Source organism: Emys orbicularis, chromosome 16 (assembly GCF_028017835.1).
Source record: "Emys orbicularis isolate rEmyOrb1 chromosome 16, rEmyOrb1.hap1, whole genome shotgun sequence".
NCBI classification, from domain to species: Eukaryota; Metazoa; Chordata; order Testudines; family Emydidae; genus Emys; species Emys orbicularis.
This window is the reverse complement of record NC_088698.1, coordinates 27,735,518-27,992,490: the sequence shown is the minus strand read 5'-3', so window position 1 is coordinate 27,992,490 and position 256,973 is coordinate 27,735,518. Positions and strand designations below refer to the sequence as shown.

Genomic DNA, 256,973 nt, shown 5'->3' with positions numbered 1-256,973 from the left:
TCAGGAGGGACACGCTTGGGGTTCTGAAAGCATGTGTCGTTGCTTGCAGACCGTCTCTGTAACGGTAGGGTTACCAGATAGCAACTGGGGAAAAAACAGGACAGAGGGTGGGAGGTAATAGGCGCCTATATAAGAAAAAGTCCCCAAAAATGGGACTGTCCCTTTAAAAACGGGCCATCTGGTCACCCTATGTAACGGTCTGACTGAAATTATTCTAGTGTCTGACATCCCGTGGATTGCTGGAGTCCGAAAAGAATGTGCTAGAGCACCCGGGCAGCTAGAATCGCTGCTTCCAGGTGGGATTTCTCGGCCTCTCAGTTTTGGAGACAGCAGCTGCTGAAATCACATCAGTGTGGCAGTGGGAGAAGCAAGAAAGTGACCAAAATACTGTGATTTTTATCAGTCTGATACCTTGTGACCTGTTGCCACTTTCCATGATGCCACCGGAAAGCTGGGACCCCATTTAACATTGGCCTAAATAATTCTTTCCAGCCCTCCTGGTTTTGTGGTACAGGACCTTTCAAAACATGGGCCTGCATTAATTCCTTTGGCCTATCAATGCTATTTTTGGCACTGATCCAGGATGGATTATAGATGGGTAATTCTGAGTTCCTGGTTTGTGCCTCGTTCATTCTTGGCCAGTGGTTTTCAGCCTGTGGTCTGCAGACCCCGGGGAGCCCACAGCCTCTGTCTAAGGGGTCCGGGAAAGGTGTCCTTACCATAGAACAGTGGTTTTCAACCTGTGGTCCGTGCTGCGGACCCCCTAAGATTTCCAAAAGCGTCTGCATCTCCAGGCAACACTTTTTAGGGGTCCTCAAATGAAAAAAAGGTTGAAAACCACTTGTCTAGGCCAAAGAGAAGCACAAGCCTTGGTGTGAATTTGTTCTAGGTCTGTTTTGTTCAGGATTTAATATTTTTGGTCTGGGCAGAAAGAAGGTCAAACAATGCCACCGTTCCTTGGTTTTCCAGGTGAAAATCAGCTGAGCAGGATAAAAGCATTTGTTCCTTAAAGAAGGATCATTTTCCTTTTTGAAATGATATCAAGCAACACAGCCAGGAGAGAAGGTGCTTTGCTAGAACAGGAGTTTGTTTTTCCCTTAAGAAAAAGGTCTTCACCTAGCTGCTCTGGTCCTGGGGGCTGACCCGGCTTCGACCGCTGCTCCTGCAGCACCAGCGGCTCACCCAGCATTGGCCGTGCTCTGGGGGCTCACCCAGTCCCGGTCTGTGGCCCGGCCACTGCTCCGGTGGCCCCTGACCTGAAGCTGCTGCTGCTCCTGCAGTGGGGGCTGACTGCTGCTCCAGCCCCGCCGCTGTGGCGAGCTGAACCCAACGATGTCCCAGAGATTCCCTTGAAGTCATGGAATCCGTGACCAAATCAGATCCTTAGTGATTGCTGAACATCCTACCCCGAGAGTGACATGGGAAGACTTCCGGGAAGTGAGGTTTTTTTCAGGCATAAATGGCTGCGGCACCAGGGCTTTGGTTTGGAGCACAACCACACTGCTTGGGCAGAGTGTGGCTTGCTCTGTTTTTTACATAGCTGACCGTGTAAAGCAGACTTCCTTACTACCAGGGGGGTCCTAGTCCAGGACTCTGATTCCTAGGCACTACGGTAATAGAATGAGTATTAATAAGAAGTGTCTGGTTGTCTGAAGGGGTTGTAGCAATGAACACTGCAGGTCTATGCCGAGGGAAGCGCAACACGAATTTCAATGTAAATCTTCACCTTTTCCAAGCTAATTTCAAACCAGCTTCTGTAATTTATAGAGGAAATGCTCAGTGATTCAGTACCCAGAAAGGCACTTGCAAGCTAAATTTATATCCATGAGCAAAGAACTGAAAAATCCGGTGCATTTTAGCACAGTGAGGAACTGAAGGCTTCTGAGGTTTTCTTTTTTTTAATGTTTCTTTTATTGCTGAAATATTTTGAGTTTGTACATTTTTAATGTTTACTCTCTCCTGTCAGTTACATTGTGGGACACCGTCTCCATTGAAGAGATGCATATATTATTGCAGTTCCTGGCTTGTTGAGTGATGTCCAGTTCTTGGGAATATTTCATACTTCTAAGACTGCCTAAATAGAAAAGGACCTCCCTGAGCATAAGTTCTGAGGTCATTTCTGTGCACCTTGTTTTGTGTTCCTTGTATGTATTGTATAACATGCCGCAGACTCGCTGCTGGGTCTGTGTGTGTGTATTTATTTATTTATTTGTAATACTGAAAAGTTGTTTATAAGATCTTTCTTTAAAAAATATTTTTTTCCTCTCCAGCCTGTCGTGTGAGTGCATTTTAAATCTGTTCTCCCAGGGAAGGAATGCTAGCATTTGTAGGCTTGTCTTACCAATGGCACATGCCCCTACAGTACTTAACCACCGAGTTCTCCTGGGCACAGAATCAACCCTCATGAGGAATTCATTGACAGTCCCAGCAAGCAACGCTGGCTGAGATCTGCTTTTGACTTCACGATCTTTGACTGCAGTTAGGTAGGCAAGTGCAATGGAAAATACCTTATTCACGGGGAGGGAAGCCAGGCTGACCTTGGAATAGGTCAGAAAAATCAACCCTGGTTGTGTCAGTCTCTGTGCTGACAACTCCGACTACTCCAGCATACAAACTGCTTTGTGGGAAATCTGCCTCTTCCTAATGTTCTCAGTTTCCAGGGACATTAAAAATAGAAGAGAGGAGCCCGACTCTTGCACTAGATAAATGGGGTTTCTTAGGACTTGACAATTGCATCCGGACAGCAAATCACCATTAACTTTACACAGCAGGAGTGAAATTCTTTCACAGTTACCTAGAGCAACCTGGTAGAACTGCAGAAGAGCTTAACTTTGATCATTTCGCAATCTACAGTGGTTGGCATCGTGTTTACAGCCTCTGCTCATTAGGAGTCCTTAAAGTCACGGGGGCAACTTCATCCCTGCAGGAACGCCAGGAAAGTCAGTGGAGTTCCCCCCCCCCCCCCAGGATGAATTTGGCCCTGCGGATGCACATATTGTAGTGTAAGAGGTGAGCTTGCCTTTACCCTGGGCAAGGGTTTAAGGAAGACATGATCGTTCCAGCATTACAGCCCAGCTCGGTTGCCAAAGGCTTCTGCATACTGGAAAATACTGCATGGAATCGAACTCGTATGATGCTTGACTGCCTTGGCGTAACGACCAAGGGCAGGCAATGAAAATTCTGTGGTGTTTTTGTTTTTTTCACTGCACGTGGAGAAAATACCTGGCTAGGCAGAAACAACTGAGTGCTACAGGCGTCAAAACCTCTGACCGTGTTAAGCTGTCAGTTGTCTTTAAGGGGAAGTGTCCCTGAAACACGGGGGGGGGGGGGGAATTCTCTTGCGTATTGAACAGGAACACACGTCAGACAGAGAATGATACCATCAGTGAGACGTTGAATGATTCATGTGCTGTGTCAAAGCTTGTGTGTGTGTAACTCTTATTTATCTTACACACATTTTATAAACACTAAGACAACCCAGCCATGGTTTAGTGGATTATCTCCTCCTCATTCTCCAGCTGCATTGTGTTGCATTTTATTTATATGTAGGCCTGGCCTTTCCATTTTATGTTTCATGTTATTGTACCTTAATTTTAATTTACTGGTATCCTTATTTATGTTAGTGTCTGACTGTCAAAGAATGTGTGTTTTTATTCCAAAGGGAGAGCTGTTTTGTAACTTGCAAAGTGTAACATTTTGCAAAGAAATGTCATTAAAAGTTTGGCTGGCATTAATTTTCTTTCAGAGGGACGTGTGCATGTTCCCTCTCTCAGAACGTATTTGCTTCCTTCCTCAAAGAAAAGTTATTTTAGAAATGCTGCTTGGGTGAGTTTTCTACATGTAGTTCAAGCTTTGCCTTGTTAGTCTAAACACCCTGCATGTTTTAATTCCAAATCCTGGTCCTACCTGAGTCAATGGGAGTTTTGATATTGACTTTAGTTATACTAAAGTTTAACCCCTAGCAATCTTACCCAACAAGTCCTGAGAACACTGTACCATGTGTCACCCACTCTGGCAGGATGTGGGACTGTGTACCCCCTCACAGAACAGGACAAGAGTTTACTACTGCTACCGGGTAATGGAATTACTGCCTTAGCTCAAGTGGTGGAGGCACATGCTTTTAATAGTGAAAGTCTCAGGATCAAACCTGCTGATAGTGTGGGAGCTGTTCTGCTTACTTAAATACTATCACACAGACTTAATCTGACCTAGGTCAAAGGTCCATTTATCATGCTGTGCCTAGGGGGAAGCAAATTCAAGTAGAATGTGATGGGGGAGGGAGAGTTTATACCTAATGGAATAATTAAAGAATCCTCCAAGGTTACAGTTTGAAATCCACTCCTTACAGCCTGGAAAATGCTGTGAGATCCAAATGCTAGAGCACTGCAAGGCACCAAGGGTTTGTTTTCCATTTGCTAATTGCTATTTTAGTACTGGGAAATCCACAAAGATAAACTGATCTCAAATTGCTTCCAGCCCTTGCTCTATAAACTACCCGTCATCTCCCGGTAGAAGCTCTCTCACATCTATGATGAAGGATGAATATTTTATTTTTTTTAAACTAAAATAATGGAAAATTGCAAGTCAGACCAAAATTCATACTTTTTTGCAAGATATGAATGACAACATAGAGCTGAGAAGTTCATAAACAATCTCCAAACAACGGGAGATTTGTGTGTGTGTGAAAGTGTAGGAAGTGGAACTATTCATAGAGATTTTGCATGTAGTACTTGCACATATAAAATCATTCCAAGAATTGCCAGCTTGGGCACCAGCAGAAGTGTCATCTGAGGGAAGACAGAATGTCTGCAAACACGCTGCTGAGTTTATTTTTCTTCAGTCGTCCAAGCCTAAATCAGATATTTCCATGAGGCCCTTTCTTCATCCAGGATTGTGCAAATCACTAGCCCTCAGGGAACATACCCTATAACTTTACAGTCTCAGAAGTCAAGTCATTTAAAAAAAAAACAAAAAAAGCCCACAACAAGCCGGCTTCCAAGCCCCTTCCACGGTGGAGAAAACTGATTATCCCTCACGCTGTAGCATGGAACCCCTAGTTGTACACCTTCCGAGCCCCTAGGTCTGAGCAACAGCCACCCCTTTGCAGAGCCAGTGCCAGAAATGACTGATGCCTGCAAAGTGCAATAGTCAGACAAGATGCTGCTCCCACTGATGGGCCGGGCAAGTCGCTCATTGACTTGAGCAGTACTGATCTAGCACCTGATGCTGAGACCTGTCAGCACTTGTCTGTCCCATTGGAGTCCATGGGAACGGAAGGGGCTCAGTGCCTCTCCAAACCAGCCGCTCCGGCTCAGGCCCACTGTTAGAAAACATAACTGACCTTGGCACAGTGTCTAGCACACAAGTGTTACAGTAGCTATCTGTGCAAATACAGGTGTGAGTGATGTAGCTTAACTATGGTGATGAGGGGGATACAAAGGATGCATGTGAGGAGGAGAACAGACATACAAGTGGAAATACTGCGGTTCAGAGGCTGTTCAGATATAGGGTACCCTCCAGGGCCAGCGCCAACTCCTGTTGGTCAGCCCCCTAGATCAGTAGCAGCTGCCGATAGCAAAGGATGGGGATGAAGGTTACAAAGGCCACATTCCAGGGAATACTGAATGAGCTTTGAGCAGCTCAGAGGGCTGCATCATGCGGTCGGTTTAAAGGCAGAAGAAATTGATGCCAACGGGCACCTGAGCTTGTGAATGGCCAGATGGCGCTAGCCCTAAAGGTGGGCTGGGGCTCAGAAGGGAGGGAAAAGCAAATATGGATTTGATGACGGGTAGGGAGACTGGATGGGCTAGATCTCCTGTTCCCTGGAAAATGAAGTTGGATCAACAGGAGGCTAGCAGGCCAGGACCAGCGTGACTCTTCTCCATCAAGGGCACTTTTTATTTCTGGACATTTCAATCAACTCGAGCACTGGACATAAACTGGCTTCTGGGCCCCTCGCCTGACGCTGTGGGGGAATGTGAATCCAAACCAGCCCAATGCCCCCACACTGAAAGAACCCTTTACTAAAACATTTAAGATTGAAACTCAAAGCTAGTTGCCAGCATCTCTTTAAAACAGCTGTTTGCCACAATCAGAAGTTGCCACTTGCAATAACAGGGCTCCTGTGAGTCACTCCAGGGTCTTTCTATTCTTCTCAGAGAATTATTTTGCCGGGGCCATAATTAGGGTCCTACCAAGTTCACAGCTCTGAAAAACGGACTGTGAAAACTGGTCTCCCCCTTTAAATCTGGTCTTGTGTGTGCTTTTACCCTATACTACACAGATTTCAGGGGGAGACCAGTGTTTCTCAAACTGGGAGTCCTGACCAAAAAGGGCGTTGCGGGGGGGGGTTTACAGTATTGCCCCCCTTACTTCTGCACTGCCTTTAGAGCTGGGTGGCTGGAGAGCAGCAGCTGTTGGCTGGGCGCCCAGCTCTGAAGGCAGCGCTGCCGCCAGCAGCAGTGCAGAAGAGCAGCAGGACTGCAGCCCCCCACCCCCTACAATAACCTTGTGACCTCCACAACTCCTTTTTGGGTCAGGACACCTACAATTACAACACCGGGAAATTTCAAATTTAAATAGCTGAAATCATGAAATTTACGATTTTTAAAACCCTATGACTGTGAAATTGACTGTGAATTTGGTAGGGCCCTAGCTATAATATACTGGGTTAACCTTTAGCTATGGCATGTGCCATGGGGTTCCTGACCCAACAGCTGGGGCTGGATTTTCAGGAGCACTGAGGTCCTACAGCACCCCCTGGAGTTACTCCAGTTTTACACCTGGAGTGTGTCAAAATTTTTCAAAACCGCTTTTCCCCCCAAAAAATTTCAACATATTTCATGAAAAATGGCTGCAGCTTCCCAACCTGGGGGGCCAGAGCATCTCAAAGAGTCACAATTGCAACAATTTTTTGAAAAGCATTTCCAAAAATGTTCATTGCATTTTTCCCCCCTGCATTTTTCAGCCAGATTCATTTTATGCCTGTCTAGCTTAGCTCAGAATCAGACCCCTTATGTAACACCACTTTACTGGGTGCAAAATAGGGAAGTAGTTTCAAAGCTATTGCCTATAGACAGGACTAATCTACGCTCCATTGAAGTCAACAACTTCCAGAGACTGTTGGTTTTGGATGAGGACCCAGAACAGCGCTCAAAACTCTTTTTTGTGGAAATGCATTGTAGTGTTAAAAAAAAATTAGTCGTCACCTCTTTGCCCTAAACCAGGACATTGGGCTAAATTTCTTGCAACTCCATTTTCCTGGCATCTGGGGTGCCTTGTTCTATCTGCCATTCCCAGCACTGAGCCGCAGCCCTGCAATCAGAAGGGGACTATGCATCATGGCCAGTTCATTTCCTCTGGTGTTTCTAACTTCTGTCTATTTCCACCATGTATATCACTAGCCCATTGGGGCAAGGCCCGCTTTGAAAGCTGCACAGGCTCCCAGCGCTAATCTGGTGAGCACCAGGGGCATTTTGTCCCATTTGCAGTTTGTTCTGAGCCCTTTTGACGTAGCTGTTAGCACCTAACAAAATAAAAACAGCACGTCTACAGCTAGCAGAAGCAAACAGCTGCCCTGTGGCTGCCATGTCACTCCCAGAGAGACAAGATTTGGGTGCAGGATTTTTAAAATCACCTAGGAGAGTGAGGTGCCCAACTCCCATTGAGTTTCATTCCTAGCCTTAAAATATACACCAAGCTTTACGATGTGCTTCCCCACCTGCTTTTCCTTCATCTTATGCCCTGACGCTGCAATTGCCTTTGGTTCAGTGGGGCACACGGGACAGCCAATAGCAGGAGAGGGATCTTTGGGGCAGAGATCATGGAGGCTGGTGGATTCGATCGCCAGTCTGGGGAAAGCAACTGGCCACGCTTTGGTCAGTTCATAGCCTTTACTTCTGGGCCCTGTTTAGTCTCCAATGCAAAAGAAAGGAAACAAGGCAAAGGGGATGGATCACTTGATGATGACCTGTTCTGTTCATTCCCTCTGGGGTCCCTGGTATTGGCCACTGTCGGAAGACAAGATACTGGGCTAGGTGGACCTTTGAGCTGACCCAGTCTGGATGTTCTTATGTTCACATCATCAAGTAATATCAAGTGCCCCACCTAGCCCATGGGGCCCTGAGGCCTCCATCAGTTTACTGGGCAGGTAATTTCCCAGCCTGGGGTGTCCACAAGGCCTGCTTGCTCTCTCCCAGTCCTCATCACAGCCCCCGGAGAGCATCCTCCAGCCCTCTCAGGTTGCTGGGGCCCTTGTTTATATCTCCTAGCTAGCTTAGCTCCAATCACTTGATGCTATCCAGCTGGGACAGGCGATTCCCAGCACCTGCCTGCCGGGCTCCTCTTCAGAACGGGGCTGGCTGCTTTCCGGCCCTTCCAGGGGGCAGCCCGCCCCGTTCCAGAGCATCTTCCATTGTGTAGTTGTAAAGCATCTAGCACCCAATCCGCGACTGGGCCTCTGGGGGCGACCTGTACCTGACAGGGCAATCTCCTGCAATCGCCTTGAAAGCCCTGGTCATATGAAGGTTATGGATGATTGTGGGAGCCGGCAGCCTGAAGCCAGGTGCTGTTGGTGGCCCATGAAGGGGGAAATACAGCTGCAGTGGCCTTGGCGCTGTGCCCGAGATGGTGGCAGCGCATGTGGGAGCTATGCCAGCGTGAACAGCAGCATCCACGGCAGGAGGGTAAGGCCCAGAGGCGAGCGATACAGGAAAATGAGCTGTGAGCCAGAGCAGAAAGGCAGCTCCATGCTGAGGTGCAGACGCAGGTGGGGCTGACTCCCTGCAGGGAGGCGGGAAAGCAGCTGACCTAGGCTGCAGCCGTGCTCCATGGAGCTTGAATGTGCCGCTGCAGCAGGAATTGCTTTGTCTCTCACACTGCTGCACTAGAGATGCTGCTCATTCTTCCTCCGGGGCTGTGCGTCTCCTGCTACCTCACCGCTGCGGTCTCCTGGGTGGCCAGTGTTCGTTTCCGGGTATGCTGGGGGCAGGGGGAGAATGGGGAACGAATGACCAAAGCCCAACACAAGATAACGGCTACGCCTGCTAATCCAAAGCCTCTGCGCCTCGCTTCATCGCTTTCTTTGGGCCTCCGGAGCTCATAGCATGAGCATGGCTGGGATTTGGCTTTGCCTGACCCTGCCCTGCCGGCTGGCTAGCAGCTGGAACATCCCTGGGCAAAACAAAGCATGGACGTTGAAGTATAAAGATCCCCTTTGGATTTTGAATGCTGCTTTGGGTTATACGTGGGGCTCACAGCGCACCACCCAGCTGGCCCCAAAGCAGTGTGGGCCTCGCTCAGCCCTGGGTGTCCCTGCTAACTCCAAACTCATTGCATTTGACCTCTCCTACAGGAAAACACTGGTTCCCCGGCAGCGCCAGGAGCTAGCACTGCTCTCAGCCCAGCTGCTGTCCGGCTGCTACTCTGAGCATGTGCTTTTGCATGGAAAGGCAACGTCATTGCCCTGGTTTCCTTTCTCTCACTCTGATCCTCCGGTGAGCTAACAGCCCACCACTCCCGGCCCCTATGTAATGGCAGATTCGGCTTCCTGCAGCCTGTCTGGAGCCCAGGCTCACAAGTCTCTTCCCTAATATTGAATTGTCCAGCTCACAACATGGGGCCTGGCCCTTGTCTCGAAGTCCTTTCTGCATCAACCAGCCACTCCTTGCCTCCGGTATCCACTGCAGGAGCATCACTGGTAATTAGCTGCCTCATAAAACAGGGAACAGGCTGGCCCCGGCATGGCTGCATTAAAATAAAAAGGGCAGGGAGACAGTCTTGCAAATATTGATCTGCTGGGCTCAGCGCTGGGCGTGAGCCTGCGACTACTCACCTGCCACGGCAGGACGGTCCCTTGCCAAGGAGAAGGGGGAATGACTTCAACAGAATCAGAGCTGGGCCAAACCAAAATCCTGGATCCAAACCACTGAAACTTTATGGCTATAAAAGCCCAGAGCAAAACCGTGCCTGGATCCACACACTTCAGAGGTTTGGAGCTGGGCTTTGCTGGTTGGAGCCAGCTTAGCCCGAAGTCAAGAAAGTTTTCCAATAACTCGGCCACACCCTGGTACCATGCCCAGCCCCAGTATCACTCATAGTGGTAACGTCCCTACTGCTTTACCCAGGACCACGCTGGGGTAGACGGGAGACAGGCCCCAGCTCGGAATGGGCACTGAGAAGGGGAGGAAGAAGAATTGTGTCAATCCATCCAGCTTGCACTGCAAGCAAACCTAGCCCCGATTTCAGACGTGGATTTAGTGTTGCTTTTCCCGCAACCCCCTCCCCCGAGTGATGCTGTAATGCTGTTCACCGCTACCCCCAAATCTGTTTTGATTGTGTAGCTACACGTTTGTCCAGCAAGAAAGAACCAGCCTATATTTTGTGGCGAGCGCTGCTTCAGTCTGAGGATCTCACGTTGCCAACACGAATTGTTGCAACAACCCAGTGAGATGATTTATTACTCCTAGGGAAACTGAGGCACACGCGGGTGACGTGACTTTCCCAATGTCACTCAGGTCGCATGGAGCAAAGCCAGTAACAGAGCCTAGGTCTCTTGGCTACCTTACAGGCCTTTCAATATTTATCTTGCTTTGCTAGATAAATGCTACTGATTTATTTCTTTTTTTAAACAAAGTGCTACAGCAGAACCAGCTCAGATCTACTGTCTAACACCGCAGCTGGAGCGTAGGGAACCCTCCCTCCCCATTGGCATCCGAAGGGTTAACTTGGTAACATTCAATTGTCCACAAAGACAGAAAAGCGGTTGCCATGGCAGCAGGCTGAGCTTTCTTGAGAAGTTGCAGATATTCATTAAAAATAAATCCTCCCCACCACGTTAGCAGCCAAACGCGCTCAAACAGCTCCACAACATATGGATTTATTAATTCACCAAAGGCAACACCCTGTCTCCTGTCGGAAGCTACAAAACAGTCGAGCGATATGAATCTGTGTAAGGTCAGCCGGCTCCTTAAAGAAACAAAGAGCCCGCAATGAAAACCGACGCTCCTTAATCCTCCGCTAAGATGCAAAGCGTTAGTCGAAGCTGAAGGCGGACTGCCTTGGTTAGGGGCACGTTTAACACCCCAGAGACTTACCCGCAGTGGAAGCGCAGCGTGAACTGCTTGCAGAAAGACGGGGCGTTGGTAGAGATGGCCCCTGGGCTCTGGATTTGGGGCGGGTTGGCTGCTGGGGTTTGGTTTGTGCCATGGTAAGCTAGGGGCTGGTTGCAGAATTCAAACTCAGCTCCACAGTTGGATTTTGAACGCTGCTCCGGGTCCGGGGCTGTTTGGAGCGAGGTGTTTGGTTCAGCCCATCCCTAGCGCAGCACTGGGGGAGGACTGCGCAGGATGCAGCTGAGTTGACTCTGGGAACGCGGTCCCCGGAAGGGCAGGGGGGGCTGTAGCATACCCGCGCTAGTTTTGATCTGGCTAGCGCACACACCAGCAGCAGCGAACATGTGGCAACACGAGCGTCAGCGCAGGCCAGCTGCCCGCGTACAGGCAGCCTGGGTCCATACGTGGATTGTTAGCCCATGGCACCAGGCCTTCATCACTAGCCTTAGCTGCACTAGCTAGATTAAAGCGAGCACGGGTCCGCCCAGACACCCTGCTCACACCTTCATTTGCAGTGTAGACGTACCCTGTCAGAGCCGCCCCTCCCACAGCGCAGAGAACAGTCCCGGATGGAGAAAACTGCTGGCTCGCCAGTAGCTTTCAGGCAGTGGGCTGATGAGGTGCTAAACAGAGGGAGCAGGCGCAGAGGAGGAACCTGTTTGCTCTCCATCCCCAGGAGGATATTCTGGTGACAGCTGGCTTCGGGGCTAGTGCAAATCTTAACTCTGACATTTTTATTTAATCTGCTTTGGTCAGAAATGCTTTTCTGGTCTGCCGAGCTGTGGGCTGGCAAATTCACCCTCCGCAATAGTCACGAGTAACGCTTAGCGGGAGCACGTCTAGAGCAGCCTTCACCTGCACATCTCCATGCACCTCCCAAAGGAGGAGAGCATTAGTCCAGGGAAACAGAGGCACAGAAAGAGGAAGTGACTTGGCCAAGATCACACAGAGTCAGTGGCAGAGCCAAGATGAGAATCCAGGTTAAAATCTTGGTTCAGTGAAGCCAGGGGGAGGTTTGCCACTGATTTCACTGGAGCCAGGATTTCCCCTCTGGTCTCTTGACTTCTGGGCTAGTGCCCCAGCCACTGGCTGATAGTGCTGCTTCCTGCTCAGAATCACAAGTACATGTAAGCAAGCAGGCGATAGTTACAGAGGGTAGAACAGTTTAAATAGACAGGCTCCACTGCCCCGAATGCAAAGGCAATGGGAGGCAGGCTGGGCCCTAGACATGCCACATCATATATCCATGGTGTGTTGTGTCATCAAGAACTAACTCCTTGCAGGTCCAGAAGCAGGGAGACGAATGGAGGGAGGAAAGGGATTGCTTAGGAACCAACTCAGAACAAAACAGACCGAAACACCAAAGTTATTATACAACTTCTGTATTTAGTGGCTCTTTACAGAACTTGTTCCTTTTAAAATTTTTAACAAAGTTCATCAATCTCATAGAAACTTTTAAAGTACAGTACATGAGCCTAACAAAAAGTGATCAACATGTCCCACTAGCTTTTAGTACAACAGGATTTCTGTGTTCAAAAGACTAGACTAAGTGCTTAATCAAATCCCGTTCCACTAAAGCTAACAACTAGCACACTAAGAATAGTAGTCAACGTGTATGCCTCGCCCTTCGATGGCATGTTGGGGTTTGAAACCGTACAAATCGTTCCGTTAGACAAGCTCTCACTTGTTCAGACAGGGCTATGGTTGCTAAAAGATGGCAGATGGGATCCGGGCCGTCATGGAGTCAAATGGATTTGCTTTTAAAATTGGTCATTAACTACCACCCAAGTATAAAAATACCTTCTATTCCAATAAAAATGTATATAGTGGAAAAGTATTCCATGCATCGCCTCCGTGCCTGGCAGATGTGCGCTCACGACACTTCAGTCACCATTCGGTGCGGAGATTTTTAACTGGCTGCATCTGTGGAGGGAGGGAATGGGTAGGTCTTGGCATGCTGCATTCTGGTCCTTGCCAAAGGCTGTTAAAAGCCCCCGCCCAGCACTGAACAAACCAACACAATTCATTTAAACCAGTCTTCTTTGACAGGCATTGCGTTAGCCGGGGCTTGATCACTGGCATGGATTAAGATAGATCTTGGTCTATTCAACAGTCTTTAGCTGCGAGAATGGGGGGAAAATCCACTGCAGGGGCAATTCAACAGCACAGAGATACACGTGCAACTGATGCTGCTAAAATGCCTGGTCCGATGGCTGATAACTCAGCACGTGCCTCTCTGTAATGAAGGCCTGATCCAAAGCCCCCAGAAATCAATGGTAAGACTCCTGCACGCTTCAGTGAGCTCTGGACCAGGCCCGAAGGCCGCAGTTCAGCAAAACACTGACGTGTAACGTCACACGCGTGCTTAGGCCTTACTGAAGTCAAAGCATGTGCTTAAAAGGGCTTTGCTGAATCAGGGCCCCGGTAGATTATCAAGGACCTCCTATCTAAGCACGGGAAGATACTGCGGGTACCAGAGGGCAAATTTGTTGTAATGGCGCCCACTGCAAAGTGGGGGTGGGGTGGAAGCAAGTGCCCCTAAGAGCTGCAGCACTGCCTTTCTACTGTCCAGGGTTTATACTCTTCACTAAGTGCGGGGGAAGGCGGTTGGCCTTAGTCTGTAACTTCAACCAAGTGTTGCTGTAGATAGCAGCTGAGGACCTATTTGACATGCAGAAGCCATAACATATAAAGAAAGTCATTTGCTGTCGACGGATTCAAACCTGGAGGATAATCCTCATTCCTTGGCGCTCTTCCTAGAGCCCAAAATCTAGCAACATAAAGGTGCTTCTGCCTCAAACGCTGGAACTGCCTAAGGTAAAACCAAACAGATTCCGACTCCGGATGTGAGCCAGTGGTTTATATTTTTTGAGTGCTCGCCCCCAAGCACTGGCACTGAAAGCTCAGAGTTAAGGTGTCCTGCTGGCCGACGCCCACTCACCAAAGGAGGTGATGCTCATGCATAAAAAAAAAAATCTTGCGATGTCATGATCATTGTTAACGTACGTTACCATCAAACCAGATACGTCAAAAGACATTTTGCACCCGTGAACCTTTCCTTTCTCCCTCCCAAAATCAGAGATATGAGTTATTTCATTTTTTTTTGTTTTTCAAACGGACAGAAAGCTTTGCCACCAACCACTGAAAATGTTTCGTTCACTTCGGTTTGTCACGGGTTACTCACTAGAGGAAGTGGAAGGAATTGGTTATGGACCATGCTACAGCTTGTTCAGGAAGGCTATTGCAGACATTTTCTACAACATATACAACTGCACGTGACATTCTGTGTTACAAAGGGTTCAAAACATACCACCAGAACTAAATACATACTCGATGGCATCAAGGGTTTCAATTTAGAGTCTTCATGGACTATACCACAGTCTCTGGAAAGGAGAGTAGCAATGCAGTGTCTTACAGACAAATGTGGAAAAACCGCTAGTCAAAGGTTTATTAAATTTGGTCAGTCTTATAGTGCTTCTCGATGGCTTTGATCAATAAGTCTTTTTTTTTTTTAATCTCTTCCAGTGGCAAACTACAAGACTTCAGTGTACATTTAATGACACAACTGCTACATCATCTTGATTTTATAGCTATCTTTAATATCAAAACAGCTTAAGCTGTTAATAAATTCCAAAGTATCCTTTTATTAAAATATCTAAAAGAGGTCTATAAATATTTTTTTTTTCTAAAAGTGTTCCCAGTTTTTTTTTCACATTTAAAACAAAGCTCAGGTTTTATTTATTTTTTGTTCCCTTTCATCAGGCGTGAAGATTCAGAAGCTACGTGCTGTTTTTCCTTCCCTTTCTTATTAACCAAATGGGTTTTTCTTTTGTCCTCAGCATGTGATGAAATTAACAAAATATATATATATTTATATATATACGCCAGTAGGGCTCCCTGTTCCATCAACGTGTTCCAGAAAGTTTATAATTGTCACCAACGAAAGCAACCAATCAGATCCTTGTTCTTCAGCCGCTGCCCAGCCGTTCAGAATTCCCACTCCAGGGATTCCTCCCGATTAGCTGCCTTTTCTAGCCTGTGGATGATGTTGTTGAGGTTGGCCATTTTCTCGTGTCTCCGCTGGATGTTCGTGTTCAGCTTGACACTCTGCTGTAAAGAGCCCGTATCTGCGGCAGGACTTGAACTCTGCACCTTGGCGGAGGTGGTGTTTGGCAGTGACGGAGAGATGGGAGCAGAGGAGGACGGGACTGGCGAGACGGACATCATGAGGCCCGGAGAGGAGGCAGCTGAGGGCGAGTTCAGAGAGACCTCTAGGCTGCAGCGGGAGGACTCCGAGGTGGATTTAAAGCTAATGGGGTCAGGGTGCAGCCGCTCTCCACCTTCCAATTCCTGGGGTGGATGAAGGGCAGAGCAGTCGGGAGTGCCAGCGGCGTGCGCGGTGGTGTACAAAGCGCTGCTCCTGGTGAGACTGGCAGTGCTTTGGGGAGCGTCCTGAGCGGCCTCCGCACAGGCGGCATCTACCTGCTCTTCTTTGAGAAGTCGGGGATGCTGGATGGAGGCCACCATGTGCTCCGTCTCCCCCTCCAGGCTGCAAGAGTCCCGGTGATTGTAACAGTCGCCCTTCTCCCCCGCCTCCATCTGCTCCTGCTTGACCCTGATCAGGGTCTCGCTCGGCCCTCTGTGCTTCGTGTCTCTGAAGACGGGCTTCCTGTCCTCCCCCTCCGAATCTGGGCTCAGCGGGTTGGGGACTCTGTGTGAATTGCTGCTCCCACAGCTGCTCGGCTCCAGGTCTGTGTCATTGTCTTGGGCCCCTTCCACCAGCATTTCCCGGCGCATCCGGGACCTGCAGGACAAGCACAACAGGACGGTAACAGCAGCACTGTGCACCACCAGCTGAGCCCCTCAGAGCGAGGGGTGTCACCACCTCTGAACCCCTTCTCCTCTCCATGAGCCCAGGCTGCCACGTTACTGAGGGCTGGTACACACTAGAAAGTCAGGTCGCCTTAGCGACGTCACTCGGGGGTGTGAGAGACGTTGTTAAGCCGACCTAAGCCCCAGCGTAGACAGACCTAGGGCGACGGAAGAATTCTTCTGTCAACCTAGCTACCGCCTCTTGGGGAGGTGAATTTACCTCAGTGACGGAAGAACCCCTCCCCTCGCTGGAGGGACTGTCTACACCGCCGTGCTAGAGAGGCACAGCCGTGCCACTGTAGCATTTCTAGTGTACGCTGAGCGAAGGCTCCCAACTCCCCTGGACGGTTGATATTCGAGTGGGCCGCAACACAGGGAAATGATCTGTCAACATTTGGTCAAACTTTCCCACTTGTGTCCGTCTCGCAGGCTTCCAATGGACCCCCACAGGCTGTAATTATTTTCCGCGTGGGTTTTTTATCTGCCCGTTTTGTCGCCATTTCACTGACTGACACCTCCATGAAACACTTCGATAGCGATGTTGAGCAAAAAATACCATGGAAAACGCTGCAAAAAAACTAAAACTTTTGGACAAGTTTTCACCAACAGTTTCATTTTTGGGGGGAACAACTAAAAAACGTAGTGCAAGCAATGCTGTGCACCTCTAGCATTAACCCCCAGTTGTGTTACCTTGGGGAGATCTAAGGCAGAGCGAGGCTACATGAACTATCCAGGATTAGACAGAAGCACCTTCGGACCAGCATAAGCATCCACGCGAGGGGACTAGACTGCTTTAGCTGTGCAAGGGTTTCAAAGTGATATTGTTGGCATAAACCTGTGTGTATACCGGCCCCTGGACATTGGGGTGACAGAAACGCAAGCTGACCCTTTTTAAGATCCGTTGCATCTGTCTGCACCTTACTCAAGTATAATGTCTCCAGCCATTCCCACGGAGTCACTTCACCCCCCACCCCACCGGTCTGCACACCTCAGTGAGTGGGAGCCGGGGGACGATTCCTGAGGCCCTTGGAGCCCGGCCGGAGGAGCCAGGGATCTGGTGCTAGCCCGTGCTATGCAGCCGGAGGCCCGTGCTAGTCATTGAGGAAGAACTGAGACTGGTGGATGTAGGAGAGCAGCCCTTTGGAGATGGAGTGGCTCCGAGTTCTGGCCTGACTGACCGTGTCTGCTCACTAACAGACTCCAGCCAGGGCCAGATGCAGCATTTGAATCTGCACAGTGCACAAATCGTGCCTTGTTCAATTCTGCAACAACGGTGGGTTTGCACATTAGCCATGGGCGAGGGTCTGCAGAACCGAGCAGCAACAGCTATCAATGCTGACACTGAACGAGCCGTCATTAGGTTTCAGAATCAACCCCCCCATTTTAAGGGACGTGGGCTGCTCACTCCTCTCTTGGGAGCGGTTGTGGCAAGTGTCTCTCTTGGCCGGCCTGGCTGCAGGTCCAGGAACCTGCGCTGGGCTCGTGGTCACACTACGATGGTGTTAGCAATGACAGCTGAGGTCCTACAGTGGAGGGATCCCGCTCGGCTGCACCATCTGGGACCCGCTGTGCCCTGCATGCCGACTCCTCGCTCGGGTTTGTGAGGTCCATGGCAGTGGGGTTTTGCTTGCTGCTGTGTGATACATGGAAACGCCACCCACTGACACCCCAGTGCCCCCACCCCCGAGCCAGGGCCAGGTATATCTCGGGAGAACCTGGTTTGTGTCTATGAGCAGCAACACACAGACCTTCCTCCGGGGTCCCCTCCCGCTCCCCCGGCCAACGTCTTGCCTCTGAAAAAGGAGCTATGGGTCTGCGAAGCTCAGAGCCTCCCGAGATCCCCACCCCGTCCCGCTCCCTGCCGAGATGGAGACAGCCCCACCCCACCCGAACCCGCCATACCTGTAGTTATGGAACCAGTTGATGACTGTGTTGGTCTTGAGGTTCAGCTGGAAGGAGAGCAGCTCGATGGTCTGTTGGGACGGGTATGGCTCCAGCTGGTAGGCCTTCTTCAGGGCCTCCTTCTCTTCTGGAGCTAGGACCACCCGGGGCTTTTTGACCTGGAGAAGGCTGAGGTCCTGGGGCTGGAGGCTGGGGCTGGTGCACTCAGAGTGGGTGTTGGGAGACTCGCTGTCGGAGCTGGCACTGATCAGCCCATAGCGACGCTTCAGATAAGCTAACGGGAGAGGAGAAGACGCAGCCCATCCATGAGATGCCCTGTGCTGCCAGCACCCCTCCGCCCGTCTCTCCACTCGCTCTGCTACCACCAGGCTCTCCCAGTGGGCAGCCAGGGCCATTAAACCAGCCAAACCAAACCTCTGAGGCAGCATGGACAGAAACGGCATGTGGCACGGTCCGTTCCAGAAAGCGTGCTCCCTGTTCCCTGCCTCGCAAGTGAGTGCTGCAGCGGGTCAAAGCCTCAGGTTTTCCCCTCTGGAGACCGGGGCCTGAATCTTGGGTTGCACTGGGGCAGATTCACCCTAGGAGCTGGGTTACCGCTGGCAAGGATGTAGACATGACTAACCCTGAGCCTGCACTTCTCATCAATCCTTCTCTTCCGGGGCACTCACCTGCCCCAACCCCTCTCTGACCACAGCACTCTTGTCATTCCTTAGCAATGAGGAACTGTATCTCGGCAGCTTGCAATTCTGTCATTCTAAGACAATTACACGCCCTGAGAACATACCCCGATAAGGCCAGAGCAAGCACTGGAGACTGGCGAACTACAGCCAATAGATCCTAGTGACACCTCTCCTGCGTAGGGCACCTGCCAGCCCTGAAGGCTGTCAGAGCACAGCACCATCAATACATCCTGCCCTGGTGAAATGCAGCCACCTCTAGTGTGGAGGGGATAGTCAACCAGCAACAGCATATTGCACTGTGGGGTGGGGCGGGAACGTTCTGGTCACGCCCCTATTTGAGTGCCTGGATCGGCGCAGTCAGCCCTTCGCCACCATTCAGGAACACTGCCCGGAACACTATTTAACTCCATGGCAAGGTCATTTGTAAGTCACCAGATTGCAATGGGCAAACTCACAAATCCCAGGTTAGTCTCAGCAGTCCGCTAGCTGTGATGCCTGCTCGGCTGAACTGTTGATACTGAGCAGCAGAGGTTGCGAGCCCGATTCCGAAACGCCTTCCCCCAGGTTTATACTGGGGGTAACTCCATTGATTTCAGTAGGGTCACTCCTGATTTAAACCAGTACGAGAGCAGAATCAGATCCCAACTCACAGGGAATTGCCATCAATAAAGGCCAGCCCACAACTAGCTAGAGACGTGAGCCTGAATTTGGTGCAGAGCAGTGTCAATCCAGTGTGGTGTTCAGGGAGTGATTCCGGATTTACACCGGGGTCAGAATCCAGCCCCGGCTCGGTGTCCCCTGGCGCTGCGGTGAGCTCATGGGCTTTGACACTCACCTTTCTTCTCCAGTTTCTTCATGTCGCGGAGCTTGTCGACGTTGTGAGGGTCGTTGAGCCAGAGCTGCATGCGGACGAAGGGCTCCCTGCCCTTCAGGCTCAGCTTGTGCCACGGCTTGGGTCTGGAGAGGAGGTCGGAAACCGAGCCCTGCGTCAGGCCCAGGATGCTCTCCCCGAACAGCCGCTGGCCTGGCAGAGGAGAAGCAGAGGGGGGTTATACCATACGCCACCGCGGTTCAGGCCTGGAACCGGGGGTTTGGAGCTCAGCACAGTCCCTTATCCCAGCTGGACTATTCTGCCAGCACCGCTGCCTACAATGACGTTGTTCCTGATTATCTGAGCCAGCAGCAAAGTTCCCACAGACTTCAGGGGAGCAGGAGCAGGCCCATCCCAGGGGGGAATTTGGCCCGCCTGTTGCTGCTACGAAGCTGATGCTCTCATGAAGGAAGCAATGAACAGAATATTGTGCAGTGGAGATGGCTGAATCAGCCGGTCGCCAGCCACGCTCAGCTTCCTTGCTACTGGCAGCGGGGGTGTCCTTGCCATCGGGCTGGCCTCGCCCGGGGCCTGACGCTGAGGGGAGGTCTACGCTGGAGATGGAGGTGTCACTTCCAGCTCAAGCAGACAGACCCGGGCGAGCTCTCCTCGAGCCAGTGTGCTAGTTACTGATGTTGCTGCAGCTGCGCGAGGTCTGGCTCTTCGAACTGGGAATGACCCCTCCAGCTGGAGCATAGACCTACCCTTAGACCTGGTGAGAGGCCCAAACCGATGCACCACAATGCAGCCCCCTGGATCTGCTTCCACGACCAAACCGTGTGCCTGACCCTTCTCCCTGTGCTAGGCTGGATTGAAACCCCGGAGCCCCCCACAGCCTAGCCCGTCTCTGCAGCTAAGCACACGCGCTGCTGCAGAGGTCGTGGCTAGCCAAGCGGCATCTGGAAATCAGCACCTAGATTGTTGTCCGTTAACACCTCTTTGACCTTCTTGGTGATGGAGTATGTGTCTAGTTCGGGCGACATGGCGACGATTTCCTGGATGCCCACGGGTGCTTGGCTGTTGGGACACATCTTCCCACTCAGTGACGAGGCCGACCTGCTCTCCGGTTGCTGATTTTCTTTGCTGCTCTCCAGAGTTAGAGTGAGTGGCTCTGGGGGGCTTTTGTCTTGCTCCAAAGGGCTGGGCGGTGGGGAGGGGGAAGACTGGGTCTCCCCAGGGCTGGCTGTCAAACACCAGGAGACAGAAAGCATTATTATTGCCATTCACACAATCCTGTTTCCTCCTAGCTGTAGGGTTTGCCTTGGGGGTTTTAAGTTTATCCTGGTCAGCTCGGTTTGTTTGCTCGTTAGCCCTGTGTGGGACAGAGGCTTCTGAATGAGCCTTTAAACCTACCTAGTCCTTGATAACATCCCAGAGCATCTTTCAACCTCAAGGATCCCAGGCAAACTATACCCAGGGATCATTTCCTGCGTCACTGAAATGCAGCCACTTCTGGGGCAAAACGCAGCAACTATTTAACAGCACCCAGCAACACTATGCACCAGAGAAGAGAATATCATCTCACTTCAAACTGCAAGGGGGCATTTAGGAAGGCAGGACGGAAGGACATTGGGTGAAATTTGGCTGGGATAGCAGGGTTAACACTCTGACTCTTGCAAAAGGTGCTGCAGGAATTTATTAGCCATAAGCGGTTAGGACTTGAGAAACCCAGTTCTCCTCAGCAGCACACTAGCCCCAAGCACTGGGCTGGAGTCCAGAGCTCAGCCCTGACTCAGTGGCAAGAGGACAGCCTGGTGACTCACCAGCACCACTTCCTACTGCTGGCTTATTTATAGCTGCCAGGCCATGGCTTTGACTTTCAACCATGAGCTAGTCGCTTGCGCTTGGCTGCTGTCTCCTCGTCAGCCACACGCGAGACACAAGGGTCAGACTGAGCCTTAATCACCCGAATGTTCCCGGCAAACACAAGGTTTTGATTGTGGCACACGAGATACCTACAGATTTGTGGACAAAAGCCCAGTCTGTGGGCACAGCAGGCCCATCCCCAGGGCCCTGGATCCCAGAGTCCTACAACGGCAGCAAAATCGAAGCTTTCTTTCTAATACCCTTTCTGTCTCTAGCCCTCCTGGCTGCAAGGAAAAGCTGGAAAAGGTGGATCCAATGTGACCAAAGCAGCAACGTCTGTCTGAGTCTGCTGACAGCCTTACGCACAGTCACTGCAGCCAGACAGGAAGGCATCTGGCCCCACACTTGGCAGAAGAGCCTGGGGGAGGATGCTGCCCATCTTGTCACGGTTAGGGCCACAGACAGCAGTCCTCTGCTTGACCGGGGGCCCCCCATGTGTGCCTAGGATGCTGGATGGTGTTAATCTGGCCCCGGTGGTACCTTTCACGACTAGTGAAAGTTTGCGTGCGAGCATCAAGCCGAAAAATTCATAGAAATTAGAGCTCAGGTGTGTGACAGTGAACGTAATATTCACTCTGCCCTGGCCGCTGACCCTTCTCCCCTCCCCTCTAGATCTCGACTGTCTCTCCGCCATGATATATCACAGGGGAAGACATTTAAGTGTAATTGAAACATTATTTTGAATGGGTTTATTGATAACAAAATCCTCTGTACAAATCTGTCAGCTGCCTGTGCGCGGCTGCAGACTAATCTCGCGGCACGCCGTCTCGCCAGGTCTTTCCCCCTTTCTTAACAACTGTCAACTCCAGTCAAGTCTCAGATCATCTGGGGGCAAACAGGAGTTGACAGAGAATCCCTTTCTTCAGTAAAACACCAGCTTGCGTGTTGCATTCACCTTGGTGGGGGTGGAAGGGGGAGGAAAAAGCAAATCAATGAGAAATAAAATAATGTGAACATTATTTATTGTGGTGAGTTGTCCTTTGCGACACGCGCGGGCTGGAGAACAGCGGAGGGGGGAGAAATGCCACGTGTCTCTTCTTTTTGGAAGTGGGGGAGAAATAAGGCAAAATCTTTTATACAGATCCTGTGGTGGTGGAAATAATTGAGGAGAGAAAACAACATGAGCATACCCCCCCAGTTCTTTCTCTGTTCTAGGCACACAGCCAGTGGGTTTTGTTGTTGTTGGGGTTTTTTTTTTTTTTTACTAGACAACTTTCAAAACCAATTTCTGACAAAATAACATTTGAAAGCTCTGTATAACCACCTTATCTTGTCTAAGAGACTAATTAAGGGGGTTGGAAATGAGTCGGATGTGTCAGAACAACGGCTGGGGAAAGATGTATGAAGGATCCTTTCCGAAAGATGACAGCGTGTGTGTGTGTGTTGGGGGGATATGAGTGTGCCTTGTTTTAACCTGGAGATGCAGCACTCCAATTAGAACGCAGCATGGGAGGGGTTGGGGGGAGGGGGAGGCTGAGATTTATGGAATAAAGAACACAAATTCCTCCTGTGTTTAAGAATTCAAAGGAGGTCAATGCAGAGAGCGCCTGGAATAGTTGTGATGAGCAGTGTCAGCATCTCTAATGGCTCTGAGATGGGACAAAGGATTGACTGGCAATCTCCCAGACTGGTTTGCTAATGCAGGATGCCATGTGCCCCCGTAGGCTCTGGTGCTCACCAGCTATATTTGCTTTCTCCATTTAAACAAGCTTTGACACCTGATCCAGCACGTGAAAGGCCAGTGAAGTCAATGGGAGTCTTTTCACTGACTTTACTAGAAGATGAATGAGGCTCATGGCAGCACACCTTGAGAGAGACCCCTGTGCCTTGCATCTGCATTGAGGGCTACATTTTGCTCTGAGATACATGCATGCAATTCTACAGGAGTTCTGTGTGGGTATATATCTGTAACATGCTTGTACACTGTGGGTTGCATCCCCTGTGTTGGTGTGCCAGAGAGAGGATAATAACCTACTACCGGTGCCCCACTGGAACTCCTCTTTTAGCTCAAGTGGCACAGGTCTGTATTGTGGTGTGACAGGTCTCAGGTTCAAACCCTGCTGAAGACCTGTGGATGGGTGCTGTCAAATATCCATAGACATAAGCCCCAAAAACGTTCAGATGTTTGTTGGATCCTCTTCCTAATGACTCTGCTCTAACTACCTTTGGCTGGAATTTTCTTAAGCACAGGCTGTTTTATGAAATGTACAGCACTGCTGGTTGCCAGTCAGGAAGTAATATTGTGAGACTAGTCTCTGCAGGGGTTCAGAACTGATTTTTCACTTCATTAGCAATTTCAAAAAGTCGAAAAAAATTTTTGTTTCAGATTGAAAACTAAAGAATTCCACAAATGGAAGAGTTGAAGAAAAATTTCAAGTTGAATGAAACGCTCTCTTTCAATTTTGACTTTTAAAATGTTCTGAATTTTATATTTAAAATTCAAAGATATTTTGAAACCAGAAATAATTTCAAATTTAACAAAATGTTTTGTTTAGAAAATGTTGAAAGGAAATGCTTTGATGTTTCAGAATCCTCTCTCCCACCAAATGAACAATTTGGTGAAATTGACATCAATTCACGAACCGTTTCGGTGTCACTGAATCTGCATTTTTTTCGATGAAAAAAGGTTTCCGCTGAAAAATGTCACCCAGCTCTTGTATTTTGGCACTTCTGCTATAATTTATCATTTGTATTATGGTTAGTGCCGAGAGAGGCCAGGGCCCCTTGCGCTTGGCCCTCTGCAAACACCTTGCAAAGAGACAGCCACTGCCCTGCAGTTCTACCTGCCAGAATGGGAAGTGCAGATCTTATCGAGATATTTTATCCTGCTAGGTGTGCTCCTGCTTCTGGGTTTGGTTAAAGAGGAGAGAGCTGGAAAGTAACTGAAGTTTCCAGGTTAACACTGGAAGTTCCATGGCTTATGGTTGATAGAAGTATCAGTGATCAGATTGATCGACAAGTCTAACAGGTGGACTGACCCATCTATTGATTTATCAGCTGGGTCAATCCGATGGACCAGATGAATATCGCTGGTTAGTTCAGACTACAGATGGGCCAAACCCTTTGAACATTCCTAAACTCTGGCCAAGTTGCAACCTGGATCCCAGATATGGCTTAGGCCCATCCCTACATACCATATTCAAGGTGGCGGGTGCAGTCGTCAGACAAAGAGCAGCATGAACTTACCCTGCGGCGGGTTTGGTTGCTGGCTGATCCCTTGGCCAAGCTGATCGGTGAGCCACAACTGCATCCTGATAAATGGCTCCCGGCCTTTCTGGGTCAGCTTGCTCCATGGTTTGGGCCTGGACAGCATGTCACTCACGCTTCCTTGAGACAAGCCCAGCACCTAGAGCAGATGTCACAGGGGGAGAGGTTGGGTTGCACGGTTAGCGTCCTCTTCAGGAAGATGCTTTAGTCAAACACAAGTTACTGGGCTCAGGAGAGGGGTAGCAGGGTGAAATAATGGCCTGTGATACACAGGAGGATCTGGGGGTCCCTTCTGCCCTTAAACTCTATGAATCTTTGCTATTTCTTCCCACAGATTCCCCTCAGATCAACCTAGTGTTAAGTGGGAGATTCCGTGCCACTGAGCATCCAAAATACTGAGGCTGGAGACCGGCCTGGTGTTCACAGCATCTCCTGGTCATGTCCCACCCCTGGTTCAGAGCCTGTGCTGGGAACTCGCAGCCTTGGGGGAATGCGACATGATGCTGTCTTTGTGCCCTCCTGATTGCTTCACGCCAGCATAATAGAGTCACCCCCCCGGGCTGCTCTAAATGATGGCACCCTCGCCAGGTGCTGCCGGTGGTGCCACGCACTGTGGGCAAACGCTTCCCGTTGCCAGCATGCCCCCTACGCTGGGGCTCTGCAATGTGTGCAGGGGTTTCACAGGAAAGCCCGTGCTTGAGAAGAATTCTCCCAGGTGGCTGTGGGGCTTCTCTGACCCATGTCCGGGGGGTTGGCGGTGGAGAAAGGGAGAGAACAACAGGGGGCAGAGTCCAACCCTGCAGTTTACACATTATCTGTGGGCATCAGGCTGTGCGCCTAGCACTCAGAGGAGGATGTGGGCTGAGAGCGCCTCTAGATCCCCTTCCTCCCGGCGTGGTACCAAGCCTCACTCCAAGCGCACCGTGCCGTGAGATCAGCACGATGGCTAGAACGGAGATGACGCCGCTCCATTAGCTGATCTCCAAAGAGAATCCCCCCCTGGCTGGGCCCAGAAGCCCCCGGCACCCCCAGAAGCCAGCGCCACAAGTCCCCAAAAAAGGGGGGAACTCCAACCAGAAACGGCCCCGAAGCCCTTCTGGCCACCCAACGGGGGTGCCGTGCTTCCGGCCATTCCCCTGGGAGAGGGGGGACAGGCTAGGCCGGGGCACGGCTCAGAGTTGTCTGTGGGGGATTCTGCGGGGGGCCGGGGGAAGGAGAGGGGCAGAGGAGGCAGACAGAGGCCTGTTGTTAGGAGCTGAGGGGAAGCTGTGGCTGGCGGCAGGGAGAGGACCCTGGCACAGCAGAGAGCCATTAATAGTATAGCTTGGCCCGGGCCTGGCAGCGAGGGAGACAGATGGGAAATGCACCCGGGGGAGGGAGCGGCTTGGAGAGCAGGAGACAAGTGGCACCTGCAGAGAGGGCCCCAGAGACAGGGGCTGGGCTTTTACTTGGGGACTTGACCCACCTCCCAGAGAAACTGGTTTGTATTCCCTGTCTCTCCACAGGCCCCCGCCAGCCACCCTCCTGTCTCCAGGCCCATTGAGTGGGTTTTCTGGGGCAGATATCAGCAATAGCTGGGGGAGAGTCCAGCCCCCAGCAGTAGCCCCCCGCCCATGAATCTTGGGGAAGAGGGGGTGTCTGCTGGACTGAGAGGTGTAACTCCTTCCCCATGGCGCTCGAGGGGTTGTGGAGATGCTGGGGGCCCTCTGGGGCTGCTAGCAGAGGAGAGCTCAGGAGCTCGGGGATGGCCGGTGGGGGAAGAAGCCGAAGTGGCTGGGACAGCCAAGAAGACCAGAGAGGGAAGCCAAGCTTTAAACTGGGGCTTGCTTGGGCTTGGGGCTCTAGCCAGGCCCTGGGCCAGCTCCAGCCAGATCGGTACCTTTTCCCCGAAGATCCTCTGGCAGATTCCATTCTTGGCCAGTTTCTCCTTCACCTGCCTGGTCAGCTCCAGGGTGTCCACCTCCCTGTACATATACATCTCGTACTGCTCCGGGGTCAGCGGCGGGACGGTCGGCTTGAGGGTGCGCGGGACGTATGCCGGGTAATAGGAGAGGCGGCCGGCGCTCTGCGGCTCCGTGCTGGCCCCTTCAGACTTCATCTCCACAGCCTTGTGGGGCTCGTCCTCGCCCGCAGCCAGCTCCTCCTCGCTGGGCTCCCCCCGCGGCCAGGCCCGTCCGTTGGCCAGGCTGGAGTAGCTGGAGGAGGAGGAGAGGGAGGGCGACACCGAGGTGTAGGGCCGGCTGAGCAGGCTCCTCTCCGACGCCCAGTGCTGGTCGAAGTAGGAGCCGGCGTCGCCTATCTCCGACTTGACCTTGCGGATGATGCTCTGCACGAAGGCGGCGGGGGAGAGCACCGTCAGGGGGGTCTGTGTGGAGCTGGAGCTGGTGCCCAGCGTCCCCTCCTCCTGCTTGATGTAGGCCTGGACAATGTTCTGGCTGACGGCGGCCAAGGTGGAGCGCTCCGTGGGCGGTGTGGCCACGGGCCTGCTGCCGGACTCGATCTCCAGCAGGGCCTGCTGCTGGGCCTGCATCTCCCGCCGGGCCTGCTCCAGGATGCTTTTAATGGCCTCTTCCGAGTTGCTGTTGCCGTTAGTGACCACCTGGGGAGCAGCCGAGCTCTTGGTTTCACCTGGGGACGGAGCAGACAATGCAGGAGTGAGGGGGCAGGGAAACGGAACTTCATTGCGTAACGGGCATCTCGACGTGGGGTTAGGCCCCACCGAGTCACTGGGCGCAGCACGGCTGGCTGCAGGCCAAGGAAGGCCCATGGAGGTTTTAGGCCATGTGCTAGAACTTCCCCTTCACTTCGGAGAGTATATTGGAATGAAAGGACCGGGGGCCTGGCTGGGTGGGGGAGTGCCAGCTCGCCAGGACCCAGCAGAGCCCATTCTGCACAGGAGATGGGACGGCCGCCATCTTGGCCGACACACCAGGGACTGAACCGGGGACTTCCAGAGCTAAAAGCACGAGCTGCATAGCTTGGACTAAACGGTGCTGGGGCTGTAACAGTCTCACATCCCCTTCGTCACACGCCCCCGCCAACGGCAGGGGGACAAGCTCAGCCCCTGCAGGGAATGCTGATGGGGAGTCTGCGAAATGGGGACACGTTCTTTTGTAAGCAGCTCTGAGATCTACAGCTGGAAAGGCTCAGCAGCCCAGAGCCGCAACGCTGGACTCAGCACAATCTAAACCAATAGGATGAGCTGGTTGTAAATGCACTGCAAAGCGTGAACGGTGTCCGCATGATCCCTCCGGCAGAAACGAGCGAAGGGCTGCCGTCCCCTTCCTGGAAAAGAGCACTTGGAACAGGTGTCAACGTGCCCTTCGTGGAGAGCCAGCCCTTGAAATCCCTTATGGGCGTTCGTGTGAGGAGGAGTGGAGGATATGGCCCCTGGTTAAAATCCACGGGGGGGGGAGTCCCTTTAACACCACCACCAGCATATCTGTATACAAGAGCTATGTTTGTTAAAAATGCTATTATTAATAATAAACCTGGTGCTTATATACAAATACGATTATACAGCATAGGGTACTTCAGGAGGAATCTGGGATGCTATTTCTATATCTAGAGAGACAGGGTGGGAGAGATAATATCTTTTATCGGACCAACTTGTTGGTGAAAGAGACAAGCTTTCGAGCTTACCCAGAGCTCTTCTTGTCTCTTTCCCCAACATAACTTGGTCCAATAAAAGATAAAAGATATGACCTCGCCCATTCTGTCTCTCTAATATCCTGGGGCCAACTTGGCTACATCATCACTCCAAACAACAATGGAAGCTATTTATAGATCCGTGCACCCTATATGGAAAAAACAGCTAAAAAGCATTGTAACCTGACTCACTAAGGTGTCACTCACTGTCACCCTGTGCAGTGTCTTCTGCAGAGATCAAAAGTTGAATGTTCGTGAGTGGAGAGGGAACAAAGCCAAGCTACTTTTGCAGGTAGCATAAAATCTTTGAAACTGCTGGGTTATGTAACTGTGACAAATGCAATCTAACGACAGCCTGCTAATACGCTGCCGAAGGACAGGGAAAGCTTTTCCATTGTATTCCCCCATTTTCATTTGCTTCAGCTTTATGAACCATGTTCCCTTTGGGGCTGAAACTTTACACAATTACTCCGTAATGTGTCGTGAACTGGACACCCAAAAATCACTAGCCACTTTGGAAAATCTTGGCCCTAAAGTCCAGAGGGGAATTTAGAACCCCATGCAAATATTTACATAAAGAATTAAATTAATCTCTATTAATGGGATACATGGCTAAAACCACAAGAGTCAGGAAAGGCAGATGTTTCCAGGAGCAATAGGTTCTTAGCCCCATTATGCATTGTGTACACACATAGGGAACAGATTGTTGCTCATTTAGTGAGAGGTAACAGATGTCTGGGGCCCTCCAGTGGAGGAGAAATCAGAAATGAGGTGTCTAGGGATACTCTGAGTGTAACTTGTTTTATTTACACACATACACCAGTCCTGGAACAGAGGGGGGGTCAAACAGCATGCAGAGCAATCCCTTCTTTCTGGGTTCTCAGCCCATCTCAATGCCTGGTTCCCAGGGAGCAACTCTGCCTCAGGAATTGACTCCACTCAGACTTTGTCTACACTAGCACTTCTGTCGGTAAAACTTTTGTCGGTCAGGAGAGTGAAAAAAACACCTCCCTGACCACCATAAGTTTCATCGACAAAAGTGCTGGTGTGGACAATGCTATGTCAGCAGGAGAGTCTCTCCTGCTGACACAGCTAACGTCGCTCGTTGGGGGTGGTTTAATTATGCCGGCCAGAGAGCACTCTCCTGCCAGCAAAGAGTGGCTACACAGGAGACCTTACAGCGGCACAGCTGTAGCGGTAGAGCTGTACCGCTGTAAGGTCTGTAGTATAGACATAGCCTTAGAGACCAAGGCAGAGAGCAAACTCTCCTGGTGTTCCCACACCTCTCTCTCCTCTGAGCCTGGAATAATAAAACTAACATCCAGACACAGAGCATATCTTCCCAAGGCTGAACATTTGCTCGTATGCCAAGGAAAAGAACTTGGAAGACTATGTGTAACAGCGCCACCTGGGGACACTTATCATAATAATGTTTTTCAGCAAAACCAGCAATATATTACACCACATGTTAACTACAAAGTCAGGAACAGAATACAATGCATAGGTGCAGCAGGGCCAAGATAGAGGGGCAGCTCCAACTTAAAATCTAGTCAGTCAGTGAAGCAGTCTGTTAAACATGGTTTCAGGTGCCACATCTGCCCCTAAAAGGCCCCCTTGCCAACATCTGTGGGTTCATAATCTCATTTTCTCAAAAAATATGTTTCCTTTCCCTTGTTGGCGTGTGAAAGACCCACACAAACAACGGGGGAAACTGACCAATCCTGCACACATTTATGTATGTTGTCAGTCCCAGAACTGACAGACATACCAGTTTGCAGGACGGGGCCCTTACAGAGCAGATGGGAAATGGTGAAACTGACTAGACACAAAGTGCACCAAGTAACCAAACTGAAAATAGAGAGAAAAATAACTCCCTTCTCTAAACTCTCACAGCCATTTTAGGGTTCCTTGAAATAAGAGGAGTTGAACAGTTTCCAGATGAAGGGGTAATAACCTGGCTGACATCCAGTAGCTCAAGCACTAGACTGCGAGTCAGGACAACTGGGCTCTATTCCCGAGTCTACCACTATGACCTGCTCTGTTCTCTTGGGCAAGTCACTTTGCCTCACTTTCTGCTCCCACCTTTTCTATTGTCTATCTAGATTGTAAACTCGCTGGGGCAAGGACTCTCTCGCACCACGTGGCTGTACGTAGCCTAGCACAATGGGGCCCTGATTTCAGCTGCAGCCTGCAGGCACTACCATAATACAAATAATCATCTAATTCTGAACGTTGCTTTTGACCCCTCAAATTCTACAATTCCCATTTTAGGATTTTTGCATTTAATTTCCTTGCCTTTTTAAAAAATTGCCTCTGCTTCATATCATTAGCATGTAAATCGTCCCAGTCTGGATCTTGTGTTCACATCTCGTTGAAGTTAAGGGGGTAGGGGAGTTTCCACACTGGCTGCTATTGTGTGACTGGAGTCAGTTTCCTGCATTCCTGGATGAATATGGCAGCAACCTATCTGTCTACATGATGCATCTTGTATCTTCACAACGGAAAAGGATTTCAATTGTTTTTAAATTCTCCCATAACTCAAGCCCAGGTGAAGAGATTTTCCTTGAATCTTCTTAATAAAATTCACCTTTGGGCACACATCTATCTTAAAAAATGTCAGCTCTATTGGGATTGATTTTTAAAGTCACAGGCACACGAAATCAGAGAGTTTGTCTGGACATAAGTGCCCAGAAGAGCGTATGTTTTGCCAAGCATATATATAGCCAGCGTTCTATTTCTACCACTGCAAACTAAACCCCATTAAAGATTATGCCAATATGCAAACATGTTTGTTTTCCCTGTCTGCTTTTCCACCATTCTCATCTAATTTCATTCTTGGGGATTCTGCTCTGTCAGCAGACTACCTGTTTTAAAGTATTTGACTTCTTGTCATTGACTCTGAACACAGCTGGTTTAATGATTTCTCATGCCACATGGATCGTGCATTCTCATTTCATCATCTGTTTCAGGGGGAAAAGGTTAGATTTGAAGTTTTTAAAAGATCACATACTACAGCAACTCAATTTACATTTGCCCTTGTGCAGGCAGGGAGGTGAAGCAGCTCTCAGAACCAGGGAAAACTGTTTCCTCTCTAACAACATTTAAATGGTTTGTTTTCATTGCTCTCCTCTACTGTCACAAACTTAAACTGAAGGTTTAATTTTTTATTACAACTGTGCATATGGATTCGGCAAAATGACATTGTCTCGGTTCTACTAAGAATCAGATCCAAGCCAGTAGCAAGATAATGTCACTCCATACTAGATTATTCTTCAAAGACATGAAACTACAAGGAAAGCCTAATTATGGAATTACTTCCAGAATCATGCCATGTACATTGGCCAAACTGGACAGTCTCTATGCAAAAGAATTAATGGACACAAATCTGACATCAGGAATCATAACACTCAAAAACCAGTAGGAGAACACTTTAATCTGTCTGGTCATTCAATGACAGACCTGCTGGTGGCAATTTTGCAACAGAAAAGCTTCAAAAACAGACTCCAATGAGACACTGCTGAGCTGGAATTGATATGCAAACTAGATACAATCAACTTAGGCTTGAATAGGGACTGGGAATGGCTGAGCCATTACAAACATTGAATCTATCTCCCCTTGTAAGTATTCTCACACTTCTTATCAAACTGTGTGTACTGGGCTATCTTGATTATCACTTCAAAAGTTTTTTTTCCTCTTACTTAATTGGCCTCTCAGAGTTGGTAAGACAACTCCCACCTGTTCATGCTCTCTGTATGTGTATATATATATCTCCTCAATATATGTTCCATTCTATGCATCCAAAGAAGTGGGCTGTAGCCCACGAAAACTTATGCTCAAATAAATTTCTTAGTCTCTAAGGTGCCACAAGTACTCCTGTTCTTTTTGTGGATACAGACTAACACGGCTGCTACTCTGAAACCTTCCAGAATCAGAGATGCTTCTATGCCTGTGTCCAGCAGAGGGCAGCATACGCAGCATACCTTTCAACAGACCTATTGGAAATGAAGCGTTGAATTTTATACATACCATGCTCAGGGCTAAGTAGTTCAAAGAGCACCAGGGAATTCATTTTAAAGGGACACCTCCAGATTAAAAACTCTATGGCCAACACTTTCCAACCTGGATGCTTAAAGGTAGGCTCCTAAATCCATATGTACGGTCGGCACCTCCAGTTTGGTACCCAAGTCGGACAATTTTGGCCTAGAAGGTTTTCAAAAGGAACGAGTGACTCTGGGCTTCCAGCCTGAGACATCGTAAACGGGACTTGGTCTTCAGAAAGTGCGGAGCAGCCACCGTCTGGCAGCCAGACCCCACTAGGCACTCAAAATGGTGGAGCTGAAATCACCAGACACTTTGGCAAACCTTTTGCCCCTACCTGTGCACAAACTAACCCAGGGGAAGAAATGGAGAGCGTGTGTTGGGTTTTCAACCTCCCTGGGGCTGCTCTATTGGTGGCATTTCCCCCCTTGTAGGGGTTTTTCCAGCTTACCAATGCCGAGGGGCGGGTTAGTTTCCCTTCCCGGCTCTCTGTGTGTGAACACCGAGCTGCAACGTGGGACGCAAGGAAGGCAGGGGACTGTTCCCCGCTTTGCTCGGCTTGGAAGGAGCAATAACCCTCGGGGTGGGGGACACACCATCAAACTGCCACAAAGCTGCCTCCCCGCTGGTGCCCACACACGCGAAAGGGTACCGGGGCTACTATTCCTGTTCTCATTAGTCATTAGCTGTGTGGCTGTCCGATTCACGCAGCCGAGCCCTCCGTTCATTGCCTCCTCCTGCACCTGCAATAGTTTTGCTCATTTACCACGTCCTGGACTCTGTTTTCCAGGTGAGGGATCTCCGGCGGGAAAGAACAATGAGAGAGAAGTGGGATCCCAGGCACTGCCTCAGCTCACAAACATCGCTTTGTCTGCTTGGCGGCGTAAATCCCTGGTACGCACTGAGGATCGCACACATCTGTGTGAGGGAGCTTCGCCTGGCTCCGTGATTTCCCCACCTACCTCCCTTCTGAGACTCAATCTCCTTCTTCGCTTGTTCCAGGATACTTTTGATGGCATCGTCAGAGCCGGTTTCTGGAGTTCTAATCCTCGGCGTAATGCTACCTGATCAAAGAGGCATGATAACAGATTTGTCACTTGCGCTGTTTTTACAAGCTCAACTTGTATGTCAGGAAGTATTTACGGATGCTCATGTTCAGTTATTTTTAGGAACGCCGGTTTTAAGGAAACGTCACTCCCCATTAGTCACTAGCAAGACTGAAGAGAGGCCAGGTAACTGGCTGTCAGTTTTCGCCTCGTTCACTTCCTACACCATGCAGCACGGCCTCATCCCCCCCTCCCACCGCCCTCTCGTTTGAAGGGCATTGAAATCCCATTCGCAACAAAGGCAGGACCACACAAACGGAGCAGGGCTGCTGGAGTCAGGGGGTGGGTGTTCGTACATTGTGAATTAACTTCGCTTCTGGGGAAATAAACTCTAGGGGGATTTCGCAGCACTGTGTTCTCAGCACTGCTTGACCAGGTGGTAGGGGCACAAGTGCACGAGGGGTTAATCCCGGCTCAGCTCCCCCTCCCCCTGTGCAGGTGCTGAGGGGAAGGGCTATATATTGGTGGCCTGGGAGGTACAGGAGGCAAAGTGCCTTTGGAAGCCTCGGGCTTCACAGCCGGGGGGGTCATAGGGCTGGGCTGGCCCCCACTCAGCGAGTCTTCTGCTTTTGTGTTATAACCGTTCTCCCTGCTGGCTGTGACTGCGCCCTCCTGCTGATCTTCCCCCTGCCTTCCTCCCTGTCACTGGCAGAGAGGCCAAGGGCCCACTGGGCCATGGGTACCGAACTACCAGGCCTGCTGTCATCAGGAAGTCAGTGATCAGTGTTCGTACAGCACCCATCAGGTGCTCCGATGCCTAGATACCACAGTGATGGGCCCAGGAGAGGAGCTAAAGACCTGCTGTTTGCTAACATGCCCATTCTGGGCCTTGGCTCAGGCACACGCTGCCTTGTCTACACTAGACTCACAAGCGGTGCTTTGCATGCGCTGAACTGGTCAAGCTAAAAATCTCGTAGGGAGCCTGAGCTGTACCTCAGCCTGCTTAGCGTGTGTCCAAGGCAGGGCCCTGTCTGCACTAGGCTCGTCACACCCGTCAGGATACGCCAGCTAACGCATGTGAAAATCCCTCCTCAGGCCAAGTCTAGCCCAGGCCCTGGCACTAAATAGCGGCGTTCAGTCTCCACAGTCTGAATCCGGTGCCTAGATTGAAAACGGCGTGAAAAGCCTCCACTGAACCGACATTCCTACGGGGCCTTTCAAAGGAGCTGCCAGAGGCCAGGCTTCAGTCCCGGATAACGCCCCTGTGCCTTTCGCCTCGCCAGTGAATACATCCGTGTGCTACAGGCTCTCCCAGGAATGGCCCAGCCCCTGGATCTTACACCAGCAACACGGCAGCAGGATGCTTTCATTTGTTAGGGTGGCTGCCCGGGTCTGTCTAAACCCTCCAGCCACACTGACAAACCAACGGCTCTCACAACCGCATGCAGTTTTCAATGAGCCTGACCATAACTGGGCTTGGATTCCAATCTGCTCAGAGGCCACGTGGGTTTTTATCTTCTGTGATTCCACAGTACGTAGATCAGGGCTTGTGTACCTGGGGGAAATTGACCAGCGGCGCTAGCGAGGAATAGCTATTGCAGAAGACCTCTGCCGGTATGATTTAGCTATTCTGGAATAACTCCCCCGTGGGAACGCTCTATTCCAGGGACAATTACTCCGAGAACAGGTTAGACAAACACCTGTCAGGGAAGGTCTAGGTATACCAGGTCCTGCCTCCATGTGGGGTGATGGACTCCTGAGGTCCCTTCCTGCCCTACGTTTCTCTGGTTCCAGAGCAGCTCTGCTGGTCAATTTCCCCAGGCAGACCAGCCCTTAGAAACAAAAAAACACTTCCCACCACTCATGGCTCCTGAAGCAGAATGAGCCAAGTGGGTCTTATCTTGATTGCGGACGTTACCACTTGAAATGCTAACAGATGCAGTGGCGTAGCCCCTTCTCCCCCACCCCCTTCCTGTAATGTGCCTACGGTATAGCAAAGCCCCAGGAGCTCATGTGACTTCTGCGATACCACGCACCATCTGGATAGTAAAGTACAGGACTAGAGGCCACGGGAAGTGTGGAGAAGTTAAGTGTTTGCTGAGAACTAGGACAGAGCTATTGCTGCACTAGGTGAGTGCATGAGCTGCGCACCCTCCAGTCCTCCCCTGGACCCCCTATGGACTCTGAATGCTGCAGGTTTGGGGCGGGTACCTTCAGTTCTCTGCTTTTCAGGCATCTCCATCTGCACCGCCTGGGCCCAGCTTCGGCCCGGCGGGCTGAGATTTCTAACGTGCCTGGTAAATTCTCATGTAGGTCATTTTGGGAGAGAGATGAAGCCAAAATGACGGTGCCGCACTGATTTGACACACGCCCCTGGATTGTGCCCAACCAGGGTTAGCGCAGGGGGAGCTGTGGGAGGATCAGGGACCAAGGGGTTCAAAAGGAGACATCTGGAAAATGCTGCTAGTCCCAAGCCCCAGAGGACCTGAGTCTGCTCTCGGTCACAGCAGCAGCAGGCCAGTGAGTCGCTCCAGCGTCTCACACAGCGAAATCCACAGCCTGCCTGTCAGCGGGAGGAGAGAGGCTGCAGCAGGGCAAAGTCTGCAAGGGACCAGGGCCTCATGGACAACGGAGCAGCAGCATCTTGAGTCACTTTATATTGTCTGGTCAGGGTCCTGCCCCTTGTCACACAGGAGCCAGAAGATTCTCTCCCCACTGAGCTGTACATAGCAGATGATGCTAGGTGAGCTGTACCCCGCGGCGTTCTGGTTTGTTCCTGGCAGAGGGCACAGATTCTATCAATGGCTTTAGCCCAGTTTGAAACGGCGTAGTGTCATCTGGTGCGTTTTTAGGGATCTGAGTCGGCATTTGTTCAATTCTGAATGGCCTGGGAGCCACGGGCAGCCAGGCACTAGAGAAATACAGGCCGAGTTCAGCTCCTTAATAAAAGTGGCCTGATTTTGTCCAGAGATGCTGAGCACCTGCCTATTTCACATGTTACTAATCTGCAAAGGCAGGAACATCCCATCCTGCCTCACAGCAAAGCTGTTTGGTCTTGTGGTTAAAGTACAGGACTGAAGAGCCAAGCTGCCTGGGTTCTAGTCCCAGCTCTGACATATACTGTGTGTGGCCTGAGACAAGTCGTTTCCCCTCTCGGTGCCTCAGTTTCCCCTGCTATAAGCCAGGGCTACGGTTTCCCTGGCTGAGAGTGTTTGCAACACTCCCTTGCATGGAGGTGCTAGAAAATTGCTCAGATTGTTTATTAAATAGCTGAGGTCTCACATCAAGACTTTGTTATTTTGACAAAACATTCTCCTGCACATTGATTGGGACTCCCTGAAACATTACCATGAATAATTAAATGCCACTTGTCAGAAGAAATGAATAAAGCGCATTCAGCGACGCAGCCCCTTCAGGTTTGTTTTCAATCATTATTCGCCAGGCCCCAAGCCTCCCTCCATGCCCACAGAAGCCAACGGTGGCAGGCGCTCAGCACCTCGCAGGATCGGACCCTGGCCTGCTGTTCACGGGCGTTGGGAATTGGGGCTGTGTTTCCTTCCAGCTGCTAGTGCAAAGCAGGGAGTTTTCCCTGGGTCTTGGTGGGCTATGGAATCACCCCCAGCAAGGCAAAGTGAAAATCCCAAAGCTGCCCCCCGCCTCAGCTCATGCAGCGTGAGAGCCGACCCCCTCCAGGCCACTCACCTCGCTGGCGCACCTGAATGGTCCTCAGCGCCAGCACGTTCTGCTCATCGGAGAGGAACTGCTTCATCTTGATGAACGGCTCCTTCCCCTTCACCGTCAGCTTGCGCCAGGGCTTGGGCCTGGCCAGGATCTCGCTGACGGAGCCCTGCGAGAGCCCCAGGACATAATGGCCAAAGACGCGCTGCCCGATGTTGTGTTTCAGCAGCTGCTCCTTGACTTGGAAGGCGATCTCGGCCGTGTCCAGCTGCTCCTCGTCGGCCGAACTGGCGCTGTTGCCTTCCGACTGGTCGCTGGGTGGGCTTGAGTCGCTGGCGGGGGCAGTGTGGCTGGGGTTGGTGGGCAGCGGGGGGCCTTTGGCCGTGTAGAAGGGGGAGGGGAAGGCCAGCACACTGCCGTTCTCGCTCTTGTATGCTGGCGGCACCATTTGCTTGGGGAGCAAGGCGTCCGTCGGCAGCCGCTCGCCCGCAGCCATGCTGGGGAAAGGGGACAACGAGAAAGTCCTCTGGGCTTCCTGGGCCATGGTGGAGGCCAGCAGAGGCTGGAGGGGGCTATGGGAGGCAGGGTCTTCCCCGGGGGGCTGAGAGAGCTGCTGGGGAGAGGGGTAGGACTGGTCCGTGCCCATGGAATCCTTCACCAACTCGTCCTCAGAATGATCCTCCTCTAGAGACGAGAGAGAGAGAGAGACACACACACTATAGCGCAGGGCGTTTGGGTTGGGGCCGGTGCTCCCAGCCAGGCAGCAGGAACTGTGATACGCCCTTTGTCGCCGGCATGGCCGCACCATTCAGATCCTCGCTGTGGCTGGGACCAGGGGATGGGGTGGCCGAGTGACTCCAAGCTGGGTGGAGCTGAGCCCTATTTCGTTGAATCCAGGCCACATTTGGCCCCGTAGGGGCTGCCTACACTGCGATTAAAAGCCCGCGGCTGGCCCCTGCCACCTGACTGCGCTGTAGATGTTCGGGCTCGGCCTGGGCGAGTCCCAGAGCTCGGGCTGCATCCTGGGAACGTCTACACAGCAATTAAATCGCCGCGTAGCCCGAGTCAGCAGGCACGGGCCAGCCGCGGGTGTCGAATGGCAGTGTCGACGTACCGGCGGGACAAGCCCTGGCTGCACATGCAAAGGGAGAGGCCAGCCCTGCCCCAGAGATGGGGATGACAGCTGAGGAGCTCCTGCCATCAGCCCTAAAGCAGGCACAGCTGGGGGAGGGGCAGCGCCGAGCCTGGGCCAGCCGGCCCGCAGGTTTTCTCAGGCCTTTGCCCGACGGAGAGCTGTGCCCCGAGGTGAATCTTGGGACAATGGCTGTGCTGGAGCCCGTAGAGCAAAGGCAGATGGACTCTGCACCAGTGCCTAGAAGCCTCTATTGCACCGTCTGGCCAAAGAAGCCAACACACCTTACAAACGCGGGGGAAGGGCTAGCAATGAGGAAACGGCAGCACAGGTGGGGAAGGACGGTCTTGGGGCTAAAGCAGCGGCTTAGGGCTCTGACAATTTGGGTTCTCTCCACAGCTCTGCTACAGACACCTTGTGTGAGCTGGGACGAGCCATAGCCCTGCTCTGTGCCTTGGTTTCCCCATCTGTATAATACCCCTCCCCTGCCTCGGGGGGTTGGGAGGCTGTTCTGGGATTTGCTCAGCAGTCTCGGATAGAAGGAGCTGTCCTTAAGGCATAGCAGTTTCAAGGAACCAAAGGGAAGTAGGTATCCAATTCCCCCCACAATGTCAGTGACTGGCCCACGGATGAGTCGATGGGAGAGTTTGCAATGGAACCCAGGAGTCCTGCGCACACCCAAGGACGGTTACAACCGTTGCATTTGTACGTGTTTAACAAGAAAAATACATTGGTGGGGAAGGATTATAAATATAAAACCAAACAATGAAAACTGCACCGTTACAATAAAAAAAATAAACCCGGCGGCCCTACCAGTGTTGGCTAAGAGCTTTGGCTTTTCCAAAAGGTATTTCTGGGATGGATAGAAAGAGTCTTTGTCTAGAAGCAGCGCCTCGTCCGATTTCGATATGCTCTGAAAGAGAGAAAGCAGCGGTTGGGAGTGTTTATCGATTGCCTGGAGAGGAAGGACTTCGCTACCGATTCTTAGCGGTTCCCGAGCAGATTCCGGCACTTGCCTGGGGAAGGCTGCAGTTAGCAGACGCCAGCTTCATGGCCTTCAGGATGCTGGGAGAGAAACAAGACAGGGTTAGTCCTGCTGCTAATTCTCCCCCTTGATTGCCAGTCAGATCAAAGCCTGACACACAGGGAAATGGCTCGCGAGGTCTGGACAGGACGTCCGCTCCGTCCCCTCCAAGCACAGCCGTTGAAACCGGGGGAAGGTTTTTTAATTAACAGCTGACGTTTCCCAGCAGAGCTACCGGCACAGAGTTTTCCTGCCGTGCTGCCATCGAGCTGCCGAGCTCGAGGTGATGTGACATCCTCACTGCGTATCTGCGGGTGACCTCCATGGGCCCAGGGTCAGGAGGCATCAGCTGGGGGGTTCGGCGGCTCTCTGCCTTCGGTGACAGGCTGGCAAGTGTGCTACAGAGCTGAGGTGCCTCCCAGCCGGCAGCTCCGGGGAGACGTCTGGGGGAGCCTGGCTCCACGCGGCTCAGAGCAGCCTGCGGGGCTCTCAGCGCTCCCGGGTGCACACACACCAGCCAGGCACGTGGGCAGGGAAGGGATCTTACCTCAGCTCCGTTTTAATCTCCTCGTAGTCAGACTGGGCCTGCAATTTTTCTTCCAGCTTCTAAACAAGGAATGAGAGTGAAACAAGAGTCAGACTTGCTTGGTCTTTCCCCAGCTCTCAGCTCCACGCCGGCTAAGGATAGTCCAGGAGCCTTCGCTGCTAGAGCTCCCCCACATTGCCTGTCTGCAGTCAGCCAGCGCCCCAGAGAGCGATGGAACAGCACTTCCTCCCCGGCGCTGACCAAGCCTGGTGAGCCTAGGAGACAGACCCACAGCCTCACAACCGCCGGGCTCCGGTTTGGGCCAAGCGTCAGTCTGGGGCCCTGTGACATGCAGTACGTGGTGCCCATGCCGTGCGGTGGGCAAGTATAATTTGCAGAGCGCCCAGCAGCCCCCGTTAACGTCAACGGTGAGGATGTCTGAGAATCCAGAGCCATCAAACCCATTAGCCCAAGTCTACGAGGTGGTTTAATGACTCATTTCCCCTCCCTCAGTCAGCCCCTTACAGCTGTGGTCACTTCCTCCGGACGGCGCATTGAAGGTGCACAACACGATCCCTTTGAACTGACGTGCATGAGAGGCTCTGTCCCCTTCTTGTGTGCGTGCGTGCGTGTGCGCAAAGAGGAGAACACGCACCGCTAATGCACAGCGGCAGCCTTATCATTGCCAGGGAAGGCCATGCGGCCCACATACAAACTAAACTCACCCAAGGGGAGTGGGGACATCTAATGACGGTGATTAGTATGTTGGGGTGTGTGTTGTGCCCAGCATTGTGCCGGCAGGATAGCTAATCCCCTCAGGTGAGCGGGAGTTCATGGGCGGCCCAGCTACCCCCAAAGAGAGGGGCTCAGGCCCACAGCTGGTGCAGCCTGGCACAGCTCCATTGGCTTTCCTGGAACGAGGCTGATTTACCTCAGCTCACGCGCTGGCCCACGCCCTGGCACGTTACTCGCTTTGAGGGAGATTCTCTTTCGGCTCCGGCAGCAAGGGCCTGATTCTGATCTCACTGAACCCATGGGACTCTCTTGACTTCTGCGGCGTCTCTCCTGATTTACCCCACGTCACTGAGATCAGAATCAGGCCCATACAGCGGATGTCCTCGTCCCTTGGATTGCCTCCGGTTACAGACCCGCAGGGATGGATTTCCCCAGGGGAATCCCCTGCGCCCTGCTCAGCACTTCACTGTGTGTTTTGCAGGTGCCCGAGGGGGCGAGGCAGCCATCCCCCGCTGGAAGGCCGGAGCCTTTGTTCCTACTTGGAGGGACAGAAAGGGGCACGTACCTCGATCGCTTCGTTCTTGGCCGTGAGCTGCCGCTCCAGGTCTGCGATCTGGTTGGCGGAGGACTCTTCCAGCTCTTGCAGAGAGTTCTGGAGGTGCTGAATGTCCTTGAGGAGTCGGAGAATCTCCCGGTCCTTTGCCGCCAGCGCAGCCTCGAGCCTGGGCCCTGAGCACAGCGAATAGTTCACTTTATCCTGCAAGGAGATCGGGGCAGCGTTAGCCGTCCAGCTGCGTTGCCTTGTGCTGCCCTGGGATTCTGAGCAGAGCAGAGCCGGGCTGGCAGCCCGAAAGCTCCCGATTCCAGCCCACGGGTTATTGCGAAATAGCCACTGCACGGTGCTACCTGCTGCTCCCCAGGGGTCACTGTAGCTCTGCCTCGTGGCTGGTTACACTCCGTCATTCGAGGCAACAGAACCTGGCGTGACCCAGTGCCCTACGTCAGCTCAGCTGCTCCATTTCAGCAGCTGTCTTGAACAGCAATGGAGCCCCTGGGCTCTGTCTCGCAAAGCACAAGTGCCAGCTTTGGCTTCGCTCTGGTTAGCTGCCAGCTTGACAGCCTGTGGGCCAGGGTATCATCCAGCCAGCTCCGAGGAACCAGATTTCCAGATCGTTTCTGTTCCCAAGGTTCCACCTGGCCTAGCGATTTTGGACACACGTTTATGGTATTACAGGGGATCGGGGAGCTGCACTATTCCTTGGGTGGCTTTACGCAACCTTAGCATCCTCCCAGGACTGGGCTAGTCCAGAGGTTGGAGAAGCCCCTGGCATACCTGAGACAAGCCTGGAAGTCAGTCTACGTTCCAGCAGCCTCCCTGGCATGCCCCACACTGCAGCCCGGCCACTGCGACGCCAACCCTCTGCCCCAAGGCTTGCAAGGGGCTCCTCGAGAGACAGCCTTATGGCTGCCGTCCGTCCATAGTGCCTGCACCGGGGGAATCCCAGATCCCTTTGCACCTCGCCAGCCCTTTGCCATGGCGTCAAAGTGCCAAAGCAGGGGTGAGATCGGAGATAAAAAGGGAAAGTCCCCCAGCTGGCAAGCTGTGACACTGCGCAGGGAGGGGCGTTGCCTAAATTCTGGGGGCTGAAGGGGGCGGGGGGGAGGGAAACACGAGGCCAGACACAGACACGAGTCTAACTCGATGTCTCCACACTAGCTAGGGGATGATTTGTTGCTGAAGGACTAAGCCAGGGCAGCCTCTGCTGGGCAAGGCCTTCTATTGACAGAGGATATAGATGGAAAAATAAACAGATATTTAAATAAGCTTCCTAGAGGCAACAAACCAGCTGGAACAAGGAAGCCAGAAGCTGGGAAGGAAAGCACCAGGAGTGTGTACACATATATATTTGTATATGTTGGCTTTCATTAATAGTGCGTGAACCCATCTTTACAAACCGCAAAGATCTGGGGCTCAGGCTAATTAACATTCCTCGCGCAGTGCGTGGGACCCAGAATTAATGCTTGTTTCTGTCCCTCGAAAGGCCTGATGCTGTGAAGTGCTGAGCTCCGGGAACTCCCATTGCTGGAGCAGGGGGTGCTCAGCGCGACGCAGGATTGGGTCCTTGGGCTTTTATCTGCAGCTCTGAACTCAGAAGACATGGGGCTTGATGCAAAGCCCAAGCGATCCCATTGACTGCAGCGGGCTCTGGATCAGATTTGCCAGCAGCACATGCATTCTTATCTACTGCAACAGGAACCCCCTTTGTCCCCAGACATGTGTAACTGAGGCCAAGGCTAGGCTAGGCAGGGTTTGCCGGGATTCCCATGCTGGTACAAGCTATACTGGCAAATGTATTCGCTGGTATAGCTGCATCTCCATTGGGAGGGTCTGCGGGTACAACTATCCTGGTATAGACCAGCTCTACCAGCAAACCACAGACGAGGCCTGGCAGAAATCCAGGATTCAGCCTAAAGCGCTGTCCCCTGGGACACTAAATCCATCCCAACAGAGCGAAAGGTTGGGAGGGGAGAGGGGGACGGACGTGGGAAAGCAAAACTGCTACAAGCACCAAAGACGTTTCTAGCTCCTCTGGGAGCTTCTCTGGAGTTTCCAGCAGGAGGTTCTGCTTGGGCTGGCATCTAGTCAGCAATAATCTGACATTTCCCACCCGGATTCTGTGCAAAGGGCCCATCCACAGCTGGGGAACGCCGCTGATTTGGGAGCAACAGAGTCTCTTCTACACGACCCGCATAACATTAGAACGGAGCCAGAGAGGGAGGGTTTACGAACCCCCCTTGGGACAAAGGCAGCCGTATGCTTCACAGGGATGATTTTGTGCCATTGGCAGTGGCATTTTACCTGTCTGACGATGGACTTATGATGTCTAATTGGATGGGGACACACACACACACACACACACACACCTTACACAGTTCCTGCTAGCCAAGGCCCAGATCCCCAAAGGTATTTAGGTCCCCATTAGGCACCCTTGAGGATCGGGGCCTGAGCTCTTGCGCACACTCCATGGCCCGCTTGCTGCACTGGCTTCCAGCAGCAAAGGTGCTTCATTTATCACCCTCTGGAAAACCAGGTCCTTCCGAAAGCAACGACGGGCTTCCTGTGCCACTTCTCGGCTATTTGCAGGCGCATGCATGAAACCCAGCCCATGTGCACAGGCCACGTGGGCCCTGGCACAGGGAAGTTTTAAAGAGCACTGGAAAACCATGGCCCTCAAAGTTTCCTGCGCCCCGGGCTGCAGACTCTGGGTCAGCTCCCCAGCTGGCGTAGGTCGGCCTGGCTGCAGTGAGGTCTATGGAGTGAAGCCAGTTTCCCGCAGCCGAGGCTCTGACTGGCTGAGCGCCGTCACACTTCTGTCCCTTACCCCGCTGGGTCCTTGTGGAGAGCAACAGGCCAGGTGAATGGAACTATTTACAGATGCGAGCTGCTCCCGCAGACTCTCCACCTCCCTCTGGGCTGCCTCCGCTCGCTGCAAGGGAAGAAAATGACGCGCGTCAGCAGGGCTCTCTGTTCCGCTGAGCTGGCCAACCAGGGACGCGCCGAAGGCTCTTCCTGTGCTGAGCTTTTCGCCCAGGCCTAAAGCTGCGTGGCCGTGGGGGGGCCGCCCTCGGTGCTTAATGTGTAATGAAAGAGGTGCCGGGGCTTAAGCAATTGTTTTTACTTTCATAACTGGTGCAGCAAGCCCAGCGGCGCCGGGGCCCTGACCCGTCAGGCCCAGCAAGCCCTGGCACAAATTAAGCACTGGCCACCCTGCGATAATACCGAGGTGGGGTCAGAACAACACTACAGCAACGACCCAGGCTCTGGGTATGCGGAGCCCAAACCGCCTTTGTTAAGAGTCTAGCTGCTGCCCGCCGCAGTCAGGAAGCGGACGGTGAAAGCCCGACGAGGTGGTTAGCAGGGCAGAGCGTTCACCCCTAGCGAGTGCCCCGTCGAGGGGAAGTTTGCCTCTGTGCGGGTGAGAGAACAGACCGCCTGTATGGGCTCACTGTCCACATGGATTTCAGCTAGCCAAGGGCAACAGCCAAGAAGTGCACAGGGTTCCCAGTGTTTGGTGTATTCAGACCCAGGGGTCAGTGTTGGCCCGTTACAGAAATAGGGCTGGCCATGAGGTCCTGGTCTGGATACAAACGTCCCCGAGTTCAGATTTGGTTTGGACCCTGATACCATTTCGACATGCTACTTAATGCCATACAGCAACATAGGCGCCACTGTGCCTGAACCCATGTCCTAATCACCTGTACGGGCAAAACACTGGGAGTGTCAATCCCTCTGTCTCAACCAAATCCCAAAGTGGGTAATTACTTCCTGCTCATCTAAAACGCTTCCTCATTCCAGTTAGACATTGTTTTCTTCTCTTCCTGACCTAAACTCTTGTTTAGTGTCGCTGTGCACTGTTAAACAGCTGCTATGTTCCACCCCAGAGGTGGCTGCCTTTCAGTGGTGGGCAAAGTGATCCCACACATAGTTTGTATGTCATTGAAAAGACATTGACTCCTTCTGCATGAAAGGCCATATCTACATGTAAATTGCTACTTATAAATATTTGTATTACTCATGCCTAGTTTGGATATACATTTTTGTGACTTAGAAAAACCAAACCCTCATGGAAATGTATAAAATGAGTAGTAAGTACTCCAGAAACGTACACAGCTCTGAATGCATTGTTTTGCTCTAGGCCCCAGGCAATGTCCTTGCCTTAAACCCCCCGGATACCGGGGTGATGGTTTATAATACTGATGATACTTGTACTGTGGTGGCACGTCCCAAATAGCAGTGTGATAACTAAAGCACAAAACAAAGAGATCGGGTCAAACTTTGCTGTCAGGGACATCAGGGCTGTCTCCGGTGCCCGAGTGACCAAACCCAAGTAGTTTTAGAGAGCATCGATGGATAAAAGTTGCACTGTTCACAAGGCGTCTCCTTCTGCATGTCTCCTGGTTAACGCAGGAGCGTTCCCGTAGGGATTAACGAGCGACCATGTCATCTGAGCCATGTCTGCCAGATTTGGGTTTAGTTCCCTTCGCCAGCCCTGGGAGCTGTAAGGAGATCCCATGTTCACCGAGTCAGTTCCCCCATCCCGAGAAGCCCTAACGTGGCAGATCCAGCAGGATAGATACAAAGGCTCCGGGGGTGCAGCTGACATGGACAGAGCCCAGGGCAAGGGGTGGAGCGTTTAGCATGGCCACTGCCATCAATGGCTGTGGGACCCTGCACCCACCTGGATCTGCCTCCACTGCCCCCGCTGCAGAATGAATCGCCTCAGTCCCTGGATAATCACGGGGAGCAAAGGGAAGGAAAGCAGTTATTTGGGCCGCGCCAGCTCGATATTCAGCGGAAAGAATTTCTCCTCACCTGATTGGCTTTTTCAAGGTTTGTCATGATCATTGCTACTTCATCTGCCCTGAGACAGCAAAGCAAAAAAACAATTAGTTGGAAGGCGGCAGAGTGTCCCCACAAACCTCCCATTGTGTTCACCAATCATCCAGGTGGCTTTTTTTAACACTTAATTGAAATCTGACATTTTAGCCATCTGTGTGCAATATACATAACGCAGCCTTGCAAAACGGTCATGGAAACGTACTGACCGAGGCACAAAATCTTCTTGCATGCCCCTGCAGCGACGTGGCCGACGCAGGGATTGATTGATGAAGAAAACACTAAAGATATTTCACTCGCCCATCAAAAAGAACATTCCCACCCCACGAGTGGAATTTTGCTGGGCTGGCTTAACGCTCATCAAAGGGGCCAGACTGACAGCTCTGCTGGTTATCCACAGGTCAGGTACAACATGGGCAGCAGTCATGCTAACTTCCCCACCCCGCCAGCTCTGGAGCGACCCCCTCACGGGGTTAACAGGAGTTCAGGCTCCGTGGCCTTGGCGTCTCTGCTAGCCTGCCAGCAAGGAGGTGGTTCGTGCCAGCTGTGATGCGAGTGTTACGGAGTGGGCAGCTGTCCATTAGGAACTGGCCGCAGGCCATCCCAGCTCGTTTCACGCCGGCCAACAAACAGCCGTGAGATGGGAACAATCTCGGGTCATTAACAAGCCAGGCCTATATGTGAGGGGGGGATCGCGACATGAAAGGGTCCTTCTCCCCCTGCCAGTTCTCTGAGCCACCCACGGCTCCAAATTATTTCCAAAAGGCCTCTTGATCTCGGGCTGTTTGTCAATGAGGAACATTTGCATCGGTTTAATTGACTCCCACCCACTATTTCACCAGTCGCTGAGAGCTGGCACAACTGCTCTGTACATGGTGGCGGATTTGTTTATTGTAGGAGGGTAAATACTCAAAGCTTCCCATTTGTGATCTCCAGTCCCAGCCACGCAACACACATGGCTGGTGAATTAACAATATAGAAACAAGCCAAATGAACCCGAAGGGGGGAGTCCAAAACGTGACACCGGAAGATGCAAAGACACCAAGGGATGGGACAAGCCCTTTTTTCATCCCCATCATTCCGTGCATGGCGGCTGCAGTCCTGATCAAAGGCAAAATCAGTTACAGCACCGCGTGTACAAATGGCTTCTCAAATTATCAAAGAGCATCTGCTTTGGTATTATATGATTAAGTGTTCTGACTCTGTTGCATAATGGAAATGAGTGTGTGTGTGTGTGTGTGTGTGTGTGTGTGCTGTGTTAGCAAGACCGGTGGAACATTTGAACAGCTGTAAATGCTTGGAAGCCTCCACAGCTAGCGAGAGCCGAAGGGAGGGAAAAGATGTTCCTGACTCATAAAAGTAAATGGCACCCGACCAACAAAAATAAGAACAAGCAAATGTACATTTAATGAAGTGGAGGAGCCAGTTAAACATAATCCAGTGACCGTGCTCTCCCCCTGCCATTGGAAGACGGCTCAAGGTGTATTTGCATGTCTGGAAGGACCTGGGAAGGTCCAGCGATTTTTAGGAAGAACTGATTTTACCTTATTATAATTTCTGAAGTCCAGATCTACAACAAGACTGTGTGGAAGTCGGAGGGTCTTTGGATCTGGGGTCTTATTGGAGATCCCTCTCTAGCAGAAAATCTAGGAACCTCGACACCCCACCTGGGACTGGCTGACTTCCCAAGTCACTTTCTCAGACAGTTGAAACTGCTCCTGAAATTCTGATCTTTTCTTTGATGAGTCTGCCCCTATCCTCAGTGCCCTCTTGCCATGCTGAGCATCTATGCCATGCCACCCAAGTCTGCCCTTGGATACGGGGGTGCAGCCAACAGGCAGAGCTGGGATTAGAACTTGGTGCTCCCTCATTCCATCCTTCATGCTCACACCATTCAAGCACATCTCTGGAGGCCTGGCTGACGCGGACTGGGAAACCACCTGGCCATGGCATCTTTCCAATAGCTCCCTTGCTCGTGAAAATGACCCCGATCCCTGTAGAGACCCCAAACTCAGAGCGAGCGGAGTAGTCTGCTGAGAGCTGATCTAGTGTTTGGTGCATCAGTCTCAGAAATATCCCCCCTGAAGGTGATTCTTCTGGGACCTGAAGAGATGGCTGGCTAGCTCTGTGATGCTGCTTGGAGACCTTCAGCCGTTATGGTTGCTTCGCTCTGCTCCGGTGGGGAAAGGCTGGATTAAATGCAAGGGGACTCTTCCAATGGCATAAAATTAATACAGACATCCCTGCCACCCCCACTCCCGCCTCCTGGCAGGCGGCATGGGCAGAGTACGGCTGGAACTGCCTCTCGGGAGATCACAGGCTGCTGGATGAAATGAAATGCTGACCAGGTACAATTTAGGGTAGCCCTGAGGCTGCTCCCAGTTGCAGTGGGGGCCGATTTGGGGGAGGAGTAAAGGTGGTGTGATATCACAGTTGCCCAGCCCCCTGGTGTGCTGCACTGAGTGGCGCTTCGTTCGAGGTGAGGATCTAGCCTCCAGAAAGTGGCATGCGTGTAGGTGTACACAACGCGGGTCTATACCCAGCTAGATACCCAGTGGCAAACAGCTGGCTGGAGATATAAGTGGTTAGTATTAGATCTGCCATAGAGTGCAAAGCCCCGGCATCAGGAACGTGGGGATGACGGGCCTTGTTCCAGCTCGGTCTCTCTTGACACATCTCACATGCAACCCGAAGGCCGGGCCCTCCTCAAAGGCTGTGGCCAGACACAACGTCTCTGCTTGGACCGTGCACGGCTTTGGTCGATAGACAAAACCGAGTGACTTACTTTGAAGCCGCCTCTTCATCATATTTACACCGCAGGTCGAGCAGCTCCGTCTGGGTCGCCTTTAGCGCTGACCAGATGGAAAATCAAACAACACACAGTAAGTAACGCTCTCCCCTTGGCAGGAGATTTATTGGTGGCTGGTAAAGCACCGGCCGGTTGGAAGGTGGATCAAGCCGCCTTTGGCAGGCTCCCACTCAGCCCTCTGTTCTGCTGCCGTTCAAATGAATATTTTTTTTTAATTTTTATTTCAACTGATGCAAAACCAAGATGCAAATAAAGACAATACAACTGATAGGCTTTAAAAAATAGTCACCATGTTCCTAGACTTTAGGACCAGTTAATAGATTTTCGACCCAAACCTTTTTGGAGCTCCTGAAACGTTCAATTAGCCTCTGTGTTGTTAGCGAAGGGATGAACATTTTTCATGCACCAGCGACTTTCTGGGTTCCCGCCGGCAGCAGAAATAGAGCGCGAGAACCAGAGAAATTAAACCTGGAGAGATCTAATAGGCCCATTCCTCGCCCTACAGTACAGGCCAGATCTTCAGCCGCAGTGAACCAAAGTCACTCTGTTGAAGTTAATGGAGCTGCATTGATTTATCCCAGCTGAGGATCTGGCCCTCTCTCTCCTAGTTCATTATCCACAGTAGTTTCTACTCCCATGGGGAGACCAGAGTCTGATACTGTCAGAAAGTTATTCCTGGTAATGGGGCCAAAGCCTGGCCCTAGAGAAGCCAGTGGGAGTGTTGTCATTGGCTGCAGTGGGGTCAAGATGGGGCCCAATTTTCCTCCACTTAATTTCATCCCCAGGCTCCTCGCCGTGCCCCCTTGTACCACCCTGCACAGCTTGCCCCCTTCCATGGCACCCAGATCTCCTCCTCTCTTCACCCTTGGGTGACCATAACCCAGCCAGTGGCTGTTTGTTCAAGACCTTTAGCAGCTGCTTTTCCTGCCCAGTTTGCCCTTCCTCCTGCACCATGGCCCTGGGTGTTCCAAACACAGGACGTGAGTGTGGCAGAGCAGGGCACTGCAGGACAGATGCCCTGAGTGTGGGAGAGCCCCACAGAGATGGCGTGGGCAGCGTGGCAGGGCAAAGGGGCATGACAGCGTCTATGCACACGCCTCTAGGCAGCGATTGACGACAGGCTACAGGGCAGCTCTGCGCACCAGGAACACAGGAGAGCGTCTGAGGCCACGAACACGTAGCCTCAGCAACTTCCTGCCTGCAGCCCCCTCCAGCTGCAGAACCAGAGTGGGTGCAATTCCCCCCTCTGGCCGGGGGACTCCAGGGGGCAGGCACTCAATCCTTGGGGCCAGTATGTCCTTAGGCACAACTAAGTCAATGGAGTCACACTGGCCTAGCGGCTAGAACACTGGCCTGGAACCCAGGAAAGCTGGGTTCTATCCCTGGCTCTGCTGCTGCCTTGATGGGTGACCGTGGGCAAGTCATGCCCCTCTCTGCCTCAGTTTCCCTATCCGTAAAATGGGGATAATGACACTGACCTCCTTTGTAAAGCCCTTTGAGATCCAGTTCCCACTGAAATCAGTGAGACTCTCCCTGTTGACTTTACTGAGGGTAGGGCTGGGCTGGGCAAGCAAGTCCAATCTGAATGTGGTCCCATGACGATAAAGGCCATACAGGTGTGATGTGCCCCTATAGCATGTTCTCCCCTTGGCGTGCACATGTGACCCCCGACTGCTCTGCCAGGAGGGCAGTGATGTCCGCGCACCCAGGGGAGAAGAGCCAAAGCACCACTGAGCCTCACCCACATCTGGATCTACGGCCAAGGGCTCAGGGACCCACGCTGGGCGGGACTTTTGGACGTCACATCTTTCAATACCTGCATGTAGCACTTTGATCTTTTCTTCTGCTTCCCCCAGCCTAGCCGCCAAAGTGATCTGTGCTTCCTGTAGTCCCCTGTGAAGAGAAGGGTCGATATCAGTGACCAGCTTCTGTGCTCATACACAGCTCACCCGGGGCCAGCATGAGGCCTGGCTCTCTGGAGTCACTCCCAAGGGTTGGGAATGCACGAACAGCTCCGCTTTCTCCACACCGGGCCATCGAGCTGCTCATTTCGCTTTTTTAACATGTACTTAAACCCCATCATTCAGAAGTTTCCCTAGAAAATTTATATGCCTATTGCAGCCGAGACGTTTTCATGCCACTAGAATTGTCCGCATTCCATTAAAAACCTCTATTTCCAGGGGTTTATAGCCCCGGCAGTAAAAATTCACTTCAGGCTGAAAAACTTGGCATGTTGGATCTCAGCCCAGAAATAAATTTCTGGGCAAAAATTGGTGAAAAGAATTAAAGATCTACCTATAGATAAATAAGAGAGAGGGGGGGAAGAAAAGAAAATCCTTTGGGCTATTTTGGAGTTCCTCTAAGAGTGGAAATGAACCAGAAGTGAGTACATGCCGTTAATGGACTCCTTCACTCTGCTAAGCCTCCAGCACAACTCACACACGCTCTGGACCCCAAGCGCTATCACTGCAGATGCAGGCGCTGTCCAAACAGTCCATGAGGAATTTGCACTAGCCAGACTTTGCAGATGCCCACGGTGCCAGCATCACTGTTGACCCAGGGGGATGGCAAAGCTCCGTGCCGTGTGTAACCGTCGCCCGAGCCAATGATCAATGCAACGGGTTGACATAACAGACCTTCCTGGCTCTGAAGGATGGGTCACCACCTCCTGGGTCAGTTACTTGCAAGCTAACAGCTAGAGAGTCCGTCGAGAATCTAGGTTTTCAGGACCCTCTAATCGCACACGTAACTAATCCAGCCAGGATTGTGCACATCTGAAATACCCTTCCCTAGCTAGCAATCTTTGTGATCCAGAGAGAGGCAGCAGCTGTGGAAGGGTTTCTCCACTGGAGCAGGGGTGACATATCAGCAAACACTCAGCCTTGACACTGGGGGCGCCCAAGAGTGGCTGGTAAAGGTAACGGGGGAGCGGAGCGTGAGCACCCCTTCCCACCAGCCGAACCCACTGGTGTGGGAAGGGGGCAGAGGCAGTGCTCTGGGACAGCTGCCCGGTGTGCCATTGTCCCCTGGCAAATCTCCAGGAATTAACTGGGAGATTTTGCTCTGTACCCTGCAAGCGCCTCCTGACGAGGTCGAGGGAATGGGGCCCGTGCATAGGCACAGGTCGGGAGACCATGGCAGCTCACCTCTGGCAGGGCTGGCCTTCCAGACACACAGTCTCGATGCCTGGCTTGGGGCACCCACGTGATTGGAAGGCCATGACTCACGGTCCTCTGCAGTCCCCGCCTCGAGCAAATGATTCATCGGGGCCTGGGCAAGCTTTAAAATGGCGTTGCCCCTCCCTTGGGTGACCCCACGTGATCCAGCCCATTATCGGGGTGGCCTTTCCCACCTCCTGTTTCATTGGAGGTGTTGGGTCGGCCGGACAGAACTGCACCATGCAATGAATGGCTGTGGGGCAAAGATCCAACGAGCGGCAGCATCATTAGCAGGGAGCCCGTAATGCTGGATTCAATAGCCACAGCGCCAAAACACAGGCCATCCAGCCCCCCAGATCCATGGAGTTTGTGGCAGCTCCCCAGCAACCAGGACATTCAGATCTAGGAGTCAAAACTGAGGTCAGCACTTCCCTCTCAAGCACCGGCACTGCCCCTGGGTTCCCCTGGCACATGCCAACACCCTGCTAGCCTGGGCAGTTCGGACTCCAGCGGTACCCAGCCCAGCCATGGGCCAACAGAGACTGCGCTGACGGGGTTCCTACAGAGTACTACATCATTGGCATATCTGCTCCCTCAGCCCCCGCCTCCCAGCCCTCTTGCTAGCTGCTGTCACAACACTCGAATAGCCTGACCCTGGTGCCACGGCGCAGTCTGCACCGTCCCTCTCCCCGGGGACCCATGACAGAGTTTATTCCACTTAGACTCTCTGTCGCTTCCCGGTCACTGGACCAAGGCCTCCATGTGGAATCTGTGACTCGTCTTGAGAGTTACCTCCCGGAGGCCCCAAACGGCCTTCCCCTGCCTTGCAGGAGTCCCTTAGCAGCAGAACGGGCTAAGTTCCACCGTGCAGGGGGAACACACTAGAGAGAGAACCTGCCGAGGAAGGAAAGGCCTTGCCCTGTGCGCGCCATGCTGGATAGGACCCCATCTCTGGTAGCGTAAGGAGTAGTGGTAGGCCCAGGGATGGATGTGAGAGTGGCTCCTGGGTCGGGCCCATATTTTCAGAAGAAGCCACTAATCCTGGGTGCCCTAGATCCTCACAGGGCTTTAGGCGTCTAGCTTCCGCAGCCTCAATCCCCTGGAGGCTCTGGGCCGAAAGGCCTAATTTTCAGAGGCGCTGAGCACTCTCCACTCCCAGCGAATCAGGCCCACACGCGGACAGACAGATGAGGCAATGTGCCTTGCAAATCGCCCTCGTCTCCTGGAGCAGCACGGGACGGGGCTGGACTTATTTGAGAAGACAGTAAGGAAACACAAAGTGGATGCATCTTTCAGGTTATAAGGGGACCACATTTTTAATCATTTTCTGACAGTCAGAGGGGAAAATAAAAACCCACCTGTAATTAACCTGAGGTGGGAAAAAAGCAATCAGGGAAAAGTTATTTTGCATTATTTCTAACCTGTGTTTGGCAGGAGCTTCCTCCAAAAGAAGGGCAATGGAGGGTTTAAAGCTCCTGCATTTGTTAATCAGCTCAGCATGCTAAGGTAGAACAACGAAGTTCCATTAAAGGAGCTTTTGATAAACTTTAGCCTGTCGAAACTGAAAGGCCAGTTAAGAAGGAGGTTCATGTGCTGGGCAGTATTTATCTGAATCCTCCAAGCAAAACAACACCCGGGAGAAAGACGAGTCGGTGATTGCCATGTTTACCAGATGGGGACAGGAAATAAACTCCCAGGTCTAGGGATGACGGTACAATGACCACGACAGTGTGCATGCAACATACACACGTAAACACACTCACACACACCCACACAATCTTGTATGCACTAGCGTACAAACGTCTCTCTCACTCAAGCAGATCTTTGCCAATGGGCATCTCTTCCAAGGACAGCATAAGCCCCTGTTTCAGACTGGTTTGCCTTGGCCAGATGGTGACCGAGGACAGAGTTTTTCTTTCTGGCACATGACTCCCTTTCCCCTCCTCAGCAGCCCTGAATGAGGTCGCATCCATGGAGGGCTTGAAAAGCTCCCTTTGGATCCTGGTAATGCCACTGTGAGCACCAGCCAGAGGGGGTCGCTCTAGAGTGCTGTTGGAGCTCCTGCCCCTGGACACAAGCCCAATGGACCAAACCCAGCCCTAATGTAACTTCACCGGGGTCAAAAGTCACTTACATCAGGCCTGATTTGGGGCCCATTTCTTCCACACCTGCTGGCCTGAGACTCAAACTCAGATCCCCTGCCAGAGCAGGCTGCGTGCGGACAGGCCAGCCTGTGAGGTGAGGAAACCTAGATACCAGAAATAACCATTAATTTGAATGAAAAACGGGAATCAAATCCCTTAGGCAGCTTTGAAACTCTCAAGTCATGGGGATGGGCCCAGTAGGAAACGGTTCAGATGGGTAGGGCAGGCAGAGGATGATGCCTGGTGTCTGGCCCCGTGTTGCCAGGGCAGGACATGTGAACCTCAGCCCAGCTCGCAAGGGGGAGGAGCACAGAATAAATGCTAGGCAGGCGAGAAAGAAGGTGAGGATGGATAGACAGAGCTGTATGGGGACGTATAAAGAGGACAGACAGACAGAGGGAATATGTATGCGGACAGACAGACAGACTCACATTCCCACCGCAGGCAGCTCTAGATCGTATTTACTTTTCGGTTTTACGGCCCATCCTCTGCTACTCACGTACTTCTGTTTTTCGGCTTCATTTCTCTGCAGCAAGGTGTCTGTGAAAAGTGCTTTGCTGTTGACGCTGGTGAGCCTGGCTCCCTCCGACACCGTGAGCCCAGCTGGAGACGTTCCCCCTCTTTGCTCTGCGGGGGGGTGGGGAGGGGCGGGAAGAAAAATTCACATAAGCAGCATGACAGAAGTGAAAAAGCAACCACTTCTTCCAGGGCCAAGAGATCAATCTCAGGGGGTAAAGAATCGATTTCCAGAACTTCAGCCACGGAGTTAATACATTCTGCAGGTTCCGCTGGTCAATTGCGTTAGAGGATCACAGCGGGGCGTGAAATCCTGAGTGCAGCCCGAAGCCTGCCAAAGTGGCAGCTTCCTGGCTAGGTTATATCTGCTAATAGTCTCATTCGAACCACTTCAGCGCCTAGTGGCGGGAAAGTCTGTAAATGACCAGCAAAGCTGTCTAAGCTACACTACACTGCGCCTCCAACCTGGAGCACAGTATGCCTGCATGAAACCAATCTTCTGCATAAAGAGCTCTCAGAGCTCAAGACCCGTCATTACTTACACCCTGCGTGGCTGCGATTTTCACGGGGGGGTGGGGTTGAGGAGGGGGAGAGTGTAGCTTTCTGGGCTGGAACACTGGAAGCCGGTAGCCTTCAGGTGCTGGGCACTAGAACTGGCTGGGAATTTTTTAGACAAAAAGGGCTTTTTGTCGGGAAATGCCAGTTGGTCAAAACCAAAAGTTTTTGTGGAAACTTACTGGGTTCAATGAAACTTTAATGGGGGAGGTCAGGGCCGCCCGGGGGGGGGAAACGGGGCAATTTGCCCCAGGCCCCGGGCCCCGCGGGGGCCCCCACGAGAATATAGTATTCTATAGTATTGAAACTTTTTATGGAAGGGGCCCCCGAAATTGCTTTGCCCCAGACCCCCTGAATCCTCTGGGTGGCCCTAGGGGAGGTTTCTGAGAACCAGGATGGAATTTCTGGTCAAAACCAGAGAGAGATACGCACCTCCCCAGCAGGCTGCTGGTTAAAGCATGCACCATGGGCGACCCAGCCCATAGAGTGAGTCTCTCCCTCTCTGGCCCAATGAATATTTCATTATTTATACAAAGTTGAGCAGCTCCAACTCTATCACCTGGTGAATTAGGAAGGGCAGGGGTTCAAACCTGCATCTCCCACACCCCAGGTAAGCGCCATACCCACTTGGCTGCTGGCAGGAGGTTGGGCTCGCTTGATCTCTCTCTTGTTTTTTAACCATTTCTTTGGAATGCTCTAGATTTTGTTCCAACGCAAAAGGAAAACAGATGCTGAAACTGTGACATTTTTCACAAAGTGCAGTTCTTGTTTTCCGGACAGCCCTGCTGAGCACCCTCCCAGTCCCAGTGCACCTCGCAGGAGCCGGCTGCATCATCTCGGGCCCTGCAATGACTGTCTCGGCCCAAAGTGGTTCGCACCCCAAACGCTGCTGTACTGAGAACCTGACAGGGAAACTGACCACAGCCAGCTGTGAAAGTGACCTCCTGCATTTCCAACAGGCAAAAAACCAGACAAGTTGCCTGAAGAGCAAAATAAGCTACTTGGGCCAGTTCAGGCTCCTTTTCAGCTTTAAAGATCTGAGGAGTCATTAGTGACACATGGTAAGAAACAAAGGTTTGTTGAGAGTACAAGGCCAGATCCTTAGCTGGCATAAATCAGTGTCACCAGAGCCGGGCCTAGTGGGGAGAGCGCTGGACTGGGACTCAGTAAACCTGGATTCTATTCCTGGCTCTGCCACTGGCCTGCTGGGTGACCTTGACCTCCTCCCCTCTCTGTACCTCAGTTTCCCCATCCGTAAAATGGGGCTAGAGACCCTGACCTCCTTTGTAAAGCCATTTGAGATCTACTGCTGAAAAGCTCTGTATAAGAGCTAGGTGTTAAATATGATTAAATTACACTAGCTAAAGAGCTGGTCCGTGATTTTTATTCTGACAGTGCCCCTTTAAAACTAAGCCCCAATGTTAACTGTGCTGTTGCTAATAAATATTCGTTAGAATTCATTTGTTTCTTCTTGTTCTTTTTCTCCACCCTGGGTGACATTTCACTGGGGTTTGCAGAGGGGCCCCCAATGAAGTACCGCACTGGTGGAGAAAGAAATGAGCACATGGTATTATTGCACACAACCTGGAACTGCAGGGGGCTGCCCTAGAGAAGGACTCTGTCCTGTCCCTTGGCTGCCAGAGGCCGGGAGAAAATGCAGCTCAACTCAGTTAAAGCCCATTGGATTGACAAGCCTGCGTGAGGGCAGCAGGGTATGGCGTTTGCTGCTGATTCTGCTCCCTGGCTGCCCAGTCCCTTTCACGGTGATCAGCTGGTACAAATCAGCGCAGCTCCTCGACTTTGAGGATCAGGCCCCTTGACTTTAATGGGAGTAGACAACCTCCTGGGGGCACACAGGATTGGGCCCCTCCCTGAAGCGTATCAAATGGAACAGATTCCACACACCACAGGGGGCATCAGGTGGGGGTTCAGTGACAGGCACTCGCCAGCACAGCCCTCACCCGTCAAACCAGCCCCCAGGCGGCCCCTCACTGGGCAGAGAGGAGCACCGATTAATCTACAGTGGATCCCAGCAGGGACCCCCGGCCCAGGGAGAGCGCGAAGCTGCAGGGAGCTGGCCCACCCGTCTGCAGGGGGATCAGCCTGGCCTTCCATTCTCACCTTTGACTCCGAGTCGGGGATGGGAAGAAAAGCTCCATGGAAGGGACTGAGCTGGTTTGGAGCAAAAGCCCCATGAAGCTGCTCCCACCCTGGAAATGCTGGACCGGCCTGGCCTCGACCCGCAGCCCTGAAGCAGAGTGCAGGGAAGTGTCCATCCCTCCCCCAGTCGCCGGGGTGTCCCGTGTCCCAAGCGGAGCACAGACAGGACGGATGATTTGCCCCATGCAAGCGCTAAGGGTTATTATTATTACCCAGCTGGAAACTCAACTGGAGGCCTGCAAAGGCCTCTGCCTGCCCCAGCACCGGGGGACAGGGGACAGGGACATGCCCCTGGCTCCCCCTTGTCCGGGTGCCGGAAATGAACCAGGGCAAGGGAGGAGCGGCTGGTACCTTTGGTGCCAAGGAGCTCTGGATGCTTCTTCCGTTGCCTGTTGAGCTCCTTCAGGGGTGGGTTCTCAGGGTCGAGGCACTGGACCTGCTGCAGCCTCTCTTCTGAGCTCTGCGCCACCTCCAGGACAGGAACGGGGTCTAAAGGGGAGCAAGGCGACGAGGTGAGGGGCAGCAGCTGGCAGTGAGCTGCCCCCGCGCCGTCTGGGAACAATGCGGACGCTTGCAGCCTGGATCAGAGCCTGCATGCCCGGGCCGGGCCGGTGACCAATGCTAGGGTGAGCGTAACTGTTCCTTTGCACTGGCTCGAGGCCGTCTGTGTCATGGGGAACACGGGCCTCCCTTAGCGGGCGGTTGATCCAGACTGTAATGGCCATGGCAGCTAGGCGTGAGCCCCAGGCTGCACTCCCTGCACACCCAAATTTCCCGCATGGCAGGGAAGGCAGGATGGGTTTCCTCTTACAAACCCCCTTCTCGATTCTGCACAGTGTGCATGCCGCAGCCACCTTCCTAAATTAAAGGGGCCAGACTCTGCTCTCGGTTACACCAGCATCAATACGGAGCGACTGCAGCCAAGTCTATGAATTAGCTCCTGATTTAGGCCCCCATTTCTGACTGCCCCAGTCACCCATGCGTCCGTACAGCGCAGCGATCCTGGAAAAGCGGTGTGCATGCAAACCACCAGCTAGGACGCGTGGCCTCAGTGACACGGGCATTTGGGGCGTGTGGGAGCTTTTTAAAACCCAGGCCTTAGAGCGGGGCAGGGAGATCAGAATCCAAACGTGGCGTCTTTGAGATTGTCCTTAACATAAGCCAGCGAGCCGTGTTGAAGTCTGAGCACACTCGTAAGCGCTGCGAGAATAAAGGCTTTCATCGCAGGCCTTCAGGAGGACTCCTATTCATGTGGCCCTCCATTCCCACCCCGAAACCTGCTCGAATGCCAGCCAGCAACACACACTCCTGATAATGCCTGTTTATTTAGGCAAAGGCAGGCACAGACAATAGCAGTTTGTGCAGAGGTAAGCAGGTGCATTCAGAACAGTATGTCTTCCCTCTGTCAGCATTACACCATCATTAGCTAGTGTCTGCTCAGCAGGGTGTGCCATTATGTCTCCCAGGGCTGATGTAATTATACATTGACATAATTAACCCAGCAAGCCCATTAAGCAGGCCAGCTAAAAATTCATCTATAATTATTTGTTGTGTGCATGCTAATGAGTCCATCTGCACTGCCATTGTACAACATGAACAAATTAATTTACAAGTCTGGATTTTTAATAAGTTCAAGAAAATGCCTCCTATTGAGCCAGGTTAATTTTTTTTTTTTTAAGAGGAAAAGAGGGAAAAAAATAGAATCAAATTCTCCAGGGTCAAAAACTTAGATAAACAGGGAAGAGGAAGAGAGCCAGGCACTCTGCCTTCTACCCCACACCTATGGCACAAATCCAACTGCAAAACAACTGGCAATAAAATCCAACTCTGTTGCTAAGAACAACTCCCTCAGCCTAGGATGGTATCAAATGCAGAATAATTACAGGCGGTAGTAACAAATGGTGCCAGCTCGCCACAGCCGTGTGGACGGCATGACTGACCTTTCATTTTCCTTGCCGTATATAATTGTACAGGGGCCGCTTGGAGACATTTGGCGGTGGGAAGTCGACAAGGCGCAAAGTCAGTTTGAAATCATAGACAGGGCAATTAACTGGGATACAGGGCCTGTGCGGATTGCCTTACTCCTGCGAGGAGCCCATTGGGCCATGTTCTCATCTCATTTACACAGAGGTAGACCTGGAGTAAGTCCTCTGAGTGAACATGCTTCCTCTGGATTTCCACCAGCGTCATGGCCAATGCTGGTCTTACTGATTCCAGCTCATATGAAGGGGAAATTCACCCCGTGTAGAGGGTTGACCAATCAAAGTCAATGCCCTGCTCAAGTCCCACTTAAGCCCTATGGCCCAGACTCTCCAAAGATATTTAGCTGCTTAACTCCCACTGATTTCAATGGGAGTTGGTTGCCTAAATACTTTTGACGATATGGGCCTTGTGTTGGTCTTTTGCATGGGGGAGAATTTCACCCACAGGAAGCAGGATTTGACCCCTTTATGTTTGCCAGGATTCTTGTAGCCGTGTATATTTATATACTTGGGCCCCCATCTTCCGGACACTTATACACCTACTTAGCTTTGCACCCACGATTAGTCAACGTGATTGCAGTCAATGGGACTATTCATGTGTAGAAAGTTGGGCACATGTGAAATTAAATACCAGCTATCTGAATCCCCTTTACCTGAAAATCCTAGTTATCCGAGTCCACATGTGTATGCCTGGTTATTGGATGCTTTTGGAGGTCCCCCAGGCCTTTTGGATAAAAGGGCATGTACTGCATTTCTGGGGCACCCATCTCTGGAGAAACACCCCAGTGGATGAATTGTTCGAACGATTGCCATCTCGTCTGCACCTAGGGTGTATGCTGTAATGGAGGTAAGCAGCTGAGTTGAGGCCTGATCTGGCTTCCATTGAATTCAATGGGCGTTTTGTCAATGACTAACAGGAGCAAGACCTCAATGGACATGCTCTGCCACTGCCAGACTCAACGGCAATAGCTAGAAATGCTCCGTGTAGAAGGATTTGTAAAGAAGTCGTCCCTGCAACTTGTGAGTCATTGGTTTGGTGAATATTCCTTCCCGCAGGTGAATCTTGGTCCATTGCACAAGACAAATGAGACTCTTCAGATTGGTCTTGGGAGATGCTCTTTGACTACCCAGGGCCATTTCCTTGGGCTACGCACCCAGCTAATCCTTTACCTTCTCAGCCTGCCTCTTGGGAATCTAGAGAACAGACTGAGAGAGCAGAGCAGGGCATAAGGGAGGGAAAGGAAGCCGCCTACAGTCACACAAAAGCCTGAAGCGCTGGTAGTGGCGCACAGAGTAGTGGTTAGGAACCACCGATTCAGAACAAGCAGCAACCCTCGTGCTCTCCAGATGCAGATGCAGCAGGAACTGGCTTGCAGCATGGTATGCCGTGATTCAGGTACAGACTTCCAATGACACGTATTGGGTTTGCCTATGAAAACTTGACACCAGTTAGGCTGCTGGTGTGCTGAGACCAATCCTGTCTCATTCTGCCTTGTTCCCTTGTTCTCTCCCGTCAGGCTGTCTGTATTCCTCTGTGGTCTCTTGTCTTGTAGTTAGATCGGAAGCAATTTGGGGCAGGGACCAGCTTTTTGTTCTATGTTTGTACAGCGCCTAGCACACTGGGGTCCTGGCCCATGACTAGGGCCTCTAGGTGCTACGGTCATACAAATAATAAACAACAGTAACAAAATCCCAATGATAGCCTGTGCCCTGACTGTGCTACCAGATGCACTGCAGAGGAAATGAACAAGCTGAAATGGCCGGAAATAATAATTCTCTAAATTGTCAATAATGACGCTAACCATTCTGGAGCAGCTGGAAACACTCCTTGACATTACAGTCTGAACTCTCTTCTCAGAGACCATCTTGGAATCCTAGTAACAGATGGCAGATTTCAGGGGTTTACTGGAGCAAAATTAATCCAATTTCACGCCAACCGTACCCAAAGCCCAGTGAAGTCAGTGAGAAGACTTGGGTGTGGCCCTTGACCAAGAACCTCAACCGCACTAACCAGTTAAGCATATTTTTCAAGGCTTTACTTGGGTATGGAAGGCCGGTTCCTCAGTTGGCGTAAATCAGTATAGCCTGGCTGACTTCAGTGGAGATAAATTGATTTATACCAGTGAAGGTCTGGTGCTAAATGTTGCTTTCTACCGAGTATAAATGGCTACAAAAGTCTCCTTGTAAGACCAATTTGAACTCTCCAGTTTCCGATGAAGAAATCCTCTGGAAGAACAGAGAATTGGCTCCATACATTTTCTAAGACAGAAGATCAAAATGAAGTAAATATTTAGTCAAAGACCAAAATGCTCCTTTGACACCTTTCAATTTCTACCTTGACATTATGTATAAAAGACCTGATCCAATTCCTACTAAAGTTAACGGGAGTCTTTCCCTAGGCTTCGGATATAGCCCATTGGGTCAAATTTTCAATACATCTTTATCCAAGTCTACAGTTTTGAAGGTGCAAAACTGCACCAGTGAACACCCGCTATTTAATTCATGTCAACATCAAGGTCTCTGATGATCCCCACCAATCAAAAACTTACACTGCTAAGTGAGCAGAATTAGCGAATCTGCCAAAATGGAGGCCATTGACTGAAACTCTGGCCTTTTTCGTTCTAGCAAAACGGGCGAAATACATTCCTAGTAGAACGCCACTAACTTCATTGAGTTACCCCAACGATGAATCTTGCCCAAGGAATCTACCGCCTGGTTTTCCGAAGAGGGCACCATTCCAAATGAAGGCAGCGGGACTGCAAGCATTCGGCACCTTTGAACAACAGGCCCTGAGCAAATTACTATATCCCTGCACTGGCATCACACCCTGATGGGCGCACTGGTTCTTTTCCATCTCTTGCTGCAATTAGTCTATGAAAACCATTCTCCATTAATTTCTTCATGCAACCACCATTTCTGCCGAAATCCAGAGAACAACAATCCATTGTTGTTAATTTTGAAACACAGCCGGGTGATTTTCTTTATAGAAATAAAAGACCAGACAACTAGAAGTCTGTCAAAATATGCATACTTAAAATGCCTGTAACTGAAGAATCGCTGTATCAAAGGAAATCCCATTTACTTTGTCTTGAAGAATTATTTGAGGCATCAGCTAAATGTCAGGCAGAGTGACTAAGGTACACAAGTTAAAGGGGGGGGGAGGGAGCCTTCTGTTTGCTTTCAACTATGTCAAGCTAGTTTCTCACTACAGTAAAAACAGCTGTATAAAGAACCACTCCAAATCCCCCTTTCTCAGCAAGAACCGAGAAGAGGAAAGGCTCATTCTGATAATAATGATAGCAGGGGAAAAAGAAAACACGCTCAAGTGAGGCGCAAAGCTCGGGCGCTCACCTTTCACCTCTGCAGCTGCGAGTCACTGCCCAGCACTGATGGAAGATCAGTCTCTAAACCTGTTTTGTGCTACCCTAGGGCAGCTGGGCAAAGCAACGCACAGAAAGCGACTGCCCAAAGATGATGGTGAGTTGGCGCCAGAGCAAAGAACACAACCCAGGAGCTCTGGACTACCCGCTAATCCCTAAAGGTGGTTCCATCGGGATTCAAGAGGTGGTGGCTGGGGTGGGTAGAAGCTCACCAGCTGCTGCTCATTCTCTGCTTGGCCTGTGGCTAAAGAGATGAGGTCCATTTCCCTGGCTGTCCAATTGGCGCATTATGTGGTCCCGATTTCCCGCTCACTTGTAGCAGTTTGACCGCAACAGAACACTACGATTCCAGTGGAGTGGCTCCTGATTTACGCAGGTGTGAGAGGAGAGTCAGACCCAATGTACCTAACAGTGGCCAAGAATCCCCCACACGGAGGTTCGGTCTGGTCTGAGCTCTGCTCATTGGAATCCCTAGCAAAAATGATTGAGTTAGAGGAAACAATGAAAGCCAGGGATAGGGCTTCCAATGGAAATCCCAGTGTCCCCTGAGCTAGGGAAGGAAGGATGGTCTTGGGCTTTTGGCTCAGGAGATCCGGGATATCTAATCCATTGGACAAATCATTTGGGCCCAAATTTTCAAAAGCGGCTTCTCGCCGGAACAATTTACCAAGGGTCCTGCGGGATCCTCCAACCCTGGCGATTTTGAAATCAAGATTGGCTGCTTTTCTACAAGAGCTGCTCTAGGAATTACCGTGGGGCAGGTCTCTGGCCTGTGTTACCCAAGAGCTCAGACGAGCTGATCACAACGGGCCCTTCTGACCTTGCAATCTATGAATCGATGAATTATTGATGCCAAGATTTAGAAATGTTGGCCCCACTTTTCAGAGCTTCTGAGCACTCGCCACTCCAGCTGAAGTCAGTGGGAGCTGCAGATGCTCAATGCCATTGCAAAGCCAGGCCAAAATGTCTCACATTGCATGCCCCAAAACTGAAGCACCCAACAGTCCTGAAAATAATTGCTTTATCGTCTCTGTGCTTCAGTTTCCCTATGTTACACGAGAATAATAATACTAGCCAATAATATGATTACATCATGGTGCTGGGAGGCAAAATTCCTTGATTAATAGCTTGGATTTGCTGACTTTCCAGGCATGCTGCAAGAGATGCCGGTTTGATAGGGCTGTGGGAGACAGTGTAGGGAATGCCCCTAATGATGATAGGATGGAAAGAAGTTTCTGTAGGTGGTGGCCTGGCTGAGGCCCTGTCCTGATGAGGACTGTAATGCTGCTTGGATTTTACTGTATTATTAATGATGTCTTGGATGTCCAGAGCCTTGGATAGGCGTCTTAAATTTTTTAAAATCGAAATAAAGAAATACAAATAATGTTTACAAAGCGCTTTGAGATCCTTGGATTGAAGGGAACTACAGAAGGGCATCAGATTACTGTATACGAGCACTGAATAAACCTGATTCGTTGGTATAACTGATGGATTATCCCTGGACATAGAAGCTACAGTAAAGAAACAAATTAGTGGAGAGTTGACTAAGGATTCCTGCTTAGTAGAAATTAACCCTTGCATATTACCTGGCACACATTAGCAGAAAGTGACACTCAATGAAATTAGAGGGCCATAAATTTAGAACCAATAAAAGGAAACCATGCCTTCCCACAGCACAGAGTCCACCTGTAGAATTCCCAGCTGCAGAGGGTCATCAGCTGAAGACATATAGCGTGGCTGATTTTAAAAAGGATAATTTTACAGCCATTAATAATATTTGTAGCTATGCAAGCTAAGATAACGATATAGGTAATTAAACCTCATGCTCCAGGGCCTAAGATGATAGGGAATCCTTCACAACCTGGCAGTCTCTCTCATTCCCACTGCACATAGTGGTTAGGTGTATCACCAAGAGGGTCTTTTCTTGCTAGCCCCGGAAGCACCAGGGAACAGCCAATGCAGAATAAAAAGCTAGACAGACCAATGATCCAATCTGTTATGGCAAATTCCTCTGTCTCTTTGTAACAAGAAATAATGTAATAGCAAAAACGTATGCCACTACCCTGTGCAATAAAGCTGCGATGGAGTTTTGCCTGTATCAGCATTTACATCTAGCTTCTTTCAGCAACCATGCCTTTGCTGAAATAAAAATGACACATTTTCTAAACATTTCCTCTTCAGATGTGAGCTGTTTGCATTTTGATTATATATTTTTGGACCTGGGAGCTCTAAAGAAAACATTTGAGCTTAAAACAGCATACCACCATTCCCTCCTGGCTAGTCCACACGAGAGGTGAGATTTGATGTGACCTGTGGACTAAACAGACAATCCACATATAGGCAACAGAGGCAATAAAATCAACTTGCCTAAGATCTAAGTTTTAAAAATAGGGTTTGAAATTTAATATAGCCCTTAATTTGGCCAACACATCTTAAAGGTCCAGCCAACCACATCTGATCACCAACCATACCTCTCAGATGTCCTTCAGTTCAAGGGCCGTAACTCACTGTAGTCCCAGAGAGCTGTTTGGCACCCCGCCCCCACTTGAGTCTGATCTACTGCCCAGTGATGCTAATGGCAAAGTTCCCATTGACTTTGATGATGCAGGATCATACCCTTTTATTGTTAGAAACAATTTACATCAGAAATGAAGTATTATGAGGCGGGGCTCACATGAAGAACCATTGACACTAAAGGGAGTGGTGCCTATGACATTGGAAGAATCATTCTGAGTGTCCCTCATCTTAGGTTTGTATCACACATGTCACCCCCTGCCTCCTGTCCCAGTCTGGGGCAAGCAGAGAGGTCTGCTACTGACTATGGGCCCAATCCTGCTAATGCCTACACAGGTGTGTAATTCTACTCACAAGGGAGATGACCCACACTGGTGGAATGAGTCAAATGCATCAGTGTTTGCAGGACCAGTCCTATGACAACAAAGTGTGGATTAAAATGATATTGGCTTTATGTGGCAATTACTAACCTATTTGTGCACACGATGCTTAATTAAATGACTAACTTACTTTGATTTCATTAGAGCCTAACCTCACAAGAGACCAAACCAGCTGATTTTTTTTTTAAATACTTGAATACAAAACGTAACTTTTTAAAAAATAAAAATTGGCCTGGTATTTTTCTTAAATTACAGATGCCAAATACAACCACTAGCTGGTGCTATTGCACACTATTTTAGCATTCACAACTTCACAGGGCAGGGGAATGTCTTTCACTGATGCGTCCAAAAGAGTTGGGTTTTTGGCTTCGTTAGGAAATCTTGGTAATGCTTCCAGGAAAACCCAATTCCCTGGTAAAGAAAAGACAAAATACCTTTCCACACTCTGCTGCAGAGAGACTGGGTCTCCCACTGGGGACGTGAGTGTGTTTGGGGAAGCGGAGTGCCGACGAGGGATGGTGTCCGTCCAGCTGCGTGGCTCTGAGCTGAAAGTCTGGGGGTGTCTGTAATGGAGAGGGGAGGGGAGCTGACCTCGCACATCTCATAGAGAAGGGACTGCTGCAGATTTCCCATTCTGATCCGGTCGGGGGCATTTGCATCAGGGACTTTAGGCTCTGATCCTGGAAGTGGTCATGCACAGGAGCAGGGGCTTGGTTTGGTTCCATCTCTGACCTGCAGTCAGGATCATGACGGGCCGAACCCAGATGTCTTTGCTGTACTGAGTCCTCGTGAAAGCAAAGCCCTTCCTGCAGTCAGGGGGAGCAGTGAGCACTCGGGATACCCCAGGATTTGGCCCCTGGGCACCAATGGGAATTGTGCCTGAAGATGTGCGGAGTCCAAACTGAGCAAGGACCTCCGGGGTGGGCCGTATAACTTAGAACTTTTAATCTAAACGTTGTCAGTAACTGAAGGTTGTGCCCTCGGGAACTGACCTTCAGTGTGCTTCAGCTCTGCAGCCCTAGTGACAGGGTAATCCCTGAAGGGTCAGAGGCCCAGTGTGGGTTCCAAGCTGAACCCCTCTCGCCAGGAACTCAAGCTGAAAGTCCTAGCTCACCTCATGTCCCGTCTCGAGATATAAGAGTTGGTCAAACTTTGGAGAACTCTGAACAAGGGCTAGCTTGGGGTTGGTGGGCTGGGTGAACGTTCTGGATGGTTCTTATTGCCTCAGAACCAGCGTTCCCCCCGCTTTGATTAATACAGGGCCCAGGAGAGGCCAGCGCTAATGCTCAGCGGATGTTCTGAGGCTGCCCATCCAGCCCCACTAAAGTCAACGTAGAGGCATGTGGGATAGAACTGAATTTGGCCTGACGTCTTGCTGTCCTGGATTTTTGGGTTGTATTTTCCACTCAGCTTGGCTGTTCTTACCTGAGTTATTTACTGAATAATTCATTCGCCTTCCCGGGTCCTGAAACGTTCCAGCTCCATGTGATACTCACGGAACATTACTCTAGTTAACGTCTAATTACACATTACATCAAAGCTGCTGTGGAGCCGCACGGAGCGGCTGCAGAACGACGCGTCTCCAGCAAACCACACCGTGCGGCACGTTTGAGGGACTCCAGACAGCTGGATCGCTCGGGACCGGCAGGAAGGGAGAGCCTCACTCACCGTTACCCATCCACTTCCAGACCCCAGCCGTCCCCTGGCTTTTAACTCTCCCATGGTCTCCGCACACCCCTACATGCTCCCCACATCCAACCCTGCACATGTCCCTGCCCCCATTGCCACGTCCTCCCTGTTCCCTCCTCCCCAGAGCCAGCTCCTCCACATGGGACTCCTTCCCCTCCGGGCCCAGGCCTGCAGCCCTTGCTTGGGCAAAAATTCCCGTTGATAGTCAAGTCAAGAGGCCAAATGCTGCTGCTGTTGGAATCAGCAGGAGGCTGGACTCTCCTCCCCCGCCTCTACTGGCTGACTCTGGCAGGGCATTTCCTGGTCTCCCATCTGCAGGGCTCTCTTTGGGCTGGTTCCATGAGCAGTTCGCTGGCAGAGCCGGCCAAGCCCACTAGATCGCTTTCAGCGCCCCGCCCGCACGCACGCGGAGGCCTGTCACGCGGCGTTGCTGTTGACAGTTAACAGCACATCTTCCCATGCCGTCTGGCATTAGCGTGAGTGACACAGCACTGCTCCCTGCGCCAATCGGGTCAGGAGAGGTGCACGGAACCCCTCCGAGAGCCCGGACGTGGCCCTGCTGAGCGCAAAGCCCCGCGTTGGGGGTGAGGGGACGGCTAGTTACTTTCCTTAGCCCCTGGGAGCCCTTTGGGAAAGCGGCAGTATCCTCTCAGGGGGAAATGCCCCTCCTAGTGCCCAGCCCCAGTCACTCAGTGGCCACGTGGTGAGGGAAGGAATTTCTCCGGCTCACAAGGTCACCGCAAAGTGATAGCAGCTGCTACTCCTGCCTTGGGACCTGCGTGGCCATGGCAGTCCCCCCACCTCCCCATATGCAGGCAGGAGCAGGGGCTGTGCCTGCTCCAGATTCAGGGGTGCAGGAGCCTCCAGACACCAGGTACCCCCAGTGCAGGAGCCAATGGCTGGTGGAGCCACACGGTGGGAGATCCACCACCCCTGCTCCATCCTGCACATGCCCCCAGGCAGCCCCTGCAGAGCTAGGAGAAGGTACCTCTCCCTGCACAGCGAAGCCCCTCTGGACAAGAGGAAGGGGCAGGATTTGGGACTAAGGTCTTGGGCTGACACAGTTACAGAGCTCAGGGGTGTGAAAAAGTCACAACCGAAGTGCCGTAGTTCTGCTGACCCAGAATTCTTCCATCAGCCTTGCTCCCGTTGTTGGGGAGGTGGATACCTACAGCCATGGAAAAAGCCCTTCCATCGCTGTAGGCTGCGTCAACGCTCGGGGCTTACAGCGGAGAAGCTACAGCTAGAGTTAGCTAGACAGAGAGGATATAGCTTCAGACCTTGTTAGGGTGACCAGATGGCAAATGTGAAAAATCGGGACGGGGGTGGGAGGTAATAGGCGCCTATATAAGACAAAGCCCTGGATATTGGGACTGTCCCTAGAAAATCAGGACATCTGGTCATCCTAGGCCTTGTCTACACCAGGGATTTGCTCCAATTTCAGTCATCAGTGTAGACAGGCACAGCTGCTATTTGCACCGACAAGGTCTGCCCCTGCTGGAAATCGGTATTGGCTTGGCCAGTGCAAACAGTGGCTGTTCCTGTCTACACCACAGGTTGCACCAGCGCAGCTACACTGCTGGCTGAAACGGAGGCAAATCCTCAATGGAGACAACCCGCCCTATTCCCCCTGCATCTCCCTCTTCTTCAGCCCATGTGCTCCCCTGCTTCTCCCCAGTCGCTCCGCTAACAAGCCCCTTCCCTCCAGCCCGGGTCTACGCCTCGTGGGTTTGCCCAATGCGAGACAGAAATCAGCCGCCCCTGCTCCACAAGTCAAAGGGAGGCTTAAATCAAATCTTCCTCAGCAACAATGACATTAATTATGCTTTTAACACATTTTACTGCTTTTTTCCCCCCCTCACTTCATGCCACATCTGTGTGAACAATATCGAAAAGATTTACGATCTTCTTTCGTAATTGCAGCCACACAGCCCCGCTCACTTATCAAAATACTCGCTGAGCCATCAGCCTCCGCCGGGGAGCCGTGTTGACAGCAGCCATTCAAAACAAAAACGTTGAATCAGGACTTGTGTGTCGCTTCGAAAGTAGCCTACAAAAAATCTGCCTGTCAAGGAACGCATCGAGATGGCTAAAATTACAGGAGTGAGAGCCCGCGCCGAGGTGGGGTCTGCGCGGGGAGGGCGAGCGAATAGATCCGGGCTCTGGAAACAGCTCTGACATTTGGTTCTCGTATCTCAGGATAAAATTTAATGAGGACAGGAATGTGTCTCCCGAATTCCCCTAAGAAATCATTAAAACATTTTGTTATTCCTAAATGTCTGCCCGATGAGTTAGTGCCCCTGCCGGAGACCTCCTGCACCTCACAACTCTTCATCCTCCGACTTGTTGACAGCACGGCTGGTTCTTCGCTACCAGGAGACAAGGCTGCACGGGCGAGGGTTAGTGCAAAGCAAAGAGCCCCTGTACGACACATGGGGCTCTCTGTTAGGAGTTACTGCTCGATCCCTCTACGCAGGGCCAGGCACCAAATCCATCGAAGGTGTGGAAAGGCCACGCTGCGCACAGCCTCTAGACCTTTCCCAGAGGGAGCTCCGAGAGCAGCAGCATGGCTCCACTGCTGGGGAAGATGCTCACCAGTGCCAAGGACTAGAGGTGGGAGCTGGTTTTGGCCTCAGTGTTCTGGGCAGCAGCTAGCCCTGTTTCTGGGGACACAGAGACTTGACAAGCTCATGCAGCCAACGAGGCAGAACCAGAGTTAGAACCCAGGACTCCTGAATGCTAGTCCAGCACCCAAACCACTGCACCACACTGCTTTGCTCCACACACAAATTTGACAGGAGGCAGAGTTGACGGCTGGTTGGCCAAGAACCAGGGTGCCAAGCCCAGCTCTGCTGCTGGACTTCACCATGTCGCTTAACTTTTCTGTGCCTCAGTTTCCCCATAAGATGGAGACAACACAGTCTTGCTAAACCAATTGTGAACATTTACCAGCCCAGGCACCAAATCTGCTCACCCACCCTTACCAGTGTGATGAGAATGAAAAAACCAACATTATTTTACTTGCCCATCAAACCCTCACTAGTTATTCAAGGTGAGCCAACAAGCAGGATTTTGCAAGGCTGCGGGAAGACCATTCGCACAGGGCTGTGAGACCCTGTGCTGGAAAGCATTGTTATTATTACTGAGCACGGAGGGGTGACGGTTCATTCTAGGCTCAGGATGCCAAGTTACTGTATGTTAACCTTGGGGTCATCCTTGATTGGCTCTCCTTTCAAAAGGGCTCAGCCAAACATACGGATGGGCATGAACAGCGCTAGGTGTAGGGTTCGGTGGATGCCCCTATGCGTGTTTAAACCCTTTACATGTCCTTGTCGGGAGCTGTGCTGTAAAAGGAGCTCAGTCATTGTAGTTAACTTACCGTCAAAAACACAACTGGGGATAGGAGCAGTGTTATTACAAGGCTTGAGCAAATGTATTCCTTTTCTAATGTCAAGATGCATTTGGCTCATGCGCCGAAATACAAGGATGGCAAAAGATGTTTCCACTTGTCTGTTCCGCTCGCTCAGATCTCAAAAATAACACGGAAAAATTAGTGGCCACCATCCCGGCCGCGATGCAGGGAGAGCAAACACTGAGGATGCAGTGCCGTGGCCCAAAGGACACTGGAACGAGACCCGATTCTGGGCAATTGGAGGGATGGATAACGTGAGAGATGGAGCTGCAGAAAGCCCTGAGCTCCAGGACAGGGCAATGAGGCCGGGGCATGCGGCATACACAGCAATCCTTGCTTGTAATGGCTGCTTGGCGGTCTGTTCGCAACATTAATTATTCAGCTAAGTAGCCAAAGCATTCCTTACCTGGTGCTCCAATTAATTGCTTGTAAACACTGAGGAAAGCCGTCTCAGCCTCCTTGCTTCTTTTACTAAGTGCAATCACCTGAGGGGAAATAAAAATACGAGGTGAGGAAATGCGAAACCAGGGCTTCAAAGAAGAAAAGAAACCCGTGAAGGCCAGGCTCTGGGCTCAGCAAGGCCGGCCTGAAACTGGAGTCACTCCCATCAGGCAGATCTTCCTGCCACATGCCTGGATTGCAGCAGGGATACTCCAGATTGGCACGAGTGTAACTGAGCTCAGAATTCGTGCCCCGCTCCAAAGAATTAATAATTACCACCTACATTCGCCTCGCCCCGCGGGGGTTGTGCAACTCCAGTCACTGCAAAGCTGCTGGGTCTGTTCTCAAACCAGTAAACAAGACTAACACTTAACAGCCTTTGACCCTTTATTTTATTGCTTGGTGCCGCTTCTGATCATAAGTTATGATTGCTGGGGGGTTTCTGGCTCACTCGAGGAATTATTTTTCGCAGAGGTCACCGCTGACTTTAAGATCATAATAGAGCAACGCAGAGTCGGAGCGCCTCTGGGGCATGCTGCAGGACGCTCTTTGATCAAGTTGTTTCCGCCATAACTACAGGGGTCTGACAGGGACCTGGGGTGGGGGAAGGAATTGAACTCCAAACCGAGGTCCTTATGACCAGAGAAGTGCTAAGAGAAAAAGATTCTACCAAGTTTACAACGGCTCTTGCGTTGCTGACCTAACTGACCTGTGCAGGGTTTAGATTCCACAGAGACAAGGAGAACCTGGGGTGTATTTCCCAGGTCCTGTAGGTCAAATTACAGCACACAAACCTGTTCCACCAACTTGTTTGCTTTTCGCCTTTATATGTTTTGCCAACTCCCATGATCTTCTAACTTTCTTATTTAATGGAAACCCCGAAGATGCAGCCACGTCCACACATGCTGCCCCTCTGCGGAGCTCTTCGCAAGGTCTAGTTCTATTACGTGGTTTGTCTAGTTGACCGGAGTTGAAAATGGGACTGGCATATTCACACGTGAACACTGGAAGTGATATTTCCAGGGAAGGGCCTTACGGGCACTTTATAAAAAGCCCGGGGATAAGGGCTCATCAGAATGAATAATAATGCTACTTGATATGTGTCTAGCCCCTTTCATCAAACGCGGGAGAACATTTAACTGAACTGTTATTATCCCTGTAGTACAGATAGGAAAGTGGGGAATGGGCTCTGCCACAGACTTCCCCTGAGACCACAAAGTCACTTAGCCTCTCTGGCCCAGATCCTGGGAGGAATTAAGGCTCCATTGAAATCAATGGATGTTAGGAGCCTAACTACCTCTGAAGATCTGTGCCTTGGCTCCTCAACTGCATAACAGGGATAACAGCCCTGCCCTGCCCCTCGGGGTGTTGTGAGGTTAAAGGTATTAACATTTGGGAGGTGCTGGGGCTGTCTAAGTAGATACACAGAGGGGGCACACACTTTGCGTGAGGTCACGCTGGGAGTTGGCACATTTGGGAACAGACCCAATGTCTCCCCTGCTTTCAGATCCCTCTTCCATCCATCAGAGCAACTGACTGCCTCGGAAGATGGCCTCGCCATGTGTCAGTGCTCTGCACATCCCTCCCATCGGGGTCTGTCTTTGCTCTCTGATAGTTGGAGGTAACGGGACTTTCAAGCAATCAGAGGCTAGGGACACTCAAAGCACAGGATCGCATCCCTGATCATCTTGGCTAATAGCCACTGATGCACCTATCCTCCATGAACTTCTCATTCTTTTTTTAATCGAATTATAGTTTTGGCCTTCACAACATCCCTTGGCAAGGAGTTCCACAGGTTAACAGGGTGCTGTGTGTAGAAGTACTTCCTTTTGTTTGTTTTATACCCGCTGCCTATTCATTTCATTGGCTGACCCCGGGTTCTTGTGTTATGAAAGACGCAAAACTCTCGCTGGTACCTACCAGGCTCCCCACGCAGGCACCCTCGCTGCAGAGGTAACGGCACAAAGAATCCCACTTAGAAGAACCTCGTAGGACATCAGCACCAGGCACCTCCAAGCAAAGCCAGCCTGTCAGTGCCTCCCTCTAATGCCTCCTTCTCAACTCTTGGGTGAGAGTGAGCAGAAAAACCTATACACACACACGCGATCATCCCCATGTGTCTAGCTCAGAGCCATATGCCTCAGCCCCAAGATGAGCCCAGAAGAGAGACGATCTTGTAGCTCTCTGGTAGGAATCATAGTGGTGATCTGGTGCGAGCAACCCTAAGCCCCGTGTTAATGTGCCATGTTAGCCGAAACACTAAGCACCGTGTTAGTGGAGTCCATTCCAGACCTAGGAGAAAGACAGACTCATAGTCAGCTGCTCTACAGCACTGTTCAGCTGCAGGTCTCACAGTGCTCTACAAGAGAAGATCAGTATCATTCCTCCCTTGTTACAGATAGGGGGCAGAGAGAGCTCAGGTGAGTTGTCCAAGGTCACACAATGAGTCAGTGGCAGAACCAAGAAGAAAAGCCAGGTTTCCCGACTCCCCGTCCAGTGCCGTATCCACTGGACCAGCAAATTATGCAGCTCGGTCGGCTTTATTTGCTTCTAACTGAAGGTGGCTTAGTGCTAGCCCTGACTGGAGCATATTCCTTACCCCCACAACGTTACACATGTGGAGCCCCTGTAGCGTGGGCTACAGAAACGGCTCCAACAGCCCCCAGGCTAGCCAACCCTGCCGACGTGGGCTGGCAGAGAGGCCAGCTGACGAACAGAGGCCAGCCAGTGCGCTCACCTCGCTTCATTACATGCTTCGCAGTCAGCGTTAAGCAGCAGCACACTGCCTCTGTGCATGAATCCGTCCCTCCCCTTCGGGAGGAAAAACACCCGCTGTTAAGGAAGAAAGATACGGCTGGCCAGTCACAAGGCGTTTACCTCACCCGTCTCCATGGCCCTGAAATCCTGCCAGATGCAAGCAGCTGTGCTTCCATTCCCAGGCGTTGTCTGTTACGTTACGTCCCATCGTTAGAGCTGGACCTTCCACACACTGGGCAGTTATTTTAATTTGGAACCCAGAAACCCAGGAGAGGGCTCAGGGGGAGCCCCACAGAGAGCAGACATGAGCAAGACAGGAAACACAGCTTTGCAGTTAAGGCACAACACTGCACTGGGATTCGAGAGACCTGGGGGGTCAATCCTTGGCTCTGCTACAGACTCACTGTGTGACCTTGGTCAAGTCACTTCTTCTTTCTGTGCCTGTTTACCCAACTGCAAGACAGGAACGATGATGACAATACAGCCGCTGCTTGTCCAGTCTATTTAGATTGTAGACAGGGGCAGGACCATCTCTGACTATTAGTCTGTCCAGTGCCAAAGGCAATAAAGCTCCACCAGAGATTGCGACTCTGTGCGCTACTGTAATATAAATATAACAACGACCACGACAGTGTTAGCAGGCAGAGAAATGTCAGGAGGTCAGAACAAGTTTATCTGGCTGAGGTTCTGTAGCCACTGTCCCATTTACTCCCCATACATCTCTGCTGCCCCCTGGAGGGCAGGAGTTCCCAGGTGCCCACATGGCAGTGAGGAGGTTGTCAAAAGGATCCATGGAATTAAACACAGTAACTAGTTTACGTTGGGTGCAGGATCCACACCCTGCGTCCTTTGCCTTTGGCTAAATTCCTAACACTACAGTAATGTCACGCCAAGATAAATCATTGATGCGCTTTGAGTAAATGAAAATTATAATTTAATGCTGGAGCTTAAATAAGAAATAAGCATTTCACCTTTTATTTAAATGGCAGGCTGCTGAGCTGGGTCCAACAACACACCCCCCGAAAAGCCTTGGCCACGCTGACATCTTCAGGTCAGGGTGGGATGGCTGAGACCCCAGTCTCCCCCTCCCTTTGCTTTCAGTCCTCGCAAACCCAGGGGCCCTTCCCATCAGGGCGTGCAACCTCCCAGAGGCGCTGCGGCCAGACTCCCACTGCGCAATTCAGAAGCGTTGCATGGCTAACAACAGACCAATACATTAGTCCTGCCACAATATCCCCATTCAACATTGATGAGCATGAATCTTTTACTCCAGTTAATTTTTCAGCATTTGCCTACACAATCCTGGTGGTTTTTCCCACCCGCTCCCACCTGATTGCAGAGCTCTTTGTTCACTAAGGTCCTGACCGTCTAAAGGTTTTTAGGTGCCTAACTTCCATCAAACTCAGTGGGAGTTAGGTGCCTAAATAGCCTGGAGAATCTGGATCAAAGTGACTTTGTTCAGAACTTTCACGTTCATCCCCGATGGATTTGCTGATGCCGGAGAACATGATCCGTCGCCTTCCAGCACTTGGATAGACGGGGGGAAAAAGAGGTTCAAATTAGGGAACCCGGGACAGGCAAATATCCCCTTCCAAAGAGCATCTCTGTGCTACCGCGTGGATTTCACCCCAAGCACGAGCTGCCACGAAGATTGAATTGAGGAGTCTCAGCACAGAGCAGGTCTCTGAAGGCTGTGGGGAGGAAGTCTGCATCAGCCCTGCTTGGAATTGGATAATCAACGATCACCTGACTCTTTTACGAGCACTAAGTCTCTGCTCCTGCATCCAGCTGAGCCTCCAGGCAACCCCCCTCACCTCGCCGGGGCACTGAGTAGCTATGGCAATCCGCCCACGTGCTGTCACTGGGGGAGCAGGCCCTGAATTCGTAACAGAAGTTAGAGGAAAGGGCTGAACCCAGAGCGACGAGTGAGACTGGGATGGCGTCTGTCCAGCCACATACTCCAGCTTGGGTTGCTGAAGCGCCAAGTCAGTGCAGGCTGCCTGGTTTAGCGAGCGGAGAACCAGGCTGGGAGCCTGGAATCGCAGGGTTCTAATTCTCTCTCCTCCATGACTGGCCGGCAAGGTCTGGGGCCAGTTACTGGGCCGCGTATGTCAGATTTAAGTGGCAGGTAGGCAAGTAAAAGGAAGTGGCCCAGGGTACTTAGCCCTTCCGATAACAACAGAACGCACTGATTGAGCTATAGCGTATAGGGCTTTCTAGGGTGCTCACTGCAGGAGTACCTGAGAGTCTCATGGATATTAAAGCATTTATCCTCGAGTAGGAAAGTATTATTACTCCCGTTTCACTTATGGGGAAGACTGAGGCACAGAGAGGTTAGATTCACGAAGGGATTTAGAATCCTAGCTTCCTGGAAGATAGGAGCCTAGACGCCCTTTTGGGGTCTGGGCCTTAAGCCCATTCTGAAGTGCTTTGCTGAACTGAGGCCGCAGTGACTTGCCAAGGCCCCCAGGAAGTCTGCACCAAAGCTTGGAACAGGCTCATGATGTCCCATGTCCCAGCTCAGCACCTAACCATGGATTTCGTTGTCTGACTTTAGACAGCCACATTGGAAAACTTTGGCTTTGACCTCCCGGTGGCTCCTTTTCCCCATCCTCATGGGGGCACTGGACAGATTCGCTATTGAATGTTCATTCCGTGCTCTGAAAGTGTAGAGCATTGATTGCGTAAGTGCTCAGGGTTATGATAAAGCCCCGGACCAACCGCACTATTGTAACGGAATTCCATTTATTCCAGAAAAAGTCAAGGATCAAAAAACATTGCCCTGTGTTAATTTATCCTCGGCAAGAGTTACCCTGAAATCTCACCAGGAAGCCAGGCTGATTTCAGGGAAAAACCCATCAGATACATGGTACTCTACATTTACATTTGCAGTAACTCCAGAGCTAAAAATAAGACAATGAGCAGCTTGTCTGTATTAATAATCACCTTCCACCCAAGGAACAGCAGTGGTCTTGTGCGCCTCTAGAAAGAGAACCATGTCCTATTTGAAGCTACAACTGAACTGGTCCCAACTGGCAGAAGTGGTATGAGCAATGGCGTAATCATCAGCTACACCGATCACGGATTTGATAATTATCGAACGCAGTCCTAACTTCCAGCCGCAGCACAGTGACAGCGCCGCAATCTCACCAGTCTAAAGGGGTGAGAGGGGTTTTTTTTGGAGGGGGGGGAGGGGGGGGTTCTTCCCATTGCTAGAAAAGCTTCCAACCTCCACACAAGAGTGAATTTAAATTGCTTGTCATTCAAAACAAAAGCAAACCACTCATTTGTAATTCACCAGCCACTTGAGCAAACCACGTCCCCCCTCCACGCTCACAGTCACTAGAGCACAAAGATCATTTTTCTATTGTTAAAATTGCATAAGCCATGGCTTTTATTAGCATCTAATACACAGACCCACTTTCTCATTCTAGTGCTTCCAGCATCTTCAAAATTTGGGGGCTTTCTTTAGCATTTCACAAACAAATTCGGCTTCAGGGGGTTTAAAAGAGAAAACCACAAACACAGCGGCAATAGGCCAGTAACGCAAGCGGAAAACTATCAGAGCTGTGTGTGCGCATTTTAACTGGACAAAGTTCCGTTCTCTGCATTACCAGCTGCACATCATCTCTAGGTGGTTTTAGAAGCCCTGATTTAAGGCTCCTCCTTTTTACAGTAGGAGAGGCTACTGCAATGCTTCTGCACTAGAATACAATATCCCTATGGAGCCCTTTTCCATCTCTAGCCTATACGTTACGATGAACGCAGACTTTGCCTTCCCGGAGACTCACCGTTCTAGTGCAGTTGTTTTATCAGCCAAGAACCAGAGAACTGGGTTACTGACATTCATTAGCCATCGCTAGCACAACAAAAGGGCACGATGGCTCAAGGCCAACATTTTCAAACTTGGGTGCCTACAATTAGCCACCTAAATACATACTAAGGGCCCAAAGGCATCTACTGAAGTCAATGGAAAGTTTCCATTAATTTCGGTGGGCACAGGTTGGGTCCTAGCTACTCCCTAGAAGTGGCCTGCTTATCAAAGGTGCTGAGCATGTGCAGCTGAAGTGGAAAATAGGCCACTTGTCCTGATGCCTCAATGAACATAGGTGCCTAAGCTTGAAGCACCCACATTTCAATCTTATGACCCATGTCAGTGACATGTAACTTTCCATTCAAATAGGTAGAGGGTTCTCACTGGAGAGGAAACAATCATTGGCGTTGACTTTTATTGGAAGTGTTATGGCAGCCCAATTTTTACTTTATAAAAGCATCGCCTCAGTATCACGGGCTGAGATGAGAACTATTTAGTGTTGACTCTACAACTTGTGCAAAAAGCGCCATAAACTCATCCCATGGAGCAATGAATTAGGAAAGAGCAGAAATTGTACAGAATCCGGATTTCTCCTTGGGTTTTATGTTTATCACGCGGGCCCAGTGGGGCTGGACTGGGATTCAGGAGACCTGTATTCTGGTCCCAGCTCTGCCACTGACTCACTGAGCAAATCATTTCATTCCTCTGTGCCTCAATTTCCCCCTCCGCAACATGTGGCTAACTCAGCCTCCCTGCTTACGGAAATCACTTTGAGATCTATATCAGTCAAGAGCTCAAGGGGCTTCAATGTTTTTTTCCCATTTTTAAATGGTTTTGGGGTTTCATAAAATCTGTAATATTCAAATAGAAAACAGAGAAATTTTCATTCTAGTCAGAAACCAAAAGTATGTATTTCTGTGTAAAAGACATGTTAAAATTCAAACACAATAGAGGGTCATACTTCCAGTACTGAACTAGTTTCTTTTTTCTATGAATGAACAAAATCATTAAGTACCCACACATGCACCTCTGTGCGCACACACACAAACCCATGCAGTTAAAGTGTAAAAGGGTAATAGAAGTTTTGGGGTTTTTTAAGAGGAACTCTATCTAGCCCTCTTCACTATGATATTTGAGCAACCTAAGAGTCACTAGTGGATTTTATCCCCACAGCCTCCCTGTGAAGGAGGGCAGAATCCCTCCCCATTACAGAGACTGGAACCAAGGCCCAGGGTAGATTATACAACCTGGCAAAGGTCACACAGAAAGTCGGTAGCTCAGCCGAGTATTAAAGCCACAGATCCTGAGTCCCAGGTCACGCCTTATGGACTAGACAATCTGCCTGCCTGGGGCAGGAAGGTAAAAGCAAGGGGTAGGGTGACAAGCAGAATTAAGAGAGTAAATGGACATGCTCAGGCAAAGATCTCAAATGCTAAATATTACTACAGCGGGCGTTCTGAAACACTGTACTGCCTTTGTTAAAACACAGTAATAAATAATATTAACACTTAGTGTTTCTACAACGCTTTTCATCTTCAAAGCACTTTAAACTTTCAAATCAATTTATCAATGTATTATCGGAGATTAATCACCTTAGAAATATACAAAAGACTTTGCATCCACATTTTAAATAAACCTTAACCCTTATGAAAAAGGCCAACAGTAAGAAAGGCGAGCCTTTCTATAGGGCTAGAAAGCTTCCCACAGAAATTAACCGAGAATTCTTTCCTTGTTACAGAATTCCACAGGAATGGTTCCAACAATCCACAGAAAGGACATCATTGGCTTAAATTTGATGGGTGAAATGCTGTCATGGGAAGTTTTGCCGTCGACTTCAGTGGGGTCGGGATGTCATCTCATAGGTTTTGCGATCGTTTCTGTGGAAGCTTGTTACATTTTATAGAACCCTCTTGATTCCAACCCTATTGCAATCTTTTCCTGGAGGGCACTGGGAGGTCACGTTTGCCACAAAGCAATGGAAACCCAAGAGTGACTCTGTTCAAAGGGGAGCAGTTTAATCAGCAGCAGGGTGATCATCACGCCAGTCTGACTTTTATGCCTGAGCCTCTCCCCAGCACTGAAGCGGGGCTGTGGTGCCAGCCAAGCCCAGCTCCCACCACAGGGAAGCCCCGAGCTGAACAGGACTCACGAGACACAGCCCACAGTGGAGATAATGTGATCAGTGAGGTGCCCATTCCACCGATGTTAATGAAGCTGCTGAAGGACAGCGGTCTGCATATAGCTCCTTTGCAGTCCTCAGACTAAAACACGGGATACAGGAAATAATGCATCACAGCCACGCGGCGAGGACACCAATTCAGTCCCATTTTACGGGAAGGGTGCTTTTACAAAGGGTTAAAGCAGGAGCTGAGAGCGCCCTGGTGAAACACACCGGAATGATGTGACAGGTGCGCTCAGACACGCTACTCCCGTTTTACCATCCGCAGTATTTTCAGCCAGTAGTTGGCTCTGCTCTTTCAGGAAATGTCAGCTAAAAAAAATTTAAATGACCTTTTCCGGATAGAGATAATCCACCTAAATATCAGCCAATCGCTTGAGTTTTTAAGGAGAGAATAAAATCATTCTGGAGACACTCCGAGTGTATTTTTCCCTCCTGCAGATGGGCCACCTTAAACTACTCTAGAAAATACATTGCTAGGAACTGTTAGTTTTGAGGATCAGCAAATGAAATAAATACACTGAAAAAACCTTCCAAGGGATGGTGTTGAGTTTTTTGGCCTAGTTTTTTTTTTTTTTTTTTTTTTTAAACAAATCAGCTTTTACAAAACCAGAACTGAATTGTTTTCATGATTGGAAAAAAATCTCAGTGAAAGTTTTAGAGTTGAATATTTCCCGGTGGTACCAGAAACCCCAGCAAAAGACGACAGGGCTTATACATCACAACTAGAAAGCGAAACCTATCTCCAGCACCCATCAAACTTCACTGCACATTGGATCAGGCCCGTGGCTGAGTGGGGACAATTCTTCTAGTTTCTCAACGCCACAAAATATGAAACACGGTAACTTCCTGGTTAATTATGAACATTTAGCCCCACTGCTCTGGGGTGGGGTGGAAGTTTGGTCATCTGGGGTTTGCTCCTGCTCCCAGTTAAGTCAATAGAAGTTTTGCCATTAATTTCAATGGGAGCAAGATCAGGCCCTCTATTTATTAGGATTTGATTTTCAAACACTCTCATCATTGGCCTTACTCTGCTCCCAATGGAGTCAGTGGTAAATTCCCACTGGGCGCAAAGCTAGGCCAATGCTGAGCGCTTATGAAAACCCCACTCACGGCAATGTACCCGACAGGGAAGAAATTCCCTCTCTGATTTTATCTGCACAGCCCCGATTCCATTTGAGAACCCTACCGCCCACCCTTAGCAAGAGCGTAAGGAGCACGTGTGGGCAAGACACAAGTCGTCAAGTGAGCGAGGACCCACAGAGGCTGTTTAATTGCCTGACACAGCTCTGCCAGGCCAGTCCTGGGGATTAAATATTACATTTGCTGGGAAATGACGTGACGGGCTGGAGGTTGGTATTTTACCTGAGTTCTAAAAAAAAAGTTAAATGTCATACTGTAACTGAAACAGAGCAGTTTGTGACTAATCAACCAACCCTGACTAATCAGAGCGCTCTTCCTTTTTCAAGGCTGCCCCTCGGGCTGAGCTTTACATAAAGGGTACTATCCTGTCCAAGACTCCTTTCCTACATGGGTCAATAGCATGGGCTGAACGGCACCGAAGTCTGAGTTTCCACAAGGAACTCTTCCACCCACACGAGTGGTACTGACCTATAGAATACAGCTGGCTTTTAAATAAGATTCCCCTTTGAAACCAGCGGGGAGTTCTGCATAAAACCCAACGGCACAATGTGGCCGGCTGTCCTTCTCCAGGTGAAAAGACAACAAGAATGTTTGTGTGGATGGGGAGAGAAATATAGTCTAATTCAGCCCTGATATACACCTGTGCCACTCCATTTAGTTAATCAGGTATGCCCTTCTTACAGCAGGGTGGAAATTGGCCCATCGGATCTAATTTCAAATCACTTTGTTGTGTGAAAAATATATCACAGTATAGAGACATTTTATACTATGTGAGTGGCTGGGTTCGATTTCCTTCCCCAGCCTGTTTAAAATATTTTGGGTTTTGATACCTAGTCAAGTAATAATTTAGATCCAAGATGTAGGGTTTGTCCTAAAGCAAGAAAGAAAGGTTTTAAAAATTGTGAAAGCAATACAAATATTCACATGCATTTAAAAACAAGAAAGGTGAGTGAAAATAGAAGGGTTTGGGCTTAGATTTATACCAACATTTGCAGTGCAGGTATCTACCGCCCAGACACTGCTTCAGGATGCTTGGAGCAGGAGAGGGAGGAGAAACTGACTAGAAACAAAAAGTGAAACTGACCAGTGGCTTTTCATAGCTCCAGTGGAATGAAGGGCAAAGAGTGAACCAACTGCACAAAAAGGGGAAAGCTACTTAGATTAACTTTGCGTTAATCACCCAAGGCAGGGAATGTGCTTTTCAAAAGGAGATCGTTTTTAATTCGACACCCCACTTTAAGACAAGGAAAAAAGGAGGAAGCAACAAGGAAACTCACACGCAAGCACATCCCAGATCAGATGTGGAATTATTTACAAATGTGCTCTCTGTTCACTGGATGGAATTTGCCCCTGGGCAGAGGGACCAGCACCAGGCTTAGGTACCACTTATGACTTATTGTGAGGTGGCACCTAGACCTGGTGCTGGGCCCTCTGCCCAGAGGTGAAATCCACCCAAACAGCAAATGCTCCAAAACAAAGGTCCAAATCCACCCAGAAACTTGCAATGCTGTATTCTTCAGAGATCTCTTTCCCCCACCTGAGTCTCAATGCCTGCAAGGAGGCACTGTCCACATGGGTATAATCCTATCAGAACATCGCTGCCAGTTGGATACATTTCACTCAGATGCAAACTCCCAGCAACTTTGTGTGGTGTTTCATGGGCAACCTGTCAGCGTAGCTGGTTTTCCCGCCCTCCTGATTGCAAGCAGTAATGGGAGAGGAGCTGAAATGCCTGCTGCCAGCCACGAGATCACAGAGATGGCCATTTGAGATCCTAAACCTTCATTTAACTGCTGTTTTCCCTCGCCCCTGCAAAATCCTCCAATGAGCCGAGGTATGGCAAGCACTCAGCTATTATATATCGATGTAACATTAATTTCTTTTTTGTTTCCTTCCACAGTGTACACTGACTCCAGGTGAGAAAACGCAACTGTGCTGGAACAACTCGGATTGATGAATTACATTTATGTGCCGGGTCTTTTTCATGGCTGGTGACTTTCCAGCAAAGCAATTATCACTGTAGAATGCATAATAGCCTAATTAATTACTATTGTCAGACTGGCCTCTGTGCCATGATTATACTGTATGAAGCCAACTTTTTAAACATTTGGAAGCAGAAATATTATTATAATTGACTGGCTAAATGGTTAAACTCTCCTATCTCTGTTGATCCTTCCCAGTATCAAAACTTTGTTAACCACCAATGATATGATCACCTCAGCGTCTCATCTCAAAGGGAGCAGAATCTGAATTGCATCGGGGTGGTTTTATTATTTTGAACATGTGATCAAATCTAGGATGAGAATTCAGTTATTTCAATCTAAATCCTCAGAGTAAAACAAAGGTGTGTGTGTTTTTTAAGACTAGGAACACGGCAATGGAGGTCTCCAAATGTTAAATGCAAATTGTGAAGGAGAGAAAAATCATAGTTTTGCACTCTTTTTTTGCCCCCTCTTCTTTTTTTGTGATGTATAAAGAAGGCCTGTAGAAGAATAAAGAAAGAAAGACTAGAGGTGGGCGGGGAAGAAAAGAGAACTTGTCTTCTTTTCCCCCTTATATTTATGAGGAAGGTCAAATCCGGTGTCCCTTGTTATGAGAGTTCTATGCAAAAACAGCTTGTTGTGTATGTAGATGATAGTCAATCTGAACAGCGCCATCTACTGGCGCACAAGAGTATGTAACATTGTTCATAAGACTGTTGGTTCAATAAAGTTGTTGTTATGTACTGCAAAAGCACCCCAAATTGCAGCTCCTAATGTTCCCTGGTTCTGGTTGGCGACTCCATGCGATTGCTTCAAACCTTTTTGCTTTTTTAGTTAGCACATGGATCTTTTCTTCCACCTCTTTATTGCTCCGTTTAAAACGCTTGTTTTTGTTAAACTCCCATCTAATTCAAATACACAATAATCACTTCAATTAATCAGATTTCCATTTGAAATATGGGATGTCCTAACCCTACAAAGCTTTCTGAGTGTCCTGTGTTCTTCCTTGCAGACCCTGTGAACAAAGGCCTGAATTTCTAACCTAGAAAACAAGCAAATGCATAAATAAAATTATCCCCTTAGAAAAAAGAAAGCCAAATCTTCTCGGGAGTTCTTTATGCACCATAAAAATGCCCCCCCAAAAGTGCTGCTACATTTCTTGAAGGAAATGGAGATGGGAGAGGTGCCCCTCCAATTTCTAATGCTGCTTCCTTTCAGGGACAGGCAGCCCTTACAAAGTACAAGCAGCAAAAACCAGAGTGGAGTGACCACTGCGGAGGAATTACTGGCAGCAGGGCAGCGTGATCAGAGGCTGGAGAAAGGATTGTAACAGGGCTGACTGTTGGATGGTAATTGGTTTTCAGCCACAATGAAACTGGTAATGAAATCAGCAGGAAAAAAACCCTGCAGAGGCCCATGGCTGGCTGAAATAAAACAACCTCCAGGGGAAATCTATCCGAATGACAGAGCAACAGCCCCAGATGCAAAAATGGGTGGCTTTTGCCAGCCAGGTGAGCAAATAATAATTTGGCCTTGGCTAGCATCTTTCATCCAAGGATCTCAGAGTGTTCTATAAAGCTGGAGCAGTGTCATCATCCTCCATTACACAGACAGGGAAACTGAGGCACAGAGCACTCAAATGACTTGTCCAAGGTCACGCAACGAGGTGAGGAGCAGGGATAGAACCCAGGTCTCCTAACTCCTGTGTCTTCTGATGACACGGCACCCCCACTGAAACTCAGGTGGCTCGGAGCTGTTCAATATTAAAGCAACTAGGCAATACTCCCCAGCCAGATGCCTTGGGGAGAGAAAAGCATGCCCGCCACTGGGTAATACTATGCTATACTGGCCTCAAGTGGTTAAGGTGGCATTAAATAAGAATACCGGACGCAAAGGGAAGTAAATACATACACACAAGAGTTCACAGGAGCACAACGTAGCCGCCTATCTTGCTGCACCGATCCAATACAGCACCTGGGCAAAACCCCTCCAAGCTGTAAAACTGGGGTAGAGCCCAGGTCTGGGACACAGGTGGCTTGGGGTCAATTGCTGGCTCACCCGCAGACGTCCTGTGTGACATCGAACCAGCCACTTAATCCCCCCTGTGCCTCAGGTCCCCGTGGGTAGAGTGGGGATCGCGTTTCCATCCCTCGCGGGGGCTGTGGAGTTACAATCCAGAGCTGCTCAGATCCGATGGGGACGAGAGCCACACAGGTAACTCGACAGATCTGGCTGAGACGGACACGTTGCTAAGTGGGGCAGGTTTCAGCTCAGCTTTGCATAACTTCCTCAGCGGAGGGCTTGTCCTGCCACCCCCCCAGATCCAGGCTGATTCAGCGCTGGGGCCCATTTGATCCCCTGTTCCATGGTAATGTCAATAGCTGAGGGATTCAACGGAGGAGCAGCCAGCATAGCAATAGGTGCTGTGCAAAGGAAGGCAGCACTCTTGGCTGGGGCTCGGTCAAAGCCATCGGGGACAAGAGTGACTGAGGGAGACAGGAACGGGGGGGTTATAATGGCTGGGCTGTGGGGAGCTGAGCGTAATCATCCTAGTCTCTAATGGAGAGGAAGAAAATAAAGACAAATACAGGGGAGCAAGGGGAGACAGGATCAGCTGGGACTCGGAACAGGAGATCCACTCAACAGAGACCCCAAAAGACACCAGCTATTCTGGAAGGAGGAGGGCAGGTGCACCCTGCGAGCGGGGAAGGCCCCTGCCCAGCCAGGGACGCTGCAGCATTGCACGGCCCCGGGGCGGAGAGCTGCAGACAGGAGGTGCTGAAAGCAACAGCAGGTTTCCTAGCCAAGGAAATATTGCTGGAAAACAGACCGGGGAAGGGGACTGGGTGAGTGTGCAGCAAACAGCAAAGCAGCGAGGGATCTCCCAGGGAATGCTACAGCCTCAGCTGCCTGGAGAGGCTGCGAAAGGCAGGGCTGGAAAGGGAGCTGAGCTGGGCTGCAAGGGAGAAAGCACTTAGCAAAGCCTGGCTGCTTCCCTGGGGGGACAGTCCTTAAAAGTGGCTCGTGAGAGCCGAGAAAGGGGGATGGATTGTCCAGGAGGGAGAGGAACGCGTGGCCGCCTAGGGCTGTGGACGATCCCCAACCAGGAGGCGCTAGAGAGGAGGAGCCACGCTGGTGGAGGACAGACAGGATTGTGTCTAAAGAGGGGCAGAGGGGAGGAGAAGGAAGCAGGAGAGTTACCCGCTGGCTGTGGAAAGGGAGAGGAAGGAGGGAGAGTGTCTGGTCAGAACTGGGAGTTCCCGTCAAGCCCAGGGTGCTCCGGAGCAGCAGCGCCGGGATGGAGAGCTGCGGCAGGTTTCCAGGAGGAGGGAGTAGGGGGAGATGCTTTCCCATGGCCAACCCGCAGTGCTGAGCAAAGGCCAGGGGGCCTTAGTAGGCAGCGTACCAAACTCCATGTGCCCCACCTCTAACCACGTCGCCAGAGCACTGTATCTGACCCAAAGCCCTTTGAAGTCAGTGGCAGTCTTCCCATCGCCTTCAATGGCCTTTGGATCAGGCCCACAGGCAGGTCTTGGACAGGGATCAGAGACAATTTTGGTCAAGAGCTGCCAACTGGCCGTATCTTCCCTGTTAGCGACTAATGGCCACACATTTCCCCAGGCATCACACAGGCATCAAACAATCCCACAGGAACTCAGGCCCAGCTAGCCCCAGTGGAGCGAAATGAAACGAAATGTTGGGATGAAAGCTACATCTGGAACATGCCCATTGTCTGAGAGTCCCTGGCTTTTCCCCTAGCGTGCTGCAGCCTGCGAGCCAGCAGCTGGGAAGGGGGGTTAAATATTTCTAAATATTTTCCACATGCCGCTCAGGCTTTGTAACCCAGTCCATTAAAACGCTTGTAAATGCTGAGACTCCAAAGACACACTAAGGAGCTGCTGCATTGAACTGTCATTAAATATGTTGGATATTACCCTGGGACATGGGAGTTCTCATTCTTTCCAGCGCTGCTCACGCTGGAGTCCATTTCTCTGAAGTCAGAAAGCTTACAACATTTTCACGAGGCCAAAAAGCAATTCACGTCAAAAAGATCAATAATATAAAAATAAAGCAGGAGAATTCTAGTTAAAGGGGATGTCCTATAAATATGTTGTTCACGTTCGTGAATCTAAGATGAAAAAAAATTAATCAATATAGTTCTTTAGATGATGTTATTTCTAATGAGAAATATACCAAGACGCTGCAAATAACTGCTTTAACGGAGGGAAAAAAAGCATTAATAATTTACTTTATAAAGCATATGATACTGAATGAAAGAAAATTGCTGCTGGTTCTTAATTTTGTTGTAATACTTCCTGACAAGCTCAATGATGCTTTGGCCAAGTTCCTGATATTAAAGTCAAAGGATGTTAATCTCATTAGAATTTTTTCTGAGGATTCCCCCTCCCATCACACTAATGCCTTGCTGGCTTTGGTTACTTGATGGGAATCCTGGTTATTTTCAAACACCATCAATCTCATCAGGTGTATCTTACTTATTAGAGTGCCAAAACCAAGAAGTTGGCACATGAGTAATCTTAAGGAGAGGCACTGTATGAGAGAGCAGAAAAACCGAACGCTCTCTCTGAGATATTTGGGGCAGTCAATGGTCAGGCCCAACAGCTCAGGGGATACCCCCAAAATACAGGTAAACCCCAATTATGCAAAGGTCCCAGGGGAGATCCCAAGCCATCACATAATCAGGGTCTTGGACAGCTGTCTAAGTATTTAAGGCAATTATGGCCCCCAATTACTGAAGTATCTGTGGAATTCTTTGCCAGAGGATGTTGTGAAGGCCAAGACAATAACAGAGTTCAAAAAAGAACTAGATAAATTCATGGAGGATAGGTCCATCAATGGCTATTAGTCAGGATGAGCAGGGATGGTGTCCCAAGCCTCTGTTTGCCAGAAGCTGGGAATGGGTGACACTGGATGGAGCTCTTGATGATTACCTGTTCTGTTCATTCCCTCTGGGGCACCTGGCATGGGCCACTGTCGGAAGACAGGATACTGGGCTAGATGGACCTTTGGTCTGACCCAGTCTGGCCGTTCTAATGACCCTCACAATCTGACGTATTTATCCTTGCAGCACCCCCGTGAGGAAGGCCAGTGCCTGTGATCCCCATTGTACTTGAGGCACAGAGATACCCAAGGATACATGGGGAGACTCTGTTAGAGCCAGGAATTTAACCTGTGTCTCCCAAGTTCTAGACTAGCACCCTAACCACTGGTCCACCCTTGAGCTCTACATTGCAAGCTTCAGACAGGCAGGGCTTGTGAGCTGAAGATCAATTCCAAATATCAGATAACGAATAGGGAACCCCCCTCGGTCCCGCATCCTACGAGTTCTTTGTGTGCGCGGCTCACTCCCACTGGATTCTGTGGGAGAGCACACACAGAGGCGCAGGCCTCAGAATTTCAGCTGAGCGCGTGACTCTAAACGCCTAGGCAGATTATGTCTTTTCTTTAAAACACTCATTTGTATCAGATGGAAAAATACCGCCACAGATCCATGGTTGGTGTGATCTGATAGATGAAGAGCCCTGTGATGGGTACCCCACGCCATGCTAATGGGACACCTTTCCAAGGGTCACACACACCCGCTGCTGATTTTTAAGCAAGACCCGAGTCCTGCACAAGCGCAGCAGGCCCCGGGAATGCGCTTTGAAACTGTTCTAGCCCTGGCTCAACGGGATGGTGCTGAGTTTTTACAGCACCCAGTGACCACTGGTTGGGGTTCCACCTGTTCTCGGCCGCAAAGAAAACTAGAGTGCAACAGTTCCCCACTGCCATCAGCGGGTGTCTCGGTGGGCACTACCAGAAAGTCAGGAGGGAAGAGCGCTAAGACGTTGATACCAAGGCCCCATTGGCCACGTCTGACTCGCAGTTCACTGCTGAAGAGAATGTTTCTGGTGACTTGTACTCCCCTGTTTTGCTATTAGCTGGGAAAGCTGCTACTGCCTCACTGAACAAGTCGTTCAGAGAGGAAATGGGGAGGGATCATTGATGGTGCCACTGGGAGCCATTCAGAAATCAGCTCACTAGGGTGCTGGGAGAGCCGATTTTTCATCCAATGCCTTGGGAAAACTTATCGGGCCAGATCCTCAGCTGGTGTAACTCCGCATAGCTCCACGGACCTCGCTGGGAGGACCCTCATGCTCAAAGATAAGCAGGTGCTTAAGGACTTTGTCAGGTTGGAACCAGAAAGCGCAGCACCTTGCAGGACTGTGCCCCTACGCGGCACAGCGGCCAGAGTTAAGGGGGAATTATAGAGAAGCTCACCAGAGCCAGCTGTGAGACTCTGGGCTTATTGCAACAGCCGGACAATCTGGGTTGTCCATTTTGGGCCTAAATCTATAAAATATTGGGGGAGGGGGGGTAACATTACTCCTGTGAGTAATCCCATTGACTTTAATGAGGTTACTCCTGTGAGTAAAGTTACTCATGTGGGCTTACATTTCTGCAGAATCAGACCCACAGATTGTAAACTCTCTAGGGCAAGGAACTTCTTGTTCAGTGTCTACAAAATGGCCAAAGTCACGGCACTATATAAATATTGTAAGAAAAAAATTAATATGAAAAATTATAACCTGCAAACATTATTCAACAGCTTTAATGCTGTAAGCCTCGCTGGAGCACTGTTCAGCCAGGAATGCCAACTGGCAAGTAATACATTTACTGAGAACATCCATGCTTTGTCCTGACACTCAGAAATTATGCTGACACATTTTCAAAGGTCAGGAAATGCAGCCTGCAGCACACAATAAAATGCACACACGGGCCCTGATCCTGCCGTTAGATCCACACAGGCACATCCCTGCAGAGCAGGGACTTAACAGATTTCAGAGCTCGGGCTATAAAGTCTAGAGAATGATTATTTGGAGGCAATTTTGGATTATACCTTTTATCTACCTAAGGCTCTTATCTGGCCCCCAGCACCGAGGTATCTGAGCACCTCACAATCTTTACTGTATTTATCCTCACAGCATCACGTGACGTATTCTGCCGCAGAGAGGCTAAGTGACTTGGACAAGGTCATGCAGGAAGGCTGTGGCAGAACTGGGAATTAAACCTGGCTTTCCCAAATCCCAGAGTGGTACCCTAACCCCGATAGGACTGTTCTTATAGTAAATTAAAGGCTCTTTTTATAGCAGAGTAAGGGGAGGAAATATTTCAAGATTATTTTGCCCTTTTCACCAGTGTAAACCTTTTTGTTTTGTTTTTAACTGACAGTCGGGTTTTGATTAAATTTTATTTTTTTAGTGCATTTACTGACCGTTGGCAACCCTTAAACCATCTTGTACTGACGCCTAATCTGCAATGAAAGGCTTCGGAATGAAATGAAAGAGGCTGTGAGGAGCAGATTGATTTTAGATGGTCAGCGAGACAGGGTCACTGCAGAAGCTTTATTCTTTTCCAACTTTCTAAAAGCCTGTAAGGGCCGGGGTGAGGATGGGGGAAGCAGGCTCTGACTGGTGGAACAGAAGAAATGGGTGGAGGGCAGGGGAAGAGAAGGGTGTATGGATGATGCTGCAGCTAAAGATGCTTTTGAGAGCTGATGGGAGAAGAGAACTGTTCCACCAGCGCAGGGGAAGAAATGGTTGGAGATGGGCCCATGCCGCAGATTTCGAACCCTGAAAATCCTGGGGAGGATCCACGTGGGGGATGTCTAAGCCCTGAGCCAGGTGAAGCCGTGACGGTAGGAATTGGTGGCTACCCTACAGGCCTCATCTTAGTCCAAGCTTCCAGTCCTAACGCCTTCAGCAGCACCAGGCTCCAATGGACAGGACATGGTGAGCCCTGCCCCGGTATGTAGAAGTCAAGCTGGGGACCTTGACTCTGTTGCCTGTATGGGTGGCAGAAGGCTGGGTACATAACCCAGGGGTTAGCCTTCTCCCCCTAGACACGCTGCCATCCAGCTCGCCTGCGTCACTCCCAAAGGAGAGTGTGCCCGGCCAGTCACTGCTTCACAGGCCCACCAATGATGCCCTTTCCTGCTCTCAGGGCACCAGCACCCAGGGGAAAACCTCACACCCCACATCTCAAAACCACACTCAATCACCTCCCCATGGAGAAAACACATGGGGCTCCCAAGCCATCACTGCTTGGTGGCCAGGAATGGGGCCTCGTCCCTGCCATGGATGGATAAACAGAGGGAAATTACAGCCCCCAAATGCAGATGGCCCCCAAGGAATGAACTCCCGCTAACTCTCTGTGCGCTGGATGGAATCCACAGGGAGCCTCTCCCTGTTAGATTCATGAACTAGAATAATTCCAGACCAGGGCACAGGCACTGCCACAGGGGATCCAACCAGCTCAGGATCTTGTCTCTGGCAGAAGCCAGAACCAGCTCCTCCAGGAGGAATTGTCCCTCATGGACAATTATTGGAAGAAGAAGCCGATAGAGAACCTTTGTCTCTAATCCCCAAAGGTTGGCTTGTACCCTCATGTGGGAGAGTTTAAATCCCTTCCACACTGCACAGGATAAAAAAAATGCTAGACATTCTCATTACCCAGGGAAATGTATAGCTTTTTTTTTTTTTGGGATCCCACTAAGCTCTTGGCCTCAGTGCTGTCTTGTGGCAGAGTGTTCCACAGGTCAATTCTGTAGTATGTAAAATAGTATTTTCTTTTGTCAGTTTTAAATGTGGTTCCTAGAATGGCCCCTTATCCTAGTATATAGGAGTGCCAGACATACCTTCTCATGATCATTTGTGAGTCTGTATCTCTCTATCACAGCCCTTTTCTCTAACTCCTCTCTGAACTAGACGGTCTCTATCTTTTGTTTGTTTCTCCATATACAGAAGCCTCTCCAGGCCTTTAATCATTTAATGAACCATCCCCTGGGTCGCCTTCCACCTCTGCCACATCTTTTCTGAGATAAGGTGAGCGAGAAGGAGCTTCTGGATTTTCTAACTTCAAAAAGCCAGCACACTACCAGAAAAGCTTTGGGCTGTAAAAGGTCCTTTATATACAAGCAAATTACTTTTCAGTAAGTGACTTGAATCTCACTAGCACCACTAGAGAAAAATTGCTGTGCTTTAAAGACAACATTACGGGTCAGGAGATAAAAAGACAAAGCCAAGGAAATTCTGAGCTAAGGTCTTACACCTAAAATTTTAACTGGCCTTTCATTATATCCATTGCTAATACTGACAACCGTGAATCGGGCTCAAAGCCGTTTGGAGAGCCATTACAACAACTCTAAAGGGGAAAGCCGGCATGCAGGGGTAATGCACAACTGGGCTCGTTCGGGGGGGTGGGGGGAAGGGGGTGCATTATTTGGGGTTGGGGATAAGCCTTTCAGAACAGAACGTGGGCTGCCAAAGAAATAGGAGACGTCTCGGCATTGATCCCAATTGGTGCTGAGCATCTTCAGCTCCCACTCAAGCCACTGGGAGTGGTGGGTGCTCACCAACAGGCCCCTGGCTTGTGTGTTCATCTCAGACAGCACCAAAAAGCAAATGGAGCCACTGGGCGAGGTCAGGAGAGTGCACGGAATGCTGCAGGCCAAGTCCCCCCTGAAGCCACAGGAAGTGTTACCAGTCGGGATTGGGTCCAGTGGGAGATTATTAAACTAGTTTCTAAAACACCAACACACATTTAATTTCCCCCATCTGGTTCCACCCCGGAGGCAGAGGGGAGCATCCTCGGTGCCAGAGCACTGTGGAGGCAGATTATGCCTTTGTAAGGCCCGATGGCTCAGCGTGCTGGGCATGGGCTCCTGGGATGAAAAGGTAAAGCTGGCACTCCCCCCAGCACTGCCTGGCTAGTGAGCTGGTAGGTGGGCCATGGTCATGCCTGCTTAGACACACCTCTATCATCTCCCCCTCTAGTGCACCTGTGCAGAGCAACTGTAACCCGCCCCTTAGCATTCAATTCATACCCCCTTCACCCGGACTCATCCTGCTGTCCTTACTCAGGCAAACCTACCATTGACTAGTACATGTGCAGACACGGGCATTAGAGCCATAGAGCACAAATACAGGCTCTGTCTCTCCCTTTTGTGTGGTTTGTCATTCCATACAGGATTTATGTCTCTGACATCGGTTAATTACTTGCCATGTTTCCATCAATTTAATTCAAAGTCTGCGCCCTTCCCTCCCTTAATGAAATTAAACAGCATGTGCATACGTTCCCCAGTTCCTACTCAGAAACAGCACCCAAATATGCACATAAAACATGTTGGCATTAAACAGGCCCATTTGATACCCCAGGGCACATTCCACACTTTACACTTGGTTCTTTGCAGGAAAAAACGAAGTTTTTTCCCCAGCCGTTCTCATTTCCGCATTAGTCGGCTCTGCCGGGCACAGATTCATGGCGCTGGGAGTTTGCCACAAAAACCTCACCAAGACTCAAAAGTGGCTCTGTTGCAAACGTCCTTCCTTTACCTGCCTTTTGCACTTTTCTCTAGTGGTCAGACTTTGCACATGAGAAAAGCGCCGGTTTTACCTTGCTGCCGAACATTCAGACCCTACTCTGCTGTCCTTCCTCACCACAGTCAAGGGGAGTTTTCCCCGAGTAAGGCGTGCTGGATACACTGCTTCTTTCCACCTCCTCATCAGGAAGCAAGTGGTCAGTCATTCCTAGCATCATTTCACTGGCTTGGTGGCATCCATGTGATAGGTACTTTCTTTCCCCAAGGGTATGAGAGCTGAATTCAGCTCCCAGTTAATCCACTGACTTCAATGGGGTTGTCTGGGATTCACAAAGGAGAATCCGATCTTGTGTATTTGACATTCCAGCCATAGCTGCTCCATTTCCATAGCCTTTTAGAAGTATCCATTTCACATCGACCAAAGGGGACTCACTTCAGCAAAACCTATTTATATTGGCCCTAAAATGCAACAGCCACTTTACAGATACAGAGCAAGACCGGAGGACTGGCTCTGGTGAGCTCTCTCAGCAAACAACATACAAACAGGGGACTGAGAAAAAGGATGTGACATGTTTTCTTTAACCTTCACCCTTTTGATCCTTAGCCCTTAACTTTACTTTCCATTTTTAACCTGATGTATTATACAGCTTTAAATTATTGCTAAATTGCCTTTTTATTTGAAATAAAATATCCGCTCAATCAGATGCGCCTAGCAGATGAAGCAGCCCTTTCCACAGCACAGGGACGCTCCAGTGTACAGACGGATTGGAAAGTTTCACCTCTGCTTTAGCATAACAAAACTTTTCATTTAGATGTTTTCATCTATCTATTGGAGAAAAAAATAAGTTTAAAATAATGACTGTAATAAATGAAGGTAATTAATTGTAGTTTGTTCCTTTACTGTCTAGTCAGCTTAATTTTACCTTTTCATCTAATAATGAGAAAATAATTTTTGTGCTCTGAGGGTTAATGATATGTAACTGCAAGAGCTGCTAATTGCATGTTGCAAACTATTCATCAAAATCCCCATCTGCGCTACTTGATTATGTTTGCTAAATTATTGCTTTGAATTATCTTTCATAAAGCAACTTTTGTAATTAGCAGGGCTTTCGGTTTGCTCTTTTCTCTCTGTGCAAGGAGATTCAAACTTTGTCCATTTCAAGCTGTTGCCATTAAGCTACTGTCATGGACAGCTTTTTGTTATTCCGTGCCAGGGAAATAAACCGGCCTTTATCTAATCAGGATGGAAAACAAAAGCTGTTTTTATTCTCAGTGGGTACGATTTAGTCCCTTCTCCACCCCACAACTCCCCCTTCCCACTAAGAAACTGCATATAAAGGATACAGGCGCCTAAATGTATACGAGCTGCTTATGGTGACTGCAAAAACACAGGTTGTTACTTCAAAATGAGCTTTTTCTTTCCGTTTAAAAGAAAAAATAGGAGGGGGAGACACAACATTCATCATGGGGGCTTTTTGGCTATTCCCCAGGACATATGATGTAGCACTGTATTCTCCCTTGTAAATATTCATGTTTAGTGAAATCTAAACCATAGTAAAGACACCCCCAGCACCAGCCATTCTGGCTGAGTGGTTTGGTGGAGGGGGGCATCACTGGAATGGCCTAGAGGCGGGACTCTGCCACCTCCTGCCTACTGGAGGGGGGTTCTGAATAAGCAGAAGCAGTCGGGATCTGTGGGGATGGAATCCGGGCCACTGGAGCCATGATTACATAGATCCAGTGGTCAGAACCTGGAGCATGGGAGGGGAGAATTTCTTGCTGTGTAAAGCCAGAGTTCTCTGGATTTCAAGATTTCACCCCAGCTAATAAGCAAACAGGGGGCAGATCGCCAGCTGTTACAAACCAGCACAGTTGTGTGGAGGTCCATGGGGCTGTCCTGATTTACAGTGAAGAAGGATGCTGATCTCCACTTAACACACCTTTCGCCTTAAATGTTTATTCCTTATATGGGCTGAGGATGGGCCAAATGCTGTAGCCTTTACTCAGTCAAAACTCCCAGTGACCTCAGCAAGGGTTTTGACGCATGAAGGATTTGCTCCTACGTTTGCAAAGATCAGAGTCAACCGAACTGAAACGGGATGGAAAATTAGCAAATGTCACCTGTACAGCCACTTTGATCCTGATTTGCACGGGGTGAGTGAGGGCAGAATACAGCCCCGCAAAGAGATGGAAATCAGCTCCTCCCTCAATTACTTGCCAAAAGCAGAGTTAATGGTCTGGAGTTTCTCCAACAGCGGCTGATAAAAGGCCCAATCTTGCATCCACTGTATTCAGTGGGAAAACTCGTACTGACTTCAGTGGGACAAGGACTGGGCCCAACACCCCTAACGCCGGACAGGCATCTTCCTATTTATCATTCAGAGGCAACTCCTCAAAAATCCCCTGCAAAAACCTTCCTGGAAGAAACCGAATCAGTAAGGGGGATTCTAAAGAAAATGTGGAGTCGGGCGGCCAGACTCTGATCTGAGTTACACTGCCATAAATCCAAAGCCACTCCTCTTTAGGGGCAGGCTGGGTCTCCCAAAGCACATAGCTCATCTTCTCCAAGCAGATCTAATGAAAGCTATTGGGAAAAACGCAGTATTTAAAAGACTGAAAATGTATTCCTATTGTTATCGCTCTCTTTTGTGTATTTATGCATAGTGCATTGGAATGAATCAATACCGGATTGCCCTATAAATAAATGAGCATATCAGTAAACTGAGTAATAAAATGAAGTGATGAGAAATATGGAAATCAGCCGCATTTGTGTAAATCCAGTTATTGTTTACTTTCATATTTTCTTATGCAGTTCCGGTGTTCCAAAGAGACAGATTTCAAGTAATGTAATGCTCAGCAGATGACAGATTCTAATGTGTTGCTGGTGGTGAGCGCTGAGTGCCTCCATCTCTCTAGGGGTTTCAATCTACGCACATTAGAAGAACACAGAAAGCAGCCCCCAGAAGAGCAATCATTTAAAACAACTGTTCTGAAGTGCGATATTTCTCCCACACTGCCCTCCCCTTTAGAAGGATTTAAATCTCTCCACATCAGACTGGTACCTGGGCTGGGAAAGTTCATTTGCACATGTAAAATACCCAAGATCTCTTGTGAGATGACTAGGTGGGGGGACACAGTACAAACTAGGAGCAATCAGTACCGTCAGGGGGTCAATGAAGGGATGAATTTGGCCTTAGTGAGCTCAGAGGAAGCGTATGAGAGCTGGAAGTGAGGAACATGCTGTGCAGTGATTGTGCAGTTTGGTCTTGGTATCTATCTGCTTTTTCTTATCCCCAGGGTCCATCTCAGTCTAATCTGGCTAATCGCAAACACCATCACGACAGAGTACCTCTTGCGAGTGACGGCTTCTTACCTCTGCTTGGAAGCTCTTTAAGACAGGAGCCACCATCTCTCTGATTTCCTGAAAGAGAGATCAGAGAGTTCACCAGAAGCAGATATCGTATGAGTTCTGCAGTGGTATTTGTATATATCTACAGATCCACACACACTGAACTACGGGCATGAGCAACTACCTGTCTCTTCTCTGAAGCTTTAGAGCTGGTGACCTGGCTGGACTTAATCTTCTCAACGGCTACTCTTAACCTACCATAATCTAAAATCTGACAAAGGGTGAAGAGGTTCTTAATCCATAGCATGTCTACATTGACTGAGTCTTTGCAAGAGGCCAGTCAAACAGCACTGATCTTTCTCCCCTCCCCCACTTTCTCTTTACAGGGGGTAGTCAAACCCCTCCCTCCCGTCCTCTGCCTACCAAGACACATTAGTCCTTTGCAGCATCCGTTTCCAATAAGTCTTTCGAAGTGCGGTGCGCCCCAGAGCTGCTGTGAATGGGTCCCCCGCCCTGCAAGAAGAACGTTCTTAGGGCCAAGCTCAGCAGGGGCCACATTCGTGATCCCGGAGTAGAAGGCAATAGGAGACACCCATGAGTATCTGAGAGGAGCATGTGTAATTCAGGAAGACACTGAACTATGTCAGTCCTCTTCAGGTGTTGATACTGCTCTACACCAGCTGCTCTTCTGCGTACATGTGTTCACAAAGACACATCACTGTCTCAGGTCTCTGGATCCCTGTTTCCGCCTAGGCACGGCCAAGCTATGGAAGGGGAGGGCAATGCCTGTACGGGCTACTTCAGCCCTGAGGCTGCGGTAATGGCCAGATAGGATCCTGCCCGCACACAGTTACCCAGCAGGGTATGTGGTTTGACCCTTTCTATGTCGTGAGGAATACAATTCATGGGAGCACAGCAGATTGTAAGCACACAACTCAGCTTAAACCAAAACACGGCTGCCAGATTAATGACAGCGTTTGGCGAGCAACCATTCTAACAACAAGGTGAGCACGGTCACCTCGTGCAGCGGCCCACCCAACAGCAGCCAGTGGGTCTCGGGACAGTTCCGACTGATCTGAATTTCAGAGGGGCTGAGCACTGAAGTCAGTGGGAGCAGCGCCTCTGAAAAGCCGGTCGCAGATCATCACAGCAGGTACCTTACTGAGGGTGTCAGATGGGGAGCCAAGGTCTGACTGGGACATGGGGACTAAGGGACGTCTACAACCCCAGGTAACTTTACTCTAGCTAACTCAGTACCGGAGCAGCGAAGACACGACATTACAGGCTTCACGACGGGCTGGACAAGTCGCTTGGAGCCCTGGGTAATTACTGATGTCTGTCCTGCCACGGCTTCACAGCTGCAGTACCAAGCTAGCTGGAGTAACACTAGCTCACGTATGTCGACATGAGCCGCCATCACTCCTTGTGACCGCAGGGCAGATACAGCCTAGGCTGCCCCCTTTTGCCCCTCAAGTTGGTTCCTTCACTTAAGGTGGAAGGCATGATGGGAAATGCTGCTACCTGGGGTTTTGCAGGCGAGGGGACACCCTTATCCAGCACCTTCCATCAGCTCTACGCTAACTTTATACATTTCCTTTGAACAGCAGAAGCATTGGTGGCTATTTCTCAAGTGCAGCCGCTGTGGGGAGATGGTCCGGGGGCTCGGCGGAAATGGGCATATGTCTGTCACCTCTGCGGGCCTGGGTTCAAATCCTGGCACGCGCCCCAAATGGAAATGCATTTGGTGACCTCCACTGAGGCTCGTTGCGAAGCACTGCAGGAAGGGCAGACTGTGCCGAGGGGAGGCCCGCACTGGATAACGGGGGCATGGAGCCAAGACCAAGCAAGGGAAGAGCTGGGAAGTTTGGGGTTTATAAAGCTGATTCAAAGAGCATCTTACAGCCAGGATTCAATCCATGAAGGCAGACTCCCCTCTGAGGTGCCCATTTCTATCCAAGCTCAGAGAGGGCCTTGAAAGCTCACTCCAGCGGTCTCTTCCAAAGGACAATCCACCGCTGCAGAGCCCAGCCGGGTCCCCGGATATTGGCCCACATCCTGCTCTCACACCCATGTCAATCCAGAGTCACTCCATTGACTTTAATGGAGTTTCTCCCATTCACATGGACGTGAAAGCAGAATCTGCATTATTCCCCAGAGCGAGGATATACACCTGTGGTAGGCTTTCTGTTCAGGGAGACACGGTTAACTCTCTCTGGGCCAGCTATCAACTAGTGTGCGCACACAGAATGGAGACGCATCGGCAATTCTAAGCGGTGGAAGTTTGCACAGTGCATTCTTGCATCAGGCATGGCTCGTGGGCAGAGTCGTTAGAGCCGGATCTAGTTTTCACTGAATTTGACAGAAAGCTTTCAATTGACTTCGCTGGGATTTGGATCAGGCCCAAGGTTTCTCTCTTTCATTGGCACCCAATTCACTCACCGTTTTTAAACAAATTAACCCCCAAAGTACATGACTCACATTATGGCCCACCAGGGCCTTTGCTGAAAAAGAAAACTGACAGGATTTAACAGAGCAGAGAGCACCAATCTCCCACTGGAATTAACAGGAAGGAAACTTTAAAGCTGCTGCTCCCATCTACACTGGCCACCCTTCACTTTTGCCCAGCTGACCCTTTAAATCGGAATCAGCATTGAATCAATGGCTGCTGGAGCTGCCGACTTGCACACCAGATAGAACACGGAGGTTCTGTCCCCTTGTGCTGGTTAACGATCCCCTTGCACTTTTCCCACCAGATTAGAAGTGTTAACCATGGTGACGGGCCAAAGTACATACAGTCATTACATCCTGATCCCCTTCACTTCCTTTTTCGTTTTCAGTTGAGTACGTTTACTATTAGAGAGGGCTGTCAAACAGTCACCACCCCAGGTGTGGCTGCATTTCAGAGGTTGGTGAAGTGTGTTCCCTGTGTCAAATTTCTATACATGGTTTAAGATCTTTAAATGCTAAGCTGTAGCGAGAGAAAACGCTGGTTATCATTTATTTGCGTGCAAAATCCATTTAATAGACATCACAAACATATGAACAATGGGAAGACCAACGAGGGAGCAGGGTTTCTAGACAAGAAGGAGATTCATGGAAGGAGATTTTAGGCTCGATATCAGGAAAATTTACTATGTGTCATCCCCATTAGCAGGAGGAAAGCCCATTCCTGGGGCAGTTAGACTGAGATTGTCAAACGTGTCTGAGGGAGGGAGTTAGGCATCCAAAGGCCATTGAAATTCACTGGGGCTGGAGTGCCTAACTCCCTTTGGCCCAGCCTTAAATCTTATTGGACAGAACACCAGAAAACTGACAGGAGGAAACTGAGAATGGATCAGACAGGACCATAAAGGCCCTTGCCCCTCTCTCTAATTTCTCTGAGCCCCTTTAATATAATAATATACCTAATCTCATAGAACTGGAAGCGATCCTGAAGGGTCATCAAGTCCAGCCCCCTGCCTTCACTAGCAGGACCAAATACTGATTTTGCCCCAGATCCCTAAGTGGCCCCCTCAAGGATTGAACTCACAACCCTGGGTTTAGCAGTCCAATGGTCAAACCACTGAGCTATCCCTCCCCCCTTTCTGCCAGCCTTACTCCCACGAAGGAGAACATCACACCCCATGCTGTGGTCCCACTGGAAGCAATAGGGCTACTCATGGAGAAAGGTGTTCTGCTAGCCTCAGGCCCTCTGAATCTCATGAACAAAGGAGTAGATTCTCAAAGGGGCATGCCCCCCTTGCAGTGACTCTCAGTGGGTGCTGGGTACCTACCTGCCTGGTGGGCCTTTGAAAATCTCCCCTTACGGTTTTGTTTATACGGGCAGGAAAGAAAATAGCATTTGAAACTGGAGGGGGAAAAAAATCCTAACAGTCAAACTGACTAAAATAAAATGTATTTTAGAAAAAAATAAAAACGTGCCTACCCCATCTGGGCTGAGAGCTGCGTGCCAGGAGCTCCGCTCCGAACGCTTAACACTTGCTTTTTATAAACCCAAAGTTCTGTTAATGGCAACACTTTCGGGCCCGATTCGGAGTGGTGCTGCAAAGCACTGAGCTCCCCTCAACACTGATCGAGGGGGAGCAGAACCTGTTCAGCGTCTCCCAGGATCAGCCCCTTTAAATACAATGGAGCCATCAGAGGCGGCAAGAATAAGCAATAAAGAAAACCCAAAGGTTAGAGACTATAATTTGTCTTTGTGGCTAATTAGCTTCCTTTCTTGTTAGTCACTTATGTCTATGGTTTTCAAAATCTAGTTTGAACAGAGGAAAATATGCCGTCCTACTGAGTTAATTCTATAACAGCAAATATACTGTACCTCAGGTACATTTTTCTTAAATTCCCGGCTGAGTTCAATTAAATGTTTATGAGAATGTTCACTCTCTTCCTGCCGAGCAGCGAGTTCGGAAGCAACAGAATTAAGCTCCTTCTGGAACAAAACAAAACAAAAACAAAAGAAAGAAAGAAAGAAAAGATGTTTTTGATGCATTTTTTTTAAACTGTACACATCATTCTCCCAAGCATTTCATTTTCCTCCCTTACAAAGCCAAGACCTGCAGTATCGACAAGGAGGTTGCATGAATAATTGAAGAAACTATGTATTCAATGCAAAATAAAAGAAAAAGAAAAGAAAAGAAAAGCGAGATAATCAAGAAGCTCGGCTCATCCGTATTCTCTTCCCCCCACCCTTTCACTCCCAAAAGGAACAGGGACATAAGCTCCACAGTAACTGCAAAAAAAACATCACCGTGGTAGTGTCAAAATAGTCAAGTGCAGCATATTGGATTGCCAGATTTTATTCTAAGCCCGCTTCGTTGCCAGATTCCATATATCAGCAGAGAGGGAAGAAGTCCAACTATGACTTACTTACGCTTAAGTGTTCATAAATATGCCTTTTAAGATATATATGGCTTTTTAATTTCAGCAGAATTTGGAAAAATGAAGGTGCCGATATTAAGTAAACTGACCTTTTGGGTATCCCGCAGTAAATCATGCACAGTTCACTTCAAGTGCAGGGAAATGTTTCATTAAAGAATTATGGATTCAGATCAAGCTGGTTTTGAAGAACACTAACCTGCGTGTGTGAAACCGCAATCAGATGCAGGATTTAAAATGGCATTTTTAAAAAAAAATCACCCTCCAAGCCAACAGATCTAGGCTGGGGGAGAAGGGGATAATGCACTATGCATAGCCACATTTGTTAGGCATGTATTTTTCATTGCACCCTTCCTTCTCTTCTTGACTTTAGTGTTTGCAAATTTCACAAGGGGAGCGCGTGGCCCAATTAGCAGTCATGGAATTAATTTGCATAATTCAGGCCCTAGTCTGCCGGTGTGCTCTGCTGTCTATTTGCATCAAAGGGGGGTGGTCCCCTGGCTGGCACGTCAGGCTGTGGTATAGCATACCCTGCCTGGGACTCCGGGAGCACCGATCAAATCTTACTTTGTCAAGACCCAGCGCCGTAACTGACATACGCGTTCACACTTATTACAAACACGCAAGTACATGCTGGAAATACTTCTGGAGGAAAGTCATATATATGGGGGCTAAAGGAATTAGTGGGAGTAGCCATCACATTGATAGTCATTTATACCTGTATAGCCGGCATGCACAGCTCAATGCTTCCAACTGGAAAGGCCGGCCTCCAGATAATGAAACATGGTGACGATTATGTAGAAATAACACGGTGCACTTACCACCCAGATCCCAAAGCGCTTTACAGAACTGGGGAACTAGCATTATCCCATTTCGACAACTAAGTGTCTTGTCCCAGAGCAATTCAGTGGCAGATCCAGGCAGAGAACCCAGATTGTCCATCATTCTGTCCCAAGCTCTAACCACTACATCTCACTTCCTCTCTTCCAGTATTTCTCCCCCCACCCCCAAATCATGAAATACACAGTAATTATCTGACTCCTATCAGGTGAGACCAGTAAAAATTTATACCAGTACCATAAAACTCGGCAAAACGTAGAGGCCTTTGTCTGATTCAGGAATACAGTAAGAGTATATATTCCAGCCATCAAAACCTCATTAGAATTTATCTGTTAACACAGATTCTAATTACCACCCTTCAGTCTAAGGGAAGAGACACAAACCGTAAAATGTAAGAGGGGAAAGATTCTATTAATTGCTTTTTGATAAATCGGAGGCTGAAGCGCTGGTGTCAGAGGGTCAGAACGTATCCGCGTTAGTCTCAGATTGTTCCTCCATCTCCCAGCGCGGCTTTAAAAAGGAAATGTCCCAATGGGATGAACTGTAGATGCAGCCCGCTCTGCCCAGCAGGTGGGACTGAAACTGCAGTTCACTGCTTGGAAAAGAAAATGCTGCAGTAGGACCTCATTAACCTGCACACCGAGAGTGGCCAGGAGCCCTAAGTGCAGCCAGCAGGCCAAGCCCATGCGCACTGGCAGCATAGAGGAACCATGGCGGCTGCTCCAGATCACAGGTGGAATAAGGGCCTCAGAGGGACTGCCAAGTTAGGTTCCAGCAGGTCTGGGGAGGAAAGACTCTATAGAGGCCATGTGGTGCAGTACACGGAACCTGCCTGGGAATCAGGAGACCAGGTTTCTGTTCCTAGCTCTGCTACTGACTCGCTGTGGGGCCTTGAACACATCCTGTAACTTTTCTGAGCCTCAGCTTCCCCATCTGTAAAGCGTGAATCATGCCGAGATCCTCAGCTGCAACATGGTGTGTAGGTTTTACTATTCTAGCCCCCCAATCAGGTTCTGCAGAGCTCCCCACCCACAGCCCTGCTGGAGAAATACACCTTCACTCACCACCTCCAGTACCTGGCAATAGGCCTCCCTGGTGCTCAGACCCCCCACTGTCCGGAGCAGAAATAACCTCAGTGAGCACAGCTGAATTTACTCTGGGGGCTGCTCAGCCGTTCACCAGCACTCTGCCCTGCCCTCTGACAGGGGATGACATCAATTGAGGCCTTCCTCGAGTCCCGCCAGGGCTCTCCTGGGCAGCCGCACCCCCCTGCGGCCATCACGTGGGCGATGGGCTCAGGAGACGAAACTGTTTAAAGTAAACTCATTCTGCAGAAAGCGATAACCTACTCACGCGAAAGCCACTGGCTGCGGGGCGGCTGCAGGGCAAGGGGCTGGCTAGTTTCCTATCTCGTGGTCAACCGGTTACTGAATGTCTCGGTGTGTAACCAGGAGGCATGAGTTGAGATAACAGCCATTAACTGTATCAGCATTCGGCCCCGTACTTGTATCAAATTCTGGCCAAGGCTGGGCTTCCCTGGATAAGGCCAGAATTCAGACAAGAGACCACTCAGTAAGCAGCCAATTCTATCACAAGGAGAACCCCTCTGCCAGCCTGAATCTGCAGCACGGTCACCTCCCCCACAGCCCCCACCTGATCGTATGGGAGACGCGCTTACACAAACCCTGTCATTTGTGCCAACCCTTCCATTTCGATAGGCTCCTCTGATTAATGGCACATCAGACACAGACATGCGGGAGCCTCCGAGCAGCCCGTTCTGAATAATAAACATCCCACTTTCCACTAACACAACAGCGTCCACGGGGTCAGACAGGCGACGTCCTCAAGCCACACGCCAACAAGCGGACAACTTGGGAAGGGATTTTAGTCACCGAGAACGGACACCCACAACGACCGCGACACCTGCTAGGGAGCCCAGCAAGCAGAGCTGAAACTACAAGCTCCGTCCTGCTCTTCTTCACCTCAACAGGAGCTTTTGTCACTGACTTCTGACAGGGGCAGGGGCCGTAGAGACATGCCCATGACTTCAGTTCCGAAAAGCACTGATCCAACATGGAAACTTGGCTCCAAGCCCCACCTGAACTCAACCCTTTGAGGGGTTAGAAAAAAATCCCATGAACTTTTTATTCATTCCATATTTTATTTATACACCCATTTCACACGCACGCACAAGCACACGTAATATACAGCGCAGCCCCACACCACCTGTCCAGGTTGGTGAGAGAAGCAACGAGATAACGATCGGCTGGTATATCCTCCCACAACGGGACCAGGAAGTACCAGAAATCTCATGAGGAAACCTGCTGCCACAGCATTTCCATCCTGACATAGGGCTGAAAACGCCCCAGGTAAGTACCGATATGAAGCACCAGAGGCCGGACTGCTGCACTCCTTGAACCCCGAGATGGGAGGCCATTTTAACCTAACATTTTAAGGAGGGTGTCTGGTCTAGCAGCTAGAGCTAGGAACAAGGAGTTGGGCCTCCTGTTTGTATCCCCACCTCCGCCAGTGATTCGCTGGGGTCTTGGGCAGGAGACTAACCTCTGGGCCTCAGCTACTCAGTCTGTGAAATGGGGTAAATAACAGAACCATACAAATGTAGGGCTGGAAGGGACACTGAGTGGCCAACGAGTTCAGCTCTTTGCGCTGAGGCAGGACCAAGGAAATAGAGACCAACCCTGACAGGTGTTTGCCCAACCTGTTCTTAAAGCCTCCAGTGACGGAGATTCCAAGCCTGTTCCAGAGCTTAACTCTCCTTATAGTTAGAACGTTTCCCCTAAGATCTAACCTAAATCTCCCTTGTTGTGGATTAAGCTCATCACTTCTTGTCCGGCCTTCAGTGGACATGGAGAGCAACTGATCACCATGGTCCTCTTTACAACAGCCCTTCACAGATGTGAAAACTTCTCAATAGTTACCTGCCCTGTAGGGGATGTGATGCGCAGTTGACTCACTCAGCATTCACCCAGTCAAAGAGAAGCAGGGCAGGGCAGTGTTCTCGCAGTGATTGCTCCGATATGCTTCTCTGACTCTTAATTGGCTCTTTGGGCTTAGGCAGTGCAGGACTTTCCTGAGCACGGCAGGTCTCCAACGTTAAACAGTAATGAGTCAGGCCACCAAAAATCATGTGTCTGACGTTCCCCTGGGAATGTCTCCAACACAGTTCTGCGCCGGGGACAGCATACAGCCATTACGTCAACCATCCCTGGAGACGAATCTGCCAGAGCTAGTGGGAAGGGGCCACCGCGCCGGGAGGAATTAGGCCCAGAGTGCCAGAGATCACACAGCACAAGCTGGGAAGAGAACCCAGGACGCAAACTCAGCTCACTTACCCCAGTGTAAATGCAGAGCCACTCCCCAATGTCAGTGGGGTCGTTCCCAATTCCAATGTCACCGAGAGCAGCGTGTGGCCCTGAATCGCCCTCCTCAAAGCCTCTCCTTGTTCCTGCATGTGGCACAGGGTCCGGATCCGTCCACAGGAGACAGAGAGGGAAATGGCTGGCTGTGCTGGCGCGACTGCAGCGGGAAGGGGACACAGAGGAAGAGGGCCTGCCAGGTTTGTGAAGCAGGGCAGAACAAGACAGATTGCCATGTACAAGACGGATTGCGGTGCACACGGGCGCACGGTAGATGGGATGTTAGACAGGCTGGGTTACAGAAGCTATCAATCATTTCCTACATATTATGTAAATTTCTGATGCTAAAGATGTATGGAGTCAATTATCAGGGGTCACTGCTGGGTGTGAAATTCATACAATGAAGCTCTCTTGGTCTCAAATGAATTTGAGAGAGATTGCAAGCTTACTGCCTTTTATTGGACAATATAAATATTTCACTGTTATATAAAAAATATTGGAGAGAAAGCAGATAAAACTAAATCCTGTGTGTATACAGAGAAACAGGGAGTGAAAAATGGCAGTCAGCATCTTTTTAACTGCCTTTTGGTGCGTTACAGGAATACTGGTTGTGAAGCAGGGTTTATTATTGGTTTCAGGATGGTACAGTAGCAGCCTGTGTTTCTAACACACGGAAAGACCTCGGTTTGGATAGCAACCAGAGAGATCCGAGCTCTCGTTCTCATTTACACCAGAGGAAATCGAGAGCAACGGGCATCGGCGTAACAGCTGTGCCAATGCATGGAAGCCAAGCCAGAGAGCGACAAGCGCCTGTGTTTAATTTTGAGCCGCTTTGTTGCGTGTCTTGTTCTAACTGTCACTTTCTGGCCATGACAGAGATCAAAGAGTGAAATGATGAAATGTACATGGAAACCCATTTCTCGCAGCCTTGTCCAGGGCTTTCCGTGACATACAGTACTTAGTCAAAGGCTTCGATGTAATCATTAGCCAATAAATCACAGCCACGGTTGTTTCTTGTACTCCCTTGTTTAATAACTTAATAAAAGCTAAAGAACAGTAAATACAGTACTAGCCTCCTAACACAAGCACTGCCTGGTGGGTTTGGTTTTGTACACAGTAACATTTCCAAACAGTTTAGGAAGAAGATTATAAATAAGAACAGAACAGCCAGACAGGCCCTGAGATAAAAAACCTGGGACAGTCCAGAGCCAAACCTAAACGCTCCAGCCAGAATCCTCCTGTTTGCTGGCTGTCAAAGTGACCTCTCAGATCGGGGTACCGGCATACGTGGTGCTGGCGCCATATGCAGAACTGCCACCGTGTCAGTGGGGGCCACGTGTGCGGTGGAGGTGATAGGTCTTGGGGATGAGTCTGTAGCGAGGACGAATGGGCAGCAGAACAGCTGTCCCTCAAACTGAGACTCTCTGTGACTCCAACAATCTCACATGTGTGGCATGCAGTGCCTGTCATCCCCAGGTGTTTTACAAGCTTTCCTATCAGACTGTACAAACAGCGAGAGAGGAATCGCTTCCTCCAGCGCTGAAACGCAGCCACCTCCACGGTACAACTTGTCAGGAAACCAGAGGCCCTTTGCCACAGTTAAGTACATCCCTTTATTTCTGCTAAGCACCAATTCTCTGCCTGATCGGCCCCACCTGCAAACTGGAGCCTCCCCATTGGCAGTAAAACGTAGGACTGGCCTGTGCTTTCTGGCCATGCCAACGGAAAAGAGAGGCCTCTGGATGGGAAAAGGCGCCAATCACACTTCTAACGAGCTGAGCTGAGCACATATAAATTGACATCAGAATCACGGAGCTTCCCCTTGGCCTCGACTGCCCATTCAGAGTCAGCCCTTCGGAGAACTGGGAGCGAGGTTCTATGAATCCCAGGAGACAAGCTCCAATGCCACGCAATGAACCTCTTCCTCCCTGGCCTCACACCTCGGGGAGTCATCTGACCCCAGGCACCTCTGCCCTGGGAGCAAGCTACACCCTCTGTGTTCAGACAAGCGGCCCAGACTCAGCATGCCCAGAACTTTACGGATGCGCTTCCATTCCACTAACTTCAATACAAGTTAAGCACACGCTTAAATTTAAGTGTGTTCTTAACAGCTTTGCTGAAAGGGGGCCTTTCCGACCACGAGGTGGAAGGTAGTGGCCCTTGGTACCTGCTGGCTATTTAATTTGCGTATGTGTTAGCCTCAAGGCAACACTATGTTGGGAAAGGGGAGCTACGCAGCAGGCCTGAATTAACACAAGGTCAGGCTGGGGGTTATCTGCGGGTCCCATGCTTACTGGGGGTCCCCCATCCCCAAAGGGAAATGATGATATTAAGCAGTACAGCACCCCAGCAGTGAGGGGAGTACATTGGCACCATACACTGGTTAGAGAGGGCTGCAAAATATGCCTCTGAGTTTCAAATGCCCCCAGCACTTCTGATCCATCTCTCGGCCACCTTCTCTTGCTGACAGCTGAGCTGCCAAGCACAACTGGCCGCAGAGGCACTCTCTGGCCCGGTAACACAAACTCATTCCAGGTGTAACTCCTACATTTGGCCCAAAGTGACATGTTCACAGTATAGGTCCCATTGTTTAGAGTCCCACCTGCAAACAGAACCCCATTAGCATAACTAGGGTTTGACAGGCTCCAGAGAGAACAGCTACAAGCCACCATTTTTTCAACGTGTCCAGATGGCAGCATTCCACCCAGAAGCACAAACTTGTGTCTGGCATGTTGAGCTGTCCACACCCGCTGCATGCTTGCAGCGGTGCATTCTGGGAAAACCCAGGCTACTGTCTCACACTGTATCGGCTGCTGGGGCCACAGACAGAGAATTGTGGGGGTTTAGGAGGGGGCAAGGCACTTCGGGATGGCCATCTCCACAGATGTCTGGGAGACAGGTTTAGCTCGTGCTGTGCATTGAGCATGGAGTGGCTGTATAAGGGCCCAATCCCGCAAGGTGAAGTTACTTACGCAGGGCCGCACGGACAGTCACTAGCAGCCCAAAACTTTGGCCAGCCCAAGTGCTCAGTGTGAAGCCCAAGGACGCGGCAATGGAAGGTCCCGTATGCAATGGAAGCAGGCTGGAGTTGTAGCATATCTAGGGACCAAACCGCGCCCTTGTAACTAGGCTGGATTGACCATTACTTTGTGGGCTAGTCAGCTCATTTCACAGGAGGCAGGTAGCATGGACAATTGAGGTTCTTCCATTCAAAAATTCCACTTTAAAAACAGATGAGCAGTACTACTAGTTTTTGTCCTCCAAGCCCAGCTCACAACATCCCTTAGCTATGATCCAAATTCAGCTCTGTCCTACACAAACCTGCTGTTCCCAAGCTTGTGACAGTCTGTTACTGGCATCCAGAAAGGTGGAGTCACTAACAATCAAAAAATACCCTTTAAACTGCAGAAATTAATATGCCATGATCTGAAACCTTCTGTGCTACATTCCTTGTCGGGGATCTCACCAGTTCTTAGCCTGGGTCCATTGCCCTTTTGCCTATGAGCATCACCCAACTCTAGCAAGCTGCAAATGATCAATTCCAGATACATTTTCCTGACTTATTCCTCTGTTAGCATATCTGTCCTCATTTGCAGTCTCATGTACTAGCATAGGACATTCTTATTTCATGTTCACCAATACATCAACCCTTCTCTGCTACAATAAAAAGGAAAAAAAACTTTAAGAATCAATACCCCTCTCTCTACCTATATTTTATTAAAAACTTTAGCATCAATACTAATGTTTAAATCCCCACCAAGCTGAGGTGAATTACCTATAAACTGTACCCACCACCACGAGGATTTCCTTTATACCGGCAGGAAATAAAAGTGATAAGCAGAGGTACTTAAATAACAATGCTAACCAACTGAATTCAAGAACAGACGACTGAACAACACAACCAGATGGGGGGTTTATTTCAGTTTGGTGGCACAGGTTTACTTTATTTTGTCTGTAAAAATAACACTTTTTTTTTTCTCTCCAATGTTTTTAAGAGTGAAAGCACCAACTAGAAACGAGTCCCCATGCAGTCAAAAGAACTTAGACAGGGCTCTGTTCTCCCCTACACCTTTGCTCAGCATGGGTGGGCAAGGAACATTAGTTAGAACAGCCATGGGACTGCTCTAAATTTACAGTAGCAGAGAATCAACATAACACAGCTCCACTCCACCATGCCCCCTTGCTCCTCCAGCACTCCACCTACACTGGCTGGCACAGGAGCCTTCTCTGCCAGTTCTGGGCCAGCTGGGCGTTCCTCTTCGCAAGGGGAATTTGCCGCTGGCCATTTCTGGATGGAATGGAACCCTCCCACTTTGCAATACCTGAGCAGCACAATTTGCACTGGACAATCTGGACTAGAGAAGAACAACTGGGTGCAGTCAAAGAGATGCCATAATTTGCACCCACAATTCTGCAGTCCCAATCAGTTACAGCTGCACAATTAGATACTTGGTGGTGGCCTATTTAAAAATGTGATCCATAAGGTTATCTAGGTCCTCTCTTTTCTTCCCAGGGGTACAATGTGTTTTCTAGTGTTCTGTCCAGTCTATGCTCAAATGTCTTGGCAGATGCAGACACCATCATTTTCCTTGGGAGGCTATTCCATGATCTAATCTAAAAAGACGGTCCCTTCCCAAAGAGCTTACAGTCAAAGTATACGACAAGAGACAACAGCTGGATACAGACAGATGGAGGAGTGCAAGAAAACAATGAGACTACGTCGGGCAGCATCACAGGCAGTGGACTCAGCACTCCAGCCGCCTAACCCTAGTCAAGTTTATCAGCTTCCGGTATTAAAACAAACAGAAAAAAGCAGCCCCCCCGACAAGGTGACAACCAATAGCCCCGCTATGCAGCATGAGCACAAGTTGGGATTTTCCCAAACGCTTAGCTTGGTTTCACTGACTCCAATGGGAACAGAGATAGGGTAATGCTAAGCACTTTGGAAAATCCCACCCTGCACTGTTTCTAGACAGAGCTGGATGGGAAATGATTTTGCAAAAAATTCACTTTTTCATCGAAGAACCCCAAACCCAAACATTGTAGGTGACCAAACCCCTCCAAAAATAAATAAATAAAACATCTACTTTGGGGAGTTTGAAAAAAAAACCTGGAAGTTTTCAATGAAAAAACAAAAACGAAATTTTCTGTTGGTGAAAGTTTCCATCTAACTGAAAAAGCCATTTTCCAGTGTCAATTTGTTTGGATGGGAAATTTTCAATCAGTTCTATTAGCCAAGCAGCAGCGAAGCTGAACACTCAAAGCGGATCCCAGCCAGTCAGCAAATGAAAGGGTAGAAAGGAAACACTGAGCTGAGAAGTTTCCCAGGTACTGGAATCTCCAAGGCCACTTGAAATTCCTTCTACTCTAGGCTCATTCCCTTCCCCCGTCTCTCAGGCGGTTGGTTTGTGGATTATATATTAGAGCTGGCCCAACAAATACAGACAAAACCATTTTTTTTCATCAGAATTTGCCAATTTGTCAAAATTGGAACATTCCATGGAGACGATTCGAGCTCAGCTACTTTCTGATGGAATCCAGGCTGCGGTGTGATGGAACCCTGCCTGCCAGAAACCTACCTGGCTCCCAGGCAGGCCCAGGTCTTCCATGGTGTGTGGCTGCCAGACAGCCTGCCAGGCAAACTGAGCCAGAGACCCCAGGGCCTCCAGAGTCTAGGGCAGCCCAGCAGGCTTGGAGTGGGGCACCCAGCGCTTTTAAGGTCTGACTCTCAAAATATTGGTTTTTCCACTAGAAATAGGAACGCAACCAAATTTTGAACTATCAAAATCCTCCACAAAATGCAATGATCTGCCTCTGCACAGCTCTAGCTAAACTCTGGTTATTGCACTTTAGCAGCAGAAAGAAATCAAAGCCACCAAGCATGAGGGACGGCTTCCGGAGCGCGAATGGCTGTGACTTCTTTCCGCCTTTGTGCAGGTAGAACTCCGACTCAGTTCACAGGTGGTGGGATCGGTGCTCCAGTTACCTCAGGAGGGCCAGGTGCAGTTTCACTCAGGTCAATGCAAAAGCTCCGGCTCACTTCAGTGGGAGCTGGATCAAAAGGCTCTAATCTGGGAACAATCCACCAAAGTGTGTCTTTTAAGGTTTCAGATAAAACTAAATCCAGTGGTTTTCGGTGCCGCCCCTGCTCCTGCAGAAGCCTATTGGATCTTGCCATTGACAGTATTGGTGCCCTTTGCCGGTCCATATAAGCCATTTCCTCTCCTTCAAAAGCAAAAGCCACATTACAGGCATTACGAAAAGGCTTCTGGCTCACCCCCCGCATACTCTTATTTTGATACACCCCCATAATTAACTTTGCTTGTGTTCTGGGGTAGATGCCCATCATCAAGGTAAAAATGGAGACCTCAAGCCCCTTCTCCGCCAGCCCACAAACACTAAAGACCAGCATCATACCCAGTCCCCTGGGGAAGAGGGAAATCAACCATGTGCCGTACCCCATTAAGGTACCATTTATTGGCTGAGCAGGGAGCAGTGCTGGCCAGTGGCCCAATCCAGCCAAAGGAAAGACATTGGGCACATCAGAAGAAGGCAGCGGGGAGCAGGTACATGAGCACAAGAGAAGAGAGAGGGGAAATTATGATGGTGAGAAAACCAGGATTCATAAATATAAGCAGCTCTGGGACGCTTGCTTTCAAATGTTTCTCGGTTTTCAGACATGGCATGAATCCTAATATTTTGGGGACCACAGAGAATTATTTGAATGTGAATCTATTAGTATTTCAGGACCTGAATAAATATCAGGCAGCAGAAGTCACTCCATAGCTGATGAATTCACTTATGGCTGGAACCAAGCACCTGGGGAAAAAACAGTAACAGCAGCAGTCGAAACACACTTCATTTTATCTGACAGACATGAACCACTCCCTACTCTCCCTGTGAAATGAAGAGTTTGTTGGGCCCAATTTTGCTATCAGTCGTACTCATGAAATCCAGTTGGCTCCAATGGGCATAACTGAGAATAGATTTAATTTCCCCTTAATTCACCTGATGTTGCTTTCCAGGTTGTGCTTTATAAAGTGAATTAAGAGTTTGTGGTCCAAACTCTGATCTCTTTCCCATCCAATGATTTCAGTGGAGTTATTCCAGATTTACACCAGTTAACCAGGAATTAAAACCTGGCCTTTCTTGCTGAAGATTTGCCAAGTTCATTTTGTATCCCACCTCCCACATTTAAGCGAAACAGAAATGCAAGAAGAATCAGAGTCCTTGAAAAAAGTATAGCAGCTTCTTAATTCCTGCGGTGCATTTGCTATCGATAACTTTCTCCAGGCCCTGCCACCGATCAGCTCAGGCCAATCCACAGATTTGTCTCGTCCGGGGAGAAGAATCAGCAGGCCACGATGTGCCTGTACATTCAGAACCTTGTGAAACAAATAATCTTAGCTCAAACTGTGCTGAAACATAAGCGATATGATCTTACAATCTAAAATGGAATCTAGGTTTACAGTGCTTTATCAAAACGGCTGTAATGGGATCTCTAAGAGGGCTGAGATTTGAGACACGCGTTAGATTTCCATTCCAGAGGAGATATGAAAAGGCAGTGTTTCAAAAATATCAAGCAATGCTATCTAACATATTATACAGATAGCCGCCCCCGGGGGGACTCCGGTGTTATGGCGCCCCACAGAAATGGACAAACGTGCAGTTGGCAGCCATGGCTCACACACTATAAAACAGTCACTCAGTATTTTGCAGGCCCTCGTGTTTTGCTGCCCTGCTCTTCTTTATATGGCAGGCACATTGGGAGTTCAAAACACCAGGCAGAATACACATGGCTTCAGCAGCTGGCTACTTTGCGTAGCAATTACACCTGTGCAGAGTGAGCCTGAGGCACTACCATTCCGATTGGGCAGCGTTCTACATCCACGCTGCACCGGCGTCAGGGACGGCACAAGCGTGGAACCAGGCTCCTTGGATGATGCCGTCTAAAGAGGAGGGCACCTCAAGTTGAAAGGTTAAAATGAGGCCCAACCCTGTGCCCACTGGAGTCAGAGGGAGTCTTTCCATTAGAACAGCGGTACCCCCAGTCCTTAGCAGAGATGGGTGTCTTTGGTTAGGTTTGGGCAATGGGATAACATGTCGGTTTGATCTCCACCCAGGATCCTATACAAAATCATCAATTCCACTGACGGCGTCACATCTGAAGGACCCACTGGCCTCAGCCCAACGTTCCTGCAAACAGACAAGAACCTACAATCTCACTTCCACGGACGCAGCTGGCCACTCCCATGAATTATGGCCATGTTTCCCATTCCTTTGGCTGACATGTTATTCTGCTTCCTAAGCTATAGGCTTCTCTTTCTGCCTGGAATGCCGCACCTTGGGTCCTCCCATCACAGATTCCTCACATCATTTAGCCCTCTTTATTATTAGATCTATTACAGCAGCTCCCGACGACAGAGCTGTAATGATGATGGGAGTGTTCAAGGGCTGCATTTACAGAATAATATTCATTACCATATTCATTCAGTGTTTATCTCGCAGATGTACGGATCCGTTACAATGGAGAAAAAAGAGAATTCGGAATTTGTGCTCAAAAGATATTCAAATTAGTTAATCAAGAGTCCTATTATTACGTGTCTCATGTACCAGCAGCAACTATCCATGGAGATAATTGATCAGCTGCTAATAACTGATTACACTGCAGCAAGTGTTTTCTTATCCCTTTTCCTGCCATGTTTAAAGATATTTTATAAATTTCTAATTATTGTAAATTGTTTCTCCTTTTGAAAACATCTTACCATAGTCACAATCCATCAGTTTTCCAAAAAAATCTCTCTCTCTCCCCAAAATGAGTTAACAGAAAGATGTTCGGAAAGGGTATGGTGCTTTCACTTACTGGACAGAGCAGCAGAGAGGGAAGCGAGTGGGAATCAGGAGAGCTCGGTTCTATCCCCAGCACTGCTACTGATGTGCTGTGCAAGCTTAGACACCACCGCATCGTGCCTCAGTTTCCCCATTTGTAAAATGGGGATAATGCAACTTTCCCACTTTCGTAAGTGCTTTGAGATAAGGCTGGAGGGCCTGACTGTCATTTACACAAAGACTCCTTCCTACTTCTCTGGCAGCACGAAGGAGCTTTTATGCCCACTTTAAGGCATCTTTGCATTGTCAGAGAGCTATCAAGTAGCCTCAGTGTTAATGAGAATCAGGCCTGAACACTGCTATACCTTTTAAATACAATTGCTGCATATTTTATACTGCCCAAATCTGGGTGGATTTTCATGGGGGACAGCAAAAGGCACCTCCCTGACTCCAGGACAAGCCCCTGCCAAATTTCAAGTTCACGCTTCAAGCCATAGCGCTCTCCAAAAAATGAATGTCTATAACGGAAAGTGTTAGGTAAATATAGGGGACCACTGTTGCTCCCCCAATAATACAGGGCACTTCTGTATATTGAACAATATCCACTCGCACTCCTAAAGCAATGCAAGCTGCAGGCCCAGCTCAGGTTCCCAAGCCCTTCAATTGGTGCTTTGTTCCAGCTGCCTCCAGATTTCGATTTCTCCTTCCTCCCAGAGAAATCATCATCACAGGTACAACTGGAAAGAAAAAAGTGGGGGGGAAGGAGGAGAACAGAGAGCTGCCTGGGGAGACTGAGGGCAACTTTTACAGAGCATTGCCCTGGGCTTTAGCAATGCAGCTCCCGTTGCTTTTCAAGGGAGCTGCACATTTCCAACCCCATGCAGAGCTCTGACCATTTATCCTGATGGGACCTGGGGGGACAGAACTCTTTAGGATGTGGCAGCACGTGTTAAAGAGCTGTTGCTCCTTGGCGTGGGCTGGAGGAAGCTGCTCCCGGAGCTCATCTCCTGGCAGCGTTTTGTGCTTCTCTCCTTGGTTTCTAGCATGCTGGTATTTGCAACACTTCCCCGCTACCCGCCGCTGCAGCCACGGGCATTCCAAGGGACACAGAGCAGCACATCTCAGCTCTGTTTGCCTCCTGGGGCACGTGCCAGCTCCCTCAAGGACATCAGGAATGCTGAGCTACCACGATAACAGCGGCCATATACATTCCTTGGAGAGAGAGAGAGAGAGAGAGAGAGAGAGAGAGAGAGAGAATGTCCACCAGGTTTCCATGAGGAGATCCCGCCAACTCATTCTATTCGGCATGGGGTTTGCTCCATCCCCCCCCGCACATGAAGCAGCCAGAGGGTTCACCTCCCCCGCCCCCACTAAACCTGAAGCCCTGGAGACAGCAAAGGAGGCCCACCTCCCCCAATAACTCCCTCCCATGCAGCCCTCTTCAGAAGGGGAACCCGCCCTCCTGGAGGAGGTTGACACATCAAGCAATATTTTGCCTGGCAATGGGTCAGCTTTGTTTCACACCAGGCAATCCTCCTGGGGCGCGAGGGGTAAAATGCCATGCAGGGTCTGCTCCCAAAGCACAGCATACCCGTGAAGAAACTCTGGTGGGATTGGGTAGTTGGGGAGGGCATGAGACAGAGTCAACATGCTCCCCATTTGGCACCTCCCTTGACCCCAGAAGTTCTGCCAGGTTTCCCCAGCCTGCCTTGCTCCTGTTAGCAAATGATACAGTCGAGCATGGAGTTTTCCCAGGGCTCATACCCAAAGAGGAGGGGACACAAATGTTCTGGGGGACACTTCCATTCCCACCAAGTAACAATGGAAGGCCCCAATTCTACAAGCACTTGCTACCAGGCAAAGTGCTTCCTGTTGTGAATAGCTCACTCTCCATGGCAGAACATGCAATGCCTGGATCAGCCACAAAGGTAAGGTAAAATTTGGGGCCTACATTACCTTTGATCATGTTGGCAAGAAATTAAGGAATCTGTCTTTATGCACCATTTCACCATGGCCTGGGGAGAGAAAATCTGGCAAACGTTTGTCAAAATGCACGGAGTAAACCCCATTTTTACAGGTGCCTGAGAAAACTGCAGCAGCTAAGGCTCAGAATGGAACCCAAACGATATTTTTAGAAGCGATGTGGTGCTCAAAAGGGAAGTAATAAGACTGCTCAAGTTTAGATCGCTCTGTCTTACCCAGTCATGCCTCTTGACAAGGCGCAGCCTGGTGGTGGGGGGTCATTTTCTTAGAACGGAGTCTCTGGCCACTGAACCAGGAAGAAATAAATAAAACAGCAGTATATAATAGGGCTCTTGACAACTGCAAGACATCCATTCCTAAAGACACTGGCATCTAAGGTCAGATCTATGCTTAGGACAGTGCTAAATAAGATTCAGCTTTGCTTCTGCATATTTTACAGATGAACGCTGTTGCAGTTTGACAGAAGTAGTTAAGAGGCTCAAAGCCAACCAGGACTTTAAATTCAGCTACCAGCAGCCAAGCAGCCATTCAGAACTATTTCTGGGATGCAATTCATTATTGCAATCGATCAGCTAGTCCCCTCCCCCCCCCCCATCTTAGAGCTACGGTCATGGATCGTTTTAATGGGAAATTTACCTGCAGTGTGGCTAATGGGTTCAGTCCGTGATACCTGACCCATCGCCACACTCTAGTGGACACTTTGCTGCATGCATGTGGCTCTTGGGTCCATCCATACACACACACACCACGCTCCCTCTCCGGCAGCCTAGGCAGAGTGATGGTAGGGACCTTGCTGGTGTGTGCGCCCCAGACAGAGCAGGGAGGGATGAGTCAATGGACCCAGTAGTGGCGGATCCATTTTTCAACTCCCTCTTGCCCAGTGCACGTGTGTCCATGCACACACAAGCAGAGCCCACCAGCCACGGAGGGGAAATGCTCCAGCCCCCCTCAGTAGCCAGGAGGGGAATCGGGCCGATACGCAAGCATGATGTTGCATCAACATCTTGTGCCATGGTGATGTGATGCCAGCACTTACTGCCCCAGTGTTGTGATGACAAGCAGGCCAGGGGTGTTCTGCGGCTCTGTGAGACTCCACTTTCCACTTGGTAATGATGGCGTCCTGCTGGGTTGTAGGGTAAGATGGGGAGGGAATCCTATTCCTGGCCTTCCACTGACTCACTCACCTAAATAGCATCTGATTCATTTAGCAGCTGGGAGTTCTGCCTTCCCCACTGAGGGACTCCTGTCTTATCAGCCGCATTAAACCCAGCAAGGAAGACGCATTAATCACAAGCCTCTCAGAGAGCCTCTTGTTAATATGCATGGGATTTGCCCAGAAGGGTTAGTTAGCGTGCAGCTGCTTGTGCCACCCCTCCCCGGCACAAGATACCTAATTCACCAAGCACCACGCCATCCCGCAAGTCTCCTTTGTACTCCTCCAAGAGTCAGAGCCTTGCCTGTGCAAAAAGGGGAGAGAGAGTAGGGTGTCCCCAAAATGGCCCATCCAGGAGAAATGATGAAAGCACGTCTGGCTCAAGCATTACGGTGACGGACTCCAGCAGAAAGTGACAGACAGACAACTAAGCAATTCACTTCTCTCTAAAACGCTGCTGTCAGGCAGCCACCCACATTCGCTGAACCCTTTGGGAAGCGGGATGTTCCTCTAGCTCTGGTGGTGGCGATGAAGGGATCTGAGCAGAAGCAGGACAAGGAGAAGGAAAAAGATCCCTCTCAAAACAACATATGGCTGAAGCAACCTCTTCTCAACCTCCCTACGGAATGGCTCTTCCAACAAGTGTGTGTTTAATGAGCAGAACCTTCAATAGCTCTGCTAGGAACGACAAGGGGAAGCAGAATCTCAGACCAGGTGGAGCCATGCGTGGGCTGCAGCAGTCAAGGTAGCTGATGTAGGCTTCCTGGCTTCAGGGGGTTTTCAGACTGGTGGGGGAGACGCCACAGGCACCAGCCATGCCATTATACAGTCTATTGATGCTGTTCTGAGGAAAGCTAATCAATAGATTAGATTTCCCAAAGAAAGAAAAACCACCAGCTGCCAGCTATGCATAATTCCTATGCTATGGCGCATTCGCCATCAGCTACACAGCATGCAGACATGTCCAGGAAGAAGATGGCCTTCTGTTCCCTGAATCTGCAGGTTGTATCCAGTAGCAAGTGTCAGATCTCGGACAACTTAGTCAAGGTCTCAGGAACGTCTATTTTGGGCATGTGCTCTTTGACCCGTCGCTCATGGATGGAACTTGGTTAACGGGTAAGTAACCATTCCCAGGACTAGCCTCTGGACTTTAACTACAGACTGCAAGTCAAACAGCCGCCATCATGGCCAACACACCAGGGATTGAACTGGGACCTCCGAGCTAAAGCATAAATTGCTACAATTTGAGCTAAAGCTATAACAGTCTTAGAACGTGGAGGGCAACATGTAACATACACTGGACCAGTGGAACTAGGGTGACCAGATGTCCTGATTTTATAGGGACAGTCCCGATATTCGGGGCTTTGTCTTATATAGGCGCCTGTTACCTCCTACCCCATCCTGATTTTTCATGCTTGCTATCTGGTCACCCTACGTGGACCTGTATGGGGGAGGAGCCTTATTTTCATTATGCACATACAATATCTAGCACAACGGAGACTTGGTTTTGATCAGTGGCCAGGGGTGTCATCTAGTATGGGGCAAGGAGAGCAGCTGATTCCCCCCCACACACAGACTTTTCATAGGTCTATATGCTCCAGGATGTCTTCCATTCTTTTCCCCCCCACACTTTGCAGGATGTAATAGAATCACATATAATGTTCTACATGTTGATGCAACTTTGCTCACCTCCCCCCCAAATAAATAATAAATATAACCATCACGATAGCACCATCTGAGAACACACCACCCGGTTTTTCTGCTGCTTTCTGACATCTTTGCTCCTGGCATCCATTTTTAATTGCTATGCCGCTGTAGAGTTCAGTGCGATGAAGTGCCTCAGAGCATTAGACCAAATCTGTGTAGGTGTAGCAGGATCTAACGGGGCTCCCTAAAGGGACCTACAGGAGTCCAGACGGCCTTCAACTCCCGCTCAGCTTGGCCTACATGAACTAGAGGCTGCTGTTCAGAGACAGAGAGAAAGGGTCGGGAAGTCCAGCAGGCGAAGTATGGGTGGGACATCTCAGAAGACAACTGTGGATATAGTTTGGGGGGCGGGGGGCATTGCCCCCCCAAATTGCAATCCTAGAGCAGGCACAGAATTTGCCCCCACCCCATGCAATCCCATTGGCCTGACTGGCTGCCCCCATCCCCAAATATAGAAGTCAAACTACGCCTATGACGACAACTATGAAATCCAGCGAGAAAAGGGGAAGCAGAAGAAGGAGAAGAGAATGCAGCAGGGGTGACGAGGAGAAGAAGAAAGCTGATCTTCAGAATAACTAAATCCAGCCCATCCCTGTGTCAATATATTCCAAGTGACATTTTCCCAGTGGGTTTGTTCTGATGTTAGTTACTGCCAACGGTAGCTAAGTATCCTGGAAATCTCAGCAAGCAATGGAAACAAGGCACTACACTGCTGGAGTCTAGTCCTAGAGGAGGACACTCGTTCTTGGGAAGGAATGGGAGCATGGTTCTGCACTAACCTCATGAGGCCTATGCCCATTGTTGAAGGCAAGTTATGGGGTGCTGGGGCTGAATATGAGGTACCCAAGCAGCCCCCAGAGGCTTCATTGCCTGAGCTGCTCTGAGTTCTTACATCCTCCTCCACCTTCTCCAGACTCTTGGGCTGCAGGGCCTTTCCATGGACACTCTTGGAATATCTTTGTGCCCAGTCTTTTTTGTTCCAAGACAGGCAAGTCTGGACTCCTCTGAACTCCAAAGGGAAGTTTCTCCTTGAGAAGGAACAAAGGAATATACAATTCTCCCAGCCCAGTGGTCATTTTCCCACCATGTTGGATAGTTAACGAGCACCAGCTTGTATGTTCCACTTGAACATACAGCTTATGTGTGTGCTGGACAGACAGACAGTTACATTGGCTTTGGCCTTCCCTGGTGCGTCTGAGTAGTTTCGAGAATGGTTTCCAAAACCCCATTTTAATTGCCATTATGCCTGTTCATGCAGGGAGCAAAGCTATGCCATGGAAGCCATTTCAAAAATGGTTATTTTAAAGCCACATTTCCTTCACACAGTCATTCTGATAGTGTAGACAAGTTCTACATGTTCTCGTTCGGCTATGAATTGTCAATCACAGACACCCCCTAGACAGTCGCAAGTTTACAGCTGTTGTGCAATATAGGATACTCGGCTAATGGCTCTGAAACTAGAGATAAACTGGAAATCATCAAGATGATGAATGAACTTGACAATGAAAGAATCCCAGTACACAGCCCCACGGAAAACTAAACTGCAGAGCTCTGGATAATTTGTTCATATGCACAGTTACCTGGAGCCTGCTTCTCAGGTGCGATTTACTGCTGAATGCTTCCAAAATGTGGGCTCCATTCGAAAAAATTAATTCTTTAAAACTATTCAGTGTTATGCTATTGCAACTCCAAACGAAATTTAAAAAAAAGAAAGAACAGATCCTCATCGGACCGAACATTCACTGCCGAGGGGAACATGGAATGATGTGATGGGGTGAGAGGGGAGTAAACCAGTATTTTAAATAGAATTAAACCATTTGGAGATCTGTTTTGAAAACCAAAAGCATTCCAAACCAAAACCAGGACCGTTTTAAACAAGCCAGAGTCAATGTCCCACATTTCCCCAGGATCATTTGACCATATCAGATATAATCCAATGATCTGTAAAGTGATTACACCCAACTGAATATAGGAGATCTCTACTGGTAACACAATATTTCAGCCAGCTGTAGACATTACGAAAAGGCAAACAAAGGAGGGGATTTAATAAGTGAAAATAAAACTATGGGCAGAGATAGTTTTAATTTTTTTTTTTGTATTGCAGCTAATTGCAATCAACAACAGACATCTGACACAGTGACAGCATCAGCAAAATTGCTGCTGAGACCACAGAATCTTTGTCTAAAAATAATCAGACATTCTGCGCGCCACTGTTTGTTATAATGGTAATCGATGCTGGAGGCTTTGAATTCCATCAATTTATAGATCTGCTCTGTTCTGCCTGGTGATTGTGTTCTGCACACATAGACTCTCTCTCGGCTAAGGCAGACTGAGGCACTGTGTGATTAAGATAAGTTCAGATTCCTTTCATACATTCCTTATCAGTTCTAATTCTCCACCAGGCAGAGATGTTCACAGCAGTTAAAGATTAGTTCAGCTTCTTAGACGCCAAATTTGAGGGTATTGATCAATAAATCAAATCAGAGCAATCAATTGCCCAATCAGAAGAGTCTAGCCAATGCATTATTACTGGCGCCTTCGAACCAGAGCTTTCATGGGTTTCATCAAAACAGTGCTTTCCTGGCTTCCTGCCAGCTGCTGGTCTGGCTAATAGACTCCACAGCAGAGGAGCTCCAGCCCAGCAGAAGAGCAATAAATTTCTCATCAAACAGCCGATAGAGAAACAAGATGAACATCTGTTTTGCTGCAATGAAACTCCTGTGTTCTTCAGAATCGGCAAACCAGGTCTGACAGACCACCCCACAGGCAGCTTTCCCTTCAACAAAGCAGCAAAGCAGAATATTTCGCCAGTTATTTCAATCAGGTAATTTAAGAAGACTTTGCATTCTCCTTTCTGCAGCTGCTGGAGCTTTACAGAGAGGATTCCAACTCAGTCAATAATAAAAGCCATCCTGGGACCCTGTACTATGAAGGCAATTTTATGATACCCATTATGTGGCAATGTAACTTCATTAAAAGCTGTTTATTCCCTCTAAGCATTTTAAGCACTTTCCCTCACCCATAAAGAAGAGCCTTTCTGTGCACTGGAAAAGTTATTTTTATAGAGAGCTGCTTTGTGATATTTCTTCCTCAGTAACATGAAATGAACATTGTTACCCTTCTTTATCTAAAGACTATGCGGGGGAGGGCAATTTATAACTGCTTCATGATGAATAAACCTCCCTTTTCTTCTACCTCGTCATTGTGCTCTCAGAGGCACCCAGGCACCATTTTGTGTGCCGCAGCCAGCTAGCCACGTGGCAGATGTAAGCTCTTCTGGGCAGAAGCTATTTCTTTGTTTTATGTTTGTACAGCACCTAACACAATGCAGCCCTTGCCTCTAGATGCTACCATTATTACCTATAATAATAACAGGGTGAGAGGCCAGCACTGATGCCCTCTCTACTTCATCCGCAAGGGATTGGCCGAATAGGCGCGCACCCTCTAGTGTTAGAGGGGGCACACAGCCCTCCAGGCTGCGAGTGATGCAGAGAAGGGAAAAGGAACTGAAAAATACCACAGCCATTGCTCTAGCATCTGATTACAAAGCCATCCGGAATACAGGAAGGTGAAGGCGACCGAACCGGACGGCATGAAAGCTCCAGAAACGCCCACCACACTCATGCCATCCATTGAGGCTCACGACACAGAGGCCATCTTAAAAACAAAACAAACTCAGGTTACTTTTTAAACTCTCCGCCTCCCCTTTTAAAGGCCTACTGTGCCTTTAAACTCCTTCCCCTGGGGAAGGATGGGGGGACAACTGAGCCCCACTGTTTTTACATTGTTTCTCGCAAAGAAGGTAAAAGGAATAAAAAGGAGGCTGAGAAATTAGTGTACACTTGAGCCAGCAAAAGCTATGGATGAATGACAAGCACAGGCAGAGCTCTGATGCAGGAAAAGCCGGCAGCGCATTCTGTCCCCCAGCACTGGGGAGGGCAATGTTATGGCTACTTCTGCACTTTCAGGGAGCGAGAAGCAACGGTAGGTTATTTTTATTATACACTCAAGACGTGGTATGTTTAGTAGACTTCTATTCAGATGACATTTACTATGCCAGCTTGTTTTATAAACTAAAGAGAAACGAGAGCACTACTGTAATAGAGAAAGTGCCCCTAAAATCTCAGCATCCTCACTCCAGGGGAACTGTGCTGCCTTAGAGAAGGGGCAGTGAGTACTGCAGGGAGCAGCTCACGGGGAGCTTTTAACAGAGCCACCTGTATTGCAATATCCTTGTCGAAGGGCTAGACAGAAATTTTCAAAGGCATTTGCAGGATGCGGACACCCACTTGCTACTCAATTTTAGGCAGCTTTGAAAATCGCAGCTTTAGGGACCTGATTTTTGAACATGGGCCCTATAACAGCAGGTAGCACAGCTAGGTCCCTGGATGCCCATTTTTTGCGCCTGGGTGCCTACAGGAGCAAGCTGGCGGAGGATCTGGGCATCTCTTACATTGTCCATTAGAAAAGTGGACCTGCATGATCAGCATAAGACTCTGTTTGTTCTGTTAGTTACACCAGAGATTCCGAGAACTGACATCATGGCTATAATCTAAGGTACGTGGGGCCTGAGCCAATGCCCAGACAGGTCAATGACACACCTCCCACAGACTTCAATGGGGGAAGGGCAGGATGTTTGTCACCAATCCCATGATTCGTTTCATGCTTTAATTTCAATCAGTTTGGCCAACAGAACCGGATGGGTCAGTTTCACATTCTAGTTCTCATGAGCTAGCACCAGGCCATTTGGGGTCAAAACGCTGCAGGGGAAAAGCTCAATGCAGGGGAATGGATTCATCCAAAACCACTACGTGCTTCCAGATCAACAGATCGGGACCTAAAACCAGTTGGCATTAAATGGCTAGTCATGAAATGCTGACATTCAATAGTTGGTAAAGTTCTCCACAAGACAAAATGTCCTGACTCTGTCCACTCGCAGCAGAGCTTGAAGTAACCAGAGGGTAAATTTCCAGTCTAACAATCCTCCTTTAGTTATTTACTATAGGTGGAACAATTATTCAGAATACATGACAACCTGACAAAAGTCTGCAATTTCCACTTAAGCCAGGTTAATTAAATAGAGAGAAGAGGGGAGCAGGAAAGTGAATTGAATGAAAGATATATAAGCAAAGGACCTGGTTTCCTAATCTTTACTCAGGCAGGTCTCCCATTCAAACCACTGGAACTTTTTTCTGTATGCAAAAAGACCTGCCGTTTGCTACAAAGTAGTAGGTCTAAACACTACATCTTACAATAAGGTCAATGCTTTGGGTAATTATTGTACTAGTCTTTTGAATTACTGTTGCTTGAGTAATGACTGCAGGATCAGACTCAAAGGTGGTGATCTTAATTATTTGCCATGAACAATGGCAATCTTTTGCTCATCACCAGGGTAACCATTTGTGTTTATCCTTATGTTTTCAGGATAAGAGGAATCACTCACCATTAGAAAGAGAAAAAAAATCCCATGCCCCTCATTGTAACAATAAACCAGATACAGAGGTACCTGGCTTAATGGCAGAAAATGGGGACAAATCGAGGTCTGTGTACTCAACTGTTCACTACAGGAATGGTACATGGAGTTCAGAACTTAAGTGTAACAGTTCAATCTTTTCCCACATTAACAAAATTGTGAAAGATATACAGAGCCATTAAACAAAAACCCACAACAGCGCAGGAAAAATAGAATTACTAGAATACATTTTAATTGATTAACAACAGCATTTAGTAACAGTGATAAAAGAAAAACTTGTTTTATTGGACCTCATGCTAATTAGTTCAATTTACTGTTGGGAGATTACTGTGCCTTTTGCAATATTATACAACCCAGACCTTCATGCAACAAACTGAAGCTTTTATAAAAACCTCAGAATAATCATAAAAGAGACTAAGGCTACCAACTGTTTACCAAAGACAAAGACAAGAGAGAAGTAAAACAGGGTCAACTCCAAGGATTAATGTTACCACCTACATTCAAGCGGTACCTTAGCAATCTCCAAACAAACGGGAAAACCAGTCTCTCCAGGAAATTTAAACATCGCTCTTCTGTACATAAATAGGCCTTTATTGCAACTTTGATATATCTTTCCCCTAACGACTTTTAGGGGCAGCAGATAAAGTTGGAAGAAGTACGGAATAAACCAACAAATGTTTAATATTCAATAAATGTGTGAATTTTACATACTGAGGCAAATGGGTCTTTATTGAAGAATTGGTAAATTTCCTCTGAGAAAAGTAAGTGCATTTTAGCCTTCAAGGGGTCCCTGATGAATAGAAATGGAATGTGATTTGTGATAAAACTCAGCTGCTCTATAAAAGACGTTAAATAAATGTTGCTGTTTCACTGGGGATATACAGAATTGATTGCATTATAGACTGATTCTAAGATGCACAATCCCCGCAAGGTATCCGTGAGGTTCCATGCATGTGAGAAGCTGGAGAGCAGAGACATTTAGATTACATCGTAACTTTCATCCTAAGGTTTGCTTCAAATTTTCTGGAAATGCTTTGCAAACATGTTCCAACTTTATTATTTACAGTTTAGTGAGTGTTTTGTCGGGAGGACGTGCGCTGTTTGGCAGGGGAGTCATGTCGTGGTCTAACCCACTTGGGGGAAAGCAGAGATCCCCCTCTTCATCTTCAACCAAGGACGTCCCCAGTGCAATGAACTTGAAAAGAAAGGATCAACTGCATACGAAGCTGGGAGTGACTGGAAGCTGCTAGCGTCCAATGGCAGTTTGGCGGCCCACGTAAAACCAGTTTGGTGGTCATAGTCCAGTAAGTCAGTGGACAGAAACGACCTGCCAGAACTAGCCCTAATTATTGTTGATAGCCTCGGTAAGGCAATAATTGACTGAATGGGCCATGAAGCCTGAACTGGCCCTAGGTCTAGACTTGGGTCCTCCAAGGAGAGGTCAAGGCATGCTGGCAAAGCTCACTCTGCTGCCACCTGGGCCTGCCTGTTCTATGGATAAATGAGGCCTTCGCACTCCAGGGCTGTCAGCTGGCTCCTGCCACCAGCACTGAACGCACACCCGACATTTCAACTGAACAATACACTAACAAATTCTGCTTCGCCCAGACAGGAACAGAGCTCGGCTGCCTCCTCAGCAGGGTTTCTCCCTCTCTGGACCCCACGGAGGACGGTCTCTGCCAGTCCCATGATCCCAGTGGGGAGCGGGCAGGGAAATATGCATTGTCCTCATTCCAACTCGGCAGAGCCACAAGTGGAAACCTAGGGTTACCATCCGTCCGTATTTCCCCGGACACGTCCGGCTTTTGTGTCTCTAAATAGCCGTCCGGGAGGAATTGGTAACAAGGTTAAAATGTCCGGGGGGGGTTTCTCCCTCGCCTCCCTCCCTCCCTTCCATGTAGAGTGCGGCTGCTGATTGGGCGGCTGGGCTAATTGACCCGCTCCCATTGGCCTCCAGCAGCCAGAGCCCTCCCCTGCTCCCCCCCCTCTCTGTCTGCAGCCCTGTGTAACACACAAACCGACCCACCGGGCAGCGTGTTTTGCAAACACGTGGAGCCAGAATGGTAAGGGGAGTCTGGGGGGGGCAGTCGGGGAGGGGGGGGGCAGTGTTGGATGGGTCCCCGGCCTCCACCTGCCACCCCACCTCCACGCGTCCCCCCCTTCCCTGCCTCTCCCTTGCCTGCTTGTACTGCCAGAGCCAGCAGCAACTGCTGTCTACTGCCCCCGGATCCTAGGGTCCCCCATGCTCTAATGGGAAGACAAGCTGCTCTTACCCTGCCCTTCCACCCTAGCCCCGAGCCTCTCCAATGCCCCAAACCCCTCAGCCCCAGCCCTCATCCCCCCGCACCTTAATCCTCTGCCCCAGCCCTGAGCCCCCTCCTGCATCATGAACCCCTCATCCTCAGACCCAACCCTCATCCCCCCGCACCCTAATCCTCTGCCCCAGCCCTGAGCCCCCTCCTGCATCATGAACCCCTCATCCTCAGACCCACAGCCCTCACCCCTGCATCCCCTCCTATCCCCAAACTCCCTCCCAAACCCCTTCCCACATACCCCCTCCTGCCCTCAAACTCCCTCTCAAAGCCTGCACCCCCTCCCTTTGCACCGCCTCCCACCCCCAAACTCCATCCCAGAGCCTGCACCCCTCACCCCTTCCTGCACACCCACCCCCTGCCCCAGCCTGGAGCCTGCACCCAGCACCCAAACTCTATCCCAGAACCTGCACCCTGCACCCCTCCTGCACCCTAATCCCCAGCCCAGGACCTTCTCCCCCCACCCAACCCCCCTCCCAGAGCCTTGGGCAGGTGGGGGGGGGGTTCTGGGCACCACCAAAATTTCTACAACCCTGCCACCCATGCGAGTGGATAAGGGGCGGGGCAGTCAGGGGACAGGTAGGGTCCTAGGGGGGGCAGTTAGGGTGGGGGGTTCTCAGCAGGGGACAGTCAGGGGACAAGAAGCAGGGGGGGTTGGGGTTCTGAGGGGGGGCAGTCAGGGGGTGGGAAGTGGGAGGGAGTGGATGGGGGCGGGGCGGGGCTAGGGTGGGGCTTCCCCTCCCCAGTGTCCTCTTTTTTGATTGTGGAAATATGGTAACCCTAGGAAACCCAAAGGCCGTGTCACTGATCCATGGCCCCTACCTGTTGTCCACCTAAGAACATCAGCAAGCAGCATTTCAGGGCATCACGGACCCCAGGCTAAGAGGCTGAGAGCCTCTCAATACTGAAGTTTACTTTCTTCTTTGTGAACGTGATGCTTCAAGACAAGAAATTTATTTTCCTATAACCCAATGTAATTATAGTCTTTTAAGCCAGGCTGTAGGATTGCTGCTCCATTCGTATATTTCAACACAATATCAGATCCAAGCAGATCAATTACTATGGAAAAGTACAGTAACATTCGCCCATTATTTGCATTGATTTGGCTGATAAAAGCACTGACTTCTCCTGAATTATCAGTATGCACAGAAAGTACAGGGTAAAAACACAAATTAAAATAATATTACAGTCAAGGCAGACGGCAACTAGCACTGGAGGTCAGAGACCAAAAAGAAAATCAAGTTTGTGCAACGCAGTGCGTTTAATTCCTAAGATAACCACAACCAGTAATAACGCAGGGAAAACAGCAAATGAAATCCAGCACAGCAAGGTAAACAAAGCAATCTTCATACAGACAAATGAGAGGCCAGCGCTGCTACCACAGTGAGCACAAACTGCGATATAATTGCACTGTTGCTGCATCATCTTTAATCAATAATATCCAGGGTTGGCACCACTTATATAGCCCAAATCCCAGACTCAGCCAAGAAGCAGCATGTTGTTAAAAAGCCCAATAGCTCTTTCTAGCTAATAGGTGGCTTGTTCCCTCAACCCTGCTGATTTTTAAAATAAACCTAAATTCCAATAATTGTTTAATGTTTATTTTTATTTAGTTCTGGTTCGCCTACTCTGTCTCTTGATGACAGAAATTGATATTTTGCTCAGATTCCTTGAAGAAAATTAGGAAACTACTTATTATGTCAGAACATGCTCATCACAACGCAGAGGCAATCTTCGCACCGCATCCACTAGCGCCAAAGACAAAGCATGAAATCCTGGCTCCCTAAGTAGCTGATTTCTCGGTCATCTCTTTCAGAGTGGGCTGGAACTGAACATTGTCCATAAATTCATGTCCACTCTGCTTACCAAGGGATCTATTCTCCTCTTGGCGAGTTCACACTGATGGAGGAAGTGACCCCTAAACGTGCTAAATGTGAGAGCAAGGACTCTCCATCAGTTTTATGTTGCCTCTTCGCTAAGATACATACTGAAAAGGGGACCTAGCAATGAACTGCCTACTTGCTTGTTATTTGGTGCGTGTGTGAAATCTATGACACGGGGTTTCTACAATTTCTGTAAGATGTTTGAGAGATGAAGAGAGTCAGATAAGAGACAAGAGCAGACCACACCGAGACTGGTTTACACTTCAAAGTTTTACTGTATAAATGTCAGAGGGGTGATTTTTTTTTTTTTAAATCAACATAGTTCTACCAGTAAAAACCCTAGAATGGATGCAATTATACCGGTATAAGGGTCCTTTTACTGGCATAGCTTATTTTGGTTCCTGAATCAGAACAAGTTATACAGGTTGAACCTCTAGTCCGGCACTCTCTGGTCCAGCAACATCCATGGTCCAGCACGATTTTAGTTAGCCGGATGTCCGCTTATCGTGGGTGGGGCCAAGTTTCCGGTGGTCTGGCAAAGTCCTGCCAGTCCTGGCTCTCAGTGTTCTGTGCTGTTATTTAGCTCTAATTTACCCCTAAATATGTCTTCTAAGAGACCAGCAAGCAGTGGAAGTGTTGGTAATGCTGCTAAGCGTAAGCATGTGTCAATATCGATACAGCAAAAGGTGGAATAGTTGCAGAAATTGGAAAAGGGCACATCGGTACGTTGTTCTGTTCATCTGCCTCGGCGAAATAAAAATAAAAAGAGACCCGCTCACTACAGTACTGTATTGACCTCCAGTGGTTCGGCAAATTCTCTGGTTCAGCACCGGTCAGATCCAGAGGGTGCCGGACTAGAGAGGTTCACCCTGTACCAGCACAAGAACTTTTATACTCATATAACTGCAACCACATTAGGGATTTTTTTTGCCACTGTAACTATACCGGCAGAATAAAAGCAGCAATATTTTTAAGGGTAGCCAAGCTCTTAAGTTCAGCTCCACAGTGTAGAAATATTGGCCCACATTAGACCTGGGTGAACTATGGTTATAAATTGCTTTGGGACAGTAGCATGAGCAATAAGCCCAAAGCAGGTGATCAGAAAGAATGAGATCATGAGAAAGAGGAGTTGTGTTCATCTCGCAGTGACCCTTCCAAACGCCACTGGTATCTTATTTAAGGTTTGGGCTGAAGCAACAGAAAGACATGATGGTTACCTGGGTACCTGGTGCAGTAAATAATTGGCTAAGTTTGTTTAAGATATTATAAAAAAAACTGCTTCATCGCACCTTAGCTAAGGTCTGCTAATTGGCAATGACATCACTTGTTTGTTAAAAGGTATAAAAAAGTAAACTCTTAAAGGGGTCATCACTAATACTTGCCTGACCATACTGGAGCCGACCAACATGTGTCTAAGCACCTCTGGGTTTGGCCCATTTGTGACTATTTCAATCAAATGCTTTAAATACCTGTTACTGTTTGGATGTAGTAAATTGCTTAGTATTTCGGCTTATTAGACATGTTCAGAGTAACAGTAGAAATAGTATTAGATTTAATAAAGGAATTTATGGTTGAATTGGTGTCACGGTAGTATCCTATATTAACAATAATTCCAACACAGAGCATAGCAGGGGCATTTATGGGGATGCCTGCTAGCCACGTTAAACTGAATTTTGCCATAGAAGGAAATGCATCACCAGTAAATGCTAAGGTTAATGGGCCAAACCGTGCTCTCTGTTACACTGGAATTCCACAGGGGTAACAGAACCCAATTAAGCCCATGGGATGCTGTACCATATATCAATGCAAGACGCTCACGTGTCCCCGCATGGCTGGCATACAACCATATTTTGAATGTGGTGTGATGAGTTTGCCTCGTTATCTGAAAGGCACTCAGCCTGTTTCTCCTCTCATGCGCACTGGGGTAAATCAGTAGTCACTCCATTGAAATAAATAGTTGCTGGTGAAAGTGAGAGGAGAATCACACCCACTGGTTCAGGTTCTGATCTGTTACTCCTGAATTACAGCAATGTAAGTGCAATCAGTATCGGATTGCGTCTCTAACATTATAGTGAAGACCACTATAAAAAGTGTTTTTTAAAAGAGGGAAAAAAATAAAGCATGGCATTTTCCACACACAAAGGGAATTAATGGGCTTTTTTAGGAGATGATTCAACCAGACTCAGTGGACAGTGCCATGTTAGCAGCAATATAACCGAAGTTATAGCAATGCCATTTGCTCTACTATAGTTAACTGTAGGTCAGCAATTCTTTTATTAAATTCTATCATCAGAGAATTATAATTGACCATAAATGAGTCACTCCAGTTTGGAACCAGACACACGAAGCAAGCTCTCTCCGATTTTTTTTATTTAAACAAGTTTAATGTCCATTTCCAGGATCTCATTCTGCTGCCCTTGAAGTTAATGGGAAAACTTCCATTGGGTTGAATTCTGAATTCACTCACACCAGCGTAAATCAGAAGTCGCTCCTCCAGCTAACTAAATTGATCCCATTCAAAAGCAGTGGAGGTGAAAATCAGAGTCAAGCCCATAGATTTCAAATATTGTTTGATTTGATTTGCTAGATTAGATAGATAAGAACATAAGAATGGCCATACTGGCTCAGACCAATGACCTATCGATCCCAGTATCCTGTCTTCCGACAGTGGCCAGTGCCAGAAACTTCAGAGGGAATGAACAGAACAGGGCAATTACTGAATGATCCATGTCCTGTCATCTGGTCCCAGCTTCTGGCAGTCAGAGGTTTAGGGACACCCGGAGCATGGGGTTGCATCCGAGACCACTTTGGCTAAGAGCCATTGATGGACCTTTCCTCCATGAAATTATCTAGTTCTTTTTTGAACCCAGTTATACTTTTGGCCTTCACAACATCCCTGGCAGCGAGACAGGTAAGATAGATTCCTCAACTGATGTAAATCAAAGTAGCTCCATTGACATTGACAGAGCTATGTCGATTTACACCAACTAAGGATCTAACCCACTGTAGTTTGTTACAACGGACCAGTTGCTGATGATTTTACTCACACTGAGTAGCATCTTACTCCACAAGTAATCCTGTTTAAGTCAGTGCTACTGCTTATGGAGTAAGATGCTACCCCACATGAGTAAGGATATCAGACTCTTACCTGTAGTTTAAGTCCTTTAAACAAATATTACAAGTTTGAATGATTTATTAACACAGTCGAGTTATTGGCTCTATGCAGCCTTGGAGTAAAGCTGGTGCAGCTCCCTCTCGGAAGGGCAAACTTCAAATGGGACCGCTAACACGAGACCTGCTCACCAACGGGTCCTAATCTGGCCTAGATGATTAAAATATCAGCCACTGTTCATGCCAAGCAACATCCCAGCATCATTTCAGAAGGGGATTTTATTCCAATATTTGCATGCTAGACCTACGACCTGTCATAGTGTTATTTTAAAAACCCAAACGTTTACATAACCAGACCTAGCACCTGCAACCGCTGAGCTCCAGTCAGGGTGTAATATGCATCTCTGAAATGGTCTAAGTACAGACCGTGCAGTGTTTCTTCAGCAACTATTATGGATTAAGGAGTAAATAAAATCCTACTCAAAGTCCAAAAGAGCCATTATGTACCAGAGAGGAAGTAAGTGGAGTTTTAAGAATCCTCTAATCACGTATTACCAGGAGGCCAGGCTATTGCAGCTTCAGTGCGTCAATTCTCACACTCGCATAATGGATGTTTTCTCTTTAAAAACCACCAAGCCTTTTGCAGGGAACAACCTGGGCCAAATGGTGGCTCTAAACCACGGACCACACCGCAGAGAGCAGCCAAAGGTTAGTGCACTGGACTAATAACTGAGCTTTTTAACTGTAAAAAGAAGGAAGACTTTTCCACTGCTGCAAATCCAATTCACTCCAGCCCTCCCTGTGAAACCAACGGGACTGCTCACTTCAGCATGGTAACAGCATCTGGGGTAAGGCAAGCAGGTTCTGGCCCACTGCCTCTAAGCAGGCATTATCGGGCCTAGAATTGCTGTTAATGATTATTATCCTCTACCAGCCCCCTCCCCACCACTTACTATTGGTGGGCATTCAGGCTAGAATGTCATCTTGGCTATTTAGATCCAACTCTGACTAAGGTTAGCATGAGGCCCCAGTGGAGATGTTCTTCACCATTTCCCCTCTGAGCACGGTTGAAGGTGGTTATGGAAAAGTACAGGAAAGCTACAACCCATTTCTCCAGGAGATCCATCATGTCGGATTAGCAACTTAGTTTCTTATTAGCAATTTTCCATCCTAACGTATTAATATTTGTTTTCACTAATACAATGCAGAAGTCTTATCATATTAGCAACTTTCGCATCACATTAGTGAAAACAAATACTAATACAATCCAATACTAATATGACATGATCTGATGGGAAATTGCTAATACAATAAGACTCTCCTACCATATTAGCACCGAAACGCTGAGACTCCCAGTTGCAGCTCACTTTGAACTAGGCAAGCGATCATACATTTCTAAATATATCTATGTGCTCTGTGTACATAGGTGTGTGGACTGGGCTGTTTAAGGTACTGGGAGGATCCCTGTCCGTGGGCCGAATGCCGATCTCAGTTACAGGAACACAACTCCTGCTAAATGTAATGGAAGCTGCACCGGGGGTAAATGAATGGAATTTGTCCCATCGGTGTGAGCTGGTGCAGCTCCACTGAGTTCGGTGCGTGCGGTTCCCTTTGTGACACAGGATGGTTCAATGCTCTAGGTCTACTTTCAGCTCCGGGGAACAGGAGGTGAACGCAGACAGGAAGACGTGACTGCAGCTCCCACAGCAATCTCAGGACCAAATTCGCCTGGGACGTTCATGGTGCTGCATGTTACACACTGGGGGTAAGTGGGCCTAATTCTGCTCTCCATTAACAGCGGTTGACAATCTCCGTGGGCCTGTTTCTCCTCTCCCTTATGGCAGTGTAAATCTGGAGTAAGTGCTACTGGAGTGCGACTTGCACCAAACTGGCATGCGCTGGGTGCGCAAAACAAGTGTACAGTGGGCACAGGGCAGCCATGGCTGTTAGCAAGCCGATGTAAGGTAAAGTAGAGGGGTTGTTCACTCTCCTAGCTACAGTCCAATGGCTGGTCAGTGATGGTGTACATGTACGGAGCTCATTGTCTGAGTCCAGGGCCTAGAGGCAAGGTGGGACTGCAAATGGCACAAACAAGCGTCCTTACTGGCAGTCCCAGGATTGAATGGGAAACCCTGGTCTCTGCCTTTCATTCCTCATCTGGTGAGAGCTGGGACTCGTCAACCGAATGTAGACCAAATTCATGCCAGAGTTAAGGGATGCTTGCCCAGCTGACTGGCACCGCTGCACCTGATCTGTGGATGGAAGCTGGCTGCCTCCGGCACATTTCACAAGCACCACGGGCAGTAAGGCTGGGGACTGAGGGTGGGGTTCATTTCCTTCCCTCAGAATCAGTATACTCAGAATTGGTTTGCCCACATACTCAGAACCCTGGAGCCAACATGATTCTTCCCCACACAAAGGGTGTCTGGGGTGAGATGTACCCCAAAATAGCACGGAATTCACCACGTTGAGCATTGGTTTGCTGACTGGCTCTGGGAGAGAGAGTCTACGGGCTTCGCTCCCCTACCAAGGCTTGTGCCAGCCGCAGTGACCCTGGCTAGCATTTCAGATGGCCCAGATGAGGCTCTGTGGCAACAAAAATACCCACCGAGCAGCCACCAGGGTGGAGCTGCCAGGTGCCATGTTAACAAACTGACTTTGTTTCAGAAGAACTGGCTTTATACTGGAGTGCCATAGAGATCAGATGTTATTCAGGGACTGGCCACTCATTCCGTGAGCTGGTTTTCACCTACCTCTTTCCTGTTGGCCAGGAGATGGCAAACATCCCACCACAGACAGTACCATTTGCAGAAACCACATTGCTCTGTGTATCAGACTGAGAAGGGGCCAGCAGGTATGTCAAGACTTTCCACCTACAAATGAGGCTTCTGAATGCTGAGTGCACCAGCCTAGAACACCTGGGAGAGGCGCTCTCCTCCCAGGTGTGTCAGGCAGGAGCCCAACAATCAGTGTTCCCCTCAATTTCAAAGTGCTACAGAAGTTTTGCCAGGGAAATCTGGAAGGGATTAATAGTCCTGGGCAATTTGATCACGGGTTCTGACTGACCTACAGAAGCACAGTGGAGACTGCAGAGCACAAAGGGCTCCTAATCCTCAAAACAGCATCTCGGCACAAAAGTCAACACCTCCAGTCCTCTGTTCTCTGCTTCTATATTGATACTGGCCAGCAAATCTCTCTACCTTGCTCTTTCTGTCACTCCTAGACGAGCAGGACACATACTTCTCCGGTGTTGCCAACTCTTGTGATTTTATCGTAGCATGGTTTTCATAAAGCCCCAGCTCCTGGAGTCAGGTGATTATGTCAGAATCTCAGGGTTGTTGTTGGGTTTTTTTTAAGTAAATTTCTGCCCCTAGAGTTGTGGAGAAAAACTCCCCAAAGGCTCAGAAATGAGAAGGCAAAGAAAAGGAACCTGACATTGATTGTTGGCTTTTAAAAGCTCATAATTTTTAAGCCGATCTCATGATTTGCTAGGGCCTGGCTCATGATATGTGAATGAATGGGGCTGGCAATACTATGATTCTGATTTCACAGGCACCAATTTTACACTGGTGTAACTTCACTAATTTCACTGAAAAGAATCAGGCTATATTGGGGTGTGTGCGCACAGGCCCGGATTAGCCAATGTGCACTCGGTGCACTTGCACAGGGCCACCATCTCAGGGGTCCCCCGACCACTGCAGGAAAATCCCCCTGAGTGGCGCTGCAACCCTATGTCAGACCGCAGTGCCACTCACTCAAAGACGGCCCAGTTGGCCCTCTGTTTTAACAGAGGGGCAGCCGGGCCAAACCTTAGTGAGTGGCACTGCGGCCTGGCGCTTGACTCCCCCACTTCTACCATAACCCCCATCAGAAGGCTCAATGCACCATGCTCCCGGGAAAGTCTGACGCACCACCCCGGTTGAAAACCGGTTCCAGGAGGTCGGAGGTGGTAGGACACCGCAGTTCAGCCTAGGACGGAGATTATCTTGCATTTCACATGTTCTGTCCCTCTAATTTCTATAGTGCACAGAGCCCCAAACTTCTTTAATCTGGGCCTGTGTGTGCCAGAGAGACACACATACATCTTTCTCAGACACACAATATGTAATAATGACCGACAGATTACAGACCTTTCTAGCACTCCCATAAATGGTCCCGTCTAGGCCCCACGTTGCCGTTCGCACAGAATCGGAATAAAATCAGACCATTCCAGCCACTTAAAAACACACGTCGGAAAGGAAAATGAGCCTTTTCAGTCAGGTCCCTAAATCCAAAGGCTAATTTTTCGACTATTTGTGAAAGACAAATATTTCTCCTTCCCCGGGCAAGTAGTTGAATCGCGTACACACAACCCCGCCGGGCACAGGCTGTTCACTTGCTGCCCGGGCAGTGCTGTGAGTGACAGAACCATCCAGATGTTTGACAAAGCTACATTGCCGAAGCCTGTGTGAACCAAACCCGAGACGAGTGCCATAGGCACGTAGCGCCCCCCAGGGCGCGGTACAGATCTCAACCAGCATGCCACCTGGGGGCTAATAAAGATGCACACTGCAAAAAAACCAACCTGTGTTATTCAGGGCTCAGCTGTGATCCCTCTAGTGCATCTGTGAAGGGGAGGTGTGAAGAGCCCCCTTAAATTCCTGCATGTGCTACCCGTACCATTACAGTCTGTGTGGGGAGAGAGCAGCTACTTCCCACCCCATGCTGGTGGGCGGGGAGTGAAAGGAACCTGGGCTCCACACCCCCGTGAGGGCTGGTGCAAATTACTTTCAGGAACCAGATTGCAACTTTCAGAATCACTATCTGCCCTGCTCCCGGGGATGACGCTGGGGTTAGACTGCAAGGTTTCACACATCACACCTGTGTTCACTGTGGCTCACATTCCCTCTCACTCACACTACTTTCCCCTTTAAATCCTGGAGCCTTACAATTCCTCCCCTCCTGGAGAGTCTGTTACAGGAACTCAGCATTCTTCAATGGATTCCCCCTGCAAGGCAGGCTCCAAGGGGTTCGTTTCACTTTTCCGAATCCCAGCTATCATCAGGACTGTACAAAGTGACCCGAGGCCAGATGATTCGGTCAGACAGACCTTTTATTCCACCCTTTTCTAATAACAGTTGTAACTTGCACCCAAAAGATTTACAATGTGATGTAAATGATAATGGAAAAGGAGGACTTTCTGGATCAGGGGATCAGTAACAGGCAACAGCTTTTTTCCCCCCAGCTAAGGCTGCAGGTTCAAATCCAGTGCGGGTTGGTAGTGACTGACCGTGACTGACGTCCAGTAAGTGGACACCTGTGCAAAATGAGCTAGGTGGGTCTGAGTCCATTTCATCATGGGAAAGTGTTCACATCACCACAAATCAGCTTCTTTGATGACAGTCTCAGCAGAGAATTGAAGGAGCCATAGAAATTTATTTCCCTCATTTGCCGAGAAGCATGGCCCATTCAGGACGGCAGGAAAGCAGGCATAAGGACCCTCATCAAAGATTGTCAGCAGATTTCTAATCTGGACTCTTCAGCACCACAGCGCCGACCTCTTCCACTTGAGCTAAAGGAGTAACTCTGTTACTTGCAGCAGCAGAAGGCTGTTATCCTCTATATGGACAAGCCATTAGAGGGAGATGTGACACACATTTTATAGGCACATCAGCCTTGCACTGCCACTGAGTGTGCTGTACCTTCTCCCTGGACAGTCTCTAGAGCTCTCAATCTGGCCCTAAAATTCACATGAGCAATAATTAAAAATAATATAAAAGAGGAATAAATAGGAATAAAACTAAATCAAGTATTCTGTCCTGTAAATTTTACATTAACAGCAACCTTTATCAACACTTACTAAATCCTGGTAGATTTGTTCTGCAAACCGGCAGCAGCACAGCTTACGGGGTCATAGAAAGGAACAGATAATTCCATGGAATACATGACTTTGTAATCTATTATGGGGTACTGCTACCATACAGTGCAGAAAGTATTCTGGCAACACTGAAAAATGGGTCCGATCAGCCAGCGATTTGGGGCCTTCTCTGAATGGAATCACCAAAGAGTTCCAGGGTGGCATGTTGCTAGGGGAGACGAAGGCACCAAATAATCCTGACTTCCTAGTGGTCATGTATGCCTGTCAATCCTACAGCAAGAAAGCAGCCCATCAGTTCGTGAGACTGGTAGAGCCTGAGGGTACATAAAGATTCAGTCAATGGCACCTTCCAATTTCACCCAAACTTCGCAAGAAAATCACTGTGTCTGCAATAGGAACAATCAATGGGATGCCTTTCTCCATGAGCTGTGAATGTACTCAAGAGAGTCCACCCACGCATATTCCTGGATCAGACCCAGTGAGGAGGCTCGCTTTATGGAGCACTTGGTCCTAAATATACTTTGAGTAACAGCCTTCAGCTGCCAGGCCCAGATCCTGGTCCTACGGAGGTCAATGGAGAAATTCCCATGGCCTTCACGAGCTAAACCGAGAACTGGTCTAGGATGCAAATCTGTATGGTCGAACCTGTTCTTATGACTTCTGTATTTGCTTTAGACTGGTGAGAGTTTAGGATGTGTTTCTACTTGGTTGAAGCTCTCAACCCTCCCCCCAAAATGAATGAATCATATTAACTAATATGCTGTGGTCTGATGATTAATGATGGACAAGTTAGATAAAGCCTTTTAAAATACATTTTAACTGATAAAACACCTTTCACTCTCAAGCTAATGCCACAGCTCAGCAGATGCTTAGATGCTGGGCGTAATCTTTGTTCTTCACACACCTGCAGCATGAGGAACAATTGCTCTGCTCTGCTGATGAGTTTTCTTTCTGATACATTTAAAAATTCCTAATTCTCCAGAGAGAGCTAGGACCCGATCTTGTTGTGGAATCCAAGGGGAATTTCCCTGAAGCCTTCAGGGAAGGTGCATTACCGTAGTAATCCTGTACTTAACACAGTAACAGACTGGACTCACTGGGTTAGTCTAGGGTACTGGATTGGGAATCAGGACATGGGGGTTCTCGTCCCACTGACCTGCTAGTTGTTTTGCTTCCCACACTTTGGCTATCTTGCCTAGTTAGGCTGCAAGCCCTTCGGAGCAAGGGCTGTGTGTTTGCACTATGTGCTTGGACAGCGCCTCGCACAATCTAGACACTACTGCAACTAAATAATATGTAAATGCACAGTTTTAAGCATTGCTGCAATTCCGAGGAATCCATTTAGAGTCTGATTCCACAGCCCCCCCTTCGGTTGAGGAGCATTCACTCGTGCATGTGGGCCCATGAACTCCAGTCTCACTACAGTATGAGTAAGCAGCACGCCCCACGGTAAGAGGTGCACGATCTGGCCCTGAGGACAATATTCAATAAGTCACTGTCATGGTTACCCTATCATCATCATGGGTCAAATTCACCTCTGGCTTCATTCCACTGGCTTCCACAAAGCTTCACCAAGGGACATTTGACTCCATAGATCTTAAGTTAACTATGCCATAAAGCAACAGAAAGCAGAAAATAGCTCGCGGGGGGGGGGGGGGGGGGGGGAAGCCCATTGTATTTACTTGGAGCTGGAATGTGAGGTTCAGCACATTAAGCAGTTTTCTATTCTCTCAGCAATTTTCTGTTCTACTGAATTAGTATTTCATATGGAATTCGTATTCATTTTCTCTAATATGATATAAAAGCATAATCATGTTAGTGACTTTGATATCACATTAGACCACACAATTGGATTGCATTCCTGCCTGGAACCGCGGTTCTACAGAGCCACGCGCTGAAAGAGATTCTTCTGGCAAGAATATTCCAAACGCCAGGCCAAACTGCGCTGCTCTCCCTGACACAACTGTGACCCCACTGATTTCAGGGGAGGGGGTTACATGGGTATCCGAGAGTCAATGCGGGCCCAGTCCCTTCAGCAACTTCCCTGTGGCAGTTCCCAGCAAGGTCACGCCACAGTCTGGTGGTGCATCCTACAAGTCCAACATCTTATTTGGGGACAGACAGGCCTATGCCGGAAAATCTGGCTCTAGCTTTCAGATCCCTCAGAGATGGAGTGCGTGATTCTGGCAGGTTAGCTGAGCTCCAGAATAAAGATCAGTCACATATGCAAAAATTTGCCTCCAGATCCTCCCCCCGAATCTGAGTCCAGTGAGCTTCAGCTTAGCCATGTATTCAGTCCGTGGACTTCGTGATGGACTAACACCACTGTGCCAGGTAGCTTATTTATTAACTGCACCTGTGATATGCACAGGCAATATTTGCATGTATCTTATCCTATGCACTACTGTGGATGTGTTCTACTCCTGGGAGGCACCCAGGTGCCACGGCGATAGGCAGCATCCATAAAACACTGAAATAAATGAATAATATACAGGGAGCTCTACTCTACCACTGGGAGAAGAGGGGGGAAGATATTTTAAGGAACGGTTCGAGCCATAAACCCAGAGGGGCAAATGCTGAGCTCTATGCTCAGCCCAATGGGGCAGGCTGGGCAGGGCAGGTGAGGATGAATTCTTGGGAGACCCCAGGACAGTTCCAGGGGCACCCAGGTTAGATCAGGGGCCTTCCAAGCTTTGCTCCATGGAGGCTACTCCAGGCAATGGCTGGAACAGCCTTCACAGCCTATAACCTGGGCGGATTGGGGGATGATCCCGATCTAGTCCTGCACCATCGCTCCCCTTTACACTGCCACGCAGACATCCCTGCAGGGTCCTCCCAAGTCCTGCGCCCCCTTGTGTAGCGGGCCATGGAGCAGGAGCTGAGGCCCACACGATTGCTGTTGCCTCTCTGACCCCTTCTGCTTGCAGAACAGGGGGGCTGTGCCCAAGCGGACTCAGCCTGGAGGCTTCGGGGGTTGGGGTGAGGAGCAGCAGCTCTCTCCCTGGAAGAAAAACAGAGACTCTGCCCCAGCCTCAAAGCCAGGAACAATCTGACGCGATGGGAGCCCAGCGTGAGAACTTACAGCCGTACTCCCTCTCCAGAGGTCACGTGCCAGGTCACTTAGAGAAGGGTATTAATAGCAATAAAACAGCACCAGTGGAGAGTATATCCCTGAAAGAGCTGGAAGGGAAGCTGGCAAATAAAGTGATCAATACAAGCCCTGCACACAAACAGCAGTGTGTCAGATTCCAGGGCCTTAGCAGGGCTCGAAGAAGTTACTAGCCAAAGAGGCAACTGGAAAGGGCATGTCTGTCACTGCTAATGGCATCAGAGACAATTCACCCTGTGCAGAGGCCAGGGCACCGCTGCAGTCCCTAGTGCTGGCTCTCCACCATGGGGGGAATGGACCCCCAATGAGACACACGCCTTGGCACCATGCCCAGCTGACAAGAAGGGGGATGAGGGCCCTACCAGGATACTGTCCACCCCCCCCCCACACACACACACTGGGGACTCTGTCTTTCATGTTAGTCTCTGCCTAGCAGGCATTTGATTTCCAACCTAGCGGTTAGGGCAGGGCCCTGGGAATCAAGACTCCAGACTTCTCTGACCAGCATTGCTGCTGTGCGCCTCTGGGTGAGTCACTTCACCTCTCCATGCCACAGGTTTCAGGGGCCCAACCAGAGGGGCTGGGTTGGGGGGCCCTTCAGATTGGGTGGCCCCAGGCCCTGGGCATGAGTGGAGAAGGAGGGATCTCAGTACTCGGGGATGCGCAGGAGCGGCCTGGAGATGGGATACGTTGGCCACCCACAAAAGATGGAGCACAAAGTGAAAGCATCGGCCATTTTGAATGGGGGGAACTGGTGAGGGTTGGGGGGCTAGATCGGAACTGTTGAGGGTAGGGGAAGGGGGTCGGAATCAGAGCTGGGGGATGAAGGAAGGGGGTGGCTGGAGTGGAGCTGGAGGGGTCCAAGGCGGGGAGCTGGGGGAGGGCTTGTGGGAGCCTGTAATGGGGTTGAGGGTGGATCAGGGAAATGGGGGGCAGGAGGGGAGCTAAGAGGATGTGGAGGGATGATTGGTTCAGCGCTGGGGGAGCTGAGGGCTGGACTGAACCAAGCTGCAGGGGGGTTGAGGAAGAGCGGGGGGGGGAGGGGGAGGGGGGGCTGGACCCGAACTGGAAGGGAGCGAGGGAGGGAGCTGGAAGGAGCTGGGGGAGGGGAAGGCTGGACTGGAGCTATGGGGGAGCTAGGCAGGAGCTGGGGGTTTGCAGGAGCTGGATTGGGGCTGTCAGGGAGCCCAGCACAAACTAGGGGACGAGGTCTGGATTGGGGCTGTGGGGAAAGTCGAGGGGGGCGGATTTTGGAATTGGGATTGTTGCACCGCTGAGAGGGTTCATGCTGTCTCCGTGGGGCACAGGGGTCTCAGGGCTGGGCAGAGGGGGTCCTGCAGAGAAGCACTAGGAACAGCCGGGCTTTGAGAGAAAGTTTAGGATGACGTATGTTTTGCTATTCAAGTTACAAATTAAGCCAAGCTCAGCAAGCGGGTACATCAACCGCTGTCTATCATGCTGACCCATGTCTCATTGGTCCTTTGCACTCCCATGTCTGTCTGTCTGTCTCCGGCTGTTTCTTGTCTTCCACTTAGATTGTACGTTCTTTGGGACCAGGACTGTCTGTTTGTGCCACACCTGGTCCATGGGCCTCCCAGGCACTACCACATCCCAAACAACAAATATATAGAGCATGCATATACCGCAGAGCACATGTGGATCTAGAACCATCCTCTCTAGTCACGTGAATGGGAACTTAGCACTGTAACAAAGATTCTTAAGTCCCATATGCTTATTACCATTGTAACCAAGTTATTCACTTCTCCATAAACGGGCAAGAAAATATGGATGGGCTTATACAAAAAAAGATGAGCAGCAGCTGATTTTCCAGTAAACATTTCAGTGTTTTGTATTCTTCCTACATCAAACCGACTTCCACTTCCAAAACCAACTGCTTAACAATTAATTATTTAGAAGGTTGCTCTGCTTGGTTGAGGATACAGTGTAGAAAACATCTGAGCCTGTGTGAAAAAGTGGGATTGCATGGGGGCGGGGGGTCTCTTTAAGCAATGCTTAGCTAGCCTATGCTCTGAGGGAAAAAAGTAGTTTAACTTGACGAGGTGAAAAGTGCTCTTCTTTGACTTCAGGAGAGATGGTTAACTATTTAGGCAGCTTAAGTATCAGAGGGGTAGCCGTGTTAGTCTGGATCTGTAAAAAGCAACAAAGAGTCCTGTGGCACCTTATAGACTAACAGACGTATTGGAGCATAAGCTTTCGTGGGTGAATACCCACTTCGTCAGATGCATGTGATTGGCGTATGTTTATGGATCAACTGCATCATTGCTGCATTGCCAACTCTTGATATTTTAATGCAAGCTTCACGACACAGTATTAGGGATTTTTATTTAAAGCGCCAGCTCCTGGAGTCAAGAGATCAAATGAGAATCTCAGCTTTCATTAAAAAAAAAAAAAAAAAAAAAAAAGTTTCTAGCCCTCCTGGTTGTTGCTTATTATTTGTACTGCAACACCACCTGCAAGCTCTAGTTATGGCCCAACACCCCAGTCTGCTAGGTGCTGTACAGATACAGAATGAAAAAACAGTCCCTGACCCAAAGAACTTACAATCTCAGTTGCAGAGCAAAGCTTGAAACTATGACCCAAGGGCATGCTAAAGGCTCAGCAATCAGAAAGCAAAGCAGCCCAACATTTAATTATTTTTCAAAATCTCATGATTTTGAGCCAATCTCATGATTTTCCGAGGCTTGACTGGTCCGTACTCTCTGTGCATACCTAATACTCCCACCAATGGCCACGGACGTTTTGGGAGCACTAGTGCCAAGACTTGGGAAAGCACTTCACAGGCGCTTAACTCCCTCTGAAGCAGGGCCGGCTCTGGCTTTTTTGCCGCCCCAGGCAAAAAAGCCTCCGGCCGCACCCCCCCCCCCCGCGGGGGGGGGGGGGCGGAGCCGGGGGGGGAGGGCGGCGACCCCGGCGGCAGGACGCGGGGGGGGGGGGGGCGGCGAGCCCCGGCGGCGGCTCCGCTCTCCCCCCGGCGGCCGGGGGCAGGGCGCCGGGGGGGAGGGCGGCGACCCCCGCGGCCGGGGGCAGGACGCCGGGGGGGAGGGCGGCCGGAGCCCTGGGAGGAGGGCGGCGAGCCCCGGCGGGGGCTCGGCTCCCCCCCTTCCCCCCCGGCGGCCAGAGCGCCGGGGGCAGGGCGGCGAGCCCCGGCGGGGGCTCGGCTCTCCCCCCGGCAGCCGGGGGGAGGGCGGCCAGAGCGCCGGGGGGAGGGCGGCGAGCCCGGCTGTGGCCCCGCTCTCCCCGGTGGCCCGAGCGCCGCGCCGCCCCCCTCCAGGTGCCGCCCCAAGCACCAGCTTGGTTGCCTGGTGCCTGGAGCCGGCCCTGCTCTGAAGCCAATGGAACGTGAGGCATGTGATTCAAGTTAAACACGCGCGTTAGTGCTTTCCTGAATCCAGGCCACGGCAAGCAGGCTTAAGCCCACAGGGCCCAATCCTGAATGGTGCGGAGAGCCTCTGTAGGAGGCAGTCCTCAGGCTGGGTCTCTAGACCCACTCAGGATCACACCGTTAGCTTGTTGGACAAGGTGCCGACTGCTGAATGCAGGAGACTTATCTATAGATGGTAAATTCACTGGCTTTCCTTCCCACTTCTGTCTGACTCATTATTTGCCCCTGCTGAGGCTCCCCCTAGTGTTCTCAAGTACACACTGCATCCCCTCAGTTGGGCTCTATTCGATCAGCCATAGATGAGACATCTTAGCAGAGTCGTCTTAGGGGAGCAAGACACACCACTTAACGCGATGCAATCTAAACCAGGGCACGTTACTACACCGGGGAGAGGGGAAAGGCAAGGGGGGGAAATGGTTTGCTGTGGAAATGCTGAAGGTAACTTAAGAGACTAATGGGCCTGACTTGTACATTTCAATTCGGAAGTGCAATCCTATTTAATTTTTCAAAATCCCCCAAGGCCTGTGCCCGGGGGAGCCTGTTTTACATACCATGCAGCCTGTTACCATTTCTGTGGCAGGGAATTGATGGAGACTGTGGAGAAAGGAGGGAGAATTTCTTCTCAAGTTGGGAAGATGTGAAATAAAAATCAAGGGCTCTGCATCCTGAATGAATAACTTACTACTTCATTCAAAATGAAAGACTCCTAAAGCCGAAAATTGCAGCCTCACAGCAGAAATCTAATGATTTCCACCCACCTGCGGAATCTCTCGCAGTAAATACATGTGCGGCTCCCACCCCCGCCCCGAATCTCTATTAGCACAAAGCTCTGTAATGCTTGCATTGCTGCCTAATGCCCTTCAAATCTCTTTAGCTAAAAAAAGCCACCACAATTTACGTTTTCAGGAATTAAAACATATCATTACAGGATCAACATGTGCTAGCAGGGAGGGGGGATGGCCTGGTGGCTCAGGCACTGAAGCGGGACTCGGGAGATCTGAAGTCATTTCTTGGCAGGTGGGTCTGGGCAAATCACTTTGGCTGGGAGCCCAACTGCCACTGACTCCCCTACGTCCCTTTGTAAAGTAATAGCCTTAACCTCTCCGTGCCTGAGTTTCCCACCTGTAAGAGGAGGGTAATGGCGCTTTCCATCATAGAGGATTGGGAGGATAAATTCACAAATACTTAGGAGGCTCTCAGCAGAGCTGGTCGGAAAACAGAATTTCCGGTTCCAAGCAAATTTCTGACGTGTTGACATTTGGGTTTGGTCTGAATCCGCCCGAAGGACCGACATTTCAAACTTCCCGGCGGAATGAATGGAAATTTTGGAAAATGACAGTTAAGCACCATCACGCGGGATGGGGGTGGCCAGGAGATGCTTGGGTTTCAATAATGTCAAAAATGTTAGAATATAATGTAAAATATATAATATACAAAATATATTAAACATACTTTAGTCATATGAAAGATGAAAAGAGAACATGGAACCGTGAAACCGATCCATTTAGACTTTTTCCCATTGAAAATGTCATAAAAATCGACACATTCCCATGAAACGTTTCCATTTTGATGAAACTGCATTTTCCAGTGGAAAACTGTTCCATCACATTTTTTCAACCATCTCCAGTTCTCAGAGACTACAGCGTGATCGGGGAGGGAGGGAGGGATAGCTAGATCAGGGCTGTTGTGAGCAGTGATTGTATTTTGGGAATGCCTTCTCCCCTCCACTTTAGAACACCCCCTTAGGCCCTGATCTCATTCTGAAAACCGTGTGGGCAGAATCCTGCACCAGCGCAGCGCCCACTGAAATCAATGGGGCTCTGGCCAGGTAGACATCTGCTCTGAGGGCAGGATGAGGGCCTCAGAGTCCATGTGTCTAGGATGCTCCTTCCAGAGCTCGGCAGGGCTGCACGCAGTGGAAGAACAACGCCAAGTGTCCCTTGTTTCCTGGGGGAGGATGTTCCGCCTCCACAGAAGGGAAATAGTTCTCTTGTAACAACTTGTGTTAATTACTATTCTTCACAGGGAGCAGGGGCCTCTCCCCTTCCCTCTGCCTTTTTGAGCGCACATCTCCCTTATGACAGCAAGAAAATCCTTTTGCCTTAGATTACGGGAAACCGCTTTCAGAGATAGTATGGTGCCATTTTCCTCCATGGGGCCCAGGATAAAGTATTCCTCTGTACCAAGGAGGGACTATGATCAAAACGGTGAGGCTGTCAGCCTTCCTTGGAAGGGCGGAGGAGGACCTGTGATTACTCACGTGGGAGCTGGGTTGGAGGGGCTTTCCCTTTATTAGCTCAAGGTCCAACCATGGGCTATCTGGAAAGGTATAACCCTCTGATTTGGGGCCCTTTGGTGTGTGTGGGGGGAGTGGGGAGGGTGTTACACTACAGAAGAGTCTAGCTTGTATGTAATTTAAACGGAGAAGTGGGCAGAAAGTCTCTTGTTGAACTTGTGTGAACCCTGCATAGTCACCCACCCCGAATCCCTCATTATCCAATTAAGCTGCAATGAGCGAATTATAAAGAGACAGAGAGGGAGGATCCAGCCCCAAATGGGAACTACTCATGCCAGTTCATGAATGGAAAGCAGGGAATCTGGTGGGGGGAGAGGAAAGCATGCCCACACTGCTCCTGGGCAGAGATCACCAGCTACATGGCAGATAACACAGCCTTAGTGAATTTGGCATCTTTACAGGGATAGTCTTTATATAAGGATGATCGGTTCTTGAGCTGTATCTCCACTGTATTAAATGCTAACTCCCTTCAGCATCTTTCTGTCCAACCCCCTCTCTCTGGAAGAAGCATATTTATTCTGACCAGGCAGCTAAACTCCACAGTCTATCTGTATTTCAGCTCTCTCGCCACTTGTTCCACCCCAGAATCCAGAAGATAACATTCCTTGCTTATACGGTATCTATCTTGCAGAATTGCTTTGAAGACGCCACTGTTTTAGAGCTACTGGGGAAACGTTTAGTGATCTTCTGCATCAGTAATTAGTTCTTTTATGGACTCAAATAAATTGTCCTCATGTTAACATGAAAACATGTTCCTTTCCGTCCGCTGCCCACGATCAGGCCAATGGCACCAGAATTGTGTCTCCTCACCTCGCTCACGTGGTGTGGAGAAGCAGCAATGAGGTTGTATATCACAATATTATGCTGAAGCCTGTTGGGCATAAGAATTAGCCGCACCAGAGAGACCGGGATAAGGTAGATCTGCCACCTGCGGGGATGAGACTAACCAGTGTCTGAGTACTGCAGATGATACTCAGCCTGTGCAGAGAGCTATGCCCTGTTTTGAGGGCTTTTGTGAAATTTATGCTAGCCTTCTGCACAGAGATGATTTTCATACCATATGGCTATGGCTCCTAAAGGCCAGATTCTGAGCTTGGTTTCACTGATGTAAATCCAAAGTAACTTCACTGATGCTCCAGATTTACACCAGTATAAGCCAGCAAATGTGACTCTAAAGCCTCAGGTGCAGAGTATTATGTTGATTATTTAGCATCTGGGAAAATGTGAGTAGCCCCTTCTGTGAGCAAGGGGGGAAAAAAATTAAATCCCTGTGCCCATATTTAAAATCCATGGTCAATTACACAATGAGCTAAACTCCGCCCACTCGCAGGTGATTATTCATACATCTCTGGAGGTTTGTTAGCTAGCCCTGCACATCGTACCCACATTCAACCTGGTATATAGACAGTTACACATACATGAGATCTGAATTGAACCCTGAGCATGTTCAGAATGTGTGTAAACAAACACATTCACACATATATATTTTAAAATCCTATGAAAATTCTGAATTCTCCCTGTCAGTGCTGTATATCACTTTGAGATATATACCATATTAGCAAAAAGAACTGAATTATATTGCATTCATGATGCAATTAAACACTTCACTAGGAATCAATGTAAAACTGATGAGGCCTGAAAGTAGTGCATATGGCTTAGAACATTATAAAACATTACCTTCACTCAAATCCTTTTCAGTAGCAATTTAAATCTTCTTACAGTTACTGCTGCCAATGGTAAACCATCTACTGATTCATAACAGTGCATGGGAACGAATGAATTTTTTTAAAAATTTATTCAACTACTAAATTACCCATGAAACCGGAATAGCTGACAGGAGTAATCTGAATTATTATTAGCTCTGCAAGTATTCTGCATTAGCCAATTTAAAACCACGGCTCACAGGCAGAAACCAGTTAGTACAGGCAGGGTGTTAAATGACTGCCATAGTTCTTCATTTTACTGCTGCTTACGTTTAAAGGTCAAGAGATAAAAATTACATACGACTGCAAACACAGAAAGGGTGTTTATCTTTTTCTACGAATCAGGTCAACCATAAACTTTAAAAACATTTGGAGATACAATCATATAAACGAAGATGCCTTTGAAATATTCAGGACTTCACATAGGCTTTTATACAGGCGCACTGCATCGAAAGGGGCAACTTTATCTTCTTTTTTCCCCTTTCTTTCTTTTCTTTTTTGCGGTAGTAGTTTCCCTTTCCTTTGCCTCTCAGAGAACTTTAACGCTCGCGAGACAAGATCCAAGAGGGAGCCAACGCCCATATTGTTGTCAGCAAAGATGAAAAATTTGGAGAGGGGGCTAGGCAAACAACAGGCAAAGTTGGGCCCCAGTCCTGCAATCAGAACTGCTGGCCTGGATTTCTTCTTCTGCCTGGCCACAGGGATCAGAACACAACACAAGCTCAACCTAACCTTCTTCCCAGTGCTGGGTTATTCCAAGGGGTTCTCCACAGCACCGCCTCTGTCCCAGCCCCTTGTTCCCCCTTCCCAAAGAGAGACTTCCACTCCTTTGTACCCTAGTTCGATTGAACTGGACCCACTTACCAGCATCGCTCAGCAGCAGCCTACTTCGCACCAATTCAACAGACGAGCCCTGCCTTTCTATACAGGATCTTCAGCCCCGATTCAGCAAAATACTTATTCACGTGCTTCAAGTTAAGCATGTGCAGAGTGTTTTGCTGAATCAGAGCCTTAGGGACTGCCACCCTGTTACAGTGCCAGATTAGCACTTTCCCTGAGGTGAGTGGACTGCAGGAGAGGAGATGGTGCCATGGGGCTAATGTCCTCTACCAGTCTGATGCCTCTAGATACTAGGGTGCTAACCGTGCTAGCCAGCGGAAAGTTACCTGCCCATGCTACAGCACCTCTAACATATTCTACGGAACTTCATTTGGAAGTCAGGAGATAAAATACACACACGGGATCAGGCTCTGTAAACATCAAGTGAAACTGACGGGTCTGTCTGTCATTGTCCAACCTCAGTGAAAAGCAAAAAGAGGGAATAAACGTGCAGAAATGGTGAAAAATTAAATTACATTCCAAAAAGCTCTCTGTGCTAATAACCTCTGAGCTTATTAGCCAGATAGTCAACTACATTGGGGTTGGCATTTTCTTTTTAACATGACCGTGTCTCTTTAAAGAGTGGAAGTAGCCTGGATAATGGTAAAAGAGGAACAATTGTATTACCATAAATAATGGTATAGAGAAGCAGCAGGGAGTCTCATCACACTAATATAATGAGGAATGAACAATACATAGACAGCCAATCAAGACCGCATAAATCCACTGGTTTTATGAAGCTGTCCAGGGTAGCTGGCATTTTTCCCATGTTAAAGAGACACTGGTGCTCAATTTATTTAGGCCTAAAATGTGGCCTGACCCAGAATCACCCATTTCTATAGTTGGTTTCTTTTGGTCAATGTACTAGTCAGTCACTGAGAAATTAAAACTAAACCCTTGCTATTCACTTGGTGAGATCACACCAGATTGCATTGTAATAGATTTGCTGCCTGTTTCAGCTCCCGATATTGGCTCTGTTTTTAACCACCACCACCAGCAGCTACAGTAACTAACAAACACCGCTTTTGTGCCAAGTAGAAACAACGGGGGCTGCCCACAGATGCACATCTGCAGCTCCCGTTGACTTCCCTGGGAGCCATGTGCACAGATCAGAGGATGGAATTTGGCTGGGGCTAGACTGAGCTCCAGGATCCCCTGAGCTGTGGATATCCTTGATGCCACGGTGTCAGAAAACATACAAACAAACAGACGGCAGCCAGCTTTTGCATCCTTCAGTGAATAACCCAGCAACGGGCCTCCTTCTCTTCTCCTGCTGGATTTATATTAGAACATCTCCATTGACCTCAAAGAAGCTGCTCTGGATTTACACCAGGGGAGAGAGGGGAATTCATCCATCCCAGCATGTCTCTGAAAGGGGAGCGCACAGACTGAAAAGGCAAGGAATTTCATATACGATATTCTAAAGCTCCTTTATATTCTAAACAAGAGGGTAGAGACCTTTCTTTTTTTTAAAAACAGGGATTTGGGCCAAAATTCTCTTTCAAACATGCTAAAGTTCAGACTGTTTCAAAAGTGCCAGAGTACCCTTAACAGATGCACAGATCTAGCAGGACCTTGGTGTTTGAAGATTTTGTCATTAAGAGCCACCCACATCCAAACTGCATGGTACTCAATTCACCTATCAAACCAGGGTTAGGGGCTGAGTCGTCCTCTCCTGAATTTGAATCTTTGGTTTCCATAAGTCTAGTTATTACCTAGATGAGTCTAAATTCAGCCCTGATGACTTCGATGGAATTACACCAGAAATGAATTTGACCTCTAGTGTTTAGGTCACCGAAATATCCCTCACCATAAAGGGCTAGATTCGGATACCTAGAGAGAGAGACAGAGAGACAGAGAGAGAGACTATTTTAAGAGCATAACAAAATAACTGGCTGGTCCAAGAGGACAAATCAACAATTCCTTGCCTCATCATAATTTCCTGTGCATGCTAAAATCAATCAATCAACAAAAATGGAACATGCCAAAATCCCTCTTGAGCATGGCAAACACTGGACAACACAACAGGGCTGCCCAGAGGATTCAGGGGGCCTGGGGCAAAGCAATTTCAGGGGCCCCTTCCATAAAAAAGGTTGCAATACTATAGAATACTATATTCTCATGGGGGCCCCTGTGGGGCCCGGGGCAAATTGCCCCACTTGCCGCCCCCCCCCCCCCCCGGGCGGCCCTGCAACACAAACCAAACAGTTGTCTCCAACAACTGCTTCTAGTGCATGTGAAATTAAGGCATGCACGACTCAGTGAATTACAATTTCAAACCCCCCCTAGCACAGTGGCTGTCAAACTTTTTTTTTACTGGTGACCCCTTTCACATAGCAAGCCTCTGAGTGCGACCTCCCCCCCATATAAATTAAAAACACTTTTGATATTTTTAACACCATTATAAATGCTGGAGCCAAAGCGGGGTTTGGGGTGGAGGTTGACAGCTCACGACCCCCCGTGTAATAACCTCACGATCCCCTGAGGGGTCCTGACCCCCAGTGAGAACCCCCTGCCCTAGCAGAATGATGAGCAAGAACCCAGAATGGAACCAGGGCCGGCTCCAGGCACCAGCAGAGCAAGCACGTGCCTTGGGCAGCACATACTAAGGGGTGGCATTCCGGCCATTCTTGGGGCGGCAGAGTCCGGGCAGCTTTTTTTTTTTTTGCGCTTCGGCAGGTCAGGCGGCGGCAGTCTGAGCGGTGTTTTTTTTTGCTTGGGGCGGCAAAAATGGTAGAGCCGGCCCTGAATGGAACAAGTCCCAGGCATGAGTGGGCCCCGAGCAGGAATCTTGCTGGACAGGTCTTCCATTGAAAATTACTTTTAATGTCAGAAGAATGTAGTGACCAGGAAGTCAATGCTAACATGTGCTTCGAATTCGCTCTCGGCCGCCTGAACCCACCCACACCACCCCCTGAAATATTTGAACCCTGATTTTCAGGCAGCAGGCACTAACGAAGAGAAGCTTTGCAATAAGTATTCTACAAGGAACCTGAATGGTTTCTTAGTACGTTTTCGCTCATCGATAAAGAGTGCAGAATGAGCTGGGTTTTCAGGAAGAAGAACTATGCTCAGGTCCAGAAAAGCAGCATTGTCTCTTTATCTGAACGTAACACTGTATCATCCTTTCTCTTCCTATTTTCAGTTTTATTAGCAAAGCAGCACAATGTTTATACTAGTGGGTATTACATTTGCCAGAACAATTACAGTATGACAAATGGCACATCAATGTAATCCATCAACTCAGCCAAGACAGGAATCCTTTATACAGGACTGCCATTAATTCCCAGCTCCAATCTCTGGGGTCCCATGCTTTAGTATCCATGACAACATGGAAGACGCCGAGCAGGAATGGCATCTCTCTGCGTAAGATGGACACCTTATTGGTGCATTGGAATGTAACCTCTGACACCTGCAGAATAGTCTACTAGGAGCAAGAAATTAGAGGGTTTGTACTGTAAATAAGCAAGGTGCTTTGCACTACAAGTTTGCCCCATTCCATGAAGCCTGAACACCTTTTAAAATACACTGGGATAAGCAATTCAGATCTTGGCAAGGGTCTTTACCAGGCACCAGCTCTGAAACCTGCAAATCGTTTTTTTTTTTACCCAGTAGGAGCACTGCAAGTGATATCAGCTGCAGAATCTATGAAGAATTCACAACGCGCTTTGTAGGAATTAAAGTAGGTAAAAAAAATAAATAATAACAATAATAATCTTGGCTCCACTGTTTACACACACGTAGTTGAAGTCTTGCACCTTTAGGGATTCATTGCAAAAAAAATGACACGTCTATCATTACTTGGTCAAATCTTGAGATCCTTATGCAGGGAAATCTCCTGCCGACGGCAGTGGGCATTTGCCGGAGTAAAAACCACAGGATTTAGCCCGTGGTAACGATTTATAAAGTCCAATAGGTCTGGATGGCACTTTACTGATAACCAAGGCCCCAGGTCAGCAGTCTGTCCCTAGTCAGCAAAGCATTTAAATCCCACTGACGCTTACCTGCTTTGCTGAATTGGAGCTTACGACATGCGGCCTGATTTTCAAAGGTGCTGAGCACCTGTCTCTCCCATTGATTTCAATGGAATGTGTGAGTGCCCAGCACTTGTGAAAAACCAGAGCAACCAGAGGTCCTGGTTCAGAGAAGCTTCAGTCAATGCTGATTCTAGAATGGAGGGCACAGCTCAGCGAATTACTTCAGCCCGTGGCTTCAATGGGACTATCCTCATAGGCCTAAAGTTAAGCAAATGCGTAAATGACATGCTGAATCAGGGCCCAAATGAACAGCTACTAACAAACCATTTATCCAAGGCATTTCAACTCTATTTTCTGCTGACAGAGTATCCAGGAGCAGATCACAACCTTCACTACGAGCTTCCCCACTCGCAAACGTTCATGTGGGGAAAGCTCATTCACTGCACCGTTCGCATAGGACAAAATCTGACTCTGCAGAGAGTCAACATGAGGCCTGGGCACCAGTGAAGTCCCATTTCAGCCCGCAGAAAGAAGTGGGGGCTTGAGCTTGCACTGGGGTGAATTTCACTCAGAAAACAGATCCCAAGGGGGTATAAGCACAGCAGAGAGAATTCATTAAAAAAATCCAAGCAGGTGATGGTCGCCATCTTGGCTGAAACACCAGGGGTTGAACTTCCTGAACTATAACCATGAGCTGCTGTAGGTCGAGATAGAGTCAAGGGTCCCTGGCTGGGGGCTGTCACAACTTGCATCCTCTCGGGATCGACACAGAGGGGGATCGGTAACACACGCTTGCCGGTTGGTTCCAGAAACATTTTGCTGCATTCACCCAACTTGAAGGCAATTTTATGCTGCAAATAGCCTTCTTTTTGTGATCAAATTCCCAGTGCTTTTAAATACCAACAATTGCACCTTTTCTTAAGAGGAAGGAGATTAATTGTTTGGACATTCACCCGGCAGTCTTAGGATGCAGTTTCCTTCAAACCAGTAAGTGGATGTGTCAGTCATTTCTTTTTATACATATATAAAACCACACAATGCATGTTTTTTCACAGGTCCTGCATATTCCACCATTAACAAAAGGAGCCAATGACTACCGCTCAGAAGCAAAAACAAGACTAAAAATCAAAGCCTTCTAATGGATACACTCTCCAAAGTGAAACAACACAAGCACAGAGGGTTTTTTTTCCTTGACAAATCAATCTGGCCCCAATCCAAGGATCTAAGCAGACAGACTGAGCTACCTCACCTGTTTTATTAAGCCATTACCAGAATCATTTTATTCCCATTTATAATGTTCAATACATGGTCTAAAGACTTTTCTAATATAGTAATTAGATGGAACACTAGATAGACAGATTAAATTGGGGCGGTATTTTATGCAACTGAACTTTACGATATTTTGCCTTGATTTTAGACACACAAGTGTTCGGCTTTGTGTGTAGTGTGTATAGGGGCTCCTCTCACTGTACCCCTTCCCTTTTGGAAATCAGATGGGTTAGTTAACATACAAACAAACCTAAGAGAAAATTCCAACATTCAATTATGACATTTTTTAAAGCACGCTTTGATTTACGGAAACAAACCCATCACTGAGAAGAGGAGAGAATCAGCAGATAAGCCTTGAATCTATGGAGCTGATTCTGCGCACCTTACTGGAGCTTTAACGCTGACTTCAATGGGGGCAGCACAAAGACCTGCACCTTCAGGGACAGAAGAGGGTTGTCAAGTCACATTTAAAGATAGACGAGGGTCAAGCAAAATGAAGTAGCTAACTTCAACTTGGTTCCCATTGCCTTCCTAGGCAACAACCCACTCTGTAAAATTACCATCAGTACCATAGGTTAGGGCATTCCAGGAAAAGACCCAAACTAAGCAATCGCATAAGTCCCAGAGCAGCAAGGCACTTAAGCAAGGACGTAACTTTAAGCATGTACTTAAGTATCTTGCTGAGTCTAGGCCTTACTCTGCTCTACAGCAGCTGTCCTTTAGGACTTTTCTTGCTAAGCCTCTGCCCAGTGCAGTCAGCGTTGTGAGGTTTGTATTTGGGGGATTTACCCCACCCTGGCCTACGTGGAAGTGGAAACACTTTTTTTTTTTTTTAATTTAAATAAATAACAAGCTCCCTAAACTGCGGACAGTCTAGCCCAGCGGAGCGGCCTTCAAAACAGCCACATTCCTCCCCAGGGATCTAGAGTGACTGAAGTAAACAGAGGAACATCTGTATTGGCGCAGTCAGGTGGGGATTTCAGTTTGGCAGGTTGCAGAGCATTTTAGAGAATCAACCTCGCTCTATACTACCATTCCTAACAGGCTTCTTGCCTTGCAGCCGGACTTCCTTCACTGCCGACCCTACCTGCTGCATGGACAAAGGGTACATCTCACAGCAGCTGGGCAGCATGATTCCCAGCGTAGGCAGACTTACACTAGCTGGCTAGCGGCGTGGCCACCCCTGCACGGGCGAGCCACCCGAATACATACCTAGGGTCTCGGATGGGGGTGTACTCAAGTGGCTAGCCCAAGCCACCTGTGCCAGCACCCCCACACTACTGTTTTTAGCACAATTGCTCAAGCCGAGCTAGTGTGTGTCCATCTACCCAAGCTGGGAATCACATCTCCTAGCTGTAGCGCAGATGTACCCCAAAAAGGGGAGAATTGCCATCTGGCCAAACATCCCCTATCCAAGCATCCATCCCTCCGAGAAGCCGGTGTTCCACATTTAGTCTGGAAATTGGGTCTCCACGTTAAGTTTCAGCTTTTATATAGAAGTGGAGATGTGGTTTTATTTAATTATGCACATTGCCCCTCCAGTGCCCTCCCAAGTGTGCGACCTCTCTCAGCTATCTGAATGCAGCCAACACAATCGCCCCCCGCTCAGTAAGTGTGTGCCGTCCAGGGATCAGAACAAAGTGGCTGCAATTTGAGCTGTGCAGTCTATGGTGGTCTCTGTCCCCGGAGCCCAGAGACAAAGAATTCCTTAACTTTGGCAGGAGCAAAGAAACACTCCAGGGCTGTGCGGTGAACAATCCTCTAACCATTCCACCAGCACCAGAAGGGAAGGGAGATCAGGGGTTCCCTGTCTTCCTCTAGGCGAGAGTAAGGGGCATCTGCACTGGGGGGGGGGAGGGGGAATCATGATGCCAGAACTACATCCCTTTCTCCCCCACATTATGGGACCAAGAAGACAGCTTTATCCAATTGCCAGACCAGTATGAATTCTGCAAATCATTTCCAAGCAGTCCTAACAAGTTATAGGGAGGACATTAAACATTATAGCCACTGACTGCATCAAATTATGCTTGAAAAATTGACTTCTGTCTGAAAAATACATTTAAAAACTAAATTAAAACGTAACCAAATTAAAATTAGGTTTCTAAACTAGAATGACTTTTTAATATTTTCATGAGGAACGAAAAAAAAGCCCTTTCTCTCCACTAATAAAATTTCCCCAGTATCTTTATAGCTGACAACTGCTGTCTGATAACAATTTTGATTATGCAGTTATTTATCATGCAGCAATAGAAAGAAAGGTAGTGGAGAAGGGGAGCTAAATCTCTGCTTTGTAGAGGGAGGGGGGAAGACAGGAATGCCCCCAAGCAATTAAAAATAAATTAATTGGATCTTCTCAAAACAGCGAGCGGCCCAACAGGGCAGATTCAGCAGCCAATGATTGTTAGAAGTGATCGTCTCACTAAGCTGTAATGATGCAAACACTTACAATCAAGATTTGCTAGTAGGTCATTTGGGGACTGTTAAAGCTCGCAGAGCCAATATTTCATCCCTGTCCTGCACCCTCCCTGCTAAAAGTTTACCCCACCGTGCCCGGGGGTGGGGGGAATTCAGCACAGGGGAGGGCAGGCAGGATTTGCATCATCGCATCCCTCCTGGGCTTCCACTGAGGAAAGGCAGCTTTAGTTTGCAGCAAGAGCACTGCAGCTCACCGGGACAGGTGGCTGTGGAGATGAACTGAATCAGCACATCTCCCAGGTACCCTGACCACATCTCTCTTCTGGCCAAAAGAGCTCATTGGGTGCTGTCAACACACAGGTCCCCTGATGCAGCCCTCTGGCGTTTCGAACCTCCAAAACATCCCTCTAGGCCTTGAGTTACATCAGCAGAAGCCACCATAACGGAGGTTGAGTCAAGCCCCACATGTCCCCCTGCCACAGCAAATAATCCACCAGCCCTCCAGTATAAGTGGTGTCACCACTGTGCAATAAATTGCCCAGGGAGGTTGTGGAATCTCCATCATTGGACGTTTTTAAGAGCAGGTTAGACAAACACCTGTCAGGGATGATCTTTCTAGATAATGATTGGTCCTGCCACAAGTGCAGGGGACTGGACTAGATGACCTCACAAGGTTCCGTCCAGTCCAATGATTCTATGAATCCCAGTGCCTCATTTGGGCCTCTTCTCCTAGAGGGGTCCAGAGCGGGGCACAGGGACCCAATAGCTGTCCCTGGAAAGGTGTGAATCTGATTCACACTTTTTTGACTGGATAATCAAGTTATCCTGCGGTCCCGACAACTCTACGCTCTACAGCGGGAAACCCTCACCTGAAGATGGGCATACTGCCCAGAAGGGATAGCCTGGTGATGCCAGATTCAACTGTGACGTTTATCTCCAGCAGCCCGAACTCACTCTGCAGGCTCCCTCCCTGTGCAGCATGGGCCCAGCAACGCCTTGTTAAACAGGCCCTTGATGAATGCAACTCTCTCTTTATCTGAGTTGCATTATTGATCAACTTAGCAACCCCAGATCACTTCCACCCGTCGCAAGCGGACAGAGACGTCTGGGTGTGCATGAAGCAGGATTGGCACTAAATGGTCCCACAACAAGACCCTGCTGTCTAGTCAACACAGACTGGCATCAGATTATCTGGGTGGAAGCAGCCTTGCTGTGCACCAGGATGGTCCTAGTTGGTTACCTGTCATCATTTGTAAATTGTGGTGTAGATCTACAGGACTTGGATGAGGGGACAGCGAACACGGACGTGGTTTATTCACATGCCAGAACCAATACAGGCACATTTTCATTTTTCTCTTCCCTACCAGCTCTCCCTGTCACATGCTGTAGGAATGGACCTCACCATGCAAAGGACATGCCGCTACCAGTCTCCACTGTACATGTGGTCTAAATTACACATTCACAGGGACACCAAGATCCAAGATTACCTAGGAACGCAACTCAATGCGTAACCACCCATGCTGGCAATTAAGTGCTGATCACTCAAGAGGGACTAACTCACTCCACCTCTGTTGTATCTCCATCAACATCACTGGAATTTGGCCTGAAGGGAGGTGAATTTTAGGAGTTTCATGATAGAGGACATCTAAAGTTGGGCACAACAGAGCACCCAAGAGAGGCATCATACCAAGGAGAGATTTTCTGCATAGCTTATATGCACAAATATAATCATCAGCCTATAATCATCTACATACGTACATCCTGTTGAAATACCAGAATAGAAATACCAAAACATGCCACCTACTAGACTTACTCACTAGAGGCTTAAAACTATTAGCTGAAGCCTGCTAAAGTACTGGATATCCCAATTATTAATGCTAGTAATTAATTCATCCTGTTTCTTAAATAGCATCCAACGTATCAGCCTCGCTGCTCACATCTCGATCGCTTGTTGTCACAGCTTTGATAGAAGAGATACATAAACAGCGTGGGTGACCATACGTCTATTGATTATTAGTGCAAGGAGATTTAACACAAACCCTGTAATAGGCCATAGCCAAACGAGCAGTAGGAGTCGAAACAGATCAAGCATGTGGCAAGTAGACCTAAATGGCCTGATTAGGTAACTCTGACCGCCCTGAATGGGTCACAAATATTCTGCCCTTTTTAAACTCACAGATGGAAAGACCTGCTTGGGATCCCAAACCAGTGTTTCCCTTCAAAGCTGCTGCTGCTTTTTCAAAAGCATTTGAACGAACCCTTTCAATTCACCACACTGTCTTTTCACCAGAGCCTCTTTGTTTAACCACATCTGTACGTTAGGAACAGCAGCATGATGAATGTGTTGCTGCGGGGCAAGGCAACATGCCCTCTATCTGGGCATCAATCAGCTTAAATGCCTCCAGTCCAAGCTAACTTTAAATGATCACCCAGGCAGGTTTTTACATGTCCAAGTAGCCCTCCCACTCCATCCACTTCCCTTCACCAACATGTTCAGGTGACACCTTACGTGCCTAATATACTGTGTAAACTGAGGGCATTCCACGTACTCTGACCTTCAGGCAGCCATCACAGACAGAGGGATCTAAAACGTTTCCAGCAGTGAAAACAAACCAGCTTGATGGAGTTTTGGGAAGGAATCCCAATCAGTGAATCCTTGTGAAAACCAAGAGACCTTGAGACCTGAACATCCGGGCACTGACCATAATGGTTACATTGAAGATGTGAAGAAGATCAATGGAGCGTTCTAAAGAGAAGGTCCAATGCTAGGCTAATGTTGCTCATCCCAAAGCTATGCGACATCAGGTGAAATTACTTCCAATAAGGCTGAGGGAGCAGGGATTATTGGATCAGGAGACATCACTAACGACAAAAAGGTGGATATGAGCAATGTGCTAGTTCATGTGCATGTGGACAATACTCTTTGATGTTGCAACAGTGCACATGTTCCAACCATTGTGCTTTCAGCTTCACATATGCACAGAGGGGATGGGCAGCCAGGACCTGGGTCACACATTGACATTCATCTCATGCCTCCTTGAGGACTTGATGGCACTGAACCTCTGACAGGCTGAGGAATCTGAAGTAGAATCTCCCTCACCAAATCGCTCCTTGGAGGTGGATTCCGACCCAGCCATAGATCTTAAGTATCCACTCCCGTGTAGTTAACTCAGATAAACAGAGGAAGAGCTGGGATCCTGAGTCTGATCTTCGAGGGGCTGACCAGAGACTCCTGGAGACGGGAGGGAAAGTCAACATGTCAGCTTATGAAGACCACAGCTGACAGCCAGAGTCCTAGAGAGAGCCAAGTACTGAGCATCAGGGCCGGCTCCAGGGTTTTTGCTGCCCCAAGCAGCGCAAAAAAAAAAAAAAAAAGCCGCGATCACGATCTGCAGCGGCAATTCGGAGGGAGGTCCTTCGCGCCGAGAGGGAGTGAGGGACCGTCCGCCAAATTGCCGCCGAATAGCTGGACCTGCCGCCCCTCTCCGGAGTGGCCGCCCCAAGCACCTGCTTGGCAAGCTGGTGCCTGGAGCCGGCCCTGCTGAGCATTAAGAAAACTTGTTGAGCACTTGACCAACATATGCAGAGAGCATGCAGAGCACGACCAACAGACCTTCAGTTATTGGTATAAACTGGCTGGAGCTCATACCCTGAGAGGTATGGTCTTGTGGTTAAGGCACTAGACTGGGACTGAGGAAAGCTGGGTTCAATTCCTGTCTCTGCTATGGACGTCTTGCATGACTTTGAAGCAATCACTTAGTCCCTCTGTGCCTTCCATCCCCATCTTCAAAATGGGCACAACAATACTCACTTTGTCTGGCAGACTGTAAGCTCCGGCGCAGGGACTCAGTCGCCACGTGTATGCACAATGGAGCCTTGATCTCAGCTGGCTGCTTAGACATTACTGTACTAAAATAATAATAATGGAGTCCACAGCAGGGCAGAGAATGAGGAAAATTAATTCAAGTTCACCATTACCCAAACCTATACATGATTAGTCCTCTGGATTTGAGCCTCCTTGTTTTTAGAGTGGCCTGAATCAGGAATACATTAATTGAGTTCAAAGTGGTATAAAATCAACCTTTGCTTAACACACGCCACATTCTCTCTCTCAACTTCTGAACTTCTGAGTAGCGAGGTGAGCACCTCCTACAGCACTGGCCTCCAAAACACACCTGCCACAGGTTGGTTTCCACATGTGATATTAACCTCTGCCACTTCCTGAAAGGACAGCCCCAAATTTGAAGGCACTGTTGTGTAACAGACAACACGCCAGGAACATAGCACCTTGCAAACTCTGCAAGGGCAGCATATATTAGCTGTGCTGCCAGATTTATCTAGGCGCTTAGCGAAAATGGTGAAACGCACAGTTCAATCTGCAGCAGTCAAGATTAGGAATGGGTGTAAATCTCCCCATTAAATTCACAGGTTTCCCACAATGACCGATTCTGAATGACAGATGTTGAAAATCACACGCAACACAGGTCTGCATTCCCATTGCACCCTGTGTCTATGCTGTCACGTTTGGCTGTGCTCAGACCATCACGCTAGGTGGCATTTATGGACCATTACTCTAGATGGTTATTCCTTTGGCTGTCTTGATGTCTATTTGGTCACACCATGTAAGTGCCATATATATATACATACAAGCAACACGGAGCTGCTTTTAAAACACTGACTCATTGTTTGTCCACGTATGTCTAAAATTACCTGTAACCTGGCCATAAATACTGGCCGAGCACTAACTAGCATCTTTGCTGTGATGATGAAGGCTCAGACCTAAGGGACCTCCAGGCTAATGTTTTCTTCTTGGCTGCTGTAGCCTCATCCACCAGGTCCAGTTAATCATAACTCTGCCCAACCTGTTCTTTGCCAAAGCTCGTGTGTGCTTCAGAAATGTCTTGAAGCAGGGACAGGAACTTATCACCAAACCAACCGAGAGGCATGAGCCACTGAACAACCAGCTGCCTCCAATCACAGCCTCCCGCCAATGTCCCAGGAGTGGCTGGACTGCTGCGAGCCTTGTGTGTTATCTGGTTAGTGTGCAACACTCATTCCCGGAGGAGCTGGCGTCTCACACACAGCAATGGAGCGGGCCTCCAAACAGCCTGGAAGGCCGGGCACTGTAACTGGTCCCATTTCACAGGTGGGGAAGCGGAGGCAAAGCAAGGATTAGGGCTCAGTCTAATTGCCTTTGATAGCTCTGTTGCTCAGGAGAGAAGTCCTGCCACCTGGCTGTGTCTGTCCATTGCACAAGAAAGGAGGGGAGTTTCTCCTTCCTTCCCCCTCCAAGGCTGTGTGTCTTGGCACAGGAGAGCAGGCTGGCAGTGCTGATTCGGCAGCTGTCCCCATCGAGATCCCAGAGCTGCCTGGCTGGAGGGCTGGCTCACAATGGAGGCAGGATAGCGATCCCAAAGGAGAGGTAGGCACGCATAGGGTGCTGAATTGCCTTGCCAAACTCCCCTTTCCCCTGGGCACGGCCCCAGTGCACGGTGCAGCAAAGCTGGTGGCTGCAGGAGGTGCCCAGGGGCAGGAAGACCTGGAGGGAAACCTCCGGGGCTAAGGGCATCTGCCCCAAGTGCTGAACACCACCTACCGGCCCAACTCCCCTGCGTGTGGGAAGTGAGAGCAAAGGCCCTTTGACATCACTCCTGAGGCAGCTGGACCGGGCTGGGAGAGCAGAGGACCCAAGCTGGGCAGATGGAGAAAACGGTCAGGAGCTAAAAATAATAAAAGGGAAAACTTGTTTGCTAGGGAAAAGGATCCTCTGCAAAAGGTTCTGCTGGAGGGGAGAGGAGAGGAGAACCTTGCCTTCAAGGAGGCAGAGACTGGGAGCGCAGCAAGCTCAGCCATTGTGCCTTCAGCTCCAATACACCAAACCAGACCGGACCTCTGCCTCCTGGCTGGTGGGCTATACAGAAACAGCCAAGTGTCCTGGCTGCCAGCCAGCACCGTGGAGCCATCACAGGAGACAGCAACTTGTCCAAGGCACCCAGGAAGTCAACGGCAGAGTCAGGAACCGAACCCTGATCTCCAGAGTCTCAGTTCCGTGCCTCAACTATCCTCTCTCCCCGCTGGTTTCGTCCAGCCATCTGCACTTAAACTGTAGACGCCCAGCTGAGTCCCAGCGTCTCAGACCATCCCAGGATGAGAGGAAAGTTGGTATCTAGAGACATGAGTACCCAGATTTGTACCCACAGTTCTGTAAGCACAACCTGTGCCTGAAGACAGAGAGCCCCTAGGCCCCAGAGAGCTCCCTAAAACCCTTCAGCCTTTTCTCCTATACTCCCCTCTGCCTGGCTGATCTACTCCTTAGGAAGGACGCCCATACAAGCACTGCCCCCAGCCCAGCCATAGGCTTTTAAAGCCTCTGACCAACTTGGTAGTAAGACGAGGGAGCCCAGGGCGGTAGTTTCCACAGCCCCTTGGTCCTTCGGGGGGAAAACCCCAAATAGCCCCAAAGAGAGGACGAAGCAAAAGGCAGCGGGAAGCAACATGAGACCAGCCTCTGAATCCTCTGCGGATGTGTTCCTATCAATAGCACTACTGCCATACACAGCACTCTGGAGACAAGTAAGAAGAGAAGGGCCTTGCCCCAGGGAGTTGGCCATGTAAACGGAGCACATCAGGAGAACATTGTGCAGCGGTGCTATTTCAGATCTCGCTGATGCTTGCAGGACAACTTTCATTCAGCCAGGCAGGCTCGATGGCAGGAAAGCTCTGCACTCAAACATGGGTTTTGCTGGTGCTCCTATTCCAGTCAAGCGCTCCAGCAAACAAAACCACTCAAAAGTCCACCGCTTCTTATGGGTAGCATAAGAAGCAATGAACTTCTTAGCTGCGCGAAGCATTTCCTGCCCATTAAATTAAAGATTGAACTGTGTTAGAGGGGAGAGAAAGTAATGAAAACTGTAAATATCAAGGCGGCTGCTTAACATTTGCGTGCTCTGTTGCAACCTCTTTTTTAAAAGATTTGCATGCAAATGTCCCCCGCGTCCAAACACACACACACCTTTTTTTTTTGCCGCGTATCAAATAGCAGCAGCAGCCACAGCACCACATAACTTTTTAAATGCTCTTTTTATCTCTAGATATTATTTATTGCTCAGTTAAATTGGCAGTTCCTCAGTGGATAACTTTTTCCTGACTTGCTTCTTTTTCAGAGGATCCCAGACTAGGGGGCTAGCCAGCTAGACGCCAACAGAATAGTCTTCTTTCAACAACATTAATTATCTCTAGCTTTCCATAACAAAAAATCTTGACCCCACTGTCTGCCAATAGTTAAGACGCTCGCAGAGGAAAAGTCTTTTATCTTTGCATCTCATAGAAGAGCTTGTGTTTGATCAGTCAGTTTTTTTTTCCCCTTTTTACATTTTGAACTTTATAGACTGATTAATTCCTCCTATCTCGGTAAACTGCTGTGTATACTCTCGAGTGTTGACTTGATTTTCTTTCTATTAAAAAAAAAAACCCTCTTCATATGAAATTAAAAGAGCTTTAGCACATCTCTGCTCCATAAGCAAGTTGTAAAGATCCCTATTCCTGTCGAATGAAGCAGGGGATAGAAGGAATGCAAGTTGAAAAGATTTCTTTATTTTAAATTAAAGTTAAGGATTAAAGGCATCAGGCTTTCAAGAGTTATTGTGAAGGGACTTTTAAAAGTCCCAAGTGGATAGCCCATAATCTTCTTTTAAATGGCTAAATTCGGAACATTGAACACGTTAGACCTCTGAACTATAGACCTCCAAGTAGCCAGGCGTGACAGGAACCAGGGTATTTTTATGTTCACTGTTTCAAGCACAAGATTTAAACTTTTATCAAAAGGTCTTAGATGTACAAAGCTTAACCCTCCCGTGTTTCAAATATCAACAGGAAAACAAATCATTTGCTGCTACAGCTCCCTATCAGGACTAAGGATGAGAGTCAAGAGGAAAATATTGTACCCACTCTATTCAAAAGTTTGTTTCTTCCTCTCTGCAGAAGCGCACACACCCCCCATCACTAATATTCACAAGTCAGATCAAAGCATCCATTTATTATAATGTATGTAGTAGTTTTTTCATTTTGCCAGATTATTTGAACCCTTACACCTCTTTTAACAGATCAATTAGTTCATTGGATACAATTCGGTGCTGTTCATAGAAAAATGGTTTACATTTTATTCTCAACCTTCCAGTGCAAGCTCCATAATCATGTCTAATAAATAAAAAATTTGACTGAATTCATAGCTACTTCAGATGATAAATGCTTGCAGATTTATAGTAGTTATTCATGCAAGTACTACATTACATGTAAATCAATACCATAAAGAACAATTTGCTAAAAATACAAATACCATGTTTGTGTTTTAACAATATTAACAAGATTTTATTCTTAGTTCTGTTACTAAAATAACTGCATCTGTTCAAGTGACCACAATAAGATCAAAGTAACATTTGCTGCTAATTGAACTCGAAATAGGAATGCTGAAAAAGACATTTTACGATGATAGCAGTTTCCCCTCCAAAACAGTAGGACCACAGCTGTACGGGGCCTGAGGAAATTTTCTGTTGATGTAAATGAGTGTTCAAGTATAAACATCACAAATAATCATCCCAAAAACCAAAAGCGACTACCGACTTACTTGCAAATAAATATAACCCTTAGTAGAGGCCTAAACACACATCTTACGCACTTATCTCAAATTGCAAATCAAAGCTGAAACTAGCACACTTACACAGAGCTACTCTTTAAATAGGTTTAAATCAAACCAGACTTTCATGGTCACTCTCTTCATTTGGTTGATTACTGGCAATCTGTGGCCAAGGTATTAAGAGAGAGAATATTCTACTTAAGAGTTAATGAAAGCTTCAGGTGTAAAAAAAATAAACAAAAAGAAGAGTCATTGGATTATAGCAGTTCTTTATATATATTACATTGGGGAGAAATATGTTGGTCAGGAAAATTAAATACCCCAGAAAGATAGTGGGCATCCTCTCCCATAGGGCTCAACCAATGCACCACCTTGGTACTTTGCAACAGCACACTTACATTAGCAATGGCCAGTTCATTCTGACCAGGGGATGTTCATCATAAAGTTGTATTTGAGATGCTAACTAATAGGCACTAAGTTCTATGGCCCCAGTTAAGTGCCTGTTGAAGACAATGGGTGTCTTTCCATTGATTTTAGTGGGTGCTAGTTAAGGCTGTCAGTCATCTGTGACACACATCAATTTCAGGGTCATCAGAAGATGCCATACCATTTCCTCCCCCACCTCATGACAGGTCAGTCTCCCTTCTAGGGAGTTCAGATATTGCAGTACTAAGCATACTCTGCAAGTCTAGATAGAGTCATTTAAACTGAAGCTTCAAGGAGACATTGTTCACCTAGGATATAATGGTCCACGGTCCTGGGAACTCACAGCTAGACCCAACAGTTGCATTGTGTTATTCCTGTATACTGGCCCCACTTACACACCTCCACCCCCACCCAGTATAGAATTAGAGCAAACTCGTTTCATTTGTAAATCGAACACACTGCGGTCCAGCTCACTCAGAAATAAAAAGCTAGCATGTCAGGTCCTGATTAAGCACGTGCTTAAAGTCCAATTGACTTTAACGCAACTTAAGCACAGGCTTAAAGTTAAACAAGTGCTTATGTGCTTTGCTATATCTGCCCCATTATCTGCCGGATGTGCAGCCTCAGAGCAGTTCTTTTTAAACTATGTTTCCATGGACTTTCCTGGAATGTACTGAACACGGAACCAAGTCTTGACGTCCTTACTCCGGTGTTACTCAATGCTTCCTCCAGCACAAATTTCCATTGAATCCATGGAAGTTTTGCTGGAGAGAGAACTCAAGGATCTGAGCCACTGGAGTGCCAATGAAACATGAGAACAAACCTCTACACTACATATAATCTTGACAATGTTAATTAAAAAAAAAAAAAAAAAAAAAATCTAACGAGACATCAAATACCTCCACTCACTACTGCAAAACACCTCTTACATTTCATTGCTTTGGTAACACCTAGTTCTCCTCACTTAAAAAAATCTCCGTATTTTTCAGTTCATGGAATTTCCTAATTATTAGCTAAGATTAATTCAATCAAGACTATCCTCCAGGTTTTCAACTGCTCTACCCAGAGCTGTGAAAGTGACACCTTCTTAGTAAATTAAACTTTCACATTATAATCATTACCTGTAAATTCTCTGCAGACGTGCAATTTCAATCTGTCATAATTACATGTAGCAATCCTGCCAATGAAGGTACAGAGCTCACATCAGCTAGTAAAAACTTCCCACTACCTGAAAATCCTATTGGAAAAGTATCTTTTGTGTTTCTAGCAGATATTGCTTAAATTTATATCATATATTTACAGCCTATGACAATTCAAAATACAAATACATATACACACACACACACCATGGATGTTGTTAATACAAACTCTTGGACACAAAGATCAAAAATCTGGAAAGCCTAGATTTTTTTTTTAAACAGTGAACTATGTCCGATTAACGCAGACCATAGAGTATAAACTCATACTACATACTGATTTAACTGGGGACCATGGAAGACGGAGGTCCAAACTTTTTCTACAGAAGCTCACTTTGGGGTACCCAACTCTGAATGCGAGCGCTCAAATACAGATTAACTTTTTGCATCTCAGGGCCAATTCGAGTACATAAATGTGGGATGTGAAGATGAATTTAGACTAGTTAGTTTGAAAACTGGGCCTGATAACACCATATAAAGAGTAATAATGAGAACGAAGGAAAAGGTCTATGTCCATTGGGCACTAATGTAAAACAAGGAGAAATGGATTTAAGTTAAAAGGATACTTATAGGTTGGCTACTAGGAGGCACATTTTGACGGTGGAGACAAGCTCCAGTGATGGTTTTGGCATACTCAGGGGAGACATTCAAGCCAAAATGGGTGCCATTAAAAACGCCACACTTACCACTCCACACTGAGGCTCTGATTCAGCAAAGCACTTGAGCACACACTTAGGTCCTGTTGATTTCAAGGAGCCTTCAGAACATGCTTCAGTTCTTCACTGGATAGAGAAGGACTTAAGCACATGATTAGAGTTAAACCCGGAGAGCGTTTTGCTGAATCAAGGCTGATTGCAGGACTGTGATCTCTCCCAGGCTAAGTACCACCAGCATCTGGGGTGGCAAATGCCGAGTTCTTAACAGCACCCACTGTATATAGAAAGTACAGCGAAGTCTTTCCAGCTGGATGCTACAGATTGTACTTGATGTCTCAGCAGGTCCCGGCCATCTAGGATACTGAATGCCATAGCATAGTTCTCTAGCCTCTACTTTAGTTAAGATAAGAGGCAAGTGTTTCAAGGAAGCAATAGCCACACTGCTGTATTAATATTCATGACTGGCAAATGCAGACACTGTCAAGGTTCAGGGCAGATAAGCATCCAGAAGTTTGGATACTTGTCTGAACATTAACCTACCTTTCAAACAACTTCCCTGTGACCCTGCTTCCTGACTCCAGATCTAATCCCCTTCCCCCAAAACTTCTCCAACTTGGAATTTCTTGTTCCTTTTAGGTGTATTTGGAGAGTCCTGTCCTGACGTTTTTACTGAGTCCTATTCCTGAAAAACCTCCCATAGAGATCTACAAGAGTTTTCCTCCAGGCCTTCCAGCTTAGGCCTTTAGTATGCATGAAAGGTGCTGGATCCAACTGATAGCCCTGAAAACAGAAATCAGCTCGGCAGAACACGTAAGCAGTATCAACGTGAGCTTGACGCACACCTGCAGCCCTGCCTGCCTGGCTCCGTTACAGGGCTAGCTGAACCTCTGTGCCCTTCCTGGCCTGTCTGAGCACACCCCCTCAGTCAGGGGCCAGGCCTCATGCCCTTACCTATCCTGGGGCGGAACGCTGCAATCCTCCCACACTTAGACCGGGCCCTAGGCTACAGCACCCTGTGTACCAACCGTGCTTACCCCGCAGTTCTGGTGCCTGCCGTTCTTCCCTTAGGGGTCTGGTATTCAGTGACCAAACAGCTTTCTTAAAACCAAAGTATGGTTTATTGTAGCAGTAGTGACAAAGCATGCAGAGAACAGGATTTTAAAGCCACAGTCTCCATGCAGGTTTCTCTTACCTATAGGCTCACCACCCCCTGACAGTAACAGGCAAGCCTAGCTTCTTCAGACACACCAGCGGGTGCCTGCACCTTAGTCCTGTTCCCCTGAACAACTCCCCGCTCTCTTGAGAGAGACCCTTTTAAAACTGCTGTATTCCTTTTGTTCATCTGCATTCGCAGGCTTCGGCCCTCCTGGACAGAACTAATTTTGCAGGTTGACAGGGGAGGAGGTCAAATATTCAAAGCCAACCATTTGGGCATTGTCCCTTAACACCCCTCAAGTGTTTTTTCTGAGGGGTGGCTTCTCTCAAGCCATTCTCCCTGCTTGTTTTTCCTGACAGGCCCCTATTCAGCTAGTCCAATATATTCGCACTGTAAACATCCCCAGAGGCAAGGCACCAGACAGGATCCACACATTGCAGAACAATTCCAGCTCCATCACACCCGCCATTCTGGGAGCAGAAAGCAGCTCTGTCTCTGTGCTAACAGGCATTGGACTGAGCCCATCAGCTCACTTCAGACAGACCACCACTTAGAGAGTCATTGCCAGTCCCTACCAACCAGGATCACATTCAAAACCAGTTACTCCAAAACGAACTGCATCCCGTACCCACTGCTCCGAGCCTCCCTGTCCCAGTGCCACTCTGGTAGGGCATATCAAATAGGCCCCAAACAGTGCTGCTTGTGTGAGAGGTGCCACATGCTATGCCAACAAAGCCCTAGGAGCACGATTGGCGCAGTGAGAAAGGCCCTTTCCCCAGGAGATGGAGGATTGCTGTTTAAGAGAGACATCTCCCGTTGTAACTACATAACTCAAAATAAAAGGACAAAGCTCGAACATAGTGCAATTAATGCAGGAAACATTGATTTCTGCACTGTACCAAACTGGCTCATTAATTCCAGATGCTCCTACAAGCCAATTCCAGCACAGACTTCTTTGCAATATGAGGCAAACATGAGAATATTGAATTTTGAGATCCCGTCATGCAACAACCTTTTATTACCACACAGTCTCGAAAACATACACCTCGAACTGCTTCATTCCTCCCACATAAATAGCAGCACCTGTCCACCCGGCTGGTTATTTGTGTCTTTGCCAACATATGCATTTCAATTATCACCATCACAAATCATTATCTCCACACCAGTCACACCACAGCCATGGTCCCCAGGCTCCTGAGAAACCTCAGTAACATCAAACAGTGTGGCCTAGCAGATAAACCCCACATTGGGACTCAGGAGACCTCGGTTCTGGTCCTGCCACTGCCCCCGCTGGGTGATGTTGGGCAAATCACTTTCACTACTCTGTGCCTCAGTTTCCCCATCTATAAAATGGGGAGAAAGAGACTGGCCACCTCTGTGATCTGCTATGAAAAACACAGTATTCTCATTACTATACACTTACACGGTGCCTTTCATCCAAAGCATCACACAAGCATGAGTTAAGCCTCACAGCTCCCTTGCAAGACGGGAACACTATCGTCAGAAAGAAAATGAGTCCCGGGGAGGGGAGAAGACTCCCCTGTGGTCGCACAACAAGCCCAAGGGCTGGTCCACACTAACCCCCCACTTCGAACTAAGATACGCAACTTCAGCTACGTGAATAACTCTCGCAGAGCAGGAGTACCGGCGTCGACGGCGAGCACTTCCGGGATCGATTCGGGATCGATTTATCGCGTCTAGACAAGACGCGATAAATCGATCCAAGAAGATCGATTGCTTACCGCCGGACCCGGAGGTAAGTATAGACGTACCCCAAGAGTGGAAGTCAGCTCTACCAGCCTTTGCCGTTACCCATGAGACCCAGGCTTCCTCTCCAGAGTTTGTTTGCTAAGACAGTCACACAGTGCAGCTCTCAGACCACAGGAAACTTTGTTCTTTCCTTAAAGCGATAGGTTTGTGCAGGTAACTCAAATGACGATAGGGACCTCGTCTTATTAAACGGGTACCAGGGTTACTTGAGATTCAGTTCTTTGGAGGCTCCCTCAGCTAAACTATTCATAAGGCCTAATGCCTCAAGATGTAACCCCCGACACTATGCCGAAGGGCCTGAACCAAAACTCAATGAGTGTCTTTCCATTGGTTTCAATTGACTTCAGCCCAGGTCCTGGATTGAGGGTACAGACACATTTCAACTATTACCAGTTATGTACGTTCACCTACATCTGCAAAACATAATCCCAACTAACAGCTGCGGGTTAGTGGCTGGGGTTTGGGGAACCTGGATCCCATGTCCTGCATGTGACCTTAAGGAATTCCCTTAACTTCTCTGTGCCTCAGTTACTCCATCTATAAAATGACCCTATTCACAAGGCAATATGACGCCTACACTGAACAGCTGAATGTAGTATAGGCCCATGCCGGAAATAGGCCAAATTCTACAGTCCTTCCTCAGGCAAAACTACCAAGATGTTAGTGGAAATTTTGCCTGAGAAAGGGATGAGTGGTGATACTAAACCAAGAAATTGGGATCCAAACCTTCCTAAAGTTTTGGGGGTACAGAACTGGGGCATTTGGGCTGCACCATGAGTCTGATCAAGCTGAATAGCTCAGTGTCTGAATTCACCCCTTTTTCTGTACCACCGGATACCAAAAGGCCATTCTGCTTCGTATAAAGGGTTTCCTTTGTCTGTATACTGTATACGGCTGGAGTTCCCTCATTTACTGGGCAGCTTTGTTATACAGTGGTTAGATACATTAGATGGTAAATAAACTTAAGTCTTTTGAACTAGCAGTTTGGGTTACTCGATCCCTGCTCAGTTTTCACAGCTATCCCAGTGAATAGAACAAAGATTTCATGCACCAAACACCATGTAGTTTCAATTGTCATTACAGAATTCTCACAGTTTTAATGAATGCCAAATCTGTTTTTTCACTTGATAGAGTCTGACAAGAGCAACAATCACAGATAAGTAGGAAAACTTCTTGCTTTTCAACAAAGGTTAATAAATAGTGACAGCATTAAGTCTATTCTGATTAACTATGCTGAAAGATATTATTGCAGTTTGTAACATGAAATCATTATTGGATTAAGCACAGCATATAAAAATGAAATGTGAGGTTTAATCTCAAACACAGGCTCTCAGTGCTCTGATGAAGACCGTGCAACTCTCAAAAGCTTGCTTGCATTAATTTTTTAAACCGAGTCTGTTAAGAGATAGCATCAGAAATGTGCCTGCCTTTCTTTTTCTGACTTGCCTAACAAAGCTACCATGATTTGGCTTGAGCAGCATCTATAAATGAGCCATATTTAGTGCCTAAAATTAAGCACAAAATCCCCTGTCATTTTGGAATATAAAATGATGTCGCTCAAACACTAGCACGGTATAAATACTAACCACTGATCAAGCCACCAATGCTGTGCAGTTGGATGCTAACAGTTTGGGGTAAGCTTTCCCCTCTGAAATTTGAGGGCCTCTAGAGCATACTGTATTCTCCATGGTCAGTGGTTCTCCCTTGGTATCACGGGTGTTGGCTTACCGATCAGACGAGTGACCCATCTCGTCCAGTGTCCGGTCTCTGAGAGCGGCCAGTGCCCGATACTTCCAAGCAAGTGGTTCCACAGGATTGTGGACTACACTATGTGGAAAAGTGCTCCACAGGGCAGATTGGAGGGGAGCTGATGTCCTTGAAAGCTGCAGGATGGCAGAACTGAATGCAATGCCCAGCAGGTGTGTTGCAGCAGCACTCTGCTATGCTGGGAGGTGGGCTACAGAGTTTGCCCAGGTTGGAGAACGGCTAGACTGGGGACTCTCACTACACAAGCTGTTGGGGGAAAGAACTACAGAGATATTGACTCTGCAGAGGAGGTAGCTAAACATGCGCCCATCTGGTAGCACCCAGGTGTCCAATCAATTTCATAAGGCCATCCATCAGGGTGTTTCAAACTCACACTGGGCGGAGGGGCTGGGACAAGGAGCAGAAGATCCCTGACTGCTGGTGTGAAGGGGCAGGGCACTAAATAAAGAACTTTTGCTTGACTGTAATACCCTGAACTTATTAGTTCCTTATTTCTGTGGTGCCTAGTGATGCAACAGCTCAGTGATTAAGAACAGTAGAGGACAACCAACACATCCCCTGGAGGTCAACAACAACTGTACTTCAGGAAAACACACCAGCAACATTTAGATACTACATCGATTGGCTCGTTATAAATACTATCTGCAGATTCAACTCCTAGACTGGATTCAGTTCATGGCGTAATTGATACGTATATCTGATAGGTTCAAAGACAGACAACAGGAGGCAGTATCCACTGGATAAAGATTTGGGTGAGGGTTGAGGACACAAGCACGTGTAACCCACTGGTCAGGGTATGCTGTGGATCAGGCATGTAACATATGTCCTGGATGGAAGAGGAAGCCTGTCCTGAGGCTCTGAGGCCCATGACAGTTCAAAACCCGCAGGGGACCTCGCTATGTGGCGGCTGCCATTTTGGCCAACATTAGGGATTGAACTGGAGACCTTTAAAGCTAAAAGCTTGGGCTAAAGAGGCAGGTTCTGTAGATGAGAGTTGTAACAGAAACTCATCCTCTGCGGATCATGCACAGAAGGGGTACATGTAACTATCACCATTGGGTTATGTAGATAGGCGCGCACATGCGCAATTTAGGACCATGGGTATCTGCTGAGACTATCAAAGAAATTCAACAGCTGGCAGGGCCGGCTCCAGGCACCAGCCAACCAAACACGTGCTTGGGGCGGCACCTTAGAAGGGGCGGCCAATGTTGAGGTGGCGGGGGGTGCTCGCGGTGGTTTTTTTTTTTTTTTTTTGTTCGGCGGGGCGGTGCTCGAGGTTTTTGTTTGTTTGTTTCGGCTGGGCAGCGCGGGGGGTGTTTCGGCGCTGGGGGGGAGCAGGGGATTCGGCGGCGCAGCCCGGCGCTCTGGAGGTTTGGCCGGCCCGGCGAGGCGCTTGGGGGGGAGGCACGGCGCTTGGGGGTTTGGGCAGCCCGGCGAGGCGCTCGGGGGGAGGGGGTTTCGGCAGCCCGGTGCGGCGCTGCGCTGGGGAGGGGTGTTACAGCAGGGCGGCACTATTCTTTTTTGCCTGGGGCAGCAAAAAAGTTAGAGCCGGCCCTGACAGCTGGTGAAGTTACGAACAGCCCCACTTCAGTTTGTCTTGAGCCCAAAGCCAAATCAGCACTGATTCCATGACTTACCACAGTAAGTGACATAACTGCAGCACTGCATGTGAATCCCACTGCCTTCCCAAACACTGGCACGGGAGCCCATCCCCAGCAGCCTGACCCCAAGTGGATCTTGTCCTGGAAGCGTGCAAGTCCTGGAAGTTTGGAGCTGAGTTTTCATCAGACAATGCTGGATGGATCGTGTTTCATTTTCACTTGGTGATGCTGACAGCTCTTAAAATTCTGAGCCCTTCCAAAATTTGCCGTTCCCAAACAAAGCTTTCAGCTTTATCAGTTCAAGCCCAATGCTTTCTGATAAGGAGGAGTGGAATGTGACTATGAGATCAAGCCACAAACAGTCTTTAGAACTAATCCATCAGAATTAAAATGGATAATATCTCCTCTAGGATCAAGTATCAAATTTGCTGTTCCATGGGACAGGAATAGTACCTGCCAGGCATGCAGCCTTAGAGGGATGAAATGGTCATTTCCCTACCTCTCTGTTTGAGCTGGGACTTTCCGAAAGAGCCTAAGGGAATTCGGCACCCAACCCCTGTTGAATTAGGCTCCTTTGAAAATCCCAGCGCTGGTTTCTCTAGCACAGATGCATTAACCCAGGTCAGTAGGCTGTGGGGTTTAGCCCACGAAAGCTCATGCCCAAATAAATGTGTTAGTCTCTAAGGTGCCACAAGGACTCCTGGTTGTTTTTGCTGATACAGACGAACACGGCTACCCCTCTGAAACCTGTAACCAGGCAGTGAGTTCTAGAAGGTGAAGATTTCCCAGCCAAGGCTTCCAAAGACAAGAAAATTATTCGGCGGCAGCAGATCTTCCCCCTTCTCCTCCCACAGCGTCTCCCTTTTCCCGGGATGAAACACGGCAACAGGGATCGGATGGAAGAGCAGTCCCAGCACTTAGCAGCTGGTGAAAGCGACACACACATAGTGAAGGGTCATCTAGTGTTTCACTCGGAACCCCGAGCCAGATTCTCCGCTGCTGTAGCTCAGTGTAGTTTCACTGGCTCCAGTGGGGCTATGCCCATTTACACCAGGAAGAGATCTGGTCCCCTCTTCGGGGCTGCCAGCTTCTGCAAAACGAGGCCAGCAGGAGAGCTGGAAATGCGACTGACACAGAGCAGTGCACGGAGGAAGAGGGGGCTATTCTGAGCCACATGCTCGCCAGCACCTGTGTGCATTTACATGACAGGCAGAATGCTGGAACACGTGTGGCCATCCCACATCGTTATGATCATCACTGTGCTGCACACAACAGCCACTCACAACCTCACAGTGGCAGAGGGGAAAGCACTGACACCCTCGTGCTCCAACAGCACAGGGCCCTGCCATTCAAGATGAAGAAGTGTTACTAGCTGTTAGCAGCCCGGGGTCTCTGACACACGGTTGGGCAGTTCCGATTCCATCCATTAGAGGGCAGTGCTGCGCAAACACACACGAGCCAGGCCATTACACAGCGAAGCCTCTTTTGAGCACCCCTCTATTTTCTTATTGAATGAATCCTGCAGAGACATTGCCCTAAGATTGGTGAACCAGCAGGTGGAAAGAGCAGATTCAAGCAGCCAATAGAGTTTGGGAAAGAGAAGCAATGGTTACGCCTTAGCACCTGCCTATTAAGAGAATACAACTGCGATCAGGTTCTCTCCACTCTGGGGCACACGAACAATGATTCATTCCATTTTCTTCTACATTCCCTGAAACGATCACGTGTCAATAAAATACAGGCTTATGTCGGCATTTCCATTTTGCTGAGCCTCGTTCACCTGATGCCTATTCCCCACCACGTTCAAAAAATACCAGCGAGACAAACTTCTGTCTCTCAGGAACTCCTGAATGGGAAACATTCTGCATAAATATTGTAGGGCCTAACCGAACTGAGCCCGTTTCGGACGTCAAGGGTTTGTATCTGGCTCACATTCTAGCTGCCTGAGTCATGGTCTTGCTAATGTATTGAGCAGAAGTGTAATAAAATAGAAATTGATTACCTGGTGGGGGTGAAGGGGCTCCTCCCACAACAGGAGATACTGGGAGTTTCTTTAGCTAATGAGCCGTCCAGCACTTTTGGTATCCATGACTCAGTAGCTCTATTATACAGGATGGTCATGGCTTCATCTCCACATTATACCCACGCACTCACAGTGCAATATTTCATGTAGCATTTCTGGCTACGATTAAGCAGTAGCTTGTGGTGACTAAGGGCACATCCCATGGGAAAATCCCTTTGAAGTTGTAAGATGCTGGAGCAGTTAGATAGCAGGAGCGGAGTCGTTACAGGTGTCGGGGCATGCCGCAAACACTACCTGCACAACAATCACCACCAGGCAGTAGGGCAGCACATCGCTAACCAAGGGCCTGCTTGTGCAACTCTCACACTGGGGGGCACTGTCAAGTAGGGCAGGGCCATGCTAATGTGAGTGCACAGCCAGGCCTACAGGTTGATGCTCATTTGCACTAAGGCCCCTTGATGCCATTCTGACATGAGATGGCACCTTGCAGCGGGAGCAGCGGCAATTTTATACCCATTTCTAGGCCCCTCTGCACTGTCAGAGTGGTTTAAAGGGCCCTTAATGTGAATGAGAATTAGGACCTAAGTGTTCAATATGTGCCCAGATCCGACACCATTAAAAGCAATGGAAGTTTTGCCATTAACTTTAATGGGGCCAGAATCAGGTCCTCTGGGAACATGGAGGAGTTAATCGGTGTTTGTCTAATATCACCCACTATAAAGACGCTCCTGTGAGTTAGAACACCAGGAACACAATGCACAATTTCCTTTTGGGAGAGGATATAGACAGTGAAATGTGCCACCTATTGTACTCTCTGACCCTGGAGTAACTTTCATGCTTCCTAAAACAGAGATGTACGGATATGTTAGCTTGATGCTTGAAATTTTGATTTAAAAATAATTCCTGTTAAGTCATTAACCACGTACAATCTATGCCTTACAGGCAAACAGAGCACAGGAAAAGATTTAAAAAACGGAACCAAGTAAACTTACCAAAACAATACCAACTCTGAACTGAAAAAAGTCTCTGCTAGAGACACATGCCCAACATAGTTTCCATAAGAAAGAGAGGGGTGAAAAAAAGCCCTCACGTAAACCTAATTACTAGCTGTAACCTAATGATTTCAATATGTCATGTAAATTCTCTGCAGCTGCTCATATGGAATTTGTACGTGAACCCAACACTCAAAATAGGAAAAAAGGTGCTGTTGTTTTTAATTAGACACACTTGGGCCAAATTCATGTCTGATTTAACTTAGCTGAAGTCAGCACAGTTGCACCAGGAATGAATTTTACCTGCTTTTGTTTCAGATTAGTTATCGCAAAATAAATCACTTTATTAAACAGAACATTGTCAGTTTAAAGTGTTACACTTTTAAGACTTTTAAAAAAAAAAACTTGTCAGTTTTTTAACCATCTTGTCTCCTGAAATAGTGTACACAGAATTCCAGCCTGAGAGGATTAATATGAACATAAGAACAGCCACACCAGGTAAGACTATGATCCATCCTTCCCACTACCTTGTCTCCAACAGTGGCCCTCACCAGAGCTTCAGGGAAAGTATACAGAAGGGTGCAATTATGCAGTAATCCACCCTATCTTCCTTCCCAGCAACTGGTAGTCAGAGGTTTAGGGTCGCCCTGAGCATGGGGTTGCATCCCTGACTATGTTGGCTAATATCATTGATGGAGCTATCCTCCATGAACCTATCCAGTTCTTTTTTGAACTCGTTTATTCTTTTGGCCACCACAACATCCCATGGCAATGAGTTCCACAGGTTAGTTGTGCATTGTGTACTTCCTCATTTGTATTAACTTTATCAGGTAACCCCTGGTTATGGTATTGGAGGTATTGTAAATAACAATTTGGTCATTTTATTCATGGTTTTATAGACCTCTATAATATCCCCCCTTGGTCATCTCTTTTCTAAGATGAACAGCCCTAGGCTTTTTAGTCTCTCCTCATACTGAACCCATTCCATATCCCTGATCATCTTGTTGCCGTTCTCTGTACCCTTTCCAGTTTCACTATATTCTTTTGAGATGGCGTGACCAGAACTTGCCACAGTATTCAAGGTGTGGACGTAGCATGGATTTATATAGTGGCATGATGACATTTTCTATCCCTTTCCTCATAGTTCCTAACATACTGTTAGTCTTTTTGACCGCTGGTGTGCATTGAGCAGAAGTTTTCAGAGAACTATCTACAGGAACTATAAGATCTCTTTCTTGTGTGGTAACAGCTAATTGAAGAATACTATTTAGTATTTGCATAGCTCTTTTCATGTTCAAAGGACTTTAAAAAACAATAATTATGGTTCTTCCCACTCTCATGAAACCTGGAGATTTTCTTCAAGTCTCAGCTCCTGGAATCACATGATTCTGTGAAAAGCAACAAAGAGTCCTGTGGTACCTTATAGACTAACAGATGTATTAGAGCATAAGCTTTCGTGGGTGAATACCCACTTCGTCAGATGCATGCCACATGCGTCTGACGAAGTGGGGATTCACCCACGAAAGCTTATGCTCCAATACATCTGTTAGTCTATAAGGTGCCACAGGACTCTTTGTTGCTTTTCACAGATCCAGACTAACACGGCTACCCCTCTGATACATGATTCTGTGAGATTCACCTTTTGAGCCCTTATGGTTTTGGACGAAGCTTAAAAATGTGACCCCTTAAGGTTCAAAAAACAGAAGGAAAACAAACAGAACCCAACTTTTTTTTTTTTAATCTCATTTTCAAGCCAATCGTTATTTTCGAGGCCCTGACTCATTTTTGAATGCTTAGTGTTGGCAATACCATAACTGATCCTCAACACTCCGGTCAGTAGTTAGGCCAGAATTATTATCCTCACTTTACAGAAATACATAATGATTTGTCCAAGGCCAAAGAGGAAGTCAGTTTCAGAGGCAGGCTCAGAACTCGGCAATGCCTCTGTCTCTGAGGCCGAGGGCCCAAGAGTAACTCTGTGTAGCTAACCAGGCTCGTACATTCAAGTTCAGGAAGAGAAAGGGCACTCAAGCGCTGTTCAAGATCCCCATCCTTTGCAGATAACAAAGTTATTTAGGTTACTCAGGACTACAGCAGCTTGTGAGGAAATTTGGAGACCTAAACAAGCTAGCTGAATGGACGACACAAAGGCAAATGAAATTCAGCGCTGATAAATGCAAAGTAAAGCACATTGCAGGGCAAAATTTATACTGTTCAGACACTTCAGAAGGTTCTAAATTAAGCATATCCACTCAAGAAAGGGACCTGGGCATCATTGCTGAGCTCAATGAAAACCTCTGTGCAATGGGCAGCTGCGGTCAGAAAAGCAAGCAAAATGTTAGGATGCATGAGTAGGATGGAGAATATTATAATGCTATTATATAAATCAGTGGTGGATACTGTGTGCAGTATGGGTCACCCCATCTCAAAAAGGGCACTGCAGAACTAGAGAGGGTTCAGAGAGGGGTGACAAAGATCAGGAGCCTAGAAAAACGCTCACATGAAGAGACATTGAACAGAATCATAGACTTTAAGGTCAGAAGGGACCATTATGATAATCTAGTCTGACCTCCTGCACAACGCAGGCCGCAGAATCTCACCCACCCACTCCTGTATCAAACCCCTAACCTATGTCTGAGCTACTGAAGTCCTCAAATCGTGGTTTAAAGACTTCAAGGTGCAGAGAATCCTCCAGCAAGTGACCCGTGCCCCACGCTGCAGAGGAAAGCAAAAAAAACCCCAGGGCCTCTGCCAATCTGCCCTGGAGGAAAATTCCTTCCCAACCCCAAATATGGCGATCAGCTAAACCCTGAGCATGTGGGCAAGCCTCACCAGCCAGCACTCAGGAAAGAGTTCTCTGTAGTAACTCAGATCCCACCCCAGCTAACATCCCATCACAGGCCACTGGAAATATTTACCGCTAATAGTCAAAGATCAACTAATTGCCAAAATTAGGCCATCCCATCATACCATCCCCTCCATAAACTGGGACTGTTTGCCCAAGAAAGAATCATAGAATATCAGGGTTGGAAGAGACCTCAGGAGGTCATCTAGTCCAACCCCCTGCTCAAAGCAGGACCAACCCCAACTAAATCATCCCAGCCAGGGCTTTGTCATGCCAGGCCTTAAAAACCTCTAAGGAAGGAGATTCCACCACCTCCCTAGGTAACCCATTCTAGCACTTCACCACCCTCCTAGTGAAATAGTTTTTCCTAATATCCAACCTAAACCTCCCCACTGCAACTTGAGACCATTGCTCCTTGTTCTGTCATCTGCCACCACTGAGAACAGCCAAGCTCCATCCTCTTTAGAACCCCCCTTCAGGTAGTTGAAGGATGCTATCAAATCCCCCCTCATTCTTCTCTTCTGCAGACTAAATAAGCCCAGTTCCCTCAGCCTCTCCTCATAAGCCATGTGCCTCAGCCCCCTAATCATTTTCGTTGCCCTCTGCTGGACTCTCTCCAATTTGTCCACATCCTTTCTGTAGTGGGGGGACCAAAACTGGATGCAATACTCCAGATGTGGCCTCACCAGTGCCGAATAGAGGGGAATAATCACTTCCCTCGATCTGCTGGCAATGCTCCTACTAATGCAGCCCAATATGCCACTAGCCATCTTGGCAACAAGGACACACTGCTGACTCATATCCAGCTTCTTGTCCACTGTAATCCCCAGGTCCTTTTGTGCAGAACTGCTGCTTAGCCAGTCAGTCCCCAGCCTATAGCAGTGCATGGGATTCTTCTGTCCTAAGTGCATTTGTTCTTGTTGAACCTCATCAGATTTCTTTTGGTCCAATCCTCCAATTTGTCTAGGTCACTCTGGACCTTATCCCTACCCTCCAGCGTATCTACCTCTTGCCCCAGCTTAGTGTCATCCGTGAACTTGCTGAGGGTGCAATCCATCCCATCATCCAAATCATTAATGAAGATGTTGAACAAAACCTGCCCCAGGACCGACCCCTCAGGCACTCCACTTGATACCGGCTGCCGACTAGACATCGAGCCGTTGATCACTACCTGTTGAGCCCGACGATCTAGCCAGCTTTCTATCCACCTTATAGCCCAGTCATCCAATCCATTCTTTAACTTGCTGGCATTATGATTATGAATTATGAATAAAAGGGGACATAAAAGGCAATAAAATATTGAAGGGCTAGAGAAGGGAGATCAGGCAATACCATTCTCCCTGTCCCATAAAACAAGAAGTCAATGAAATTAAAAGGTGGCAAATTCCAAACCAAAATGGAAATATTTTTTCACCTAGCACATAATTAAACGGTGGAACTCACTGCCCCAGAATGTCCCTGGGGCCAAGAATTTAGTAAGATTCAGGAAAGGTACTGGACATTGACATGGAAATCAAGGGTATCCAGAGTTGTTACAGTTAATGCTCACACATTATGGAAGGAATATTAAACCTCAGGCTTCGGGAGTTAAGCTCTGTTGGGGAGTAGGAGGAGAGCAGATTATCCTACAATCTGCCTACTGTGAGGTTCCTTGCACCTTGCTCCAAACATCTGCTGCTGGGCAGAGACAGGATACTAGACAAGCCAGACCCCGGGTCAGATCCTGCCTGGCAGTGCCAATGTTCCCACGACACCAGAGAATTGCTGAGGATTGTGCTGTGGTCTGGATTCGACAGACGGGCCTGAATCCCAACCTCTGAGGAGTGTGGAACAGTTTCAGTGTAGTTCTGGTTCTGAATTTTGCAGCTCAGGCCCATCTCTGCTAGACATTCAGCTTTTCAGAGCTATTTATCATTTATTCCTTCAACAGAGCCAGGGGTGCAGGAAAGATGATCAGGTAAGTGGGACTGGTGGGGCTGAGAGTGATGGAGCTTTATCAAGCTGCAGGACTGGGTGGGAAATACGCCCTGGGTTAGCTGGCTGGTAGCCCTGTTGTACCAACAGATGCCTACTCCTCAGAACAGAGTGACTGGAAAGCTCCCAGTGCTACAAATCAATGCAGAACTATTAGAGCTATGAAGCAAAAGATTTCCTTCCGTTCTTCCTACCCCCCTTTAAACCTCTTCTTGAGGCTGCCTGAGAGGTAACAATTATCTTTGTATCATTCTGGAAAGGAGGAGGGCAGAGATACGCTGCATTGGTGACAGATCCGGAGCCCACAGGACAGGGGGACAGTCCATCAATGCGCACTGCCCCGCAAGGAGCCAGCATCCTCCCTGACCCTCTGGAAATCTCCACTGAGCTAGGCTGGGCACATGGGCTCAAGGATCTGGCTCTCAGCATGTACTCAAGGCTTGGCCCTGGCCTTCCCGCTACACCTCTACCATGTCCTCCTTCATGTTTTTGTTAATAGATCCTACTTCCAGGAGGCCCCTCAACCCTTATTGCCCTTCCCCCCACATCTGCTTCTCCACCCACCCTCCAAAGACATGGAGACAATCAGCCACTGATATATGTTTAAAAAAAAAAAAAATCTGTTGGGAAAGCAAGCCCCATGCTAACGTCACTGCTCAGGCCCTTTGGATCTCCTGGCATCCCCTCCCTCACGCTTCACTGGGATGCTGAGATCTCACAAGGTCCTTGTGCTCTTATGGACCAGTCACTAATCTCAGTTACACCAGTGCAAAACCAGAGTAATTCGCCTGACCTCAGCAGAATTACTGCAGACTGATGCTGATAAAACTAAAAGCGGGGTCGGGCTCCATCTCTTTAAAGCCCCCTTCAGACCCTACTGAGACTACACAGAATAATCCACAGCAGGTCAGATTCCCAGCAGTGTAAATCAGTGTGTTCTGCTGACAGCTCCGGAGGATGGAGCCCAAACAGCAGCAGCCTATAGCGTGACCAGCTGACGTGCTGCTCCAAGTTCTTGGCCTGCTGCCTTTACCTTCTAGCCCCGACGCCTCCCTGAATTTGGAAGTATTTCTGCTGTGCTGAGTCACTGGCTTTCAGGACAAGCTGCCTCACGGCAGAAACCGGAGCAATCAATAGGCATCGCCTATCACCTCCACTTATCAAAAGCGCTGAAAGCAGCCCATACAGGAGCCAGGGGAAATCACTGTCACTCTCATCCACAATGGAATTCACTTTCCTAGACCCCCCAAGCCCGTTAAGGGCAGCGCCTTTCTCCACAAGGGGTAGAAGCATCACACAGAACAGCAGGTTGACAGCCAATAAAAGGAAACACAGGACAACACTCTAACATTCTGATTGATACTACTGCAGTATCTAGGAGCCCCAATCGTCAGCCAGGACTCTGTGTGCTAGGCGCTGTGCAAACACGGAACAAAAAGACATCATGATCCAACTCTCAGGCCTAGTCTACCCACAACAGTTGTACCACTTTCACTCAGTACTACAACCTAGTGTGGAGGCAGTTAAACGTGTTTAGGCTAATGTCGTTGATTCCCTTCCAGGAAGGGAGATAAGCTATACTGGTAGACGGCACCTTTATACCATATAAAGGCGTCTGTGCTAGGGGCTGTATGGGTCTAACTATGCGATAACAAGACTAGCAACCCTAACTGAAACAGTGTGTAGAGCAGGCCTGCGTCTGAGCTTGCAAGGTGCTAAGCACCTTCCACTGAGCTGAATTAATGACTCACCAGATGCATTCATCACTTTATAGCACTGGGGTCTATTGTCAGATTATCTAAAGTGCCCACCACATAACAGCTCCCATCATCCTCAATGGCGCGGGGACGTTCGCCGTTTTTCTCTCTGGGCGCAGTCGGCTGCTGAGCACTTTGGAAAAATCTGATCCCTTCACTTCCGGGTGATCTGAAGGCACGGCAAGGCACTCCATGGGGGCGGGGGTGGATTTCTAACACGCACAAACGTGTTGCACACTAACTGGTTCGTATAGACCCTGATGGTGCTCATTAAATGTTCCCTAGTGCATGTTCACATAGTGCTGTTTGAAACAGTATTATGTTAAAGCACACTAGGGAAATTTTAGTGCGCACCAGCAAGGCCTACACGGACCAGTTCGTGTGCAATACATTGTGTGCTTTAGAAATCACCCCCCCAGAGTGCACATTACCCCACAGTGTAGACATTCCCTTAGATGCTTAAATGAGGGCTCAATTGAAAATCTGGCCCTGAATCTCTCTCGTGAGGTTTTGATCTTAATATTTTTATCAAATCCAACGGACACAATTAAATTCAACTGCAAAGCGCTGGTTTGGAACAACGTGGGGGAAAAAACAGGGTTGTGTATAAGGTAGAAGGTGACTTTGCATTGTGCATTGAGGCTATTCAGCTGTGAGTGCAACATGCAAAATGTCGTCTACAGCCTCTAGTGAGTTGTTCTCTCAGGAGGAAAAGAAATAAAACAACACGTTTCCCCTTGTCCTCTAAAGACGTGCAGCGGGAGGAAGGCGAGCAGGGTCGAAGGAGTCAAGATGGAACGGAGAACGCTCGAGAAAAAAGGAATTCTTTTAGGATCAACTCCCAGCAGAAAGTCTGGAAAAATCTAACCCAAAAAAATCTGACATTATGCCAAAGAACACATGGAAGAATCAATACCAGCAAACACACGCGATATCTCGAGGCTGCAAATGCTGATTTCTGGAAATTTGAGATTGCTAGTTACTGTAGAGATCTTGAAAGCAGTAAGATGTTCAACCAAGGGGTGGGGGAAGGGTACAGTCAAGTGCCTTGGATGGAAAAGAGAGGCCTGCACTGCGGGCCAAGGGCCAGGGCCCTGGGTCATACCAGTGTAACTCCAGCCATTTCAATGGAGTTCATCCTGATTTTCACCAATGCAGGTGAGAGATGAACCAGGACCCATGTGTGTAATAGTTGGAGCAGAAGACTGGGAGGGAGGATTCCTGGGTCCTCTTCTCAGCTCTGTTGAGGACTCCTTCTGGAATCTCATGCAGGTGACTTAACTTCCCTGCCCCTCACTGCGAGCAAGCCAGATCCTCGGCTGCTGTTGCTTGGAGCAGCTCCAGGAACTATACGGATTTATATCCACTGCAGATCTGGCTCGCCATTTGTAAAACAGGGACAATGCCACCTACCTAACTGCCTGCCATAGGAGTAGAGAGGCTCAATGCATTACTGTGCACCAATGTTTTAGCATGAGTGTCACAATATCTGGTGTTTTTCTTAACACTTCAGCTCCTGGAATCATGTGATTATGTGAGCATCTCAACTTTTCTTTTTAGAAAGTCAGTTTTTAGCACTGCTGGCTGCAGAGAAAAACTGAAAAATCTGGTCCCTATAGGCTCAAAAAACAGAAGGCAAAATTAAAAAAATAATAATTTTTATTTTAAATCTCATGATTTTTATGCCAATCTCATGACTTTGGGAGTGGGCCCCCCCCCCCCAACTCCTGATTATTGAACATTTGACATTGCCAATACTGTAATACATTCGGAGATTATTGGGTAAGGGGCACTATATAAGTCTTATGATTATTCACTTTTCAGCTTGCACAACATTAAAAAAAAAAATTGAGTCTGGGGTTTTGTTTTGTTTTTTGCTGTATCATACAACCTGTCCCATGCTGAAACTACCATTGGTTTGACTGGGAATTCAGTCTAGCTGCCGAATGAAGCCCTTAAAATGAACCAGGAAAGAAGCAAAAACATAGTTCAGAAATTCAAACAGTAGATCACAATATAGCCGCCACAAACATCTATACTCATCCATGTCTTAAAAGACCGTAACACAATACCATGTTTTTCTATTACAAACGTAAGTCAGCAGTGAATATTATCACCCCCTTTTAATTATAACAAGAGATCCGAAAAACAGGCAGCTGCCTGTCTTCTTCTGACAAGTACACAAGACAGCTGTAGGTATGTACCTATTCACAACTAAGCTCAAAACTGACGCTGCCTCTGGGGAAGACACTGCCGAGATGCTACTTTAAAGGAGTTATTCCGCTCCCTTTACGTCTGCTTCTCAAAACACCTTTACTGCACACAAGACCTCTGGGTGGGTAATTAGCACTGACCCCCTTTGTCCTGGGATGGAGGTTTTTCCCCAGTGTGTGCTGGGTACCAAAGCTCATATTGCACACACACCTTCAGGAAGGTGTGGGAATAATTCATTCATTTCAATAGCACTTCTCCTTTCAACCATCCCCGCCCTCGAAGGGGATCCAGGCATTTTACAGATATTTATTATGGGCTGGATCATGGAAGTACCACGAGTCCTGAGTAAAGGGCAGAGCCTAATTGTTTTAGTGCAGAAATCCGCTGCATCAGCCCTACACCTGGAGTGGGTTGTGTCTCCCTTCACTGGCTCAGCTGCGCTGGCGTGGACCCCAGGCTCTGCCGACCCACCTGAGCAGAAGAGCAAGTAGTAGCGGCTCCTCCGCCACACACACATGCCAATCAGTGGTGCTGGTAGCCCATGCAGGAACCATGCACCCCTTTACTCCTGACTGCGGGTGAAGCACGACTGAGCCCTAAACGTGAAGCATTCATCACACGGGAGTCCCAGCGAAGGAGGTGAAGCAGAATTTCCCCCCAAAGACGTTAGAATGAAACACAAAGATAGGACATCGCTGCAAACCTGCTTCCACTTCAGGGACGGATCAGCACTTGCCAGGATGCAGAAAGTTTATTTCAGTGCTTAAAAGGGATGTGGGGGGGAAATCACTATGCGCACTGGGACAAAGCCATCTATGGTATTACACCAGGATCAATTTGGCCCTACTAGTTCCTCTTGGGCTCCGGTGCCCACCAGGGAACACAAACCACCAGGCACGTGAATCATATGAGATCCTGCTGGCATGTCATCAACTCAGGGAGACGGATGGGAGCTCAGAACAAACAAAAGATTTTCTTTGCAGGCGCACAATACATTTGTTTGCTCAAGTGGGGGGAAAAATAGTTGGACCCATAAGTAATTCACGGCAAAGATTAAAGAAAAGCCGGCTTGTGCCCTACTCTGTTGGAGAAATTGTACAAGAACACTTCATCCTTATGTAAATACTGCCATCATAATGCTGGCAGAGCCGTCGGCTCCAAGGCCAGCTATACGTTATCACTGAGTACGTGCTGCTTGTTTAACTTCCTATTGCCTTTAGGCAGCTTCCCATTTACCTCTCCGATTTCCCAAACCATTCCCTTTGGGCAACGTATTCATTGCACCCCGGCCGGTAACTGTACCTGGTGGGATCTTCAGAAGGATCAAAAGTGACTTAAGCCCACAGGACTCGTGCTCCTAAATCATACGGGCGCTTCTGAAAATCATACCCATCACCCTGCACTGGGATCCTTCCAGGCCTCATAAGCCCAGCCAGGGCAGCTGTTCGGACGGGAGGTCTCCAAGGAATGCCAAGGAGCTGCAGGAAGGGGAGCGAAGGACTCAAGTGGTGGTGCTCTTTCCGCTGAGTAAACACTGAGATAATGCCATAGTCAAAAGCGGGCACCACCCCGCTTGCCAAGGTTTAAAACCAAGGTCCTGATCATCTGTGGTCACCGGAGCCCCCATGGCCCTTTGTGTGGCAGTGAGCATTTTAGACCAGTTCCAACAGGGTGTATCACCCTGTGCCCATTGACATTCCTCCAGCAACGTGAACTGGAGACGTTATTCCCACCCTGCCCTAGGCGGCTGTGTAACGTCAGTGTGCACTGTTGAACACATGCTGCCTGTCTCCCCAGAGGTGGCCGCACTCTGGCAGTGGAAAAAGAAATGCTAGAGAAGCTGGTGGAAAAAACTCTGAGCCACTTGAACCCAGAGTGGTATATTCTAAGGGTGGGTCCTCACCTTGAGAGCGCACCCGCGTGTCAGGGCGTGATGTGGCCTCCTCTCTGGCGCCCCATAGCGGCCACTTCCTGGGCCCAGCAATGCCCCTTCCCAGCCTGTCTTACCCCAAGTCTCTATCAGGGTGTTCTGTGGCCTGGCCCTCCGGCCAACTCACATAAAAGCTCAGGCCCCTCCCAGGGGAGGGAAAGGTCCAACTGAAAGGCCAAAAAGATACCCAATAATAATACTTCTTCCCGCCTTGGGCTACACTGGAGTTCTGCTGCCAGGCCCCTACTGTGCTCTGAACAGCTTCACTTGCGCTGCTTCCTCCCAGCAGCTTCTCCCCAGCCTCCCCGTCCCAGGACGCTGCAGCTTCCCTCGGGGATCTCCCTGCTCCTTGTAGATCAGCGGTCCCCAAATTGTGGAGCAGAGGAACATTCAGGGGGGCACAAGGCAGGGCCCAGATCAGCCCCTACAGGGGGGCGAGGAGGGAGCACCACCCAGCCCCAATCTGCCCCCAGCCACAGCTCCACACCCTACACCCACCCCCAGCTCCGCCCCTCACCCAGCTCCAGCCCAGCCCCACTCTGCCCCCCAGGCCAGCTCTGCCTGGGACATACACATATATAATACACAATCATTCGCTAAGACCTGCAATCTAGGGGGACGTTTGTTCTTCCCACCAGGCATTCCTTTGACTTCCGCTCTCCTCCCCTGTCTCCCAAGCGCCTCCCGGGCTCGCAAGGCATTCTGGCTGGAGAGCGCCATTCTCTCTAAAAACTCTACCCTATTAGCACCCAAATTATCTGCAGCAAGAGGGAGCTAGATTCGAGGTGCAGAACAGAATGACAGTCATCCTTACTGCGCCGAGCAAGAGACCCTTTATCATCCTAGGGGGTCTCATAGTAACCTCAGAGCTATTGCGGCTCCTGGAAATCTCACTAGTCAACTCCAGGAGGGCTGCCAATGGTGCCCAGACCTTTTCCAATAGCTCACTCATTAAAAGCCAAGGCTGAGGTCAGAAACCCCGTCTAGTTCAGTGGAACAGTATGGTCCTTTGTCCCGTGTGACAGTAACTCACCTTTCCCCATGGCCAGGTCCGCTCATCAGTGAGCAAGTTTCAGATCCAACTCAAACCCTGGGCTTCTTCACCATGGCTGGCCAGGTGCCCTTTCAGTGACTCCGTATAAAGTTCACACTGCCACACGCAGGTTTTTGTTACTGTCTGCTCATGAGATCTTCCCTCTGCACACAAAGAACTTACCCTGCCACGACCCAGAGACCTGGGGGAACGTTCTCGGCCCTCAGAAAGTGAGACAGATCATTCATCTTCAGCTAGAACCTCCTCATTGGGAGAGGAAAGGCTGGTGTGGGAGCAGGATATGGGCTCCAAAATTGGGGAGGACACCCGGACAAACACCTGTCAGGGATGGTCTAGAAATACTTAGTCCTGCCATGAGTGCAAGGGACTGGACTAGATGACCTCTCGAGGTCCCTTCCAGTTCTGTGATTCTATGGAAGGAGACCCCAGGAGGGGGGTCAGAAAAGGTGGCTCGCTCCACAAAAGTCAGTCCATCCCAACTTCTTACAGGATCTTCTATCTCCCCTGCCCCACAGGAAAGTCCATCTATCCCGTGTGCAAGACAGTCCCAGGAACACACACATTCCTCTGCTGAGAATAAAGCAGCTATTCCAGAGCGCTGGGGCAATACAGATCCTCACAAAGGACCTCCTGCTATAGAAATCAGACCCACCATTCCCTCTTGGAATAAGCAGAAAAGGCTCTACAGACCATAGCCCAGAGATCCTGCTGAACTCTTCCTCCAAGCAAACAAGCTGTTGACTATATCGGAGAGGAAAGCCTGACAAATGAAAGGTGGTTATCCCAGGATTACAAGGAACCTCCCAATGGAGCCTTTGGAGAGGATGACCAGGAAACAGCATGGCCTGGTTCTAGCCTACATGGGTGCTCCTCCCTGGGCCATTTCAAGCTCCGATATTCACAAACTCATAATCATCCCCTACATCAAGATAAACCTGCACAATGATCTGTTCATTCGAAGCATGAGCAATGGGGGTGGTGGGGCGTTTACGGGAGAGGAGAGGTAAGTCCATCCACCAGAGCATATAGCTGGCTCTTCACATGACAGTTCAATGTCCTCCAAGGAGCTCAAAGCCCCTGATAAAGGTCTCTTATGCCTCAGAGAATCCCCACGCATTAGGTAAGTATCAGCTCCATTTTACAGCCAAAGACCAGACTTCTCCATGTGCACAACTGCGATCTGGAAATCTGGTCGAGGTGATTTGCCTGAAGTCACACAATGAATCGGTGTCAGTGCTGAGCCTGGAACCCAGGAGTCCCGTTTCCTAACCCCAGCTCTAAACACGAGAACAAAGCCGGAGGCTTGGATTTCACATAATCTTTACTCGGGCATTGAAGCCACTGGGGGATCTGCCTGAGAAAGAAGTGACTGTGAACTAAACAAGGACTTCAAGGTTTGGTCCACAGATCCGTTCAGGGGATCGGACTCTGTCCTGCGTTACACAGTGGCATAATCGGAGTGACTACTTTGACGTTACATCATCACTCCAGATTTACACCATTTTACAGTAACAGAGCAGAGTCAGGGCCAAGCCTGTTAGAATTTTATTTTAAAAGGAGGAGGGGGAGGGCAGGGAGAACGTGGGTCTTCACGATTGACAAAAGACCAATTAATAATGGTTAATGACACACAAGAAAGCCTGTGGGCATATTCCTTAAACACACTGAAGTCAATGGGAGGAGAGAGAGAGACAGAGAGAGAGAAAGCTTCTCTGTAAAGTGGCTAATGTACCAGCCTGGAACTTGGGAGACCAAGGTTCAATTCCCTGCTATACTCCCTACGTCTCTCTGTGCCGCAGATACCACCACCGCTCTACTTATTCGGCTGTTGTGAGGATAAATACATTGAAGATTGTGGGGCACTCAAATAAACTCAGTCCTACAGCTCATTTTGATGCTGCCATCAAAACCGGTGACTAACGAGTTAACAAATTAAACTAAAAAGGTGGGGAGAGCAGCTCGTCTCCCGTGGGACTCCCGCTCCGAGTGATGCTCCGTGCAAGGCAACAAACATTTCCATCCTCCTTTTCAAAACAGATTAACGCGTTGCTTTTGGGAAGCGAAATGAACAAATCCGCTGGGATGCCTTAACGTTAAAATAAACTCCACAGTTTTCCTATTCCCAACCTGAAGCAGGCCCAGCAAACCGCTCTTAATAGCTAACTATCTCGCTTGCTCAGTTTTTGTGGTTGTCTCTGCTGATTTCATGAACTCTGCGGCACGGTGTGCTGCCGTTATCTGTTCTGACACCGAACACCAACATAAAATTGCCAGGCAATGGGGAAAATCAACAAAAGTTTAGTTCTAGCAAAATTAATCTTTGCCATTATCTGGAGCTTCAATGCAGCTAGTTACAGTTACTTCTCCCGCCTCTGCATGCATTGAAAACGTACAAAAGAATGAAAGGCAAGGCCGAGGAGCTACTGACAAAGCACATGGGGAAAGGGGAAGGCTTCAGCTGTCTTTGACATCCCCTAACTAATGGTCTAAATGTCAGGCCAGCCCCACAGGGAACCAAGCGCAGGACTGGAAATGCTGAGTCCTAGCCCCAGCTCTGACATGGACTTGCTGAGTGGCCTCGGACAAGTCACTTTAACCTCTCTTTGCCACCGTTTGCCTGGCGGTCAGAGGCGGCTACCAAAGCTTGCTCCCCGGGGATGTTCTGTGGAGGAATGAATGCTTGCAGAGTGGTTTAGAGATGCGGAGCGTTCCAGCTCCTATTGTGCTATGTAGACTGTGGCTTGAACGCAGGGTGGGGCTACGGAGCCGCTCCGCTGACACTTCTGCAAAATTGGTTTTTGCAAAGCCACTTATCTCAACCATCTATCGATCCCCTGACTCCTGGGCAGAGCTACCGGTAGACAAGGAGACAATATAGCACGAGCAAACGAGAAGCTCAGAGAGGGTCATGGAAAACATCATGCCCATGATTTTCCACAATGGAAACAGGAGGCAAGGCCCCATAGCCCAGAGCTGGGCACCTGGCTCAGAGCGCTGAGCAGCCAGCAGTTCCCATCGGTGAAAATCTTGGCCTTTTCTTTTCGCTCTGGCCTGGCCAGGCACAGCCGTCAATCAGAGAACCTCCGTCTAAGGCCAAGGCACATGCCTGGCATGCACCCCCATCGTGTTCATTGCACTCAAATGGTGAGGGGCCTGGGCTCTCCCAGGGCCTGGCGGAGACCTGACTCGTAGGTGGCGTGTGTGGTATCAGGCTCCTGGAAGAGCGATGCCCCGTGCTGAACAGGCCGCATGGCCCACCGCTACCACTGCCTCTTTGCTTCAATGTTCTGTAAACAGGATCCTTAGCCCTGGAATCCGCTAATTGCCGAGAAACATCAGCCCACACTGAAGTCAATGGTGGGTGAGGGTGCTCAGCACCTCGCAGGATCAGGCCCTTAGCTCGGAAGGACAATTATTAATGATCATTTGCAGGCTCCAGCTGCCCCTGCTGAAATGTAGTGGATTCGGAGGGGTGATTATCTCTACACCACCGTCACACGGTGCCATTAGGATACAAAGTCCAACTTTGATTACCCAAATGGAATGGGGGTCCTTCCTTCCCACCCAGCAGAGATCAGGCGGTTCTCAGGGCCAGTAACCCACCTCAGGGATGAAGAGGAAGAACATGATTTCATGTTGGATCAGTGAGGTTTTTGGGTGATGCGGGTCAGGTGAACCCTGGTTCGCCTGGCCACACGGAGAGTCGGGAGGGTGCGTAAATCCCCACACGCCACAAGAGGGCTGTGCCGGAGGGAGTAGAGAGATGCAAGCAGCCCGGGACGTTGCCGGCTTGTCCAACAATAAATTTCATGATTGTCTCACAAACCTTCTGCGACTAAGGCTGAAGGTCGCCTGGGGACACTGGTGCCTCTTCAGAGTGGCAGCTGGAACAATGGAAGTACGGTACACGTGCAGTCTGTCTAATGCGCCTTTTCCCAGGTACCTGAGCTCTATGGTTTGCTGACGGCTTTGCCCGCCTGCGATGGAGATTAGATGGAGAGAAGAATGAAATAAAGGTGGTGCTGAGACCCAGATGCACCCAATTACAGCTTTCAAACAACCCCTCATCCACACATGTGACTGCAATAGGAGCGCTGGTGGTCATAAGGGGGGGCTGGGTTTCCATCACCGTCAGATTCACGGACAGCAAAGGGATACGCACACGCTGGGAAGAAAGCATCCAATTGTTTCCTGCTCTTGGCCCCTGTGCAAGCTAGATGCAGATGTGCCCAATCCCAGGAAAGCGATGGAGCTGCTAATGTCAGGATCCACACTGCAAAAAGGTAGTTCAGTGCCTTGCGCGTTTCCCAGTATTATCGATCTCACAGCAGTAACAGCCGGTATAATTCTGCTTAGCTTCAAATACCTGGCGATCATGAATTCTTTGGCCATAAGGTTATAAAACATTCTCCAAAACATGAGAAAAAGATTAGCCTGCTTATAGGTAATAATATACTGTATACTGTCTATCAAGCTGGCTGTGTGCTATTGAGAGCCTACTATTAGACACTTATTTAAAAGCCCCTTCAAGGCTTCCAAAGAAAGTGCAGTTATGCATTTTTTTTCCTGGCAAGAATTACTATAGATAAACATCAATTCACTCCTGCAGATCACAGTCGCAGTAAATAAATTTTTCAGGAAGCTAAGTTCCATACAAAGGCTTCTGAAAGCCCCCATTTCACACAACATCAATGTTTGGCCTCTGAGAAAGAAAAGCTCTAAGGTTGCTTTATCCAAAGCTAAATTATCAATTGTAGTTGCTTTAAAAAAAGAAGGTGGGGGAGCTTTCAATGAGAAATCGGCAAAGATGAAGGGAAGCAAACAACACAACTCTGAGGTGGCATTGCCCACTAAAGGCAAAACTTGGAGGGCCGGTGATTTCACTAGCAAATTGTCTGGGCTCTTTGTAAAAGATTCAGCAGCCAAAACTTTTCCATGCTGTGCATCAGGCAACATTAACAAGCGCAACTGAGCCCAGCCAGCTCCAGGCAAACTCAGCAACCAATGCTCCTGCTTTTTTATCGCTTTTAGAAGCAGCAGACTGGGATTATCCACTATCAAGTCTTTGTCACTAAAAAGCCCCTCTTCAGTTATATCAGTAAAAAATCTCAGCCCCTCAGATTGCCTATTCGTTCTCTGCACTGCCCTGATCCAAAGAGAGAGCTGCTGCGCATCCGGGTGTTCCAGCGAAGTCAATGAGAGTGGGGGGGAAGTGCTCAGAATCCCTCAGGATCAGGCCCCAAGGAGTTACAGCCAACCTTGGCCGGAAGATGCTTTTCAAAGTGGCACACAGGGAATTATCCACATGACTGCAGCTGACATGAGCAGAAGAGGGGTGTGACATCTTACTCTAAAGGGGAAAACTGAGCCCATGATGCAAGACCATTTCCTGGGATTGCCCTGAAATTCTGAAATCCAGATCTGATACTACTAACAAGATATTACACAGAGAGGATATTACATAGCCATGTATGAAGCCCCAACACCCTGATTCTTGCACTGTTCCATTGCCCGTGGAGTAATACGCACTGTGGGGGAGTGCAGGATTTGCACAGTTGCTTGGAAATTTCAGGTACAAACCTGCATAACACAGATAAAAGCTTTGGCACGGCTATAACTAACTGCCCATATAGCCAGGAGTCCCCCACCGGGGTGTGCTTTTTAGTCAGATTTTTGTTTTAAAAGGACACTAGCAACTGGAATTGTTTTTTAAATTGACAAACTTTAAAAAAAATTACAGAGAGACCCCTTTAAATAATACGGCTGGCTCTTAAAATAATTAACTTTCTAAAAATGGAAGGGTTTTTCTACTCGCCTGTTGAGGTTTACAAGAGCCTTTTCAACAAGGAAGTGACTGATTGTAAAGGGGAAACCGTGAAATTGACTATACACATCATGCTTTCCATTTGTCTCTCTCATGAAGTTGAAGGCCTTTCTGAAACATCTTTTTGAGTGCAGCTATTCCACGCAAATACTGTAGGACACTGCAAATCAAAATGAGCTTCTACTCTGAAGTGTGACTTAAGAAAAAAAACAACCACCCTCCATGCTTATTGTGTCTCAATAACTCTAGACTGAATTTAGTTAACTTTACAAGTAAAACGACCTGTTTGTTAGCTGCCAGTCTTGAGACCTCAACATGAGCTCTCCAGGTCAAGCTGTAAGAATTTACAGGCCAGAAATAACCCTCAGCTACAACCGAGAGACCCCCTGGGCTTTAACGGGTTGCAAATATACAACGGACCGTGAAATCCGGCCCCGCCGCTGGAATTTAGTTAATAACTCTGTGATGATGCATGATCCAGAACAGAACCTGGCTCTCTGTGTAGGATCGCAGGATCGACAGAAGTAGTAAAAACGTACTTTGCTCACCAAAGTCAGCACCGCTGACTCAAGCAGGAAGCAGAGCAGGGAATGAGAAAGTGCTATTTTTCACAAAAACAATTTTGAGAGCTGATAAGTTTCACAATGCCACAGCTGGTATGGAGAAATGAAATGAACGAAACAAATCAAACATAAATTAATTATAAAATAAAACTGTGAATAGAGCTAAACAGGAATCCTTTAATAACAATCAGAATTAACTGGAGGGTGCAAAGCTTCAAGTTCTCATACGCAGCTATTTTTTGAGTTTAATGTCTATTGCCCCAAGTCAACTAACTCCAAATCTGATAAGTGTATTGTTCTCAAACCTTCAAAGAGCTTCGGAGAAAGTTAAGAGCAACTGAAAACTGAGGTTTGTAATAGAAGTTAGCTGCAGATGGATTTGCAACCTTTCACTAGAGCTTCTGGTCCTGCAAAATGCTGCTTAGAAAAGATACATGACTATGAACACTGATCAACTAGAGCTTCAAACTCCTGGGTAATCAAAGCCAATTTTTATTCCCAGACCTTCTACAAACACACTCTCAGTGACCACCAAGACTAGAGCAGATCCCTACGCAACGGAGCCCTGGGGCAAGGCTGCAGCACTCAGCTAGTCAGAAGAGACAAGCCCGAAAGGCCCACATAAAGATTGCATTTCTGTAGCCACGTCACAGTAGTTTGTGCTTTAAGGTGACCCTGGAGAGGCTTGCAGGGGTTCCGAGTATTCCCAGTGAAATCAGTGGGCTGACTCACGGGAAGAAGAAGATTGCCCCTTCTCAAATGACTGCTTTTCGGCAACAAGCAGCGCTTCAAAAAGGCTCTGCCTAAGTGCAAGCCTTTCATATCGCATCTGATGACATGTTGTGTCAAACCCCCAGTCAGATCATCAAAGTCTCCTTTTATTGGGCACGGAGGGGGGAAAAGCAACAGGCAAGGTGTGTTGGTACAACATGCCTAAAAGCAGAACTAGTCTGGAAACAGCAACTTTGGCCTATTTACACCAGTAGGCCATACCGGTCTGCTTGCGTTTCGAAGCCTGTCTGCCTAGAAAGGGCTTGGGGACCTGCAGTGGAGTTACACCAGGAATGAATTTGGCTATTAAAAGCCCAATCAAACACCAGGCGCTCAGCTACCACGGGGACGGCCGCAGTATAAGAACCTGAAAACAAGAGAATCCAGCAAGGTGTGGGGAATGTCCTAGCGTCCCTTTGTCTGCGACTGGATTGCAAGTGTTTAATACCCTGCTATAAAACCAGGCACTAGTGGGACAAGCTGGGCATGCAAAAGCTCAGGCATCAAAAATCAGGGACTGCTTCTGAGAAGTTAGGCCTAAGCAGCAGTGAGCGACCGAGGCGGCTGCCCTGGATGCCAACATGCAGGGGTGCCAAACTCCAGTTTGGGGGAGGGGAGTGGTGTGGTTTGCATGTGCCTTTGGGGGGCAGGGAATTTTTTCAGCCTAGGCAACAAAACACCGGCCAACCCCAGGTCTAAGTGTACACGTAGGGCCAAATTCAACGCTAGCATAAGCAGAAGTGAGTCCGCTGCAGTCAAGGGAGCCGTGCCTGCTTTGGCAGAGCTGTGCGGGAGCCCCCCACCACTGAGACCCAGCATTGCGAGAATCACCATAAAATCATGAGAATTGACAATATTCAGTGTTACGTCTTCAAGCCCCAACCCCTGGAGTCAGGTGATTGTGAACATTTCAGATTTCGGTACAAATAAAATAAGGGTCTAGCCCTCATTGCTGCACAGAAAAGCTTCAAAATGGGACCCATGTGTGACCTCAAGGCTCAGAAACCAGAGCACAAAGAATGAACATTTGAGTATTTTTTTAAAATCTCATGATTTTTAATCTAACCATGTGATTTGGGGAAGGGAGCTGACTCATGAATTTTGAATGCTTGGGGTTCACAATACAGGATAACACACTGCTGGGAACACTCCTGAACTTTGAGAAGGATGGATAAGATGAATAAGGGCTTGTCTATACTTGAAATGCTACAGACAGCTGCTGCTGTAGCGCTTCAGTGTAGATATTTGCGTATGCTGGTGTGGGGACAGAAGGGGTCTCCCATCAGCATAGGTAATCCATGGCCCTGAGAGGTGGTAGCTATTTCGACAGAAGAATTCCTCCATCAACCTAGTGCTGGCTATACTGGGGGTTAGGTCAGCTTAAACATAGCTCTTGGGATGTGGATTTTTTACACTTCAAGTGACGTAGCTGGGTCAACCTAACTTTTTAGTGTAGATCAGGCCTAAGTAGCTGACAGCATTTGCCTGGAATTCATTGTTAACGGATGTTATCTCGCTAAAAGAGGTCTAAACAATTTCTGCTAACTCTGAGGCAGGTAACTCATTACCCATCTGTCTATAAAAGAAGTGAGAGATTTCCTGGGGGAAAGAGGATCAAGGGTGTGGGCTGAGCAGTCCTGAGGGAGGAATCATAGGATCAGAGAAAGTCTGAGCTGATCTTCACTCATTGTTTCCTTAGTGAATAAAGCAGGACCCCACACAGCTGCCTGAGTTTGGACTCTCCATCACATGTGGATTATGTCTGTATGGCAGGCTGAGGAAGGCACCTGATTGGTACTTTCCCCTTGAAACACCTACAATTGGATTCTTCATTTTGAAAGCTCTCCCATTCACCAGCATCTGCAAAGTTCCTTACAGCCACAGAGCCGCCAACTGCCTTTATGAAGCATAAACTGGACAGTTCCTCATTAAATTACAAAAGACACTAAATGCTGATTATCTCAATCAATACTTCCTAAGCACTCGTTACTAAAAATCAGGGCAGCCAGCCCTCTCCTCTTTACAAAAATGTTTTTCCTTTTAACTAATCTCCGAAAATAACTAGGAGACGTCGAGGAGGTAAGCACATTTTCCATCACTGAAATAAACTTAATTTTAAAGTCATGAACTTATGCCATCCATTGCTCTCATGAAAATAAAACCGCCAGGGATGATATAATATGCATATTTAACCTTCTGATGCTGCTAATGTTTTTAACAGAAACTGATATATTGTCCATTCCTGCTGACAGGAGCAAGAGTCTATAAGCTATTACTGTGGCTATTAGCAAACTGCCTATTTCCTGCAGTGTTACTTCCAGGTTGTATAAGAGAGCCCTTGGGCTTATGTTACTGTAATAACATTGGGCACTATATTGCTCTATACAGGAGCTTTCCACTTAGCCTACTGCAAATCTTTCCCAAACCACTGCTTTGGTCTAACACTCCACTAGACACATCAGAACGTATTGTCCGGTGTTATCTGCCTTCAGTGTGCAGGGACAACAGCTTCACCCCGGGGACTAACAGACGGTGGCTAACCATTTATAAACAAAGCACTGTAAGAATTCACTCTTACGCTGCACCTCTTATCCAAGGATCTCAAAGCACTTTACAAAGATTAATTAGCCCTCATGACACCCACGTCAGGTAAGCAACTCTTGTATTGTCCCCATGTGACAGCCAGGGAAGCCGAGCGGTGATGTGATCTGCAGGCCCTTATTAGGTGACCCATGGCAAGTCATTTACCTGCCTCATGCCTCAGTTTCCCCAAGTACAATGGGGATAATAATACTCCCTTCTTCATAGGGTTGTAGCAGTGATGCTTAATTCACCTGTCCATTAAGTGCTTCGGACCTGCAGACAGAAGGTGCTTTGTAAGCGTAAAGCACTATTGCCATGTCGATTTCCTTTTAAACGCAAAGATGATCCTTGAGCAGCACGTTCCACCAAGGAGAACGGCTAGTATTTACCCCAATCCCATCTGGAATTGTATCTTCTTTACAGAACCCTAGCAGACTGGGGAAGGCACTCATGTTCCTCAGGGCAGCTCCAGGAAGATGTTCTCCTTCTCCTGTTCTGTTAACATATATATATTTTTGGAGTGAGCCTGCTCAAGACACAGCCATCATAACGCAGATACAATCAGCAGCGGTTATACCCCTGCATGACACAGAGACCAAGGAACTTGCTGGCTGAATTCAGCGAAGAAAAGCTCAGCAGTTCTGCCCAGAACAGCAGGTACCGTTCTGGAGAACGTACATTTTAGAAATCACTGAAGCATGGATCACTGGAGCCCAAAAGACACAAAAACAGGCTCTATAGTGTGCATAAAGGCCGAGACCAATTACAATTTCTCTTTAAAAATAAGTGTGGGGGGATGGGGGTGGCATTTTCCTTCTGTGCTGCTGAGATTATTTACCTGGCCCTGCAGTCTTCACGAAAGATACTTGTTAAAGTTCTCCCTGATGCCTAGGAAGGATCCCGAGCTGCACACCTGCTCCCCCACAGGAGGACGCTATGCCCCTGCTGCAATGCAGCCTTCACCTTGGCTTTCTGGCTATAAAGCACAAGTGGGAAAGCTCAGCAGAGGTGGAGGAAATATGCTGGGGCCTGGTGAGCTCCTGTGTGTATTCGTGCCCAGGGAATGCCGTGCTGTGGAAGCTGCCAGGGTGGCAGTGCTGGGCGGTGAGGCCCCCTGTCTATCTGCAGCTTAGGCAGCAGCAGCGCCAGGTCAGGCCCCTATGCGGCTTGCTCCAAGTCATTGGGAAGCAGCTGAGATCAGGAGGTAGCATTGCAGGGTCCCAGCACTCCAATGATACAGTGATGAGTGCCACAGAAATGCCAAGTAAATAAATGAAATAACAATGAGGCTTAGCTCTTCGTCAGTGGCTCTCAACGCAGGTTACAGAGGAAGGTCAGTATTATTGTCCCCTTTTCACAGATGGGGAAACTGAGTCATAGAGCTGCGAGGTGACCAGTGTCACACAGCGAGTCAGTGGCACAGCCTGGAAGAGAACCCAAGTCTTCTGAATCCCAGCCCAGTGCCATCACCAAGGTTGCACAGTGACTTCTGTTCTCAAGTCTGTTACAGACATGTAGCTAGATCATGCAAAGGCCCTGCTAGTGAGTTCTTGAGTCCTTGCAGATCACACCCCTATTGTGTGACCCACTGCAAGTCATTTACCGTCTCTGTGTCTCTGTTTCCATGTCACAAGGCTTTCCTACCTTCATTACACAAGGTGACTGAAGCATAGGAGATTTCACAGGAACGTTCATATTCATGCTGGTTGTAGAATTTTTCAGGACACTGAAAACAACCCATTGCACAGGGAGGTTTAAAAAACATTCACAGGTGTTTAAAATGCCATGTAATCAAGTTACCAAAAATATAAATAGTAAGCATTAAAATACATTAAAGCAGTAATTAAATTAGGCCATTCATTCCCTGAGAGCGCTTGCTGCTTCCTATTTCCATAATAGCCAGAAGCCCGTTCCGTTTGGCTGTTGTCGTTTTAAAGCACTCGCTCAGAAAAGTGTCAGGTTGAAATCCTGTTCGGAAGAAGTGGTCGAACAGGTTGCATGATGGCTGTGCTGCTGTATATTCCACACATCTGGAGCCAGTTCTGAGACCCACTTCTGCATATTCTCCCATATTCAGGGGAAGTGAACACTCGCGAGCATTTTTAAATAAGATGCAAATGTTAAAAACACCACGGCGGAAGATATGGCCAACAGCAAGCCCCTCTGTAACTGTAATCTTAATTGATCCATGTGAGAGGGAAAATATTTATTTAGGGTAAGGAGATTGTCAGAAGGCAATGAGTTTTAAAAGTAAAATTACAATGCACGGAGGGCAAACCTATGCAAATTACCATTCAGACTGGCTTCTTATCATTATCAATATCTGCCAGCAAAAGGCCTTCCCAACTGGTCTGTCAGCGCTGCTGTATTAAAGATTACTTTGTGGTTGCTCATCGTCTTTACAAAAGGAATATCTATGGCTGTTAGGATGCAAGGTTGAAGTGATGGTTTCAGTTGCCTTTACGTTTTAAGAGCAAAAACAGCACAATCCCTCTCCCAGCCCCCAAATAGATATTTTTAATGTATTAAGAAAACTTGGCTCCTTTAATATTAAAAATAACAACGGAACTGGGCAAGCTATTCCTGTCTGAAACTTTGCCTTTGCTCATGCACAGAATTGGTCTAAAGACCCGTCCCTGTTCCATTATGGACTTGATGTCAATGGAAAAGCTCCCCTTGACTTTAATGCTCTGACCAGCTAGACACAGAGCCACCATTACCATTATGGCTGGAAGAACTAGTTGCCAGTCTTCAATTGAATTTAAAAATTAAGGCCAGATCCTCAGCTGATGTTAATCAGCACGGTGCTTCTGTCATTTACACATCGGCTGAGGATCTGACCCTAAACTGCTTTCCGTAGGGTTGGTGCCCCTTGTGTGATCACTTTCCATAAATAGGGCACATGTGTTTAGTGGGAACGTTTGTGGAATCAGCTGATAGTCAGCGAGTGCGAATTCTGAACTGTATAAAAGTGAACACATAATCTAGGTGTTGTGCTCATCCCACGGGGAACAGAAACAATCGCCATGTAACCGATGCAGCCAATCAAATCTAACCAGCACTGCATGTGTTTTTAATATCAACACCTCTCACAAACAATCTATAGCCCAACAATTACTCATGGAAAATAGTCAGCAAATTATTGCCAACAACAAATAAATATGGGGAAATTATAAGCTGCTCATAAAAAAAAAAGCTTCCTTATGAAGAGAGGAGCAGACACCCAAGAGTGACCCTGTCCATCTGCGCAAGGCAGGTCAGCAATAGCTTGTGCTCAGCAATACTGAAGACAGCCAACAGATCTGAGAGAATCATGGGTGTTTGGGGCGAGACGCTCAGCGGGTGTGAATGAGCAGAGAGCTCCTGGCCCCAACAGTTTACCAGCAGATCCAACAGTCAAAGTCATTTGGAGAAGGAAGCCGCCCCCTGACAATACAACACAAACAGGGGGCTTGGAGAGTCTTGTCCCATTCGGGTTCTTATACAGAGTCTTGCATCGTAGCCTGTGAACAGCTTCAACAACGTGACTAGCATCTGCCACGTGTAGTGCTTTCTGTCCTCTCCCCAGGGGGTAAAGAGAATGTGGAATTCCCCCTCCCCCCTCCGCCACCAAGGAATCCACTGATCCCACCCATGCAGCTCCCTCCACATGGAATTGCACGCAAGCCTCAGATTCACCCGAGAGAAACCCCATGATCTTCTATCATCAGAAATTCCCACCCCTTCTCCGTTTGATGTATATTTCCCAAAGAAGCTGTCCCACACCGCATGAAGACAGAAGTGGGGCAGGGCTGGGGGGAGGGGGGGGTTACATTCATGAACATTGCAGCGGGTCACCTAGTGGCAGCAAAACCCATCAGATGTTATTGGAAGAGACCCTGAAGCTGGTGAAATCTGGAACGTTGTCTCGTCCTCGCGTCAAATACAATCAGTGAGCAATAAACACAAGCCACACGTGTGGATCCACCGGGCACTTTCCTGGCACTGCCGTTTGGTAGGGCAAGAAAATAATAGTGCGGACACAGCAGCGATAGTCCTTTCTAAGCAGACGGGACCACGCCGTCACACGAACAGCCCTGGAGACCGAGGTGGAGATGGGCTTGAACAACATTTAAAATCTTATCCGCTCTTTGCGATGAAACAAGCGTCCCCGAGGCCTTAGCGTGATTTGGGGACACAAGTCCATCTGCCCTGGAAGACACAGTAGTGATTTTACCATGTTGCAGAACGAGGACATTGTACGTACAACACCTCCATGCGGCTGGTTTAGTTGCATGAATGGGAGCAAAGACACAGCAGTTTCTGTGCCAGGGTTAGCACACTAGTTGGATAAAGACCAGGGCTAGATCTTGGCTTCTCGACACGTGGCAGACTTTGAAATGCAGATACCGTCTGATGCTCTGCCCACCCGATGGTTGCAACCGGACTAACAGCATCCCTGTTGTTGCACCAAGGTTTCTAGTGGAGTTTCCCAATCCGAGTGGAGGGGGCTTTTTCAGAACCCCGTTACCAGCTTGCCGATGTCCCCCCAAACACCATTCTACTGGCATTTTTTCATTATTCCATTAAGCAAAATTTCCTCGTTAGTAAGTAAATGTTTTTCCATCAATAACAATGGATAACTAAATCAAACCGTTAGCGCGTACTCTTATCTCTTAAACAGACCCATGGATTTACTAACTAATCAGTCGATGAATCAAATATATGATTCAAGTCTGACGATAAATCCAGCCAGTCTATTTTGGGGAGGAGGGAGGGCTGCGGCCATGCCGAGTATTTGCGTATTACTAAAAACAAACAATCCTGTAAATAAAGAGAACCTCCATCCTGTCTCCACAATGCTACTCTTATTGAGTGAGTCAGATGTTCTGCTGATTAAAAATTGATCCATTTCAAAATCTAATCAACAGAATAGGATTCTTTCATATGTTATCAAGGCAGCTGCTGACAACAAAAACCAAACCTGTTATTAACCCATGAACCCCAATGACCTGAACCTGGCTGGGCCCTGAAACTGTAAATTATTCAGTAGTCCAAGAGCAATATTGGAAGCCTGATGAATTTACGCTCTGACTGGAGTCTTTGTGGGTTAAAGCCAATATCCCAGACCCATTGGTCCCCGGAGAATATAGTTCATGACATGCTGCCACTCTGTGTCATGACTGTGAATACATTACCAGCGTCTGCTCAGTTTCAGCTTTCAGATGTCTAGGCCTTCTTTTAAAATGACTTTCTGGATTCAGTGCTGCACAGTGGGAGCAGCAGACAGCTAAAAGGTGCTGTTATTTAAAGGAGAGAAAGGGAGAGATGGGGTTTTTCTCCCCCCTACAACAAACATGATCAAAGGCATTGAATTAAATCAGTAAGGCTTAGGGCTTTAATGGCAAATACTTCACTTCCCTGTTTTAAAAATCGCTAGATTGACATGGCTCAGTGTAAAGTATATTTTTAAAGAGACATATGCTACCCACCTACGTTTTGCATTGCTTCAAGTCTGGCATCTCAGGAAAATCTGAGCACCTTGACCTTGAATTAGGCTGCATTTGCCAATTATTTCTTGTTAAAACAAAACAAAACCAAAGCAAATAACTAAGGAGCCAGCCAATTCTGCTTGCACAGTTACACACCTGAAATGGCATTCAGCGAGCCTGATTCTGCACCTGCACTGCTCTGCCTGCAGCGACCCTAGCGTGGAGTGCCAGTAGTGGGAAATCTGGGGGAGAATCAGCATGGTTGCACTGGTGTAACTATAGTCGGAATTTGGTCCTAACTAATGAACTGAGGTTACTACAGCACCAGACAGAAGTAGTATTTAAATTTTATATACACACACACACACACATATACATACATACATACACACACACACACACATACACACACACACACACATATATATATATAAATAAAATGAAAGTCACAGACACATTCCCATTTCAGTGCTTATATCGCATTTCTGACAACGCTGGGAATGAGCTGCATTTGAAGTTACTCTTTTACTCAAAGCAGGACTTTCCTCCCTTACACAGCAAACAGAATTTCCTTCTATTCTTCCACACATCACAGCAGGGACCTCCTGGGTAGTTCTGAGTCCCATTAACTTCAGTGGGAATGGAAAGCTCTCAGCACCTTCTAGGATTCACATTTTCTAAAGCGAAAATACTGTCTGTTATTCTGGGCCAGAAATCTAGAGAAACACTGACTTCATTTCAAATCCCATGTCAGCAATGCATGCGGCCCAGACCCCGCAGCTGGGGTAAATCAACACAGTTCCCCAGACTCCAAAGAAGGTAGGCTCTTTTACACCGGCTGGGGATCTGGCCATAAACTATAAGGCTGAAAAGTTAGTGTATCTGCTAGCCTATAAATTTAACAAGAAACAAAAGAATTGACTACCTGCTATCCAGTCAAATACAGCTATATTAGCCCAAATCAGCATGGAATTGCTTTGCAATCAACAAGCATCTTTGTGTTTTTTCCTAAATGGACTAAGATATAAATCATATTAAAAACAAAGGCCTTGTGATAAAACCCTCTCAAGATGCTACAACAGGAGCTTTTGGAAAACTTGCTTTGCACACACACTGAGGTTCGTTTATATTCCACCTCGAATGCAAACATTTTCTGTTGATTCATAGACTTTAAGGCCAGGAGGGACCCTTACATCATCTAACCTGACCTCTGGGACAACGCAAGCCACGCAATTACACCCGGTTACCCCAGTGGTGGGCCCAATAACTTATGCTTGACTAAAGCATATCTTGCCAAAAAGGCCTCCAGTCTTGATGTGAAGACAACAAAAGCATCCATCACTCCCCTTGGCTCTCTCTTCCAATGGGTAATCACGCTCACTGGTAAAAGTTTGTGCCTTATTTCTCATTTGAATTTGTCTGGCTTTAACGTCCAGTCATCGGTTCTTGTTATGTCTTTCTTCAATAGATTGAAAGGTTAATGGTAACCAGATACTCAACACAATATTAACAACAAGGGGGAAGGAACGCAAGCCAAAATAGGGAAAGAATAAGAAAGAATATTTAGATAAGTTAAATGTATTCAAGTCGGCAGCATCTTATGAAATTCGTCCTAGGGTACTTAAGGAACTAGCTGAAGCAATCTCGGAACCATTAGCAATTATCTTTGACCGAGAACTCATGGAGGACATGTAAGGTCCCAGAGGACTGGAGAAGGGAAAACATAATATCTATATTTTAAAAGTGGGAACAAAGAGGACCCAGAGAATAACAGACCAGTCAACCTAACTTCAATACCTGGAAAGTTACTGGAACAAATTATTAAACAATCAATTTGTAACCACCTAGAGGACAATAGGATTATAAGGAATAGCCAGAATGGATTTATGAAGAATAAATCACGCCAAACCAACCTCATTTCCTTCTTTGACAGGGTAACTGGCCTAGTGGATAGGGAGGAAGCAGCATCTTGATTTTAGCAAGGCTTCTGACACTGTCCTACATAATTTCGGGAAATACAAGCTGGATGAAATTGCTGTAAGTGGATACACAACTGGTTGAAAGTCTGTACTGAGAGTAGTTATCAGTGATTCACTCTCAAACTAGGAGGGTGTACCTGGGGGATCCCACAGGGGTCAGTCCTGGGCCCATGACTAGTCAATATTTTCATTAACAACTTGGATAATGGAGTGGAGAGTACGCTTATAAAATTCGTAGAGGACTCCAAGCTGGGAGAGGTTGCAAACACTTTGGAGGACTGGATTGGAGTTCAAACCAACCTTGACAAATTGGAGAATTGGTCTGAATTCAACAAGATGAAATTCAATAAAGACAAGTGTAAAGTACTTCACTTAGGAAGGAAAAAAAATCAACTGCACAACTACAAAATGGGGAAGAACTGGCTAGGCGGTAGTACCGCTAAAAAGGATGTGGAGGTTTAGTGGATCACAAATTGAATACGAGTCAACAATGTGATGCAGCTGTGAAAAAGGCTGATGTCATTCTGGTATGTATTAACGGGAGTGTCATATGACATGTGAGGGAATTCTCTGGCTCTACTCAGCAAGCATGAGACCTCAGTTGGAGTTCTGTGTGCTGCTCTGGGCACCATGCTTTAGGAAAGATGTGGATAAATTGGAGGAAATCCAGAGGAGAGCAACAAAAATTATAAGAGGTTTAGACAACCTGCCCTATGAGGAAAGGTTAAAAAAAAAAAAAAAGACAATGTTTGTAAAAAGGAGACTGAAGGGGGGACCTGATAGTCTTCAAATATGCGAAGAGCTGTTATAATGAGGACAGGTCAACTGTTCTCCATGTCCACTGAAGGTAGGATAAGTAGTAATGGGCTTAATCTGCAGCAAGGAAGATTTAGGTTAGCTCCTAAGAAAAACGTTCTAACTATAAGGGTAGTTAAGCTCTGAAATAGGCTTCCAAGGGAGGTTGTGGAATCCCCATCACTAGACAAGAACAAGCTCGACAAACCCCTGTCAGGGATGGTCTAGGTTTACTTGGTCCTGCCTCCGCGCAGGGGGCCGGACATGATGACTTCTCAAGGTCCACTCCAGCCCCACATTTCTATGATTCTAGATTAAGGAAGCCTTTAGTCCCTGTCTAGCAGTTTCATTTTCTGAATCTCACAAGCTAACACAGAAGTGTTGTGTTTGGGTTTCCAATAAAACATAAGATGATTCACACACGTTTGTGTAAATTTTAATAGGAAAAAAAATGTCTATACACCTTAGTTTTTGTAAACCCCACACACTTTAAAAAAATACTTTTTTTTTTTAAAAAAACCAAAAACTACTTGATTGTGGCCCTATAGTAAACTTTCTATTTAACAAAAACTAACTGGATGCAGACAGCATTGTACAGTCATTCAATTTAATTCACCTAGAGCGATAACCATAAAATATGACAGAGCAAAACACTGGCGCCATATAAACTAAACTCAAAGACTACAATGAATCTTCGCTTAAATAATAATATATTTATAAGTTTAATGCCTCTCCAACCTCTCCTTAAAACCAGAATAATCCTCCAGGGGCATCCTTAGACCTGCGAATATCGATCCTGTCTGGTCTGTGATTTCACTGTGAGCATCATCTCCAAGGAGCATGTGATGCTGCATGCGCTTGGTGCCTTTGGTGGAAGCTGAATGTACTTCCTGGCATCTTCATAAAACATGGCTCACCCCAGGTTGTAGAAATGATGCGAAAGCCCTACAGAGCCCAGATGTGGCGCTGATCCCCCGGTGCTATTATTGAAGTCAACAGGAATGTAAAGTGCTCACAGGTCACCTGCTGTTATATACTTGATACTGCAGAATTGGCATTGCCTAGAGGCTTTTTGCCCGGTCTAATCTGTATCACTTTCCTGCACTCACTGGAAGTTATAACGCCTCCCACGTTTCATTAATGTGCTATTTGCTCCCTCTTCTAAATCATTTGTGGAGATCAAGGCTAGTGAGACCTATGGTGGAACCAAGCCTCAATCTGGTCCTTGCAGCCTCGCTGCCCCCTGCTCTGTTCTGTCCCAGTCCCACACATCTCTTCCATGTTCCAGATGCTGGATCGCCACAGAGGGGTAGATGACCGAAAATGGCAGAAGGAGGGGATGTTTGAGAACCAGAGCTCAAGTTACTTATGAGTTGACAACTAAAGGCTATTGAATTTAAGCCTATTTCAAGAGCATACAATAAAGCTGTCTTTGGGTGAAGTAAACGATTCTCTACAAGCTCCCCAGGGTTGGTGTCTAACACATATCTGGTGTGTCTTTATACGCGCGTCTGCTAATACAAACTCCCTACAGCAAAGCGCTGTAATCTGGGGGCCAGATTCTCAGTTATGCCAGTGTCAGTCCAGAGCAGCTCTGATGACTTCAGTAGATTTAATCTAAAGTTTTGCTGCTATAAGTGAGATCCTGCCCCCGGGACATTCAGTGAGCGGTCTTCCACCCACAATTCGTACACGAGTCTCCCCAGACATCAAGGGAACTTCTGCATGCAGAACATGGTCCAGAGTAACAGCCTATTCTGCAATTATATTAGCATAAAAAAAGCCAAATTCTGCTTTCAGTGTAACTCCAGAGATACTGAGGGAGTAGGGGAAAGAGATCGATCTGGACTAGCTGTTACTAGTGATCTGGTGGGGAAACTGGTTTCAGTACAGAATGAAGTGACAGTTAATCGCAGCCCTTCTGAAAATGGCAGCTCTTTGATGTGCAAGAGAAGAGAACCGTAAATGGATGATCAGAAAGGAACTGCCGATAGTGCTGCAGAAATAACTTACGGTCTCCAAATGGGTTTAAACTGGCATTACGTGCCGTCTGCACCTTCCCCGCTCTTGATGTGGCTTCTGCAAAGACATACACAAAGCCAGCGTCTCTCACAACAAATTTTGAAATCCCAAGGAATATCCTGCATGGTCTGTTTCTCGGATCTCCCATATGGGGAAGTAAAATATATCAAATTAAATCCAGGCATAATTCAGGGCTAGGCACAGAACTTCCCCAAGAACACTGACCTGGGAGTGGGGAAGTGAGCCTCCCCCCTGACGCCTCCGCCCCCCCGTGGATGTCGCTCATCTGCATGGAGGGAAACCATGAGGAGAGCAGGATTCTAGAACCCCAAGCAAGGACGCATGGGAGAGGTCCCTGTGCGCAAAGTGGGGTCATGTGGGCTGTAGTGATATCAGCCGCCTGTTTCATGACTGCTTCATCCAGACCAGGGAGACTCTGGACCGGACTAACTCCATTGACTTCAGCATGAGTTCTGTACATCAATCCGGGAGCTAGACAGCCAGCAAGACATACAGGGTGAGTCTATATCTCCAGCTCCTAGACGGAGACGCAGCAGGCAGCTCTGCGCGCTCCTCCACCCACAGGTGCTGCCCCAGCAGCTCCCATTGGCCATGGTTCCCGGCCAATGGGAGCTGCGGAGCCAGCGCTCGGGGCAGGGGCAGCGCACAGCCCCGCCTGCCACGCCTTCACCTAGAAGCAGCCAAGACAGGTCGCCGCTTGCGGGGAGCCGCCCAAGTTGAGCGCCCCCAGGTCCGGCACCCCAAGCCCCCTCCCACACCCCAACCCCCTGCCCCAAGCCCGCATACTGCACCCCCCCCCGTGCCCAAACTCCCTCCCAGAGCCCACGCCCTGCACCCCCTCCCATGCCCAAACTCCCTCCCAGAGCCCACGCCCTGCACCCCCTCCCATGCCCAAACTCCCTCCCAGAGCCCGTGCCCCGCACCCCCTCCCACACCACAACCCCCAGCCCCAAGCCCCCTCCCGCGCCCAAACTCCCCCCCAGAGCCAGTGCCCTGCACCCCCTGCCACGCGACAACCCCCAGCCCCAACCCCCTCCCACGCCCAAACTCCCTCCCAGAGCCCGCGCCCCGCACCCCTCCTGCGCCACAACCCCCAACCCCCTCCCTCACCCAAACTCCCTCCCTCTTAGTTAACCAGCATTTTTCACTTACCGGCACCCCCCATTCCCCCAACATGCCGGATAAAGCAGCTTTTACTGTAACACTGTTGTCTATGGACAGCAGTCAGATCTCAGATGGATAACTGAGGGCCACGCCACACCATCCCAGGGCGAAGCCGGCAGGAAGGGGACAATGTACCGAGAAAAGGCCTTGAGGTAGCCCTCATGGAGCTCCATCCTGATGGGGCCAAAACCACAAGTCTCTAAACCTACAGATCCACAGAGATGTCCATCCCCAACCCGGTGTGATCTCAGGAGCTACATGGAGAAAGCCTGTCCCTCCCACTACACCATGGGTCCTACTCCCATGACCCCATTTGGCAGGATTGGTCTCTCTCGCTGCCAGTGAATCCCCAGTAGGTGTCAGGAGTAAGGCCCTCAGCTGCGCCTGCTCAGTACTGCTGAGGCCCTAACGAGACAGTGAGGCTGCCTGACAGACTGCCCAGCCTGATTGGCTGAGGAAGCCAGCAGGCTCGTTCTTAGACCTAGCGGCAGCAGTAGCTCGCTGGCTGCTCAACGCACATGCCCTTGGCCTCCCTGTGCTCGTCTCTGCAAGCCCTGCTCCTGCTCTACTCCTCCACCACTTCAACCCAGATCCTGCCCTGCACCCCACTTTGTTCCCATCCCGTCCCAGCCTTGCTCCTGCCTTCCCTGACCCCGGTAATCCTGTTCCGACCCTCGGCTCGGATTCCTGACTCCGACTCTGCCTTGACCCTTGGTTTTGGCATTCACACGCCGACCAGTAGGCCAGACTGACTCTGCCTTGACACTAGGTCAGACTCCCACTTCGACCACTAGGCCTGACTGCCTACAACCCAATTCACTGACAGTAGGTCGCTTTTAGCAGCATTAGCTTCCATTCAGAGATCCCGGGGGAACTGGTAGCAGAGAGTGGCTCCTCCTCCTCCCCTTGGCATAGCCCTGAAATCCCTAAGCCCCAACTCTGCTGAGCTGAGGAACAGGGACAGGGGAATGCGCCCTGCTGAGCCACTCTCAGAGAAGGGCAGTCCAGGACCGTGATGAGAATGGGCTAGTCTGCAGGATGGACTAGCTGCCTACAAAGAGCAGAGCCACTGCACCCGAGTCCCCTGCCACCACCCAGCTGTCCCAGTAAATCACAACCCATTTTTATTTTAATTCACCTTCTACAAAGTGATCCTTTTGTACACGAAGCATCTCCTGCCCCCCGCCCCCGTTCTACGCCCAGCTCTGTCTCCACTGACAGCAAAGTCCTAGAAACTGCTGCCAGTGAAGAGTTTACAATGGACTCGATTCATCCAAAAAAAATAATTTTTCCTTTAGGCTGCAGTTGTATGTTCTCAAGGTTTCAGCCAGGGGCGAAATATGGGATTTTACAGACAAGAGAAAAGCCCTGGAAAAAACAGATTCATAATAGGGATGAGAAAAGACTTAACCGAGGTGGCGCTGGTCAGTTCCAGAGAGAGAGTGTGAGTGAGTGAGTGAGTGAGTGTGTGTGTGTGTGTGTGTGTGCGTACACACATGCAAGCGTAAGCATGCCCACACACATGCAATTCGAAGGCCCAGTGCTGCATTACTTTCAACCCCCAAAGTCCCACTGCCTTCAATGGATACACAGGAATAGAGGATCAATGCTGGAGAGGAGTGAAAAGCAAGAATTGTTTCACGCAAGTGTTTCTAGTCCATTCTGTTTTGCTGAACATCAACAACAGGGGCTGTGAGTTTCCCCAGTTAATTATATTGCAGGATTTGCTGAGCTCATGTTCCAATTCCAATTATAAAGCAATGGAAATCCTAGAACCTCGACCGCCTGATCAGAGTTCTGAGCCATGTGGGTGTGAGGAGCTAACATCACCTTGGGATTGGAACTTCTGAAGCCCTCACAATGCAGTTGAATATCCAGCTGTCCATTCTTTTCATGCCCTGCTCTCTCAGAGGGACTCATGAAAGTCCCAATCCACCAAGGTGGCAACTTCAAGGAAGGTGCATCGCATTTCGCAGGAGGCACCGGGCATCTCGCAGGATCGGGCCCTCAGCGTGTCACGTCACAAGATTCACTCCATTTTCGGAGCTCGCAGGAGCCATGCCCAGGATGTCTGAGGGAGAGAGGGAGAGCCAGCCTTCACTCTCAACCCTCGGCTGCAGCAGATGCTGTGCCTTAAAAAGCCATAAAACTCTTTTACAACCAAAGATAAAATTTGATATTTTTCAAAGATTTTTCTTCCATCGGAAGTTGCCAATCCTGTTGATTAAGCAGTTTGCAGGAGGTTGTCGGAGGTGGGGGGGAGGGGGGAGTTTAATCTACTTTTATCACAGGGTAGCTAAGCTCTGAAAGCTTCAGTGGCATCAGAACTGACCCAGTCTAGCTCTCACCCTCCTTTCTTCACTTGACACAGAAATGGCGCAATCAGTCCCAAGTGGCACAGACATGAAATGTTATTTCTGTTACATAAACTCTTGGATCTGGGCATTTCAACCTCTTGCACAATTAAAGAGCTGAGAAGACGAATCTCTTAAATACTGAATTCAGGTATTTTGAAAGCTGCATCGATGCATTACCAACAGAAGAGAACTACTAAATATTGACTTTTTCCCCCTCAAATACAATGGCATTTTGAAAATCCAACCAACCAAGCATCCATTTTACAAGAGAAACATATCACACGGTTGCTTAACCACCACCCTGAGAGCAAAATTCTATCACTCCAGCCCCCTAGATATTCCCACCGGGCCAAAATTCTGTCCCCAGTTATGCCAGTGTAAACTGAAATCAAAGCAGATACTCCAGATTTAGGGCTTGATTCAAAGCCCATTGAAGTGAATGGAAAGACTCTTTTCAATTTCAATCGACTTCAGGTCAGTTCTTTATATGAGTAAGATCAGAGCCTGCCCCATTCATTCAATGGGTTTTAAAGAAGTTGAGAGTCAAGACAGGATTCAGCCCTCCTGAATGTGTCTATTGAGTGTGCTAATCCCAAAAATGTTAGGAGTTGGAGATGGAGGAGACATACTAAGTAATCTACTTAATATCATCAACCTCATAAATTCAGAAATCATGAGATTTATTATTTTCAAGCCAGATCTCTTTTAAAATAGTAAGTTTAGGTTCTTTTTATTTGCCTTCTAGTTTTTGAGCCTAAAGAGTTCGTGATTTCAAGCTTTAGAGCAAACGTACATCTTTTAAAATTAAAACTGGGAGTCTCATGTGGATTCCCATAGTGAGGCTTTACGGAAAAAATGCAAAACTTGTGAGACTTGTAATAAAATTGTGAGAGTTGGCAACATTCACCAGGATTGCTCCCTACAGTATAGTGGGTCCAACCTAGTTTGTCTCAAGTAACCAGACTTCCGCCACCTCCCGATGGAAGGTCCTCCCATGCTTTAGCAGCATTGCCACACCCAGTTGTGTTCAGCTCCTTGCTTAGCTGTTTTGTGCAGCTATAAAGCACATACTGCTAAGTGCTGTCCAGTGTGCCATTATGCCAGTTTAATATTGTTACCAGTAAATGTCAATGCCCCATTTCCTCTGTCACTGTCTAATGAAAATATCATACTGATTTGGACACAGCAGTAGAGAATGCTGCAGATTTGCCCCTTGATAAATCAGACATATTGTATAATTTCATTATGCTACACTGCAGATATTGGTAAACAGGCCTTGAAAGAGAAATTCAGCCCAAAAGGCATTTGGAAGGACTGGATACCAGGGGGGGGAAAATCACCCATGTTTTTACAGACATCAAGATTTCTTTTAATACTAGTCACCCAGTAACCTCTTTTCCTCTGTGTAAGCATGCTCTGGTGGGGCTAGATTCTGCCAGGAGAAAATCTGGTGTAATTCAGCTGCAGTTAATGATGCATTATTGAAGCTAATGGAGTTACTCAGGATTCACAAAGGAGTAAGTGAGAGCGGGAACTGGTCTCACAACAGGAATGGCCCTTTTGCAGCGTAATATATGACCTATTTGGTTTAACCACTAGCACTCCAGCAATGTGCATTATCTGTGATGATGTATGTAAACAGCTACTGATTTGTCTCCTCAGCCTACCCGTTATGTAGGAAGCAATCACTCCCTTTGCACTGCCAGGGGAAAAAGAAAAATCTCCCATGATCACCAATTTAAAGAGAAGTAAGATCTTCCCCTTCACTTCCTCCTCAGTACCTAATAATCACACTTGTGTGAAGCTGTTGCCGTACATAACGAAAAGGGAAAGCATCCTTGGAGAGCCCAACAATCAGACAATTTTTAAGATCATGGAGCATTAAACCATTCCCAATAGGGTTTACTAATCAAACAGCCAAATCCTTCATAACCAACCAATCCCTACAGAGCAATTAAATCCTTCCCCTTTAAAACACTTGGCATACTGTCTGGGGACAAAAAGAAAAATTTGCAAAATTCATTTGATAAATTAACCAGGGAAAAGGAAGAAGTGAATCAAGCTTTGTTCTTTTCATTTTTTTTAATTATGGAATTCACAATGCCTGAATAATGTTTAATAAGAACTATGAAAATTCCTAACAGTATTACAACACAACACAAAAGAATTAACCTGGTTACCATGAAAAATTGCATATTTAATTAAGAACAGAGAGTTCAAAACTATCCAGAGATTTCAAAAGTACTGTTGCCTAAGGGCCTAAATTACATGCTTGCAGTGCTGCTAACAGTGCTAGTACGCACAATCATTACCCAAGTGCCCCCATTAAGTGACAATGGGCAGATGACATCAAATTCATTTCAAAAGCAACAGGAATTGAAGCATTCACTTGGGTAGTTTGAGGGAAAGCGACTATCCTGCTGGTACAAATCAGACCCCTTGTTGATAAAAGCAATAATTAAAGAATAATGTTAATTAGCTGCTTTTATTTGGAAGAAAGTACAGTAGCAGGAGACTGTTAAGTACTGGAGTCAGGGCTGCACAGTTCTGTGCAGCCTTCTCCTTGTGGAAAATTAAAAAGAGCAGCAGCCTTCCTCTGGATTTCCACAGGACGATCTGCTAATCAGATATTTGCCTGAGCAATACTCGTAGGCTGGATTACAATATCCGCGCTCAGGAAAAAACAGTGTAAGAGAGAGAAGCAGCAATTTTTGCAACATACTAAGCTTTATACCAGAAAAAACCAAATCCCCTCCTATTCTAACCTACGTGAGGGTCACGAAACTCGCAACGTGGGCCAACTGATGGGGTACAGCATGAAAGCCAGGCTCTTGCAGAAATTAAGAGTCAACTAGGATTACTGTAGTGTAGCCCATTCCCAGCCTGCTGCATGGCACATCCGGCAGCACTTCCGTTCGGATCAAGGGCGGGGAACTAGGGTACTGAGAACTCCACGAACGTGGGGCCCAGGCTAACCATGGTGGTCTACTTACACTGGACGTTTTTAATAGTTTATGCTGTACCAATACAGGCACTGAAGTGCTCACATCAGGCGGATACCATCAGCTCAGGACACATTCCACAGAACAATACAGCGAACAGCACTTCCCATCTCTAAAACACATCACAACACACTAACCTAGTCCCAGGCCAGCCCTGGGAGGTCAGTGGTGGTATTAGTGGTCTCCCCTTTTCACAGGCAGGGAAGCCAAAAGCCTTCAGTGGGAATTACACCAGGGATGAACCTGGCCCCCAGCGACGGGCAGACGAGCCCAAGGCTACGCAGCAGGGAGCGGTAGTACAGCGCAGGCCTTCCCCTCTGGCAGCAATCAGGAAACTTTGCAGGGGGGAAATCAGTGAGAAAGCTCCTTCGAGCAGATCTAGGGGTGGAGCGTCAAGTGTGACGGGCAGCTACCAGAGACATGGACTCCAAGCAGGGACTGGGGACAGCACTTAGTAGGAAGTCCTGAATCTTCCCCTACCCAGCAGCTAGGGGCTGGCCCACCTGGGTGTTGCCTCTGGACCCTGCTGGGGCTTGACGTGGTGCTTTCACATCTACCCCCCCGGTTAGTCGGCCAGCCAGCGAGTGCCTGGCAAACGTAGTCCAAGGCTGGAAACTCAGACTCAGGCTGGGAGAGAATAACGTAATTTCTAGCTCAGCAGCTCATTGCCTAGTGAGCAGTTTGCACGGACACAAACGACGTTCTGCCACTGGCCTGAACCCTGCGTGCCAACACTAGGTGGGGAGGGGAGTTTGTGCACTGAATATGGAGAGCGGAGAGCAGGCATTTCCAAGCCATCTCCCAGGTGGGAGGGAGCTGCATACCCAGCTCCACCCCTTTGTGGGCTCGGGGGGGGGGGGAGGGAAGAGGGGGGCACAGCCCACAGCACATTGCAATACATTGTGTCATCCCCCACAAGTACCAGCCAAGATGCTCCCCGCACCAGCAAGGAACTGGGAAGGGCAACACATAAAGCCTAGAGTTTAGTCCGGAGGATCACAACACCGCAAAGGACCCGCCAGGCAACCCACCCTCACATGTCATTTCCATTCACACCCGAGATCATCGGACAAGAACTTTCCTCTGTCTATGCCTTTTATAGATCGCCGGGATTGTAAAGCCATGTTCACGATCCTTCCCCCGAGTAGGCATATTAATCCTCTCAACAGCACTCCCTTTGGCTTACCTGGCCCATCACACTGCCCTGTCTGTCCCCTGCTCTTCAGCATACCCAGAACAACAGCTGATCCCCAGACCACGTACCTCATGCCACTCCCCCTTTCCCTCCAAATGTCCCAGTTTTGCAAAAGCATCCAGACTTCTCCTTATCCTCCACCAGGTTAATAGCACCATGGAGGCAGCAAGATTTTTCCATGTATCCTTCTGAACCACACACTTACTCAGTCAGCCAAATAATCTGCTAGGTTTGATATTTCCTCCAGTCGCTCAGAGCACCAAGAGTGCAGCATGTGTTCAGAGCAGAGGAGGGAATTTTCCAGCCACTTCTGTCTTCCCAATCTTCTGTTAAAGCATCAGACAATGCAAAGGACACCGCCTGCAAGCGTGGCTCTCTCTGCAGCTCTGTAGTCTCCGATTCTTTCCTCGGCAGTTCTTCGGGAGTCACCTCAGCTCCCTCCTTTCCAATCCACAAGCAGACCCTTCAGACAGCCCAGCTTATGGTATTCTCCGTTTTAAGTGTGTTTGAAACAAACCCTCGTTGGAAACAAAAGACCAGGCCGGACCTCTGGGTCTAGACATCTCTCAAATGAGGGGAGTGGGGGAGGAAAACTATCATGTTTTTATTTGTTAAAAGGTCTCTGCACTTTATTCTATTCTTTGCTCCACAGCAATCCAAACCTAAAGGTGAGGTCCTCAGAATGGATACAGAGGATCGAGGGAAGGCATTGTTCTGACCATAAAGACAGAGGATCGGCCAGACAAGGCAATGAGGCTGCTTTATAAGCATCTCAGAAAGGAGGAAGACTCCATCTGCTCTACAAATGGAAGGAACACAAGACTCTGCTAGACTCAGTGGTACCATCATGCCAACTTCTCAGTTCCAGACTAGACGGTCTATCTAAGGAAGAATCAAAAGACATTTTTCTCTGCCCTCCACATTCTGTAGCTGCCACCACGCAAAAGGGCAAGCGCCAGACAATGTAATCCCAGTACTTAACAGGGACGTGGGATACTCAGGACAGCACAGTCAGTGCGGCAGAGAGGCTTGGAGAGGGTCTATCTAAACAAAGATGACCCCAGAAACTAGGTAAGTGGTATTAGTGGCTGGGAATTCGACACTTTAGTGTCATACTCTGAAGAGGATTGTTCCCTGGGGGGGAGGAGAGCCGCCATCAGGGTAGGTGCAGTCTACAGATCATGAGATCGGTAGAACCACAGTAGCTACCATGACTGTGTAGCCAGGGCCCCCGGAGCCTGAGCAGCTCTTCATGAGCTACCTGCTCATCCCAGCTCTCGGATGAGGGCATCTCCTCTTCGCTAAAAGGACGCGAAGGAGACAAAGCCGCCATGGTCGCTATAAGGAGACACCCAAGGGGTTCCTGAATCTGCAGAGAGTTTAAAGCAGAAGTTCCAGTGGATACAGCGCTCCCTGCTTTGCCAAGGGAATGGGGATAAACTTAGAAATCAAAAAGGGATTGGATATTTATGTGGATAACCGGACTAGCCATCGTTATCATAATTAATAAACATTTTGGGAGGGATATTAAACCTCAGGCCTCAGACAGTCTCTAACTATTAAGGGATCAGGATGAGACCTAATATAGGAGGCAGATTACCCCACATTTGACACCTTCCTCAGAGACAGGACACTGGACTAGAGGGGCTGCCATCTGATCTGGGCTGGTAACTCCTGGTTTCCTATGGCAGTAACTTTCGGCTATCACTAGTAACCCCGCAGCACCATCAGCCTAGAGCGCACTGACACTATTCTACATCTGTACGAGGGCCCGGGGTCTCCGAAAGGGGCAGGAGGGTTTAGATATCAGGTAGAATGTTCCCTAGAGCCTTGGTGAGTTAGGAGCCGTAGGGCCATTGCCTTTCGCAGATAGTTTTCTCCAACTCCACCTGGCAAGGGAGAACCTGAACTCAGAAATCCAAGCTGACTGATGCAGAAGTTACAGTAGCAGAAGTGCACAGGTAAGAACGTTAAAACTTATTTGCAGCATAACTGGATCCATTAGCGCTATTCAAATGAGAACCAAACAAATGACCTCTTTCTACCACCCAACCTAATTCCCACCAGCCGCCATAAACTAAAACTGTACAACCCCAATAAACTCTCCAGGAATCAAAGCACGGCTCATTATCAACTCACCCTGCTGATGTGCTAGACCAGGGGGATAGGCGGACCCCGGGCCAAATCCAGACCACCAGATGCTTTTGAACGGACCCCAAAATCTTTTTATTTACTTATCACTATTGTTTTTTTTATTATTAATTATTTTCTCTGGACCTTGACAAAAAAAATTGACTACCCCTGTGCTAGACTGATTCTAAAACAACTAACACACACCAATCAAACACAGCAAATGAGGAAACGTAACCTTCTGCAACACAAACGGGACTTCTCCCAGAGGCACTGAGCACATGCATCTCTGACAAACTTTATTCAGAGCTGCTGGAGCTCAGCACCACTCCTGGGCAGGCCCTCAGTTGTCTCACTGGTTAGAGAGGAGAGGACTAGAAGTCAGGGCTCCTGGGTTCTGTGCTCGCAAGACCCTGGTCTCACAGCCCAGCCCTCTGGGTTCTTGGGTAGAGCCCTGTGTGGATACAAAATATGTATCCGAATCCTGTCCACAATCCTCAAAAATGGTCCATGGATATCCGCGGCTATAAAGCGGACTTGCAAGGCTCTGCCCTTGGCTGTTGCGCCGCACGGACTCATCCGGTTACCTGGGAATTCACAAACTTGGGTGGGCCAGCTTCAAGGGCTCCTTGACCTGCTTCCTGATTGCCCACCTGGTCTTGACTCTGATTGGCTGATGACCATACATAAACTTCCTGTTTCCTTTCTGACCTTGGCTGAGCAACAAGCCATTGCCCGCTAGTTGCTACTAGGACCCTGCCTTGCCTGACCCAATCTTGCTGCCTCGCAGTACCTTCCCCTTGGATTGGATCTCCTGGGTATTGGAACTCTTGCATCAACTCTGACCACTGATCTGGACTGTCCTTCAATCTGCCGGTCCCCTGGGCAGTACGTATACCCAGTTCTGCTACCGTCCTGCTGTGTGGCAATGGGCAAGACACGTAACATAACTCACCAAGATCCTTTATGCTTCCATCACGCCACCTGTAAAATGAGGGTGGTAATAATTACCGAAAGACCCGAAGAAGAGCTCTGTGTGGCTCGAAAACTTCTCCCTCTCACCAGCAGAAGTTGGTCCAATAAAAGATATTACCTCCCCCACCTTCTTTCTCTACCTCTCTGGAATTAAGTCATGTGCGTGAAGTGCTTAGAGATCCTCGGCTGAAAGCAGCTATCTATGTCCGCATGCTGTATGATTATCAATAAAGAATAAACGCACCGTGCATCCAGGTTAGGCAACAAGATGTCACTTAGCCAGCGCTGCCGCTCTCCCCAGATCTCCCAGATGAGTGGCTCTGCCTATGCTGCACGTTACAATACTCAGTGCCAGGAATCAGGTAATATTTTATTGTTATCCTGACGGAAGAAAACAAAGAAAGCCTGAGGTCCTAACTTCAGCGTAAAACTGCAAGAGCGTTACCCACAGGCAAGCGGGCCCCACTCAGAGCAGCTGACGCACGGCACAGCTCCCACTAGAGTAATATTTACACCGGATTCAAACTGGCTATTTACTTTTTTAGAAATCTGTGTTGCAGAACCAGCTCGCACGCACACGCAGACCAATTAATATTCAAACAGCCCCACGTTAGCTGAGAGTCACTTAAACTGCAGCGAAATAAATACTCGGGGGTCCTGGTTCAGCTTCTGGGAAAACGTTACACCAAACTAGTCAAAAAAATAATTACACGGTGAGGCGACATTCAAAAGCACTGAGACCATTTTGGAAATATAGATAGATATATATATACACACACACAGGTGTGTGTGCGCGCGCGCACAATCTGGCATCTAAACTTAAAACAAATGACCTCTTCTTGTTGTGCAACACACACAGCCAGCAGAAAAGCGCCAGCCGATGGAATTCTGCAAAAAGGCTCTTTGTTGCCACTGCCAAAATAAATAATATTAATGCTCAGATAAAGCAACAGCAATCCTTAGATTACACACAATCCTTTCAACTGGCTTCTTTTCTCTTATATTATCATATGCAGCTGCTATGAAATGTACCTGGATGAGTACAAAACTGATTTAATCATTAGCCCCTCCCTCTAACCAAACAGCCAGAGCAATTCCTGAACTGCCATAGGAATCTGCCATTCAGTCTTCCTGGGATAACAGAGGTGAAATTCACATGGGACAGAAAATCCCAAGAGGGGTGTGAAGGTATGTATGCGCACACATAGAGTCTACATGTATGTCCCACCGTCCTCTCCTGGATGGAATCAGAAATACTCATCCATGTGTCATAGATCCTATACCACTAACAGTTTACAGAGAGACTCATTTAGTTTAAGAAGCAGGGGCCTGTTCTTTTGGACCAGGAGACTCCAAGTTCTGGTCCTGTGGATGCACAAAGTCCCACTAGACATGGATTGTAGCCCAAGGACAACTGTGTATTCCCCCAGTGGGCATTGCTTTGTTACAATACTTGGCGCTTGCATCCTTGAAGTGCTGTATAAACATTGTGCCCAATCTTGCATCCTTACTCACCCAGAATGGCCACTGGACGCAGAGTGTTTTGGGTGGGCGAGGGACATGGGATTGGGCCCAGTAACTCTGAATGCAATGGGCCCCAAATACAGTACAACAGCTTTATAACGGAAGGCAACTTGCAAAGCTGGGCAGTGGAACACGGTATCATGAATACCAGGAAGGGGAACAAGTAGTAGCAAGTTCTACTCAGATTTCAGTCTGTTCGCTCTCTTTCACCATAGCAATACCCACAAGAATTATGGGTTGTTACTGCAGACTATTCCTTGAACACAGGCCGGGGCTGCGGACACAAGGATCACTTCCAGCACTTGTATACAACTAGTCAGGATAAAAGGGCTGCACTCTCTGCAAGTCCCTGGTAATTAACAAGCACTGCAGTACATAATGAACACTTCAGCTTTCTAGTCTAGCTAAACCTTTGGTTAGATTCCTCTGATAACCCCCAGCCCTCTGACGGCTGACATCTTTCTGGCTTCAGGGGCCAAATTTTCACAGTACAGTATACTAGCGCTCTGTGCAAAGGTGCCTGCACAAACCATTTACACATGCGATTACTGAAAATGCACATGTAAGTCAGGCATCTGTGTGCACCAGTGGCAATTTACTATGGAACCTCAGAAGGCAGGTACATGCAAACACCTGACCTGAGCACACAGATTATGTGCTAAATTGCACATGTATTTTGATGTTCTGAATCTGCCTTTAGGGGGCCATTTTCTACGTGGGACATTGGAAATCAGAACAGGCTGCACTGAACACACTCCCTGCTATGGGAGACAGCGTCCCCCATTTTTCATGCATTCTGAGAGTACTTGTTTAGTGTGCACAATCTCCATCAAAACTAGAAGGAGACTGCACTGGCCATTCCTGAGAACACAGAGCGAAGAATCACCAAAGCCAGCGTCCAAGTGAGATGTTGAACAAGCTTTACCCCCGCTCTGAATCCTGCAAACGCGATTTCTACTCAGACTGCCGTTCCCCCAAATCATCCCGACAACCGACTCACCGGTAACAGCTCTGCCACCGACTCCTCTGGTCAGAAAGCTTTGCGCAGAGCCGTGTCAATCGGGTTAATACACACAATGCTGACAGAGGTGTTCACTAGGGGCGAATCCCTTGCACAAACACCCACCCCATGCCCAGTCCAGAGGAGCCTATGCAAGGCCCTGGCCCACACTAACACCCCACTTAAACCCTGCTCTGGGGATTTACATGTGGCTCAAGTGGTGCCCGCCTGTCTGCCCGGGGAGAAATGTCACCCATGTGACTCCAGATGAAGTCAATGAGCCAGATTCTGCCCTCGGTTACCTCCATTCAACCCCAATGACTGTCACGGAGAGCAGGATGTGTCCCAATGGCAGCTTACCTCTCTGGGGAAACGTGTACAAGGAGCGTCAGCTCCTCTGAAGCCTGGCCTTTCTACTGCTGCTCAGAAACACACCAACCTCCCCAGCCTTGGGATTTTAAAGGGTCTGATTCTGCCCCTGCTGAAATCAGTGGGAGTTTTATCACTGCAAGACACCTTGCTCTCTCTTAAACCTCAGCAAAATGTTTGGATTGGAAACAGAAAGAAATAAGGGCCAAATATGTGAGCACAGGACTGGGTGCCAGGAGTCCTGGGTTCTAATCCCGGAACGAACACCAACCATCTCTGTGGCCTTTGGAAAGTCACTCAGCATTTCAGCCTCAGCTTCCCCATCTGCAAAACAGATATAATGCTATAGGGCTAATGGGAAGATTAATTAATTAGCTAAGGCTTGTAATATGCTTTGAAGATGAAAAGAGCTATATATTGTTTGTCTTAGGAATCTTCCCCCACCCAAAAAATAGCATATCAGAACAGAGCAACACTCCCACATGAAACCTACTAAATAAAACAAGATCTTTCCTGCTTTTCACTCACTCTGTAACAAACAAAAATGTGTCTAAAGCAGCATAAAAAGGGGTAATCACCAAAAAATGTGGTAATAAAAAATCAGAAAGAGATGCTCATGTAATATACACAGGAAAGTGTTACGAAAAGGGGAAAACTTTTTAATAAAGTCTACAAGTATATATTCTTCCTCCATCAACCTCAAGATTTATTGACCCAAGAAGCCATATTGACTGAATAAATCTTGATAATGACCTCAGCAGAAGTCAATACCTGCTTATTATCTCCCAAGTTGGGGAATTACATCTTTCTATAATAGGTGCCAGAAGGTACCAAATGTTCTGAGAATATTCATAGAGCCTTTTTGGATGGAATGAATGTCCTCGAGGTTCATTTTCCAATTTGAGAGGGACTCTTCCTATGCTCTACATAAAGAAACCATGCTGCGGATCCATTTTCTATCTCAAGGTACAAGAGAAAAAAAAAAAATCTGTATTTGCACATACTGTAGCTTTCGAACCCTAAATTAATTTAAACCAGATCTCTGCTCTAGGAGCAGGATTCTTCAGGTCCTGAACCCCTCAGTCCGTCCCTGCAAACGTGCCTGCGTTTTCATTCTTAACGTTGCATCAGTTATTCTTGTGAACATTCACTGAAATCCAGGCAGGAGACTACCCACAACAGGAGGCACATGGAAAGCTAGTCATCATTTTTATTTTTAAGGGACAGAAATAGGAGGGGGTTGCTACTGATCTAATAATTCGATCTCACCCCTCATTCTCTCTCCCTGTCTGCTGAACAACATAAGAAACACCCTGGGTATGTCTACACTGAAGTTAAAGACTCACAGCTAGCCTGTGTCAGATGACTGAGGCTTGAGCTGTGGGGCTGTAAAATTGTGGTGTAGATGTTCAGGCTCAAGTCAGCTGACATGGGCCAGCCATGGGGGTTTAACGGCAGTGTAGACATACTCGAAATGCAGAGTAACTGACTTGCTGAACCAAAGCCACCCCCAGAAGAGGACACGGAGCACTAAACTTCTTCTGTGAAAATTCCTCCAGCCCTCCGTAGATAGCACCAAGTGAAGTCTCTGGTGGAAGAAACTGATGAAGTGGGTTTTAGCCCATGAAAGCTTATGCCCAAATAAATGTGTTAGTCTCTAAGGTGCCACAAGGACTCCTCGTTGTTTTTGCTGGTACAGATGTGTGTCACTGCCTGCTTGCTAAAGAGAGTCAACACCGTATCAAATCTACAGTTTTATCTCTGCAGTCTTGCCTATGGAAGAGACACTGAGCAAAGCTAATCTGAATGTTAGGTTTTGTTTAAAAACCCAATATTTACAATAACCAAACCCAATGAAAATGTCGTCAAGGATGTTTTTTATTTAATTCCAATTAAAACTTTTTTTTCCAATTCCTCGTCATTGTTTGTAGTGCAACTAGCACAGTATGATGCGAGGCATAAGCACCTGAAAGACTAAAAACTGATGTGCCAAACTGACTAGTGTATTTTCCACTAGCCACGCAGAGAAAAATTCAAAAAACCTATTTGATTTTTAAAATCCACAGAGACAAGCTAGGAATTTTGATTTCTTAAATTATGATTTTGAGCCTGACAGTTAACTACGTTCAGTGGAGAAAACATTAGATCAGGGATCAGAATGCACAACAATTCTTTCTGCATTTTTAGCTGAAGCCTCTGCAGACTATAAGAAAAAAATAAATGGAGAGTAGCTACTGTGCCAACATATGGAGGGAGACTAATAGCTAGTTGTGAGAGCTCCATAGAGGTTATCTGGTTAAGCACGTGCCTCCTGAAGGGAACTCAGTTTGAAGTGTACTGTCTGTTAAATCTGTTCATAACTACTCATTCAGATCACCAAACAATTAACATTCCACTCCACATGCGACTGAAGAACTCCAGAGCCCTCTTCCAAATCCACCTTCTCCAGGTGCAAACGGATGCTTGACTTCCTGCCTCGTTCAACACAACTTTCCTAGCGCTCTGGCAGTTACAAGGAGTTTGACGCAAACACAGCAGCACTAGTGGCAGCTTGGCTCTATCACGGGCCTCTGTTCTTGCTTAGAGATCCCAACTCCAGTGCAGTGCTATGCGCGTGAGCCCTTCCATTGCTCACTCTTTGCTGGCTGACGTTAAGGTCAGGAAAAACCAGCCTCCATGTGTGGTTGGCTGTCCCACGCCACGGAAGTCCTGAGGTGCTGCACCTATGCTGGGCCTGGCGGTGGCGAGATGACCTGCTTGGTCTCAAGCGAAGGGCTCCTTCAGCGATTTACCCAACAGCAAGAATGCGAGAGAGGCCAGATGCTGTTCTCAGTTACAATGGCGTTACCCCAGATTGACAGGGCTGGCGCAGAGCAATCTCTCCAGGGTTACACCAGTGCCGCTGAGATCAGGGAACAGCCCAGGGACATCTAACAAAAACAGCCGACTCCAGGCAAATTCTCCTCTTGCTCCTCTGAGCCGCGTGGGGCGAACGGAGCAGCAGTAGCTGAGGAGCGTTCCTGAGTCATTCTGCCTATGCCAGGCCAGGATAATCCTGGGGGTCTGGTGCTCCACAGCTCTCCTGATTGCTGCTCCACAAACGAGCAGCACGCACCATCCTCCGCCTCCAGCCCCAGACAGCAGCTGGGCAGGGCAGAGCGTCAGCTGACCGTGCTCCTCAGGACTGCGGGGTTCCACCAGATATGAGAGCTGGGCCTGAGCGCTCAGGAGAATGCTAAGGCTTCCCCCCTCTCCCCATCTAGCAGAATGCTTAATTAAGCACATGCTTAGTGTTAAGCACGTGAGTAGCCCCACTCAGGTCAATGGGAACAGTACGCGTGTTTTAAAGTTACGCTGGTACTTCATCATTGTGGTAGATCGGAGCCAGATGTTGCAGTGAGTGCTCTCGAAGAGGAGGGTCTCCTGGCACTGTCACCCCCACGCTAATGCCCTATATTAGCCTCTCCACACATCCCCACTCTTTTCATTGCAGCTGCCACTGAGGGGTGCCATTTATGGACAATACGCTGTGGTGGCCAATCTGAATGCTCTGCTATCAATCTGAAATGCGCATCTGCAGACACCAGCTCACTAGATAATAGGCCAGGAAATAGCTAAGAATCACAACGTCAATAACATCCACTGTCGGCCCATGGGAATCGGATTATATTTTCGTTTATGTCCCCTATCTGCCTCTTGGTCACATTTTTCGCAAGGCCGTAGAGAGAATCCACTAAACTGGATCGGGAGGCCACCCAATTCATCTCTAATGGGCTGCAGCATGCACACAATTAATTAATGGATTTATTAATTAGGGAAGAAGTCACTCTTCAGGCTGCAATTGGGGTCACCAGTTTCTAAAGTGAGAGCTGCTGAGCTAAAGATAAACTCTAATTTTCTGCAGCTCTGCCAGCCTTGTCTGCCAGAGTCTCAATTATTCAACCACAAAACACATTACACTTTGCATTGCCGGAGAAAGTCAGGCTCTGAAAGTTACCAAAGAAATTCAGAATGAAGAGGAAGAAATTGGGACGGTCAGTCCATCCAATTCCCACCACCACCCCCATTCTTTTTTCTCTTAACTGAAAATAAGGATCCCTAGACCTGCTGCCACAATAGCAAAACTCCCATGGACTTCAATGGCAGGAGGATCAAGCCAATAATTACGGGTACCAGAATTGTTATTCTTAAACATTTGCATTTAGGGCCATAGGTGTGCATGGTTCTGCACACAGCGATAACGAGCAGACCTTGCCCTGAGGAACTTACAAATCCTGGACCAGACTCTTCACTCAGATCTGCCCAGACGGACCCCGACACACCCAGAAACACAGCTGCTGAATCAGAGCCTAAATAAGGAACAACAAGGCAATGCAGGGAAAAAGGACGCTGGGCACGAGCTGAGGGAGGCAAGTTATAAAGAAGAAGGTATCAGGCTTGTGTCTCCCATTTGTTAAAACTCAGTTTCAATCAGATTTCCTCAGCCTGGCGGGACAGGGCCAGCCATTTCTGACAGGGTGACTTTCTTTTTTTAAAATCAAACCATCAGCTTCAATCGCATGTTCTGTCTGCTCAGATGCGAGAGGAGATGCAGGAGCCACCAGCAAGCATGCCACACGTTACCTACAGCATTAGCTCTGGATCCTGCAAACACTGATGCTGGTGAGCAGCTTTACTCAGAAGAGTAACCCATGGATCTCAACTTGGCTGCTCCCGGGTGGGAAGTTCCTTGGAGGTGTAAGTGTTTGCACAATCAAGGCCTAGAAGATAAACTACGGTACAGTCAAGAAAGAACGAAGTGCCTCCCTGTTACCCCGTACTGCCCTGACCTGAGTGTTGTATCTAGCTCCTGTCTCTCATCTTACCCTTAGCCTGCGAGCTCTCTGGAGCAGGGACCACTGTTTGATGTGTGTGTGTATCCCTGACTGGGGTAATACAAAGGACAGCCATCAGCCTGCCATGCATTCCACCTAAACAATACACTGTACTTTAATAGGAGTTTAATGACTTCAAGTCAGCAAGAGAAGGCTACTAAAATTCATAACTCTCCATATCGCTCCATAATCTACCCTCTTCTACATGACAGCATCCAAGGAAGTCACACTCTGTTCCTTGAACACAGCTGGGGAAATGAACTTTTTCAATGTTATAAAGGATCCATTTTTTTGGAAACTAAAATATTTTCACCCATTTTATTTCCCCTTCCCCTTTTAAACTTAAACACACACACACACACACACACACACATTAAACTGTTATTTACAAACCTGGCACTCACTGCTGGCCTCTCAGTGCTGAACAGCAATGAAAATCATACGGGATAGACGCACATTGCCTTCAATACGCAATCAGAGTAGAAGAGCGCACCATGAAACCACCCGATGCCCTGGACTCCCCTGGCTACAGCAGCAATAGTGTGTAAACACCCAACTAGAAAGATGGCCTGACACCATGTCCTGAAGGTCACCAAAGCCAGACCAGACCAGGCAGGGCCTGCTTGACACACCCAGTACCATTGCACCTTGGTATCACAAGGGTCCCAGATCAGAATACAGCATTATATTATATATGTGTGTGTCCTGGCTACAACTAGACACAAGGAGGCAAATTAAGGATGGATGCCCAGCCCCAGCCTTAGCTGAACATCCCAGCTTCTGTGGTTTGAAGCCAGCTTGTAACATTCAAGTAATGGTTTATTTAGAGAAAACAGTGGTTCAAATTCATCCCTGGTGTTATTCCACCAAAGCCATGGAATTACACCCAGGATGAATCTAGCCCGTTAACGTTAACTGCTCCCTTAATTATCCTTGTGCAATCTTTAACCCAGATTTCTCAGTGGTATTATGGTCTATCAGCTTTGGGAGCCATTATGGTCTATCAGATCAATGAGAGCGTAGTTTGGAGCCATAGCAGTTCCAAAGGAGATGTAATCATCACAGTGGGTGCTGTTGGCACCACACACCATGACAGTCTCCCAAGGGGCGGCCCCCGGGTGGCGTCACACAAGGAAATCCTGCGCTTTGCAGATCATTAACCCAAGACACGGTCAGAGATCATTTGGTGCTGTTGTAGTTAATTGTGTAAATGGCAGCCAGACCGGCCCAGCTCCAGAGGAGCAGGTAAGGAAAGTTGGGTCATAATGCACAGAGACTCACACTGCGCAGAGCCAGGCCCCATGGAGGCTACGCTGAAACCTTGATGGAAATAGCTGATGGAAGCAGTTACTGGGCACGTGCAGAAACAGAAATGCCCTTTGCAAATGACTCTCCTGTGGGGAGAGGGGGAGAAATGTAGCAACTTTACAAGCTAACTGGATTGTTTTCAATTTTCCATCTGGAGACCCTGCCTCTCCTTCACCCCCAAAAGGATGAGTGAATGATGCTGGCTTGACAATCCTGAAGACTCACGATCCTTTTCTGTCTGACTTCAATGGGTCAGGATAGAACCCTTCATTCCCCAGGACCCTGGCAGGATGAGTAGCGGTAGTGCCAGCTTCCCTTATCCTGTCTATCCTGACCCAGAAGAATCACCTCTAGGGATATGATGATAATTCAGACTCCGGAACCCATTGAATCCTTGGCCTCACTGAGGTGGCCAATCAGTAGGCTTGGAAGGATTATTTTTATCAGTAAAAGTCAATAAACGTTGATTTCACCGTACACACGCAAACTGGTGAAAAAAATATTTCCGCAGATGTTAATCAAAATGCACAGACAGGCAAAGTAAGAAAAATGCTGCTTGATAACTTGCCGGAGTTTGATCTAAGACTCCGATTTTGACATGTGATGTTGACAGCTTGTGTTTTAATGGTTATAAAGCTTTAACTTTTGAATCTCAACATCCACTGTCACTAAATAATTATGGCCTGACTCGCTTACAATTTCCCACAACTGTGAACATTTAAATCGATAATAGAAAAAAATGCTTAGAAATAAACTTCGATATTACCTGTCGAAATTGTTAAAAAAAAAACATTAAAATCTAATTCTGCCAAGCCTCCCGATAAGGGTGTTAGCTGTGATCACATTAGAAACTAACTCCTTGCAATCCCCTTGTTTCAAAAAACATGAAGCTTTTTTTTGAGTTACTGAAGCTTCAACACATCTCAAACAATATACATTAGATTCACAGCCCCATCTCAAAAGGAGTCAAAGAGTTCCAAGGCTGAGCTCATGAACACTGTGGGCCAGATCCTCAGCTGGTGTTAAGTCAGCATAGCTCCATTAACGTCAGTGGAGCTCTATGAATTTACAGCCGCTGAGGATCCAACCTCGCGTGTCACCCATAACCAGACCTTCATTAGTCTAGAGCTCGGAAACTCTGGAAAATAAGTGAAATGAATAATGGAAACTGGGAGACAAAGGTAGTGGTGGTAACAGTCCTCTGACAATACTCTCCTTCTGTTTCCTAATACATTTGTCCACCACAAAGCTGAGTGCCTCAGAGACTGTTCTGAGTGGATGGGAAGTTTAACCTGAACTGTACTCTCAATATAAAAGAACCGGTTGGCAGATCTCAGTCCGGTTCCTAGTGAATGAGTGACCACATTTACCAAAACCACCATTCCACAAGCAGCATTGCAAGAGCAAATCACAGACTGACTGGGCCCATGAAGACCAAATACCCTTCTGGCCCCAACAGCTGGACCATTGAGAACAGGGTTAAGACACATGGGCAGGGCAGCATGTCCTATGTTGTATCTCTTCCATAGAGAACTCAAGAACCTGAATTTCCAGGGCTGTTGAACTGGTGCCTTCTACCTTGTCCAAGGTCATGAAAAAACCTGGACACTTTTTTTTTTTTCCTTCCAAGTGACAGTTTGATCAAGATCCTAAATACAAGAAGACGACAGTGCTACAAACCCACACATCAAAGGAGACATTTTTATGCTGCTGCAATGGAATTTTATTTTGAATCTTTTAAAGGAAGCACGTCCTGCACAGCTCTATTCTTTTCATCATACCTAAGAGGGTATTAATATAATAATGGCATGACTGTCTAACCAACCAGCACTGCTTGGGCCAACAGCTTCCCCCAACAAATCCTTAAGGAATCAGATATGGTCCCAAGTTTGATCACAAAAACAACTGCAAACAGAAACAGCTAGTGTTAAGCTCCATCATTCAGACAGCATCTACAGAGGTCAATGGAGTTAGGGATAAATCCATCCCTGGTTTAACTCCATTGAAGTCAATATAGACATAGCTGGGATGAATTTGGCCCTGTCTATTGCTTTTAATATGCATGTACCTGTGAGTCTGAAACACAGCAGGAATTGATTCATGCTATGGCTTAGGGCTATTGGCAAAGCAATCAGTTATGCCGTACTTTTTAAGAAGCTGATCATGAAGTAGTAAGTTGGATGATCCGATAACTTCTCAATCTCACTGTAAATTTGGAATGTCCTAATGATATGCAGAGCCCAGAGCATTTGGCGAGGTTAAGTCCTCCCAAGAAGAGCTCCGGAGGTGGCATTTGCAAGGCCCTGGGCATACCCACTGAGGCAATAACTAGGTTATTCCACCCACGACTGCTCCACAGTACTGCAGTGAAGTTTATTAGGCCAAGTTTCAGAAGTTAAGCTTCAGCCAACAGGACTGATAGCTTATTTACCACTGTCATCTATATAAAGAAGAATTTTGACACATTGTTAAATGATAGCACATTTAGATAAGTCAAGCTGTCATATCATTTAATGGATGTCTAAACTCCCTCTGTAGCTGATATGTAAAATTTATGCACTTCAGAATATCATAAGGTTATAATATTTTAATCACATCCACATTTTTTCTAAACTTTGAACAGTGAAAACATTCCATCAAGCACAACGCATTCAGAAGATTCTTGGCACTCGGTGAATGGCAAAACAGTCTGAACTAACTAGATGCCTCACATTATCTTACCACTTAAGTTTCTGTGGAACGCTCCACAATGCCGACAGCCTCAAGCCCTGGTTCGCACAGACACGCAAAAATGCCTGCCTTCCTGAAACTAAATGCACAATATTTGATTTGATGAACTCTCTCACACAGTGTAACCAGGGCAATAGTAGGTATATATCCCCCAGTTTGGAGCGGTCTTTAATATCCAAAATCAGTAGTCCACAATGCTTCCTACTTCTGCCTTTTTAAATGTAGAATGGGCTGCATCTAGGATGCAGACAGCATATAATCCATACACTGGTATACCGAACATAATAAAACAGAGCAAATTAAAACAAGAAAAATCATAAAGGTATGAATCCTGTTATGACTATTATACACAAGAAAGCCGTAAAAAAATACAGCATTAGTAATGTACACTATAAAACAATCTCATAACCAAATGAAATATGCCTGGCATTATCTTTGATAGAATTTTATCTTTTCTCATTTCCGAGCCTACTTGCTGTAAAAAGGCTCAATGCCATTTTGATCAAAGTGCTATAGAGTATCCCATTTTCTGCATGTTTTACATATGCCCACCATTTGTCAAGGTTGTCCAAACTTTGCCATTCCATGGGCATTCCAGGCAAACAGGCCTGTGTGTACAAATTTAAAAAATGCATTTGGGGGAATAATAAATGGATTGTTTCAATTTTATTTAATAGAGGGCATTAGGCCAAGCTGGCACAAGGTCACCTTTCCCACCACCATCTGGGGGGAGGTGCCAGAAGTGCTGCCTGGACAGAAGACAGCAAGAACTCTCTCTACAGTTCAGCACCCAGACCCAGCTACCCATTCATTCAGAACATCTGGCATTAACGTGCCATCGCGGGTAAAATGAGGGTCCGGCTGTAGAATCTTGCCTGTATGCTCGGGGTTCTGCTGATCGCCATATTTGGGGTCGGGAAGGAATTTTCCTCCAGGGTAGATTGGCAGAGGCCCTGGAGGTTTTTCGCCTTCCTCCGCAGCATAGGGCAGGGGTCGAAGGCTGGAAGATTCTGTTGTGGGTGGGTCAGCTTTTGTGGCCTGCGTCATGCGGGAGGTCAGACTAGATGACCATATTGGTCCCTTCTGACCTTAAAGTCTATGAGTCTATAATTAAAGCTGTATACCTCTTTCCAAGGAAGCACAATTAAACTGAAGAGTCAAACTAGATCTTCCCAAATCCGCCCCCGCCCCAGCTCACAAGAGTTTCTTTTTTCTTTCACACCAAGAACTAGTTGTAAATATTTTTTTAAATACAGGTTTGTGCAAAAGTCATCAGCAGAATGTATTAAGGAATCCTTTGTATCCCATGTGCTTAGGATGCTAATCCCCTTCAAACCAAAAGGCCATAAATGAACAGTCATGGAAAGCTGACTGGCTGTAGTACCTGTATTACTTTGAGGGTTGGGTATCACAGATGTACTAAGTAATCTGCTTAAAAGCCAAAATGTATTAAATGCTGGAACTGTTGATACATTATTGAAGTGCCATAAATCGTATTTAAATTTGTTTACTCCCCTATGAAACATGCCGCATTTTAAAGTCTGTAATATCCTACAGGGATAAACCTATTTAATATCCATGTAAATGAGCATCTCTCCTTTTTTAGGAGTTCCAATTTAGACTTCATCTCATTATGTGCCACATACAGAAAGCTATATAATGACAAAATGTAAACATCTATTTTTTCAGGTCAACTGTCCTCTTGTAAATGTTAAAGGGCTTATCGTTAATTTCACAGACCAGTGGCACTACAGCTGTATACAGTATTCTGTGACCTAAACAGAACCACAAAGGATCTCTTTCCTAATGCAAGGTAAGTGTATCCATCACAAGTCTAAAACACTGACAATCAGATCTATATGCACCTTGAGTAAGGTTAGAAGATTGAATATTAGTTGGCTAATGAAAATTTTGTTAACTGACATTCAGGGATGAATGAACCCAAATACCACTGCTGTAAATCTGCACACTAAATTCTCAAGACCTGAATAACAATAGGACCACAGAAGGGCTTCAGCCAGCCCTGAGCAGATTTGATTCTCCTTCTGCTTTCTCCCATATCTGTTTGCCATGCTCTTGTCATTCCTTATGTTACAGAACATCAATCATAAATAAAGAGTCTATGCCCTTAGAGTGCCCAGGTCTGATTCACAAACATTAGCAGGGAATACAATTACAATTGCCTTAACACCAAATACAATACAGCCAACCTAGAACAGGGGGAGGGGGAACCAGCCTTTTATTTTTAAGACATTTCTTTTTTTGTTGCTGCAGCGTTTTAAAAGGCAGAAAATACAGGTAACAGACAGTTTGGTTTGTTTCTTTGCTACATGCTCATGGTCAGTAAACCTCTGAAAAAATGCAAGTCACTTGCAGCTTATGTTTTAAAAGCACCTTGCCTCGCTTTTGCATTCATTTGATGTGAACGCCCGTTGTTGGGGCTCAGGGATGGTACCACTTGCCTGAATGTAAGAAACTTAACAAGATTTGCATATAGGGGGAAAGCAGCCCTTTTATCTTCAGCCTGATTATCTTTTATCTTAGCTAATGTCATGGCAAACAAGTCAAGATACGATAATAGGTCTGTTATCTGCATCATTTCCCCTCAACTTCTGCCTGCTGTGATTGCGACTTCAAAGCTTTAAACATTTATGGAGTATTCAGTGCAGCAGCCAAGACAAAACAGTTGCTTCCTAAGCAATGTATGAAGTTAATCCCTAAAACGCACCCCTGAAAACAGTATAGATAATACATACAACCCCCTGGATAGACCTGATCTAGGGCCACCCCCGGACAGCCAAGCCGAGCTCTCCCTTCTCCCCAGCGCTTAGGGAGAGGAGAAAATGGAAATCACCCCCCATTGAAAAGTTGAACATCTGCATTTGCTGAATTCACCTGCCTGGCAATTAGCTCAGATCCGAGGCAATTCAAGTCCTAACGCAGCAGGGGAAAACTTCCAGCCCGGCACCGGGAGGCGAAGCCCGCTACGGCGGGGCTGGGGAGAGAGCGGGGCAGAAAGTCCGGGAAGGCAGGTGCCCCGTTTCCACACCCCCCGCCCGGCAGCCGGCCCCGGCCCGTTCTGCTCCCCTCGGCCCGGGCCAGGGGGGACAGTCCGCGCCGGGCCGTGCCCCGGGCAGCCCGGAGAAGTTGCGAGGCGGGCGGGCGGCAAGTGGCCGGGCCGGCGGAGCGCGCCCCGAACAAAGAGCAGCGGCGGGGGATCAATTCCCGATACCGATCGATGCGGGCAGCCCCCGCGGCGGCGCCCCGAAACGCCCGGGCCCCCCGGGGAAGGGGGAGGACGGGGGGGCTCTCCCGGACGCGCCCCGCGGCTCCCCCGCGCCGCGCAGCCCGGCGCTCCGGCCACTCACCTGCAGCCGGCGCAGATCCAATTGCTTCCAATATTGAAACATCGATCCCACATCGGCGGCCATCTTGGGGGATATCGGAGAGCGGCAGGGAGAGTTTTTTTTTTTTTTTTTTTTTGCTCCCGCCGTGGCTGGACTCAATATCCGGGCTGGACTCTCCCCCCGCCCCGGCCGAGACCCCCCGCCTCCCCGGCCGCCCCCCGCTTCCCCAGCGCGCCCGCCTCCTCCTCCGCACCGCTGCCTCAGCCGCCGGGGCTGCCCTGCGAACCCCCCTCCCTCCGCCGCTGCCGCTGCCCGCGAACAAGAGACGGGAGCGAGGAGCCGAGCGGAGCGCGGCGGGGACGGGGACTGGGGGCGGCGGCGGGCGTGCGAGGGGCCGGCGGGCGAGGCGGCTTCCCGAGGAGCGAGCGCTGCCCGCCTTCGCCCCCCGCCCCCTTCCCCCAAAGTCCGGGCGCGAAGCGCAGCGGGGCCGCACTTGACTTTGGCTTCTCCCCCCCCCCCCCTTATCGATACTGACGTCACGTGCGGATCGATGCAGGAGGCGAAGGAAGGAAGCGCTTTGGGGAGGCGCGGGGGCGGTTGTGTAATTTATTCGAGGGGGGGGACACACCCCGATCCCCCCCCCCCGCATAACAAAGTTAGAATTGTTCGGAGTTTGCTTTTTGCTGTTATCACCAGGGGCCCCGGTGCGGTCCTTGCTCCCGCAGCGTGTGTCTATAAACGAGCCCGGTCCCTAGGAGGGGCACACACCGCATCCCCAGAGCACACCCATCCCTTGCTGGATGCAGGGATCAGACAGGACACGCGGCTGGAGGTACTTCCACCTCTCACTCCCTTGTGCATTGGGGGCTGTACTGCCCTGTTGGGGGCGGGAGGTGTCTAATGCACCCCAGCGGCAGCATCTCTCTGTGCAGCGGGGTGGGGGGTGCTTGCACAGAGCGGATCAGGCTTCAGCTGCAGGGGCTATAACACCAGGATAGAGGTGGCGGCTGGTCTCGAACTGCTTTGCCTTTTGCATGGGAAGACGGGCAGTTTCGATGCCAAAGCTCGTCCTGCACTGTGCCTGTTGCCAATAATCCATATATACCCTTCAGGCGAGGGTTGGCAGATCAGGCAGGCGCGGATTCTGTGCACCACCGGGGAGAGAGCATTTGAGCTGCAGCAGTTTTGTTGTGTTCTAGGAAGATCCATCATTAAAAGAAAAAAGTAGATTAGTTGATGGAGAATTATATTTTAGGATCAGCCAGCGGCAGTTACATCATTCTTGCATGGGGACGATAGACCCAGGCAATGCTTACTAAAAGGATAAAGTTCATAAGAGTTATAAAGCTAACAAATTACTGGTGTTTTCTATGCCCTCTTCCCTAAGCTTTATGCCATGTGGAAGGAGGTCTAGGTTATCACCTGCTTTTAAGCTATTTAAAAAATTTGTTAATGTCATGCAAATAAGTGGTTTATCATCCCTTTGATACTGGATTGTCTGAAGGTTTAGTTCTGAATCATTCAGTCTGTATATTGATTTAATAGACAATACAAATTTTCCCCTACTACCTTTACATGCCTTTTCCATGGGCAGGGCTAAAATGTCATTTATCAAGACACAGCCAGCCCCTCTTCTCAATCCCATTCCCTAGAATTTGCAGACAGTAATGATTTTAAACTTAGTAAGTAAATTCAAATTGCACTGGTTTTTCTAATAAAGACTATGATGTGTTGGTGCTTTTTAAAAAATTCTTCGCTCCAGCCAAGTTCACAGTCACATTTCCATCTCCCCTGGACAAAATTAATTTATGTAGGTTTCATAGATGTGTGGCATTACAATTTGTCTACTTACAACGCCTTCCTATAAGCACTTGAAATAACTGTCGCTTTTTTATAGCCCTATAAGAGACAGTTGTAAAATCTGATATGTGTATATGATCTTGCAGGGTAATTTAATTTATTTTGAAACAAATCAATGTAAAAAGGTGACTTGCTTTCCGTTAGCTGCTAAAGAGAAGACTGCTTCCAGACAAAGCTTTTTCAGACAGCCAGTAAACTTTTTCAGATTTTCAAACTGACATGTTCTGCACCTTTGACCCTAATAGGAATTGCCACAGCAAACATGCTTACAGCACAGCAGCAAGAAAAATCCAATAATTCAGATTGTTTTAAGGCTGATATTTTTAAAACACCTTAATGCAGCTATTCTCTGAAGAATTCAAACAACTTTAATGCCAGAAAGTGGCAGTGCAGCTAAAGCTGATACATTAAAAAAAAAAATCAGTATGATAGTCTGTTTTTGCTGAAACATATTAGCTTTGTTTATTGCCTTTTTTTGTTGGTGCTGTTAGAGGATTTTCAAATATCTGCTCCAGATATTTTAGTACAAATACAATTGTACAGCAGCTTGTACTGAACGGTATTGCATGTGAAGATTCTTTGAACATTACATTTCTGTTTCACTATGTGTAAATAATAAATTAAAGTTCTAGGAAAACATACCCATCTTTATACTGAAAAGATATTATTGATGTTGGTTGTGTCAGGAAGATTGTTTGCATGTGTAAAGAAAAGTGCTAAATTGTTATTTTATTAGAATATTTTTTCCTTTGACATTAACAAAAGTGAACAGTTTTTAGTATCCAAGGGCACTAGTTTCTGCATGAGACATAGGATCTGTATCTATTTTTAAGAGAACTAATCGTGTCCACACACACAGGTAACAATGTATATGAAAAAAATTAAGTCTAATGATTTATTTCTAAGTTACAAAGAAAATTCGGGCAAAAATGAGGCATGTACAAGCCAGGGAGGAGTATTAAGGATAGAGTGTAGCTTTATCCAGAAAACATATGTAGGCTTAAGTAAACATGCCTTTAGAAAATTCATAGGCTTGCACAAAGATGTTCTGAGATAATGGCAGGTCCTTAACCACAAACAGATAATGATATGCGAATTCCCCTGCATCAAAGCCGAAACAAAAGAAAATGTCACCCAGGAACACTATACAGCCCCAGACAGGCCACCAGAAGCCTGGCTACAGTTCATTGTGAAGGCACAAGACCAGAATGGAAGTGTATTTTCCATATGATGACACACAGGTATGCCTCAGACAGCTGCTATCTAAAGATGAGGTGATGACAATTATGTATATGATTTGGAGCAAGAAGGAGAAGCTGAAAATAAACATCACAAAGAAATAATAGCTGCAGCCTTGTTTTGTTCTGGGATCCTTAGCCCACCCCTCCCATCTGACGGTATGCCATCCCTAATTGCAAGGATCTCCCACTAGGATCTGCCCTCCCCACCCCGGCGAGCTTGTAAAGTGACAATTTTTTCTAAACAGGGAAGATGCATATAGGAAGCTTCGCATGAGTTACTACTTCAGCATGTGGCCTCTAAGCAGTAGAACACACTTTGCACCTTGAACCACACAGAGAGTCTCCAAAGGCCAATTTTTGTGGCTCTTGAGCAGAATGCCCGTGAAAGTCAGTAAGAATTTAACTTGAGCAATGATGGAAGTTTGGCCCATATGCTTGGTTCCCACTGGGGTGATGCGATCACTAGACCAGGCTACTTAGCGGTGAACAATGGCTGTAACAGTTACCTATGTCCTGGTAAATTTCAGTTTAAATTATTCTGCAAAGAGAGCAGTGTTCAGAAATGGAAGCCTCCAGCAGAGGATCTCACTCCGGCCTCTGGAGTTAAGGAGACATCCTCAAACCAAATGCTGCTTAAGGGTTTCTCACTCAAGTTTTTCTTGGTGCCCCCATTGAGAGGCCAGGGGAACAGGTTTCCTCCCCCACCCCCATTGCTTGTATAAACCTTAAAAGCTCCAGAAATGGACTATTTGCTGGAATTAGTATTTTGTTAACTTAGCCTAAAATAGTTCCTAGTAAAATGGTAGCACTAGACAGGGCATAAACTCTGCCCTAGGGTTGGTGGAAGATTAGCAAGATACTGATGTTCAAACAGGCATTGCAAAGCGTCTCCCTATCCACAGCCCCTATTTTACCTGCATTAAACAAGGGTTTCAGCACACAGGCCCATATCCTGTAATCAGATCCACACAGACAGACCCCAGGGCCTGTGTGGACAGAACCCTGACCTCACTGGGTCTGGTTGCAGGTTCAGGGCTTTGCCTAGGCAGATCCAAGTGCGGGATTGGGGCTGAAGTGAGTTTCCCAGTATAGATCAAGCCTTGAGTGCAGTTATGGTTAGAGAAGTGACACGTCCTAACTCAGGGTGTTCTCCATGTGCCTTCGAGTCCTACATTTACTTGACCAATTAACACCAAACTGCACCTCCTGTAGCCCCACAGAGCCGGTTCAGCTACGGGAGAGCAGGCGGGATTTTATTTGTTAGCAAGATAGTCAGCAGAGTAAAAAACAAACAGCAAAGCCTGGTGGCGACTGAAGATGCAGCCAGTGCCCAGCTTGACTCTCAGATCCCAGGTGGCGTTTGCAGTGCCAGCTGTCAGAAACAAACAGTGTCATCTGACGGGTAAGCAGAGCACGTTTGATCCTGGCTTGGGGGAGGGGGAGAAAGCACGGAAGCCTTACAAAGGAATTGTTTTTACAGTCCCTCTTCTGAGCTGCAGCATATGCCGATTTTTCCCTTCAATCCCAAGGGGTCTCTCACCCCACGTGGTGCAGGCCCTTAGCTACATGGAACCCTTGGAGTCGCACGCAGCAAAATTCTTTGTTCCTCCAAGTTTTCACTTGGACAAAGATCAGCACAAAGATCACAAAGTGAAGGAAAACCCAGTCCTTACAGCCGGATGTTTTAGCAGACCCACATGTGCACGGATTGCCTAGGCAGGGCAAGGCTAGCATGCGGAGATACAGGTGCCAGGAGCTCAGCCACGGGAGCCTCTCCCCATCCTGAGTGGCCATCTCACCTGTGAAATTCAGGGAAGAGATCTGAGTGGCACTAGAACAAGCAGAACAATGGGTGAGCCCTGTACTCTGAGGGCCCCGGGGTCAGACTTCCACAGCATGGGCTGCTGGTAGATTTAGAGCCTTGGTGAGGTTTTGGATCAACTTGTGCCAGAGAAAATGAACGAAGTACACGTGGGTAGGGGAAGAAAGCGTTGATGAGCAGCAAAGACCTTGTCAAAAGCGCAATGTACAGTCCAGCACGGGGACCGGGTCTTGGCTTTCCTGGAACTTAGGCCGCATGGACACACAAACCAACACTAGTTCATGGGGCGGTTTGGAGTCAGTTCAGTCAAACGGATGCAAATTTGGCAGTAGACAAGGCTTCGGAGCCGAATCCTACGGCCAGGCAAGACATCTCTTGAAGTTGGCCTTTGGGATCATGCCCTGCGCTCCCACTGACTGCTGGGGGAGCTGCATTTACCCCAGTGAGCCCTGCAGGATGTGGTATTTAGAATTCACGGTCAGTCTGTGGCAGGGGGTGGGGAGGGAAGAAAGTCTCCCCAGGAGATCCATCTGCAGCGTTGCAATTGGATATGAGCCAGTGGGAAATCCTCCCCATTCCAGTTAAGAACCAAATCAGTCCTGTATAAGTAAACCATCTCCCCAGTATCCCAACCGCTCCAGGCTCATTCTGGGAATGAGAGACACTGTAGCCGCATGCCAGTCACAGCCACCTAACTACCTGGCCTTCTCGGTGCGCGCAGAGGAACGTTTGTTTGGCCAAGTCACAGTAAATCAGCAGTCGCCGGAAGGCGTAGGGCTGATGGGACTTTAGAGGACCACGCAGGCCATGGGAGAGGGCTGTAGAACTGGGAAGCAGGCGGCTTGAGTTCCGTTCCCAACTCCACCAGCGAATTGCTGTCTGTCCCTGGGCAAGTTGCCCGTTGTCTCTGTGCCTCGATTTCCCCACCGGTTGAGCACGCCTAGCGCTGCTTACCAGCCTGGCTTTGGACTCTATGGCTAATGGCTGCTGATAAGTAGCATTCTAAACAATAGCGTGCACAGAAACACTCGTTTCAGACCGAGCAGGTTCTAACCCTGCTCAAAAGAATGCTGCAACATGCAAGTTAATAAATCAGTTTGTCTCCAGACTGATCCTCTTTGTGTGACTGACAATGGCCCATTGTAACTGGCAACCCTTTGCCTTCTCTTTTGAAAGGCTTTTTATTAAAATATGGAAGGGACTTTTCTGCCTGATTTAAACAAATGTTCCCTGCTCCCATGTACGGCATTAATTTATTCTCTCTTCCCTGGTACTGACGATCCACCTGATGATCATTCTCCAAAGGAGGAGTTAAGTGCCTTCCTATGACACGGAGGGGAGCAGTTTGTAGGAAGTGCCTAAAAAGCCAGGGACGGACCTCCCCCTGCAGCTTACAAAGGCCTACGTGCCCCTCAGGTAGAACTCCGTGGGGGCAACTGCACAGGGCATCTGGAACAGTATCGCGTGGTGCTGCATGAAGGTGTGGGCATGAGCAGGGTGGGCAAAGTCAGCCAGCCAGAGCCGTGGGATGTGCGCCACATGCACCCCGCCCAAACCGTCTGTGATCTGTGTAAGGGGAAGGTGTGAAACTGACCCATCCTGGCAAAGACTGAATGGCAGCCCAGCAAGGGATCAAGCTGCAGTGTTGGTACCAGGACAGAGTACAGGGCCAAATTCAGTCCTGGGTGCAGGTAGATAACACCTCACAGATCTCCACACAGCACCACCCATTCACACCAAGAGCTGACTTTGGTACCCGTTGCGTCTGTGCTCCCCAGGGTCTCCCTACAGCTTTTATACAATGGTGCAGCCTTCACATGAACACTGCTCCTTCCTCTTACTGGTATGTTCAGACCATGGACTGATATGGTGCCAATTCTCTCCTTCCCCTTCTGCTGGTTTGTACATGGACAGTCGCCCCTGAGTGTATTTCTCAGGCTAGAGCTCATTGCACAGGGCTGGGAGTCAGATCAGCTGCCTCCTGGGCCCAGCTTTGTCCCTGATTGGCTAGGTGCCCTTGGGCAAGTCATGTCCCCGCCGTGTGCCTCAGTTTCCCCATCAGAACAAAGGTGTCTGAGGGTGCTGTGAAGCTCAATTGCTTGGTGTCTGAAGAGCACTTTGAGAGGGGCTGGGGAAGAGCCGAGAATGTTAATGTGCTTTAGTCCCGTCACACCTGCCCACTTCATTAAATAATTCAGGCTCCCAGCTGGGACAGCACAGGCGCTTGCCTGGCGGTGAATTAGGATTTCCCAATGGATTGTGCCCTAACCCGATGACCACGCAGGGGGAAGGTTGCCTGCAACTTAGGCACTTTCTGCGCGGCAACAAGCGCCTGCGATCAGCAACGGTGGGAAAGTCAAGCTAGGAGAGCAGGCCAAGAGGAGGAGATGGGCAGAGCATGCTCAGTCGAGGGGATCCAGCTCTAGAACAACCTTCTAGAGAAGATCAGGTGGATTCAGTCTGACCAGCATTAAGGACCATCACAAAACCTCTCTCTGAGAACGATTTTCCACTGTGACGCTTGCAACGTCCAGTCCCAAACCTCTGCCAACCCCACATAACAAACACCCAAACGCCACCCCAAGCAGAGTTTTGGGCCCAAGAAGGGAGATGTGCCAGAGCTTCCTTGTGCTGCATGTTACACAAAGCGCTTAGCTCCTGCAGCGATGGGCAGCAGTATAAAACTGAGCCAGCAGCATGATCCCCCAGAAGTTTATAGTGCGAGAGGGCCTGTGTCATGTTGCCGGTGCTCCCACAAGGGCTGCCGGCTCTATCTCCACCAGCCTGCGGTAAACCCTGGAGATTCCTGGGGCAGGTACTGCAGAGGAGAAGGTAAGAAGGGCCATGGGCATCTGGTCATTTGCTTTCCCAGGTAAACAGCACCTGCTTTCTCAGAGCCCAGGAAAGAGGCAGCACCACTAGCTAAACAAACAGCTGGGAGGGGCTGTGCATTGGAATCGTGTGCTTTGGGCCTGGAACTTGTCTGGAGCCCACGCAATAGCACAGAAGGAACCTTTTGTCAATTGCAGTGGGGGGAGAGAAGAGATCCGAATGGGGGATTCTATGGAAATACTGGTCATCGGGTGCAATCTGCTTGTGCCCAAGGCAAAAAAATATTTAGAGCCAAATTCTCAGCTGGTGTAAAGTCAGTTTGCTCCCCTTGAGAATCTGAGACCAGCTTGTCATTGTCCTAAATGACAGTGGAATAGGCCCAGCTTTGCTGGCCAGAAGGAGTTTTTGGCATCTTCTCGGGCAGGGCTGATTTAGCTGAATCTAGAGAATCAGGAATGTGGGATCACCCCAAACTCCTATTCACGTTGGGGGCAGAATTTTACTCAGGGGCACCTAAGCCAGCTGCCTCCAGCACATCGCTGGCCCGCTAGAGACGACTGCAAAGCATTTAAAGGACGGGGGACCCAACTTTTCTCTCCCAGCCTCCTCCTTGTGCTGACTTCACGGGAAGGACTCTGATTGACTCAGCTAGACAGCAGGGAGAACATGGATCTAAAGGGGGCATGCTGCCATTTTGGAGACCTGCTCTGCTATAGAGCATGTGACTAACATTTTCTAAGCTGGGTTTCTCACCTAAAGTGCCTTGATTTTCAGAGCCAAGGGTAGTGGCCAGTGTACCATGCCACTGGGTTAAAATAAATAAATAAATAAATAAACCACACACCGCCTTCATCTAGCAGGCTAAATTATGGACTTAAGGGACTGTTTTTAGACACCTGAGCTTGCAAACATTGACACAAGTCAATTTCAACTGCAGCCCATTTAATTTCCCCATCCTGATCTCATCTCTAGCAACCTGCTTACAGTCCTGTCAACTTTTAATGCTTCTATTTCACTAGGGGGAAACAATCAATCCTTCAAGGGGACTTTTTCCTCTTTTTTTGAAGGAGCAGAGCAAAGTTGGGCTCCATCTGAGAGACTCCCTAGGACTCAATGACATCAGATATCCCAGGAAAACACGAACCATTGCCCTGCGAGGGTCATTAAATGATTTAAATCTGTTTTTCACGTTCTCATTAATGATTTAAACTGTTGCTTGTTAACGTCTAAACCTATTACAGCAGGTGATTTAGTTTACATCTTCAGGCTCCACTCATCTCTGCAAGTTGAGTTTTTTCCCCCCCACATAAATTCATAACTTCAAGAACTACACAAATAATTTAATACAGCCGCCTGTCTTCCTAGGTATTATTACAACTAATATGGCATATTGGACAAAGCCACCATCTGGTGGACATAATGGGGAATTACAGTGAGTGCACAGTACACAACTGTTACATTCATTACAGCAAAAGGGCAACATTCTGCAGCACTCCTTTGTCAGTTTTCTGGGATCGTGGAGTCCTATGAACTTTTATTGGGTGGGTGCTTTGCTCTGAAGGCATCAGACCCTAGAAGAAAAAGCAACACTCTGACTGCTATTAAAACAGAGCGAGGGCCCAATCCTGGGGGCCTTCCAGGGGCAGAACTTCCAGGGCAGTTGCTGGGGCTTCTGCGCACAGAATTGTGCGGAGGAGCCTGAAAAACGCTACTGGGGCCTAATGAGGTGTCACAGGCAATGCAAGAGCTCTTTGTGTTTAGACACAGGTTCAGATGGAGTTTTAAAAACGATACAGGAACTGTCCCCAGCAAACAGTGCCCATCCCTTTGCCCCGGAGAGAGCCACACTCCCATTTTCTAGTTTTGTGCTTCCCAAAGGGTGTCTAAGCAGGTGGGGTCTCCGATCACCTGGCAGTGGCCTGGTTTGCCCTGGAGAGAACTCCCCTACTCTTTGGAGCGCAGAGCGGACGTAGTTTCCCTTTGCAGCTTTGGGAGGGTCATTAGCTGTAAGAACATAGGCTAGTTATTAAGAATTAACAACGCCGGGAGCAATAACTAATGCAGCACAGACCAAGTCTATTCCTTCCGCAGTTCAGCTCGGAAGTGGCATGTGGCGACCCAGCATTGGCCCCTCCCAGGCAGTACCCCAGTACCAGTGAGCCGGGGACCCTGGGCCACAAGCTCCCGCCAACACAAGCTGCTGCTGCAAGTCTCTAAACGAAGCTGCCATCACAGTCCAGACAAAATCCTGACAGGAATAAACCAGGGGGGTTGTTAATGCCCTGGCCCTGCAGGCACATTGTCCACCCACAACCGCAGTGGGGCTGCCCCCAGGGACCCGGATGAACGTTAACCCTCGCCTTCCTGGAGGCGGATCAGTTTTGGCCTGTAAAGTGTTTTCCAGCTTCTCTTGGAAAGACGAGACTTAATCGGGGTCCTGAAACGGGGGGGGGGAAGGAGAAGGGGGCCATGGCCCCATCACTTTTTACTGGCCATAAGGGTGAGCGATAGGGGGAAGGGGGCAGAGAGGAGTTGGGGGGGGGGCCTCAGGGGAAGAGGTGGCCTGGATGGGTAGGGCCATGACTCGGTGCCAATGGCCCCCACGCTTTTAGGGATCTTCTGCTGCTCCTGGACCTCATCCCCCTGTGGGAGCTCTTGCTCAATGTCCGTCTCTAAAGAAAGCAGAGGTCCCCAAACTGTGGGCAGGGCCGGCTCCAGCTTTTCTGCCGCCCCAAGCGGGGGTGGAAACCTGCGGCAGGTCCTCCCTCTCTTCCTCTTCGTCGGCAGCTCAAAGAGGAAGAGAGGGAATGAGGGACCCGCCACCGAATTCCCGCTGAAGACCCGGACGTGCCGCCCCGATACCGGACGGAGTGCCGCCCCTTTGAATTGGCCACCCCAAGCACCTGCTTCCTAGGCTGGTGCCTGGAGCCAGCCCTGACTGTGGGGTGTGCCCTCTTAGTGGGGAGTGGAGAAAAGTTTGGGGGGGGTGCAGCTGGGGCTCAGGCCAGCCCCCAGGGGGAGCAGGGAGGGAGTGCCACCCAGCTCCATGCCTGGGACGGTGGTCTCCCTGCTCCTGGCCCTGCCCCACCTCCAGCCTCAGCCCCCTTACTCCTGTCCACATCCCACCCTCCTGGAGCCAGGTTCCCACTCCTGGCCCTGGGGGTGGGCATGGACAGGAGTAAGGGGGGCACGAGGTAAAGTATTTTGGGACCACTGCTCTAGAGAGACCTGATGATCATGATCTCACATTCACTACCTTCTCTCTCTGGTCGTCCGGATTATATAGATGGAGAGTGAGCAGCAGACAATGAGCTGGAAGGATGGCAACCGAATCCAGGCTGATGTGAAGCCTGGTCTCCTATTGCTGTAGGTTCCACTTAGTACTAGGGCCCCAGTGACTCCACCCACCCCACTCTCTCTCTTCCCCCAGAGAGCTTCCCGCCCAATCAGGATGAGATCCAGTCTCTTGTGAAGTCCACAGCTGTGGGAAGACTGGCTAGGCCCCCCGGCAGCAACTTTCAGACTTGGATTGCTTCATATCCCCCAAAACACAGAGGTGCTCAGAACCACAGGACACTGCTTGAGACACCATCACTTACATGGCACCCCACATCCATTGAACTCCAAGCGCTTCACCAAGAAAGGCAACTATTGTAATATTAGTCCCAATTTACAGAGAGCACAGCAGCAACTGGACCTGGTCAAAGTAACAGCAGTTCGGTGCTAGAGTCAGGTATAGAACCCAGCTCCTGACTCCCAATCCAGTATCCTACCCACTGGATCGCACCACCTCTACCACCACTAGCAAGTGGGAATTTTCTCTTTTTAATACAGTTTAAAGGCCAAATTCTGCTCTCTGGTACAGTGGAGGAAATCCAGAGTAATTCTATAAAAATCTCTAACCCCAGGGGTAGGGTGGGGAGGTTATGAGAGACTGGTCTGTATTGTATAGCTAGAGACCCAGCCATAACCAGCACTCAAATCACAAGAGCAGCACGCAATACAGTATAGAAATCCATCTTTGTAGCAGCTTTTTCCTTTTAAAAATTATCATCATTACCAATAAAAAAAAAATACACCAGCCAAGGTATATAAGCACCAAATTAAGTAGCTACATGCACTTGTTATATTTGCTGTAGCTTGGTTAACTGAAAATCCTGGGTTTGGAATATGGATTGATTTCAAACATTTTACTGTAGGTACCAGCATCTGTTGTAGTTAATATACAATTGTTTAATTTAAAATGCATGAAGTTTTTTTTTTTTTTAAATGCATAGAATAGAATTGCATTAGCTTCAATAAAAACATTCAATTTCATAAATATTATCCCGTGTTAAATTGATTTCCAGGGAAAGTGCATTGGTTAAAGGTAATTTACATTGGTTTGAATGGGAATGGATAACTTTCTATACATACTTATTAGTTTAGTCAAATGTATCTGATTTTAAAAAACCCAAATAATCTATATATTGGTTAGACAAAATACTATTCATAAAAAGTAAAACAATGGTTTTGAATAAACACCCCATAGGCTGCTTTCAGAAAAATCCTGTTGACTCTAGTGTTAGGCCAACAAAAGGGTTAATTCTAATAAGATACATTGGGCTGAGCATGGACCATCTGATTTCAGTGGGAGCAGGCCCACAGTTCGCTCTTGGTTACACCCATTCAGTCCAGGTTCTCGTTGGCTCTGGAGACATAAACCAGCTTCATGGGCCATGGGCCAGGCCCCAGGCCTTCATCCCAGGCTAAACATCGGTGGAGAAAACTCCAAGTCCCCCAGCATCTGCAAGTTACAGAGGCAGAGATTCTTTCCTGACCCATGCTGCTCTGGGGGTGCATTGCGCTAACCATGCCCCCTGTCCAGCCAGCACCACTCAGTTTCAGGGCACTGCAGAGGGGAACTGCCCAATATTTTCCTCCACCAGCATCTCCCCGCAGCGGGTTTTCCACCCATAGGGATTTTCTCCAGGGTCTGCAAAAGCAGAAGCAAATATAGATCCTGGGCCAGAAGAGTTTGCAATTGGCCCACATTCACCCAAGTCAGTGGAGGAGCTGGGAAGAGAACCCAGGAGTCCTGGCTTCCCCTGCCTCTAGCCTCCAGCTTTACCAACATACAGGGGTCACATTACAGTGAAGCACCGCGTGGCAATTGGACAGGTCAGCTTCTGATTCCAATTACAACAGCAACAATGAAGAGAAAAGCTGGCGTGCTGGGAGCGGGTGTGGTCTCCAGCCCAGCCCAACCCAGCCTGCATGAGCAGCAGGTGAACCTGGAAACTTGGGGAGACGCTGGAAAAACTGGGCTCCTTTAAACAAAGCAAAGCTTTCAAGCAAACCAAGCCTTGAGGCCGCGGCGCAGCGACTGGATGGAAGGGAATAACAGAGCAGCACCGGAACTGCAGAATCCAGTATCTTCCCCCCTATCTGCAGAGGAGCCTGTGTTTTACATGAAAAAGCCTTTCTAATTAATAGGCCGGCCCCTCTCGCGTGTGATAAAAACGCAGGCAAAGGGGTTGGATTAACCCGCACTCCTTTCAATTTGGCATGTTCTGCCTGAGTGAGACGTGTGGCCTGCAACGGAGCCAAGCCTGGCGAGGGGCGATAACGTTCTTCCCTTTGTTACATGGCAGCTTAGCCCTCTGCCTCGGCGGAGCAGGAATCCACACGCCGGCTGCAAGGGGAACGAGCGTGGGGCTCGCTGGGTCATTTACCCTTCTGGAATAGGAGCCCTTGCGAACCAACCCGCCCTCCCCTCCAAACAGGTGGCTGAATGATGGGGCAGGCAGGGCAGGGGTGGGGCCTCGGGGGTCTGGTTGCCAGCAGTTAGAAAGGTGGCAGCCCCTAGCTGAGTCTCCTTAGGATCGTTTCCCGGTGAATTGTGGGAGAACATTTTCTGTCCTTCGGGCATTGTGGGAAGGCACTGAGGACTATCAGCACTTGAATGATTTCGCCTGCGTCCTCACTGCACAGGGGAACCTGGGTTTAACCCACACCCCCAGCTGGGCCAGCTAGCCCAGGTTGGTAGCATCACCACTCTTGGGGAGGTGTGTCTGTGTGTGGAGAGGGTGATTTAAGGGCAACACCCAACTAGGAGCCCCAGCTAACTGCAGTAAAGAGAGACTCCAAGGGATTGCCAGGCTGTCTACACTGCAGCTGGGACCAAGCCCCCCCTCTTGCTAGTGCATGTTGTGGCCCAGGCCGCAGCTCAGACTCTCAAGCCCACCTGACCCGGAGCTCAGGACCAGCCCATGGCTCTGCTGGAGCCACAACGTCTACGCTGCCATTTGTAACGTGCTGGCTCTAGCCCGGTTAGCAGGAGCCTGTCTAGCTGGCCTGAGGCTTGCTCCCAGCCGCAGTGTAGACTGGAATTGGTTTCGCCCTGTCTGCAAGCGGCAGCTGGTTGCTGAAGCCCTGGAGCTGGCTGGCTCCAGGATTTGGAACAGGCTATGGAGCCGTCTGCCTCTAGGGCAGAATTTGAACAAGGCCCTAAGCCAGTGAGGGCTGGAAAATTCTTCCCACCTGAGCTCCCAGGGAGCAGATTCTCACATGCTGCTGCATCAGCTCTAATGGCCACATTGCTCAGGCCCAGGACTGAATGGCCATGGAGACTCAAATCACCTCTGCATAGCTTGGAGTGGGTTGTGGTGCAAGTGTCTCCCATGCTGCCCCACTCTTGGCCACGCTGGAGGGGCTTAGTGGATCAGGGGAAGGCCGGCACAGGAAACTCCCCTGGGCGGGACAGAAGTGAAAAGCCTATGTCTGTGAAGCAGAGAGACCACCTTGGGGAACGGTGTGGGAGCATTCCAGTTGCTGTCAGAAGTACTAGTGCAGGTCTCTGCTGCAGAGACCCACCGGGACCGACGCATGCGCCTCACCCTGCTCCAGCCTCCCAAACACTCCACCGGAGAAGGATTTCTTAGCTCCCTGGCACCCAGCCTCACTTCTCCACCCAGCACGATAACACCACTCGGGCTGCTGTCTGACTACTGAGAAATGAGCAACAGAGCAGATGTACAGTCTTACAAATTACCATGGAATTATACATAGCCATCTGCACCCTACCACCAGCCAGAATTGTAATGCCGCACCGGGGCTCTCCCATATGTAGTCATATGTTTTTAGGATCCGAACCATCCTGTCAGCATCTTGTAATCCATCATACAGTACATGTGTGAGATTCAAGGCCACAAATGTAGTGCTGCCATAGGCGACTGTTTCTGACAAGAGGGTAAGAGGGTGCTCCGCACTTCGAGAGCATCTTTCATCCTCTAACTAATACAGCTTCTGTCAAGGCTGTATCCCCACTTTGAACTTTAGGGTACAAATGTAGGGGCCTGCATGAGGACTTCTAAGCTTAACTACCAGCTTAGTTCTGGTCCGCTGCCACCATTCCCTACCCTGGGAAGCTTTTAGAAACCTCTCACCAATTCCCTGGTGAATACAGATCCAAACTCCTTGGATCTTAAAACAAGGAGAAATTGACCCTTCCCCCCTCCTTCCTTTTACCAACTCCTGGTGAATACAGATCCAAACCCCCTTGGATCTTAAAACAAGGAGAAATCAATCAGGTTCTTAAAAAGAAGGCTTTTAATTAAAGAAAAAGGTAAAAATCATCTTTGTAAAATCAGTATGGCAAATAACTTTACAGGGTAATCAAACTTAAAGAGCTCAGAGGACCCCCCTCTGTCTTAGGTTCAAAGTACAGCAAACAAAGATAAACACTCTAGTAAAAGGTACATTTACAAGTTGAGAAAACAAAGTAAAACTAAGACGCCTTGCCTGGCTTTTTTACTTACAAGTTTGAAATAAGAGAGACTTGTTTAGAAAGATGGGGAGAACCTGGATTGATGTCTGGTCCCTCCCAGTCCCAAGAGCGAACAACCCCTTAAAACAAAGAGCACACACAAAAGCCTCCCCCCCCCAAGATTTGAAAGCATGTTGTCCCCTTATTGGTCCTTTGGGTCAGGTGTCAGCCAGGTTACCCGAGCTTCTTAACCCTTTACAGGTAAAAGGATTTTGGAGTCTCTGGCCAGGAGGGATTTTAGTACTGTACACAGGAGAGCTGTTACCCTTCCCTTTATAGTTATGACAGCTTCAGAGAGGGAAACTGAGGCACAAGGCAGCAGTGTGTCTTGCCCAAGGTGTCATGGTAAGTGTGGCAGAGCAGAGGCTAGAAGCCATGGGCCTGATCATCTCCACAGATGCACACACACAGCTCCCCCTGAAGTCTACTGCTCACTCATATTGCAGTCAGCCACCAGGAGTTCAGACTGCCAGTCCGCAGCTACTACCAACTCCCTGTGCAATCTTGAGCAAGTCACTTCACTGCTCTGTGCCTCAATTTCTCCATCTTTACAATGGGGAGAACAGCACTGCTCTGCCTCACAGGCTGTCACATAAGTTCATTGAAGATTGTGATGTGCTTTGAGATCTACTGATAAGCCATTTATAAAGAACTAGGATTCGGAAGTATATATAAATACAAGAGTGCCCCGGCAAGTTGTCTGTGGGCACTGAACCTGGGAATCTAAAAGCATGAGCCTCTACTGCTTTACCTTGGGGACCAGGTCCATTAGCTCAGAGGCTGTAGCGGCTTCAAAAACCTCCATTCGTGGTCCAATCACTAGAGAGGGGCAGACCCACTTGGCTAATATGAATAATGTAAGCAATAGACGATGCTGCCAGCATCACCCACTGGGTCTGTGCAAAGAGCAACTATCAACCTGCTGTGAGCGCCAGGACTGTCACTGTGGCAGAGTTCCAGGGACCAAAGGACAGGCCGGCAGGGTCCTGATCAGCTGCTTATTTGACCAAAGTTCCCTGAACTCTGGTCCTCAGCTTTTTACAATGCCCCCAGCACCACTAGGGGACACCAATTAGAAGTGGCTGCTGAATGATCTGCCTGGGGAAGTGGTCAGTAAGTTAGTGGCAATTCTGTGTTAACTCTCCCTGCCCTCCTGCCCCATCTTATTAGCTACAACCTGTTCAAATGCCCCCCACCCACACTTACCCTGCTTCTGCCCCACTTAGCCTGTAATCTCAGGTGATCCAGTTTCCCAATCTGGTGCTTCCACTTGCCATTTTTTCCCCTAAATCCGCTTGTAGAGTCTTGTATCAAACCCTTCAGCTGCTGGCAGGCACCAGCTCACCTCAGCTGGGAGGACAGAGCTGCAGCTGGCTCCCCCCAAGGGCCCGGACAGTGCCACGAATACAGCAGGGTACTGAGCTGGAAGAGACCAGGTGGGAGCTGGCCCTGCACGGTGCTGATATTTGTTCCCCTTTGTCTCCTGGGTGCAATACAGCAGATACTTGAATCCATCCCTGTGCGAGGCAATGGGGCAGGAGCACGTCATGGCAGGGGGGTGCGGGGCTGCCATGCATGGTAGAAGGAGGGGCAGGAGTTCATAGGGCACCTATTGCATGTCTGGTTACCCTGCGGTGAATGGAGACCATCAGGACAGCTCAGTTAAATCTCCTGCCTCAAAAGCCTGGGCAGTCAGGCTGCAGAGCTCTCGCCGCCACTGGCTAGTTGGGATGCAGAGGACGGACACTCCCATTTCCTGGGGGCACTTGGCTGGGAAGAAGCCACAGAACAGGATGGGGAGGGCAGGCAAGAAACCACAGTTAGAGCAGGAAAGATCATGGGCTCAAATTTCAAAACCACTACCCACATGTTTGATGGCTGGTCTCTCTTGGCCCCTTCTTGATGGGAAGAGAGTCGTTTAACTCCAGCATCCCCACACCAGGGTAAAGGATCAATAGCTCCCTAGCAGGACTAAGGCTCTCACCATGCCCCAAAGCAGGCAGGCTTGCCCTGCAGCATGGCCATTAGTCCTGGGCAGAGCTGTGGAAAGCTTCCCTGCGAGGCAGCCGAGTCCTGCTAGGGCCGGCTCAGTGGCCAAGAGGGGCAGAGAAGGAGAGTGCATCCCATTAATAGCACCTGTGGCATTTCACTACTCTTTCCACATAGCAGAGGAGACAGCGTAGCCCAGTGGATAGGGAAGTAGACTGGGAGTCAGGGCACCTCCCTGCTCTGCCAAGGACCTACTCTGTGACCCTGACAAGTCACTTCCCTTCTCTGAACCTCTGCTCCCGCCCTGCCTTGTCTAGGTAAGCTAGACTGCAGGGCAGGGGCTGTCTCTTGGTACGTGCAGCCCCTAGCACAATGGGGCCCAGTGGGAGCTGTAATACAAGTCATGAGAATTGTGTGGCTAGGGATGGGATGATGCAGCAATGGATGGGGCAGCTCAGCCAGCGTGGAAGCTATGAGATGCCTAAATACAATAGGGATACAGCAAGTACCACTACACCCTGCCCCACACTGTTGGGACTGAGCAGCAACAACCACCAGCTGATGGCCTGTGCCGCCAGTCAGCTCTCAGTGGAAGGTGCTGCAGTCTCATCAGAGACCTAGAACCACGGAGATTCAGCTTCCTGCTGGTGCTCCTCCCACATAGTCAAGCCATGATGTGGGACGCTTGCACTGCCCATGCCAGGCCTAGCCCAGGGAAAGGGATTCAGCCCCAGGTCTGTCACCCCAGCAGGACATCCACCCATCCAGTGCTACAGCCAGTCTTGGGCAACGGCCACAAAACCCAGGCCACACTGCAGATTTATTGCTTACTGGCTGCTCTGGCAACAAACTAGCCTCACCAGAGGCCAGTCTCATCTGGCCCCAGAAAAATGATACAACTGACTCCAGCCAGTGCCTGGCGCAGGGCAGGTGAAGGCTGGCGAGAGTCACGTAAAAGCCTCACCTGTGTCACCAATCACAATTGACAATTCCTCTGGCTCTCATTCTGCCAGCTGATCCCAGCAGGGCGATGGCTGCACCCACATGGCACAGGGATCCACCCACCAGATGAGGCCTTGATCGTACAGCTCGTTACCCTTAGGAAAAGCAAAGGAGGGCGTGGGAAGACGGGCTTAAGCACCAAGAAGGGAGTGCTAACTAGGGCCCCGATTTAAGAGCTCACAGGTAGCTCAAGAGGCTGGGAAACCTAAAGCCCTGATGCTGCAAACCCTCAGGCCCGTGGTAGCTCCAATGGGACCACTCAGCTGCATGAAGTTAAACATGTGCCTAAGTGTTGGCAGAATCAGGGGCTAAAACTCCACTTGAGGGCAATGGTTAAAGATTTTTAAATGGCTTTCATCAGATGCCAAGTCATTGACATTCCTGTTCACCCTAGGCACTCAGCTCCTGCAGGGTGTGACTGACCACGCTGGCGCCTCCTGCTGGCCATCTTGGGGATTAGTTCTGCAGGTTGGTACGCCCTCTCCCGATGGGGTCTTGCCCACTGTCACTTCTACTCCTGTACCCACATCACTCCAAGGATGACAGCGTCCTCTTCATGACACAGCCCTCCGTCCATGTCACAATCTGTGCTCCCCCCTTCCGGGGGCCCTGCAGCCAATTGGCCAGCCACTTCCCCAGTGGGGGAGTGACCTGGGCCCACCCTGTGATGGGTTCCCCCTGGGGTGCCACTGAGCCCCCCCCCCCAGCCCAATCTCCCTTTACACTGTATTGCTGTGACCAGCCTGCCAAGCCCTCTTCCAGGCTCTCTCACACACACACACACACACACACACACACAGAGAGAGATCAGCTCTGCATGGGGAGGCCACAACTAAGGAACTTCTCAAGTGCTCACATCCCACCCCCCTGCAGTGTAAACCCAAAATTATACCATCTTGCGCTGCACAGAGATCTGTACAGTGTAAGCTCATGAAATTCACCCCCTCCCTCAAGGTGGAGAAGAAATGGGGCAATAAGCTGTTGTCTAAGTTATGACTCCCACACACTGGTTTGTGATAAAGCAAAAACTGTATTAGTGACAAAAGATACACATTATGTAATAAGGGAGAGCAAACAGATCCAAGCAGATTACCTAGCAAACAAACAAAAATGCAATCTAAGCTTTATATACTAAAAGGATTGGATACGAGTAGCAAATTCTCACCCTAAATGATGATTTAAGCAGGCTGCAGAGATTCTTAAGGGGCCAGCTGCACTTGCTTGCAGCTTAAAAACCCCAGGTGTCCCTTTCACAGGCTAAAGATTAGCCTGGGTCTAGCACTTCCCCCCAGTTCTGTCCTTGTTCCTCAGGCGTTTCCTTTCATAGAATATCTGGGTTGGAAGAGACCTCAGGAGGTCATCTCAAAAGAAACAAGCACGTGCCTAGCAAAGGATTGTTTCAATCCATTGACCTTTGGGTTATGGGCCCAGCACACTTCTGCTGCACCACTCTGCTGGCTCTTTAGGGAGGGAGTCTGAAAAATCCCAATGATGTCACGCCCCTGCCTTAAATAGCTTTTGCATATGGTGGGAACCCTTCATCTCCAAGCTTAGTTCCTACGCTAGCCAGTGGAAAAACACTGGTATTCCAAGATGGAGTCCAGTACCAGGTGACCTGGTCACATAATCCTGTAGGGTACTAGCAGTCATGAGTCAGAAGCTGTTTACGGAGTCCTCAGGGAGGCTCCCTGGTGGGAGATTAGCATCTTCCAGACCTATTGTTTTCTCCTAATGGCTCATTGACCTGAATACGCCCTTCCCAGCCAGCCATCTAGACAGAGTGTCTTTTGCCTAGTGGGCATTCCCCAGGCATAAACACATTTGTAATAGATACCTAGACAATATTCCTAACTTCAGATACAAAAATGTTACATGTAAACAAGTAGGATAATCATATTCAGTAAATCATAGCCTTTTCAATGGTATCTGGTTAGGCCTCAGCTGGAGTATTGTGTCCAGTTCTGGGCACCGCATTTCAAAAAAGATGTGGAGAAATTGGAAAGGGTCCAGAGAAGAGCAACAAGAATGATTAAAGGTCTTGAGAACATGACCTATGAAGGAAGGCTGAAAGAATTGGGTTTGTTTAGTTTGGAAAAGAGAAGACTGAGAGGGGACATGATAGCAGTTTTCAGGTATTTAAAAGGGTGTCATAAGGAGGAGGGAGAAAACTTGTTCACCTTAGCCTCTAAGGATAGAACAAGAAGCAATGGGTTTAAACTGCAGCAAGGGAGGTCTAGGTTGGACATTAGGAAAAAGTTCCTAACTGTCAGGGTGGTTAAACACTGGAATAAACTGCCTAGGGAGGTTGTGGAATCTCCATCTCTGGAGATATTTAAGAGTAGGTTAGATAAATGTCTATCAGGGATGGTCTAGACAGTATTTGGTCCTGCCATGCGGGCAGGGGACTGGACTTGATGACCTCTCGAGGTCCCTTCCAGTCCTAGAATCTATGAATCTTACATGACCCATCTTGCATAGAATACATCAGTTATGCCAATATCATATCGTAATAATATCCCTGCCCAGGGACCCTGTAGATCAGGGGTGGGCAAACTACAGCCCACGGGCCGGATCTGGCTGATCAGGGCTCTGGATCCGGCCCGAGGGATTGCCACCCCCGTGGCGCTGCGGGCCCTGCACCGCTCCCAGAAGTGGCCAGCACCACATCCCTGTGGCCCCTGAGGGAGGGGGAGCCAGAGGGCTCCGCACACTGCCCTCGCCTGCATGCACCACCCCCCACAGCTCCCATTGGCCAGGAATGGGAAACCGCGGCCAATGGGAGCTTCGGGGGAGGTACCTACAGGTGAGGGCAGCACACGGAGTCCTCTGCCCACCCCCCTACCCCAGGGGCCACAGGGACGTGGTGCCAGCCACTTCCGGGAGCGGCGTGGGGCCAGGGAGCCTGCCTTAGCCCTGCTGTGTGCCACTGCCACCCCAGAGCTGCTCCAGGTAAGCAGCACCAGGCCAGAGCCTGCACCCCAACCCCCTGAGCCCCTTTCTGCACACCCACCCCTCCTGCACCCCAACCCCCTGCCCCAGCCCTACATTCATGGCCCTGCATGCAATTTCCCCACACAGATGTGGCCCTCGGGCCAAAAAGTTTGCCCACCCCTGCTGTAGATGGCAGCCACATACTGCACCCCCTCTACCTCCTCAGTACATTTCAGTGGGCCACTTGCCCATGGCCCCAGCACCTTACCTCAAGGCCTCAGCAGACCAGTCCTAGCAGGCAGCCAGGAGCTCGCTCTCACTCCCTGGTTCCTGCCCAGCGCTCTAGCTTCCCTCCGCTTGCAAGGCACCTAGTCTTCCCTTTTTGAGCTCCAATGAGTAACTGGCCCTACTCCGCCCTGCAGCTCCTCTTATATGGGCCTGCCACGCCCTGATTGGCTGCTCCTCACAGCACCTCTTCTACTGGCTGCTTTTCGCGCAGCCTCCCTAGAGGTCTATTAACCCTTTATAGGCCAGTATGGGGCCCACGCACCATCACACG

At 48.6% G+C, this 256,973-nt stretch overlaps 1 protein-coding gene across 1 annotated transcript; it reads right to left on the bottom strand.

Moving 5' to 3' along the window:
• Positions 1–15,098: 15,098 nt before the first annotated feature.
• Positions 15,099–235,014, bottom strand: CUX2 (cut like homeobox 2). Its single transcript, XM_065417817.1, has 22 exons — positions 234,952–235,014; positions 100,798–100,908; positions 96,504–96,551; positions 70,840–70,918; positions 57,428–57,565; positions 54,349–54,472; positions 50,360–50,436; positions 48,520–48,586; positions 45,711–45,759; positions 43,720–43,824; positions 40,902–41,093; positions 39,623–39,681; positions 39,068–39,116; positions 38,865–38,964; positions 36,944–37,603; positions 33,158–33,259; positions 26,389–27,137; positions 24,489–24,648; positions 20,350–20,619; positions 19,401–19,589; positions 17,886–18,159; positions 15,099–15,915 (listed from the first exon to the last, which is right to left on the bottom strand). The coding sequence occupies exons 1-22, from the start codon at positions 235,012–235,014 to the stop codon at positions 15,099–15,101; spliced, it is 4,482 nt and encodes a 1,493-aa protein (XP_065273889.1).
• Positions 235,015–256,973: the final 21,959 nt, after the last annotated feature.

Bases quoted from the DNA above. Each gene is read 5' to 3' on its own strand.
- CUX2 (XM_065417817.1), bottom strand. From the start codon at position 235,014: ATGGCCGCCGATGTGGGATCGATGTTTCAATATTGGAAGCAATTGGAT. The intron at 96,552-100,797 runs GTACAGTATATT...TCTCTCTTTCAG, and splicing joins TTAAGAAAAATGTACCTGAG to GAAATCAGAGAGATGGTGGC. The intron at 24,649-26,388 runs GTACCGATCTGG...CATCTGCTCTAG, and splicing joins AGAGGATCTTCGGGGAAAAG to GTGCTGGGCTTGTCTCAAGG.